At 40.6% G+C, this 281,565-nt stretch overlaps 16 protein-coding genes across 18 annotated transcripts in view; 7 read left to right on the forward strand and 9 right to left on the reverse strand.

The window, feature by feature from the left end:
- gmppaa (GDP-mannose pyrophosphorylase Aa) overlaps positions 1–3,074 on the forward strand; it is a 10,278-nt gene extending 7,204 nt beyond the window's left edge. For both annotated transcript variants that reach the window (XM_076747412.1, XM_076747411.1), the window contains one exon: positions 836–3,074. In XM_076747412.1, coding sequence (XP_076603527.1) covers positions 836–936 — 101 coding nt within the window. In that variant the 3' untranslated portion in view covers positions 937–3,074. The remainder of the gene's footprint in view (positions 1–835) is intronic.
- A 103,470-nt stretch (positions 3,075–106,544) lies between these two features.
- asic4a (acid-sensing (proton-gated) ion channel family member 4a) lies at positions 106,545–186,937 on the forward strand. Its single transcript, XM_076746663.1, has 10 exons — positions 106,545–107,451; positions 173,144–173,288; positions 173,672–173,799; positions 173,926–174,079; positions 178,982–179,035; positions 180,946–181,099; positions 183,515–183,606; positions 183,750–183,829; positions 184,419–184,526; positions 185,820–186,937. The coding sequence occupies exons 1-10, from the start codon at positions 106,876–106,878 to the stop codon at positions 185,955–185,957; spliced, it is 1,629 nt and encodes a 542-aa protein (XP_076602778.1). The 5' UTR covers positions 106,545–106,875; the 3' UTR covers positions 185,958–186,937.
- A 4,357-nt stretch (positions 186,938–191,294) lies between these two features.
- chpfa (chondroitin polymerizing factor a) lies at positions 191,295–199,596 on the reverse strand. The gene is made up of 4 exons (XM_076746662.1): positions 199,136–199,596; positions 197,270–197,834; positions 195,562–195,744; positions 191,295–195,401 (listed from the first exon to the last, which is right to left on the reverse strand). Exons 1-4 carry the CDS (start codon positions 199,423–199,425, stop codon positions 194,139–194,141), a joined length of 2,301 nt encoding a protein of 766 aa, XP_076602777.1. The 5' UTR covers positions 199,426–199,596; the 3' UTR covers positions 191,295–194,138.
- Positions 199,597–203,256: 3,660 nt separating this feature from the next.
- On the forward strand, positions 203,257–211,871 carry LOC143330672 (pyridoxal kinase-like). Its single transcript, XM_076747392.1, has 11 exons — positions 203,257–203,620; positions 204,508–204,562; positions 206,648–206,752; positions 207,280–207,363; positions 207,464–207,498; positions 207,695–207,780; positions 207,938–207,983; positions 208,083–208,194; positions 208,369–208,505; positions 208,588–208,654; positions 210,444–211,871. The coding sequence occupies exons 1-11, from the start codon at positions 203,540–203,542 to the stop codon at positions 210,569–210,571; spliced, it is 936 nt and encodes a 311-aa protein (XP_076603507.1). The 5' UTR covers positions 203,257–203,539; the 3' UTR covers positions 210,572–211,871.
- A 1,582-nt stretch (positions 211,872–213,453) lies between these two features.
- On the forward strand, positions 213,454–234,148 carry agpat3 (1-acylglycerol-3-phosphate O-acyltransferase 3). 2 transcript variants are annotated; one of them, XM_076746568.1, is made up of 10 exons: positions 213,454–213,674; positions 225,862–225,918; positions 226,110–226,340; positions 226,885–227,054; positions 227,239–227,400; positions 228,784–228,937; positions 229,027–229,129; positions 230,547–230,622; positions 230,960–231,158; positions 231,255–234,148. In XM_076746568.1, exons 3-10 carry the CDS (start codon positions 226,163–226,165, stop codon positions 231,344–231,346), a joined length of 1,134 nt encoding a protein of 377 aa, XP_076602683.1. In that variant the 5' UTR covers positions 213,454–213,674; positions 225,862–225,918; positions 226,110–226,162; the 3' UTR covers positions 231,347–234,148. The 2 variants fall into 2 exon arrangements, with proteins under 2 accessions (XP_076602683.1, XP_076602682.1); XM_076746567.1 differs by lacking the exon at positions 213,454–213,674 and adding an exon at positions 220,096–220,209.
- A 4,162-nt stretch (positions 234,149–238,310) lies between these two features.
- On the forward strand, positions 238,311–240,895 carry LOC143330679 (uncharacterized). The gene is made up of 2 exons (XM_076747401.1): positions 238,311–238,458; positions 239,021–240,895. The coding sequence occupies exons 1-2, from the start codon at positions 238,404–238,406 to the stop codon at positions 240,670–240,672; spliced, it is 1,707 nt and encodes a 568-aa protein (XP_076603516.1). The 5' UTR covers positions 238,311–238,403; the 3' UTR covers positions 240,673–240,895.
- A 3,151-nt stretch (positions 240,896–244,046) lies between these two features.
- Positions 244,047–244,976, reverse strand: LOC143330676 (olfactory receptor 6E1-like). Its single transcript, XM_076747398.1, has one exon. The coding sequence runs from the start codon at positions 244,974–244,976 to the stop codon at positions 244,047–244,049; it is 930 nt and encodes a 309-aa protein (XP_076603513.1).
- A 2,086-nt stretch (positions 244,977–247,062) lies between these two features.
- Positions 247,063–247,989, reverse strand: LOC143330636 (olfactory receptor 1E16-like). Its single transcript, XM_076747341.1, has one exon. The coding sequence runs from the start codon at positions 247,987–247,989 to the stop codon at positions 247,063–247,065; it is 927 nt and encodes a 308-aa protein (XP_076603456.1).
- Positions 247,990–249,965: 1,976 nt separating this feature from the next.
- LOC143330802 (olfactory receptor 51E1-like) lies at positions 249,966–250,901 on the reverse strand. Its single transcript, XM_076747561.1, has one exon. The coding sequence runs from the start codon at positions 250,899–250,901 to the stop codon at positions 249,966–249,968; it is 936 nt and encodes a 311-aa protein (XP_076603676.1).
- A 2,029-nt stretch (positions 250,902–252,930) lies between these two features.
- Positions 252,931–253,848, reverse strand: LOC143330830 (olfactory receptor 6N1-like). Its single transcript, XM_076747589.1, has one exon. It carries the CDS (start codon positions 253,846–253,848, stop codon positions 252,931–252,933), a length of 918 nt encoding a protein of 305 aa, XP_076603704.1.
- A 941-nt stretch (positions 253,849–254,789) lies between these two features.
- Positions 254,790–257,963, reverse strand: LOC143330804 (olfactory receptor 4B13-like). Its single transcript, XM_076747565.1, has 3 exons — positions 257,027–257,963; positions 255,785–255,969; positions 254,790–255,026 (listed from the first exon to the last, which is right to left on the reverse strand). The coding sequence occupies exons 1-3, from the start codon at positions 257,961–257,963 to the stop codon at positions 254,790–254,792; spliced, it is 1,359 nt and encodes a 452-aa protein (XP_076603680.1).
- Positions 257,964–260,569: 2,606 nt separating this feature from the next.
- On the reverse strand, positions 260,570–261,547 carry LOC143330806 (olfactory receptor 4B13-like). Its single transcript, XM_076747566.1, has one exon. The coding sequence runs from the start codon at positions 261,545–261,547 to the stop codon at positions 260,570–260,572; it is 978 nt and encodes a 325-aa protein (XP_076603681.1).
- Positions 261,548–263,131: 1,584 nt separating this feature from the next.
- Positions 263,132–264,064, reverse strand: LOC143330807 (olfactory receptor 4B13-like). Its single transcript, XM_076747567.1, has one exon. It carries the CDS (start codon positions 264,062–264,064, stop codon positions 263,132–263,134), a length of 933 nt encoding a protein of 310 aa, XP_076603682.1.
- A 4,499-nt stretch (positions 264,065–268,563) lies between these two features.
- LOC143330808 (olfactory receptor 10J5-like) lies at positions 268,564–269,514 on the reverse strand. Its single transcript, XM_076747568.1, has one exon. It carries the CDS (start codon positions 269,512–269,514, stop codon positions 268,564–268,566), a length of 951 nt encoding a protein of 316 aa, XP_076603683.1.
- Positions 269,515–273,997: 4,483 nt separating this feature from the next.
- LOC143330482 (olfactory receptor 7G1-like) lies at positions 273,998–274,924 on the forward strand. Its single transcript, XM_076747110.1, has one exon. The coding sequence runs from the start codon at positions 273,998–274,000 to the stop codon at positions 274,922–274,924; it is 927 nt and encodes a 308-aa protein (XP_076603225.1).
- Positions 274,925–278,523: 3,599 nt separating this feature from the next.
- On the forward strand, positions 278,524–279,459 carry LOC143330629 (olfactory receptor 7G1-like). The gene has a single exon (XM_076747331.1). The coding sequence runs from the start codon at positions 278,533–278,535 to the stop codon at positions 279,457–279,459; it is 927 nt and encodes a 308-aa protein (XP_076603446.1). The 5' UTR covers positions 278,524–278,532.
- Positions 279,460–281,565: the final 2,106 nt, after the last annotated feature.

Raw genomic sequence — 281,565 nt, forward strand, 5'->3', positions numbered from 1 at the left:
AAGCAAAATTTTGAAATGCCGCAAAAAAGAAAAAACATAGAAAATGCTAATTCGTTGTTGGTGGTGTGAGCTACGTTACGCATGGCTATAGGACACAGTAGAAGAAGAAGAAGAATGTTGAGAACCAGAAACGACACGAGTCGCCTCGAAAATGAAGACAGGCATGCAGGAATTTGCTTAGTTTGGGCAAATTGTTCTGTCACGTCAGCTGCTGTTGGCCATGTTTTCACGTACCTGGTATTGGTACAACCAGCCATGTTGTCGACACTTTATGGGAATGTTCGTGAAGACGCCAAAAGCAGAAACAGCTTCTTCTTATTATTCTTCTTCTTCTTTGGGCTTTGTAGTATAAACAGCCGGTCGGTTATGTGAGTTATGTTTGCTACGTCAGAACTTCGTCTGATAGGTGTTTCCATCTCCCATTTAGTGCATAAACAGTTTTTTGGAAAAGGCAAAAACCACCTCAAGCGAGTGTAAACAGTTTTTTTTTTTTTTTTTTTGCGAATACGATATTTCTCAGTGCAAAAAAAAAAAAAAAAAAAAAAACACCTGGATGGAAACACGGCTGTTGTCTTAATCTTTACTACTAAGTACATCCAATACTAGATGATCGTTGCTATTTGATTTTGTGGGAGTTGTATTCAGTGACTCTCTCATCGGCCTGTGCAGCCATGACAGAAATTGCTGTTTAGACTAACTACCTTTACGGAAATGTAAAAAATACATCACATTTATTCCAGGTGTGCAAGTTACAACTGAAACAGTGTCTTATGTCCTCTGTACTGTACTGTACTAACTGTGCACAAACTGAATACAGCCTTGCTTTTTCTCCCAGGTTGTAACGTCACCATCCCATCCGAGGTCATTATACTCAACTCGATTGTCCTCCCACACAAAGACCTCAACCGCGGCTTCAAAAACCAAATTATTCTCTAGTTTATCTTCCTCACGCTTCTGTCCACTTACTGTCACCGATGAAGGATGCAGCTGGACGGCCGCCGGCGCTGCCTCTGAGTTACTGTATATAAGATGTCAAAAATGAAGATATGGGACATTCATTAAATAGTTTTGAAAGATAGATTTTTACATATTTGTCCCCGAGCCTCTATGCATCATTGGGTGTCAGCAACATTAGAGAGAGGCTAATCACGCATGTTGATTCACCTTGAAAAGTGCTGTCATGCCAGAGGTTTATATTGGTTTTTTATTAACTTTACCGAACTGCAAAATTAGTGCAGACATCAGTGTAATATATTTGGTTGGATGCAATATAACGTTAGAAAAGTCTGTTTCTCAAGGGCATCCTTGACAAACTTAAGACTTGTTACTTCAGCGTGAGAAGAGGACTGGCTACTTGTTAATCTGTAGAGGTGATTATTTGTGTGGCGCTCTGATTAAAACCTATTAGCATCTTCATTGTTGGACTCAAAAATTGATAACACCAAAATAAATCAGCGGGCTTGAGATTTACATTGCAATCAAGTAATGTTGCCTTTTAAAATGTGAACTTAGCAGGGGTCCTTGAGACTCTGCCATGTGAGCAGCAACAGCGGATATTTAAATTGTACATTCGCAATCACTGGAGGAACTGTTCCAATTTATGGATACAGCACATTAACATTTACTTATTAAGCCCTGGAGCACTCATGATCACTTCAGCACTTTTGTTCCAATTATTGCAAAGAGAGTGTCTATTAAGGAGCGATGTAAATCGTGATTCTGGAACTGCAGCATAATATATTTTAATCAAGTCTCTTCACAAACTAACCTCCAATGAAAGGGAAGAACTAGTTAATGTACGGTTTTATTCATGGTGAGCTTATTTCAGATGTAGACGCCTGTGCTTTTAACGGTTGATTCAGGTGCCTTACTGCTTCGAAAAATGAAATGAAGAAGAATCACCGATTCTGGAAAAGTTTGGACGCTGTGTAAAATGTGAGTGAAACAGATTGTGATCATTTGCAAATGAACTGTGTTTACAAGCAACAGTTTTACAAAGTATTCTGAGCCCATGTACACGTATCCTTTATGCAGTCGTGATACTGTCACCTGTCGCCAATGAAACGGTTTACCTGTCCAAACAGTCAGGGAGCCAAGTTCTGCTCATACAACCCTGATTCCGAAAAAGTTGGGACGCTGTGTGAATATGAATAAAGACAGAATGCAATCATTTGTAAATAAACTGTCAACCGTTTCTCCAGTCGTGTTCACAAAGTGGTGAACCTCTCTACATCCTCGACTGGGCCTGTCCAGGATGCCCCTTTCACACCCAATCATGATACTATCACCTGTTACCAACAGGTGTTTTTGGAGCATTCCACATCTTTAGTTGTTCCTGTCTCAACTAACTAACTGTATTGTCTTTGTACTGTTTTCAATTGCTTGTATGTCCAAAAGGATTAGCAAATTATCATATTCTGTTTTATTCATGTTTTACACAGCACCCCAACTTCTTTGGAATCGGGGTTGAACATGAAATAGGTAACTTATATTTTTATGCAGAGAAATCGTCACAGTGGGTGTGAAGTGTGTAAATCTATGTTCTAATATTGTTTACTGACCATGCGACATGTTGAAATCTCATCCATGGTCTTTTCTTTTGCCTCTCAGTGGGAAACCTAGTGAGTGCTGAGCTCTGAGCAGGTCAGCAGAGGAGGAGCAGGCACTGTGTTTGAGGTATTACAATAAGAAAGCATAGAGGACAGAGTGACAGAAAAGCCATCAGGATGGGAAGGACAGGAAAGGTGACATGTGACAAAAGCTGGATTCAAATCCCTCCCATCCTGTCCACATGAAGACCATTTTAGCTCGGTGAGTCAGAAGATGTGTCAGCTGCCAGAAAGCGTGTCTACTCACCTTTTTCAGTCAACATGGATTTTTAAAAGCAGAGATTTTAGCTTCCCTCCACCTTTTGGTTTAAGTCATAGGTTTCTTGTGTGTGTGGTTTTTTTTTTTGGGGAAAGGTTGTTTTAATCAATTTCCTAATTGTAGGCTGCTGACAGCATTCAGAGGTTCACTGATACCATTACTAATTAATATAATTTGAAATAAAGAAATACATGATTGTGTCCATGAAATATGTTTATTATTATTAATCTGTACTATGACATTAACACAGTATTAACGCAGTATCATGGCACCGGTAATGGTAATAATACCATTTGTAATCTCAAGTTACCAGCTGAGGGAGAGAAATTGTACTTGTCTATTTCTTCTACAGTGCATTTTGTTGTGTGACGCTGGTTGCTAAGCCTCTGCACAGGAGACGCTGCCAGTTCTTTTCTGGGAAGGACAACATGTCAAACTGAGACACAGTTGACTCAGTAAAATGCCTGTGAGACATTGCAGTTCAACAAAATCAAAAACAAATGCAAATTGCAGCCCCCCCCCCCCCCCCCCCCCCATAATACCTGTATGACAAAACAGGCTCCATCATCTCTTCCTCTGATTTACAAACTGGGGTTACTTGCACTTGTACTCTCGGGGGTAAAACCGGAGAGAACCAGTCAACATGAAAGAAATTACACAGCAGCCATCACACTACTGACGCTGAGACCTTTCTGCAGGATTTTTCCAGACGACATCCGAGTGTCGCTGTATAAAATATCTCATTGATCGTGCAGAAATATATTGTTTGCGTCTTGCACAAGGAAAGTCTGAGCCATGTCCAACTAAAGCAGGGAAAAACCCTAACACATGATGATTCTGTCTGATCCACAGTGTGGAAACTTCATGGCCACAAAATGTGGATAAAAAGCTTGAACACAAGTCAGGCAGCTGGATCAGACTGAATTATAGTGTACTGTAGGTGTCCTATTCCCATGACGTATTAGCTTCTCATTTCAAGCTTTTACACCAACAGCTTCCATAATTGGACAAGTCATTGCTGTGCCAGGGGTTGTGCTTAACACAGGGCAGTGAGTACAATGTAGCAGGTCCTCTGGAAATGAAGCATGAGGAAAACCAAAGTGTCTCTATTAGCCTTTGGGAAGTCTCCCGTGTTTAGGATGCATTCTGCTTTTAACAGGAATCTCTGGTGAGGACACATGTGAGAGTTGTGAGTTGATCGGAGGGCAATAAGAAGTGACAGTGCAGGTAACTAGAGGGGCAGATGAGGGCAGAAAACTATCCGAGGTTTTCTCATCAGTGCCAGTTTAGTAAAGTGGAGCTGCTGGCGAGGTCAGGGTGGAGTCCCACGGTGATGGAGCAACATCCTCATCGATGTTGAATCAGTCAAAGCATGCACACATATACCAGGTGAAGAAGGCAGCCATGCTAAATTTCCTGTCATTCGCACGAGTGATCTTGCTTAAACCTAATATGAAGCAACGGCGACGTGCAAGGAGAAATACAGAATTTTGATTGATGATTGATTGAGCTGAATCTATCGCAGACATTTTGAAAAGAACTAATCTGCACTAAAAGGATGACAGGTAAATCAATTACCATCAACCGAGCATTTAAGCGTTCGTTTCAAGGCAAACATCTGAATATGCTCTTTTAAAAAATCCATTTTTGCAGCTAATGCATTTCAAGTCTTGAACAGTTTTCAGCAGAGTTCCCACACTCTATGGATTTTTCTGTCAGAGGGCAGGCCAGTGGAGGTCTGCGTCTCCGAGTCGGGACCCTTTTAGCAGCCGCTGACCTGCTGTCTGCTGACGTGTTAGACCTCGCTCCCGTTCGTTTTGAGGCCGTGGTCACGCGGGTCCAGCTTGTGTTTCAGATGTTGATCTTGAGCTTTTTTCAGCTATGATCAATTTCAGTGAACTCTGAACGAATTTGAAGCTCAGGGCTGGAGTTCCTCTCCAGGCTGTGAGATGCTGTATCCAAAAAAAGGACTGGTAAGAGGTATTAGGATGCCAAGGCTTTGAAAAGGGTATGTTTATCCCGATGTGCAGGTCTCTCAAGCTTCAGAATGCAGCTCTTCCAGCAGCCACACCTCAGCTTCATCACACCTCTATGTGTCATTTGTCCAAAATGAGGATTTCTCATCAAAAATACATGCATGCATGACACTAGTCACTGCCATTGTTGTATTTGCTTTTGATGGTTGTTTAGACCACCTGAGGCTTCCCTTAAATGGCTATGGAGTTAGAATGTGACGAGGAGCTCCTTCAGTTTCTCCAAATCAATCATTGAGAAGGCCACAGAAAACTAAAGTCCACTTTCATGACTGTAATAAACAACATGTCTCCTTCCCCAGCTGCTCCCCCTGAGGTTCTCTGTCCTGTTTTTCATCAAATATGAAAGAAATGAGACGAAGGAGCTCAAGATCACACACTCCCACTGCTCTGGACACTATCTTTGGACATAACCTCTTCTTGATTTTATTCATACATTCAGCTGTCATGAGAGACCTGCACAATGGGTCACTTTTACCAAATCTCTACAAGCTCAGCTGAATTATTTTAAAAGAACTGGAGATGATGAGATCATCATTATTGTCGTGATTGTTGCAGTGTTTGATTTTACTCAAGCCTGGACTTCAGATTCTCTGTTATTTTGTAGAAAAAGGTGAAACATCCCAGTGAGTCTAAGTCGCTCCTCACACTCTGCGTCATGACGTGACTTTGAATTCATTTGGTGCTAAACTCCAGGCTTTCAAAACAGCACTAAAAATCAAGCAGAACACCAAAATAACAGCATTAGCTTATTTAACATTTACACTTGAAGGGGAACTCCACTGATTTCACACATCAAAGTGTGTTTACAGGTGATTTTTAAATTTCTGCTGTTCGAAAACAACCAGAGAACGGGCGCTACCACAGGCGTCCATGTTTTTCCACCCTGTGAAGCTCTGAATGCAGAGAAGTTGATAATGATGCTTTTCTAAATTCAAACATGTTCCCATGAACACACAAGGTTGGTTTGAAAAAGCAAACTGAAAACCTCAACTCCATTCCAAAAACGTTGGGACGCTGTGTGAAATGTACATAAAGACAGAATGCAAGCATTTGCAAAAGCATTTAACAACAACAGTTTTATGAAGAGCTCTGAGCCCAACATCCTTTATCCAATCATGTGTTCACAAAGTGGTGAACCTCGCTCCATCCTCACTTGTGAACGACTGAGGATGCCCCTTTCAAACCCAGTCATGATACTATCACCTGTTACCAATGAACCTGTTTACCTGTGGAACGTTCCAAACAGGTGTCTTTGGAGCGTTCCACTTCTTTCCCAGACTTAAGTTGCTCCTGACCCAACTTGTTTGAGACATGTTGCTGCATCAAATTCAGAATAAGCAAATATTTACAACATTAAATATATTGTCTTTGCACTGTTCATTAGCAAATGATCACATTCTGTTTTATTCACGCTTTACACACCGTCTCAACTTTTTTGGAGTTGTACCAAAGAAATAAAGCAAATCAATACAGCTTCAGCGGTCATTGTTTCCTCCCAGCTGCTGTGTGTGTGTGTGTGTGTGTGTGTGTGTGTGTGTGTGTGTGTGTGTGTGTGTGTGTGTGTGTGTGTGTGTGTGTGTTTGAGTGTTTGAGTCTGGCTGCGCAGACCAGACTGGCTATGGGCGAAGGTCCAGGGATGTTTCCACCTGAGAAGACAGGTGGAGGGTTTGCATGTCTGCACACTGAGAGGATGCTGCCTACCAGAAGCCTAAAGGACTGACAAATGAACTGTCAAATAGAACCTGACATCTCACACTGCTCAAATTCATACCGTAAAGAAAAATAGCATTTGGCTGTCATGCATCACCAGTGAATACTAATGTTTCGCTAAACTGCGCTTTGAAACATCAAAGAACGCCAGCTCCAGAGTTCCCCCTCAGAGGTGTGAAGCTGCCGTTTTTGTTCCTCACTCAGCAGATGTGCTGTGTTCTAGAAATGTAAAGTCAGACTTTTTGACTTTTGACTTTGATAAATGTGGTGTAATGCCCCCTCAAACAGAAACAGCATTAGGATGACAAACTTATCTCAGCCCTGAGGATTTTAAGTTGCACTTATGTCATAAACATGACAGCACATTCTGTCAACACTGTGCTGAGAGGTGTACTTTAACTTGTGTATAATCCTTAAAATCTAAGTAACTCTCTCTACTGAATGACCTTACAAACGCCTAAAACCATGTCTTGTTTTTTTTACACGAGTTTTTCTTTATGGCCGATGTATCAGTGATATGTCCTCTCAGACAGTGTTTGGAGTGCGACTAGCTTTACTTTAGAGGGAGAACTTGCAACAGTCTGTCAATAAAACAGACTACAATGCAAAAAGATGTGGTCTGTACTCTAAATGTGAAGTCGCACTTCATATTGACACAACAAGCAACTCAAATATGTCTGAATTTGTCAAGTAATCACCTCATATTGTCTCCTACTTTTTTATTTACAAGAGGAAAACTGTTCTTGAAGTCTGCATCAGCAGCTAAACACCATCTGCTCATTCCCATCACTGCAGAGCAGTCAAGGTTCAACAAGATAAATACAGCACTGACACATTTTTGATCAAATTGATGGTATGACTAATACTTTTGTGATTCAGACCATCATAGCACTTAATATCAGTTTTTGTTTAGTCACCACCAGTTGCTTCTCTTCATGTGACTGAATGTAGTGTTTGTTAATATGTTATGTCATGAAGGTGCCATGCAGTTTGATTAAAACCCAATGGTCATGTTTTGTACCCCCATTTGTGTTTTTGTGCCTTTCACTCTCTGCTTTGGCAAGGTTAATGCTGATGGGCTAAGCCAATCAGAGTCCCCACATTGAAAACAGTCTTAGTTCCACTTCTCAGCAGACTGAACTTTCATAAACTCAGCTGCTCTGTCTCTGGTCAAATACCTCTTAGCACAGGATTAAACACAAACAATGTCTGAAACTAAGAGAATTCATTAAATATTGGGCAGGACAACTGTCTGAACATGAAATTGTGCAAACCTTTTTTAATTGCAATGCACAATGCTGTGATAACTTGCGGCAGTCACTGTGGTTTGTCTGCTTTGCTCCTTTTGAAACTGCTGTTGCAGGCTCCTAAAACTCATAAAAGAACAAATTAATTTTGGGTTTGATGCTCACCTCCAACATAAAACAGGAGCAGTAATTTATCAGATTAGACTAATTACTTTTAATCAGTCAGTGAAGAATTATTCAGAAGTATTCAAGATCCTTTATTTAAGTAAGAATAGTAATACTACACTGTAAAAATACTCCACTACTGCATTCAAGCCCTTATTTAAGTAAAAGTACATGAGTATTACTGACAATATTTATGGAAAGTATCAAAGTAAAAGTTCTCATGTAAAATGTTCCCTGCCAGGGTTTGACTGTTAGGCTGCATGATGTTTTTGAACCAATAATACTGATGCATGGTGTGTCTAATAGGTCCATTGTACAGTCCATACTGCTGGCACACCACATATCTCTAAATCTCTCAGCTTCTCATGAGACGAGAAAAACAGCCCTGTTTTCAGCTATGTCACATTTTCCAGCTAATCCCACCCTCTTCTGATATAAAAACACTGCTAGCTGATCCCAGTAACATGTTTGTGCAGGCAGAGCGTATGCTGCCTGTCCAGTTTTAAACAGTGGAGAATCAGAGTAAACCAGTGGCTGATGAAGAGAGTCGAACATTTAGGAGGCCCAGACACTTTCCCCAGGAGGTGCTGGATCAATGAGCCAAAACAGCAGTTATACTTGGACTAAAATCTGACAGGTAGCTGGAGAGGCCACTCAAATGGGATGTCTGTGTTGTTTTCTTTCTGTAGGTTAGTGAGTCCAAAAGCACTTGAGAAGTCAGTTTTATATACAAGCTGCTGCTGTGCATTTTATATCAACTATGTGACCCATGGTGGTTTAAAAAAAGAAAGCACCTGATGCAACTTCAATAATGTATTTTTATTTTTGCCAGTCTTTTTCTTGCACATATTTCTCGTCAGTTTGGAAGGTGTATCCAGTTGATTCCCTGTTTCCCAATTTAATGCAGACTTTTGTTCTGTGCTTTTATCCATTTCCCCCTAATTGGATTTTTTTTCTTGGCCTATAAAACCCCCGAGACCCTGTATGTGATATTGTAGTCTGATTCAAGACCTCCATATGACTGACATCTGACATCACTGATTCAAGCACCATATAGGCTTCTTACATAGAGCATAATGATCACGTGAAATGAAACAGCAATTATCAGGCTACTGATACTGAGCTACAAAAACAAACTTGACTTCACTTGACTGCCAAATCAAATGGGATTTCTATCCCATGGGAATCCTCTATTAATATAAAAAAATCCAGTCAGGAGCTCTTCATCTAGTCAGAAAAGTGCTTCAGTATGCCAACAGTATAATTAGGCTAATGCGCAATATGTACATTTTAACACATGAAAGAGATAATGTAACTTACTCTGCCCTTATTGTACAACTGTTTTTTGCAGCGAGTTGAGTGCATGTCCAATTTACATATAATAAAGTCTGGGCTGAAAACCCTCCTTGATTGAGCAGTTTCATCTAGTTGACACATGATGACATCTTGCTGTCTTACTATCGTCTGTCTCCATGCTATAATTTAAATATCTTGTTCAGGAATATAAACATACGATGTCTTCATCTGTTCTATCGCTGCCAAAATGAAAGTGTACAAAAGATCACATCAATGACTGACAGCCAGTGGAAAAATAAACATTTCAGTAATTAATCACAAAGGACATTTAATATTTGTTTTTTTTCCAATGCACCTATTGCAGTTTGTTGCTCTTGTGCAGAGTGACATCAGCTCCCCTGTGGTCCAAATTAGTCAGCAGAGACTTCTGTCCATCACTCAGACATGCCATGTACTTGCAGTCATGGACCAGAAACCACACATAAGCTGCATCTACAAAAAAAACCAACAGGATACCAAAGTCTGAGCTGGCCCTCAGGTTAAAAATAGTCAAATCGCCCAAATGAACTTCAGTGATGCAAGCGTTCGACTATAGAGCAGCAAACATCAAGCAATGATGCAGTGGAAAAATAATAAAATGACACAACACTCCAAATGATGACAGCTGAATACGCGGCATACCCCGGAGAAAAAAGTCAACTTTTCCAAATCTATGATTGTTACTTCATATCCTTCTCTTCTTTTAATAATGAATCAAATATTTCAGCCCTGCAGAAATGTATTTGCAGGGAATACAGTGCAGATGAAAAACAGTGATTTCCAGCTTTGCTCTCTGACAGCCTCACCATGACAGGGTGGCTTAATATCCGCACCTGGTTGTGGGCAGGTTTCAGTTTAGCTCCAGCTCTGGCCATGACTGATTTCATCAGCAGCTCTTTGTATTTCTTCAGCTCCAGCTCAGCATGAAGCTTTTGGGTTGCCTCATAGTTTTAAACCACTTCATCTAACTCTGAGAGGCAGGAAAAAATCACAGTGAAAATCCATGATCTGTCTTCTGCTCAGTTTAAGAGTATAAGGTGTTTTACAGAGAGATCTGCCAGACCTCTTCGTGAAGGACCGACAGTGCACTGTGTTGACGAACCACTGTGGTTAGTTTTGCAGCTGCAGTTGGAGGAGTTGCGTTTAACTTTGCTGCTGAATGTTTTAAGCAGTGAAGGATTACATCATTTCAACAAACTGACACAAAAGACAAAGCTGCCTTTGCAGCATGCAGACAATAAGTTCTCATCAAGTGTGTTAAAAATTTCATCCAGAACTATCACAACAACCAGGAATTTGCTTTGAATCTTAAATGCAACAGTAATAATTTAAAACCCCATAGCAGTCCAGTAGTATCAGCAGCCTATCCAGAGCATACTTAGAGTAAACTCAAAGCTGTTCTTGAACCATTTGGAGTACATGCATGGTCTCTTTTGAAAGTACTCTAAACTTTTATCCCCAGCTGTCAGAATTACTGTAAATATTACTTGCATTGAGTCTTAGAAGTTTGAAAATACTGAAGTCAAAGGTTTTTTGTTTTTTTTTTCCCACCTGAATGTTTCGTTGCAAATAGGTGCTTGCAGGTGATTATACCTGAGACGTACTAGCTGGAAAACACAATGGGACCACAGCACAAAGCCTTACACTAGTCCAAGGTCAATAAAAACTGATAACAGTATCACCGAATATTTTCATGTTATTTTCATCTAGGCATCCTCCAAAAAAAGAGGGAATTTACTATATATTTGTCTACATAAACTTCTGTATTTACATTCATGAAATCTAAATTTTGGCCATCTATATTCATATTTACCTATATTTTGGCTATATATCTATATACTATTTACTGTATTTCTCACTTCAAACTGTGTAATATCCCTATTAACACTGAAATCCTTTAAGGTGATCAAGCTGTGAAAAAACCCACTGAAGGGTCAGATTGGTGTTGTCAGAATTTCATTGGCTATTTGAAGTGTCAGTCATCTGCAAACTCTGTTGCAATTGGCTGGATCAGAGGGGAAGAAGGTCTCCTGTTTAACATCGACTGTTATTGGCTTCTATGGTTGCTGGCTTTGTATGGCAGTTCGTGATTGGTCAAGTGAGGTATATTTGAAATCTGAGACTTCACAGTGTAACTTGAGACAATATGGCGCCCGTGTGTTTGTTTCTGGACCTTGTAAGGTGGAAAACAAAGAAGACAAGCACATCACCGTCTAATTTGAAAGGAGAAAACATCTGTCTGTGGATTATTATCATGTTTTAGACTAAGTGTTTTTACTGCAATGGATTGACTGGACATTTGTCAGTGTTACCAGACCTTTTTGTAGGAGCGGGAGACGTAACCGGTGAGTTGCCTTCGTGTTTCGTCACTTTTAAAAGTGCCTGTTTGTCTGCTGATGCTGTTTATTCAGCCTCCTGTTGTGACTGTTTCCTGAAAATGGTTTACATCAGCTGATGCACAAGAATCTTCACTGTTGAACAGTGTATAAAGATGGTAATATATCAGTAAACTACAATAAATTCTCTTGCAGCCCATGGCTGGGCTGTTAGAACTGTATGGGGGCTCTAGCTTAGTTACACCAGCTTTCTAAATAAGAACACAAACATGGTGTTGTTGCCATATATTCAGTTGGCAAACCCGCAATACTTAAAACATTTGCATGCCTGTGTGCACTTGAGGGAATATTTTTCATCAGCTTCATCTTTACCTTTATCCTTTGACCATACTGTAAGGTGTCATCTACTTATGGTCTGTTTTTCACCGTTGGGCTTTATTACTTCATGCAATAAATGAAAACTTTACTGAGCTAAGCTTGAAAACTCTTCATGTTAGCTTCTGGAAGACAGATATGATAATGCAGATAACAGATAACAGATAACGCTACTGGTAGAAATAAAAGTGTATTTAATAACTTAATAATTTTAAAAAAGCCCTGCACACACAATTAATGATTGTGTTTTAGATTTGTATTCATCTAAGATCAAATGGTGTAGACTTGCTTTGTGTTAGTCTAATGTAATGCACAGCATGAAAAGCCTCAGGTGTTATTAATATCATTAATAGGCTGCATTGGATGTAAAAGTTCACGGTACTGAGCTGACTAGGACAATGGAGGGGAACAATAATAAATGTAATTCTTTACATCTGTGCTTCTCTTGTTGTGACAAATCAAACATTTTTACCTTTATAAAGGCCTGGAAAATGTTAAATAATTTACCGACCTGTATACTTGTGTCCTGTTATGATGGAAACAAGATTCATAAAGTCAAATATTATTATACAGAACATTCTTACATGTGAATAGCTGTAGCTATCTAGCTAGCTACGAAATAGCTTCTGTTTTTTAGACTGTTTCCCATGTGTCTTGCCTCATTTGCTGCTTTTCATCCTTCTCTCGTATGCAGTAGCCCATGGGGAGATCTCCAGATACAGGCTTTGTTGCTATTTTTTGCATTATGTTGAAAAATCCAAACCGCAGTTATGGTAAAGTGTGTGAAGTAGTGGGGAATTGTTATGAAACGGACCTCCAGACCCTTTACCCACAGCTATTCTACTCAGTCATGAACTAACTCTTATGCACTTGATTTAAGTTAATCAAAAAATAAACTGCATCTTGAACCTGAGCAGCATTGTGTAGGCCGCAATCCATAGAGCAGACAGACATGGAGGTATATAGTCACACGGTTACTTATGAGTAACCACTGACAGTTGCTGGAGAGCAGAAGGGCAAAGCAGCCATGCAGCCAAGTGAAGCCTTGATAATGTGGGGCTGGAAAGCTTCTTGATTTATGCAGTGGGGTAGATGGTCCAAATGTATCCTCTTGCAATATTTATTAGACATGCACACCATCACTCTGCATTCTGGATGCAATTGTGGTGGGTGGACAGAACACTATGCATTGCAGTGCATAATGCAGAACTGTCACATGCATATAATGGAGGATGGCAGTGTGATTATTTGCATCATTTCCATAAGATCATAATTTTGCACTTTCTGTACATCTAAGATTACAGCATGTGAGGAACACCCTGTACTAGGGAGTGGGGGATGGTGGTGGTGGTGGTGGAGGGGGTGGTAGTGGTGGGGGTGTTTGCTTCTGCTGTGCTGGCAGCAGCTGTCAGACAGCTCCTGCATTAAAATAGACTTATGTATATTGATGTCTTGTCAAAGTATAGTTATGTTCACTAACACATCAGCTTCCCTTCCTCTGAGTGAGCTGGTTACTTAGCTAGAACGGACCACACACTGTGCAGTGGGAATAATATGTTCTGCTCTGTGCTATTGTCTACCAGCAGCAGTTTGTGTTTTGTTAATAAAAAAAAAAAGTTTACAACAAGCACAAAAATATAAATACCAGTGTTTTCAACTACTTGCCATAGTTGTTATGGATTACTGACTAATCTATGAATACACCAAACGTTACCATAAAACTGTTTAACCACTCAAACAGACTTGGAACACAAAGGAACCTCCAGCTGAGAGTTGGTTTGCTCCAAACTGGAGCAGGCAAGCGTAACCACAGATTTCAAGACCTGCCAACATTTAGTTCAGGTTGAAGTCGTTTTCCCACCATTGTCTGCAGTATCTGACTCACTCAAATGCACATTAACTAGTAATGGGGGTCCTGCGGTTCATGTGTGTATCGTATTAAAGTCCAACGGTACATTTTACATGACTGCACAAACTGAACTTTGCTGATACCAAAACAATATTACAACAGTATTTCCTCCTAAACTCTGTTAAAATGGCTATCCTAAAATATGTATACAATGAATTAAATTGCCTTGTTGTTTATTTTATGTTTCTGTTCTTTTCACAGATCTCCAGAGATTCAGCATCCAGTCAAGTTCTACACCGGTGTCTCAGAGTGCGGCTCAGGCACGGGCCACTGCAATTACAGGCAGGAACAAAATTTCATTTTTTATTGATGTGAACACCTGTTTCCTAAACTGGGACTCCTGTTCAGCATTACTCTTGTCAAAGTTGAAGTTTAAAGGTGCGTTTCTCTGTCTCCAGTAGAGGGCACTGTGGGTATTCATTAAGGCCAGATATGTCTTTTGTGTCTGTGTGTGGTGACCTGTCACCCCCCCACCCCCCACCCCCAGTGATTACAGTGTTTGAGCAAAGCTGTTGTATTTGGTTGACTTTGTGGCACTCGGTAAATAAGACACAGGATAGCGTTCGAGGCCTTTTTCCCTTTCCTTACTTCTCGTGTTCCCTCTGCACCTGTAAGGACAGCAAAACTCAGAAAATTAAAATACATCACATTTCTTATTGATCTAACAAACCTTCCTGAAGATTAAAAAGTTGGGATCCCACTGCTCAATGCAGATGCGTGTCTGAGACTAAAAGCAGATGTTTGTTTAGACCTTGACATATTCATGAGGACATTGAGATTATTGCTGGGATGTTGATTCAGACATGTAAACTTAAATATCTCATGACTCATGGGACTGCGTATTCTGAGGGTATGCAGTGATGTGGCATGCAAGCACAGATGCAAACATGAATATAGACCAAATGTGCAAAAACCTGTTTGAACATTTTTACGTGATTTTTAAATGAATAATATAACTCAGCTGACTGTGATGCAAATGAGAATTGATACATCATAGAAGAAGAATTATTTGAAATCTTGCAGGTGAGTCTCCACTCCGCTGCCACTTTCATCATTCAGTCTCTATAATGCTGTCTGTCTGAATGAGAAACGGGCAGAGTTATATTAATGGATCCTTTGGATCCTTTGTGTAGAGTAATTTCTGATTTATCTTCCTCCTTTATCCACCTTTTTCCTCTTTCTACCTACACCCTACCACCCCTTACTCTGCTCCCATTGCACATGAATACACACACACACACGCACACAGTCTCTTCATGTGTCTTTTCCTATGTATATAATCCTACTGTGATTATAGAAATACAGTTTCGCTCTGTAAATTAAAAGCGCTTGCTGAGGTTTGTTGATTTAAAAAAAAAAAAAGTGTTATTCTGATGAGGACAGTTGTGCAGAATCTGTTTTATACAGAACGTTGTTTACAAAACACTCAAAATTATCGGCAGGCCGTCATAACACATTGGATTTACTTGGCATGTTAATTTAAATGATATGGGCTTTATCTATGTGAGACGTTATTTGTGGGCAAACTGACATTGCTGTTAATTGTCCTCTTTACTGCAGTTAATTCTTGAGAGGACAATATTTGCATTAACAAGTTGGTTTACTCTGCATCTGTCGGAGACAGGCTGTAAAGTGGATATCAGATAATTGAGGAGAAAAGGGAACATCAAGTTGGCTGTATTATCTTGACTCGTATTATGAAGATAACATTAACCTTTGGTTAATAAGGCAGCCTTGCACACATTCCCCTTAAAATTGGCAGCAATACTTATTGACAGAAAGTATTTCAAATAGTGTCAGTATGTGGATTCAGTATGCTTCATACATTACAAAGGCAGCTTGTCTCTATTTTCTCACTGATTCACTATATGCATGTTATGTTACATGTTCCTTTTGGTATGAGCCACTGTAGTAAACAAAGTTAAAAAATAAATTTTCTCAAACAAAATTTCAAGCTAGGCTGCATTAGTCTGGTGGCCCAGTGTTTTGACAATGACAGACATGTAAGTGATCTGTCTTCACTTCTGTCAGCTTTGTTAAACTCTCAAAGGGGAATCGCAATGACAAATGTGCAAAAATCACATATCTGTAAGAGAGTATTAGATCCAATCAACAGCACACCAGTATGTATGGAGCAATTGTCATCAAGTGTAAAGACAGGATATGGCAACAATCAGCACTGTCTGTGGTCATGAAAACAGATCACACCCGCAGTGATTGTGATAAAATGCATTTCGGCCTACCACCCAGTCAGCCGTCAGGTAACTCATTCTTTTCCCTTAAAACATTTTCAACAGATTCCTAACCAACACACTATTGGAGGTGACAGTTAATGGCAACCCACACTTGGTGAGTTTGATATAATTCCAGAAGACAAAATGGCCTTTTGGGAGTCTGTGTCTTCAAGAACCACTGTGTACTCATTGATTCAGCTGCACTTAAATGTCTGGATGTGACAATAACTGATATAACTGTGTATAGTAGCCGTGTACTGCTCAGAGTTTGATTATCTGTCAGTGATTTATCCAGTGTTTTTTTTTTTTCCAGCATTTCAGCCATAACTCTGTGCCTTAGCACAATTTAGCCACAACAAGCGACGAAAACAACAGATCACTTACTGTGACACTGCTGTTTAAGTGGTAGAATGACTGCTGGCAAATAGTGATATATTAAGAAAAATTATGCAGAAATGTCTTTCTGTGGTGCTGGAAGTTCAGTCGTGGTGGACCACCACAGCTGAGCAAATGTAGCAAAAACATTACATTGAGAATATGGGGGGCAGCCTCGCAGCTTGTCTGCCCTTGTCTCCCATTGCTAGTCACATTTTCTTTACCTGCACCGGAAAAGCCTTTGCTTGCTTTAATTATCTGTGTTGGAAATGTGATGATGTCCACCCTAACTGCTGTCACAATTAGCACAACAAACCACCAACAAAAAAGCAGTTAAAACTGTCCGGATGCAAATTTGACCAACTTCTAACTTCAATTTAATAATACAATAAAACCCGTCCACATTTTTCTTCGCTGTAAGGCTTTTCCATGGTTCACTGCAATTTGGGGGGAACTGAGAATTTAAAATCATGCATTTGTTCATGCGTTCTCAGTAAAAATGGCAAAAAATACTCCATAATCAGCTGGTCAGTGTGGTTCAGCTGGGAAGGCTCATTTTCACTGTTTAGGATCACACCTCGAGTGCCCCCGTGGCTCAGAGTAAAAAGCACTCATCCTCCTCTGTAGGAAGTCTAGTTTAGTCTCTCGCTGTCATGCTTCTAACTTTGGGGGACGCCTTTTTAAACACTATACTTTTATTGCTCTTTAAACAATAAAGAGGGAAAGACAAGTGAAGCTTCAAAAAACATTGTTGTACCCATTGAAAATGATAGCTTGGTAACATTGGAAGCTGTGTTCTCTGAACCTTTTCATTATTTTTTCTTTTTACATATTCAGTGACTGTGCTTATGTTCGTGTAATCTCCCTTGCTAAAACATATTGGTTTTGCTGCTGAAAACACTTAATTTCCATGGAAATCTTTAAAATTTGATCCAAGAAGATTTTAATTTAGAGTAATTGCAGGCCATCCAGCATAGGTTGTATGGCACTTGCAGACCAGATCATGGGTGTCCAAGTTTGTCATTGTGTGAAATATCCGACATCAGTCTCAATGAGATAAAATAACCCCTCAACATTATAGTGAAAATACTCTCATATGATACCCGAAAGATGAAAGGGAAAAGCTGGGACAAAATTCCTGGGGTCCTGGGCTAGAACAAAAAAAATGTCACAGCACCTTCAACTCAGTGAGCATAAGTCACATAAAACTCAATTCAGGACCAGTGCCTTTTTTAAAATCAACTATACTGTTCAACCATACCCCATCCTATCTGCATCATGTCGTTGAAATGTCCCCAATTGGACAGAGAACACTGACAAAAACCATGCACTTTGCCAAGGACAGAAATTCACTTAGCAGAGTACTTTGCTAAACGGTGTAAGCCCTTGATTTGTGTGTTTGTGTGTATGTGCATGCGTGTTGAATTTGTTTGCAGTGCCATTATGAAGGCAGTGTATTATAAGCAGAGGAGGTGAAAGCGTGGCACTTCAGAATCCTCTGGGAGCCATTACTGGCATCGCTGATGCAGGAAATAGATTCAATGTAGAAAATAATACCCTTCAATAATTAATTAGATGAGTTTTAAATCAACAGCAAACACAGTGACTGCACAAAGGGAACAGGTGAAATTCCCAGTGTTCTTAAAGAATGCTGTTAGATGCCCGTGAAACTTAAAGATAATCAATAATAAGCTGAGGGCATGTGGTTCAACTTAATGACACACTTTTAACGCCTATAATTCTTGTTCCTGCTGCATTTGTTTTACAGTAAAGGCCACAGCCATTTACTTAAATAAGCTTTGTGTGCATTTAGAGGTTCAGCAAATTTTGAGTTATAAGAAATAAGCAGGTTAAACACGTGGTGTTAAAACAGTCTTTCTTTCAAGTGCATATATTTCAGCTTTCTCACCAACAGGAATGGTTCAGTGTTCCACTACTAACAATCATGTTAGTGCTATCATGATAAGCACTGTTGAGGTTATTTTCCTGAGAACTGCGATACACTGATAAGTCATTCTTTAAAACATGCTATATATGATGAAGAAACCCTCTTTTACAGGGTTATTAAAGACTATTGCCATTTAAACATGATTCTAGTTGGAATTAGGGATGTCAATGGTGAACTCTTAATCTGTTAACCACTGAGAATATTTTTGACCAGCTATGCATCTTGGTTTTTAGGTTAATCCGGTCCTAGACCATCATCCAGGAGGTCTGTATGAGTGTGGTAGAGGGTGAGGGGAGCTAGTGTGGTACGCTGAGCCTTAGTGCGTTTTGCCATTAAGAGCTACTGTGACTAAGTGCATTGAAAAACCTTTTGCAGAGATGAAGGATGAGCTAAAAGTCAAGCTAGCCAAGGCAGACAAGCTATCTCTGACCACCGACTGCTGGACAGCTCTCATAAACAAAAGCTACATCACAAGAACATCATCAGTACTGACTGGGAGCAGGGTTTCCATTATCTGGTGATTGCCCTGTTGAAGTCCAACTTAATTAGGTCTCTCCTGTCATAATGTCCACTGAAAATAATTCCAGAGTTAGATGTGAAAATATTCCAGCTCTACATCTGCAGCTTGCTGGCCAGAGCAAAAGTTACTGGTTAGGTTAAATGACTGTCAGGCCATCAAAAGCAAAATGAACCAAAACTGACATCCCTATTTGGGATTCATGTAAACAATGAAATCACATCATAGGACAGAGGATAACCTTGCACCCTGCTCACAAAGTCCATGGAGTTTTGAATATGCTGAGGCATGTTGCCAACCAAGGCTGCTCAGGTGTATGTTGGCAGCGTTCTAAGTAACTGAGCTGATGCTGGTGATAATGAGTCTGAAGGAGGTTCCTTCCTTGCCCATGCATGGAATGGCCTCTTCAGGATACAGGAAGTGATATTGTCTGTAGCTGTTGTAAACATTGTATGGCCTTTTTCTAGCACCCACAGGTGGGGTCTCGCCTCAGTGTTTCATATGTATTAGTGTAGCTGAGCAGTGCAGTGACCCTGGTGGGGTAGTCCGCTGTGTTTAGGAACACGTACACCTTCTCTATCACCTGGTAGAATAGTGATGTTTTGGTCCTTGCTCAGTGGCCCTTTCTTCATGGATGGTGAGATTGGAAGGGGCTGCCTTTGTGCTGGAGAGACCCACCAATAACTTTAACTTGATTTGTTCTGTCTAAAAAATAGAAGAAAATTCTTGCCGTTAGCTAGTTCCCAGCACTATTTAGCTTGAGCGTGACATTAACAAAAACAAAAATGAAGAAAGAGCAGCTTAGCAGAGGGTGGCAGCTGTTGGAGGAGCACCAGATATGTAATGTACAATTTTAAACACACAATAGCTAGCTGTGGTAGTGTGTTATTTAGCTAGCTGACATTGATAAACGACCAAGGATAGCTATCTCCACAAGGGCTCTCAACTGATGATCCGTGTGACAAAAAATCTATGTCATTGAGCACTTGGGCAACATTTCAAGAGCTTTTCAAACACTTTGGCTTTTTGCACCTTTGTCGCTTGTAATGTGAACATACAGTAAGTTCCCTGTCTGACAGGCTCTTCACAAATCTGTCGTGTGTTCCGTCCACTATGGTATCATCTTTCTTTTGTTTCCAGGTAATTTCTTCTGCTGGCTCATGACTGTAGGTTACTCTTGCTTTTGTTGTGTTGAGTTGCCTTCTCAATGAAATGAGTGCCATACATTCTTAAATTGATAACCAGCCAGTGGTGTCATAACTTTCTTCTTTTTGAGTTAAGAAGGTAATATTTTTTTAACAGATTTTGTTAATGTTGCACAATTATTCCATTAGTGTTCTAAAGAAAACTGAATGGAACTCAATCCAGAAATTAGCATGGTTGATGGTGATATAAAGGGTGAAACATGCTGAACAATCCTTTCTTTTAAGAATGTCTTATATTTCCAAAAAGTCCAAAAATGTACTGGATATATATGAATAGAAATAAATAATAAGCATCATCAGTTCTGTACTTTATAAGGCGTTGGGGGTGAGTGGCTAGACATTATACTTTCAACTCATCTACTCACTGATATACTGTACACCTATTGAGTTAGTCTGATATATTTTTTCTGCTTTACTACCCACAGAGCTAAAATGTATCTAGACATAGGATCGGTCTGTTTGTTCGGCCACAGAAAGAGACTGTAATCGACTTCAAGGTCAGGCAGGATCAGTCAATCCCATTTGGTGATTCTGATACTTTGTAACTTCCTTCTGTTCATCTGACACATTTCTCTTGAGGTAAAAAAGTCATCTTTGCAAAACCAGGTCCCAGTGATCAGGGACAAGGAGGTTCAGTGGGGTTGGGGATTGAATGAAAAATCATCTAGACTCAATGATAGAATGAGCAGCTTGAGGAACAGTTGTAATCTTTGTGGGATGTCTTTGTTGAATATTGAATAGTGAGAAAGTGATGGTACGTATATTAATGACTCATACTTATGAGACTCGTCAGTTTGACAGTATGACATCTACCCACACAGTGGTCTGTTTAGCACTTTATATTGTTTGAATGTGGTTAGCAAGATGCTATTAATGACAATTGACAATAAATAGTACCAAGAAAATGGAATAAACTCCAAAATGTACCAAAACATCTCTCAGAGGTACATACAAATATAATCCACACAAGGCAATTCCTTGAGTTTTTATATGGTGAAGCTATTAAGCTTATTTTCTGGCTTTGGCTGAGTTTGTATATTAATGCATTTCACAATAATATAAACAATGGAAAATCATAACATGGCTATATTGTTTGATCAGAGAAAATGTCCACAAATTAAAATTGTTTCAGTTATTTTCTTAGGTAATTAAACAGATAATGTGTAAATCTGTAATATATATATTACTTATAGTTCTCAATTTCACTCTGAACCACAAATGTCAGCCTCATGGTGGCACTAGAGGAAAAGTCAGGGGCTCACAAAGTCAGTAGGATTAATCCTATGGGGACCATGACTGGATGTTTAAAATTTCATGGCAATCCATCAAACAGTTGTTGAGATTCTTCAGTCTGGACAAAAGTGGGGCCAATACACTGACAGTGCCATTCCTAACGGTATTACCTAATGGTAATTACCAGATACCATTAGATAATTACCAGACACCGTTAGGAATTACCATTGAGTAATTACCAGATAATGGAAACCCTGCTCCCAGTCAGCATTGATGAAGTGACAAATAGTTGTTTGTGAGAGCTGTCCAGCAGCCAGTGGTCAGAGTGCACTTGTCCTGCTCTGGCTGGCGTGACTTTAAGCTAATGAGTAACATGTCAAAAATCTGCTTGTGGTTGACAGCGTTAAACCCAATCTTCTTGTGAATACAGGAAATAGAATACTGTTCACATAGCGTAGCGTAGTTCAAGTGTCATTTGTTGATCTAAACATTGGTTGTTAAATCTGAAAAATAATTTAGTTTTACCTGGTTTGGGGGAGTTCTGGTGCATTCAATGTACCAAGGCTATTTTTGCCATAGCGGATGTTGTCCAGTTTTCTAGACAGTGATGCTGTATACATGAACACATGCATGTATGAGTTCCCTACGCATAGAGCACAAAAAGTAACTTAAACAGACCTCCATAAAAAATGTAAGTTGCATGTATAATTGTGTACACATGAAGTACATCAATGCCTGTTGCACCACAGTTTTGTCATCTAAGGTAAGCCGTAGATGTACTATGTAGTATAGTGTATGCCACATTTTCCTAATTAACAAGAGATTTGTTCCATAATGAGTCATAAACCTCTTAGCATCCCAGAATATTTCCCATTATTTATGTGGGTCAGTTGTGACCTGTTGCTAAGCAGGTTGGAGAAAGGATGTATTTGGATTTTGCATCACGTTTCTTTCTTTTTTCTTTTTTTTTTTTCCAAGTTTCAGTTGTCTCTTTCTCAGGAAAATACATGGAAAGCCAGTTCATATATATATTTTCAATGTGCCTCTCTTTGCATGTATTTATAGTCATTTAAAGTGAGTCTTGCAAGGGGGAAATGCAATTCTTCAAATCCATCATTTTATTACTGTGGATAGACATGAAAATATTAATTAGCTGGGTGTTATAATTTTGTGAAACTAATTATATAGACAGAACATGGTTTTTCAGTCTATTTGTGATGATAAGAGGTAAAACCCTGTCTGCTTCTGCTCAGCTAGTTCAGGGTAATTCTGGAGCATTATGGAGAAACTCAAATCGAGTGAGATTAAAAAATCATTATCACTGTTTAATGAACATCCATTGTCATCCTGTGATTTTAATATTTATACATTGCAGCAGTAATAAACAAGCGCTAAGAAGATTAGAGATTATTATTATTTTTCTCTATTTTGCTGCCTTGTCTCACAGACCATGTTATAGTGAATGCTCATGACCACTGCTGGCTTGACATTATTGAATAAATTATTCAATGGACTGTAAAAATGAAGCCGCACATCACGTCTATGCATAGATTCACTGTGCTTGTGACTGACTTGCTTCCAAAAAAAATGTTTATCATGTTAGTGAACGAGCTGATGTCAGTAATGGAATGGAAAGTTGGCAGCAGTAAAGCCATAACTAATATCATGAGATCATGATAATTGAAAGTTTTAAGTTAAACGATTTATCATGGACTTTTAACATGTTTTGGAACTTTCTGGTCTGGTCCAAGACTAAGTCCCTGAATCCCTGAAACAGAATTGACATGTCATCTAGATGTTAGTGGACTATTCAGTTGGTGTTTGTAGACAAGAGAGTTAAATCCCTTATCTGTGATGACACTGAGAGATAGCCTGGGGCTTTATCAGGAGCAATTAGAGGAAGGCTGCATTTTTTTTTTTTTTTTTAACTCAATTAACAACTCTGAAATGAGTGCAGCACAAAGCGTATTTTCACAAATCCAGAGTTAATGTGCCAAGATAAATTGCTTGAACTACAGGTGAATATTTCAGATTTAATACGGCTTGCTTTGGAGGAAACTTGAATTGCAAAATAACAACATGCTCTGAACATTGAATTAATGTTAATCATTTTCATGACAACAATGGCCATGAAGTAGGCAGCAACCCATTTTACTGCATTCAGTGCCCTTCCTGTGGCAAAAGTTCAAATGTATGCTTTATGAAAAGCTACATAGCAATAGGATTATAAAACTAAGAGGAATGTTAGGAAGATGTTGTGAAAACATGGTAAAATAATCTTTATCCTGAAATCATTCTCTGCGTAGACCAACCCATTTCTATTAAAAGGCTTTCTTTCTTCAACACTCCTTGGCCTGTGCACCCACTGCAAAGACGATAGCCTCGCTGAGAGACAGAGATCTGGAAATTAAATTGTAGGCATGAGTTCCACTTTGAAGTGTTAATTAAAGCCACTTAGGCCTGTGCTCAGCAGGTCAGTATGCGGTATATGAAGCTAATCAAATATGAAAGATGACAAGCAGCCTCTATATAAAATTTCAGCAAAGCCAGGGCGAATGTTTTATTTTTTCTATGATATGTAGTTTTGTTTTTAAAGGTACTGGTGAAGTGTAATGCAGACAGAAGTCACGTGTTTTTGTTTGTTAAAATGATCACTGTCCTGGATTCGGCAATGACAGATCACATGTTGGTCCCCGACCAATCAGCCTGCCGTCTTTCATGATGTGTGTGATGCCATCAACCACTATGATACAATGCATGGGATAAAAAGATCAATCATTGCTCCTGAGGCCCATTTTTGCTCTGGACACATCACAGGTCAGGTTGAGCTGTTATTGGGCTGATACAGGGTGAAGAACCTGACATAGGAGATTGATTATTTATCATTGTTGTGCTGTTGGGGCAGTGTTGTTTATGTTGCACTGAGTGTTAAGGTCGGTTTGTCTTTGCTTAGTTGTGTTCAGCAGAGATGACGGAGCCTTGACTGGTTTACCACAAGTTAGACAAATGTACACACAGTATGACACATATCCAAACACGCGAGTTGAAGAGAGGAGAGTTGAACGATTCCAAACACCCACGACTTGGAGCAGATACAGCCATCACGGCCCCCCACCCCCCCTCACCCCCACCACCATCCCCAGCTGAGTGAGTTGACAATTGCACACCCAGATACTCATATGAGCTGATTGTGGATAACCGCTGGCTTGTGATGCACAGTTAAAAACCATCTCCTCTGCCTTCTTTACATTCAAAATAAGCTGGTCAGCAGTGCACTTATCTCTCAACGTCAGAACGATAAGGTGACGCGATGGCATCATAATGCATTAGTCCAAGAACGGCTCATCACCAGGATGGTTGCTTCCTTTGCAGTGCAAGCTGATAGCATGGTAATGAACACAGTTAGCACATGGCTGCCTCTGACTCTGTGTGCAGGAGTGCTGTCGGTGTCCTTTTTTTGCTCTAAACTGAGAATTTAACTTTTCTGACTTGGCTCTTAGCGTGGCCATAGCAACCATAGGAATCATACTGGGGAAAAGTGCTACTTGTGTGACTGCTGACATACGAGTGCCTTAGATTATATGACACTTTTTCACCAGTGCAGCTTCAAAAATATACACCAGCCTTTGAGCAAGAACACTTTAAAAGTTGAGCCTTCTTGTATGGACCAGTCTTTTTCTTTTTTTCTGGAGACATTTTGACATGTCACAGTAGGAACAGCACATGTCCAAATAATAAAACTGATGATGGCTGAGTCCCATGTAGTTGCTTCGGGTTCAGGGTCCTGGTGTTGTGCACGCTGGCTCACTGTTAAACTGTCATAGCTGTCATGTAATATTATAATATTACGTCATCAAAACTTGTTCATTAAAATACCAACGTAAACCTTAATAAAAAAGATGTAGGTAGGACGAGTGGTAGGACCACCGCCTCAAAGCACCTTCGCCTGTTTGTCTCCCAGGCGTCCTCTTAAGCCCGTCTGTGCTCGTTCACTCTATTCAGGTTTAATGCTTGCAGGCTAACTTAGAGTGGATTGCAACAAACTCTGCACCGGTTGCCAGTCTATTCCAGACACTAGGGTATAAAAATAAATTTTTATATTGAAACCACGATGTGGAGGAGCTCAGCGTTCATCATGGCGAGCATCATGATTTCATTAAAGATGCTTTAACGAGCTGTAACAATGTTGCAATATTGGTCAGATAAATGTCAGTCGGATGTCTGACTGAAACCGTTTGACCCGTTTAGCAAAGACTGACGTTCAGGTCTCAAGGTCTCATAAACTCCACACAGACTGGACCCATGTTGTCTTCGGGAATGACGGGGGGAGTGTCTGCTGTTCCTGGGGTCTGTCATTACCTCTGCTGACATGTTACCTGTCTGGGTTCAGCAGCTGACAGCGAGAGAAGTGTTTCTCCTGTCAGTCTCCTGATGATCTTGGTTATATTAGTGGTTGTATTGTGAGACAGTTGTGTTCTGATTTTAGATATTGTTCTATATGCAGGAAAAATAAAAAAATTGAGCAAACATTGTAGAAGGTTTAATGTAGTTGGAGGAGGGATGAGCTGCATTTTTCTTTTTGAAATCTTTTTGAATTAACTTTATTTGATTTCCTGGAATAGCAGTCTATTGCTTTCTGTTTTTTAGTTTGACTTCACCTTGAATAAAATGCTTTCTTTGATAAGTTATTTTAACTGCAGTGTACAATACACTGACCTAATTTGGAGACTGAGGACGGAATGACACCTGCTCCTCTATAAGGTGCTGGAACACACAGACGCACACACATGGCTTTGATAATTTTTCTTTGAGGCATTTTTCCTACTCCGCTCTATTAAGCCTGAGTTATACTGTGGTTTTCAGAGACAACAATTACAACACAAATTTGTTTTTGCTGTAGTGCTTTCAAGCTGAAACTACATTCTGAATCCTCTCAAAGTTATTGCTGCTGTGGCAGAGAAATTAAACTTAATTGTATATCAGTGAACCTTTATCATGCCTCTTTATCACGACCAGTGGGAACACATTTCATTAGAAATTCTTCACTCTCACTCAGACAAAAGAAAGCTTTAATGGGAGCTTTCATTAACTTCCATTTTGCATGAACTTTGCTTTTATTTTTTATAATGGACTACATAGATTTGAACTTGGCTTCCTGTTTGTGTGAGATGGATAGTTGATGAAAAAGGATTTGTTATGGATAGAGATAATGTATTTGAATAGAAATGCCCTCCTTCTTTGTTTTCTGCTTCGCCGCAATGTCTCCTATAAAAGCCCACAGATTTCATTTTAGTTTTGTTAGATGATTATGAGCTGCACAACAACAGTGTCATCCCCCCTACCCCAACCATTGCCACACTAATCTAGAGGAAGGGAGTTTGCAGCGTTTTGCCAGAGAGACCTCTCTCCATAGTCTGGTGAACGTCGTCAACAAGGGATCCTCTCGAGTCCAGCATTGCCTCTGGTTTGCCTTTATTGGGCGTCTCAGCTTCTTCGGCCACCGCGGCATTAGCGGGATCTTGTACTACTTTCAGTTCCCTCATATCACCAATCTCGAAGAAAAAGTGGCGTCAGAGAAAACCTTCCCTGCCTTTTACATTCTGTAATATAAATCCTCTTAGAAAGTCTGCACTCACTGCCTGTGACATAGAACATCTGAGGGGGATCTGGCATATACCTGCAGAGCATACAGAGAACATCACAAGTCCTATGTATGAGGTGAATGGGGAAAGTTTCAAATACCTCAATGGGACCAAAGCAGAGCTACCATGCTGTGGCCAGTTTGACTGGAAAAGGCTGTACGGCCGTTCAGCTCACCGCCTGTGGGACATGGTGAAGTCTTGTCGCTTTAAGAAGGCCCACTGCACGGCTGAAGACTTTGAGTCTGTGAGTAATTTTCTCGCTTGCCTTTGAACTTAATCCTTTCAGCAGAGGTTTTGGCCTTAAGGCTCTCACAGTTGTATGGGAGATATGAATAAACCAAGAAATATGCATATAAACCACAGTGTATTGAAGAATCAAAGACTTCCCCCCCTGATTTTTTTTTTTACCTGGTTTCAGAGTATGATTGGTTTCATAGGAGATGGACAATTGAGTTATATATATAGTTCTTTTCTTCCAGTATAGAAGATGTGCACATTGCCCCATTTTGGACAAGATCACTGGGAACTATTTCATCTATGAAGACAGTAACTAGACATCAAAGCAAAAACCTTTTTCTGTTTGATGTCCGTGTCTTACTGTCGTATTTCTGCATCAATTCATTGTATTGTTGGCGAGTGCAGTTCTCATACCCGACTTATCGGCATTCTATAAAAAGCATTTCTAGGTGTGATTTTAGTTTATTCTCGTGTATCATAGTCTCTTTTTGGTAAATTAGTTTAAAAGACAAAAGATTGGATGTACAAAGCCTTGTTTTTCATCTATTCTATCCTGAGAGACGTGAATGATAGTTATCAAACAGGGACGTGAGCCTGGGAGTGCAGCTCGCCTGTCATTTGTTGCTCAACCTGCACGCAGTCACTGAAACGCCTCTCTAGTCTTGATGTATTTGCATTTTAGCAGTTGTGCATGTAGATGGGAATATAATAAGTGTGGTTAGTTGTATATTCTGGTGGATTTACTGAGGTTCATGCACTTGGCTAAAGACAGTTCAGCATGCAACATTATTTTGTTTAGCTTTAGTATATGAGAAATTTGTATTGAACCCCAGCAGTGAGCTGTGTGATTTGCTGAGAGGTAGACATTTATTGCTTGACAAACTGAAAAAGACGTAGTGGCAGAAGCTGGTCAGTCAGCTGTCGTGGGGTTTGAACCCAAGACCTTAAAGACCTTCTTGCTCTCAGTCAACAGCTGTCACCACTGAACCGTTTGTGCGGGTGGTTTGTTTGTGAAAGCAGAGATGGTTTAACGCTGCTCAGTCAGTCAGTGAGCCAAACTATAATCACCTTCATACACTGTGCGTGGAATCATGAGTGATTAAACATACTACATGGTATCTGTGGACATTCGGTGAGTTCTCATCCACCAGCTTTCTTTTGCAGGTTTTCTGCAAATTGATTATTCTCTTCTAAAAAAAAAAAAAAAAACAAAAAAACACACATAGATTCAAACACTTCAAATATGTATTTTTGCACATTATGTCCATAAGAGGACAAATCAATGTGAGACATGTGACGTGTGTATTATTTCAACATAAACATGTCTTTTAAAACATCTACAGTACATACCTACATAAAATAAAGATAATGTCCTGGACTGTGTTGTTGAATTATTAACTTGTTTCTGTTTGACCTACATTTCCTTTTCAATCAGTGAAAGTGATGCTCTGTTAAAAATCTGAAGATTTCAGTGTCCCTGACAAATGCGTTGCAGCCAATGAAATCCCTCCCGCTGTTTGCACGCAGTCAAATCCCGTCCACTGAACTTGCTTGTTTTTGGCTCTGACAGACTCGGATTGTTGCTCTAAGTGTCTGACAACCTTATTGAAAGGATCCCTACAGAGACACCATTTTGTTAAAGAACACGATCCTTTTTGCTGTTGTATTGCTCTCACCAAAGCCACCAGACTCCGTTTACAGAGACAGAAATTTTAAACTTGACAGAAACAAAATAAAACTCACCGAATCTTCGGTACGTCTTTCCACTGTTCCAACAATCAACACCAACCCTTTAATTCACCAAGTTGGGAGGGGAGTGGGAGAGGGAGGACATCAGAGAAGAAAAGAGCTCAGGAATTATTTTCTCCGGACATTTTCACCAGAGAGATTTAAACATGTATGACTTAACAGATCGTTTAAAAAACAAGTAATTACTGGATAATGGAAGCTCGTCCTGTCTGTCACGTAGTGCATTCAGAGCAGCGGTCCAAACGGGATTGCTGCTTTTTGTTTAAGATCCAATATTAATTTTCACAATCTGATGTATTTTTTCATTGTTAATATTATTATTCTATATTATATATTTGAGAATTGAGAATATTTGTTGATGGCCGTTGTTGTCAGCAAGCTTTATTTTGAAAGTCTGACCAAACTTTGCTAACCGGAAGTTGTACATAGACGTTGGAGCCCCGCACATTGAAAAGTGACTCTAATGGGGAACAGAGTGTCTTAAAAACGAGCTGGGAGTGAGAATGTGTTTCCACATTCTGCTCTGCTCATTATTTTGTATTCTGGTGTGTAGTTTGATAAAAATGATTTGAATAAATATTGCTAGCATATTGTTTCCTGTGTATATCTTTCAGCAGCGTATAAGAAATCCTTGGATGGAGAAAGAACATATTACCTTCAGACTAAATGAGCAAATTGCAGTTTCAATGGAAGAAGAGATGTAAGAACCTCTTTGATGTGCTTTGGCCTTCGGTTTGGCCCACACATGTTGTGTATTCAGCTGGTCCCTATTTTGTCAAAATGAACTCTTTTTTTTTTTTTTTTTGCTCTGTGTAAACTCTGGAATTCATCACTCTTTGCCACAAGAGTTGGGTGGATTATTCTGTGGTATTTACAATCACTTTCTATTTGATTAGAGATCTAAGAGCATCAAGGCAGATTAACTCTGCCCCTATGGTGTAAATAACCCCACCAATCTCTTCACATCCATGGCAGCAACTCACAAGGCATTAAGTTGTGAAGACTTTATCGACAGCTCTTGTGTTTGGATGTTTAATTAAAACCCTGCTCACTCAGAAGGCACTGTCACTGCACTGAGATATCCACCCCCCGCCCCCCCCAAAAAAGGTCAGATTTTATCATCAGGTTTGTCACAACCTCATGTTAATATCTGCTGAATTACAGCGTCGGCAAATCATACTGATGATAGCCATATCTTAGAAATATTGCACTGAGAAAAAAAATGTCACATCCTATATTGTGAGTTCTGTCTTACTTTCCCAAATCGAAGATAATAACGCGGATGAGTTTTAGTACAACTTTGAACAAGACAGTACCAGCAGCAGATGGTCAAGGAGGGCTTTTACACTGATGTGCTCAGGTATCTCCCTTTAGGCTGCCCAGTATAAGGTGGAAAACTTGAAATGATTGGTTTTCTCTAGAATTCACACCTATCTGTGGCTGTGGGGCTGGAGGGAGCGTGCTGCTTGACACTGCCCATTTTCAAACACATGTGGCACTCTGCTTCTATGACCTTGTGGGCCATTAAATATAATTGACCTCTGGATTATTCATGTAAATTACCAGTTTATTCATCAAGACAGTCGTATAAACAATGTGAGAGAATATATCATTGCTGACTTAAATGCTCTGCTTACATTCTTATCAACAATGATGGAAAGCTAATGTATGGAAAATAAGACAACATATTACATATCATATGATATTAAGGGGTGAGCCTGGTAGGACTGAGCATCACGTAGAGATTTCAGATATTTCTACTGTTCAGCTACTACTGAGCAATGAGTTGCATTTTCTGCAGAGCAATACCAGAAGAAAATAATGCACTTATATGATTATTTGAATATTTCATGCATTGTCACCTTCTACTCTTGAACCTGTCATTACAGAATGTTTGTTGAAATGCTAAAATTTTAGCAGCAATGATAATGTAATTGTTTGACTGACAGCAATGACGATTTGACTCCATTCCTGCGTCTTGGCAGCTCGTCCAGCTCATCCATATGAACACTGATGATTTAAGATCAGTACTTCCCTCCATACTTTTAACTCAGCTGTAATTTACAAATGTAGGAAGTTTGGCAGCATAGAAAAACTTAGAATTTCACACCATTTTTTATCAAACACATGTTTATTTAAGGTGTGTTTGTGTTGTTGCTCTAGGTATTTTGTTTTGTGTGAAGTCAAGGTCTTGTATATTAGTAACTCAGCTGGTGACAGGTGTGCTCTTTACATGTACTGTTATACTACTACACTGTGTATCAAGAGCAGGGTAAAGTCCAGCTTAACATAACAACCCCCACTGTCTTCCAAACAGCGAACACAAGAAATTTCGACTCACTGTCATCAGATCTTTTGCCTCTTTTCCTGTTTGGTCATCAAGCACCCCAGCCTGGCGTGTTGTCTGTGATCCGCTGACGTCATGTTACATGATCTCTTCATGTCAAAAAGCGCTCCCTTGTCGACTTTGCGATGAATCACTAAACAGCGACATACATTTGGAACACCGATCGGGTTACCGATTTAGCGAACAGTGGGTCACTGATGAGTTTCTGATAACCTGTGACACAATTTCAAGGTGTGGCAGAGCAAAGATGAGGAGGGATGAGATGAGTGACTGAATCCATCAACTAGGGGGTTTTAATCTCTAAGAAATGTGAAACACCAGGAATTGTGAGTTGCTGTGAATTTAATTACTTGAGACAAGGCACACATTTCACGACTGAAGGAAAATCAAAATGTGTCATAAAAAATAGAGACAGGAGGAACCTGAAGTGCTGCTATGGGGAGAATGAGTGTATTAGTGGCTTTGAGGTGAGATCTGCGGTATTACATTGAAAGTCTCATCTTTTACAGTGTAAATATTCAGTTAAAATTTACTTCTTGTAATCAAAACGGCAAATCAGGTTTTATGGCTGTTTTTTTAATCAAGATTTATGTGCAGCTTTGCTTGGAGTGCATGTCCTCTGTGTAATCACACACAGCAGCACATACATAGTATACAGCCAGTGTAACATCCTGCAATCGAACCAGTTTATCTCGTTGACTTGTCAGAAGAAGTCCATGTGTCCATCTATGCCCACAGGTATACAGAGAATAGTAATGAATACATTTAAGATGTCATGTCGGGTAAGCATCACCATTTCCTGCTCTGCAAGTATCCATAGCAACTCTAATTCTGCAGGTGGGGCCAGATCACGGGTGGTAATTGCTTCAAACCGATGCATACTTTTACCAAATTGACCTTTATCAAAACCTTGAGCCATATTAATCATCTGTTTAGTCTCCATTTAGGCCGTGTTCTGACTTTGTGGAGTCATATTGATTTATAAAGCCGTCTGCAGGGAGGCACCAGACAACAGCTTTTCAAATAGGGCTGAATGGCGCCATTTCATCCTGTATGTCAGGGTGAATAGATAAATAAATAAATTGGTTACATCATAACAGACTTTACTATCAAGGCTTTGCTGCATCTCTCTAAGTTACAGGATCCGTGTAGTTCAAATGGCGGCCATTTGGGTTCACTTTTCATCTTTTTTTCTGAGACGCTGTCAGTTCGGAAGAAGGTTGAGTCATCAGGGATCAGGATTTAGAAGGAAGTTAAAACGTACCATGCCGAGCCAGCTATATTATGGTAGACGTACACATTAATAACTCCGCTTTTACTGGATTAAATCCTTGGATTTGTTTTGGAAATGCAGAGAGTGAAAGAACACTGCGATCAGAATTCGATTATTGTATAAGAGATGAATATCAGACCAGCTCGTTTTTATCTCAGTTTGCATCACAGATGATAGATTATCTTTGCACCTTTCTTTACCCTGTACATTGATTTCAAAGCATTTTTTTTTTTGTATTTTTTCTGATGCCTAATGACCTTTATGAGTTCCCTCACAGCTTCAAAGGACTTATATTCATGTTATGGAGAGTCTACCTTCTCCCTGTGTCTGACTCGCTTATTCACTACTAATGCTCTAAAAATAGACGGCTTCACGAGTGAACAGTTTTTTTTGTTTTTTTTTTACCATCTCATCCATGTATTCATCCAGTTTGCGTGCTCTTCAAGCTGTTACATTCATTCAACACTTAACATTAACTTTGCAACTGGCCTGTAACTACGTTGTTTAATTGCTTAACATGAATCACTGTTTTGCGTTACACAGCTCATTGGATGTTCTAATTTAGTAATTGGGTTTTTCGGGAGATGCACGTTCTCAAAAGCTCAAAACAGACCATCTAACATCCACTGCTCTTCTCTGTGTATAATTAGATTCAAATCCTGTTCTCTGATCGTTGACAACATATTATCCTCCGTGTCAGTCCCACAAGCACCATTAGGGTGAGTGGCCCTGCTTCATTTGCCTGTTTTTTTTTTTTTCTTCATCTTTAGCTGTGACCCCAAAGCTGTTTGCTAAGCAGAGGAATCGCGAAAGGATTCACTTAGATGAAATGACAGGCTAATAGCGTTTAATGAGCTGTTTTGGCATGATGTCGTCCTCCTGAGCTTGTTTGCGGAACAAGGCTATCTGACACTGCCCATCTGCAACCTCCTGTGTGTATGTGCATGTCTCGCATGCATCTGTGGCTTTGTGTGTGTGCGCGCGCGTGTGTGCATTTATCTATGTTTTTGTGTATGTGTGTGGCTGTGATCAGAGAGGGACAGGCTGACACGACTAATGGAGAGAGATGTACAGCTCAGACCTGGAAGCACACAAGAGGCTTTCAGCTCCTTAGCCTTGATTCATAGATTCAGGAAGAGTGATGGTCTGAGAAGACCCCAGCCTTACGAAAATCACTGGCAGGATAAGAGCTCTAGATGCGTTTCTGAGAGGAAAGACATGATTTGAGTGAGATGGTTATTAACCAAGATGAGAAGCAGACCTCCCACACATGTCCCAGGAAGAGCCTAGAGGTGTCTAAACTTGTATATGCATATGTGTACTTCAGAAAGATCCACTTCTTAGCCTGAAGGGATAATTAGATATTTTTCACAAAAGCCCCACTACTGTAAAGCTTCACTTGCATTTCCAAACCAAGAGTTTGCCGTTTAAATGACAAATCAGCAACTTATTTGTGAACTGATCAGAACAGAAAATTGTGATGCACGTCAGTTGAGGATGCAATGTCCTTGTCCTGCACACCACTGCTGAACAGCTGGATAGGAGGAATGTCTGTGCCAGATTTCAGTTCAATGATTTTTGCTCTGCTTTTAATACCCTTGTGCCAACAATTTGTTGCCACAATGGTGTTAGTTAGTTTAAATTTGCTGTTTAAACTCAGAGGTTTGCACTTATGTCACTCCATCTGTGCTTGATCGTATGATTTTTTTTAACTGGCAGCAAGTTTGGGAGGAAATCATTCATCCAGTATAATCCTTCAAGTATGTTCACTCCCGATTGCGCCACAAAAAGCTTAATAACTGCCAATTTTACAGATGACACGATGGTGATTGGTCTGAGCGATGGAAGCAATATGGAGACCTGTAGGACAGACGTGAGGGAACTTTTGCTGTGGTACAGATAACAATTTATCCTTCAGTGTAGACAAAACCAAGTGACTTATTATTGATTTTAGGGAGCACAGTGTGAACCACTCATCAGTAACTGCTGAGGGTGTGGCTGTTGGAACTGTGACTTGTTTTAAATTCCCTCAAATCCAGATCTACAATTGTCTCACATCGGACTTGGTCTGAAAACTGTTTACATTCTAAGCAAAGCTCAGCAAAGACTTTACTCGTCCTGATGTCTCAAACAGTTTTGGTGTATCTGCAAAGACTGTAGTTTGCTTTCCATGGGTTTTGATAAAACTACAGTAATTTAAAGAGTTATGATAACAGGCTCGCTTACCCGATCCTGTCCTGATATGAGTGTCATGAAGCACAAAACTCTAAAGCACTGTGTAGTAATTGCCGATTATAGTGTTTACAAAAGAAATGCTGTTGGACAATGTTAAGTCCAAGGGTAAAGATGGGCAGATAAAGACTCTTCATTTGACCTTGACGGGTGTGTATACACATACTGTTTTCAGACAGATTCTGCACAGTTAGAAAAAGCTAAACGGGGGGATGGTAAATAGAGCAGGAGTGGCTGTGCAGTGGTAAAAGTTTCAGCCTGTAAGAAACCAATTTGGTCGCACTTTTATGCTGTTTGAAGTACATACAGAAAGGATTCAAGCTCATTTGACATTCAGTCCTGGGAAAGACACGAAATAGTTACAGTAAATATCTATGCACGGAATTTGAATGAATTTCTCATCTACGGTAAACATCCACTGATTGAGCTTGAGGTGCTGTGGACCTCAGCGAGTGCACATTACTCAACAATCACCCTCAGTGTTAGAGTAAAAAAGAAAAAAGCGAAAAGTTAATAATGCAGTGTTTGTAGCCTGTTTTATATTAGCTTATCTGCTGGTGTAATTCTGTTTGTCATGCAATTAAGGAAGTCTTGCATACCTAAATGTTACAGAAAGGTATGCTCCCTGCTTGAAATTAATTTCCACGACCACAGTGAACTTTGAATTTAATAAGCTATTATCACATAATCTGTATTATAGTTAAATGCAATAACTACTGCAGACGCACACTCACAAAAGCAAAGCCTAATGAGGTTTGCATGACTTATTGTCTGTCTTGCAGTCAGCTTCATTTATAGCCATGCTAAATTGATTTGGAAAATATTATTAAACCTACTGAACCGTCCTTTCTCTAATTATTACAGAGCAACCTCAACATTTATATTACTATATATATATATATATATATATATATACACACAACACACACACACACACACACACACACACACACACACACAGTGAAGCTGTTTCATTCTGAAACTCAAACTAAACCTTTTGAGCCCCTCTCTCTCATCTCTGTGCTGCTGCATGCCCAGAATGTTAAACTGCCAAAGAATACAGCCGATTTCTAAGGCTTCCTCTCTCTTCCCTTGTGTTTAAACTGGAAAATCACCATACACCCACCTTTGGTTGATGTTTAAGTGTGTGTTGAGCAGCCAAAGGGATAAAGTCCTAACAGCTCATGCATTCAAAGCTGTTATTATATTTTTCCAGGCCATTCTTCTTTTGCAAGACTGTTGTCAATGTGATGCCCAAAAAGAAGAATTATGACAGTTTGATGCATAGATTAACCTTATTTATTTGCACTGTGTTTATTCTTGATATTCTGCCCTACAACCCTTGAGCTTGATATTCAACATGATGCTCGGTGTAAAAGATACCCAACTATGTCAAAGTATGCCCAATTTGTAGCACGTCTGCACTGCTCTGTCAATACAAACCTCCGTATCAAAAACTCATGAAGCACAGTTGCTGTAACGTATATGTGTGAAACCAGCAGATGTTCATGGTCTTACCACTGTCCCAGCAGTGGTGTAAACCTGGGGGTTGGTAACTTGTATCAGATTACACATCTAGTCGGATGACAGGATGATTGTATTCTCTTACTTTAGTTGAACCAGACTTTGCGTTTGTGGTGTGTTGATAATGGCAGATAAGGCACAGGTTGGCTCAGTAATTCAAGGGGATGGACGCTAATTTACACTGAAAGACACTAGCTGTGATTTGTTCCTCTTATCTATATGGATGGCCGTCTGCATGGTGTGCACTATAACCGTCTCTGCTGCCATCATTACTGCTGCTGTGGAGACAGGAGGGCGGACAAGGTCTCATCCAAATCCATCAGTGAGTCTGAGTTATTCAGCCCTGCCCTGCTCTGGACAGGCTCATACGTAGAGTTCATACCAAGGGAGGGGCGTGGGGGCTGCTAAATCATTCTACATCAGACGGCAGCTTTAGAAAATCAATGCTTCTTCGTTTTTTCCTGCAGACAGAAGTGCATGGGGTGAGGAGAGGAGGATGCAGAGTGGAGAAGGAATAGAGTGTGTTTGTGTGGAAAGGGCGGATATCATCTTAATGTTAATGAAGATGAAGGGGTCACGGAGGCAGCTGCGGTAAGCAGGAGCCAGGCACAGATTGCCAAGGCCTCATCAGCAGGGGCTGCCATGTAGAAATGGTACATACACATTGACCTACATGCTTCATAAAGCAGTGCAATCACAATTACATGAGTCGGGTCACGTTGAGCCGAGCCTGAACTATGACCTTGGAGCAAGCAAGACAAGAAATACAGCCAAGTGTTGCGTGGCTTAAAACGCCCGCCTGTCCACGTCTGCTAACTAACGAAAAGGATGAAATGGAAACCTACGACACTGAGACGAATTCTATGTTCTATCTTAACTTAAATGGCAGGAAAATAAGAAAGCCCTTTGTTTGAAACATGAGCTGTCCACACAAAATGTTGGTAAATTCCTTTCCATCTTAAATTTGATCTGCATTCCTGACAATGTTTCTCTAAATGGCAAATTAATCCTAGATGAGAGCAGCATTCCCCCGTCTTCTGTGCAAAGTGAAAATGAAACATCAGACCAAATGAGACAAAATAAAGCAAACACAACTGGAGTGCATCAAGAACCGTGCAGACAAACAGTGTCTGGGAGCTGCCGCTGTAATATCAGCTCAAAACTGCATGCGTGGAAGTCTGAAAGAAATAGTTTGACATGAAGCAAGACACTATAAAACATCTGTCAGCTGTGAGGGATGGAGGGGCGGCGGCAGGGGACAGGCAGATCCCAAACAAGTGAAATGGAGAAGTGCATTGGATCTGTAATTTGAGAGACTGGACTTTTGGCTGTGCAGTCTCAGGACAGTGACCCGCTAAGGCCGCACAGCCATATTAACTCTGATATCAAGCAAGTTGCTGAAGTTTTGCTAAGCTATGTGACAAACAGCCCTAAAAATGTTAATCAGAGTATTTTATTATTTGTATTTTTTTTTTAAATTGTGTGTTATTTGCTTTTTCATAGCCAAGAACTTGCTGCAAAACTTCTCAGTTTAATAATAACCATAATCTACCCATTGAACATTTCTAACAAAAAAAGTAATTGCTTTCAAAAGGTCTCAGTTTGTGGGTATACGCAAGTAAAGATTAAATCTGAGCATGCAAATGTTTCATAAATAAGGCCCACCGAGTGTTTTAAGTAGTTTAATTCAAATGTGTGATCCCTGGGAAGGGAACCGACTGTGTGTCCAAAGGAAGTAGATAGAAGTGTAGAAATTGCTGAAAAGATTGTCAGATTATCAGATTATTATCTTAAAGTGAATTATTATCTTACACTGAAAACATTATGTGTGTTACAAGTTTTTCCATCCAATCCACGTTTAACAATAGAAGTTCCTAGAACAGAGCAATTTCGTGCGAGGTTGATGTCTTCTAAAAAAAAAAAAAAAAAGGAGATAAGACTGATGAAGCCCAACTGTTGGAAAAACTTTCCCCCATTACCTGTTCTCTCAGTCCTCTGTGTTATTAGTATCACATCGCTCACCTCGTCTGCCACAGCTCGGCAGTAGATTTATATCCTTGGTTTGGTGCGCAGGCCTTCTCAGGTGAGTGAAGGTTGGGACTATAGTCTTAGTGGTAGAGGCAGTAAGCAAGAGAAATAATGGACTGGAAATGGTTTTCTGCATCAGATCATGACTGATGGCGCTTATTCACAGGAGAGACAGGCCTCGACAGTGGCTTCCATACTAATTGTTTTTGTTTTTTTAGTTGAAATCTTAGAAAAGTTGTGGAATAAAATAACAAAGCCATCATTCTGAATTTTCTGTGTGATCCAAAGGAGTGTCCACTGTAAGTGCTTTAATCTGAAACATTCTGACCGAGAAGCTGCTGATCTGTTCAAGTGCCTGTTTTAAGCGATGGTCGGTTGATTTGAGAGTTTCATGTGGAGCTGCAGTAATTAAACTGACTGCATTTTTTGTACATATGGACGTAAATAGACATCCACCATGCCTGCCTCTCACAGATTCCCATAGGGGCCATGTTCTCTTCACTTCAACAGACTAACCAGATGGACAAGGAGTACTTTTAACAAGTCCTGGATCAAGCCGCATTTGGAAAATTCATAAACACTGTCAGTTTGAATATTAAAACCAACACCAGTCGGTATTGCTAACTGGACTGTGTTGCAAGTTATGTATTTTATTCAATTTGTTTTCATATTTGCAAGTCATATCGTGAACAAATTTCCGCAGTCATTTCTGATGTATGAGAAGCTCCTCTAATGCCTCTGCTGTATATTATACTTACCACGAGAAACAATGTGCAAATGTGTAAACATTTGCATTCACTTTTGAACATTTTGTATGCACCACCAAAACGGACCAAGAAAACATTTTATCTGAACATGCTTAACCTTTTTTTTCCTTATACATCAAAGCAAAAGAAGTTTCTCAGCTCATTTGCATTAGAAATAGCATACCTTCTCAACCCTAGGGGCTCTCATATACAGTAATCGCCTCATAGAAGACATGTTAATGCATGTTATAGAGCCCTTCTCTGCTGACCTTATCACCTAGATTTCTAAGCGTTTCAGAAAACAGCCCATCTGAAGAGCAATGTGTAATTATCTCAACAACTCACATCCTCACAGAGTGTTTCATTCTGTAGCAGAATAGCTAGGAGGCAATGCACACTTAATCATAATCATAATTTTATTGATACTGCACAAAATAGAGGAAAGATTATTTTATTCATTCTCATTTGTGCGGTGCAACAATATGTTTTCAGATTTTCTCTTCGGTATGTGGAAATGTTGGAGCACCGTTGAGCCCTTTTAAGAAAGTAGGGAATTGCTTTACAGCAGCCTGTTTGTTTTATTGTGCAGGCATCAATGGGGGTGAGGATGTAGCTGAGGCAAACCTCAAAGACTGCTATCAGGGGCTACTGCAGTTGGCTAACAAGTGTGTGGTTGCAGGAAAGGGAAGGCCGCCAGGTGGGCACAGCAGGCAAGGCGTCGGGGGGGGAAGGGCTCTCAAAATTCACAAACAGATCTGGACACAACCTCACAACTTTCGTATAGCAGGATTTAAATAGCAGTCTTTCTTGAAAACTCACAAATCAACTCAATTGTTCATGGAGTGAACAGTCAACCTTTAAAAAATGGACTTGCACATCAGGTGTTTGCTCACGTCGAATGTATTTTATCGTGGTGGCCTGCCACAGTCACAAATCATGACGAAATTAGTTTCAAAATGATCTCATTTACAATTAAAATGATCTCACTTGCTCATCTTGCCTGTTTGCATCTGTGACACAGTTATTGGCCTCGTGACTCCTGCAGTCTTGTGGTCACATGCGCCCCTTTTCGCTCCTTTCTGCTGAGGGTTCAAGCTGAACCCCCTGCATTACAAACATACCTTTGATTCTTTCAGATCAGACCGCCATCCATCAACAAATGAACAGGAAAGGTAAAAGGTAATTTGTCATTCATTAGCTGTGATCAAAGTTAGCTAAAAAAGACCCTCTGTGATGATCTGACAGCAGGGGGTGGACCGGCCATCTGGAGAGGTGGGTTTTCCTCAGAGGGCTGGTCGACCTGTGGGGCCACAGTGAATCTGGCAACACTGATACAGACAGAAAACTGTCACGCAGTGTTTATAGTCCTGCGTCAGACTGGTGGGTGGACTTCATCCTTATCTTTATTACCTGGCTGCTTCGCTTCTGATTCTACTTTTAATATCAAAATAAGTCATTAGCTGTGATTAAGTTGCAGCTTTGTTTGCACAGGTGATGCAAGTGTATTGTTGTCTCTGTGGAAAAACGCAGCACATCAGCAAAGCAGCAGCAGCAGCTGCAGTCATGTCTCTGTGTCTAGTGCATCTATTCAGCCACAGTACTGCTGCGCACTCCCAGCCAATACACAGGGAAGGTCGATACGCGCATACAGCTGGTCTGCGCTATTTGTTTTTAACTAAACAGTTACAGTTCAATATTAGCTAATCTGACATCAGTATGTGGAAGAAGTCGCAATTGTTTTCATCCATAAAACACACATATCCAAATGCAGTATGTGCCTTACAAAAAATGTAAATACAATTACACAGAAAAGTTACAAAATAGAAAAAGAAAATGGGAATTTACATACCTGATTGAAAATAAAATGATAACAGAAAACCAATGTGAAGCGTCTGCATGCTACAACAAGGCTAGATTGAGACTGCTAATGTAGCATGTTATAATAAACAGCTGGATTTGGCAAAAATACTTTTCACAGACTGTATGTGATCCTCTGTGTGATGTGATATGAATACATATACCCCGTTCAGCATTTTTACCAGGTCTTAACACGATTGTCAAAAGCAGAAGCATAGCCTGACTTCCCATCAGCAAGGCCTCTGGCTGTCAGAGAAGAGCTTGAATCACTCATTTTGCCATGGGACCCCTTGACCTTGTCGGGACTGTTATTACATGACATTGCCAATATATACAGAAACGAACGAGGGGTGAGGGGTTTCCGCAGTTCCTCTCATAAAGCACAAGCATTTACAGTTGTATAGATGAAAATGGAGACGTGTCCGTGTCAGACAGACATGAAATGAGCAACTGCTACAGAGGGATCGAAATATTGTTTCTCACAGTCCCACAGTGTGTGCAAAAGCATGAAGGTAAAAACAAGACAATAATAAAGATAAAACAGGACAACAAATATTAAAAAATTATATATAGATACATATATATAGAGAGAGATATAAAATATGGTGTTAAGTGAAAAAACGGACAGCAGCAGAGTATATTTCATTTTACAGTGTCTTTATATAAAGTGGCTGATGCTGGATATGGGTGTGTGTGTGTGTGTGTGTGTGTGAGATGAGGAGAGGTGGTGGGAGGTGGGGGGATTTCAGCCCGTGAATTGAGTCAAGAAGGCTGTTGAATCATTATCAACAATTGTGCCTGTTTGGACTGGGGACACAGTTAGACAGCAGAAAGGTGATTATGCTGCACGAGCGCTTCAGAAATTTTTATAGACGTAGTTTTTTCTCAGTAAGACGAGGTTACCATTGAAATCCATTTTAAACATCACAGCTAACTACAGCTTGTGTCCTCCATGAAGCGGCAATGCCATGAATGGCTGCTTCAGCTGGCGTGCAGCATATTGAATTAAATGATTCACCAAAGTTAACAATCCACATGCTGTATCTCTATATCTGTCCTGGTTGTCTTCAGAGCTGCAGAGCTAATAGGGGGAAGACGTGAGGTGAGAGACATTATCAGCCCCGGCTTTGCTCCAATCCTTGACCTCTGACCTCTGTAAACCCTTTGACACATGTTTACATAAGTCGAATGTGAGGCAGTGAAGTGGGACAGAAACCCTGCCTGTCAACCACACAGCTCCTGTGATCACAGCCTTATTTACAGTCATATCCCACAGTCCTTGATTGATGGCAGCCATCTCATTAACGCCGCAGCAGTCCAAGGCCTCCTAACATGTCCGATCGGCACGTCCTCCCTCACTCAGGCTATTGCACTGCAATTAAAAGTCCTCTGGAAGCTAACTGTATTCAAGAGAAAGAGAACTTGACCACACCATCGCCACTTCTTTGCAGCTTTGATGTTATTCCAGAAAGCAGGAGAGAAAATGTAAAGAGGCAAGTGAGGACTGGGGCAAAGGAGAGAGGTTAGAAGGGAGGGTGTTGGTATGATGTGAATGATTTATTAGTGTAGCTGGACACTTAATAATTACTTAACACACACACACATAGATCACCTTTACAGTATTTCTGTCAGGCGACGGCGCAAGAATGGAAATGATATGTGATTGATACCAGGAAGCATAGGCACGGCCCAAGGGGAAAACAGTGCAAGGTCTTACTTACAAAAACATCAATCAGGGCGCATGGTCTGTGAAGCCACGGGTTGTGAAACGCCAGAGATCCCCCACCCCCACTCTTCACACTGAGAACAAGACTTGCCTCAGAGGGAAGTAGGGTTCCTTCGCACAGTTAATGAAGACACTGATGTGGTGCATGGCTGCTACATACAAAGGACAACATATCACAGTGCTGTCGTCATGCAGACCCGAGCACTGCCTTGACCGGAGAGCGGCAGACAAACACGCGCGGCGCCGTGGAGTCGGCCACATACAGCCACAATCAACACAAACAACGCTATGAGAGTGAACATTAATGCGAAAGTTGTAATGAAAATAAGTGATCATTGGTTTTTAGATTAGTCTTCTGACTGTGGTAATGCTCTCTGTGGCTGCGCCAAAACACATTTTATCTCAGTCGTAGGAGAGGAGACAGTTCATTAGGCCTATTTCAAATGGGATTGGGTTACAATAAATAAACCTAGATAAATGAACCTAGACTCCACCGCAGTACTAAGATCACATTTTATTCAGATTAAGCATACACACTATACTGTACAGGTAGGCCCACAAGGTAATTGCTTTTGAAAATCGGAGATAAAACACTGCACGATACAGTAAACTGGGAGGGCATGATTCAGGCTCTGATTCTGGCAACTTTATCAACAGTACGGGGCAAAAAAAAGTCTCACATCATTGTGTAGAAGTAGCTTCGTTAGAATAAGAAAATTCACGGTTCTAAAACTTATCTTGGGATTTTCTGGCTTTCCAGAGGTGAGCTGTGTTTTGTCCTTTGAATTCTGACGGATCAAAGTAATAGCCTGTGTTGCGTCGCAAATCTATTTTGTGCAGCCTTTCTCTGTACAGGAACCGAAGGGTTTCAGTTTTCAGAAACTTTGAACAAAGCTGAAATATTATTAACTTAGCAATGTTTTCTGTTCCTTCGGAAGGTGTTGGCTTCTGTGCTGGCTTTGATGAGAAACGTATTCAGCCCAGAAATTATGAATTACTGTGAGCACATATCATAGTCTGCCATTTGAGAGCAGAACTGAAATGAGCGCCGCCTCAAGTCATGGAACCTTTGTGTTTTGTGTTTCTCAGTACGACTCTTCACTGGGCACTATTGTGCTCATTATTTTTACCCTCAGAAAGGTCATTTGTCAAGCCTCTTTTAATTGGGTTATTTTTCATTGGACAAACACGGCCCTCTGGAGAGTATTTCATTTAAAACGTTGATAAGCACCTGATTGTTCCTGCCTGTCATCTGCATGATGTTAAAACACGGGGCCAGTGGTGAACTGGGGCTTTGGAAATATGCTAATTAGCATATTTATGCTCTAATGCAGATGGAATTGACATGTTTCTTCGGCAGAGAAAAAGAAACTCGTGTCAGGGTCACATTATTGTCTATGTGTTTATTATGAACACACGCTGTAATAACGAGCATAATTCAAACTGCGTTTTTGCCACCTGTGAGGACATTTCTATTACTTTTAATTGTTTGTTTTCTCTTTTTCTGTTCTGGCCATTTCATTGGAGACTTCCTTGAAGGAAATGTGTAAGCACTTCAGTTTCCCCCTGCTACCTATTTGCATTGCATTATGGTGCAGGTGGGAAGGGTCTGGAACCATGCTAATGAACAACCTTGTTTTAATTAACTTCAAGTTAAAATGCCGTGAAATTGAAAATGATTATTGCCAAAGTAAACATGCCTAATTAGGATATAAGGGGTGTAAGTAAATTATTTGATAACTATTGTTTATTTGGAGCTGTGCATCACCTGGCTTGAGTTAGGAATTAATCTCCACGGTACAAACTGAATGCATGGTGGCAGACAATCTAATTTTCTGTGAGCGGAGGAGAAATGATCAGTACAGCTGTTCACTATTTTAAAGCTCTTTTACACTTTAGTTTACTGATACATACTTTACTCCTAATGATTGTAACAGTTGTTGAAGACAATCCCCAGCAAAGAGGAGTCCCAGATAGACCAGTGCTCCATCTACCCCAAATAAATGAGATAAGATCATCAATAATAGAAGTCAATTAAATAGCATTGTGTATGAATTCTGTATTGTTCCCTTGTTAGTGCTTCTGCAGCCACAATCGATTGTAGAAGCTGTTCATTGGCATCGTGTTTCAATTCAAGTTAAATTCGATTCAAAACGCTTTATTTGTCCCTCAGGGGCCAATTCAAGACAAGCGAGCGTGCAGACAGAGTACACATAGACAATTCATTCACAAACAAACAAACAAAAAGGATCTAAAAATACAAATATGACCTGAGCCTGAAATGGGCTGGTACTGAGTTTGGTCCACGAGTACTCTTCTTATTGTATACCGCCACCTTTTGGCGACTTTAGGTATGCACCCTTTAACACCTGTGTAAACTAGTAGCTAGCTTACTGCAGAGAAAACGCCACTCAGAATGTCCTTACAAAAATGGATAAAAACACCAGAAGAAAAGAAAAACCCAGAATCAGGAAGAAACTTCAGCAACTGACGAGGTTTTTTTTTTTTTTTCTTCTAAATTCTGCTGAAAATGTGCTGTTAGCCGCTAGCCACAGGGCAGATAACTGGGGGGTTGTCGATAGTAGTTGCGGCACCAACACAGATCCTCACCCTTCAGCTGCCGCCTTCTGTGACAGCAGTGAAAGTTTGGGGCCACAGCGCAACTGACGAGGACTATCGACTATTTCTGCAAGGCAAATGATTGGCTTGTTTTGAAAGATAAGAAACTTGGTCCCCAGATTTGTATAAACAACAGCTAAGCCTCCGGAAAAAGAAAACAAAGAATCATGTGAAGCAGTAAAGACGCAGGTACAGGTTGTCTTTTGAAAAGTATATAAAACTGTCAAGCATGGCTGGCGGCAAACTAAAAACCCTTTACTGGGCAGGGCCTCGCTAGTAAAACATGTTGAGTAATAATCCATCACATTGCAGATTTGATGAAGGAAAATATAGCAAAAGACATCACAGAAAATAAGAGGAAGCTGCCTTTTGATTGATGACTCTACCTCTATTAGTGGCAAATCTGAGCTAGCTGTACGTCTACGTTCAGCATTAGCGGATGCGAACCCTGGAACGTTTTAGTGGGAGTTGATTGAGTTGCATGAAACAACTGCAGATGCCATCACTGAGGCTTTGATGGACTGCCTTGAAAGGCATTTTAGCAGCCAGCTGTGCAGTAAATTCGCTCTCATTACTCAAGCTAATCTGCAGGCCAGCAGATACCTTATTTTCCTTTGGTTGTATCATAGCTATATGCAATATTTGTGTACAATTTGATTTGTATTAATGGCTACGTAAAGGATTTTTATTAATGTACAAACTGTGTAAATGTATGTTATGGAATCATTTTAAGTAAATGAATGCAAAAACTGCATAAATTGAAGTGGAGTATATTACCAAGATATGCACATAAATACAAATAAATCCAAGACACATGCAATTATCATGTCATGCTGCGGCTGAATTCAGGTCCTGGCACCTTTTTTTGGTCCATTTCAGGCACTGACTATGACACATGTTAGAAGGCAGACACAGGCTTTGTGTGTGTCCAAGGCTTTTATAATGGAAACTGAAAGATTGAATAATAAGAAGCTTTTTCAAAATGAAGATTCATTGTGAGCTTATGGAAAAGCCTCAACACCTGTACTAAACAATACTTTTATATTTCAATCAGTGAAGCTCTACAGAACAGGTTGAGACGCTGGCACTGACAGGAAGGAATCTGCCATTGGGTGATGAATGAGCCTGTCAGATTAGGGACAATTTGATCATGTCTATTGACTCTGAGTTTAATTTCACTGATCGCATCATGTGCAACGATGCGTGTACAGACATATGCTCACTCATTACAACTTGGACTGGCATGTACCTCCTTTCTTCTTTATGATTTCCATTCTGAGCTGTCATTTGTATTGACGTGACAGCAATGGTGGAAAGTAACTAAATACAGTCTATTTGCCCAAGTACTGAACTTAAGTACCATTTTGACGAACTTGAGTATTAGCATTTTAAGCTACTTTACACAGAAAAACTATGACTTGACTATGACTATGAAGTATAGTAGTTAAAATTAGCTCCACCTCCACCAACTACAACATTAATAGTAATGTTATAGTAATAGTAATCAGACTGTATAGTATATCATATGGTGTTTTGCTGCCTAATGAATAATTTTACTTTTGATTTTACTTTATGAATACTCAAAGTGTGGTATTGCTACTTTCACTTAAGTAAAAGTACTTCCTCAGCCACTGCACGACAGTAGGGTACTACTAGTGTAGTGTACTGCGTTTGGATGCAGGACTCATCCGGATGGGATTTATTTCTCTGTGTGAGGTCTGGTGATTTTAATATTGCATGCACTGGTCAGTGATTTTAATCCTGTCCAGAGAACAACAACTGCACAATCCATCCACGCACATGTTGTGCTTCTGCATGTTTGAGACTGTGACTCATTTCCAGCACAAATGTGTGAAACTCATTTCATTAAAAGTGGACAGAGCTTAGTTTTAGTTTCTGTCAAAATAAAAACAAATATCCCATCAATCAAATTAATGGAACCTCATCAGAACTGGCTTCCCATTTGATCATCTACCATGCTACCTTGAAATGTGCTACAGAGCTTGATTCAATTCAACATTTTTTCCATGTATCCGGGTCCATTTTTATGTCTTTGGCAGCATAAAACCTTCAGGGAGGGATTGTAATGCATTGTAGGAAAGCTATTACAACACACAATTACCTGAATACAGTAGCAATAACAATAGACACAGTAGGGCATTAAAGAAGTCAAATTAAACCACATAAGATACCTAAAAACAAAAATTAAATGAAAGTGAGTGGCACCATCGGATAGTGATCTGAACAGCAGCATTTGTTCCAGCTTGGCTGTTAGTCAAGTGGTCGCTTAGTGCTACTGGACTTCTCGTAGCTTAAAACTCTGAGTAGCTAGAGCTCACTGTGGTTGGCACACTTTGGTTTTCAAGCATTCTGAACAAGCTCTTCACCCACAGAACACAGTCATCTGGTCACACTACACCATTTTAGTCTTTATTATACGACATGTTAATAATTGGAAGGAGTGGAAATGATTAGATTCTGTCAGTAATCTCATAATTGAGGCTGTGCTGTGAAGATTTTATTGAACTAATGCTACAGGAACGTGTGTGTACCCAGCCTTGATTCAGTGAACAGTAATTTAAATCCTTATTCTCCAGCCAACAACAATTTGCCTAATTTTATCTTATTAACTATAATTAAAGGTAAGAGGATCAATGAAAAGCAATACAACTGCACTGGCACTTTGCCACTCTTTCACCAAATTCCAGCGGTGCTGGTGGGCTAGCCTGAGGTCATTCATCTTATTCATGCATTTTAAAGACTGGTGCAGGCAGTCTTTTCTGCGCTTTGGATCACGCACGTATGACCAATTCGAAAGTGCACGACAGCATGTCACATATGCTACACCACAGCACATCGACTCCCTGCTGAGACACAGGGTGTTATCATGTTGGACCATTCCCTCTCTCTATGTTGTTTTCCTGTTTTCAGGAAGGTTACCCCTCCAAGCTCTGCTGTCTTTCCTATGCATGTTTCTGAACAGGATTTTGTGAGTTCTCTCATGCCGCAATTATCTTTTTTTATGCCTCCACCAGCATCAGCCATGCCCGAAGGCCTTATATTTACAGACTGTCCATCTGTCCGTCCGTCCCTCTCTCATGAATCTCAGCAACGCCTTGAGGGAATTTCTTCAAATTGACCACAAACATCCACTTGGACTCAAGGGTGAACTGATTAGATTTCGGTGGTCAATGGTCACTGTGACCTCACAGAACGTGTCCCATAGGATAAAATAATGAAGCGATGAGATTTTATATCCAAAAGGTCAAAGGTCAGCTTCACTGTGATATCATAATACTCTCCAAGAACACTTGAGGCCATTATGCATCCACCTTTTTACAGTTTGTTGCTTCTTTGCAGCAACATCCATATTTGAAGCATTGTATCCCACCACGAGCTGATTGGTTCTGCTGATATTGAGCTTCAGGTGATTGCCATTGCACCATGTGATGAAGCTCTCTGTCAATATACTGATAACTTCCATTTCACAAAACACATACTTAACACCTGAGTCTGGACAGACTAGTTGGTGGAGGCATGCAAATGCTGTTTTTTTTTTTTGTTTTTTTTTACACTGGCATACTCAAGGAGTTTTCCTGCTTTTCTCTGTCTTGCAGTGTCAGCTGAGCACCTCTGGGGAATTTGAGAGCCGGGGCTCCGATGACTTGTAGTCAGCATTTGTCATACGTTTCGAGATTTTGGAGACCAATTAAAATACAAATACTGCGCTTTAAGATCCAAACCCTTGTACATTTTTCATCTTTGCCCTTTTAATAACTTGTTGGGCAGAAAAACGAGTCCACTTCCAAAAATAAGTTTCGATGTGAGTCAATGTGGTGGCGTTTGCAGGGTCTGCTAACCCAGATATTTTCTATAAAGATGCTGAGCTGGCTGATCACTGTTTAGATAACCAAATGGTTCTTGGTTATTGATCGATTACATTAAATACTTATCAGCACAAACAACTGCGATCGGAGAGTCCTTGCTCATCAACAAAAAGGGAGGAAAAAGCAGGAATAAAAGATTTAAAGCGTCCTCGTTTGAAGAGTAACTTTGTTTTACTGTGAGGTGTGATTACAAATTTTGCGATATTGTCTTTTAAAACTCCAGTGTGCTGTGCGTTTTCATTGATCTGCTCTGCCTCCACAATCTGATCTTCGCAGGTTTTCTCACAGCTGTTTCTGTTTGTACATCCCATTTCTTTGAATGTCCACTTATGGTTGTTCATAATTCTGCTGCCTTGCCATGGCCCTCCTGGAATATTTGCGTCTCCTTGTGCAATTGAACATTAATTCTTGGAAAACTTTCCTTGAAAAACATAATGGCTACTATCCCAGGGTCTACCTTAAGTGTTCTGCCATCCCAGTGCAAAATAGTGCAATATAATTGTGTTGAAACAATTTTTCCTCACAGGTTGCGATCTGTATTTGGATGGAAATGTTTTTCAGCGGAAAGGCCAAATACATATTTATACTGTATATCAGCACTCAAGTATTTAAGTGTAATTTCTGTGCTTCAGGATGCATTAGTACAACCTTAAAACTATGACCATGTGAATGGCACAAAAAAGGGCTTTTAACCACGGAAGAATGAGCAAGCTGTAAAATACACAGCACTTAAAAGACAACAGAAGGAAAATATGTTGATAGATAAAAAGCTGCATTAGACTCCTATTTGTATGAACAATTTCACCAGACATTTGCTGCGCAGAAAATATTTGGTCGGCTTATGTCCTCTGTTCAACTGCCGACCGGACGGCTCGTCTGAATTATCGTTCAAAAACTGCTTTTTGCATATCCTTTGATGTGTTTTCTCGACACAAGCTACGTCCTTTTTGGTCTATTGCAGTGAATGGCTTCCTTAGTGACAACAGTAGGTTGCTGTTGACTGTTTATACATGCACTACAGAATTCTTGTGCATCTGGTCTTCACAAAATAAGCACATTACAATCCCCAGCTGCTGGGAAATGCAGCAATCACAGCCAAGGCGATGGAAACATGCCACTGGGAGCGGCCCAGAGAAAAACATATCCTGTGCCCTCAAATTCAGAATAGCCGTGTATGATTTCAGAAAATACAGCTCAGGGACAGTCATATTCTATTAGCATCATGCAAAGCAGCTATTTCTGTTTAGAGTGGCAGTGTGTAGCAGTGTAATATGATGAAATACTATGAAGTGTTTTTTATCTGTTTACTTGGCATTTGTCACAGTTGCAAACAGTACGCACAGTAAAAATGAATATAGAGTCCGGTCGTAAAAGGAAAAGCAACCCAAATCACACCCTACACTCCATTTTCTCCCTAACTCTGTGACCCTGTGGTGAACCTTCATCCTTCTCCAAACCCTTCAAACAACAACACTGAGGCCTCTTTCCACAGCCCCCTCTGAGTTACCTGGCCCGGGCAGCATTTGACATTTGTACATTTTAACATCTTGAGAAAATAAATTAATGCTTGATATCTGATCAAAAAAGTTGCATTTATAATTTATTGGGTGCTAATTAACTGTGTGGACATTATTTCTCTAATAAAAACCAGTGGGCATGCTTTTAATATATTTATTTAATCCCAATTAGTCTAGAAAGATTTAATAGTCTCTCCATGTTATCCTGAGCTGCAATGATGGAAGAGAGTGTAAAAGCCTTCACTGAAGTGAGGGCTAATCAGCAATCCTGTCAGCAATGAAACAAATACAGCAAAACAACTGTCATTCATTCTGAATACGGTCAACTTTGTTCCCGAAGTTAGAACTCTTGTTTTGAAACCACATTAGATGAATGGTCATGTGACAAATCTTTCAAATTTCTTATGCCACTAATTACCATTCACATTATGATTATTATAACTCAACAGAACGGGAGACTTATTACGGTGCATTAAGTGTAACTGGTTGCACAGCTCACTTGATTTTCTTCTTTGGGGGGCTGCGATCTCCCTGTCAGCTCCCTTCACCTCCCTGTTTTCATCTCCTTCCCTGGTACTTAAAATGTGCACATTTGGCTGTCCGGCCTCCTTTTCAAACTAAATCTAAAAAAATTTCCAATTGACACTGTTCTGGAAAGGTGAAACATCCTCTGGGCGATTAAGCACTGAGCGAGGGGCTCACATGTGAGGCTGCAGGGCTTCAGGAGGTTAACCTGGGGGAAGTCAGTTCATTTTTCGCACTGCAATTCTGTTTGATAATCAGCGGATGTTTTCAGAGCTCAACTCCATGAAGGGCAGATCTCTGTGGAAAATGCTCCAATTTAAACGAAAGAACAAAGTACTGTCAAAAGCAGGAGGGAAAGCAACTCAAGTGTGCAGTAAATTGGGACAGAGGAGACTTCTAATGTTTAGTTTATTTTCAGTGTCACGGAAGGCGCTCTTTAAATCTAAGAATTGGTCATCAAGAAAGTCAACTTCAAATTAACAGCACAGTATGTCAGAGTTCCTTAATTGAATGTGTGTGCGCAAGGTGGGAAAGCTGTTTACTGTAGGCCTGGCAGCCTACCTCCTGACGCACAGTCTAATGTGGCAGCAATGGGTGAAGCTGGAGCGGAAATGAGTTGATGTCAAAGTCATCAGTAAAGCAATTATCACAGCGCAGGTAGGCATTTGTTAAATTATTGTGTGGCAGGTTAAGTGCAAGAGAAAGTGTAAAAGCCCCTTGTAGGAGGGTTGGTTGGTGCTCTAAACATGCGGATTAAGACAAAGCAGTATATTAAGTCTCAGTTTTGTTGAAACATGACAACAAACTGAACATACAGATCTTGTGCTTTGAGACGTTCCTGTTCCTGCAGACCTTTTACAGCCACATTATGAGCCATCACTTAAAAATGCCTTCTCTGAAACATCAATATCCATTAGTTGCAGTTAATCACAGTCCGTTTCAGCATGAAAAGAAAAAGTCCCTGTAATGTCCATATGTATAATATCCCCATGTGAACTGACATTATGCCTTCAGTAATCAACAGTTTGCTTTGTATGTATTGCAAAATGAAACATAAAGCACTGTAATAAAGTCAAAATGTTATGATAGGAACTGTGCGCTTACTCAGCATTTAGTTTGCAGTATACACTGGAGGTGTAATAACAGCATGTGAGGGGACATTAAAATGACAACATGCACAGTGGAATGAAAATTACAAGCTTAAATCTTTGTAGTTGAACTGTCACCGGTCTGCTGCAACTTTCTCTGCCCAACTGACCAAAAGTACAAAGTCAGTGTCTGTTTTGTGATGAATATTTATTTCACCAAGTTCAGACATTTGCTCTTTTTTAAAGATAATTTTCATGCCTCGGCGCCGGCAGCAGCCGAGGCTGGAGGCGGTATGTTTTCAGGTTGTCTGTCCCGTTCTCATGAACGCGATATCTGAGGAACGCCGGCGGGGAATTTGTTCAGATTTGGCACAAACATTCTCTTGGACTTAAGAAAGAAATCATTATATTTTTGTTTTCTGAGGTCAAAGGTCAAGGTCACTCAACTGCTGACTTGAGTCATCTGCGGAGGCATACAAACACATTCTCTGCTTTTTTCCCCTTTTTTTAGTCTTTGTTGGACAGCGAGAGTGAAGAGGCAGATGGGGGGGGCATGGTAGACAATAAAGGTCAGAGCTGGCGACGGACAGTAAGCACTATATAACAACAAAACATATCCTCTGTTTATTACAACAAAACAAAGTTTGCTAAGTCAAGACCACAACATAATTATTGCGCCTGTGACATTTATTCCATGTTATAGAGAAAATAACACCCGTAAGTCTTTCTGCAGGAAAAAAAAATGTAAATGTTGCCATCATCTTCTGTGCAGTGACAGTGACATTCAAATTGTGGACCTCAGTATTTTATGAGCATAATACAACTTGTCTTTCTCCATTTTTTCACTCACAATGACATTTTGAAACCCCCCCGCCACCCCCCAGAACGATTAGTACCGTACAATAGCAGCTGCTGATGTGTTCAAATCAATGATTCCAGAAACACAGCGAGGAAACAGATCAATTATTGTTTAAACGCACGGCTCTGATGTCCACGAATCAATAGATGAGATGTATTACATTGCAGACGCTCTTTAGAGCTCTGAGGCTCATTTTTATTTATTTTCCTTTGGACAGCAAAATCACATGGAGCTCTCCGTCATTCGTGACCCAGTTAGAGTCACCAGCGTTATATTACATCCATTACCCAATGCAACGTGGACTTGAGCAATCAAAATCATATTTGTGTGAAAGACATCCTCATGTCTTCATGTCTTTGTTCCTCCGCTTTCCTTGTGTGTGTTCATCTCTGTCAGCAAAACTTAAGTCATTATTCATGTTGTCTAGCATGACTACATAAGCATTCATACACTCTTCATGTTGGAGTGGACTCCAGATTTAATACTTTCAGCAGTTTCTATATGGACGGTTGTTCCCTCATTTAATTTGAAAACTGGCTGGTACCTGGACACTGCAAAGTTTTTTTTTATGCGCACTTTGCATTTAAGCAGTTTCAGGACGAAACGCTGAATTGCAGTTAGTCTCCTGTAAATTACATGTTGTCATGCATTTTTTTACATTTTAAGGTCTCATTTGGATGAGAGCCCATTTCTGAACCTATCTGCTCAGAGTGTAACAGATAAAAGGTTTATTCAGGACCAGTTCGACAAGAGATAAGTCTGTGTGATTGTGGCATTAAAGCAGGAAAGAATATTGACTGTAACAGCAGAATAAATGGACTGCCGCACTGACTGTGTGATATCTTAAAGGTTTGCTCGGAGTTTGTGTGCTCATTGACAAAAGACTGATGTGTGGGTTATTTAAAAAGAAAACACATCTTTCCTTGCTTTTTGGATTTGTAGCAGGGAGTCGTGTGTGTGTGTCATTGGCATACTTGGTGTGTCTTCTGAAAAAGAAATGCCGTGAATGGCAGGGAGGTGCAGCGCGTCAGGTATCTTCAGCTCTCACATGAAGGTCATCTGTGAGTCGATGACTGCGGGTGACCGTTTCATAGTAACATGTGTAGGAACCCAAACGTGCACAGCAACAACCCTTTGGTTTCCCCTCAGCTTCACTCAGCAAGATGCTAAATGTATACAATTTGTGATGATCTACAAATACTAAATTTGGACACCAGTATCTGTGGCATGTGAAACAAAGGTTTTTTTTTTTTTAGGAATGCGTTGGAACAGCTGTTGTTATTTCCCTTGTTGAAATTGCATTTTGTTGTAGACCTCAAAACAAACATCACCGCAGTCCTCTGGTCTGTCAAACTGGAAAACTAAAACATCAGATCGAAGAGCTGCAGAGTTGGGTTGTGACTGTAGTTGGATTGGAAGTAAAAGCAGCCTCCTTTAAATAATTGGAATATACAAAATATCTCTGATCAAACTGGCCAGAAAAAAAAAAAAAAAAAAACATTCAAGCAAAATTTAGATTGCCACCTACTGGATTTATGGATCGTATCTTTAATTTTGAAATATGAAGTGACGAAATGATGAGCTGCTCTTTCGCAGTCATTACTACACCGTCATGCTGTCACTCAAATAAATTGCGGCAGAATTATCCATGATTGCATTTGAAATGCAAAACAAGGAAAGCATTTTAAGGCAGGAGGACCACTGAGGTGCCAGCAGTTTTCAAGGTAATGCAGACTTCATCACAAAAGTCTCAGATAGATATTCCTAAATGTACATCTATATCATCGAATGACAGCACACAACAGGCAGCCTCCGCCTGTATCCGGCTCCTCCTATTAGGACACATACAGTAATCTCATTAATTACTTCTCTAAATCACAGGGTTTATGCAGGCGGCCCGGGGATCATATTTGATGAATTACATGAAATGAAGGAAGACACTCTGGTGATTTTTGCCTTCAGTTCAAGTCATTTCTTTCTGTGGTTTTCTTTACTTCAGCCAGGATACGCATGGTGTTATTTATCAGAAGTCTGCTACCTGTGATGTCTAGTTCCAAGCAGAACAGCAGGTGATGCAGTTGACACCCTGGAAACTCAGTTGAATCATGCAATGGAGCAGCTGCCCTTCAGCAATTACGGTTATGAAGCCATAAATCAGACCTTAATAGGGGAGCGAGCGGAGTGAAGCTAAAAGACATGTGCTACCTCAGTGGAATTGTCTCCTCATGTATATTGCCAGTTAATTTATTAAAAAGAATTCCTCAGTCCTATATCTTCAAAGTGCATTTTCATCTGACCAGTAATTTTTTTTTACTGTTTTCAACAGTAGATTTTGACTCTGCACCCACATACGTGTCAGTTTAGCCCTAAAATATGTTAACTTCTAACAGATTGATCGGCATGCGTTCATGAAATTTTGGTTTTAGGTGTATTTGTAATGCAAAACTCACCACATGATTTCACACCAGACTACGTCTTAATTTCCCATGTTTCCCTCTGCACACTTTGCCACAAAGCATTTCAGTCGAGATCTTCGTCCAAGTTACAACACTTTCAAAATTAAATGAGCAAATATTTGATAGAATTACCGTAATGATTTACTGTTTTGTAGCCTCAGTACTGCGGCTCTCCTGCATGTGCTCTCCAACAGGGAGTTTTTGTTTTTTTTTTTAACATTATGGTCTGTAACATTACTGTAGACTAGGATGGGTTATGTGACAATGAACCCCTGGAAGCAGACATACTGTATATAAGGCCTTGCAACGCTTCCAACAGAGGAGGTTTGCATCTCTTTGTCATTTTTGCATGTCTCTGTGGTTGTTTTGTGTCTGTTTATGGTCATTTCACTATGGCCACCTCCTTGTGGTCATTTTACATTTTTTTGTGGTTGTTGTGCATTTGTTTGCTGTTGTTTTGCGTCTCTTTGTAGTTGCCTTGCCTCTCTTTGCCTGTTTTTTTTTGTCATTTAGTGGTTGTTTTGCATCTTTTTGTTGCCCTTTTGTGTTTCTCTATAGTTATTTTTTTTGCATCTTCACCTCTGTAATCATTTTGCATCTCCTTTTATGTGTTTTGTGTTTCTTTGTAGTCACTTTGTGACTCTGTACTTGTTTGTCTCTTTGTAGTTGTTTCACATCTCTTTGTGGTTGTTTCACATCTCTTTGTGGTTGATTTGCATCTCTTTGTGACCGTTTTGTGGATGTGAAAACTACAGTAGGTAAAGAATTTTAGAAGCATTTTATGTTGTATTTGTAGAAAGTCTCTTTGCATCCAGACAGCAATCAATAAATCAAATACTCCATTTTGCCCAAATGAAATGATTGGATGATGAAATGACTCACCTGCCAGAGTCTTCCGCAAGGCCAGCAGATATATGGCTGAAGCTATAGCGAACTATTTGCTCAAGAATAGCAGAGAAAGTGCAGCCAAAATTTCAAAACACCAACAGCTTGACAGCTGTGGGAACTAACAATAGCCATGGTTGTTGTTTACGTTCATTGTAATAATTTTGGGTGTTTCCTTACATGTGAATGAGACATGAGGTAGTTTGATGTGGTTAGAGATGACAGTGATGTGCTGCCCTCCAGTTCTTGCCCCCTGACAGACTCTCGTTTAGCAGCTAACACAGTGGCACAAAGCTCAAACCCACAGCAGTGAGCAGTAACTGCCCGGCCAGGTAGCTGATTCAGACTTGTCTGTGTATGATTGTGGCTGCTATTTATGTATTTTGAAATAACTGGTTCTCATCACTACTCCACTCTCCAGCACTCTCTCATGGACTCGTCCTCCAGCAGTGGACAGGCACTGCTCATTCATGTGTTGTGTTGGAGTGACTTTGGAGGGAGAAATCTGTCTTACTGTCTCTGGTTTCTCCAATGTTACCATCTCCAGCTTTAACAGTCACTTCAAATAGATGCTCTAGCCCAGAGGATCTCTGATTACTTTTGACCTGCTCCCTGTTGGCCCGTTCAGTAATCCATCAGTATCTGTCATACAGTCCAAAGAAATAAACTGAATTTGGTTCACGCACTAAAAATAATAATCTGACGTCATGTAATATTTAGAACGTTTACAATCCATTCTCAGTCCACTTTTAATATTAGTAATAATGAATCACATCTACAAAACATCTCATGGAGAGGATGTGAGGTGGGTGGAGGCCTGAGGAGGGGATGCTGGGGCCCCTAGTGCTCTGAGCAACCCGGCTGACTACGGAGTGGAGGAAGGGATAAACAAAGGTTAATCCTCTCAGACAGGCAGAGGAGAACAGCTCCAGTGTGATGGGTCTCCTGTTCATTCACCAATGCTTCTGCTACCTGGAGGCAAAATCCTCCCCGTCTCTCCAGAAAGGCTATTTGCCTAAACACGGATAGACACTTGCTTTCCTCAAGTGAATGGAAATGCAATGTTGAATTTGCGCTCGAATTCAGACGTTTTGTTCATCTTTATCATTTTGCTCACCACTTGTCGCGAAGTCCCTCATGAAACATAAAGCATATTTAAATAGAAAAATACTTACACATAACAACCTTTAACAATACAGGAAAAAATAACAAAGATAAATATCTGTATCTTTGGAAAGCCATCAATTTTAAAAAGTAAGCACTTTTTGAGTAGGTTTTTTTGTTGTAATACTGATGCATGGATATCTGTTGCTACCATGAGTGATTGTTGTCCCTGATAATGAAATTTGGATGGATCTATGTTTCATCTCTTTTTGTATTTGTCCATCCGTCACAGGGAATATTTTGGATGCCACTCACTGAATTGCCACAAAATCCAACAAAATGATGTGTCTTTCGTGGCATTTTGAAAATTGCACCAAGGGACCTGGGGCTCGCTGGAGCATCTGTTTCATTTCTTCTCATTGCTCTTTATATAATTGTCTGTATAACCCCATTTACACCTGGTATTAACACGTGACCTTTATCTGAAATCTGAATAATGGCATCTGATCACTGGACTTTGCATTTACACCTGTTATTACTGCGAATTCTTGTTATCTCACTTCTGTCACCATTGAGCTTGAATCCTTATAAGCATAATCGGTACGTGGAGATGGTGATTTTTCATGGCGGATGCCAGTTGAGGGGAAGCATATCGACTTTGAGGAGAAAGAGCTGGTCTGCAGTCTTTTGATAAGCAGCTTGAAGCAGAGTCAGGTTACTTTCCAACATGTTAGGAGCATTTTAACATCTTGTGTTTTTCTGTGTTTAAACTGTAAAGGTTGCATTTACACCTGCCTGACATCCAATCACAATGCAGGGTCCTTCCAGATGTGGTCCAATCAATCTGATGAAGTTCTGTTTGCAATGCTTACACCATGTATTTACATTTCATGTCAACCTGTGTGTTTCCCTGTTTAGACATGATATCCAGATGCAGTACAATTCACGTTGTTATCACATGTAAACAGGGTCTATACTATATACCTGACTTCCTGGAATGGATTTTCACAAATGTAGGGGAAAAAGGCATCATTGGACTTGGACTGGACTGTTGAGCCACTGTGGACTTTGGGTTTTGTTTCATTGTCTTTTTTTAGTCAACACAGAAGATTGCCTGTTTGTAAGTGTACCACATGTTGTGTCAAGGGTCCCCTAAGGTTTCGGTTTGTGGACACTTTTGTTTACTACGTATGTTGACAGCGTGTGTGAAACCTTCCCTAATGTGCAGTTTCATTCTTATGCTGATGATACTATCATTTACTGCTGCGATGTCACCCTTGGTCAGTCACTAGAGTATTTGTAGTTTGCCTTTTATATGGTTGAATCATGGTTGTCTGGTCTGAACTTTGTGTTGAATGCTACTAAAATGAAATTGGTGTAATTTTCTAATGCTGGGAAGGAACTAGCTTCTCTTTCTAATATTGCAATCTTGCAGTGCAATCAGATTGAATTAGTGTCACAGTATCTGGGTATTTTGATAACAAATGCTGCTTTTCCTGTTGCCAGGAAATACTTGATTAAGATTTTGTTCCCTCTCCTATTTGAGTATTGTGATCTGTTGTACATGCCCTCCTGGATATGGTGTACCATAACCCTCTATGGTTTGTCATAGACTGCAAAGCTCTCTCACCATTGCACACAATATGCGACAATTCAGTGGCCTTCATTGACCTTGCGTGGACCCACTCATAGGTACATATTTATTTATGAATCCATCCTTGGACTGCTCCCCCCTTTATCTTTGTGGGTATATCACAGTTATAACAAGTAACTATTGTTCATGCTCAAATGATATCGTCTTACTGCCCATCCCTAAGGTTTGCACTGAAATGGGAAAATAGGTCTTTACGTTCTCTACCCCTGCAGCTTGGAACCACTTGCAGACAGATCTGCAGCCAGATAGGCTGATCCCAATTACGCCATTTAAAAAAGTAGTGAAGGGTTTGGTGGTAAATTCAATTGGAACTTGTAATTGCTTCCTAATCTAGATCTTCTTCATGTTATTCAGTGAGTTGATGCTCTCAGTTTTGTTTTTGTGCCTTTGATATTCGTGTGTATAATCTACCTTTACTGCTGCATTATCTTTCATGATGACTTTTGAAGAGAATTATCTGTAAATAACAACAGCTATTTTTTTTTTTTTTTTTTTTTTTTTTACCAGAAAATACAGATGGACTGCTGGACTTTTTTTTAGCCCCAAGTTGTGTCTGCAGCCTTCCTCACATACTGTGTACAGCGCCAACAACCTCCCCCAAAAGGTAGGACAGCTTGTGTGTTGCCTTAAAGGCAAAATCCAGCACGAAATCACTTGCTACTGCTTGTTAAGCTTAAATGCTGTGAGTGCACGGTAATAACTGAAGGCGACACAGATGAGCATTTTAACATTTTGATCAACTCAGAGGGTCTCCCATCTGGATCCTGGTGGTTAGACAGTAAGAGGACACAGTTTAGTGGTCTGTTAGTGAATTAATCGAACTGAAACTGTGAAAGGGGGACTGAAATAGGATTTTGACAAGTGGAAATTATGCCCTTGTGGCTCATTGCTGACTTATTTCTGTACTACACCCACAAAACTGTGTCCAGAGCATGTGGTGTTATGATGACTCACCCTCAGCTGAACTCCTGCTGTGCTCTACAATCTGATATGGTCTTGTGCCTTCCCTGTTTTGTCAAGTCTAAATGTCTGTCATAAAAAAAAAAAAAAAAAAAAGCTCAGCAATGGGGCAAGTGATCATCCCTCAATTTAGTTCTACAAGGATGTGACCAGTTAAGGTTTTAAGAAATGATGATTATCAAACTATGCCCCTGTGGCAAATTGGTTATGGACATCAGAGAAAATGTTGCTTAGGCATTTCATCAAAATTTAAAGAAGCTGTAAGCTAAGCCCTTAAAAGGAGTGCATAGAGACACTGGGGGAATATGGATGCTCTGCTCCCTCACCTCTCCAGGGTGGCAGGGGCAGGTCAAGGGCTCTGATTGTCAGTGTTTATTAATGGGCACTGCAGAGGGGAGTGACAGCAGGGTGATCTCTGTGATGATGATGTCTTATTGCTTTCCATGAGCGCCTCAGGTACATACATATTTATGATGCGCTGCCACCTTGACGCCGGCTAGAAATATCTGTTTAACACCCGGCCCAGTCAGATGCTTACCAAAGCAGAGCTGGAACAAAACGAACCTTTAGCACTAATCGCACCTCTGCCACATTAACCTTAACAAAGCTCTGAGTGACTTTCCGCTATCATTTGTATTTAAGGTGGCACGAAAATGTGAAAAACGATTTGACATCGTGTGCAGTTTGGACAGAAAAATGAAAATGCCATCATGTTACACAAGAGAATCCGTGGTGACAACTCAACCACACTATAAATCTCAGATGTCAGCACTTCATGTTAATCAGATAGCTTTTTGACCACCAATTGAATTAATTCTAATTTGTGTGACAGATTGATTTGTGACACTACACATGTATATATTAAATATTAACAACCAGCACTTCCTCAGGGACAGCTGGGATTTTAAAGGGCAACTCATACGCAGTGATTTAGTTGATTAATATGGGCCACTCATTTTGAGCAGACAGATTTGTTTTACTTACTTATTCATGTCTTGAAAGAATACAGCTCTCCTCTCCTCAAGCTCATTCCTGTTTTTTCCCCTCAGCAACTTGGCTTTGTAGTCATCAGAATTCGTTCAATGAAACAGGATGGTGCCATACTGCAGTTCACTCCTGTTTACTGGCCAGACTGTGACATTCATTTTGTCACAAAGCAGTGGCATATTAATGCAATCAAAGTAGGTTACACAAGACAGACACAACAAAGAGGCAAGAAGCAAGACAACAGTGACTTTGACTGAACTATAGCTCACAAGGCTTCCCAGTATAAATAATGCTGAATAAATTTGGATGGAACACATATCTGTGAGCACACTGTATGCATTTGGCTGAGTGATGTTTGAATTTGGAAGGATCCTTCTCATTTAAGCTCTTTGCGGCATAATAAAGAGTGTGTTTTGCATTTACTTTGATGCCCGACTTTGGAACTGAAACAATTAGTCAATTAATGCATCAGTTAATTGACAGAAAAGTAATCTCAATAAACAGAAATCTGCATATGAATACAAAACCTATATGCAAGGAACAAGATTTTGGTATCGAAAGCATTCTGCTGTTCGTTTGTAGTGCGAACAGTATTGACCAATCATGTTTGAGCAGGCTTTGTTTGTATGCAGGTAAACAATCCATGTGGAGAGCGAAAGAGGCGGAACGCTTTGGCGAAATGCAATCTTGGAACCAAGCAGCTATTGTCTGGCAATTTAGTTTTTTATGAGCTTTTTTAAAATTAGCCACATTCATCTGTATATATCTGTCTATAAAGATTAGCTGAAATGTAGAGTTTTTGTTGAGTTTGAAAGTAAAGTTGCTAAAGCCGACAATGAACGGTGCACAGAAGAGCAAGTCTTGGTTCGGATATCTGTTACCTGGATGTGCACTGGCTCGACTGGCAGCCCTGAAACCTTGACCGTTGCCCCCACTGGTTAAATTGTTACCAGTTGATAGCCAGTGGGTTCAAGGATTGACAGAAAAGTAATTGGAAACAATTTTGCAAATTTAGTAACCATTTAAGTCCAAAACTTCAGTAAATTGTTAATCTGAGAAGAAAAGACATCTGGGATTGTGGGAAATTGGGCTGGACTTTTTTATTGTAGATTTTATAAAACAAGTGATTAATCAATTAATCAAGAAAATAAAAGAATCATTAGGTGCAGCCCTGCATGACTCTATATACCTTCACAAACAATGTGAATGAGGCAAACAACGGGAGCCTGTTGTCAGTGACGATGTGATGCTTTATGCTTTTTTTTCTGGCCACTATTTTGTTTTTGTGTGTAGGATAAATGCACCCGCAGTTCATGTGGATAAATCTTCAGTCAAATAGCTCTTGAAGCAAACTCAAACTCAGAGCAGTGTCTTCGCTCTGATGGTCCACAAATCATTCGCCACTTGATCTCATACTCTGGTTCAGCATCGGTAGCACAAGATTTGATCTGGGCTTTTAAATCAAATGGCCTTTATTTTCCCTACCGCTCTCTTTAAACAAACAGAAAATATCTCTCCTCTGCAAATAAGTTGTAGGGTTTATCCAGTGTGCGGTACGCTGTGATTTGCGGTGACAGGAGTTGAATATTACGCTGATACTGTATGGCACTGTAAATCCACCGCCTCATCTCTGCTCCCGCTGTCAAATGTATTTTGAAGTTGTATTTCAGCCATGTCCCCTCAGCACCGAGCTCACTGAATAGAGAAATAATGAGTGCTGTCTGGAGACAATGTCACTGTTATTTTAGATCTCCCAAATCTCTCTTTCTCTTTCTCTCTGTTTCTATTTTCTTGGAGGTTTCTCCTCCACCTTGTGTCTTCCCCACATTCTCACTGCATCTCTGGCTCTGTCCCCTCAAAGCAGAGTCACACCACCCACTCTGAGTTGATTCGCTTGTCTCTCCTCCCCTGTCGTAAGCTGCACCGTTAAGATCCTGTCATGTGTTGAATACATGTGAAATGCGAAAGGCATCTTGGAAGAGGGGTTGCAGTCGGTCCATGTGATGGTGCTTTAGAAAAATTAGGTGGCTTAACGGCAAAGCCAAGAGCATGCTTACAGATTGGATGCATCATGCCATCTGTTTCGGTGTTATCCTCTTGTGTGCGCTGCTGTCACACAGTATGTCGGATATTGATAAGTAATCACAGTTACAGCACACAGATAAAAATCTTACATATTCTCTGCATGCACATTTCAAGGTCTCGGAACAAACAGCAGCAGTGTGTGTCTGTGTGGAGAGGACAGGATTTCTGTGCCACCCCGTAGGCTCAGACATTACATAGGTGATTCCTGCACTTTTCAGTATTTACCATGCTGTTTTTTTTTTTGGGACAACACTCCCCGCAAGGATTGAATATTGTTTCAAGTGATTTAGTATTGCGCTTCCATAAATTTGCTGCAATCAGATGAGACAAATTTAAACAAGAATGGTCAAAATCAGTGTAGCCGAGGACAAGATATCCTGACTTTTATTCACCATGGGTCCAAAATGTAGGATCTACACTGTCCATCACGCAACTCATTAGTGTCTTTCATGAGACCCTCTTGACACAGGGACTTTGTTGAAAAGTTAAGTCTTACATCCAATCTGAGACTTTGCAAAGCTCCCTCCTATTGATTCTTATGTAATTATGATGATTCTACCTATTTTTCAGTTATTCAGGTTGCATACATTTCAGGGTCAGCATGCACTGCTTTCTGCCGCTGTGTCTTTTTTGATACAAGCTGTGAGAGACATGAGACATTTTTAAGACATGCACATACTGTGGGGGCATTAGTTTTGGAATATCCAATGAATTTCAAGAGATGTACGCATAAAAATTCACATGGCATATTTTTCTTTCTCATGCTGATGGCGCAGTGAAATTTGACAGGGTTGCATTAAAAGTAGCACAAAGGCAAATAAGAACTGCCCAGCTGCCACCAATTTCCCACAAAGTATCCATTTCAGAGTAGAATGCAATTTGTTAAATACATTAACACTTCAGTGAAGGGTCCAATGAGGAAATTCATCATTCTGCCAGATGCTGAAGGAGCACCTGATTACTCTGTTACTTGGAAAAGAGATATTATTTAATCATGCATCTGGGAAATGCAGCCAAATATTCTCACGGAGGAATATGCGTTTCTCTTTCTGTCCAATTCTGATGACTCTGTCCACCTCTGTTTTACCAAATGCCAGGTTAGATAAGACGGTGTTGTTTTCATCCTGGAATTTTTCCTCTTCACTCGCCGTAATTTAATATTGAATCATTTACCAGCACTACAGCGAGCTTTACATTGCTGCCTGAGCTTGTATCACTCACTTGGCAGGGACACAGCATTTTCACAGTCACTTAAATCCTAAATGTCACCTTTAAATGGCCATGCTGGCAGCGAAAACATAAAGACAATAATAAATTATTCTTCAGAAGTGCAGTCTTGGTGAGACTTCTTTGTTTCTGTGAGTCTTTGTGTGAAGAGTCAAACTTGGGTTCATACAGAGCATTTTGCTGGCAAAGACACGGCTAGAGCTGCCACTATCAATTATTTTGCCAAATGAGTATACTGCGGATGAAATACTTTTGCTTTATTAAAGAGCAGAAGTGAAAACACAAAAGAGAAAATAAGAGCAGTCTCATTTTTGTCGCTTGAATTGCATCCAATAATATCTGTCAAAACCAAACCAATTTTGTGCATTTAAGTGCTATATTACTTAGGAACATTTTCTGAAATGCACGAACAAAAATTAAGGCCTAAATATCACACTGTCTGTTAATAAGACTAGCTAATGCACATTTACTCCTTGTGCGAATCGAGTGCACACCATAACCACTGCAAACAGACTAAACTGAACATACAGGCTGTGTTAGATTTGTGCAGTTTAGGCTCCAATTGCTGCTTACGCTACCTGATATTTTGCCTTCTGGAGTATTTTAAGCTTCTCTGTGAGGGGAGTAGGGGTGTGTGTGTGTGTGTGTGTGTGTGTGTGTGTGTGTGTGTGTGTGTGTGCGTGTGTGTGTGTGTGTGTGTGTCGGGACCAGAGAGAATAAGGTAGAACAAGGGAGGACATTTGGGCAAGTGTGGACATCTTGGCTGGTCCTCGCAACTTCAAGATTAAGACTTGGTTTTAAGGGTTAGGTTGGAACTAGGTTTAGGATAGGGTAAGGTTTGGGGTTAGGCATTTAATCGTGGTGGCTAAGGTTCAGGTAAAGGGGCATGCATTATGTCACCGAGGGTCCTCATAAGTACAGCATAGTTTTTTTATTACATGACTATTTTGGTACAAACATTTACCCTCCAGCGTGATGGAAGATTCACTATTTCATTACTTAATACAATTTATGTTCTTAACTAGCCATTACAAAGCTATAACGTACATTCTTTACTAGCCTTCATCCCAAATAGAATATTGATTGGCATTAAATGGTAACGCTAACATTACCTTGTCTCAGGTCTGCTCTGTGGACAGGATGTGTAGACTTCTGCTGAGATGCTGGTGTGAGATGTTGGTTTTATAATAAACACAATACTGCGTTTTTGTTTAGTTTCAGCTCGAAATGATCCCAAACTTTCGACACTTCCTGTCATTTTCTCTTTACCCATCACTATTTTCTCTCTCTTGCTCCGTTTTGCAATCTGTGCCATCAAATCACATCTTGCTTACATTACAAGTCCACAGCATGAGCGTGTTGTGCGACAGTGATAATCAGTTCGCTGTATATTCGATATACAAAGAAACTGCATTGATTTTTAGTAATCGAGTTACCCTTGAGTGTCTCAAGGAATCGTATCATCCGTAGACAGGACTGTGGCACATTACAGGTGCAGCTTTACATGATTCAAAGCCTAACTGTCGGGACAGACTGGTGGCTGAGAGCACTAAAAAGTGGATATGAATTTTGTTTGTTTTGATCCACAACTCAAATGATGACATGATACATTGTCAAATATATGACAATAAACTGGATTTCGCCTCACTGAGCACACCCTCAAACAATCAGGAGGATTTCCCCCCAATGCACTATATGAAAGTGACTTTGAGTGATATCATTCACAGGCACAAACAAAGGTAATTTAGTTCCTGCCTTATTTTGCTTGTTTTAGTGTAACCCAAGGCTATTTAGAATGGATCTACCCAAGCCCCCTAACTTAATCTGCCATTTATAGGCTGAGTGGTGGGGGGGATGAGGGCAGGCATCAAGCTTTGTGATTGGACAAAAAAGTAACCAAGGAAACCATACTGCTTTAAGTGTTGTAAATTGGTTAAAACTCATTTATCCGTAATGTGAGTCGCGAGATGGGTAAGGTAAACATGATCAATCAGCAGCCGTGTCACAACTGAATTTGTTTAGACACCGAGCTCTGTTCCTGTGATTGCCGCCTTACGCATGTGTTTTCGGGATGTTTGAAGTGAACTGCACGAGTTCTGTATGGAAATTTGGAACATAATTAAGGAAAGCATTTCAAAGGTAGCCTCATAAATAATGCAAATTCAGTGTTAAATGTCCCTGACAGCCAATGCTGGCGCTGCAGAACGTGAACCTCAAGAAAGGCTGAGCTGGTCTGTTCGGTCATCAGGTGCCTCCCTTGGAGTGCTATAAATTGACAGAAATGGGAGACAGTGCAGAATAAATGAGATCACACAAATGAGTAACACACCCTATTAATAAGATTCCTAATGTGACTCTATGAAATTCCTAATTGGGATGGAAATAGTGCATCACAGAACTACATACAGCGCCAACATGTATAGTGCTTAGCATATTTCACATGATTATGCATCAAATCACTGACGCCCTCAGTGTTTGATCTCGTGCTTCAGGACAAAAAAGAGAAAAACATCAAGGGGTCTGATTGCCATCATCCGTAATGTAACTGCACGTTTTTATGATATGCATTGCTCCTGTTGCTTTGATCTGTAGATATTGTAAATATTTACAAAAAAGTGTGAATTTTCACTTGTTAACTAACTTAACTTACATTTTAACAGTTTGCCTGTTTTTTTTTTAATCTGAGCCCAAGGAAGAAAAATATTCAAAACACAATGTATAATGTTGATTTCAGTGAAAATACAAATACAAAATGAAGTTGACATAAAAGTTTCATATGTCTTTATAATTACTAAAGCGATCAAAATAATCATGATTTTACTCTATTTTGATTCAGAAAAAACATTTAATTATACAAACATGGATTTGTGTCCGCTTAACAACAAGAAGAAATAAATGACTTTAACTAAATGATAACAAATAAACATTCAACAGCTATTTAAAAATAGTTTTTTGAAGAAGTTGCCCAGTTGCTCTAATTTTCTTTTCTCAGCTTGCTTTTGTCCAATCACTGAATAGGTATCTTTTGAGTTGCATGTTAATTACGCTAATGAAAACTATGGCAACATATGTTCATCACCAAAGGTGTTTTATTTCCTGCCTTATTTAGCTTGTTTCAGTTTAACCCAGGGCGTTAAACACAAACTGACTAAAGTGTAGTTTAAAAAAGAAGAAAAACTGCCAAAATCGCCCCTTATTTTTGTTGAAAAAAGTCTTTTTCAGTGCAGTAATTCCTTTTCCTGTGCAGCACGCACCAGATCAGGACTACACTGAGCACAGTCGAGATTGACTTACATCAACTATTTTACAGGAAGCAAGTTAAAGTGAACAATGACAACAACAGGCCTCGGAGAAAGAAACAATTTGCTTTATTTTTTGAGTTGTTGCATGCCGGCAGACAGTAATTGTTGTGTTCAGTTTTCTTTTCACTTGTAATTGGATAACTACTTTCATTTAAATGGTTCAGAACAGAAAGGCAAGCTTGTCATGCTCTTTGGGCAACCAAAGTGTTGTGTTTTATTCTGGGATGGACTGGGACTTAAGAAAAGGCCCTGGACTTTTTTCCCCAGACCAGTCCACCACAACCAGCTCGCACATACTCAACCACCTCCACCCTTTTGATACTCGGATGTGGGTACGGTGGGAGTTTGAGGAGGATGAGGAGATGATGCATGCTGGTGCATAAAAGTAGGCTGACAATGCTGACAATCTCCCTCTCTCCTGTTTCTGTATAATGTGCTATTCAAGTGGCCCACAGAGCGACCGGCCCACCAGGATTTCTCCCTGTGGTCCCGATGGCCAGCTCCGGTTTTACCTCTCATTGTTTTAAATAGATTATTGGGCTCCAGGCCAGTGGTTGAATCATGTTGGTTGAAAACAGATATGCATATCAGAACATGTTCCAAGTCTCATTCAACCTGTATTTTTCATCAGATAATGACAAGACAAAAAATCTTATGTGAAGTAAGTTTGACTGGAACGACAGAAAATGATTAGCTCTGGCTAGACGAGATTGACTGAAACCTTCAATGTAATCTGATGACTAAAAAAGACTGAAATGCCAGCTTCTAGTCAACTTAACAAACAGGGTGAGGTTGGCTAAACACGATAAAAACTAACAAGGACATCTGACAGAGGACTTAGACTAACAGCTGACAAAATGAACAGTACTTCTTAGTGTTCCTTCATTCACAGAATGCACGACAGACTCAGTCACTGATTACATAATTACCCGCCGCCTTGCTTAATCAGACACTAATTTCATGCAGACAGTGAGCACTCGGTGAATGAAAGAGTACAGCACAACAATTTCTTCCTGCATTCTTGTGTATCTTGTGTGCGTATATCAGACTTGGAGTACTAGTATGGTACCTACAGATAAATGTGGAATCTGGAATGAAGGCATAAAGAATGTGTCTGAAGAAGTGTAATCTTTTTAATCATCAAATTCCTCGTGTTTGGAGGTTTGAGGTGCTTTGGTTCTCCTTGCCTGCTCTTCTGTTCTTGTATTGTTTCTTTTCTTACCACTGAATGGCTGATACTTTTCACATGCAACTGTGACAACGTACATGCAAACTACAGCTTGCTTGCCTTCACTGAACAAAACAGCCAGTCCTGATTGGCTTCAGCTTGATTGGCTGAATTATGGAAGCTACATACCAAGAACCACATTACTTAGAAGCGTTTGATTAATTAGAAGTTCCTTAATCAAGGAAATGTCACTGTGATGTGGTTTTAGGATGATATTTTAACTCTGCTGTAATTATGTCCATATTACTGTGCAGACACACGTCTCTAGCCTCCTAGGATTTTGACCATACCTTAAGTTAGGAAGCCCACTAACAGTCTGATATGTCACCCAGAGTGTGGTTCCGCCTCTCCAAGTGTTGGTTTAGCCCAGAGGTCTGTGACGGATGTGGGTGATGTCTCTGCCCCAGATCTCCAGGACTGTGTCCCGTTTGATATTCCTTGACTCCAGGGCTCGCATAAGCACATTGAGAGAGAAGTCAAGGTCACTCCCACTCTGTCGCTGGAGCCTCATGAATAATATGATTAATCAGAGTCTTTTGCCTCGAATTAATAACAAACCCAGCATTGTTGTGCGTGGCCCATAGATTCAAGGCTAGCTTTTGAGGAACTGTTTGTGTTTCCCTCCCCAACCCACACCCACCCAGCACTCCCTGATGGCATTTCTTCCACAAAAACAAAAACACACACTGTAACTGTAGCATTTCCCTTTGGCTAGAAATGTTAGATGCAAGTGGTGAGATGCGTCTGTTCTTTAAGCATCATCAAAAAGTGAAGAGTTGTTTGAAATACTGTCTTGGCATGAAACAAACAAACCATCACTCCACCTCCTCCTTCATTCTAATACTCTAATCAGTGTAATTTTCAAAATGCCAGAACGTAGCGCAGTGTTTTCAAGTTTTATAAAGGTGGGAGTGTTGCAGATATCAAATGTGACACACAAACAAACAAACAAACAGACTTAGTCACATAAAGACGGAGTAGGCCTCATCAAATTTCACTGACATGATTCAATAAATGAGATCATGTCTGACAAACATGTATGTGTGATCAAGTTTTAATTAAGATCGCAAGACTAACTTCATGCAGCAGCCTCAGAGAGTTGAGTTATCAGGTGCAGTGGCTCGCCCATAGCACATTTGATGAACTGATGTGTTCATGCACCAAATGGTAAGATTGTCTAACGGGTAATTAGAGCTGGGAGAGAGAAGATATGAGGCAGAGAGTTCAAATTCAGGCTTGGTTTGACTGTGTATCCTGATGTCGTGGTCGTGCAACAGAAACAAGCTGTTATGTTTTGTTGCAGCGTGTAAAACCACAGTTGTGGCTAATTATACGTGTGAATTCGTTTCTGTTTCTTCTTGAAGAAAACATATAACTGTGTCTGTCACAAGGCGGCCAGTGGAGAAGGCCCTGCTCCTCAGAGGGAGGCCAGCCCTCTTTATCTGTCACCACGTCACTGGAGTGGAAACAGGTGTCTCATTTGATGTTCTCCAGGCCTTCGCTGACTTTTTCCTCATTTATTTATTTATTTTTTTGCTTCAATTCTGCACATGGTCCTCTCAAATTGAGTTGTTCCTCCCACCGGCGCTCTCTGCTGAGTGGCTGACAGCTCCTGTGATGTCAAGGGAAAAGGCTTGATTGGCGGCGGACAGACACACATACACTAGACAGCATTAAGGTCACCGTCACAAACTGTTCAGATAGTTCACAAGCGGGATTTTGCTGGTGATGTTAATGTTGAAAACTGTGGAGAAATGAAGACATTGCATGCGGCTTGGGACTGGTTTAAAATGTCATAGGTATATAGTGAGATTGGCGCGTTTTGCTTCTTCCATCAGTATTCATTTTCTCAGCTCTGTGGACTGTGTCAGGTATCACACTTTGAGAATATATAGCGAATCTTAAAATTAGCATGTGTTGCACGCCAACTTACATTTTCTCGAGTCTTGCCGGGCTGCAGACCTTTACCTCTAATCTTAGATTGTTTTTAGGTTTCCCTCAATGTGAGAAAAGAAAATGGAAAAAATAGACTTGTTTGAAAAAAAAAAAGAAAAACAACAGCTTTATCACAAATACTGACCTTTAATTACAAAACCTTTGCAGCAGGAGACCTTAGCTTTTACTTAAGGTGACATTTATAAATACCGAAATGTCCCCATGAATTGCTTTTTGTTGAAGTCAATGCATTGTTGAGCGAGATAGCATCAGTCCATTTGTCAAATACTGTAACTGTTGGCTCAGGGGGCTGGCAGGGTGTGTGCAGAGGACAATGTAAAGCTGCTCCTAACTGTCCATGCATGTAAAGGACAGACCTGTTAGCAAAGGGCCTCTCCTATCAGTCACTGTAGCGATGGAAAGTCGAGATAAAGATGGTACTCTACCCTGCTACCGTGTTTGTGTGCCCAGGACAAGAAATCGATACTGCTGGTTTCAGAGACTGTTTTACAGTCAGGGCAGCTCTAAGCTTAAATGTTTGTCTGTTTTATTCAATGACACTTCTCTGCAAACTATTACCCACAGGGAGCGGAGAACAAACGTGAAACAAATAAACTAGCCGTCGACCCATTGCAGCATTGTTTGCGCTTACAGATGGAAACTGGATAGTGTGGAAATTTTCTTTACACAGTGTCAAAGCAAAATCTATCACAGCTAAGATCCAAGCCATTATATTACAGCCTCCGAGGAAATATTACTTCTCTGGCTGGCTTGTTTTATCCCTGATCTTTCTGTCCACCCATCATCACAGGGATATGGAGGCATCTGTGGGGACATGCGCTTTCCATTGCCTCTCCCCTGATGAAAGAGGATTTCCCATCTGATATGCAGTAAAGGTTATCTGGATCGCAGTCATGTTTCTGTATAACATGCACTGCCAAGCAAAAACAGGAAAACATTTCTCCCCCAAAACTCATTTCAGCTTTGCTTTTCATTATTACCACCACGAACATACTGCACTTATGTGACCATAATTCTCTTTTCAGTGAGCACAACACAACTCGGAGTCCTTTTGGTCTGAAATGAAAACAAAACCTCTTGGTGATTCCAAGAAACCTTTAGGGTGCTCTTGAAGTACTGTATAGAGGAACATTATAGAGGAAAAATGCTAATAGTTGGAAGCTTGCACAAACCTTCAGATTATTGCCTTCTCACAACAGACTGTATTCCCAGATTTACCAAGGCGAGAGTGGAGCAGGATAAATACAACATTTAAATAGGATAATTTTTCACCATATGATTTGGTCCTTTATTTCGCAAGACATCGATGTGGTTTTGCACTTATGCAGATTATTTTTGGAAATTATTTCATGCAATTTCTCAAGCAAAAGCTTTTGCTTCTGACAGTAGGCCTCATTTGACAATTCAGTGTAAAAAAGAAAGAAAGGAGAAAATGGTGCCTGAGGCTGAGTGGAGCAGACAAGCAACAGCTTCACATCACTCACCTGGATTCAAAAAGGACAGAAATAGCACTAAAAGCACCCACTCTCACTTTGTAAATGTTCCTTTGTTTCCCTGTCTCTCGCGTTAGGCTACCTTCATGGCAGCCGCACACCCTGTGTCTCATTCCCCGGCTACTCACCATCACATTACAGCCAGAGGTCGTTGAAACCACGAAGCACAGAAAGAAAATTGGAAAAACTTAGATCTTGCAGGTTCACACTTCTGTAGAACTGCATTTTAAATATGCATTTTAGTTACGACATATAATTTTAAGTTTGCTGAAGCCAAATTTAATGCTATCAGCTGAGGGTGTTTGAATAAAGGGTGTGAAACCCTCCGAGTGTTTATAAGATCTAACTTCTCCACTGCTTTGTTGCAGTATGCAAAACAAAAGGTGGATGAGATGAGATGCAGCTTGTGAGCCACATTTAGCCCACATTGTCAGAAGGATCAGTGGCATGAAGCAGGTTTGTCAGCACTCAGCATACCAAGTTCTACCAGGATTGTAAATACATGCATTAATTTTGATTAATTATAAAAAAAAAGCAACACAAAATTGTCCTAATTGCGCTCTATGATGTCCCTCGACCCCATATGTCACTGAACATACAACCATCCACAGTAGCTTTGTAAATATGATGAAAGCAGATGACAAAATGCTGCTTGGCCCAGTCAACGGAGAATTTACATTTAAAAAACACCCAGATGGACCTTTCGATAGGAGCACCATTCTGTGCAGTTTCTGCAGTAAGCAGCGCCATCGGAGTATGTCAAGTCTGAAATATCACCTCAGTGCAAAGCACTTAGTTACAAGCTCGGAGGTCAGACCTAGCACAGCCCCTGACGCTACCGTGAGCAGCCACTATCATCAAGCCACACTTGAACAGGCATTCAGATGCAGACTGAGCAAGTCTACCTGTGACAGATTATATCTGAGATTAATATGGATGAATTCATCACAAAGCAAGTAAATAATTAGATTCACTTTTTATCTCTAAGTTTTACACATCCAGCCTTGCAGTGCAGGTGTTGGTTGGACGTCTTAAACACTTCAAATTTGAATACAGCTATTGGTATTCATATTTCATTTTGTATTTGGAATAAAATGGAATTAGAAATCTGCAATATTATAGATGTAATAATTTTGACTGATGTGGATGGAAACTCATGACATTTTCCATTAAGATAGGCTCCAGTGAAAGTCAGCACCAGATAAAGATAAAAGATGTCTCCCGCAAAAGCATTCCAATTAAAGGTAGGATTGTGCTGTCCATTGTGCTGCTTCTCGAACAGCCCGCAGGCCAATATCTGAAAGGTTCTTATTCTGACCCGAGAAATGGCGCACGGATGCGACACGTCAGGGCGGAGGTTTTTACCGGCTACACAGACTCGTCTCTGGTGGTCATGTGGTTCCAGCTTCACTGTGTGCATATTGAGTTTTGCCAAGTAATAATACAGGCAAGGCTGCTTTAAGTGGCACTGAATTGATGAACTAGATTATTTTAACTACGGGATCAGAGCTACGCATTGACTTGATTGATTTATTTTAATGTTCAATGTAAAAACGGCAACAAGGTTGCTCTGCTGCGTCACATTGTCTCTGGTGCAATGAGATATTTATTTGAATCATTTTTAAACAAATTGCACATGTTTTCCCATAGTTCTTTGTAGTTTTGACCTGTTCCAAGGTGATATAGCCATGTGTAGATAGAAAAAAATAAATGTGTTTTGGCCAGTAGATGATATACAGCAAGATCATTTTAATTGGGATTTACGTCCGTTTTACATACAGTTGTTATATCTGGAGCAAATTTACAAAAAATGCTGCAATGTTTTGGGATTATATACATACATCAGAAGGTTTCTGGTTTAATTTGGATGAGGGCCAGATTTGGCCTTAAAACAACTATTTTCCATCCAAGCTCCAGCATCTTTAGATTAATAGTTACTGCTTGCTTACACGTCTTCTATCCATGTTTCTTTTTGCCATTCATTTGTGCATAAAATATACTAATTGTAGACATTTGAGGACTTTTTTGAACAATTTTCTCTTTCACAGCACGATGTTGACCAGACAGAGCACAACAGGAGTGTTATTAAGGGTCATACCAGTTTTTTAGCACATAAACCTCATAACCATCTAATACCATCAAATCTGACATCAGCAAAGGGGACTGTGAAATGGATTTTCACATAATCATCAGTTAAGGTCTGTATTTAGCAAGCATTTTCAGGCTTTCAAGCTGTGAAACTGCAGGCTTTTCAATGAAAACTGGTAGAAAAATCTATGGACTTACTGTCGTTAGAGAGATAAATATACTGTCCATAAGCAAAACATTCAAGAATGAAAGAAATAGGTTGAATGCAGACCGATAGTGATGATTGTAGCAAAACTGCATCGCTGTGCAAGGTTAATAGATAGTCAAAGGACAATTAAATTGAACACAATGCTCACTGTGATAGATTATTCGCCTCAGCTGAGTTTCAAGTTTCTCTCACATTTAATGTGCTAGCATGCTAAAAGGTAGAAAAAAAAAAAAAAAACCCATCAGCCTTTTAACACAAATGAATTCATATACTGTAGTCAAATATCTGGTGATAATATCTTTTTCATTTAACGCAATTCCTGCATCTGCTGAGACAGTTTTTGTCAGGTAAGGACGATTATGAGCTGCTGAGAGCTTGACGGTCTGCTGGTACTGCAGCCGAGGCAATCACTTGTTGTGACAGGGACAAGGAAGCTCCCTCTCCCTGCAGGAGGCTGATTGATTGGGCAGTCAGGAAGAGGGAAATGTCCTTCACAATGGGCAGGGAAGGGCAGCGAGCCTGGGATACTCTCCCTGTCCTCCAAGAACTTTGCGTTTTGCTAAAGTAATCCTCCCTGTTGACATCAAAGAACCACAGCTGACGTGGGAATGAACTTTACTGGAAACGCTTCTGTCAAGCGAGATGGATGCAAGTGGTCCAGATTCATAGTGCCTCCTCCTGCTTTTGACTGAGCTTTTTTCCTACTCATCAGAAAACATCAGAGTGTTTTTTTTTTTTCTTGCAAATTCAAACAGAGAGGAAGCTGCAGAACAAGTATTGGATATGCACTGCACCCCGGGGTGGATCAGCAAGATTATGTCAGTCCATATATCTTATCCTTTTTATAATTTGTCACCCCCTGATTTAGCAGAATGTATTGCTTTGCAGATTCCAGCGCTGTCCTTCATTTTCATGACAGGAGGAGGACAGTCATTGTGCAGCTTGAAGAAAAGAAATCACGCTCCATAAGCAAACCTCATCAGCAATTAGTAAGACTTGTGTTATTACAACATACAATACGATTTATCAGTGATTTCCATTACTGCATAGTGCTACACACCCCCAGATCAATGTATCGGCCCATTGGATGTAGGAACTGTACTTATGTCCTCATTGCTGCTGTTATGAGTGACATATTGAAAAAAATCCAGCAAAGTCTCAGGGGCAGTTTGTGAAATAGTCTTGAATCTATAAGTTTCATGTACATGGACAAAAATTTCCCATTTTCTCGTGACATTCGGCATGGCTTTCAAACTAATGGATTCCAGTTGGAAATCTTTCATGCCAGCATCACGCCATCGTTCTCACTCTAGCTCAATAATAAATATGCAAAGACTGGTTAGACTTTCAAAATAAAGCTAGCCGAGAAACATTTGAAAACACACACACACACACACACACACACATACACACACACACACACACACACACACACACACACACACACACACACACACACACACAAAAAAAAAAAAAACGCTGGTTAGTGGATTCACATGAGAATCGAATCCCGGGCTCCTGTGTGATAGTCATGTGTTTGACCCTTCCACCCACCACAGCCCACCTCCCCACGGGGACTTTGTCACTCTAAACTATGTTCTTCCACTTTGAAAGTCACGATGAGAAACCTATAGAATACAACCTGCTTGGATACTGTGCTGAAAACTCTGTCCAATGTTGTAGCAGAAGACACCATGAATTATTTTACTTTTCTGAAAGTTGACAGAAAGAATTGAATAATATTCCAAACATAATGCTCGAACATCTTTTTTAGTTTTTACATCTAAGATTTAAACAGGAAGCAAAATGCGGAAGCAGTGTTGCCTCTCCGACATGAAACTCCATCCCCTTTTTTTACATTCATCCATTTCAGTGAGGACCTTGTTAAATATTTGCACTGTGCCAAGTCATACAGAGCCACGGCACCGTGGCCATTACCAATGAGGAAGGCTCCGCTTTTAAATGTTAATTGCCGTTCCTCACACTTTCTCATTACACTCATTCTAAATGATGTGCTGTGAGCTCCACTGAAAGTGTTCCCATCTATTCTCCAAATGGTTTTACAGATCCACACAGTTATACTGCATTCACATATGTATGATGAAGTCAAAAGGAATTGTTTCTGCATGATTTTGTGTGTAATGCAGATGTGAGATATTGGACTATTTTGTGAAAAAAAAAAAAGAAAGAAAAAGAAAATAACAGCCAGGTCTTTATTCCACTCAGTAGAGTGCGTTAATGGAGTCAAGAATAGCCACATGCATGAATGTGAATGTGGTATGATCTTGTTAGGTTTCTCCAAGGATACAGTCCATTTTGTCACTTACTCAGCCTGTGCAAACTGCAATGGACAGCATCATTAAGAATATAGATGGAATTTTGCCACAGAGTAAAAATACCCATCATTCAGTATTACATGTGAGCTTACAGCATTCAAAGACTTTTGCTTGTTTTTTATGTTGGATTTTTAGGTCAATATCGAAGCTCGTGCAGTAAGAGGGGTTTTTTTATACATTACATGCACATTAAGGTCTTGTTTGGGACTCATAAAAAGGCCGTACAGTGAAATGTCTTAACAGGGACTGATAAAATCTCACAGTAACCAATTAATGGCAAGAAATGATCATCAGTTTAAAGTCCAAAGGCAACAATGGTCATTTCAAACAATGACACCACACTGACTGCGTTTACATCCATAAAATATTCAGTTTTTTTCCTTCGTCCATCGTCTTTTTATTGCTTTCATTGTTTTTATTTGTGTTTATTTGCTTTTACAGCACATGATATTGTCTTTTTTCACTTTTATTTCTATTTATTTATATTGACATTTTACATTTTGCATTTTTGCACCTTTTGTCTTCTTGTTTGAACTTTATCTTTGGCTTTCAGTTGTACTGAAGGTACCATATAAATAAAGTTATTATTATTTCAAAGTTATTAATATGCATGACATCTGAACAAATACAAATGAAATTGCAAACGTGCATTGAAACTAGCATGGGATTTACATAAACTATGCATAATGCAATTAATAATGGAAAATTATGAATAACTCAAAACTGCTGTGTGTTTCTTCATGTATGGACTGGGACAGAACATTTAGATCAAGATTTCGCCATATGTACAGGACAGGACACACAGAGGGACTGAAATATCGTTTTTCATGGTTCCACAGTGTGTGCTATAACATAAAGATAAAAACAAGAAAATAATAAAGATAAAACAAGACAACAAGTGTTTAAAAATAAATACAGGGGTACAAAATTGCTATAGTCCATTTACGTACTCTCGGATTTTACAGTGAGGATACAACCATGGCTTGGTTTGTTTAATAGTGTATTCCTGCTAAACTGTCTGCAATTATAAAGCTTTTAATAGTGTCTACTAGCAATTACCTTATGAATAAGTATTACTGAAATGTTTAAATGACTATTATTTCTCCTATCATGGAACTTAAGTGCGTGGATAGTCAGACCAGGATGGATAACTGTGTGCAAATCCGTCTGGGGGTTGCCTTGTGTCAAATCTTTTCAGGGACGAAGATTAGTGTGTCAGTCACCAGGGACTGAGGCCGTGCACCCTCGTCATCCATCGTGGCTGTAACTCCATGTACTGTAACACCAAGTGGCAGAAAGGTCATACCAACCTGATCTTCAATTTAAGATGCTGTTCACGCTTTGGCTTTCTCTCTGTTTCACTTGATGGGTACAGACAGTGCACACTTTGTGTATCCAGCTCCGGGAAATTCACATTTGACAAGGACTTTCAAAAGGAACTTGAGGCTTTTGAATTATTAGAGTAGAGGAGAGCAGGTGTAGAAGAAGAATGTTCAGCATGGCCGGATGCTGAGGAGGTGTTGCCTGCTTGTCTGCCACTTAGTTAAACCACTCTGCATCATCTCTAAGCATCGTATATCAGCTCTGAATGAGCTAGCTGAAGATACCTTGCCTGAGGGGGATCACCACAGCATCACCAAAGTCAGCAGCACAGAAGCTGTCATACACTGACACCTCCTGTGATCTTTCAGATATGGCATGGAGGCAGCTTTGATTGGACATGCTGCCTACCAGGTAGTACAGTCAAACGTCGGCGCATGAATATTTATAGTGTGCAGCCTTACTTGCTTTGTATCAGGGTGTGGAGTGCAAGGTAAGAATAATGAGGTTCATTATAGGAATCCACCCACTTCTCACTACATGTCTTGACTATGTCTGTGTGAACTTTTTAAATCTTTAATAAGTAATTAACCTGGCTGAAATACTGGAGTTGAAATGGACCGAAATGGCAAACCTGCAGTATCTTGCTTGATGCCTTGTTGCCTTGGAAACATTGGACTGGAAGGACCAAGCAGTGGAAAAGATAATGTTGGAAGCAGCATCAACTCAGTGAGGAGAGAAGAAAAAAACTTAATTGGTTTTGAGATTCAACCATAACTGACCAACCGCAGCTTTTGTAAACACAGGATGGGGGACGGGAATATTGAAAAAAAGTTTTATAATCTGAATTCAGAGGAAATAAGGATTGGTTCATGCCATGGACAGGAATATGCTGCCTTAGCCTGTGAAGGCTATTTGGAGCGGGAGCTTAAGCTTGACACAATGTGCCCATACAATGGTTGGATCTGAGGTCTTGGGGATCTGCAGAGGGAAGCGCAGTCATAACAGAAATCCCCACTACAAAGAGAAGAGGTGAAAAGGCAGTTATTTAACCAGATGCCCCACTCAGCAGAGAGAGGATTAAAATGCACTACTGCTTATCTGGCATAAAGACTTTGACTTTAAAACTGCAGGTTCCCTCAAAAACATGGTGTGAAGGTCAGCCTTTTATTAGACGCCTTTTGTGTGCTAATGAGAATGCAGAGGGATTTATGTGTCATTCCTCTGTTCTTCTGCTCACCTCAAGCTTGAGTGTAGAAAAAAAGAAAGAATAACAAGGCTAAGAACAAGTGCTTTTTTGTTTTCAACCATTTTGTGGGGTAAAGTGGGTTCTGATTGCAAAGCAAACACACCGAGAGCCGAGGTAGGTGTACAAGGTTCAAGTGAACAGTTAAAAGTGTGTTATATCAGTGGTGCCTTCGCTTTCTGGCAATGGGCGCAATTTTATTGTGTACAGTAAAAAACAAAATCACAGACATTGTTTTTCAGTAAAACCACAGTTGTTTTATTATTTTTTTTCCCAACCTTCCCAGAAAACTTTTCTCAGGGTGATCATTTTTTGTGCTTGTGGAAAAACTAGAACTTGAGGTATCTTCGAAATCTTGCCATGCAATGATATTTGACTATTTTTAGCACAGGACCAACGCAGCTTGGCATTTCACCCGGAGCAGCGGCTTGGCCTCGCAACAGCTGTTGTTTCTACCATACATCAACTGATCCGTGCTGTAACATTGATTTTACATGTTTAGTTTCACCTGGTGCACGTGTGTCCTAGTTGGACAAATTACAAGTACACACTAATACATACTCTCCAGATTTTCTAAGAACATATGCATGACTCTTGTGGTGGAAAGCAGCTGAGAGCCCTTGACCTGTAGCACAATATTAATATTAATATTATTAATACTGAAGAAAATAACACAATCTTTTCCTATCCTTAACCAGAGTGCCCCTGTTGTCTAAACCAAGCTCATTCTGAGCTCTTCAATGCTGCTTCTAATACCAAATCCAACTCTTTGCATACCCATCATTTAGCGGAACAAAAGCCGAGGCCTTCCATCATTGGAAAAATAGTTTCACTGAACATAAACCAATGAACAACTATGATTCATTCAAAACACATTTATACAAACAGGATTTCCAGCAGACAGGGCTGGTTTGAGACTGAAAGTTTGCAAATTATCAGACGAGAGAAACTGATTAATGCTCTCCCCGCCTCAACAATTACTGTCCTTCCAGCGAGGAACTCGACCTCGCATGCACCAGTAAATCCTGTCTGTGGTTGTACTACGATGTTCTCAGTGGACAAACAGCAGCAAAATATAGCAGACGAGAGTAAATATATGATCAGTTATTTCTCACTGGCTGAATATATATTTTATTCCAAACATCCTGCAGCGTCTGTTTTTCACCTCTCCTCTATTTATACAGCCGGTACTGAACCTGGTGACACTGGAAACAATGCAGCATAAAACCTGACGCAGCCTTCCACCATATAGCCTCCGGCTCTCATGTCACTGAAGGTAGCAGCCTCCTGATCCCGTGGTTCCATGTGACAGTCAGCCATCTCGCTCATCTCCTGCATTAGATATGATCCTATTATGTTCTAGTCATAGCGCGCAATCTGAAGTGGCTGAGATAATGGCATTAAAACAGTTATCTCACCATCTAATCACAACCAAATGCTAAATATGGATTGGGTTTTGCCTTTTCTCAAAGCTGAAATGACTCACCAAGTACCAGAAACAACAACAACGTATTGGTTATGATATTTTAGCAGCACTTTTCTGAATATGAATAAGTACCTTATCAAAAAGTAATAAAACATGTCCCATACATGGCCAACTGTGACCACATGGTCATGATACATTAATGATACAAGTTTATTAATATAGCCTCTGTCAAGAGCAGATGTCACAAACTGGCTCCCGTTAAGAAACAAATTATTTCTTGGTCATTTTATGTCTCTGTTCAACATCTGAACTGATTATGTGCAGTATTAATGTGTCTAAAAATTTATTACAGTCAAATATTTCATTAAGGGATAACTAATATGAATAACTACATGATATATATGAAACTATTTGATGTAATGGTAAAGTGAGTTTTTAAATTAATTAAATTATTAAAGGACAGTGTTTTATTCTTTTGAACAATATTTAGAAATTTGACTGTTTCAGCCTTAATGAACCTTTTGCACTTTTCTCAGCTCCCAAGCACACTTCAAAGCCACCAGGTCCTTGGAGTGACATTAGTATTCTGCTCACATGCACAATAGCCTGTAAGCAATGGACATTGAATTAGGGGAGAGGTTTATGTTGAAGGTATGGCCACAGAACACATTAATCTTTTATTTTCCTTCGATAATGCGGCACAACTAATGATGAGGGAAAGATAAAGCAACAGTAAACACAGCATGTTGTACAGTATATAACAGGGCAAGGATGACAAGGCCACAAAACTGTGGTGGTGGAATTATTTGTTAGTGCAGGTTAGTGATTTTCGCTGGCAATTTGCAGCACACACTGTATTCTGTTAGAGTGCTTAAGAAATCTAGATCTAATGTGCAAACAATATATTTTTGCAGATTCTGTATCTGAGGTTCACAATATTCACAAATCATTTCCCCCTGCTTTACTCGAGCAGTGGATGTTTCGCATTACAATAATGAAACTCAAGGAATAAACACTACTAAATTATGTTCAGTCACACATATCTGTGGCGTGCATAGACTCTCTAAGGGACAGGGGTGAAGATAAAAAAGCGCAGGTCTAGGATCATTTGGCCGGCTCCCTTCTGCTGTAACATCGGGGTAAAAATTAAGCTTGGGGTGTCTTATTAGAGAACCAACATATGCCGGCTGAATAAAGGTTTTAAAGTAAGACACTTTGGCACACACGGCTCAAAGGGCAGGAGCTTTGCCCTCATGCCAGTGATGGCATAATTCTTTGAATGAAAATCAGCTTCTTGGCACAATACACCCTTTTGTGAAAGCATGAGTGTGAGCCCTTGAACATAATCAGAGTCCAGTAGAACATTTTTTGCAGAGGGCTGCGTTGAGTGGAAATCTACTTAATGTGCTCTTGTTTGCTACTAAATAGCAGATTAACCCCAGAGGCTTAAACCAGCCTGCAGCTGTTGTAGAGTATTGGAACAAGGTGTCTACAGGGGCTCTTCGTTCCGTCTCTATCTTGTTCTTTTCAGTCCAATCTGTATTACCAGAAAGAGGGATTTTACACGAAAGGTCAGCAATTCTCAAGTCATCGGAGGAAAAACAGACGAAGGTGCAAGAGGCTTAAGGAAAGAGTCACTTATAAATCACGATGAGGTTGATTTTAGGAGGCTGGGCTGATTTTTTTTTTTGCTGTTCATCCTGGTGATTAAGAGCTACAAAACGTCTAATGTCAAGTCAGACGAGCTTTCAGGTTCTTCAAGGAATAGTTCAACACTATGGGAAATTCACTTCTTTGCTTTTTGTGCCAAAAGATGAGAACATTAATTTAACTGTCACGTCTGTACGGTATAAAGCTGCAGCCAGCAGCTGCTTAGCTTAGCTTAGCATAGCATAAAACCTGGAAACAAGGGGAAACAGTTAGCCTTGCTCTGTTGAAACAAAACAAAATCTGCATCTAAAGCTCACACATCGTACTTAACAATGAATTCATACACAAACCGAAGGATGGAAACATAATGTTGTGGTGATACAGGGAACTGCTTTTGGCCAAGAAATGGTCTCACATACAACCCCTCATAAAATGTGGCATTTTTACACTTGTGTGCATAGCTGTCCCCCCCTGTCGTTATGCAAAGCTAGCTGGCTTCCTGAGAGTCTTATCGATCTCCTCATTTCACTCTCGGCTAGAAAGCGTGCTTCTACAATAACAATAACGCCTCTTCTCATACAAAAGCCACTTCAAGATGTCCAGGATAACAGATAAGAGCGTCGTAATGCCGTGTTGTTGCTGTCAATGATAATGGCAGTGCTGGTTTTAATTACACACTGATGTGTCTAAAAGAGTCAAAAACAGCCTTATGTTGCCCTAAAAACCTAATTGAGATTCATTAGGATCTGCGTGCTGACTGCTGTCAATGTCAGCCTCAGGGCAAGTCATTTATTTCTAAGCATGTTTACAGTAGGTGGTATATGCTTTGTTGTACAGTTCAATGTCAAATGCCCGTAGGTTACTGTAGAGTTTGCCTCGACACACTGGGAAGGTCTCTGTAAACATTGTTCGGGTAATTGTCTGAATTTGACAAGGCTCACTGCAACATCTGAAACAGGCTTTTCAGCATCAATTTATCACAAAGCCTGTGCTGGTGTCTTTTTTTTTTTTTTTTTTAATAATAATTTTTCATGTGCCATTTTTCTGATAGATCTTCCTTCATATAGTCCTTTTTACTAGAAATGTGCTGCCTAAAATGAGTGCTCCAAAGTCCTGCAATGTGTCTTATGAGAGCACAAAGCATATGGGGGAGTATTATAGGCCCTGTGAGGTTGGGGAGAAAATTGGCCATTTGTCTGTCACATTCGGCCCATTCTCCCATTACCTGTACAGACCCATTACAAGCTACAACCGTAATAACTCCTCATGATCTATGACTGTGATGTGGCAACCCGTGAGAGACGTGAACTCAGTGCAGGAACTGGGTTTATGCGTATGTATACTCTATATCCCCGATGTGGTTTTTAAAGCTTTGTTTATTTTCTTTTTAAAAGAGCCGTTTGTAGAGGGTTTCCCCTCTTGATCCCCTAATGACTTAAATTCTTAATGTCTCTGTTTTCAGATGTTCTGTGGTGTTACCTCCTGAGATTATAACACCAATGGCATATTCAAAACCCCAGAACTCATTCCTTCTGCTCAACAGTTTCCATCCCCTTTCAAGTCCTTGCCACAGAAGGGGAGCTCATGCAGAAAGGATTTGCCCTATCCAAGTATTGTACCTGCTGTAAATGATAGATTTAGAGAGAGGCAGGAAAACGGCCAAAAAAATAATAATCTCTTTGACGTAAGACATGACAAGTGAACAGACATAAAAAAGAAACCAAGCACACAGAAAATTGGATTTTCAAGAGTGCCTTGTCTCGCAAAAAATGACCAGTCAGAGGGTGTTAGTGAGGCAGACTGGCTTTCATTAGCCTAGTCATTTGGCATCACTGAACCATGAAGATGGTTAAGTGATATTATGTTAACCTCCTGTTTTACATCTAGAGTCGAGATTAAATGTAATTAGGTGGCTTTTGTACTTCCCACATACTCTTGTGGGTAATTGATGACTGACTGAAGTCATTTACTGACTGTCTGTGCTATTGTTCTGATCTCAGCCCTGCTGTCTGCCGCTTTTACAATGATTGACCAAGGCTACAGACATCAGCTAGTTTGTTAAGGCTTTGACTTTGACTGCAGCCACATCAAAAGGGAAATGGTGGGTCCCGTTTAGCAATTTATTGGATCTCAGCTCTGTTTTTAGCCCAGGGTTGGATGAAAAGATGTGTTAAATTTCTCTGTGCTGCTGCAAATCATCAAATGCATACAGAGAAAAAGTGGAGCCAAACACTGAAGCGCTGCAGCCCATGTATGGGTATGTTTGACCTTTGGAATATAATTGATGGACCTGATTCTGATTCATTGTGACTGCAGGAAGTATTTTTACAAGAATGTACATGCTACAGTTGGTGTGCACTGCAGCTTTGTCGCAAATATCAAAAAGGCTTCACATTACACCATTATGAAAATGCTGCAGTTGGACAGTTGCTTGTGTGCAGTAAATGACTAAATGCTCACCAGCTGGACTGAAAGAATGAAAGTGGTTCAGTAACATTTTAGTCGAATATAAAAGTTGCTTTACAAATATACTGCATCCCTTCAGTACTACTGTGTATGAGAAGAGTTAAGGTCAAGAGCTTTCACCCCTGAATAGGCTCTCGTTTGAAGATAACATGATGACTACAGATCATGCAGTATCCTACATTATAATAAAACATGAAGAACAGAAACACACAGAAACAGACCCCCCCCCCCCCCCCCCCCCCCCCCACACACACACACACACACACACATATATACACATATACAGCATGCCTAGAACTAGAACTTCAGTAGCTAACTGTGTTTTATTGTGAGAAAAGACAAATAAATGAGTTGGTTAATTATATTTGGGAAATTGCCAAATTAAATCTTCGTACTATAAAACTGTACTTCACACAAGAGACATAATTTCATTCACACCATGTAACCACAGGTGTTTCTGGCCTATTTTAACCACACTGCACAGCTTAACAGTGATGTGGTGTGAGAAACATTTGTGAGGAAATCATGCAAGAGTGTAATTTTCACCGGGGGTCAGTGGTTGGGGGGCTTATGTCTTTTTTCCTTTAGTTCTACATGTATGTTTATGTCTGTGTGTGTGTGTGTGTGTGTGTGTGTGTGTGTGTGTGTTTATATATATATATTCTTGTGTTTTTATTGACATTGTAAATGCATTTTGAATAACAGATACAGGTATCACTGTATTTTATCACACAAGAATCCACACTTGACAATGTAACACTAGAAATATTGCACATGGTCAATGGTAAGTCAAGGGCTCTTTGTTCTGTGGAAGTAGCAGTGGTCACATTTTCTAAGGTGTAATAGGCTCATGCTCAAGTGCCTTTCTGGTTCATTAGTTTTAGATCACGTGCCTTTCTAGCCTCAATTTAATGTAAGAAATAGTTGTGGTATTTGTTGCTTGCTTTTCAGGTGTGTCAGGCTGCAGACTGTTTGTATAATCACGTGTGAAACACATTCATCAATGTGAAAATTTTGTCACATTTTGTCCTGGTTAACCAGCTGTTTGGACCCTGGACTGTGAGATTTAAGAGATTGTGAAAAAAGTGTGAACCAGAGGCAGATCAGAGAACCAGTGATTGGATTCTGTTGGTCAAAAACGTCTGAGATTCTCATCTTATGCAGGAAGCAGGAAGCAGCAAATGCAGTCATTTTGTCAAAGCCATGGGTCAAGGGAGAATGTGGGTTTGGATGTAGCTGTGGAGGGAGTCATTAACCAACCAGTGAAGGTGATGTCAGCTACCTAAAACGTGAATTCAAGTTAACCATGCCTGTTAAATTTGAATGAGACAAAATCCTTAACAGATACTGTTGCCTATTGTCACACTCAAGACGGGTTAAACCACAATTAGAAACTCCCAACAGAGAAACTCTGTCACTTTATTGTCATAAATTACTGCTCAGTTAGGATATTGGTGGGTTTTCCAGTATTGTGGCCAGGTGTCGTGAGTTGTCACTTCATGAAGTGTGTCAACACAAGCAAGAGCAGGACTTCATAGCATCACAACATACATCAATAACAGCACTTACAAAAATCCACATCACTGCTGTGACATTTTTACTTTGTGTTTATCTCCTCCCACCAATGCCTTGCTTTGTTTTCCTGTCAAACCGAGACAGTAATACTTTTAGTGCCGCTAGCAGTGTGATAGTGATGGTCAGTTGGTCATTGCACCACTTTGGCCCAGAATTAAATCTCAGCAATGATTATGGATGGATTCTGTGAACTTTTGCACAGACTTTAATGGTTTCCAGATGATGACTCTGGTGATCCTCTGACTTATCCTCCAGCACCACCATGACATTGACATTTATGGCTTTGAGTGAAATGCGGTAGCCATGAAAATTGGTATAGACATTCATGTCACCCGCAGGATGAATTGTAATCACTTTGGCGACACATTAACTTTTCTTCTTGTGCTATCATGTGGTCAGATTTTTTTTTTTTTACAATGCTTTGGTTTATGACCAAATATCTGCAAAACAAATGCCATTCCCATTAGCCTCAACCACACTTTGTGTTTACAGCTAATCAGCAAATGTTAGCATGCTAACATACTAAACTGAGATAGTGAACAGGGTAGACATTACTCGTGTTTTATAGCGGCATGTTGGCATTGTTATGGCTGTGGACCTTTAGTCTTTTTAGCTGGTCTTTAGTTGGTCCAGGTTCTTGAATGTGACCTCAGAGTTGACACAGTGTGTAGGAACAGAGTGTATACAGCATTTCAGTGGCTGCTGGCTAATCTTTCCTCCAACATTTCTGCCCTGCTGGATGATGATGATGATGATGAGAGTAGCTTTGGGGCTAGAGAGGCAGATGGGCCCTCACCCTCCCTCCTACCCGCTGCTGGTCTGACCTCCACGTCCCTTGAAAGCATGATACCTGTGAATACTCTGATTATGGCCAGGCCAGGCTGCACAGGCCCGCGACCCCTCACTGTGCAGGTGAGTGTGGAGGCAGTAGAGTGGACATGATTGACTCTCACTGCAAACCCTGTCGGAGAGCTGCATTCCAACAGGGAAAGACAAAGAGACAGAGGGAATGGGAGATGAGGGGAAAAAGAGAGAGCCTGCCCTGCATTCTCTGGCTAATTAAGTCTTATTATCCTGCACAACAGGAGGTACCTGAGAAATAATTGGCCACAGCGACAGCTAAATGTTCCAATCTGGAGGTGAAGCCAAAAGCACTGTAAAAGGTCACATGCCATTATGCATTTTGCTGATCTTATTAGTGCTGCAGTCTGTCAAAAGAGCCACCATTAATTCATAGGCGAAATGCTTCCTAGATTAAAAATATTCCCCATCCCTTGATTCAAAGCCGATCTTGTTTAGGTGAGAAAATTAAATTTTTTTGTGTGATTTCTGACCCGTTAGTCAAAGAGACAGTCCCCTCCAATTTTGGCTTTTATACCCACTTACTGAGTAAGGATTATGTCTCTTTTGTAGTGCTAATGCCAAATTGAATCTTATAAGAGAAAGAATATAAAAATAATCCACCAAATTATAAAACATATATCCCCACTAACACGTGGCATTTGATGAATTTCCCTCTTCTAATACCCAAGTCCAGACAATATCTACTGCAGCAGGGAGAGCCAACAATGATTCATGGTGTGCTGGGAATGAATCTTCCATTCTAACAATATTACTTGGTGATTTCACAGGTAAACACCGTTAACTAGAGAGGAGGAAGTAATCAATGAAAACAGCTGCTGTGTTCAGTAGCTGTCTTGTTATATTTGGTACTATGGGCAAGATTTCCTGTACTATTCTTTCATTCAAAAAGTAAAAGATTTCATTTCAGTAGTATATAGGTTAAGATTAATTTTGTTTCGCTTTAGTTGAGTAAACAGGTCAGGAAAAGGGTTATTTTCACAGCAATACACCTCCAGATTACAAAGGCTCTGAACTGAATATATGACTCAATTTATACACCTGCAGATGTGTATTTTATTTAGTTTTCATGCTAGAGTGACTGCTTACAGTCCAGCTGTGTGGCAAAATGTTCTTGGGATAAATGTCATGAAGCAGAGTGCACAATGCAGCCGAACAAAGTCCTGCAATCATATTCCTCCACTGGCACTGCACTCAGCAATTACTTTAGTGAAACTACATATTAGCAATGAATAAATATAGGAATACCATTTAATCTACGACCCTGATTCAACACTGTGTAAAACATAAATAAAATATGTTAGTACATGGACTCAGGAACACTTCATGAAACCATTGTCAGTAAACAGTTTTTTAAAAATGATTGCATTCTGATTTTATTTATGTTTTAAACAGTGTCTCATCTTTGTTGGAATCAGGGTTGTATGAATATTCAGAAATCAGAGTAAAAGAGCAAGTATTCACTAGTTTCAGATTGTTGGACTGCTTCCCTTAAAATTACTTTTAAGGGTGTTCGTGTGTTTGGTGTCCAAAACAGAAGTAATGAGACTTCTGGACCTTTGACTGATCTCTTACTGATCTCTGATCAGTAATGTGAACTCAAATGTTGACTTGTTTGACTTATGTTGTTTACTTGTTTATCATATCTTGCCTTTTTTACTCATGCTCCTCACTGTTGCACGATCCTCTTGGCTGCAGGAACATTGCAAATTTCACCGTGGGATTATTAAAGGATTATTTTATCTTTCCCAGGGACTCACCAGGGATTCTCTCTGTTATATCTTCTGGAGTGCTTTTCTTTATATATTCCTGAATTGGAGTCCTAAAACCTTTGGATAATTACAAATTTTTTGCTCAAATTGAAACATTTTCAACTGCTACTCACGTGTCTTTGCCCAAACTCACATGTCCCTGGACAACATTGGGGTCAACTCACACTCCAGATTGACTTTTATGTAATCAAGCTACCTTTAATATTTGCTTTGTGACACGTTTGTAGTGAAGTGAAAAGTCAGACTGAACAAAGACTTCAACAAAGAAAAAATTCCGTTTGAACTAGCAGTAACTTTATGCAGCTCTGATGTGGTTGTATGAGAGTGAACAGTAAACCGTGAGGCTGATAATGAGATAAAACAGCTCTGGATTACATACATGCACCTCGATGGTAAATCCCCTCACACTGCCTTCATCCCCTATGAAGGCAGTGTGAATCCAATGGTGGACTCCGCTACTACCAATAATAACTAGCTTAGAGAGAAGCTAATTCTAAATACATTAAATGACTGTTGCCAAAATAACAAAAATAGGGTTTGATTTCATGAAAGTCTGAAGGATTATACTTTAAGAGCAGCAGATCGAGAAAACGCTTGTTCACGTACGACAAGTTTTCGTATCATCCGCAATCCTGAGTTTTTCAATCCAGTTTTCCTGGAAAATAAAAATGCTAATCAATTTTTAACTGCATGAGGGACCTCAGAAATTCTCAAAAAACAATGAGTAGATCAGATCAATATATAAGATCGATGCAGTTGCTAACACTATCACAGCTTGTCAATGTTGTATGTAGCCAGGTTTCTGTTCTTGTTTGGGGGATTTTCACCCATTTTTCCTTGCAAATGGCTTCTGTTTTTGCGAGATTGTTGGGCCGTCTTGCATGCACTGCTCTTTTGAGGTCTATCCATAGATTTTCGATGGTGTTTAGGTACGGAGACTTTGAGGGCCACTGCAAAACCTTGAGCTTGTGCCTCTTGAGGTCGTCCATTGTGGATTTTGGGGTGTGTTCAGGATCATTATCCTGTTGTAGAAGCTATCCTCTTTTCATCCTCAGCTTTTTTTACTAACAGTGTGATGCTTGATTGCAGAATTTGCTGGTATTTAATTGAATCAGTATTGCTTAAAGCTCCCCTGTGAACACTGGCAGGGGTTACAACACAAGCCCAAAGCATGATCGATCCACCCCCGTGCTTACCAGCGCGAGAGGTGTCTTTTCATGAAATTCTGCCCTTTTTTCTCCCGACATACCTTTGCCCATTGTGGCCAAAACGTTCTATTTTAACTTCATCATTTCACTTGTGTCCAAAATCTTTCAGGCTTGTTCAAATGTGCCTATGCAAAGGAAAGGCTTTCTTCTGATGACTCTTCCATGAAGGTCATTTGTGTCGCTGCACAGCAGAACAGTGCAACACCACTCCAGAGTCTCCTAAAACTTTAGCAGTCAGACAGTGGGGTTTGATTTGCCTCTCTAGCAATCTTTGTAGCAGTTCTCTCGGGAAGTTTTCTTGGTCTTCCAGACCTCAGCTTCACCTCCATTGTAGCTGTTAACTGTCTTTATTACATTACAAAGTGAGGAAACAACTACCTGAAAACGCTTTGCTTTCTCCTGCTCTGTGGGCATCAATTATTTTAATTTTCAGAGTGCGAGGCAGCTGCTTAGAGGAGCCCATGGCTGCTGATTGTTGGGACGAGCTTTGAGGAGGCAGAGTATCTATAAAGCTTTGAAATTTGCATCACTTGGCCTTTCCCAACAATGATTGTGATCCAGCCATAGCCCTAACAAGCTAATTAAGTTCTGAGACTTTGGTAAAAGTTACTTGACAACTCAAATCTCTTGGGGTGGCCAAACTTTTGTATGCTGCTCCTTTCCCTTATTTTCTAAAATGGTACAAAACAAAAACAATACTCTAATCTGTCTTAAAATGGTGACGTTTGCGACTTTATATAATGTGGCATTGGTCCCTACGTGATGATGAAGTGTCAGGAGTGTTGTTGAAGGTTCCACTGATGTTTCAAGGCAGGGTGTTTTGGCCACCCGTGTACTGTTTGCAAATGCCTTTATGGGAAATCAAACTCTTAACAAGAGTGAGCAACTAACCCACTCTTTCATTCAGTGTAGTCCTCATTCACTTCTTCACTGAGCCGCACAGACACATCTTCATATCAGAAAACATGAGTCTAAACTGGATATTTCAAAGAAATAACCAAAGTGTGAGAGCTGTGAGGCCCAAACTCTTTGATGCCGAAGCTCAATAAATGTAATGTTGGTCAGTAGTCTGCCATGGTTGTGCAGAAGTTTACATAGTGTTACTGTCACAGGGGAGCTTTAAGCAATGCTGAAGCAATATTTCAAATATTTTAGTCAAACTTTTATCAGAGTCAACAGTAATATATCTCCATCCATAGGGTTGCAATCTAAATGGTAAATGAACTGCAGTTATAATTTGCTTTTCTAGTCTTACCGACGTTTTACATTAGAAGCCAGCATTCACCCATTCACACACATTCATACACTGGTGGCCGAGGCTACCATGAAAGGTGGCACCTGTTCATCCGGAGTGATAACTATTCACGCACACTCACACCCTGATGGCACAGCATCTGGAGCAATTGGGGGTTCAGTGTCTCGCCCAAGGATACTTTGACATGTAGACCGTTCATCTATGGTAGAGAGGGACTCAGTTTACAATATGGTGTTTAATAATAACACATGCTGCTTGCTATTCATAGCTTTTTTTTCTCACACTGACGAACCGTCTTTGTAATTCAAGATTTCCTCAATGTTTCATCATTGCTGTGTTCTGAATTTAAAAGTTGTATTTTCCTGGTGCCAGCTGAGAGAGTTACCTTCATTTGCTGGTGTATTTATGCTTTCTGACTGGTTCACCAACATTTATATGGGTTATGGAAACATTTATACCAGAGTAATTCATTTGTCCTGTGCTGTATTCAGTAGTCACAAGTGTCAGACTTGCTCATCCATGCCTATAGCCCATTATCCACAGCGGTTTGCCATAGCCCAGCCATAATCCACCCCCACTCTGACTAGTTGCCTGCATTCAAAAACTGTTACAGTCCACAAAGGAAATTCTTACTATGGTTGACTGCAGACCTACAGCTGTTATTATATAGCTACTTTCTCCAGCTTGTAATACAAAAGTCGTCGACCTTTTTCACAGCGGACACGTTGACATGTCATGGTAAGAAAAGTGTTGCTAATAACAATTAAGTGTCCCAGTAAGCCATCACACTGTGACAGTGAGAAAGCATGAACAACACTGTGAAACTGAAGCAGCTAAATGGAATTCAGCCATCATTAATGTTATTATTTCAAACTGGCACATGTGAAAATGTCTTTTATGGAAAAAGGCTTGCTCCTAAATAACATGGCTCAATTTGTTATATATATAGTTTTTATAATTACATTTTGTAAAACAGCTAAAATTCACAAGTGATGATTGGGTTACGAGGTTTGCAACAATTTGGAACAGAAGAGTTGGAGAAAAAGCAAACACTCAGTATATCGGCACTTTATAATGATATCGCCGATCAAGTAAGTAAAATCCACATTGTGTGTACAGTAAAAAATAAATGATACACAGTAAAGTTAAGTTATTGTCCTTATGAGGAAAATGGGTGAAGAAGTCCCTGTGAGATTGTAGAGTGAGACTCTTTGTTACTGCTGTGAGTGAGTGTAACATGAATTAATCAGCAACTTGTAGCACAGTGTGTTGTTATTTCACACAGTGCTTTGATGAACTGAAGGAGCCGCGGCAATACTTTTAATACAAAGGATTATTGCTTTTTTTTATCTTTGCTCCGCAGAACAAAATAAGAATCGACGTGCATTCATAAGACGGGCTGAACAATATGAGGTGTCGTCAGACAAGTGAACATCATGCTGTGAATAGCCAGATATTGTTAGGAACAACTGACCAGGAGCAGGGTATAATTCGGAGAAATAATGAGCAGCACCCATCTCCAGAGTTTGCACGGAGCAGATGGCTGATGCGAAAGTTTACCAAATAGTGTAAAATTGATCCGTGTCTGTTTGTGATTGTAAGAATTCCATTATTGGGTGACCGTTTTGCAATATTTATGCTTTTCACCCCACGCTGCCCCTGCCCCCCCCCCCAACCCCCAACCCCCTCCGCCCCCACCGAGCCTCTTTGTCAGCCAATCATTCACCTGATGCTAATGACCAGGTGCCAGCTCTACTGTCCCTCAGACATCATGCCTGTAGACTGATGTATTGATCGGCCGAGATTGATCAGGGCAGGGATGATACAGCAACATTACATGATTTATTCAGGTTCTAATATCTTGCGTCAGGGCTGCCCTCCGGGAGCTGCCTGTCTAGGGCCGGCGTACTTTCATCATCCATCCCGGCATCAGACCCTCTTTACAGATAACAACCACAGTTCCTCCAGAAGCAAGAGGCAGTGACAGTCTCCATTTAGCAGTGAGACTGACTAGTTATACGAATCCCAACGCAGTTTAGAAACTGCTGCTTTTTATACTGTGTGCATTATGTTGTCGACAGAGGACTGTTTTCTTTTCCGATTTGCATTCTGTGGACGGAAAAAAATTTAAAGCAATTGAATAAGCAGTTTTCCATCTCTCAGAAACAAGACAATCTTCCCTCTCAAAATAACGTATTAGTATTCATCAGCTGGAAAAACTAATTTGCGATGCATTAGACATACTCACTACATGTGCGTGCTGTACTTATGCCATTTGTTTACAAAATCTCACAAACCTAAAGTACACAAAATCAAACTGTCTCCCAGCGGCGAGCAGAGAATTTACTCAGGCTTCAGCCGGGCAGTGAAGCAGGCCGTTCTGCACAGCTGACAGTAAATAGTTTCAGGTTCACAACAACAACAACAACAAAAAAGATGACCACATGGTGCCAGAGGCTCTTCAGTCAATTTAATGAGCGGCTGAAACAAGAAGAAATGTTTTAGTGTGTGACCTTCATCAGCGTACCGGGATTCTCCTTTTATTCCTGCCTCTAAATCAACCTGCACATTACAGCAAACACACTTCATACACACACATTACAGTCACTCTGAGACTACGGTTGTCTCCAGGGTTGGAATATACATAAATAGGGAAAAGAACTCTCTAAATTTTAAAGGGCCAGTCCAATTTTTACGCTTACAGTTGATTTTACGTGTCACAAGCAGCGCTCAGCCTCCAAAAGCATTTGTATAATGTCTTCTTTTGCTGTGGAGGAGCTACAGAAAGCCTGTGCACAAACAGGATGTGTGGGGTTTGAAAGATGCGAGTGTTTACCAGGCAGGGAGAGTCTAATGGAAGATGCTGTTGAGTTGGGAAATTCAGAATTTGCCTCGTGCTAGAGACTGGAAAAGGGTCCCTCGGCATCAGCTTTGACCATTCTAGTTTTAAACTGTGTCTTGTGAGAGTCCCATTTTATCAGCACTAATATGCTGGCATACCCATCTATCTTCATATACCAGGGAGCAACTGTATATGTTCCTTTATAGAACAAGCACATAAAGATTAAAGCAAAGGAAGAAAATTAATTTATGTGAATGTACACTGATGATAAAATTGTATGAAATATCAAAATGTGAGAATAAAATACAACATGAAAGGGGACGGTTTCATTATAAGACCTTCCTGAATTCACCTCATCTCTCTCCAGGGACCTTAAATACATAATTGATCTACAACTGTATGTTTGCGTCATTGGACAATACGTATGCAGATTATAAAAGGAGAACAATATATCTAGTTTATAAATCCATCTTGTCTCAGATTTAAACAGCAATTTGTCTGTTATTTTCTAATTGACTTCATTAGTTTATTTGATCGGAGCAGCACTCACTGATCAGCAGGAAAAAGAGCAGTAAATTAGAGAGATGTAACAGTCCCTGAGCAGATGTTAAAAGGCACCCAAAAGATAGCATGAAATGATCTTAATTATCTGCCAGTATTCTTATAATGTCTCATATGAAGGATCACTTCAGTACTTCTATGATTGCCACTCCTGTGCTCACACTTTTTTTCACTTCCTCACAGTCTTCTGAACAGTTCTCCCCAGCAATAGTTATTCATGCCATTGTTTATAAAATGTCACAGCCCTAATGAACGAGAAGTCTCCCAATGGCTAGTGGAGAATTTGTTCAGGCTTCAGTGGGCCAGTGGTGCAGGCTGCTTGACACAGCTGGCGAGGGAGTGCACCCTGTTGTTCTGGGGGGCTTGAGGGCAGGTGAGCTCCTGTCAGAGTAGAGGATTGGTCGGGCCCATGATGCGTGTGGCATGTTGTTGGTGCAGCTGATGGGGAGGGGAAGAGGGTCAGCAGTACCTCCCAGGCTTCCCATCCCGGCTCCCCCATCCCATCTGTCCTGCACTGACAGGCTGTGAGCGGAATAACAAGTCGTCATCTGTCCAGTAATGAGATCCCCTGCTCAGCATCAAGATATCAAATGTTAACAGGTAGATAATCATAATAGTACAGCCTCATCTGTAAATCACTGTAATCACATGCTTGTCTGTAAAGTACCCCAAACAACAACCACTAGATAGTCCTGTATGACATTCCTGGAGGGGAAAAAGAGACTGATACTGAATATCTCAAAAACGCAAGGACAGCAAAGGTCCATACTGTACACTGTCCTCTGTCATACAGTGTAATCCTAAATCACTATTGTTCAGGGGAGAAATTATCATTCATGAAATGGGCAAGAAAATCTTACAACATAGCAATAAGATGAGTGATGTTCAAGTGTAGCACACAATGAAATCCATCCAAGCCCAGCCGCCAGAGCCAGGCTAGCTGTATCCACTTGCCTCTTTATGCTAAGCTAGCGTAATAACATTTTCAGACCTGTAAACCCAAGTAATACATATTTAAAGTAAGTGCTGAGTTTATCTGCCCTTTTGTGTTTTCATTTATATGATGCAGACTTTTACAGCATTTAACTTTTAACCAGGTATCTGATTCTGACCACCCATAACTAAAGTCACTTAATGTGGGAACTAGTTAACCTGATCCTTGTTGCTCTGGTATTTTAAAGCAACTGGTTGCCTGGTGGTGAGTTTAGGATTCAGTGTGTGTGGCCAGACATCCCAGTTTGTCCAGGATTGGTCCAGTTTCTATCTGGCTGTCCTGAGTCCAAACAAATCTCTGCAGAACACTAAAACATCCTACTATTCAACATTCACTACCAGTTTCAACCACGAGTAAAATAAGAATTGCATCATAATATAGATAATTATGCTCTTTAGATGTTTGTCATGTTCTATGTTTCTATGTTATATTAACCCAATATAACAACATTAACAATGCACCACATGTCTGAGTTCAACGCGTCTGCATGTGTGTCAGTCAACGTGACGATGTCAAGCCTGTTATAGCCTATGAGTCACAGACAAGCATCACAGGCTATGACAGAACCTGTCAGCAAGGAAAGGCTGCATTCAAGGCATCCATGGTGTTGAAAGGTGCCCTCTGCAGGTGTGCTGAGCGCTGGAATAATTGTCCCTTCATCCTGGTGAAGTGGTGTGTGCAGAAGTGCATATGTACACATAGGCATGCATGAACACTCGAGGGTCCTGGTTTGATGGTTTGGAAATATGGTCACCCTACAGACATAAGATTAGTGTCAAGTTTCTCATCTCATTCTTGAAATGAAAAAAGTTAATTTACCAAAAAGTTTTAGTCATTCTTTTAATCTCAGGCTGGAAATGTCAGCTAACAGACCAGTGGTCTTCACAGCCTCCTTTCTGACTGCAAGACTAATGAAAAATCTGTGTATCTTGTAGAAGTCAGTTCATCTCTGTGTCTTCAGGTCCAGCCGACTCTTAAATAGCTACCAGTCGTATTCCCTCTTGACAATGCCTCCTTGTCCTGCTGCAGCCCGCTTAGAAAACTTGACAACATGAACTCTGAAGAGAGGAGTGAGGGTGTGTTTTTTATTAAGAGGCTGTTAGAGAGTAAGCTCATTTATTATTTACAATAAACTGCAAATATTGTAGATGTTTCGCATGAATGGTTTTTTTGGTCAGAAAAGATTCAACTGGTGACATTTAGCTTTTGTTCCACTTGCTTATGGGAAAGAGGGAATTTCTTTCATTTTTCATGCGGGGGTCAGTTCAGAGGACTAAAAAATGCACTTTAGGAGGAAGCAAAAGCTCGCCGCAGTTACCTGCTTTGCTGCTGTGACCTTCAGCTACAAAGGCAGATCCCTGCTATTTTGCAAGTCGATTATTGGCTGCCCTTTGTCAACAGTCAACTTTTTTTAATTCAGCGTTTAGATCAATAATTTTACATTCGCTTCCATTTCTTTTGTTCTCATGGGAGTATAGTTGCCAGTCATTCTGGAGAAATCATTGATATTCATCTGGTGACAGGAATAAGACACATTAATGCCCTTTTCCTGTGCAGAAACATATTTCAAGCGTCTGGAGAAGTTATGGCATATGCACAATTCTTCTACCTCCAGCAAATGGCACAGTGGTCACGTTCATTGTTTAACTTTTATCTCTGTTTTGCATATAAATATTAAGGGTGTGATGAGCAATATGTTGCATTGCCGTATAAAGCGGAATGCTGTGTGTGGACTTGAAGAGAAGTGATCCTCAGGGCTATAAAAAAATCACTGAACCCTGCTCTTTGCACTCATGTGCAAAGCATGGCAATTCCTCAGTCCACTGCACAAGCTTCCCATATTTTTCTCTCTCCTTTGAGCAGTGTGTTCTTACATATACAGAAAAATGAGTACCCATATGGTCCTTCAGAAGATAGTACAACCTTAATAATGAGAGCTCTCATTGGGCGGCGGAACCTCTGACTTTCATCTACTATTATAATATGGTAGCAGAATTTGTGCTCGCAAAGGCTGAACTAAGCTACTGAACCACACCATGTCCAATCTCAGCATTAATGCAAGCTGATATGTTACCTAGCAAGCTACACCAGTCATTTCAGCATTTTCATAGTGATGAAAGCTACAGTAAAACTCAAGTGTTCTGAATTTGCAATGAAGTGGTGAGTGAATGCCTCCGAATGCCTCCTATCTGCAGTCTCACAGCAGAATCAGGCTCATCCAAAATCACAAATGAACAGACGTTTAGACCGTGTCGGGTTCACACGAGCGCAACCGCGGTTCACTTTGATCATTCGGTCTCGCCGCACGTGTAGTCATGTTCACCGTTTGATGCGCTGATATGCAAAATTTCAACCTTTTCACTTGGTGATAGCTTCGGGACTGGACATTATTTTTATTCTACTTATTTCTTTACTTCAACTTTTAAACCAGCCAATCGGTGGCCTGTTGCGCTTCATGTACTTTAAGCCGTTTGCTCACTGTAAATATTGACAACATGCCACGCTGCTCATGTTTCCACCTTTCACCCCCTCCCACTGAACTATTGCAGCTCACTGCTTTTCTAGTGAAGAAATTCACACGTCAGGAAAGTAAAACAAACACTTCTCCTATTAGATTTGCTTTGTTTTGATTCTCTCACAAACAACATAAAAGACACGTCCAAATATCCACAAAACAAAGAAGAAAAAGAAGAAAACCAAAAACAAAAAGCCCAGATTCAATCCAACATGGGACCAAGACGTGCAAAGACGAGAAAATCTGAAGTCGAAATAAACAAAACATGTATTAACAGCATGTACCACAAAAAAAATTCGGGAAAAATAGTGTATCATATTATAGACTCAGCTCAGCTGCAGTTTCACAGTCTTGATCAGAGTGCAGATGATTAATGGCAAGAAAACCAAACTGGACAAAACCGCATGAGTCACAAGTGGTAAAATTAAAAACATAATAATAAAAAAAAAACCCCTGAAAATATATTCATAAGCCACTCTGAGTAACAAGGACTTTAACCTGTTTGAAACTCACTGTTTCATCGATGAGTGTATTCTCAGAATGATTTATTCACTCTTAAACTTCTACATCATCATCATCATCATCATCATCATCAAGAGTTCTGTTTAATCGTCCTTTCTCCTGAACTTATGAGCGACTGATACTATCACCTGTTACCAATGAAGCTGTTTACCTGTGGAATGTTCCAGACAGGTGTTTTTGGAGCTTTCCATCATATTCAGAAGAAGTTAAGGCTGATGAGGTGAAATGTTAAATATATTGTCTTTGTACTGTTGTCAGTGTTGAGTTTTCAAAAAAAGATTTGCACATATACAGTACATTGCACACATTAACAACACACAATTCAATGGACATGCAGTACCTTGATACATGTAGTTCAGTGAGTTTAGATCTGCGCAGTGATTGTACAAAGGAATATGCTCTTCGGTGCGTGTGAAGAAGAGATGACAAAGCTTTTGTTGAAGCCAGCCCTCTGCTTGCTGACTGTCCTGTATTTGTGTGAAGGGAAGCAGAGTAAAGCGTCAGCGGTTGCTGGAATCTGTTATAGCTGTGCGTGCTCTCTGTGTAAGGCTTCAGGAGGTGAGTTTAAACAAATCACATGTAAGGAGACCAGTGTTTTTGGCAGCTGCATGTGAAACTTTTGGGAGCTGCGTTGAGCTTGTGATGACAAACCAGAACAAAAATGGTGAACAGGCAAGTGATAACATATAACAGGACCAATTCAGTAGTTGCATACACCATGACTTGGTTGAACTGACTGTGACCGTGACTCATCGACCTGTCATGGACAGAATGGCTGCCATCATCACTGCAAGTCGGATCTTTTTGTGATTTTGCATGGGTCAGATATGACCATCAAACAGACGCTGAGGGTAGTCGGAGGGTGTTCGGAAGGTGGGTGCAGCGTCCTCTGGAAATTCATTTTAAAGCTTACATGGTGATGAAGATGCAGCCAGGAAGTTTTCATGGGGTTTGGGTTGGCACACCAAAACTAAAAGCCGTAACTGAATCTCAGACATTCTATTATGCTGCTGTAGTATGTAGACTAGCTGAAAAGCGGCTGTCTGGCGATGCATTTGTTATTTTCATTCCCATGATCCATTGTGCCATTGTGCGCAGCGCTCTTAATCATGGCTTGTTTATGCACGTCGTGGTGTGCATAAATTTCTTGTGAACAAGAAGAAAACACTTTGCTTTTAGCTCAAAGAACTGAGGCTCAGAAGCTGAAATTTCCCTCACAGCACAGTTATGATGAACAGCCCTCGGTGTGCAAAGCTGTACCCAGGAAATACACCGAGCAGGTAAATCCAAGCAAACACTGTGATGTTGACTCAAGTTTAACTGTTGCATTAATTTCAGTGATGAAAGACGATGTACATGAAAAAGAGGACACTGTTTAAACATGGGCTCTTAACCCAGAGATAAATCTTAATCTTATGACTTCAACTATGTATGAGATAGAGATGCACAAAATAAAGCGACACTGCAATGAAAGGCTTTGTGAACATAGACATTAGTGACTTAAATCTCTCAAGTGCCATTCAGTACATTTCCTCATCAGATCGTGACAGTTTAATCTAAATTTTCCTCTCATTGAGTCGATATCTCGGGTGTTTGCTCAAGAAAAAAAAAGAGCAAATATCAGCCCGCTGTCTGCAGCCTCCACAATTCCACACCTTCAAATATGAAACATCGAGAAAAACAAGAAATACAATATTTTGTGGCTTTTATGCAAATATGACATTTCCCCTGCCGGTTCCACAGAGCCAGATTCTCTGTTGACCACAGATACCTGCCCGAGTTACTGCTGAGGCAGCAGCAGCCTCTGTTGCATTGAGTCTTCATTATTTGTTATCAACACATTAATACGTACCTGTCAAATAGAAATTACACACAAGCAAGTCTAAAAGTTGAGCTGCTTGTGTACCAAATCTGTGGGAAGTGTAAGTGTGTGTCCAATCTATCAGTGCACAGGCCTATCTTGTGGCTGCACCTTCAGGGTTGAATTGCAGTGCATGGCAAGCATTTTTTTTCTTATTCAGCTTTTATTGAAGAGAGATTGAAGCACAGATACAACACGGTCCTATATACAAAATCACAATGTGTCTTAATAATGTCACTTTACATCACTGTAAGCCTAAAAACATGCATTTTCCTGCTTGCCCCCTCCTGTTTTATTGATTCAAACAATCAATGGAATTCCTGAATCGACTGATAATCGACACTTTTAATTTCATTTGTTATTTGCATTCAAAGTGGGAACTGTAGTGTTCAGCCAAATGATGAATTAAAATATCCTTTCCAGCAGCTTTTTGAAGGACATTTCTAAGAATTTCACAAAACTGAAAGCAAATAGTAAATCTTGACCATGTATAGCTTTAAATCCATCCCGATATTTCCCAGCATTTTATCTTATTGTAGTAACATATAAGACGTTTCAGACACACAACCAGGAGATCATCACTAAATAATATATAGAATAATATATTCATATATATATTATTGAATTATAGTTGCATTTTTCATGTCTCTGTTATGTTAATGACAGTGTTTTTTCAAGTAAATTACTGTGTTTACTGGATGATTCAATAAATGTACAAACCGCCTTCAGCTGCACATACATTATTAAGATGATTGAAGAAATTTTAGGAGCGCTGCTAAGATGATTCACTTCAGACCTGCCCCTTTTCATCAGCTACAGCAAAGCTCGTTGGAGCAAAGATCTAATCATTTAAGTTCAATAACTGACTGCTTGATTAAAAATATGTCACACCCACTTACAAGCTTTTTCCAGAGCTTTCACCCGCTTCTCACGGTCTTCCTCTGTGGGTAGGGTATGCTCTGATGCAGTTAAAGCTCGGGAAAAAACTAGTAAGTAGACATGAGTTAAGATTTTTCCTTTCCTGTTTAATTCAAGATTATATATATACATATATATATATATAAATATGTAGTGTAGTGTATGGAGACATAACAGACCCATGTATTGAATGCTGGTTCAAAGCTCAAAGAACGCAACAAAAACTTCAGAAGCAAAACTTAGAAAGATAAACATAAAAATATAGTACTTTATATTATATCAAATGATATATCTAGATCTTAGCTGCAGCATAGTGTTTTTCACGTTTTTCATACATGTTGGTCTGTAAGAGCACTGTAGGAGGGAACCTGATATCTAAGAATTTCATTGCCAACGACCGCCTCACTGTGCATGTGACAATAAAGAGCTTGAACTTCAGCTCAAGCACCAGTGAATCGGACACATGATTCATCGACTGTTCATGCTTTTAATATCTGCTTGCGCACAAGAAAAATGTTGAAATGTAAAAATTGTGTACAAGATAACTGGCGTTCGTACTCTCAAGGACATGCACTCATTTCATTTTAAAGAACCTTTTCCTTTAAGCTAAACAAGGATTTAATGAACATCGTGGCCTTCAGGGGCTGCTAGTGAGGCTCTGGACTCCGGGTCTTGAAAAATTAGTTTCATTATTAGTTTGCTCATTTGCAGACTGAGAAGTTGTGTTTTTTAAGGCTAGAAAGATATGGAAGCTATTCTCAGTCCCAGTTTTCACATTCACAAACATGCATCAAAATGTTGCCACGAGCCTCCTTTCTCTGAAAATGTAAAACTTAAACCTGCAGGAAAGATTGCTTTGAGTCTTAATTTATACATGTGGAGAGTACTTTATCATTAACTGTCATAGAAACCAACGGCTAAATTCTTAATTTTTCCTCTTTTGACTAAAGTTTCTACCTTACTTTGACATAGTAACACTGTGTTAACATTTTCTCTATCATCATGTTCTGCTGTGCCTCACAATGTGCAAATCTAAAAGTCAAATATTATCCAGCTCACATAAGTGTATGATGTTTGGCTAGTTCGACTTCTTTTTCTTGTTTGTCTTACCTGGTTTTCCAGGTAATGTTGTTGTTCAGCTGCCTCTTGAAGGCATAGCTTCCTGAAGGTAAAAGCTCTGGGGTTTAAACCACAGGTTCGCTATGATGCATGATAGTTGACACAGATCATATGGTCACTACACCTGGAGCTGGTTAATCAGAGATTTGCCATTGTCTTTTCCAGCTGACAACTATAAATTCATTTTACCCACCAATGTGTGCAAATAAAATGTTGTATTGATTTTGATTAATATTTCAACATGTACTGTATTCTCTCATAGATAGCCCTGTTGAAAACACACACTTACTGGCAAGAGACCAGCAGAGTCCCCTGTTTCATCTCAACATTTCCAGGAACTCAGAAACATTTACTGTGTTCTGTTTGGAGGAAGCGAGGTCTAAACTGAGTGCCGTTGCCATAGTTCCTAGACCCAAAAAAGTCCCTGCTCCTCCAGTACCTGTTTATAACCAAATATCTTAAATTTCCATCCTTTGTTGAGCTCTACCCTCAGGTGTTTTCACTCAATAATCATATTTCTTAGAATCAGGTTTAAAGGTGCAATATGTAAGAATTGTGTAATTCATTCTCCAAACCAATAGGGGGCAGCGTATCACCAGAGTACCTGCTGCCAACTTTAGCTGCCATTCGCTAGTTAGCTCAGTTAGCCGTGCAGCTAGTGGTCCTATTACTGCTGGCTGACTCTGCCCGGACTGAAAGCTCAGACCACTGAGCTGCTGAGCTGATGCTGCTAGCACATGAGCTTTGGACCACCGGGAGGAGGAGGTTTGTAGGCCTGGGCCGGGGGGACCCAGCAGGCGGTGACCGGCTGCCAGAATGGGCACTGATGCAACCGGACCGAGCTCAGCAGCCTCCCCGTGAATATGGCAGGACACAACCCCCCAGAACAGACAGAAATAGCTAGTTAGCATGCTAACTTCAGTTGATATCTCTGTAAAACAATACATAAATATATTTGGCATAACGTCAAAACTGTTCTTTCATCATACTGTATTGATCATTTTAGTTATTTTTTAAATATTTTACACTGAAACTCTGACATATTGCACCTTTAAACTACGCTGAATTTTATGCATGAAATTATCTACAAACAAAGAAATTTAATAACTGATCAAATTCACTCTCTTTAAATTGTGGACAGTGAATTGAGTATGTCTTAAACTGCCACATTGCAGTTTACATCAAAACAACAGCTGACCACAGACATGTCCAATAAATGGAGCTTTTGGATGAGATGATAAAACTGTCAGCCTTTTCTCTCAAGGAGGATATCATCCAAAGACATCTTCTAGTTTTGCAAACTGCTTCTCAATTAACAGACCAAACAGAGCAATTTAAACCTCAAATATTTTCACCCACAGCTCAGTCTTGTATTTTAAAAAGGAGAAAAACACTTGAGACATTCACAAACTGCATAAAGTTGGATTTCACACTATTTATGGTTGTGTTAGAAGTGACCTACAAAGCCCTGTAGAAGCCCTGCTAATGTATTTAAATGTTCCTGCAAAATGACACATTATTGACAGTGGCAGAAATAACTTGAAGGTCAGCGACATTTAATCAATTGTATCTAATTTTTAGGGCATCAAACACAAAATAGGCCTGGGGTTTGGAGTGTTATTGGCTCTGACAAACAAACATAATGCCATCCACTCCTGACCACGAATGGTTTTCATGTGCCAGATGTGCCTGCGTGTTTTTTATTCACATTTGGTATTTAGTCATGGCGTGGACTGTGAGCTTTCATTTCCTCTGTGCGACTGTAAATAAGCCCAGCATCCTCTGGGAGTGACTACATAAAACACTCTTTGGTTAGCAGACCTCAGTGCCTGCCAGAGGCATAGCTAAAACATGGGCCCTTCTCTTCTATCAAGTCAGGGCAATATCCTCGGTATCTCTGTTTATCTAGTGGAGGAACACAGCATCAAAAGACAATCCTGCTTTTAAAAAAGTGTAGTAAATAAAAAGGTCTGAGGGACTGTAATGACAAAAAAAACAGGCAGTTTGGAGATTTTTGTCTTTACATTGTTTGGTCCTAAAAGGAGGTGGTGTTTTTAAACCAGCCAAAGAGCTCAATTATACACGTTTAATCTGATTTAGATCTGATTCCTCTGAACATTTAGAGTCTGATGATGCATTAATTCTCCTTTATTTACAGCAGAAATGATGATGTTTCAAAGGTCAGCATCATGAAGAGAGTTGTTTTGGAGGGCAGGAAAAAGCAGATTTATTTTGTACCCTTATTCGTTCTGCAGTTTTGAGTAATCTCTCCTTTCTGATGCTCCCTCGGACTTGACTTGGCACGTGTGTTTTGGAGCGGTTGAATTCACTTTTAAATATGCCTTTTCTCTGGAGGTCTCAGCCCCTTGTGATGTGACCCGCATGACTAATTCCATTTAAAGGGGAATAACATGCATTAGGGCTCTCACTTTTCTGCCTCGCATTTGCATAATTTTGTTTGGCAACTTGGAAAAGGGCCATTAACAGCACTAAGACACACACTGTAAAGGATAGGGACAGAGAAAGATCAATACTTCATTTCAACATCTTTAGCAGCATCGGGGTCCAGATCAGGAGGCATTCACTAATTCAAATTCGTGCAGGAGTCTTGTGATGCTACCATTAGTTCCTGATAAGAAAACGCCGTTGTACTGCCTCTCTTAATCTCTGACAGACACGTTCGCTCGATCAATAGTCTTTTACTTTTTTGTTGCAAAGACAAGATTGATTGCCAGGAGTTGCTTGTGCTCAATTCCACTTCTCGCGCTCCTCATTATTGTTTCAATTAGGCATTCTCTAGAGAACTTGTTGGGGGTAGCATTAAAAGCGGTGACCCCCTGTGATTCACATCAAACACCGGATGTTTGGCAGAGCAACCTTTGACACCAACTTTATTCAGGTCAAGGAGTGGAAGCACCATCCAAACAAGTGGATTAAGCAGGCGGGGGGGGGGCTGTCAGCGGGAAGCGCATGGATGACCGGGGAAGTTGCGACTCGCGCCAGTGAGGAGGAAATAATCACAATGTTACCTTCTCATGAATTATTAAGTACCCTGTGCCTATTTTAGTCCGACTCAAAATGCTGCATTTTCTTCTGTGGGTCTGAGGCAGCGTGCAAGGGTGTTTTTTTTGACAGCTGTATTACTGCTGATAAGCGAGACTGTGTGAGCTGATCAAGTAGTGAGACAAGCGTTCAGAGCAGTAGCAGCACAGCAGCAGCAGCGCTCTAGTCACTAGGAGCCGTGGCGGCAGAAGCAGCAGCAGCACTATCAGTCACAGCAGAGGCAGCAGCGGCAGCAGCAGCGACAAACTCTCCCCTGTCTTTTTCTCTTCTTTCTGGAGTTGCTTCCTGCTCAGAGGACAAAAGCCAAGGAAGTAGGAGGGAAGTGATCCAGGGCTGATAGCTGCCATCAAAAACAAAACCAAAACGCAGACCTGGCTGCCCCCATGCCTATCGAATTTGTTTGCAAAATCAAATTTGCAGAGGAGGATGAGAAGCAGAAAAGCAAGCAGGATGGGGACAAGGAGAGCCTGATCGAGGAGAGCTGCACACCTCCGGCTAAGGACTTGGCCGGGTTTGCTAACTCCTGCTCCCTTCATGGGATTAACCACATCTTTGTCTCTGGTCGCCTGGGCATCCGGCAGACTCTCTGGGCTCTTGCCTTTTTGACATCACTGGCGCTGTTTCTGTACCAAGCGGCTAAGTGTGCCATCTCTTACCTGGAACACCCTCATGTCACAGCTCTGAACGAAGAGGCGACCCCAGAGATGGTTTTCCCCGCTGTGACAATCTGCAACATCAACCGCTTTCGCTTCTCCGCGCTCACTGATGCCGACATCTACCACCTGGCTAACTTGACAGGTCTGCCCCCCAAAAACAAGGATGGGCACAAACCTACTGATTTAATGTATCCTGCCCCTGACATGCAGGACATCTTCAACAGGACAGGACATCAGTTAGAAGAGATGCTCATGAGCTGCAATTTCAGTGGACAGAACTGTTCAGTCGAGGACTTCTCTGTGGTGAGTGGAAAAGTTTCTCAAAGTTCTGTCTTTGCCCGACTCAGTGGCAATCATTTTACATTACTTCATCATGATTTATGGGTTTTATAAAAACTTTTTTCATACAAAACAAATTCAGTAAGAGTAAAAGTTGCGCATTTTAACCACTTTTAGGAACCATGCACGCGTAACTTTACGAGACTCGTCTTGTTCACACAAAACTACCAATAAGCATGAAAGCAAAATGAGCATTTTAAGGCAAGAGGGATTGAAATTCTCTTTGTGCTTGTACTCATCTCCAGGGGCCATGTGGTTCCCACGATAACATTTCTGCATGCAAGATTCATAGCTAAGGCTCAGTCATTGAGCTGCATCTCTTCTCACTAAGTTCCAAGCAGCAACAGTGTTTCTCTCCAGCCGTGCGTCTCAGCCTGTAGAATCTATTATGTCAAAGAACAAAGGCTGCTCCTGAAGAAGAAAAACAGAGAGCTGTCGTATGTGGTTGTGGTTTTTCGAAGGCAAACTGTGCTTTAATGCTGCCTCCAACTCCAGTAGCTGAGAGTGCATGGCAACAAAATTGTCATCGAAAATAGCCGAGGCTCTTCTTCCTCTCTTTTCCATCTCTCCCTGTCGCTCCCCCTCTCTCTTTCTGACATTGCAGAGCAGCTGCCTCCCTCTCTCTCTCTCTCTCTCTCTCTCTCTCTCTCTCTCTCTCTCTCTCTCTCTCTGTGCTCTTGTACCTTTCAGGAGGAGGAGGAGAGGAAGAAGGAGTAATGCTTCTTCGACGTTGTATTTCAATCTTGCTGCTGTTAAGATTAAATATTTAAAGACAGACATACATGATTTTTGCATTAGCCAGATTGACTAAAAGGAATGAAACAATTTCAATGAGAGAGGGAAAGTGTGTGTGTGTGTGTGTGTGCGTGAGAGAGAGAGAGAAGGATCAGGTGAAAGAAGGGGGAGTTTGTGCCTGTGTTCTGTGCACTATTTATTAAAGGGACTGTCATTGCAGGAGATGGATTTCCCCATCTCTCCTGCAGGAATAGGAATATGCAATTGCTTTAGTGATGATAAAGTACGGGTGTCAAGTCTTAATAGGGTATGTTGAACATTGATATGCTCACCTTCCTGAGACCTAAAGATTCTGTCTTATCACAGGGATGGCACTATATTACCTCTGATGTGCCAAATTACACCAAAGAAATAATGACATTTGGCTCCCCCTCATTTGATTTCTCTAACAGCGCATTCAAATATTTGCTCTTCTCTGTTGTCTTGAAGGCTGCCTCCTCACATGGAGACACAGAAATCACCTGTGACACGGGAATGGATCCCCCTCCAAGAAATTTTCTCAGTTGTTTTATCAGGCAACAGAAAATGTCATGCTCCTCAGGGGCGCTGAAAAGTTTGACGAAATTCAGTCTGAAGCGACAACATGACTCGAAAAGTTTATAATGTGCTTCTAGCATGTTTGACGGAGATGTCCTCTGACACTTTGACACTCAGTCCTCCCTGAGTAGTGAGTACATTAATTAGCAGACAATTCTGACATCCAGGAAATGTCTGTCCCATGTCAGTCTATGAATCGTCCTGTAGCTCTCACTCAGTGACTTCACCACAGATTAAGATCCTTTTGAAAGTTCCCTAAGCTGCTGTTTCCTCTCTGTCGGCTATGTGATCTGCATTTTCGGGGACTGTCAGTTAGATTTGTTACAGGCTACTTGCTGCCTCCACGCATGACAAATCACTTACTTTGAGTCCTGGTGGGGAACAGAACTGGGGATTGCATAGGGAGGAAGGACTGGGAGTAGTGGGAGCAGGCAGGAGAGCAGAGTGCAAACGTAACACGCGTTCACTCCTCTGTTCGTGTTTGCCTGAGTGTGTATTGTGTAACTACAAATTGCGCATCATTTGTTACAGCAAGAAAGCCATTATTACAGGTGATGTGCTATTAATCATGTGCATGCATGTACAAACCCACGTACACACACATACAGAAGTCTCGTGTGCACATTGGTCATTATTCTCCCTCTCATAGGGCCATCCTTCAGGATCGGCTTCCTCTAATGTGTTTCCTTTCGATTGATCATTCTGGGAGCTCCAGATGTTTTATTTTGGTATTAGCTACATGGATGTGGGGCTCTTGGGGAAATTGCGTGATGAAATATAATGGCAATGTTTTTTCGGACGTTTTAGCTCGTCTGTAAACAGACCATGTTCTGTGCAATGGACCTCTGCTTTGCATTTACGTTTTATTCCACAAAGAGAACAAGTAATTGCTCATAATTTGGTTCATTATTGCATTTGAATGGCAAATTGAGTCAAAACTCACTGTCTCAAATGTGTGCTTTGAAATGAAAAATCCAGGGTGTAAGTATTTTTTCCTCTCCATTTAAAGTTATTACTTTATAATAAAATATCATCTATTGGTTTCTGTGTGTTCACTGTTCAGAATAGTTTTTTGTTTTTTTGTTTTTAAGTCCAATAATTTGGCTGCTCTAATTTATGTCAGGAAAATACATAACCACGTAGCAGAGAAATTTGTTTTCCTCTTTCCAGCATCGTGGACCGGCATGATTATTTTACGTAGGTAATAAGGCCATTCTTTATAATTAAAGATTACATTATTGACTTGGATTAATCACAGAAGATAAAGCTGATTCAACAAGCCATGAATAAATAGATTATTTTTCTTCCAGTCTAACTCTGAATAATTGTTCATCTATTGTGTGGTGCTGTCGCAGAGATGAGCAGCGAGCCCTTTGGCTTTTTTTAAACAGAGCTCTGAATTGGTTTGCTCTGACTCTCAGCTGTGTTTGCTGCTGCATTATCAGATTTTGCTCTCAGCAAGGACAGATCCCTTCTGCATATATTCATGGAGATAACTAAACAGCTATAGGGTGGCATGCGAGGTGATCTATAAAAACCTGGGTTAACGGGGACAACAATGAAGAGCTCTCCACCTGCAATCTGTCACTACTCTGACTGAAGCCCCTATTGTGTGTTTTATAGATAATTGAATGTTTAATAGTATAAGCCACAGATGATGTTGATGCCCCCTCCCTCGTCCTATCCCTCACAGTGAAGTGAAATCCTAAACCATATTCATGTGAAGAAATGGCATTAGAATGGACATTATGGTGTGTTGATCTCAATAAGTGTACTGCCCCTTGTGTGAGCTGAAGAAAAACACATTTACAGCCTAAGTAGGAAAATATGAATTAAGTCCTGATGATAACGAGCTGCGGGTAAAGCATGCGCTTACACCTAGAGGACTTTGCACATAGAGTAGGGCAGCATTTGAGTGTGTGGTGTGTGAATTGTACCCACAGTGTGGTGTTTGTACCAGCAATGTGCAGTTTAAGACTTTGAAGCGCAATCACACACAGATGAGTCACCAAAATTACAACATGTGTGCTGCAGCGGCTTTGCTCCCTTTGTGAAACAGGTTTTACATTTTCCTGCCGTGTTGAGGCCATGCACAGATTTTACTCCTAACTCTCAGGTGCAAGGTCGCGCCACTTGTCAGTCTCTCCTGCCCGATGTGGTGTGTAAGATGTGGTTTTCTGAGCCGATGCATCTGTGGAAAGACAGTGTTACATCCCTGTTACCACGATAAATATGTTCAGGCTTGTCTCTGAGGCCTGCGAAAAACTCCCATGCACAGGCATTCATTCTCAGTTTTACACATATATATATATGTGTGTGTGTGTGTGTGTGTGTGAGAAAATGTGTGGTTTGCATGTGCAGATGACTGTGAGAGTGACATCCCCTTCCCTAGTGGGTACAATGTCTGCACACCCCTTAACAGCATACCCACTCTTTCTCACACACACACACACACACACACACACACACACACACACACACACACACACACGAGCCACCCACCTTCCCCCTGGTGGAGAGCGAGGAGTGTGGGAGCGTGAAAGTGACTGGCTATCTAGACTGGCTTTCGTCTCCAACAGCCTGTCAATTAGCCGTCTCCCGTTCCACTGCTGTGGGTGTCCCTGCAGCTTAGCATGCTGTCTGATATCTGATCCACAAACCCCCACCCCGGAGGCCAGCACTGAGCATTACTACGCCCCCACCCCCGTACCACAACCCATAAACAAACAAATTCACACAGTGTCTTTTCTTGTCAATTTCTTTCGTGCAAAATGCAAAAAGAAATAACTGAACACCGATCCCGTATCTTTCAAGGCTAAAAGGAGAACTGCTGCTTGAACAACCCACTTCAGTCCCACTGCACTCCTTTCCCCACCTTCTCCTCCTCCAGCATATGAGAGGAAGATGAATTACAGTGCAATTGGTCGGCTGCTCCTCCTGATATGCATCACCACTGTCTAATCAGATGAAGCCCACCTGTGACCAGCCACTGGATAACACCAATATGCAAACAGTTTATATTTGGGGAGATTTACCTTTTCTATCACTCCCTGAGCTGGTTTTAAAACCTCTCACTGTGCCACGGTTTGGAGCGCTTGGTTTGATGAGGAGAATCTGCGGCTCAGGGACGGCTTTTAACTCACCGATAAAGGCTTCCGATGTTGCGGTACCGCTAAACCCCCTTCCTCTAACCCCTGGGAGTCTTTTACTCACACAGACATTTGTCTCTCTCTGACAAGTCATACACCAAGCTGTTGGTAGTGTTAATGTGGCTACACACACACATACAAACGCGTATTTAGAGTGTGTGTACTGCAGATAGAATGCGTCCCCATACAAACACACACAGGTTTCGTCACAGATTGAGAGAGTTGGCTTGCAAGATTGATCATGACTCCTGAATGGGAGCCCCTCCCTCTCTGGAGGATCAATACATCCTTCAGTCAGATTGCTTCCCTGCCCTTCCTACTCCAAGCCTGGTGTGACTAATTATCTTGTGCCTGTGTTTTGGGCCCAGCCTCAGCTGCATTTGTTAATGCCGCCAGAGTTGGTGAAGAATTTGATCTTTAGAACAAGATATCTGTTTGTTTTAGCGTATATCCAGCCCCAAATCAATCAATATACACTGTCTACCTTTTCCCTAAAGGGCAATGAAATGATCGAGCAATACGAGATGACTCACAGCTCAGACTGTGTGGGGATGGGGAGGATTGAGCGTTTTGATAAAGTGAAATAAAATTTAATGTCAAATCTAAGAGTCACAGTAGAGGTTTTTTATATGTAGTTGATTGAAAAAACTGCTTCATCCATACTACCATCCACCTAAAGAAGAGGGAATGTTGGAGATTGCACCCTTGGGCCTGATTAGGTTATTCAGAAAGAGCATATGTCTACATGTTGTGGAGGTAATGACATGTGTATGGATGATATCTCTTCTTGATTTCCATATTGCAGTCGTTCTGCAATATGGAAATCTGTGTAAAATGTAAATAAATCATACATACATAACAGCCTAATTGATAACAGGTGAGAGTATCATGATTGGGTATGAAAGGAGCGTCCTCGAAAGGCTCAGTCGTTCACAAGCGAGGATGGAGTGAGGTTCACCACTTTGAAAAAGTTTGTGGCTTTTGTGCCAAATATTCAGAGAATCCTCAGAAGTCTCTGCATATAAGGGGCAAGGCTGCAAACCAACATTAAAAGCCTGACCTTCAATCCCTCATGTGGCACTACCTTAAAAACTGACATGACTGTACAAAGGATATTACTACATGGGCTCCACAACACTTTGGAAAATCATTGTTGGTAATCACAGCTAATCGCTGCATCTACAAACTCAAGTTAAGACTCAACAGCATCCACAGACACCGCTGACGTCTCTGCCCTGGACTGATGCAGAGTGGAGATGTGTGCTGTGGTCTGAAGAGTCCACATGTCAAATTGTTTTTGGAAATAATGGACGTTGTGTCCTCTGGGCTAAAGAGGAAAAGAACCATCCAGATTGTTACCAGCGCAAAGGTCAAAAGCCAGCATCTGTGATGGTGTGTGGGGGAGTGTTCGTGTCCATGGTCTGGGTAACTTGCACATCTGTGAAGGCTCCATTAAAGCTGAAAGGTTCACACAGGTTTTGGAGTAACATATGCTGCCATCCTGATGACAGCGTTTTCAGGGACATTTCTGCTAATTTCAGCAAGACAATGCCAAGCCACATCCTGCAGTGTTACAACACGATGGCCTTGTAGAAAAAGCATGCAGGTACTCGACTAGTCTGCCTGCAGTACAGACTTGTCTGCTTTTGAAAATGTGTGCCACATTATGAGGTGCAAAATAGGACAACAGAGACCCCGGACTAGTGAGCCACTGAAGCATTATATCAAGCAAGAATGGGAAAGCATTTCACTTTCAAAACTTGCGTGTCCTCAGTTCACAAATGCTTACTGAGTGTTGTTTAAAGAAAAGGTGATGTAACACGGTGGTAAACAGGCCAGTGTCCCAACTTTTTTGGAACACGCTGCAGCCATCAAATTCAGAATGGGTATATTTACACAAAGCAGCATCCAATATCTCGTCTTTGTGCTGTGCTCATTTGAATATAGGTTGTAAAGGATTGTCAAATTATTGCATTCTGTTTTTATTTATATTTTATCTGTTCAGAATGACGGTTGTCATAGTGGGTATGCATTACTCTTAAAAATATAGTTGACTCCATCTTGGTTAATGAAGTATTCCCGCACTCATGAACATCCGTCATAATACGTCTTTTTTGCAGTTTACAGTGATGATGAATAGCATTCACTGTGCAGATAACTATGATTATGAAAGCCTTTGGCCAAGCACACTTTAAATGAACACTTTTCTTCTTAGCTGCCAATGTGAGCTTTTAATTTTGTCATGTCTCAGAGTCTCTGAATACATTAGTGGAAATTCCTCTGAAAAATTAACCAAGCTTGCTTTTAGGCCACCGCCACATAATGGGTTTGTGCTTCTTCATTTCCCTCACTCGTGCGGTTTAATTACTTTGCGAGAGATAGCACATGCAGTGGGTGGACAAAAAAATGGAGACACCTTACAATGGAATCCGGTTCAATGTGATTATAAATGAAAACATTAAAAAAAAAAACCTTCAATCCACCTAGATTTAATCATCAGTAAAGCATTTTCAAAATCTTGATGAAAGATGAAATGTTCCCATGGTGAAATGGGCCAATACAAACAAAATCTGTTTTGTTTTTTTTTATTTATTTCAATGTCCAACAGCATGGAAGAAATCTCCAGTATGTATCACACATGTAACAGTTTGCGATGACTCATAGTGTACATTTGAGATCATGGACTTGAGCCACCAAATTAGAGGTTTCAAACGAGGGAGCCGTGTGTGGGATCATTTCGAGTACACAGCAGAAAGTATCAAACTTAATGTCTTCTGGCAGCCATTTGAGAATTCGAGCTAAAAGGGAAAACCAAGAAAAAAAAATCTCAAAACACACCAACTGTCGCAGTGAAGATGTGTTAAAACATTTTAAGGCGAGAAATGATAGCTAACAGTACCAGAGCTAGCATGAACAAGAGAAAAGTGGTTAACCAACAGTGTAACGTCATGCTTCAGTGAAGCTGCTGAAAAATACAAGCAAGAAGCAGCAGTGGTGACTTTCTCTGTTAAATCAGGGATGCCTACCAGATTAACACTTGTCTTTGAATGGTATGTTGAGCCACGCTTGACCCAAAGTTTACTTGGGTTTGTTCCAAATTGAAGTGAAACTTTTTTTTTTTTTTTTAATAAAATGCCATAAAAGTAAAAATTCAAACCGAGAATCTCAGCAAACAAAACTCAAGCTCTGAGTGTGAGCCTGTGTCAGAGGGGTGTTAAATCACCTCTCTGGGTATTTCTGAGGCTGTAGTAGCATTGCAGGAACATCATGAACACCTTACAATCGATTGTTCTGTGTTCCCACTCACTGTGGGCACATCTTGTATAGCCTATTTGATATTTTAAATAGATTTGAAATGTAAAAATCATGGCCAGTGTGACTTGGATGAAAATGTCAGTCGGCTACAATTCAGCCGATGGAAATAGCATACAGCACAAATGTCACAGTGAATATTTACCCCTGGCATAGTCTGAACATGAGGGCTTCGTCTGTCCGCTTGGCTGGACACTTGGCCCTTATTCTGAATTATGTCTAATGTCACACACTTGCCTGTTCCCCTTCCTGCTTTTTCGAGTTTGTTCCCACACACATTGCACAGAACGTTAGCTCGACGAACGTGCTTTTTAACATCCCTTTTCTGTCTCTTTTTCCCTCTCTGGGTAGATTACTGTTGGCTTCAGTTATGCAAACAAGGTTTGAACTGCGGTACATAAACGCTAAGGTGTCATGACAGGTGTGATATTTTGTCTGAATCTATATGACTTTGTGCTGTAAACCACCTGAACAGGCCTTCCTTGTAGCATCCTCGTGGGAAATGATTTGTCCAGTGGCTTCGAGGTTGGGTCAGCAGCAAATGCACTAAATGCAGTTTCTTGTGTGTAATGTTCATGCTGACTGAAAATCCCTGACCTTCTATATTACTTAATAATGTACAGCAAGCTTATGGAACAATACGCCATGATAGAAAATGCTGAATAATTCAAGCTAATGCCTTCCTAATGTCAGGAGCTCCTACTTTGAGGCCATTTGCTGTGGAGAGACCCTCTTTATGTGTTTATATTGTTTTGTAAAGCTAAGAAGAATCAATGGCAGATTAAACATTTTCATCAAATTCAAATTTAGGGCAGCTGCACTGTTGCAGATGAAACAATTTAATCACAATAACATACAAGATTAGAGGAATTTCCCTGATTTGGGCATTCATTGAGTTGGCTCCAGTGCATACAAGGGCTGAACTTTCTAGAAAAAAAAAAATCAATTATTATTATTAATTATCTGACCAATATTGTGATTAAAAAGTATTTTCTATAAACTAAACTACAGATCTGTGTTTGTGGTCTACATCATGTTAAACAAGATTTTCTTTAACCAGCTATCCTCGTCAGGCAACAATTAACTCGGAAAAAAAACAATTGAGCTCATGTTTATTAAGATATTTCATTACTGGCAGAGTTAACTGTAATCAAAAATTTAAGATACATTCATCGTATTTGTTGCAAACTGCTGGTAATCTGGTAAACCTGTGATGATGTTTTGATGTGGGCTGATAACACGTTTTACAGTTTTGCGCTGTAGCTGCTTGAGCTAGCATCAATGTTAGCTTCATGGACTGAGTGCAGGAACTGCTTCACAGATCTAAATGCTGCAGGTGCAGATTCTAAACTTTTACTGCGATACATTTAAAACAATGACATAATATGAATAAAAGTTTAACTTTGAGTTTCTGGCAACTCTGTTTGTTCACCAGCTGTCCGTTATGCTCGACAGCTTGAGCTAGCTGCTAGCTGCTAACTAGCCTACATAATCAGTCTTAGTTATATTTTTAACAAACTGCGGTTATTCTTGTTTATATATTTTGTCTGTATTTTGTGTGAGGTGTCTGTGTGTATGTACCATTTTTTAATATCCACCTTGCATTTGATCTAAATCATATATCTTATTTAACAAAGTTGTCAAGTGTTAATACAACAGTGTATTAACCACAGCAAATAATGACAACAGCCAAGATGCACTTTTTGTTGTTTTGCTAACTCACAGAATTAATGTTAATTAGCTACAGTTGAGTACATTTTCCAGGGACATCAGTGGTCGCCAGCTTAAATTTCCGCTTACCACAGCTTGTAAAGGCACTTAATTATAATTACAATTTTAATTTGAAAATTGCACTTCTTCAAATGGCAATTTCAATATAAAGCCATTGATTGTTGTTGCATCCTGTTCTGCATGCATCTCCCTTTTCTCTCTACTTTCTGCCTATCTTCACAATAATACATTTATTTTGATTGTCACACTTTACAAACTGACACAGGCCTGAAATGCAGCTCATTGTGCTCTCCAACAGGCTGTTGTATCACTCTACATGCTTATTGTGCCTTCATTGTAACTGTGTAAATGCGCCTTTTTCCCGTCAGCATACAATAACCTCTCATTTGTCTTCTCCCTTCTTCTCAGACACGTCATGTCCACGTCTTGTTTGGGTAACATGTGGACTGTAAATTTTTCACCTGACGTTGGCAGCTTTGTCATCAAGATCTGTCCATGTTGACAAAATACTTGACCTTCAGGTGCAGCTAAATGTCATCTGATTTAGTGCATCCAGTTTGAATTGCCACCACTCAGTTTGTCATCCAAGCACCGCCTTTTGTTTAGGCAGGAGAATCACGCGCATCATGAGCCCTAATGCTATTTGCATAGCTGTTACTGCACATCTGTACATGTGTGCATGTGCTTCAGTGTAATTGTAAAATATATGAAGATAGATGAATATCCATTATATGGTATTCTTTAGCTTTGATACCAATTTGTTGGTCAACTAAATGTGAAACATCCAGACCTCTTTCGCCCCGCAAAGCAGAGATTTATGGACTACATATCTTTGAAGTGGCATTCATGCTGAAAACATGATTTTATCCAGCTTGACAGTGAGCGAAGCCATGATGCAACGAGGTCTTGCAACATTTAAGATGATATCGTGGATTGCTTTATCATTATACATGTATAACGCAATGTTTCATTTATATTTAGAAAACACATTGCCGCCCTCCTTTTTTTTTTCTAATTCATGCTTCTCCTTCACTTGGCCCAGTAGCTTTTTGTCCAGTATAACATCTGTCAAACTGTATTTACCTACATTCCTCATGTCCCCTCCTCATGTGACGGCGAGCCACTGTTAGGCATGTTTGTTTAAACAAGCGTATAACTGTAGTCATGTTCCCCAATGCTGTTGTCAAGATTAATTTTGTGTTTTCCTAATGCATGCTAATGAGAAAGTTGTGTGCATTTGATTGTCAATAACGTGAAATACGGCCCTGCTCCCTAAATGCTGTCCCCGTTCAATAACCTATTAAAGTTGAATTACAGATAACTTGGCGTGCATCAGGAAAGCAATCTGAAATTTGTGCTGACATTGATCCAGCAGGAAGGAGACCTATTGCTCCGATTAACACTGTTGCCCCAGGAGATCAGTCCCTTGGCCATTAATAGCCCACTGTCCTAGATTTTACTTAGACCATATAAAACGCTTTTATTTATGAGACACATAGGGGCAAAGCATCATGGACAACCTTTTTCACTATGTTTCATTTCCAGGTAGTGTTTTACTATTACTATTCACTTACGATGCAGCAGCAGCCAGTGCAGCACGATGAGATTTGTGTTTATGCTGAGAAATCGTCACAATATTTAAGTGGAGCTAACAGCTAACAAAATTATTTTTATTAAAGATAAATACATACAACAATACAACAAAAGTACGTTTGTTCTTTGTGGCACAAAAAGTATCTCCTTTAACCAACATAATTTAGATTTTTCTTAACCGCCTCAGAATTATCTAATTTGTCTCTGAGAACATATGCAAAGCAAGTACGTTTAGAGATATAAATACAACACAAAGAATATTGTATGCAATATACAATATTGTCTCTTGTACTGTGATGCAACATTCACTCGTAGCAACTTAAGCTAGTTTTTTATGGTTACATTTGGGCAACAATAGCGTTTTAGTTAAGCTTTTGTTTTAGTTAAATGCTGACAGAGTTAACACTTCGTGCCCTGTGCTTCAAGTCACCTTGATTTAGGATTAGTAATAATGTTTGAGCAAGACCACGATGCCTGAACATAACCACATGCGGGACTCCAAGGTCCCTCATTGGCCTGACGGTAATTTCTAGGAGACAGGGTTTATTGGTAAGGTAATGCTCATGCTATCTTTGTCACTCTGGATGCCAAGTGAATTGTATTTTCTAACAAATTTGATGAGTAAAGCCCTTTTTTTGTTGTTGGTGGTATTTTTTAGCTACGTTTCAAGATCTTGAAGATGCGGCATTTGAGGTGCCCTTAACACCAGACTGAGCATTTGAAGTTATGACGTTTGAATTCCTTGGTAGACTTTCTTGCACTTTGGGTGTCATCTCAGAACCAGCTAATGGGTGTTTTGACACATTTTAAATAGTGCACAAGAGCATCTGTAAAATGCCATGGACCCTTCCTAAGTGTGCCAATTATTTCAATACCAGATGCCTGCGTGCTGCTGTAGTTTAAAGCCAACTCATGGGAGGCTGCTATAATTAGACCCACTCAAAATGTGATTGTCTGATCTTACAACGAGATGAAAAGCATATAACATGCATCATGGTTGGAAAAGACAAATAGCTCATCCATTAAACAACCCCCCAGGAACTTGGAGGGAGAAAATGACAGATCTTTTCAAAATTGCAGTCTCATCCATTTAATTATAAACACTGTGATAAGGGCATCTCCTTAGAATAAATATGACCAGTAATGAGGTATGGCATCACTGTTTACGCGTGTCCTTGACATTCACTTTGAGAATAAGGAAAAGGGGTAACGGCATCCTTCTAAACAGATCTTGAAAGTCCACGGAAGGGATAAATGTCAGTGGGCTTCACTCACAAATCACTGAGCTTTTTTCCCTTCTTCTCTGACCTTCACTATGCCTACTCTAAAAAGAATTAGCAGGATATTAATAAATAATTGGTATGTATACTATCATGAAAGCGATCCCCTGAGACATATTGGATGTCTTCCATAAAAGCATGCCCTTAAACTGACAATTAATTAGTGCATTTAGGTAATGATAAATAATTAATTAGCATGACATTGAGGGACTTCTGGGACAGTGCGACAACTGGATAAATTACCAAGCATCATCATAAACCGAAAAAAGTCAGAGACTGTTGCCCACGTCACATAAATCTATTGTGCATTTTGAATATCAGCTTAATCTAATTGGTGTCATCAGATCTGTCTTGGCAAGAGCTTCGCCTAAGGACACCATTTGGCTGCTCCAGTGGAAGTGTACTGTGAACAGATCAATAGATGTAGTGGGCATGATTATGTTATGATTATACACCGGAGAGAGCCTTGTAAAGCCCAGAGAAAGGTGATTTGAAGAGAGGTGCCACACCTCTTGGCACAGTTCCTCTGGCTGAAAAAGCTCAGTGGGAAACAGAGCGGTCAGTGAGATTGGCTGCAGCCCTGCTTCAGGACCAGCTGGCTCGAGAGCAGAATTAGAGCCTCCCCCCTTGTTTCCACCTGCCTTATGCTGCTCAAGTGTTCCAAATCAAGCCATTATTTGCTTCATTTCCTTGCTGACTGACTGAGCTTGCAAGCAAGCTGCTCCCCCCCATCGCATAACATTTCCCTGCTTAGAAAAATATCTCAGAGAAATCTAAGGGCGAGAGCTCAGAAAGGTTATATCACTTCAGCCAATACACTCCGGATAAAACAGATTTCAGACAGATCCAGATTGGTATGAGCATGATTTTTCTGTAGCATAACAATACGACAAAGTCGATATGAATTTTACTCTTCACATATCCTTTCAAACATATACACAACGAAGCTGTTAAAGCTTTTATTGGTACGCCTTTGAATAATTGAACTTACCACTGTTCGAATTCAGTTATGAAGTGGAAAATAAATCAGAACTAATCCTCACAGAGCTTCTGATGATACTCGGATGAGGTCACCTTTAACCATGCTTCTTTCTTATTCAGGTTGTGCAGGCCTTTGGCCTGATCTCACCAGACATTGCCTGTGTACAGAGTAGATGCTACTGAATAAATAAAACCCTCACCCCTCCAAACACCAGCGTAAGATGCCAGGATTAGCATCTCATTAGATAGTACTTGCACTGGTGGTTTGTGGACAAAGGAGTGAGAAATCGAGCAAAAGAGGGACTGTTTGAGGTCCTTTGCTCGTATGTGGATGAGATTTAGGTTTTCTGCTTTCCCTGGAGAGCTAATTTTATAAATGTAGAGAATGCAGCCTTATTTTAAATGGAAAAGATCCCCCTTTTATGTGGTTCCTGTGAGCTTGTTGTGACACATGATCACCTGCTCTGTTACCAGCTGCATCATTACAGAATACTGTGGCAGAGATTTTGGTTGGAGGTGCAGACAAGCTTATCGAGGCAAAACTCACTCATCTGATGTTTTTTAAAAGTGTAAGATTATTTCTAAAGCCCATACACCCAGGAAGGCAGTGTAATCTAGAGAGTACTTGCAGTGAAAAACTTGGTGACAGTTTGCTTCTGAGATAAATTGGCCTCAGCAAAAGTGTCTCCTGCTGGTGGCCAGTCTGTGTTATCTGTGCCATGAACATGCAATTTCCCCTTGATTGTGCTCCCCACGGATAAGTAAACACATTCAGCAGAGCAGTAAACTGCAAAAGACAAGAGCCCAAAAGACAGTAGTAATAATCTGCCTGAAGAGACAAATTCAAACCCTAATTCACAGAGATTCTGAAGATTGCAGATATTCAGATTGTCAGCCTGCAGTAAACACGTGGTCTCTTTTGGAGTATCCATTTATTAGGATAAAACTTGGATGTCAGTTTGTTCTTCCTGCTTGGCTCCAAAACACGAGGCAAAAAGGCTTTTTACCCGCAGTGGTTTCCTAGATGTCTCTGGGAGATGTACTATAACTGACAGGTATGAATGAAATATGAAATGCCTGGACAGCTCGGACTATCCCACACCACCACCTCAATTTAGCCGTACAAACAGCACTTTGCAGAATCGGATGGCTAGGTTAATGTTACAGACTTGGATGGAAAAGAGTTTAAAAAGAAGGTTAATGTTGGTATGTCGGTGGCATTCCCTGGTGTGCTGTATGGCAAGTTGAACCAGAGACTTTTCATCCCCATGTGGATTGTGAAACATATATTTCCATATCTAAGGTGAAATGATGTCCCGAGCATATATATTCTCTAAATGGAGGCTGAAGTGTGGATGTTGATTGGAATGGCAGTGGCGTGTTTACTTCTGGCTGTTGATAGCACCATAATCTCTTTCCAACTCTGACTGTTCCTCGTTAGTGTGCAGCACAATCAGAAAAATCTTCATGTCGCTGTGAGCAGAGCAAGAAATCATACTGTGGATGTTACTTAAAGTTAAACTGCCTTGCTTTGCCTTGTCATCCTGACATGTAGGCAGTGTCTGAAATTAACTTTTTAGCTCACTGCCAAGGGCTGTAAACTAAAAAATTACCTGCCAAGAATACAGACCCTTATCGGCCTAAATAATTAATATATTTTTCATAGAAATATGTCACACTACACATTCAGAGCCTTTTCTAATAGAGTCAGGAGCTGCATGTGGATGAGTTTTGATACTCACATATTCACTTACTTACTCACTTAGTTTTTTTAATGTTTCAGACCTGCTATGTACAGAGTAATCACAGTGGAATAAGGTCGAGCTATAAATCACATTAATTAATTAACTGACCACACGGTGGCACTCAAAGGTTTACTGAACAGTTGGCTTTCGGATGTTTTGATTTGCTAAAATGTTTCACAGTTTGATTTCACCGCAAGAAATATTGAGCGTCTCATCCTGCTGATAGGTTAGAAAGTTCAGGCTCATAGTCAAAAGTCCATTAAAGGTTTTTGAAGCTGGTACAAAAGGGCACACATACTGAAGCACAGACACAAGCAAAAACAGATGAAACAACTGTAGCAGCAGTGGACGAAAGGATCACTTGTTAATGTTGTGTAAAAATGTAAAAATCAAATGGAATATATGCTGCTGTATATACACTATGTGCTTTTAATGGTGGTCAAATAAGTCGATATTGGAACCATTTCAGTTGTAAACATTACTCTATTGGTGTAGTGGAGGGAGACATAAAAAAAATAGATATAAAACTCTAAAAGTGTGACTTTGATTTATATGTTTAAAGAGATTTAAACATGCATCAGGTTCTACGACAATGTGAACAGCACATCAACATGTTCGCACTCACAACTCGTCACATACAGACACATGGGCAGGACCCCTTGGTGTCACTTTTTAAAGCACTTTTGCATCATTTGTCAATGTGCAGGGCTCCATGGTGAGGTTAGCAATAATAATTATGCAATGTCCAGACACACTTTCAAAATAAAGGTTGCTGAGAACAATAACAAACACGTGGTTAACGTTGTGAAATGGCTGCACTTTGCTCAGGTTTAGGAAAAGATTAGGGTTTGGATTAAAATAAGTTTGTTAGTTACGTATGTTACTTCAATCAAGTGCCATTTTTGGTTTGGGGACGTGAACCGTGGTTTCCTTGGTGAAAGTCCTGTGCTTGATCTGTGAGTCATTTGACGTGTTGGGAGTGAGAACAGGCTGTCTGTAGATGTCTACTGGACTAGCCTGCATATTGAAAAATGACACGAAAGTCCTATCCTGAGCCTCAAAAAGTGATGCCAATGGATCATGACCAAACCTTCGTATGTGACGAGTTGGGGGTGAGAACAGGTTGACATGTCCCACTCTCTGTAGAGTACAGGACGGCTATGACTCACACCTGTTTGGTTCCTTTAGTCTGGAAGAAAAACAAAAAAAAGGAAGAGTTTTCCTTGAATTTTTGCACACTTTGGGGTCATTGTGACTTATTAGAAACCAAGTGAGCTGGAGTCGTGTGGACTGGCAGGTGACTCACTCATTGGTCAGTTCTGTTGCCCTGCATCAGCAGCACCACATGGACCTGTAGGAGGAAATCAAAACAAGGTTTATTTTGGTGACTGATAGAAGGTTATGCTGCACTTCACTGTGCTCTGTGGCTTTATTCATCTTCTGTGCTGTCAGAATAGAGCTCAGGAAGGAATAGTTGGTCACAGGCTTTATTAATGGAGACCGCAACTGGACTTGACTTGTCAGGTGTGATGATGGACAGTTAGAAATGGAGGAGTCTTATGCTGTACTATTATAAGGGGGAAATGGTTGCTGTGGCTGCTTCCAGAATGTCTTGCTCACTCGTAATCTATTCTTATTTACATTTTTTAATCCACAAATTTATTAACTGAATGTTTTATGATAATTTTATGCAACTAGTCTTCAAACCCGAACCGCAACGTTATGTCAGTACCTAATGCATGTCTCTTGTGGTCATGTGAATTCTGAATGTTATTTCTCTAAATCAAAAAGAAAGTAAGGTGATGTTGTTAAAGCACCACAAAGGGGGAGCTTTGGGAACACGTGGAAAACCGCTGTTCACATCCCATGTTGTACAAACACTCAACAGTTGTCGTTTTGACCACCGAATTGTTTTTGTGCTTAAAGGTGACCGCACCATGACAATAGCAGTGCTCAGCCATTTTTGTAAAGGCTTTGGCAGCTACTGACAAACAATGCTGTGCTGAGAAGAGCATTTTGAAAGGAAATAGACGACATACTTGTTGTGTAGTTTTAAGGACTTGTTGCTCAAACCAGCTCATTAAGTTTTGAATTGTGAGGCATTGTTAAGTTTGGGGAAAATATTCATGCATACTGTGCACTGTGCAACAAATACTTAAAGATGGCACAGCTATAGTTATTCATAGCCCTGTGAACAAATGTTTATCTTCGTATTTTAGTATGGTCACTAGACTAAACTAAAGAAGCTATTTGACCCATATTACTGGGACACTGGTTCACTGCTCCCATCACTGGTCCTTCCCTCTGACAGTAGTTGTCCTGTTCTGTCGACTGTCAGACCTGACAAATATATGAATCTTATTAGTAATGTGAATTATGCTTTTCATGACCTGTCCAAATTCACTAGTGCTTCATCCAGTAGCTCCATAGTGGAGCGATGGTGCTGTACAGTTGATAGTGATGCATTTAAAGTGATGCTCTTGAGATTACTTTCCTTGCTGTCAGAATGGTCCGGGTTTGGCACAAAGCAGCACAGAATTTGAACATTTCCAAGATCCAGCATTTATTGTTGTGTTTGTGCAAGAGACTCTCAAGAAGGAGCAAATCCATCCATGTGTAAAAATAGGTATAGTAATTGCCATCTCAGACAGAAGTCTAGGAAGTTGCCAGTCTCCTAATTCTAACTATGCCACTTTATCTGCTCAAATTTTCCATCATCAGAGATGTGGAGATGATGATGGAGCTAGTTGCGTGTTCACGCTGTTTGCATTAGTAAGGATCATGTTAGCCGAGAATTGTGTTATTGTTATAATTTAAAAGGAAAGAAAAAGGGCATGAACATATGATGGAAAAGTGGTGGGAGGCACTATCCTCCACTCCCGAGGCCAGTCATGTAATTTCTTTTTTAGATTCAAAGACACAGAGAAAAATGATCAAACAGAGCAGAACTGAAACCCAAAAGCTGCCGTTGCTCAGCACCGCCAGGCAGTGCAAAAACAGAAGTTTAAATGCTTCAGCTTTGTGTAGACTGAATAATGGAAAGCTACTCAGAGCCATTGTTTTTGCTTTGATGTAACTGACGGACAGTGTGTGGACGCCAGCAGGGAAAAAGTGTGAGAACCAAGGCATTAAAATGTTGCCACGGTATCTTCATTACCAGACAGTAATATATACACCAATTATAGTTTTTGCCTCTGTCTGTTTGAAAATGACAATTTGACCGGACGTCTGTTTCACATGAAAGTGAAAGATGTTTGAAAATGTTTTGCCAAAAGGAATTTTGCTGCCCTTGTTTTCTACAGTTTAATTAATTTGTGCTTGTCTGTTAGTGGACACTTAAAAAAGTGTGATGTGTTGTCATAAATCAGGACAGGTATTCAGAAGACTTTACATTGAATTGATAAACACATCAATGTCTGTGTCCACCATGAAATTGGAAGCTGGTTAAAATTAAAACACAGCATCCGAAGTTCTGATATTATTTGTTATGACGTGGGAATTATAGTGCCAATGTAGTCTTTAAAATGTTTTCACAAGCCAGATTTCATAGGAGAATTCCCTGTTCATCAGTTTGATCATGGCTACATGCATATGTATGTATGTATCATTGCAGAGGTGGGGATTCAGGTTTCTGCGGGCAATGTAAGATTTGATTCAAACAATCTTAAAGCTGCTAACTCCTCCTGTGAAATATTGATAAGTGTGTCTGGGAACTACTACTCCAACAGTCTCCCCGTGCTGGAAAGTTAAGATCATTTGATCACCCACCTCAGAGACATCCGCAGCAGTGATTTACTCCCTGTATTTTATTTTATATTTTATCCGGCCCATCATCTATCTTGGCCCCGGCACATGGAGCCTGGATTTGCCCTCTGTATTCTGTCTTCCAGATTACAACAGGTTCAGCAGCCTGTCCGCCGCCCACCACTCAGCTGAAGCCTTTTGTGGGGCCTGTGGGACGTGGCTCGGTGCCGATGATCCTGAGATGTTGCTGGAAGTTTAATCCCCACACTGTGAGAAATGAGGTTCTCCTGCTCTCCCTCTTGCTCTTGCAACTTTGATCAAGCCCTAATGTGATTAGGCAGTGACCCTGACATGACTGGCCCAGGAACTTGTAAAAGAAGCCCGGGGAAGGGGGTTGAAGAGTGTCTTGATCTGACCAGTAAACCAGGAGAAGAAAGGAATTATTCTGAAGGTGTCTTTCCTCTGTTGCTGCACTGCCTTGTGGGTAATAAAGGTTTCATGTATTCGTTTTACCCCAGCAAAAATTGCGATCTATAATGACCTGACATTTCTTTTTTAAAACTAGCCAAGAGGCTCATGATTTGAATGCTAACCAGGGCTCTACTTGATGTAAGGTGTAGTCTACAGGGAGGAAGCTTCTTTTGAATTCCACAGGATCTTGGCTCCTCTCAGTTGAGTCTTCATGGTGAATTAATGTAAATCTTCCGCTGCCAGTATCGCAGAGCAAAATGGTTGTGTTTGCATCCTGTCAATGCAGCACATCAGTACAAATAACACTCTACAACATATTTCACATGAGACTGTGGCGGCACTACACCCCTCACAGACATCTCTTGTTCACAATCATGCACTGAGCCTGTTTACTGTGTCGTGTACTGGACTGCTCCCATATGTGCAGCACATTATTCTTGCCGTCAACTCACTGATGATGTGTGGGGTGAAACGTGGAGCTTTAACTTCAGAGGCCAAATGTGTCAAGTCTCGATATATTAACTTCTCTCTAATGGACTTTATCAGCCATAGTGCAGAAAGTCATGGAGATTAGAGCGAGAGGGAGTGGATGTTTGATTATTTTTGCATTCTGTTTGGTTCCCCGCACCATGCCAGCAGCTGCATGAGGATACTTAAAATGCCCTTTGGAATCTGTTGAATATGTCATTGTACCTCATTTTCAGGTACCTACATTTCCTGTACTGATACAGAGGCTGGCCACAGCACCGTAATCCTCACTTGTAATGAGTTCACGGTAATTTAGGGCTATGTTTTCTCTGTGTGCTGCCCCGAGATTTCATGTTTCCAGCAATGAATGATGCTCTCAACGTGTATGCAAAAAACAAAAGCATATGCCATAAAAATTAGAGAATTATATTGACGTGAACAGCGCATTTTTAATAAGTATTTCAGTCAGATGCGAGCTTGAAGATCCACCTACGTATTGTGTATTCCTTGCTTGCTTTGGCAACCCAAAAGGGACAATGTCAAAGAAGAGGCAGAATGTGAAACATGTCCTGTACAATTGGCAGTGAGAAGGAAAAAGATGCTGCACCACAAGGGATCCTTTGCCATTAGTCGAGAATGAGGGAGCTGGTGTAGAATGGAAATAGGCTGATTTACAGACATGATGGTGCTTTGGATAAAAAAAAAAAAATCTGTTGAATTGCTCACATTGTTGATTGAATGGAATGTTTATTTTAACCCAAATATCAAGAAAATAAGCGGATGCACATATTGTGTTACAGACATTTCAAATGCGGATGAGGATCTAACAAAGCCGCATAATTTACTGACAGCACAACCATTATAATGTTTGATGAAGTTTAAGTAACCGCAGCTGTCACAGTGTAACTCGCTCTAACATCAGGGCATGAGTCAGTTCAATTTAAAGCTCACATTGGCTATCTATGACTTCTATTGACTCAGAATTGCAACCTGTATTGTTACACTGACTGGTATCTTGTACAACCACTGCATCCTTACCATGCATTGACTTATAATAACCTTAAAGTGTAACAGAGTAGGGATGAGTAATCTATCTAATAAATGTGGGGGGAAAAAAACAGTTCAACAAGATGAATCAGCAATTTTATTGACCAACTACTCTCTGCTCAGATGTTGGGAATTACAATTTTAACAACCATGTCTAAGGTCGTTGAACATCTTGCATTTGAGCAGGTGGAGTACTTAAACTTTGTTGTATGAGCTTCAGTCTGGCATCAGAGCAGCATACTCTACTGAAACCTGTCTCATTCATGTGTTTGACTGAGGTGATGTATGGTGACATGACCTTGCTTGATTAGCAAAACACCTGATTGACACAGTGAATAAATACTATTCTGATGTGAAAGTTTCAGTGCATGGTCCAGTGATTCACCTGTTACCTTACAGGTAGAACTCACATCTGTGATGTTGATGGGGCTCTAGCAGAACCTTGGAATTTTACTTGTGGGGTGCCACAGGGTTCTATTCTAGGGCCTCTTTTATTTTCTTATGTATACAATTCATACACCAAAGTGTAATAGAGTGACTCATAGATGACAAGCTTTTAATATACAGTATTTGGGTAAATTATGGTTAATTCTATTTGGAACTAAGAAGAAGCTGTCTATAATAAATACACTGAAAAGCTCTACCAACGGAGCTGAAATTCTGTCTCAGAAAAGTGTCCCGCATTTAGAAGTAAACTTGGAACAATCACTGTTCTGTAAATCTATTGCTGCCAAAATATTATCTGCTTGTGCCAGTAAACTCAAGTTCCTGTACTGCAGAACAAGGCTTTTCGACTTTTCTGTGAAGAATCGTCTTGTGTTACCATTGATACAGTGTCATTTCGATTATGCGTGTTCTGCTTGGCACAGGGGTTTGACAGCGAAACTCATTATTTGGTATTCACTAAATGCTTCCACTCTATCTCATGTTGGTAGTGATGAATTCAGTGAAATCGGACTGCTGCCAGTGCAACTCAGAGTAAATCAACAGAAGCTGGATCATATGTATATATGTAATATCATCAATGTGTATGCGCCATAATATTTGTGTTCTCAGATAACAATGGTCTGTGCTCAGCATAACTATAATACCAGGGCCAATGTACATTCATGCAAAGTGCCTCAATAATGCAGCCAGAAGTTCCTTTTTATATTGCTGCCATGTTGTGGAACAGCCTTCTGCTGCACATCGAGTTTTTAAATATGAGAGAGGCTTCAGAAGTCAGGGGTTTTTTATGGGAGAGGGTAACAGAATTTCAATGTAATTTACAATGACATTACTTTAGCTGTCCTTGTGTTTTGATGTGGGAGTTATCTTTTATTTCTTAAATTGTGGTGATGTGTTTTTGTTTTTCAGGGTTGTGTTGTTTAGTATTTATGTCTGATGTCTTGTGCTTGTTGGAAATAAGTGTCTTCACATGAACGTCCTTTAAACTTTAGTTTTTTCTGCATCTGGTGATCCATAAATAGATCCATTCAATCAATCTGTCAACCCGTGCAGATTCTGTATAATACCTGTGAAATTGATCTATTTGATGAGTCCTGTCTTCAAGTAGGTATAAATTAAGCTTACAAGCCTTAGTTAGCAAGTGGAGGTTGAATTGGCTACGTCAGATGTGCAGGTTTTTCGTTTTTTATGAATGAAAGATCAAAACATCCACATGTGTCTTGTTTGCAATGTGATTTGATCTCTATTCGTTGCTGTTTTTTGCAACCACCACCTTCTTGTTTGGCGGTACTTTGTGATAGTTTTGTCATTTTTTTTGATAGCAAAACAGGTTTTCTCTGGTGCTCAGATGAGCTCTGTTGACCCACATTCTGCACAACATTAGCTCTTACCATGCCATAGCAATGCACCAGTACTCTCGAGGCACTGGCAGCCCAAAAATGCTGCCTGCCTGACTTCGTCTTGAGTCCCTCCATATTCAGAGGCGTCAGTCAAGGTCATGTGGGGTTAGACAGGAGCATAAACTATATGCCTGCATTGTGGCCTTGATATATCAGGCAATAAATATACCATTTGAGCAAGCTTCATTTATTTGCGTCACCTATCTTGTGATTTTTCTCGTCAGTAAATGTTAGGACCATGGATTGAGTCAATTACAGTGAAAACCACAGTTCAATTTAAGTATCTCTAGCACGAAAAGCTCATTTTGCTGTGGGGTTTTTGCAATGCACTTCCCAGAGTTCACTTGTCGACCGCTTAAGCCAGCATTGTGTGTAGAGGCTATTTGTGTTGCATTTTCTATATTGCTTGCTGGTGGCTGGTGGCTCTTGAAATGGCTCTACCACCACACCTTAAATGGCACATTCGTGTTGAGGTGTGTAATGGCACATTTCAAACTTCCTTGAAATACAAGAGCACGCCACCTGAGGTTCGCATGGCAAACATTAAGCTACACTGGCCGTAGCTTGAACATGAATTTTTCTTAGTGAAATAAATATGGATTTAATGTCTGGAGGCTGGAGGTAGGCAGCTTTTCTGCTGAAGAGGATGTTTGCATAGTGTTCTGACTGTAGGTGGACATTTGTCTGAATCATATAGAGGATTGTGAATAAGAATATATGTATAGCAATGCATATGGAAAAATTTAAATACAAAAAACATATTGGTAGCCTGTTTAAAGGCAGCTATGTTAAAATGATCTGTGATCATAACAAAAAGGTTAACTTTTTGGCTAAACATACTCCCATCATGCATGAGTGGATGCATCGCTGGTCTGTGAGTCAGACTCCTTTTCTGTTGTCACAGATGGAAAAGAGCAAAAGTGGGCAGTTACTTTTAAGATACAATAGCAGATTATTACATTAAGTAGTACCATCTCTCTCCTTGTGTTAATTGAGTTGAGTGCTGGTGCGGTGCTTACATCAAGAGCCTCTGATTTCAGACATGCAAAAGACAGAGGCCACACTTTGTCAGAAAAAACCAGACACTGTGAGGCCCTCTTAGACAAACTGGGACAGCAGCAACCCCCAAAACACAAAAACATGCCAGATTAACTAGTAGTGGTTCCTGTTTTGCAGTGTATCCACTGATGTGCAGACACGAGAATAGTTTGATACTGAAGAAAACTTTATAATGGGATGTTTCTCACACAAGTTATGAGGTCATCCTTTTTCCAGGATTTCTACAGAGATTTATGAATATGAATTCACAATGGACATCTGGAATAATGATATCCTTGGAAAGAGTAAATCACACTGAATTTAGAAACATGTATCATATCTGCGTATTCAGATTTGACTGAGTTATGACTTCAAGAATGAATAGAAATTTTTTGATGCTAACTGCAGCACTAGAGGTTTAAATCCAGCAGCATCCCTGCCTTACAATATCCCCATATTTCAAGCAAATGCCATGGCTTATTGTTTGGTCAATATATTTGTCAGAAATATGGTCTCAGTCATCTTTTTACTCTGTGCAGACTTCTATCTCTACACTTTTACTGGTTTGCTGCAACGTTTTTACTTTTCACATTGGAGCCCTGGCCTCAAAAATGAAACACAAAGCACTTTCCACTCCACCAAAATAGAAAACATACGAGAAGTTTACATCCCACACAGAGTGGGCCAGACATCCCACCTTCTCCTGTGTTGGCCCTGTGTTAGTCCCGTTCTTCAGCATTGCACACACACACATACACCTGCCGTCCTTTCAGCTGCATTGTGGACTAGTATATCAACAGAGACCTCGAAGTAGATCTTCCCCCACGGGAAGTCAATCAAAGCCTCCCAGCAGTGAGCCATTTCTCCGGGCCTAGCTGATCATTTTCCCTCTAATATCCCCAGTCCCAACAGCTCAGAGGCTGATCAATGTTGTTGAAAACAGAAAACTGTCCATTCTGTCTGAGAGCGGTGGAGGAAGTGAAAAACACACTGAATTGATGACTTTGTAAAAGGAAGCTGGGGTAGACTTCGCGACACCCGTGGTTTTCCCTCCCTCAAAACGCGTTCCTTCTCGTCCTCGTCACAAACAGATTAGCAATTCAGAGCGTGGCCCTGGGGTTGCCGAGTGTTTATGTGGATGCCCAATGTGATGAAGGCTCACATTTGTTTCCTGTCACTGACCTGTCACTCATTCAGCCATTAGAGCCCAGGGCAACGTTGATTTTAACCTCAAATAGTCGCAAAGACGTTAGCTCTGTGACCGAGGAGGGAGAGCCAGAAAGAAAGAAATAAGAAGAGAGGAGAAACGCTTCCAAACCGCACACCCTCCTTCCAATCATCCACACACACATCAAACAAAGCAGACATTTTACCATCAAAGCTTTCAGGGAGAAATGCCCTTCACAAAAGTGGTGAGCTGGCACACTGAGTCTCACAGTAGATTACATGGTGAGAGACAGGCTCACTGTTTTTTAACATTATTATAAGGGATCAATACTCCTAATTAGCACTTCTAAAGCAGCCTTAAGTATTTGTTACATTTCCAGATTATATTTTCCAATACATGGATCAATTAGCTGTTTGAAGTGTCATCTTGCTTGTGCTCCAGTAATTCTCACTCTGGAAGCCCGATAAAGAAGGCTCCTCTGCCTTCCTGAGACGCGGAGGTGCACCGTGGTCTTTTCAGAGGCAATTCACAGTAACTTTACATGGAGTTTGAGCTACAGGATGCGGCTTAGCCTCAAAGCACATACCTCACATTGTGTAATATAGATTAGCAGAAAAACGCATTACATTTAAAAGGCATTTAATGCTGTACATCACACTGATCCAAAATACCAACAGCAGGTGTTAAATGAGATGCAGTGCAAGGAATGGTAGTGGGTTGATGAAGGCGGAAATAACGCCTTGTGTTATGCAGGGGGTTATTTTATATTCAGTACTCATGGATACTGTATGCCTGCAGTCTTACAGTCAATGTATGCTGGCCATTAGCCAGTTGTATACGTTCAGAGGAGTGGTTTAGTCAAATGCTTACAGACACAAAGTTCTGTTTAAATTCAGCTTTTCTCACCGGCGCACACTGTGTGTATCCCTGAGGCCTAACAAACACGTGAAATGCATTTCCTTCCTCTTTAAAGATTTGTGAAGCTGATTTTTGCAATAATTTAAAAACCTACATTGTTGTGCAGCTTATCCATGTCTGCCCGCTCGCAGTCTATGATAAGTGATATATCACCTTATAAATGTGGTATGATAAAGGAGTTAGCAAACATTTGCTCATGTGCCCATCCAGCATATACTATTAGCAACCATGTGGAATGCTAATGTACAATATTTACTCTCCTTTTTGCTTTGTTCTCTTCTCCACCAACTCCTGAGGGAAATATCTGTCTCTTTCAGCTGCACGTCAGTGTAACTCCTGCACACTGTACAAAACGTTTATAGACATCTATGCATGCGTACAGTGTACACAATCATCAGAGCTTTAAATCAAAGCTTTTAATCAGCTGCATGTTAATATAAATTTTACATACTGTACATAATGTATCTAGACACATAGACATGTATAATATACATGCTATACATAATCATCCACTCCATGTACACATATGCATTCAATATTTCTTTGCACTGTTTGTATTGTCTCCCACTGTATTGTATTGTTTACAACCTGGAAGACTTGATTCGTAGATATAGACTTTTGTTTGTTTGTTTGGTCATTGTCGTCCTTTCTTTATCTTTATTTGTTCAGTATTTGTTGTCCTCGTTAGCTGTAGACAGTTAGCCGTTAACTCAGCTGTATGTCTAAGGGGCGGCTGTGGCTCAGGAGGTAAGGCAGTTGTCTGCCAATCAGGAGGTGGTTCGATCCCTGGCCTCGGCAGTCCACATGCCAAAGTATCCTTGGGCAAGATACTGAACCCCAAAACTGCCCTCAATGCTGCGCCATCGGTGCGTGAATTCATATGTATATGGATAAAAGCATCTGCCAAATGACTAATTGTAATTGTAATACTGTAATATTGCAGTGAGAACACTGAAGAACCAGACTTCAACATTTCTGTCCAAGATTCAGCAGATTCAGACCATATTTCAATTTTGGGCGTCCACCTTGAAACTGATTGTTTAGATCTTCTGTGCTGCTAGTTGAAGATGTGTGTGAAGTATCCATGTTTTACAATTTGCAGCTTCTTTGCAGCAGCATCCATATTTGAAGCACTGTAGTCAAGCTGATTGGTTCTGCTGATACTGAGTTTCAGGTGATTGTCGTTGCACCATGTGATGAAGCTCTCTGTCAGTCCTCTGTGAAAATGGTCTGTAAGTGAAGACAGCATGTTTCTCACTGGAGATTATTCAAAGGAGTCATGCATGTCAATATAGTGATAGCTTTCATTTAGCCCAAAAATACTCTTAATACCTTTTATTAAATTGCTTCAGAGGTCTTCACTACACATATTATAGAGTCTTGACAGGTGTGGATGTAAACCACGACTTACTGACGGAGGAATACAACCACGAGATGGTAATTCTAGCTTTGTATGGTCCTCGTTTCCTTTGTCTTACAGCTGTTTTGTAGAAAGGTCAATCAATCAACAAGCTGTTGTCTGCCAAAATGTGTGATCTACATCCTGCATGTTGATGTTGAAAGGTGTCAACCTCTTGCACATTGTAATCACAGATAATAACGCTTTCACTTGGGCTTCGCTGCTCAAACATTGTCGGATAAATGAGAACTGCATGGAGAATTATTGTTAAATAACAGACCAACTACTGATTTTAAGACTGTCCTTTCAACATTTGGATATGAATGACATTCAGTACACCTGGATTGTGATAAAACTGAACAGCTTGCTGCATGAAGCAGACTAATCAAGGTGTTATTTCCAACCACATTTTTATCCACCGGTTCCATACAGGATGACAGCTCATTGTAGCTGCGCAGTCCTATTAAATTCAATAGCGGTCATGTCAGCTCAGGTTTTATATATGTGGTGTTTGTCCACTGCTGACCCTAATTATTTAAATGTAGCATTAATCCTCAGAATCCAGGGGATTGTGAAGCTGAATGAGGGTCAGCCAGAGGTTAATGATGGCTAGAATTATCTGGGTGGTTCTCAACAGTCTTTACAAAAACCTGCATTTAATGTGGCGGCTGTGTGATTATAGCTTGTAGACTCAATTTTGCCCACCTTGCAGGTGTCCTGTTTTGTTCATGTTTGTAGATGTGGAACCACAAACATGCCACATCAGTTGTGTATTCAGGCCCACTGCCAAATGGTTCTTTCATCTGATTTTTTTTATTTTGTTTGTATTTGACAAAATGTTATCGTCTGTCACACAGAGCTGTTTAACAGTACAGATCCCAGTGGGCGAAGTGTCAAGGTTTGACTGCTTTTGATTTCTGTCAAAAGAGAGTGAGTGTCTGTTCTTTCAGTGGGCTTTCGCCTAATCAATAAGAACTTGGGTGGCCACTTACATGTTCTGCATGAAAACAGTCACCCAGGTTTGCTTCCTCACAAACAAAGCAGTCGGGAAACTTGGTGAAATTAATAGTGAAAAAGCAGTTGAGGTGCGTAGATGAAAGAAAGGTTGAGAATACTCATTCAATACTTTTTGAAATCTTTTGATGTGATTTTGACGTGACTTTTTCTTCAGGCTACGTTACAATCATTGAAACGACTCCAAGTGTTACTGGAAGGTAATATGAGGCGCTCCATATAATATTATTCTAAATCATCACAGCAGACCTTACAGGCATTTTTCCACAGTCTGTCAGGTAGCTGGCGGCCTCTTCTTCCTCAGCATTCAACCAGGGTTGCAACAGGATGATTCTTATTATTAGTAGTAGTATTATTATCATCGGGTGCAATGGTCCTTAATGGGATGAAAACAAATGCTTTATTAGAATTTTACAAAATATTATGCCCTGACAGACATGAAGCATGATATGAACTTTATAAAACTATTTTTTTTAATAAACCTTCATGGTATATAACCATCGGTTTGTCATGACACTGCTGCAACACTACATTAAACTCTGGTGGGGAGATGTGCCTGCATGTTGGCTGAATTACTGCAAGAGATAATGATGATGATAATGGAGAAGTTTCTTTTTTACTATGTTATGCATATAAATTAAGCAGGCTGTCTGATCTTAAAAGAAATAATTAATGTAGACGAGGTGCCATTTGCAGTGCATGCATTTCAAAATAATACTACAGAAAACACTTTAGATAAAATATAAATTTACCCTTTCTATGTCACTGATTTAGCATATTTATACTGTAATTACAACCTACACATTAATTCTATCTACAGACTATGGAAAGCCCATGTTGACTTCTTCTACACTTTTGAGACACAAACTTTGCCTTGAATTTAGATGCAGTTTTATCATCAAGGTCTGGCTCATCTTTTACGCCGTGAAATCCAAGTCGTGCCAGAACTTGGACGCTCTCAGGTGCTGCTTAAAGTTGATGCATGCATGCACAGAGGAAATATATACATGGAATTCCTTTCCTTTCCTTTCATTGTTGTTTGACCTGCTTTCAATGAAGCAAGAACAGTAATTATATGGCTCATATATGCAGACAAAAATGCAGATTATGGAATCATTATAGAAACATGAAAAAGTCCTTTGAGAGTTTATAACTGAATGCATTTAAAAAAACAAAAAAAAAAAGTTTGTTAGCTCACTGCATACTCATCACGCTCAGAATGGGTGATGGAGCCTGGAGCCTCACCTGTTTGTGATCCTAATAAGGAGATCAGGCGGCCTGACAAGAAGGGCTTTAACTTAATTAATAACATGTCATGGCTTAGCTGGCACACATGTAGTATTAGATGCCCTGCAGCTCTTGTCAGGTCTTACATGACGGCGCTGGTAGCCCGTGACTTGGCATAAGTAGTATCTAAGAAGGAGTGCATGGGGCCCAGGGGTGCACTTGATTTGGTCATCAACATAATGAGGTAATTTTAAACAGATTGCCGCTGAGACAGATAATAGGCGCATCATCAATGTGCCGGCCTGACCTTTACTAACAAAGCATAAAACTGCCATGCTCTGGCTTGGCGTTCATGTTTTCAGGGCTCTATTGCATTAAGCTGTCATATCAAGTGATGAAGTTTCCACACAGTTTTTTGTTTCCTTGATCTGTTATTGTTTCCTCTTTGGAAATTATGTAAATTCATATGGACACATCAATGCGTCCTTTCCAGAGACCCCAGATTATTTGTGTTACTATGCTAATAATCGCTTCAGAAGTTCAATCTTTGATCCACGGGCGTACTACTACTTTGAAACAGTCACCTCTCTCATATTGATCGGCAGGTCTTTTGATACAAGCTGAACAACACGCAAGAAGTAAACGTGTTGTGAATGATTTCTCATGCTCTTCAAGTAAAACAGGCCTACTGTACATTTCAGTGCTGAGAAAACACCCAGAATGGTCATTTAAAATGTAATGTGTTTATACAGCCGAAGTCAGACAATTATATGAGGAAATCCACCAGTAATCTTTATTCTCACATAATTGAATGTTTTCAAATCACATGACAGCAAAAATGTCTAATAAACAGATAAATGCATTCTGAGAAAATTGAGATATGCAGGAGAGGTTCAGAATAACTTCAATGTCTTTCTTAACTCAAACAGTTTCACACATCTCCGTCCAATATTTGTCAAGAGATTTCTGTCTGGAGCAAAGTGGATGATTGACTTACCGAATTAATTTCTCCAATAAGGCATTTCTAAAAAATTTATTTCATTTTCACTGTGAGTCTATGAATATGTGTCTTCATTACGTGTTTATTGTAAATGCTCCCATGTTCGATATGGCGAGGGCTCCACCCTGCATTGAAACGGCCGCACATCAAGTTGAGGGAGTGGCAGCGCGCGCCTGTTATTTACTGCGTGCAAATTGACAACCTCAAATAGCAACTGTGTTCTGACTGATGTTCTCATCTTACCGTGCTGCTCGATGAGAGAGGCACGCTCCATCTCAGGTCAGTGAAAAATTGTGGAGTGCTTTTGGGTGGATATGCCAACTTACATGTACTGTCAAACCTCAACAGGGCTTGGACTGATCTGGTGGAACTGTGGGCTTTCATTTTGTGGTGTGGGTGTGATTTTTATTTCTTTTATTTATTTTTTTTTAATTTTTCACCTCATCTGCCCTGTGTTTCCTTTGCTGCCGAGAACACAAGGCTTTCACAACCTCCACATCTGTTTTAGCACAAAAAAACCCAGAGACAACACAGCAGCATTAACAAATATGACAAATTACACGCAGTTTTCAATTAATCTGCCAGTAACATTGCTCATTGTGGCCAATTGGTGCTGCGGTTAATCTCAGCATTGACTTGGGAGAATAACAATCGGCATTACATCATCTTACAAAATAATTTTCACATGCCTAGCATGACAAATACAATTTCCTGAAGAACAAATGTATTAATACAGCATAATAGTCCACATGCATCACAGGCTGTTATGATGCCTGTTATCGACATCCCAGTCATTATCATCAGAGACGAATACTCACTGTTGCTGGCAAAAGACATTAGAGAGATGGAGGACAGCGCTGTGTTGAAGAATGTATTAACCATATTCTTCTTCCAACCAAATCTCTGAGTGTTTTGTTCATCTCTCTTTGCCTAATTAAACCTTTTTATATGTAAATTCTTAAGAGATATGAACAGATGATTTCCATTATGGATTTCTGCATATAAATATAATTTGACATGTGTCTTGCATACTAAACCTAAATGTTTTTAAACATCGTATTGACGTGTAATTACCTGCGTTCTCCCTTAGAGGCAGTGAATTATCTCATATGTATTAATAGTTACATAGTCCAAAATCTGTTTCATGATGTTTTTAAAATAATCGGGTGTCTTAGATTAATGTCTCCCCCCTCCTCTCTGTCCCTGTCGACCGTGCAGCAGATAACATCATGAGGGGAAGCACTGCAGATTAAAAATGTCAATTTCAAACTTTGCTCTATGATATACAGCCCGGGGTTGAGGATGCACACAGGAATCTGAACAAGGACTCTCCACTCGAATGTCACAGAGAAAACACCTGCCAGAGACACACACACACACACACAGAGGACGTGACTGTCTTGACTCCTCATGACATGACTATACACTCTAATCTCCGTTAGGGTTCACCCGATGCGCTACGTGCTTCAGTCTGAATAATGTTTCTCCATCCTCTGCCTTCTAAGCCACGCTGGCCTTTGACTTGTTTACACAGATTAAAGATGTGATGTTGAAACATGTGCTGAATCAAACAGCGGCTCTGCCGATGCGTAACAAATGTCAGCATGATGAAGGTGAGGACTCTAATGCTGTATTATCTCTGCCACATTGTTTAGTGGATACAAAAGAGGAAGCAGGTGTGATGAATGTCCAGCAGAGACAGACACACATTTCTACCTGTCTCCACCTGTGTGTTAGGGGGAGGGTGGCAATCTATTTAGCCGGGAGGGTGGGGGTTGGGTCAGGCAATCCAATCTGAAGATGTTTGCTGGTTGACGGGGTGGAAGCAGTGAATGGACATGGCACAGTTTGGCCCTGGGAGATTTCTGTCTGACACTGCCGGGGAGGATACAGGAGCAGGTCGAGGACAAAACGGGAAGGTCAGCACAGGACAGACAGGTGTCACCTGATGTATTGTGGGTTAACAGCCTCCGGATGATGTTGCCGTCGGCTCAGCCCACAACAGAGACATCTATGAAACAAGGCTGAATTCCTTCCTCTTGTCTGCGTCCTCTGATGTTAAGCAACTGATTGCAGCAAAACTCGTCCCGCAGGATTTTTGTATTTTGTTGATTTATTTCAAATCTAAAAGATAATGCTGTAAAAATAAGTCAGTAATGGAAAGAATTGAAAGGTGAACTAATCTAATTTAGTTCGCATAAAATTCCCTAGTTATATAAATTACAAATACGACAAGTTCTACAAACTAACAACAAAATATGACTCAGCTTTCCAAAATGGCGTAGGGGAACAGCATTGACAGAAGAACACTGATTATCAGAGAGCTGCAGAACTGTTAAAAAATATTCATATGATCATTTTCAGATCTGGTTAGGTTCAGGAAGAAAGACAACTTGGTTTAGGTTAGTAACTGACACTACATACAGGACCCACTACTTCCTGCATTCGGCACTGAACATTGGCATTAGATGTAAATCATGATATATTCGTCTTAAGCCCAGCTCACATGTGAGTCCTACCGTAAATCGGAGTAAAATATTGACTTCGCTAATCTGGTATAAATGTGCTGCACAAAACACAGACACCGGCAGACTGACTTGAATGCAAAACCATGATATTTTCTTAAAAGAATAGTTTGACAGTTCTGGAAATATTTTGTTGTTGCCTGGAGTCTCAGCTGGTTGGCTAGTAATCTCACGGTGATGTCACTGCTCGTAGACCAGAAACAGTCTGGAATTTTTAGCTCTGTAAAACTGAACCTTGTTTTAGTTTTTGTACAGGTTTATCAAACAAAGTCTAAAGTGTTAATGAGTGAGCTTTACAGCTGCTGGTAGGTGTATTTTGTTACCTTTGGATGAAGCCAGGCTAGCTGTTTCCCCCCGTTCCCAGTCTTTATGCTAAGCTAAGCTAACCGGCTTATGGCTATCAGATTGAATATTGAGACATGAGGGTGGCATCGATCTCAGCAAGAGTTTGAGTTTCAGTGTTTGAGTTGCTGCATTATAAGCACACTTTAATCATAGTTTATTTTCCATAGCTACAGCCTCTCCCTTGCTTTAATCATGATGTAGTTTCCATGCATGGAAGTTGTGGAAAAAGAGATTTTTTAAAAAATATTGGCATTGGATGTAGAAAAAGAAAGAAAAAGAAAAGAAATCATCCAGTATCAAATTGTCTGGTGATAGATTTGGACTCACGTTGACCGTACGAGCTCTGTAACAGTATCACAAAACTTCCACCTTAACTCCAAACAGAGAGAATCACACTTCGAATGGCAGCGAGAGGCCTGGCTAATGTCGGCCTTGTAAGGCTTTTGAGCAAATGACAAATGCTGTCATTTTTCTTGTGAGGACAGTCTCATAAAAACATAAAGAATTTCCATCAGTGAAATAATAAATGATAAATTCCATCTCTATCACGACACAGCTAACGTTTTACGTTTTTTTTAAAGCCATCCATCACAAAGGCTGCGTGAGTCAACAGTCAGTCAACAACAGTTAAATTGCTTTTCAGACTCCTCGGTTTTAGATAATGGATCACATAGTTTTATCAACAGTGAATGTGGGTGAAGCTCCTTTTTCTGTTGTGTAGACAGACAAATACCACTCTCGCGAAAAAAAAGATCATTAGATCACGTCGGTGTCAGATTTCTGAGAGAAAAACAGGCTCTGGTTTAAACATGTAAAATAATTAGAATATAGCACACTGACCTTTTCTCTGACCCTTTTTTAAAGGCTGCTCTGCTGACAGGCTCTAATTAACATTAGCCTCCAGCAGCTGACTGGTGTCTTCTGGGAAGCAGAGAACAATCCTGGCTAGGCTGTAGTCCTGTAAAACACAGCAAAAGGCCATCAGTTCATCTGTTCGTCCTCCCCCCTCCTCGTCTCCCACTCCTTCCCCCTCCTCTCACCACCCACCTCCTTCTCATCTTCCACTCCAGCGAAAAAAAAAAACAGCTGGAAAGATGCTCATAGATGCTGCCATTAGAGGTGCTTTTTCTATGTTTTTTACATTTAATCTTTTCGCTCCGTATTCACAGTCATGTCGAGCTGACTAACCGTGTGCAGCACTTAAGGATACGTAGGAAGTGAGTAGGTTCAAACAGGTTTAGATGGAACAAACAACACGCCGATGATTTTCATGATTATACAGCCTGATGAGTGGTGACGATAACAATGTAAAGCTGGTACTCGCCACATGATCGTTGCCGGAATCAGCTGGTTGAATGTCATGCTATAGTTCTTGTCAGTTTGATGAAGTCAGTTTGAGTTTGAAGTAGTTGTTGAGATAATCTTAGCACCTGTTGTTTTCTAGGTGAACGCACACACCTGCAGAAATCCTGAAGCACATTATTGTGGCTTGCAACATTTCACAATATACCACTTTTCCCAGCATCAGTGCTCCAGAAACTATTTTATCGCATTCATTCTCCAGACAATTCTGGATACTTGAAAGGGCATAATTTTGCAAATGAATGTCAAGTTGCACGTCACAGCGAGCAAGCCTACACATCAGCCGGTGAAAACAGCTGGATGGTGTCTTCTGTGGCTCTGGAGGGAACTTTGCAAAGTTTTAGGCCTTCATTATTCCCGAAAAGAAATGACCAAACGGCTGAAATCAAAAGTGTTTATACCTGATCTGAGTGGCCACAATGGAAGGCGGGGTAAAAAAAAAAAAAAAAAGTGGCCATCATAGAGAAGCAGTTTCGTTTAAATGTGGGGATAATGGTGCACATTTTCAGCCCATAGTGTTGCACTCAGGGGCTCACCACAGAAGTGCCACAAATAGATCTGTAGCAAATGAAAAGAGAGCTAGAGAGAGAAGTTCAAACCGGCTGGCCAATCACGGCGTGAAGAGGGTGTGAATGTCTGATCGGTGCTTTTGGAAAGACGTTGTTGAGTTGCATGAAGGGAAATACAGAATCTAGCACTTTTAGACAAAAAGTCAGGGTATCTCAGCGTCTGCTGCTTCGGTTTTGATCGTTCTTACCCAAACTTAATGGAAGTGCAATACTAAGTAGCTGAATTACCCTTCTAACAACTTCTTTTATTTCTTGTATGGTGTGTCTGGTGTGCAGATGTGAACTGAACCAACAATATGCAAGAAGTCCAGAGTTTGTCGCCCTTCGGGCCCTGCTGCAAGCAGAGATGTAGATTAAAGCTCAAACAGCCAGAAACTGTTGAAAGCACACTTCTTCTTTTGACTGTGATGAAGACACAGGAGTCAAAAATCTAGTCTCTTTGTATGAGTAAAAGCTACAAATCAATGAATGTGCTCTGGTCCTTTTTTCCCTCTGAAGTTTGTTGTCCTTGATCTGAGAAGCACCTGATTCAGCTGCACATTGCTGGTTGATGCGAAGGTTTAGGTCCTGATATCATGCAGGTGGCAGTTATGGGTGACTAGACATCATCTCAGTACTCCTCAGTGCTGTATTTACTCAGGCTTCTGTTAACCCTCGTGCAGGTTGTAGTATCAATATCGATTCGGTGTCTAAATATTTGCTGGGTTCTGAAGCTACCAGCAGACGCAGTCCGAGCTCTCCGGATCGTTTCGCCTTAAATGCATACTCTGTGATCTGTCACGCCAAAATGATTTTCTGACATTTTTATTTTTTAATGGTAAACAAGGATAATCTCCACAGAAATAAACCCAGGGCGAGTCTTCTAATCTATGAGTGGGTCCAGATTTTTCAGTCAAGGTCAAAACACTTCAACTCAAGGCGTACAGTGCAGTGTCTCCAAGATAAATTCAGGTAGTGTGAGAGCACCCAGTGAAAACGATTCCCCATACCTTTTACCTGCAATTTGTGTAGTGCCGACAAGTACTCCCTACGCACCTGCTATTTTTCACTGAAAAAATCAATCAACTGCATCAGGGAGGCTCATTTTCATCATCACTTCATTGACTTTCTCCCCAGCTAAATTTTCTTTACAACTACCCAGCGATGCAGCTTGAGGCCAGAGAGATCATAGTACGTCTTAATGAGCTTGTTTGTGCATGCGCATCTTTTTTCCTTCAGCCTTGTTATACTGACGCTTAGCGAAGGTGCTTGCATGTTGCTGACAAAAGCATTCCCAGAAATGCTCTTTCCAGGTGAGGCACGTCCAGCTCTGGCTGCCCTGAGGCATGATCATCACACAGGAGGTCAGAAGAACAAACCAGGTGACTCCAAAGCGCCCTGCTGGGATTTTGTGTTGATTTAGCAGTTTTATGAATGACTTTAATGGTTCTGCTCAGGGCCGGATGGGTGAAGCCGCAAAAAGAGTCTTGATTGTTTTGTATTCAGTGTATATGACAGAGCCATAGTCATAACCCATTTATTTATTGTGCATTTGCATGAATATAGTGTACTATGCAAAGCAGCAGTATGCATGTTATTTTTCTTGAGTTGGACCATTCAGCCACTGCAGACATGATGCTCCTGACATCTGATAGAAAAACCCTAATTATTATTATTTACACATTGTTTGTTCATCTACTAAACTGATTGACTGAATCATCATTAAAAGGCCTAATTATGCTACAATTTCCTACAATTTATAGCCATGTTATAATACAGTGTGACTTCTGAAAATGTAGCATGCTGGTCCAAATTGCAATTAAACCTGCTATTCCACTAATTATCTCATTATAACATTCAGGTATTCATCATTTATCTGACATTATCATAACAGTTTAAACCAAAAATCAAAAGGCTGAACTAATGAAAAGTGGTAATACATTCTTACTCATTATTGTTTGTCAAATCTGTCACTTTGTACATTTCTAAACATCTGGTTATTCAGTGATTATATTGATCCATTTTTAACCCAGTGCAGACTTGATAATACAGTCCTGTTTGGCTGTTGCCATGGAGATCACTGGTCAGGAAAGCATTTTCCATTAGGCATTTCACTGTAGGTCTGGCATCTTCTGGGTAATTGCAACAGATCCTGGACCTTCATGTCGTGGCTCCATTGACTAAGAAAACAGAGACATTTCCTTTTCAAGTGCAACGATCTATCCTTGAGAGGCAGCTGTGGTTGTCTCATAATCCCCTTTGAAGGAGAGGAATTCTATGCACATCACGTAGGTGCAAGCCCGTAAGAGAACGGCGTCAAAGAAAAGCATGTGCCTCAAAAATTCTGACCCGACGTCGATCCATGTGGGATCGAAACGTTGTCATTATTAAACTTTTGTTGCGTGGAGTAAGCGTGTTTTCTTTTGTCCGTGTCTAATAATCCCCCTCGTCTTGACTCAGCTTCGTCCTTGTAGCCACCGAGGCCTTCCACGCTTTTCGAGGCTGACCTTATTCCCAGTATGTGTGATGTGATCCAACTTGACATTCGAGTATCTCCCCTGGACCACCGAATGGCTCTTAGTGCTGTGTGCCTTCAGAAGAGGCCTGGCTCTCTGGTTCCCTCTACTATCCTACAGGGAGTGAACTGATCATCTCTTGTTTTCCAAATGGACCTTAGGTTCTGCACTGAGGCGGCAAGAGCACCACTACAGAGCCGCTCCTTAGGTAGTCCGGTAGGTCGAAAAGTGTCACTTGGGGGAAGAAATGCATGTCGTGGATTGTTGCTTCTTTTTTTTTTTTTTTTTTTAATCAGACTTACATACAGTATAGCAGCTCTCTGTTGAAGAAAGGAGCGCTGAAGTGCACCATAAGACCACAGTGGTCGCAGCGATCTCTAAAGGCACCGAAGTGTGTTAAACAATCTGAGTGTTCAAAAAATCTGACCAGCGTGGCCGAGGGACGTGAACTGCGCTAATGGAAATCAATGAAACCGCTGGCATTTCAAATGTGACTTGATGAGATGTGTGAAGTTACCAAGAGAAAAGGGATAAATTGATCCAATGAGTAAATTGATGCAGGCTGGACTGATCGCTCGCTGGTATTGCACAATGTTTCTCAGAGGGAGCGGATGTGAGCCAAACATGGGCTGAGTGACCCGTGGCTTACCGTCGCCCAACCAGTGTCGAAAAAACCTGATGCTAAATATTGCCGACGGGGATTCCAGGCAGCAGCTCATGGAGGACTGATGCCTCAGGGGTAATCACTGGTAGCTAACACCACCGGGAACAAAAGACAAAGCATCAGGGCAGGATAGTGTGAAATGTTAGTCTGTGATATTACTAGCTGAGGTACAGATCTTAAGTCGAAGTTATGTGGGTGTTGGATGTGTTTTAGAAGGTTCCCCACGAGAATCGCAGTGAGAAATGTTCTTTGCCGAAGGAAAGGGAGACAGAAAATGCATTCTTACCTCTTTCCTCTAAGATACACAGTTCAAAGGTGAGCCGCCAGCCTCCTCATCTCACCTCCTCATTATTTTAGAACAAATAGCATTCTCGCCATGTCAAAACACGAAATAAAACATTATTTTCACCTTTTATGCTCATTCCATGTAAAACCAATTATCTAAATGCATCCTGTACGGTGCATGACACTGAACCAGCTGACTGCAGGCTCGCTTAATTTGCACCCATTAATTTTTCAAATGTTTATTTCTGAAACAGATTCCTGCATCCCAATTGTAAACATTCTGAATGACAGTATGAGGGCTAATAGATTTACCTGCAATCATTTGCTTTGCTCTAATAGACCTTTTCTTATTGTAATGTAAATATGCTGATGGCTTATTATGTTAGCAGTCCCCCTCAATTATTAGAAACTGCTGTAATCGGCAGGTTGTGGGGTCTGTTTCAAATAACCCTTGATAAGGGCAAAAAGAGGGATTAATGGACTTTATTGGCGTAATGATGAACTAATAGGCATTGTGCAAAAATGTTTCTGCATCCGTTGCCTCAAGAAATAACGACAGGTTTGTTGAAACTGCTTTGATGAAAAAGGGCCCTCGTGAACAAAGACACAGATGTTCTGTCGAGTTAAATGAGTATGTTGTTCAGCTGGATGAAGAGAACAAAGTCAGAGAGAAACTTGAGAGAAACTGAGAGGCTGTGAGCAGAAAGCTGCCCATTTGGCAGACAGGCAGCTGCTGTAGCAGCTCCCAGCAGCTTTCTGTAGACTTTGACAGCCAGGGATAAGTGGCCATTAAAATCCCATGATCACTTAATACACCTGTCATTAGCCATCAGCTGTGCATTAACACTGCTAGCTCGGGCTTACCACAGAAGAAGAAATACAGTGTTGCCTCAATTAAATGCTAAAAAAAAATCATCCCACATTTTTCCAATTTGTCTGGTCATTATTGTGCTCAGTTAAGTGCTCTCAGGAAAGTTAAAAAGAAATGTTAATGACTTCACACACATCATCACAGTAAGTGTGCTGAACATATAGTCTTTGGCAGCCAACGTGTGTGAACACAAATCTGTCTTCAAGCTTGAAAAAGGAAAATCGTTAAGCAAAACTTTTTAGTACACATGAAGGAGGACCTTCCCACGGCTACAGCACGCTTTCAGACTGTTACCAGCAGCAATATTAGGACAAGGGAAGAGTTGTTTTTTTTTCTGTTATTAATGTTTAAATTCATAACATAATATTCACACAGCTGTTCCAAAAATGACTCATATGAGCATTTTGTCATCCCTGTGGCTATGGTTTGGATAAATTTAGACGACTGAAACTACAAAGTAAACATGAGGGGGAAAAAAATGGTAGTGATTATGAAGGTTAGGGAAAGATTATGTTGCTAAAAGAAACCCAGATTAGCAGAAGATCAGACATCTGTGGTGCCAGTGTCACAGACTTTGAACAGCCAACCTTGACCTCCTGCCTCAGATGTTTTGTGGGTGTATCGATACATCACATTGCTTCTGCCTGTGCTGCTTTAAAGCGACCGTGGTGTATTTTGTTCTGATAAGCACAGCTCCCTCTGGAGACCGCTGTCATGTCTTTCCAGTGTTTTTAATCTCCCTTTCCACCTTTGCAGATATCCTGTCCGGAGACCACCTCAATGACTCTGTGTTATTGTCTCACCACGTGCTGAAGTGACATTTAAAAACACTCCTGCTGCTTTTCAGCCTGAGAGCGGTCTCATTTGTCTTTTTCAGATACAGAACATAAACTAATGCACTAAAGGAACATTTGGTCTCCAAATTTGCTCCTGGGGCTTACATTTGTGGACGACAGGGCTTTCCAGGACTGAGGACACATAGATGCAAAACTCATTTTTCTGAAATGGCTCAGGCATACCTCACATTGTCAGTGAATCGCCTTCAGAAATTGTAGTTGGATAGAAGCAAAGATTAGGAACTCTGTTCTGCTGATTCTGGCATGTGGATGAAGTTGTCTGTGGAAACAAATGCAGTATCGACTGGCCTGTTTGAAATGTCCCACATTCTGATGCATAACTGCTGTTTTTATTACAGATTTGCTCTGTAAAGACAACAGGTAGTTTCTGTCAAAACAATGTTTTCTCTCATTTTGCCCGAAAAAAAACAAAACAAAACAGACAGCAGAGCTGGGACCTGGACCAGTCAATGGAATGTTATCATTAATAGAGTCATTAAAAGAATAGGAGGCTGTATATGTATAAATGGATTTCTGGTAATTGTTTTTGTAGCCTGAGGCTTGGGATGCGGATTTGTTTTGTTGGTCTGTTTATTTCTTCAGTGTCTTCGCTAACGGTTTTGCTCGTTTTCTGCATGAATATACTGTTTGAAAAAGAGTGGATGCCAGGTCAATTAAATTAGGTCCAAAAGACCAAAGCAGAGCATCTTCTCTGCCAGCACTTGTAACTCTTCCTCTTGTTGTGTCAGAAATTGATAAGTTAGATTTGGTTAAAAACTGCCAATCTAACTGCTTTACATTTAGCTGAAGTACAATGGCTGTAAATACTAAACAAGCTGTAAGATACAGTACTCCAGCAGCCTCTGGTAGCATTATTATTACTAAAGGTTTAAAGTTTTCTTTCCACCTTAACTTGTTATGAACACATCAACCACCTGCGTGTAATTTGGTGAATTATATTTATCTTTTTAAACCCTTCATCACAAATTAAAATAAATCCTATCGGATAGGATTTTACATCAGTCTTGCAGTTAGGAAAATGATTCAGTATGCAATCAGTAATATGGATTTAAGAGATGTAAAATAACAGTAGTAAATAGAAGAGTAGAATTAATCAATGAATGTGATATTGGCAAGAGAAACCTAAAATAAGAACAACAGAGGAATGACAGCATTTCATTTTTTTCCCATGAACTTATGCGATTTATTATTTTAAGGGGATGGATATACAGGAACAGCCAGAAGGAGCTAAATCAAATGGATCCGGCAGTCACTTGATGTTGTCTCCCTCTTTATGCTGATTTTTATAATTACTGCTGCTCTAAATCAGTGATACCTCTCTCCATGTGCAGTCGTCAAGGCTCCTGTTGTTGCACGAAGCCCTCCAGAAAAGCACGCTGGATCCGAGGCTGAAACCTAAATGCTGGTTGTAAGGTCAAGTGGAAGTCATCATCAAAAAGATTTTGAGATCTGTGTTCTTTTCCTGGAGGCGGGTCGGTTGTTTTGTGCTGTTAATAACAGTCGAGTTGAGCCTGCTGCAGGCCTACATGCTAGCTGCCCTTGTGCATATTACACTGTCATCTACTAATCAGAGCCATGAGCTAAGTTGCAGTGAGATGTGGCTTCTTGATGCATATGAATATCCATGTTTCAGTTTTTCCAAATAGGCATGCAAGCTAAAATTTATGCCCATGTGGGATTTTTCTTGTTTCTTCGCTGCCTGAGGGTAGTTGACAGCTGTTTGGTTTGCCAACAGTTTGATAGCAGGCCAATGAGTTCCAGCACTTCTTTGCTGGTTTTTTCCCTCATCGCAGTTTCACCAAAACAAACATGGAAATGAATGTTGTCAGTATTCAGTCCCACAGGATGTTTAGCAGAATCAGCCGCATCTGACTCTCTGCGGTCGCCACAAAGCCACACGACAGGGTATGTGTACTGTATGTGCCTGGGGTAGCACTGGCACGTAATGTGGCTGCAGCTCGTCTTTCCTCTCCCCCTTCACCCCAGCCAACCCCCACCACCGCCGCCATCGCCCAGTGCTGAGTGATGTCAGACAGTCGGGGATGCTGGATGCTGAAGGAGAGCGCAACGGCAGCAGGCGGCAGAGATAAGGCCCCCCCATACCTCCACAGATTAAACAGCAGGATTAACCTCTCTACTCCACCACTGCCACCATGGTGTCTTTCACCCCCTTATCTTTCCCCACCTCCCCCTTTTCTCCTCCAACATTTGCCACCATACATTTGTACAGTTGTCATGATGTGGGAAATTGCTTTTTAACCCTATGAGGCTTAGCTCTGTCCTTGGCAATTGAAACATAAGAAAATGGAACAGGCCCTGCCAGGCAAAAAAAAAAAAAAAAAAAAAACAGAACTGTTTTCCCCAAAATACTTTCTGGTCTCGTCCCAAGCCAGACTTTACTTGAAATAGCATGTCTGCAGAAATAAGGAGAAAAGGAAACGCTTCTGAATGTGTCACCGATTACAGCAATTTTGGTCATTTTGTCAGTTTTTCTTCTTCTTTTCTTTGTGCTTGCCAGATTTGATAACTTGAAGATTCACTTGCAACATTTGAGTTATTCATGTTCAAAGGAATCAGGCGAGCCAGAGGCACCAATAAATAGTCCAACAGATAATGTCCTCAGCTGTGCCACCCTGAAGCCACACTGCAGAAATGATTTGCAGATATTTATTTATTTATTTATTTCATGCTCCAGTGTTCAGGGCTACACCCACACTTACAACAATACATGCCCAGTTCTCCAGTGTCATAGTTATTGGGTAGCAATAAAAAAAAAAAAAAAAAAAAAAAAAAAAGACATATATGTTTAACGGGTCCGCTAAAATGCAATGCAGAATGTATGTGCAATGCAAATGGTATATATTTACATAAATTTTATGGCACATTGTTGCCTCAGTCAGTATCCATTCAGAAGTCAATGCATTTCAACTCTCTCTGCCCAAGGCTGACTGTATGTTGCAATTATATAAAAACTACATTAAAAAAACACCACAGATTTGTTATTCTTACACTCAATTTATCTTTATACTTATGCATTTCTAATCTATCCATACTTTACATTTTTTGCCACATCAGACTTTCCTGCAGCGTTTAATAATAGAGTCTCTATTCTCAAAAAATATCATTCAGTGTGAACAGCACAACATGTCACATTGACGTTCTGTCTTTGCATGTGCAGGCTTTTGTTTGGCAGGAAACAATTATAATCAATCATATCAAAGGTTTGGTTCTGGCTGTCAGATGTCAGGCTAGGAAGCAGGAAATGAAGATCCCCAACTTTCCAAACCATGCAATTAGCATAGCATCCCCCCGTGTTAGGTACTTGCGATAAGAGGGCTAGTGACCAAGTGAGCTATGACATTCCATTGATCCAGAAAATTGCTGCAGAGCCAGCCTTGAAATTAGTTTAAATTGCTGAATCAAAAAATGTTATCCCGGATTCTGGCAAGGCCAGCGTAAACCTTATGCCTCTAATCCCCAGACTGATGTGAAAAGTTGTCAGGGATCGTGTCGCCCACCACCACGATTGATGGGGGAGTTTGGATTTCGTGTGACAGAGAGAGACGCATGCAAGCAACTGGGATTTGACTTGGATGGCACTTATGGCTACCGGGGTCGTGACTTGGTTTCAAATCTGCAGGCTTTGGGAATTTCCAGTGCGATCTACCACTTGCTTTGTGCTTTTCAATTCAATTACACGCCGAGTCTTTACTCTGTGACAATGTCGGATATCAAGCTCTCTTAGATGTGAGTTGAGTCATAAATCTAAGCTTTGATGCACAGTTCAAGGATTGGGGGGGAATAATTTACCATCAGTCAGGTGCCTCGTTTTATCCTCTTTGGATACTCTCAAAATAGCAACAAACAGCAGCGTTGGAGTTGTAGATTGATGTAAGGGGGAGCAGGCAGGAATATGTCAACTCTAAACACCCTTAATGTGGAATAAGTTCTGGTAAGAGGATCACTACAGCAAACACACGGGTGGATTAAAGTCAAATATTGTCTGTTATAAGTATAATCGCTAGTTCGTCTAAAAGCAGTGCTTGACCATGAGTGCTAGCACCACTAGGGTTGGAATTTGTAGATCACATTTTTGCTGTTTGGACAAGAAAATGAACACTGGTCGCTCATGATGACACAAATAGTAGCATTTCAAACTCAGACGAAAGTTGTAATTTGAACTTTAAGAACTCACCCACACATCGGTTGGCACATTATACTTTTCTTGCAGTAATTAAACTGGCAATACACACAGCCTTCTAAACCTATTTGAGCCCAGTGATTGGCCGCAGCATGCCACTGCCCAGGTGTGCAGTGACTGCTCACTAATGAACGGCTGAAATATGATTTTAACACCAGTGCACAGCAGTCTGCCGCTGTCAGAGCTGCAGATGGTGTTTTAACCCGTTCAGACAATGAATGGTGTGCGGCTGTATGTTTGCCTGCTCCCTCCACCCGCAACCACTGCACCCCACGTGTTTTGTTGTTTTTTTCCCTCTGACACAATTGGACTGTTGTGGATTCTGTTTCACATTCAAAGACTTTCTTACATCTTCACCACCGAGTTTGGAAAATGTCAACAACCAGAGACAACAGAAGGCATTTTATCTGCCGGTTTGATGGGGCAATCGTTGCACAACCCCTGTTTTTAAGGTTTGTTTATCACATCCCACAATGTCAGCAAATGTAAAACTGGTCTTTTTTTAGTTTCTCTTTTTGCCTCGTGTGGAAAAAAGTTAAACTCTAAGTGGGTGAAGCTTTAAGTATCGTACATAATCCCTCTTGCTTCTGACAGGAATAAGAAACTTGCCCTGAAGACCACTCAACGGATTTTTAAGTTAGTGTGTGAAAATCCAGCAGGATAAGAGAATGCCCCACTGGATACACCGGGATTAGTATATCTATTGATTTGTGTCATCGCGAGGAACACGCAGTATATTACAAGCACATTAGAAGACAGTATCTCTCCACATTAGAATGTGAAGCGAAGGGAATGGCCATGACACTTCAAACAGCTGCTTAGCAGCTTACTGATTTGCTGAGTGTGTTTCTCCCCAACAGGTACATAGAAATATGTTCTCATTAGAGCTCCAACATCAAAGCCACAAACAAAAAAAAAATGATTATTTACTACAGGGCTGAAGACTTTACTAGAACTCAAGATTACAAAATTTGATCTAACTTTTAAAACAGCATGTGTGTTGAAGGAACTTGCATTGCAGTGACCAGTGCTCTACCTGAAGCAGTCCTCAGTGCTTTGTCTGCGTAAAGTCTCCCAATGGGGAGCAAAAACCACAAGGCCTGACAGTGTGTTGACACTGCAATGTGTTGACACTGCTCTGTATGTCACACCTGCACAGATGCTGAACTGGAGCAAAAATAGCCAACGCTGGCACGGCCAATGTCCAGCAAAGCGAAATAATTTCTATCCTTATCCCAGCATTTTCTTCGGCTTAGGAGCTTTTTTTAATGGATGCTATCACAGCACATACCAGTGGATACAAGTTTATGTAAAAACATGTATATTTATTTATATAAGTCATATCTTTTCATAATTGTGAGTATGAGTGACATACTTCAGCCTGATCTTCAGCCTCTTCATTATAAAGCTAATGCACAGCTCACAGGCTTCAGGTATTTCCCCGCGGCTTGTGTGATTTGTATCACCAACACGGTTATCCATAAAACATCATGCAAGCAGACAATCCCAAATGCTAATGTTGAATAATACACTAAGTTATGATTGACATGCTGGTACCACTCCAATTGGTAGAAATAACTGAAATAAAAAGAGAGCAAAGTCGACACACCACATGAATAGTTTGATTCACCAAGGGTTTCAAAAGACTGACCACAGTCCTTGAATTGGAAATCATGTAGTTGTATAAATACTGACTGAGCAGCAGCGTTAATGAGAAGAGTGCACAACCTTCTGGGGCATTTTCAGAGGATGTACTGCATCATTCACCTCCATCATTAGTCCTGTTGTGAACAATGCAGACTTCACCCAGCTCAGGCCTGTGAATCAAAGACTGATTCAAGACGGTGGATCAAAGCTGGTCTTGACTTGCTTCATCAGGTGGCTGGCTCGTGGCAAAAGAATTTAAAGAGTGTTTTAACCTCATGCTGAGGTATGTACTCTTCAAAATGAGTACCTGAACCATCCAAAGTGAAAGAAGCTGAACTTAAACAAGGTGAAGGAAGGAGATCCTACAAGGTTAATAGTTTCATAAGCAACGTCAGACTGTGGGAAAGGACGTGAGGGTGGAAACGTGAGCTGTCTCTGATTGCTCGATGCCTGTGGACTCAGACAGACAGAGCTCCTGTCGTGTCAATGGCGAAAACGTGCGTCTCCGAGCTCCACGGTCAGTTGAACTCATATTTGAGTGATATTGACAGGACATCTGTTAAACTGGACTGGGTGAGGAACCCTTTCAGTGGGACTGAGAGCAGCAGCAGCAGCAGGTTTCCTGAGCTGCAGGAACAGTTGATGGATGTGTCTTCAGACTGTGGGCTGAAGATGAAACACATGGACACAACATGTCGCAGCATCCAGACTTGGGGAAAAGTGGCCTAAATGAACCCTTATCCTTTGGAACTAACTTCTTGATAGAAGTGACTTCCTTCCTGACCCACATCAAAACGTAGCAGAGGAGCAGATTTGATGTGGACCACAGCCTGATTACAGCTGTGGTCAGACTCCCATCAAAGATTTTAAAGACAAACAATCTGAGGTGCCTCATTAAAGGGAGAAGAAGTTACTTGGTGAATGTGTTGTATTCCAGTGGTGTTAATCGTTTGAGTTTGGAACAAAACTTTTGTGGTTATCGCCTGCTTTGATAATAGCCACAATGGAAATAACATCAGCTCAGTGTAACATACCGTGTTTCTCCTTTGGTGTTGATGAAGGAATAGCTGTGCCCTAATGATAGGGCTGTGACATGCAACAAAGGTCTGGAAATACTGCCTGAGAGGCAGAACAACTATGCTGCCACTGAAAATGACATCGGACTAACCTTGAATCTCTTTGAGCCACCACTTCGTGAAGCTTTAAAGGAATTGACCAAAAATTCAACCTTTCGAAATGTTTTTTGGAAACCTTGATGGAAAAAAAAATATTTATAGAAATTCTCTGGTTTTGAGTTGCTTTGACAACATTATCTGTTGATGGCTTGAAGGTCTGGGAAAATCCCTTGAAGGATGGTAAAACTACAACTGAGTGTATATAATATTCATAACAACAGGACCCCTGACTACCTGAAAGACCACCTTTGAAGGGTTTGGGGAACTAATTCTGCCAGATTAGAGGCAGTATTGCTCAATTGTTCAGGCAGGAACCAACATAGGTATTTACTATTTTTAAAAAAAGAAGGTCAAATAATGGCTTATTGAAGTGTATGTAATTTGTATCATTTAGATTTTTGGATGTTTGACTTTGATGAGGATACAGATATTCATTGGTTTTGGTCTATTGTTGCATGTGATTTCATGACTTGGAGTCGCTTGCACCTTACCTTGAGAGGCAGCTGAATTCATAGGATCATAAGAGACAACAACAATGGCGGCTCTTAAGGAGTTTAGTGTACATGCTGCTATAGCATCACTTACAACAGAACCGGAGAGTATTTCTTCACTGATGGAAAGGCAAATAACAGCATTGCAGGCTTTTCCCGAAAACATGTTTCATTTTTCTCCCAAATGGCTCCCACAACATCATAGGGTCTGTTGTTCTCAAATGTTGAACTTAGCCTGTAATAGACAATTACAGACAGAGTGTCTTTGCTTCCTTTACATCAAGGACAGTAATAGAAAAAAGTCATGGGCATTATTGGACATTACGACCTTTGATATTTCTGTAGTTTTATGTGATTTAATATGCTCCATCTCATAATGTCAAAAAGACTCAAGTGAAACCATTTTCTTTCCATGCTCTGTGTCATCTGAGTTTTAAATTAGAAAACCTAATTATGTCATAATTAAAGGGCAAAGAACTAAGAAAAAGTTATCAGCATTTCAGAGATTAAAACAGATTAAAACATTACAGGTTTGATATGATTTCCATTTGGCTGAAGTTGAGGGATTGTAGTTGGATCTGGCAGTACTACAGTGCATGTCCCAGTAGAGGGCAAATAAGTAGCACGCAGCTCTGAAGAAGAGAGGACCATGCAAATAGCGAGAATATTTCATGTTAGAGCCAGTCATAATGACAAAAGAAAAAAACAAGCATACCTTTAGTTTCATTCCGCAAAGCTGCTCCATCGTTAAATAGTTGCTGTGCAAGGACCTCCTGGGAAATTAAAAACATATTGTGCCACAATTTCCCTGTGACTCAGAGCATCCCTGGGGAGAGCACTTTTAAAATTTCTAATAAAGGAGACTTCAAATTACAGAGAGGGGACCTGGCATTAATTAAACTGGGGATTTCGGTAGGGTCAACTTCTCATATTTATCTGTTTATACCCGTGGTTTGGTCCTCTGTAAAGACTGTTTGGTGTATTGAGGTCACAGCTCATGGGTAAAACAAATGTGGATGTTCTCAAGTATGATACAGAGATGATTTATGTGTTACAATAAGCTAAAATCAAAAGGTGATAAAAAAAAAAAAATGTGTCACGGAGCAGTAGGGTCGGGAAGATCTGACAAGGTTTGCGTTTCTGTTATTTTTCTTTTTTGAAATGTCACCATGGGGCCATTCACGGTGGAAAATGTGCTGTTTGCTCCTTAATTATCAGATTTTACTGTCATCATCTCGTTTGTCAGATTAACCTTAAAAGAGGGTGTGCGGTGGAAGTCTGCTCGACATAAAGGGCTGCACAAGTGTAAGTGATTATTTCTGCTGCAATCTAAAAGCTATCATTCAACAACTAGCTGCAGTTCCACAACACCAAAAGCACTGGTAAATTATTCTCCTACCACAGCACACCTCTGTGAATCTATTTTTATTCAAGACACTAAACTTGCAGCTAATGTAGTTTGCAGCTTTGACTTGAGCGTAAAAACAGGGATAGAATGCCATAATTAATGTCAGGTAAAATGGAAAATAAAACCCACTTGATAGTTAGAGTTAGAAATAAGATAAAGATAAATGGAAAAGGAATGCAACTGCATGTTTTGGTTGCTTTTGTCCTCTCTATTCTCTATATTGTTGTTCTCCTTTAACACCACCCTCTTGTTTTTTTAGCTCCACCACAGAAAAAACTTTAAAAACACTGAAATCTTCAGTACTTTTTTTGTTGCAGCCACAATTAAAGATTGTGGGCTAAATTGAACCTTCATCTTCTAGGGTTTGTTTGTGGGCTTTAGGCCCAAAGGCTCCTCACCAGTACATTCTCACTTCCATCTCTTCCAACTTAGTGTCACCTCTAAAGGCACTGGGTACCCCTTTCTCTTCATTTTTCAACATGCAGGGCTCCGCAGCCAGGTTAGCAATAATGAAGATGCAATGTCCATTTAGCAATGCCCAGTTTGACTTTTAAAATAAAGCTTGTTGAGAACAACAATAAACACGGTTAGCGTGAAATGGTCAGAGGTTGGATACATTTAGGAAAAGATTGTGGTTTGGCTTAAAGTTAGTATGTTTATTGTCTGCAGTGTCTCCAGCTGACTGCTAGCATACACCTAGCCAACCTGTGTCATGCTATCCTGTATGTTAACAATTACCCATCATGCAGTTTTATAGCTCACAACTTTAGTGTTTTGGTTCATTTTCACAATTTTCAGCAAAAATAAAAAACTCAGATGAACTGACTTTATGTGGGGAGTTCAAGACATGACAAAGCTAGCAACTAGCTGGTGAACATAGCAGAGCATTTAGCAGCTACAGCGCCATTTTCCTCAGAGTTAGTAAAGAGTGAAAACAGAGTTAAAAGGAGAGTGAATATTGGACTTTGATTCACCAGGTGGCCAGATACGAGGCCTATTTATTTCCACATAAATACTAATTTATGTAGCATTTATTTTTAATGCTATGGTTGTGTTTAAAGTTTTTTATAAATTATTTAGTTCTATAATAACTAACTACGGTGTGGTAAATGTTGTTAAAGAAAGCACTTCTGTGTGAGCTGTGTGTGTGTGTGTGTGTGTGTGTGTGTGTGTGTGTGTGTGTGTGTGTGTGTGTGTGTCAGTGTCAGTCATATTATCTGTAATTTCCTCTGGATGAAAAAAAAACATGCTGGCAGTGTTTACCACACAGGGACTAAATCTGAGCTTTGTTTTACATCACAATTAAAACTAGCGATCCCAATCAGTAATTTCCTGTGTTACCATTCCCCCCACAGTAACTCAGTGTTACTCTACTACTGGTTTTATTGAGTAGATTGGTTTGTGGATTTTCGGCATTGGACAGAATGTTGAGATGAGACAGGTATGTCATCCCAGAAATAACACAGTGAGTGTCTTCTTGCAGAAACAAATCGACATGGAATCCATGTCAGTGTATTCAGAAGAGTAAGGTGAGAAGAAGGATGTGGCTACATGTGCCTCAGTTACGGTACAGACCATGGTTGCATGACTTTAATTACATTGTCTGTTTGGCAGAGCAGTGGCACATCAATCTTATCTGTTTAGCTGCATGCAACAACAATCAAACCTCAACAAAAACCTCCCAGCTGACACAGGACCCTCAGAAACACTGCATTTTGGAATTTCACCTTCTCTTGTGATCTACTCTGACTTAACTAAACATCTTCTATATTCTTCTACAAATATGAATTTATCCATGTGTAGTTTCACAGCAATAATACATTTAAGTACACATTTAATCAGTGTAATTGACGCAGACTACTACAGCGCCATTAGACAAATCATCGCAGCATAATAAACCAGTCAATAAACACCGGTCACCATCCAGGGTTTAGACATTGACATCGGGACGTGTACAAATACTTGGGTGTTCACCTTAACCGCAATCATGTATAGGAGGGGCCAAAGTCATCTCAATCTGCTGAGAAGATAGCATTTGAAGTATGTAGGACACTGTAAAGAACTTTTTATGACTCTCGTGGTGGCATCTGCAGTTTTCTGTGCAGTGTAGACAAAGACTAAACAAACCGGTCAGGAGAGCTGGTTCTGTCCTGGACTGACCTCTGGACACCATCGAGGAGGTGGTTGAGTGGAGGATGTTAGCCAAGCTGACATCGATCATGGAAAACCCATCCCACCCCCTGCATGGGACAGTGGGGGGCTTAAGCAGCACCTTCAGTAACAGACTGAATTGCCAATAATGGCAACAGTATTTTCATTTTATTCTTTATCCCGTATCCTCCTTATCTTGACCATTCTATCGACTGTTTTTCCTGTTTTGCTTTTTAATACTTGCTGGCTATAACAACTTAATTTCCCCTGCATGGGATCAATACAGTCTTCCCTTATCTTATCTTATCGCTACAATTTTCTATCATTTGGTTCATAATAAAAGACATCACAGATGAGCCTGTTTTTGTTTGTTTTGTTTAACATTACTGATCAAGCCTTAACAGTGCTTGATCAGGCTTAATTGAAGATAAGGCCAACTTTATCTCCAGTTCAACAAACAGCAGGGTAGAGCCAAGTAGGAGTGATGGATGGTCCCTCCTAGCTTCTCTTGTTGTTTGTTTCATCCCTCGCTGTGTTTAAAAATGACCCTTCAAAACGGTACCAAGGGTGGAAACTAGTGTTCTCGGCTGCGCTGAAGGAGGACATGCTTGCTTGGGTAATCCTTTACCATGGCTTTTACAAGGGCCTTTCTTGGCACCAAGGCAACCCTTCAAACATCAATATCGGGCGTGTGCTATTCCCTTTGGGTAGGTTCAGTTGATGGCTTTCCATCCCTGTATGAGGGCTTGCTGGCAGAGATGAAAGAGGCATGGGAATGCACTGACATTGATTTCTTCATCCCAATGCACACGCTGATGTATTGACTGCCGTGCCGATCAGTTAGAGACATTCTGTTTGCCGCTGTTTGGAGGAGCTGAGGGACGGTGAACAGAGTGTTATCGCACTAAGCCACCGAGTCAAAGGCCACGCTCATTTCATTTCACCGCAACACTGTCTTCTTTTTCTGTTTCTTTCAGGAAAACATTTTACTTTCACCGTTTTCATCAGTGAAACGTTGCCAGTGTAGAAAAGAAGTCTTAACTTACTATCCACTGTGATTACGCTCAGGGGTGCCTGAGTGCAAATAGTAAGGCCTGCTCTTCTCTGTTGCACTTACTGTCATTCACTTGCAGTCAGCAGCTCTTGTTTGAAATGTCTATAGAAGGGTAGAGACGCGAATAGAGTCGGGTGGGCCTTCCGTCTTCCGTCACATTGAAGAGTCTCTGATGCATGCGGCTTTGTAATCATAATTAAGTCATCTCAATGGTGTCATCGCTCACTAATGATGAAGTCATGCACAGCACAGAAATCACAGACTGCAGTATATTCAGGCGTCTGGTGTCTTCAGATGTATATTGTGCAGTTTGTTGTCACAGCGCGGCTAAAATAAACATGCTGTGTTTCTGACATCTGTCAAAGTGAATTATAGATCTCCAGAAGAGTTTCAGAAGTCACAATTCTTCTTCTTGGTTTACAGCTTTGTTGTTTGTTGTAATAAGTCATGCGTTTTTAGTGCCTGACTGGAATCTGACTGATACAACACGTGCTCCAGAGGCAGACTACAAGGAGAAACACACTGCAGCTGCTTCCCACCTTCAGGTATTGGAGCTGACTTCATGTGTGTGTGGTTGAAGGGCACAAATGACCTTGTAGCAAGAGAAATAATGCTGCATACTTGATGATCTAAGGTATAAGATACTTTAATCATATGTCTCCTCTCGTAACCCTAAAAGCTATTAAATCCTTGAAATTCAAATAGATGAATGCTAATTCTTTGACATGCACTTATTTCTAGATCCAATAGATATGTAAAGTGTTTGCATTCTTCATCTCACTTTCGCCCGTGAAAGTGCTCGTCTCCGGAAGCATCCAGGTTGGCATTGTGTCCGTTAAATGCAACGAAATTGCTCTGAGTTGTATTAATGGAACTCAGCCACAATCTGAGCAGCTCGGGACAAGGTCAAAGTCGAGGCTACCACCTCTGAAATTGATTTGACACAGATTCATCCGCACTGAGCAAATGTGTGTTAAAAAATGCATGGCGCTTGATATTTTCATATTAGAAATGTTGAAGCTATATTCACCTGTGACACGTAGAGGAAAATTGAATATTCGAATGTCTTGTCTCACAGCTCCAGATATAGTATAAACAGCTCCATCTGCATTACAGATGACAAATAAAACTCTTTATCTGTTTATGTTGACAAAAAATAAATATATAAGTGTTAGTTTGCAGTTTGCAGTTTGCATGAACAGCTTTGCTTTTCTCCTATTTCTGCAAATGTTAAAAATGTAATTTAAAAAAAATCACAGTGTAAAGAGAGCTGGTGAGTTTATGTCAGGCCTTTAACAATTTCACTTTTATATACACTATTTGTACTCACTGGCTCATAACACAAAGTGGGGGCTAACATACAGTATTAACATCAAAGATGCAGTGTTGCTTTCACTTAATTTTAGGCTTTTTCTCATTGGATTCTCACTTCAGTAATAAAGACAAGTAAGCTCATTAAATTATGAATAAAGTAATGGTAATTAAAGCAAAATATGCCATATTTATAATTTAAAAAAAAAAAAAAAAGGCCAAGTGTCTACAGCCACGCTCTGTGAGGCTGTAATGTGCACCGTAAAAGTTGGGTCCAGTTTTAAGTAAATAAATAAATAGAAACATTATCATGTGGTGTGAGTAGAAAGGTCAGCATTTAATTCACTGTGGAGATTTTACTATATTTTATGGAGTACAGGATGAGCTGAGATGTGTGCGGTCAAGAAATACAGCCTTTATTTTCTGTCAACACTGAAGCATCACGTGTTCAGAGTGTTGATCCTGGTTGTCATTTCTGTACAGTTAAATCACCATCAGTGTTTCCATCTGTTGAGATAGTTTTTCCGTGTTGTTGCTGCTAGACGGAGGGTCAGGGGTTCACAGAAGCCGTTTACCTTCTGGGGACCATGAATGCCTGGATGGTTATTCATCCAGTAGTTGTTGACCCATCAACTGACGTCCCTGGGTTTCATAACTATTTCTATTAAATATGGCGGACATTTACATGCATTCAACCTCGTTGAGGGTCGTTGAGGTCACGTGACTGTCACGTGACAAAATGACCATGTGACCACTGCACCTGTGGTCGAAGGTAGCATTTGAGTTGTCCTTTGTCTCTGTTCTAATTGTGACGGTGAGCAGTGTGTTTCAGTAATGGAAGACATAATGGCAACAATCATCTCGACCTCCAGCGCAGCTCAGCCAAGTATACAATGGCACAGATTCACTCTGAGGCTTTGGCTGTAAATAACAACAAACAACTTCAGTGTGAGTAAACTCCAAGGAGATCAAATGCACATTGACAGTCAGGGCTGTAACCACAGGAAGCCTTCCAATATTTTGAGGCCCTATCACAAGCAAGTTCTTTAACTGACAGTCAGAGCCCAGGCAACAGGCCTGGGATTGTCACGACTGGGGGATATACAGAGCCCAACATCAACTCTTTCTAATCCACACTGAGCTTTGTGGCCTCTGATGCAGGATATCAAAAGTGCCTGTTATGTTCATAGAAAATTAGAATTTAAAAGTGAGGCAGCTGTGTCATCAACTTCTAAAGGTTTCTGGAGCAAACGCAATGACCTTTTTAGCAAGGTGTGAAATTGATCTTTAGGAAAATGCTTTATAAAACCTCTAAATGGACACTGAACAGCATGCATGTTTTGTACGACAAAAATATAAAAAGACTGATGGATTATTTTAGGAAATGTGCAACATTTTTTGAAAACATTTGTGTCCTTGAAGTTTGGGAGCTTCAGATGCTTCCTGGAAGGCGTCCTGCAATCCCATGATCCCCATTTGGCAGAACTGAGTCCACATGCCAAACATCTGGGCAGGTGGCATCCAGCCACTCGGCTAATAGCAGGCCAGATATCTAGCCTGTCTTTGATGTGCAGACAGGGATTACAGTGGCCCTCTGCTCTCACTCTTAATAACCTGGTATTAAAGGAGCATCAAATCATCTATAATATTTATCGACCTCCATTGGCGAACAGTAGGAGTTGCAACAACAGTGATAGATGAGCCTCAGGCACAGAGAGAGGCAGGAGACATGCGAACTAACTCATGAGTGATCCAACAGCGTGGCTCGTGAAGAAGTGACATGTCACTATGCTAAATACCGGAATAATTACACTGCAGAGTAGCACTTTGTTCACGAGGGTGTGTAGCTTTCATAACTGAAATGTGATGCCGCTCACTCATTTGTTCAACAGGGGGTTGAATTGATTGAATGGCTTTTTGTTCCAGAATAGAATAAGCACCAGAAAGGGAGTTTGTAATGCCAAAAGTGTCACCACCTGAAATGAAATCAGTCAAATTAATCATTAGCTCTGCAGATACACTGTGCAGAAATATGGTCATTTTGCCCTGTAAAAATTTACGCACAGTGACTTTGATCAGTATCAGTCAAGGACGGGATCAGTGGTCTAAGGTTTTCAATTCCCTTTCAATCTGCTGGTTCTTTGTTCCATTGCTGCATTATCTCCTTCTTTAACTCAGCCATTCGAGAGGACTGTGATTAGAGGCCAAATTAGACTGGGTGTGTTTAGGTGTGCAGTTTAAACCTCTGTGTCTGCCAAACTTCCTTGGGCTCTGGCTTTAGATCCAGCTTAGTCTAATGGACTGTGAGATCTGCTTTTGACTCAAAACAAGCTCTTTTGCCTGAGCAAAAACACTAATCAGACTTGTTTACTTGAATGATTTATGTAGCATGAAAAACACGAATCCCCATGCTCATAAATGTTACACGGTTGAGAGGCAAATATTGTTTCACTGTTGCGCTCACCAAAAGGGGAAGGTTTGAAAGTGAGTCAGTAAATGGGTAAGTAACTGCACTTATTGCACCATCTTGTGAATAAAGCAAGTGTTGCATGTCATTAGGAGTCCCAGGACATTGGACACGTTACACCAGGGTACACAATGAGATAAAAAAAAAACATTTATTTATTGTCTTCTCACGCACCGGAGCATTTTATAAAATACTTGCAATCACAAGCATTTGTATATGTTGATACTCCTGCTGAGTTATAAATAACATGTCACAAAATGACAAGAGCTTGAAGCTGATATTTATTTGCATCTGTATCTCTCTCATATCCCTGAAGGGACAACATATTTTATATTGATGATTCGTGTCAAGAGATAGTAGATCCTGCTTTCCCTCTCCGGTAGTTTCATCAGCCCTAACATGTGGCGCCAATCCAACAGATATCATTTCCCCAGAGTTCCCTGGAAAAGAAAAACAACCAAGCAGGTGTCTTGGTTATGATGAATACTAAATAAAAGTCTGGCCAGGGAACTGTGACGGCATTTCTTTGGTGGTGGCAGGGTGGGAGTGTTTGTGTTTTGGATTGGTGTGCCAGAGTCTGAGAGAGTGGTGTGAGATTGAGAGCTTAGGAAATGAAAACCCGTGTTAATGACGGAGGTACCTTAATTAAACCTGAGATATCTAAATGACTGCAGAAAAACAAAGTCGACAGTTAGACAAATGCCTAAGGCAGGGCTGTTTGCTGGTGCAGTGCCTAGGGCAAATTTCTCCTTGGCCATATCAGCGTCCACCGTGCAGAATAACTGATCAGAGCTGTGGGCAAAATGAGGTGAAATGGAAAAGTAAAGCATACTTGGCTCATGTATAGCCGGCAATATGTTCCTCTGCTATCTTGAGAGCCCCATTAGCTCACACATTCAGCATGACTGTACTGTACTCCTCTCTTCTGAGCCATGACCTCAAGCTCGGGAGTGGAATAAATAGCCTGAAATTGTTCCTAAACCACCATAGGGCAAAACATAGCTTAACCAGGGGCGCTGTTAGGGTTTGACTGGGAGGATCCTGGATGACTCAGATGACCCAGAGTTTGACAGGAGCCCTCCAACATGCCAGGGATTATACATTTCCAGGTTGTTGTTTTTGAGCTTTTATTGAGACGCTGAAAGCTCCTCAAGGGGTAAAGACGGTTTGACATGAAAATTACCAATGAGGTCCATTCATTTCAACACAGATAAATGGACACTGACAACTATTGTTCCATATGGAGCTTAATTAATAGGTGCTGTTCTGTTCGACTTTTAAGGTCAAAAATTACTTACCGTTTTAGCAGGATCCAGGCACAAGTTCCTGCTGTAGGAAATGATTCATCTCAATTACCCATAAAGACTGATTAGGGACCTGTCTCACTGTGGTGATCCAAATGAATTATCCCCATTATGACAGTATTTCTAATCACATTTATAAAACAGCAGTTTTATGGGCCCGTGGCCATGATGTTAGTGCAGACTGTACTCAAAGGAAGCTTTCACATCTCTGAGAGTGCTGGATGTAGTGGACTATTCTATTTGTGAGTTGCTGTATTGTGCTGGAGAGCCTGTCCATTTTCAACCTCTTTTTCAAGAGCATCTCTCACTGCTCCATTAGCTGAGTATGCTCGGATATGTGGGGAATAGCAGCATGGGGTGGGGGGAGGAGGACAAAAAAGAAATGGGAATACTAACATTTGAAGAGAGAGAGGTTTGCTGAGTGCACTGTTCTGACTTCGGTCTTCCACTTATTTGTGATGCTCTGTCGGAGGAGACCAGAAAGAGGGCAGCAAAGGAAGAGAAGAGATGAGTCAGAACTCCTACACTAATGACTGAAACAAGCCCTGCAGGTTTACACCAGAGTTCATCATTTTAACGTATGGTGTTTAGTCAAACGGGGGAGAGCGAAATGCAAAGACATACCACTTAAAATGATCGAGCAAGTTCTGCACCTTGAAGCGTAAACCTTCCTCAGTGTTGGATCACGAACACGGCGAGTCAGCGCGACATTCAGTTTTCCTCCTATTAATCACAAGGCGACGCTCATTATGACCTGCGTCCATTTACATTTCTTTTGACAATTTGAGAAAATTAGCACATTTATTAAACATGTTATTCTGCCCATCAGCAGGGTAAGACCTACCATGATGGCAGCCCGCTGATTACACAGTATTTACCTAACTTGAATGACCGTATTCAACTGCCACTGAGATCTCAGCACTTTGATACACAATAACTGTAATGCGTTGAATGGCAATCCACAGCTGTGTCCCTGATGCCGTGTTTGAGATGGAGGTTAATGGTGCAAAACCTGTGTGCCTCACATTCCAGTCTGCACTGTTTAGGCTTTATAACTGAGCCTTTCCTCTGTTCAGCCCAACTGTTATTCTCTGTATATATCTGAGATGGAGGCTATGATGTTAGCCAGATTTGTATTTACTCCCCTCTGCATGTATGAATGTAGAGACCTCAAAGCCCTGACCCACGATAAAAGCAATCTGCCTGACATTTGATGAGGATTATTTATGAATTATGCAGCTTAACCGTGGTGCATGAGAAGAAGAAAGATTTAGCAATGACTTCTTATCACTTCTTGTCGGTTTTTCCAGACAAGTGTGCTGAGTTAACACATCACTATCGTTTCTCCTAATCTCGAGCTAAAACATCTTTAGAATCTCTGCAGCCTTGCTGTTGGCCTTGTTCGTGTTTTTTGAGGACTCCTGAAGGTTTTGACACAGTAGAGGAATGTTTAGTCCCACGGTGGGGTCCAAAGGCAGGTTGTTCAAGGAATTTTTGTGCCATTGTTTTCACTTTTCTGATTAAGTCAGAAAATACAGTCAGAGTCCAGCACAATAGTAATAATAATACTAACAAAAGTAGTAAATACAAGTATTCAGTTTTTGTGGTCACTATGCTATTTTCACCTCTATCGTCATTAAGGCTGTGAATAGTGTTGTTATTGACTGCGTTATATGGAAAGGTGTTGCTAATGTTTTGTCTGCCCCCTGAGAGGATCATCAGTCTTTCTTTCTGCACACATGCATGTTGGAAATCTGGTGAGGGAACCCACCGATCCAAATCATTATTTTTCCATGTGTTCTCTCATGCCTTATCACCTTCTATTGGTTCTTTTTTGAGGTAGTTGTGAGCCCAGGTGTGGTGGTGAAGAGTCTCTGTCTGTACTGAGAGTGTGAGAGCGAAACAGTCACTTCACAGAGCAGTCTTATATTGGGTTCGGGTTACTGAGTTTTGAGTGTGAAGGTAAAAGGAAGAAATGCAGCAAAAAAAAGTGGTTCCTGACTTGTGCCCTGCACTTAAGGGCTATGTTTGCTCTGTAAATGTATTTTTTCTCTGTCTGTGTTTAGAAGGACCCCTAAGATTAAGACATCACATCTTTTTTGTATCTACCTTCTAATGCCTGTTGTGACCGTTCTGAGGTGTCTCCCTCAATACTTCTCGAGGCAGCTATTTGCCTTTCCATTGTTACAGTGCGTCCTCTGTGTCCTCCAGAGCAGGGTGGGCAAAAATGATGGCACTGTCTCAGATGCATTACGTAAGATTTATGCATTGTCATGGCAATGCTGATTTATTTATTTGTTTGGTTTCCTTAACAGGCATGCTTGAGCATTAAAATACAAACTGCATGTATCACCCACCCGTATCGCCCAGATTAGAAAGTCAAACATTTAGACTTTTCAATGTCTTGTTTCTCTGGCAGGAAAACAATGAATGTATGCATACAGCTCCCTCATGCAAATTGTGCAGAAATTACATTTGGCCATTTGCCGTCCCTGTGTGTGTGTGTGTGTGTGTGTGTGTGTGTGTGTGTGTGTGTGTGTGTGTGTGTGTCCTTACTGGTCATTTTGTTTCATATTATGTTTTTCGCACAAGAAGATAACTTATCTGCTAATGGGATAAGACCAGTCCATTTGCTCACAGCGCACTTTCCCTCATACCAGGAAACAAGACAGAATAATCATTTCACTAGAATTCAGAATAGAACTGAAACAAACTGAATGGTTAAATCAACCATCATAATTTTTCCCCAGTTTTAAGAAGTTGTTTAATACACTAAATAACTCAGTGAGGGGGATTTTTGCAGTGTAGCTCATTGATTGGCAGCCCTATTGCATACACCACTGGTCCTGAGAAAACATCCAGAGTTACCATGTAAATATTCAGCTCTTGTCACGTCGTGATTCGAGTCTTTCCGCTGGGAGGTTGTAATGAACACATTAAATCAAGGAACGCTCTGTCTTAACCTTAAACCTGCATGAGCCGGCCTTAATGGTTTTCAACTGCCAATCAGTGCTCTGGCATATTCCGCCACCCTCCGTAAATGAATTCAAATCCTCGTTCCTCATGCTCGCAGTGCTACGAGATGCCACACAGCCTGTCTGGAAATGGATGTCCTCCGGAGAAGCGCTGAAGTGATTCCTGCAGGTTATTTAAAAGGAAAAGTGCCATGGGACTGTCAGATCACGGTCATAAAGAGGATGTTTAAGGGTTTACCCCACCAGGGCTTATGAATTACATGGTAAGGAGTTGGTCTCTTAATGGATTTAGCATGGAGACACAGAATGAAACAAGGCACTTTGTGGAAGAAAAAACACTGGCAACAGACACAAAATGAATTGACATTTAAGACAGTTTTGTCATAATTGGTGAGATACACTACATGCAAATGAGATGAATTTAGGCATCTTTCCAAAGTATGTTGTAGCTATAGATGAAGGCTTCCCTTTAATGCTTTTATACTTTCAGCCAACTTAATTTAATCACAGATTTGTCTCAGAAAGCTACCCTGTGAACATAAGACTCTAAAGAAAAATGCTTCAACAGAAAAAAAAAGGGAGGAACCAGGAACAGAAACAGCAGGGATCCGTCTTCCAGTTCACACAGAGATACAATACGTCATGTATACAGAGTATGCATAATACAGAGTATACATACAGAGTATACAGACAGAAGTAGCAGTAGTAGTGCCTGATTAACAAAGAAAAGAGCTGTGGGATAAAATAGGGCACCCCTCTCTTTCCTCCTGTCTTTGCTTTCTGAATTTGTTCTATTAAGTGCCCGTCATGCACAGTGCACACAGCAAACTGCACATGGCAGCTTCATTATATTTTACCCAGAAACCAACCACTACTCTTATTCTGAAATACTGTCGTTCCCCAGGTGTGCTGTGTGAGTTAGTTCATGGTAATTGCATTAAACACAAGTTTATTTAGGACTAGGTAAGCATAACATCAGCTGGAATAAGAAAGATGTTAGAATTACACTTTGACATGGAATCCCTCTGTAAGACTGAGCATCAAGATAACAATGCAGGACCTATTTGAACCAGAATTAAGTGATTTTTTTTTTTTTTTGGCCACCTGGGGGCAGTAGAAACAAACTGTTAATAGCAATGACATAATCTTAAAAACTTGTTATAGCAAATTTCTTAGTATAAAAGCCTGTTTATTTACCCAGCAGATAGGGAGCTACATTAGCATTAGTTTAGTGTCATGTTGGTGTCCACCTGCTCTGTCTTGGTCTCCACCAACTCCATATATGGCTTATTAGCTGCTAACGGTTAACCACCAGCGGAGCACCTTGGAAACTGCAAGGTTACTGCACATGATACATAATTGTAAGGTTGCTGGTTCAATTCCAGCTTCTGACCCTTGTTGCTAGTCATACCACCCACTCCTCACAATTCCTGTCTCTCTTGTCGAGTGGCAGAAATTCGCTGACTTTGGCAGGTCGTTTTTGTTTTGTTTTTGTTTTTCTGCTGAAAACAGCTGCCTGTTGGAGCTGAAACGAAGCTGTGAGAGTGCTGAGATTGAACCAAAACAGTGCAGTCGCAGGCCATCAAACCAAAACATTAAACCTTTTTCGAAGATAACACTTTGACACGTCACAGCAGAAAAATCACACAAATAATAAGATTATTGATGGCTGAAGTCCATTTAGCTGCTTTGGTGTCCTGCACCAAAGCAGCTCCTATCACCTTCAAGTAATCGCACCATCCATTATTAATGTAAGAATACCTAGCATAGCCCTCTAAGGCCCTTCTTGGTTTTAGTCTATAGTGGTGCATCCACTATTAAAAAACAAATTAGCAATCATTCAAGCTAATTGCTACATGGTAAACATGGGCCAGTTGCCATCTTTGCCCTGTAGCTAATCCACATCCATAGATAGTAGAATTACAATATGGAGTACCAGAATAATGATATGTAAATACAGTGCATACGAGACAGCACATATAATATAAAGTACTGCCAAGTGCACTTGGTTAGCAGTTTCAGCTTTGTGAGAGGGTGTGTGGTCAGACCTAACTCACAGAATAATACAGAACAGAAACACATGTTTTGTTCCATTACCATCTAAAAGTCTGTCAAATGGAATGATATTGTTTTAGACCTCAATGACAACAAAGTGAACAGTGCCACATTAAGTGCTGCAATAATTAGCTCTTGTAAACATCGCGAGCTACTCAGAGGAGAACAAAACCTCTTTTCATTTGGATTGTAACTGCCATGCTGCTGCTCTGTTTCAGCTTGTCAACAGCACTGCCAAGTTCCCGCTTGGGAATTGCCCAAGTCAGCCCTGTTACCTTTGCTAAATTTGGTGCAAGATGTAACAAGAGAAAAATGCTCCATCAATCAAGTTGCAGATGCAGAAAGAGAGGAGTGGGGGGTTCAGAGGCAGAGAAATAAACCAGTGGAAGCTCTGCCAACAACCATTTCCTGGGTGAGATGATGGGAAAACTTCGCCGTACTCTCTGGGGACATCATTTGTGAACACACCGGCGTCCTCCAGAGCCCAAAGTTTTAGAGCGGAACCCCAGCACTTGGTCGGGGTGTTTTGAGCATTTCTAAAGTGAAATCCTCCTTTGCCTCTGTTGCCTGCTCCATCAGATAAAGTCTGCCTGCCGAGGCTTAAGTGTGTCAATGAACGGGGGGGAGGATCAATGATAAGTGCAGCTTACCTCCACAACTGCTCCGCACCAGCCAAATAGAGATTAAACCATTTCAACCTAATAGCACATGTCAGTCAAAAGTCACACTTGAATACTTGAGTCCCCTCTCTTCGGGTCCCCACTCCCACTTTGCCACCTCCCATTTTCTAATCACACTGGCTGGAAAGATGCTGCAATTTACAACAACAACAACAACAAAAAAAATGTTAAGAGGCTACCACATTTTACTGAGCAGATTTTCACCATGAAGGCCCCTTTGTACCACATCGGAGCCTGAACTGAGATCTGTAATTGTGTCAGCCATTTCTCTGAATCCTCAACTCGGACTCACTTTGAAGGTTGCTATTTGTAAGTCATTCAAAAACACACCCACACTCAATACAAACACACATGCACACACACGCAGATCAAAAGCCTCATGGTCTATTATAGCTTAAAATACGGCTGTCTTTCTAAACACCAAGCTTTTGTAAACGCTACTCATTTCTTGCTCTAATCACTGTTGTGGATATTGTAAAATTGCCCACCGTTCCAGGCAATGACTTGACTGAACCCCACCACTGCGGCTTTGATTTGCTGTTCAGCCATCTCAGATGTGAATACACCCTGTGGTCTGTAAATGAGAGCGTGTGTTGCTCCCCCAGTATCCATTATTTGGACATCATAGCACTCATTAGGTGGATCTAGCTGATATCAAAGTCAGACAGCAGACGGCGATGCTTTGGTGAATGCTAGGACCGTCGCAGTTTCTCCTTAATGATATGCCTGTCATCTATTCAGCTCAATTGTTATTTCACTGTCATTTCTCCAGCGACTTGTCAGTTGACCTCTCCTGCCATGTGATTTCCTTGGCCTTAATGCTTTCATCACTGTCCTCTTTTATTTGATACATGGATAAAATGAATCCAATAGATTAGGCACCTCTTATTATAACATATTATAATGTGTTGTAAATGTGTACCATTTAGAAAAGAAAACTGCACTCTCAGGATAGTCCCTCAAGTGACGGGCATGAACAGCAGGGCTCGTCACTCCGATGCTTTTGGAATTCATCAACTTCTCAAAAACCTGTTTTCCTCAAAAAACAGCCTTGACCTCAGCAAAATTCATGACTTTTTTTCCTTTACAGTCTCCTTTTTTATGCATTTGCACAAGCATTGACGTTTTTCATTTCTAGCCATCAACTATCAAAGCAGTAGCCACCAAGATAATTGACTTGTTTGTTGAAAACGGCACGTCTGAAAGACTGAGGCTAATGCTAACATGTCCCAGGTAAAATGTCAGCATCCTCACCAACTGATCCTCATAGAGGAAATGTAAATGAAGAACAAGCAGTGCTCATGTATTGTCGGATAGAGCTCATCAGTCCATGTATGATAATGAAAAATGTAAGATAAGAAAAGGGCTTTTTGGGTGGCAAATGTAACACTAATTCAGCCTAATTCGTCCAACCAACTTGATGTTCACTTCACATCACTCCCAGTTGGGAAGCATAACACTATTACTGTAGGTGGATACAGCACAATGCACACCTCTTCACCATGAAATCCAAAGCATGACAGGCCAGCCATGCGTGCTAACAGTTGCTAAGCTATGATTGGACTATCATTGCTGAGGGGAGGGGTTTAGTGAATGATCAATTGAATAATTGAAAATAAACATGTTTCTTTGTTTTGTTTACAACCTATTAGTGATGTAATTAAACCTTAATCAGGATTAAAACATGGTGTTTCAGTCTGTTTATTAAAATACTTGCAGGTTCCTGTGTCTCAGACTTTGGATTAAGTCTCTAGTAGCCTTTTGTTTACATGTAGATCACGGATTGTCCCTTTAAAGCTCGCAGGAGATAACTGACTTGTAAGATGGATATTTTCTGCAGTGCAGCAGTTTAGATGAGAGGCATAAACAAAGAGATGATGCGTCCCCCACAGAGACAGCTCCTCTGATAGGTGGTGACGTGATAGCTCATTCAAAGCGGCCTCTCTCTTATTGTCTTTTGTTTTCTTTTGAAGGAAGATTAAAGAATCTTTTATGCCATTTGATATTTCAGTGGGATGGTAGTACTATTGAGCTGCATTGTGCAGGGTTTGTGTGTTGGGAATTCATTCAAATACCGCTTATCAAAGTCCATGAGGGACTGAGCCAGCAGACTGCATCCAGAGGTTTGTGGGTAATATTCAGCAACTTGCCCGAGCAGACACTCAGCTTGTTTTTTTGTTTTTTTTCCCTCCATATCTCTGCCTTCATTTCAATGCACCACCAGTAGAATATTGTCACAGCCAGTATGTGGACTGTCATGTTTATGGTGATGTTCATGATATGAATGTATTCTCTTCCAGGTTTACACCAGATATGGGAAATGCTACACTTTTAATGGTAACAAGACCACATCCAGGAAAACCAAGCAGGGCGGAATGGGAAATGGGCTGGAGATCATGTTGGATATCCAGCAGGATGAGTATCTGCCCATCTGGAGAGAGACAAGTAAGCCTCAAAACTATTTGTCCAATATAACCCCATCCTATGCTACAGCCTGAGGTGCCTCTGCTGGGCTTTATATAAAAAAAAATAACCTGCATCAATATCTTTGGATCATGTACTGTAAATAATGCATTTTTTGATTGCATTCCAGCAACCTGGAAAATGTGATTTGTAGAGGGAAATTCCTGAACAAAATACACTGCCTCAGATATGTGCTTGCATTGTAGTTGTCACATAATATTAATCCCTACTGGTTTATTTTTCAAACATGACTGAAATACGGTTTGCAGTTAGCGTCTAGCTGTCATGTGTGGCAGCCATGTGAAATTCCCTTGTACTCTCCCTTTGCACAACGCTCCATGCTCCTGCTCCGTTTCATCCTGGAGATGAGACATCCCTGGAGGCCGGCATCCGAGTTCAGATCCACAGTCAGGACGAGCCTCCCTATATCCACCAGCTGGGCTTCGGCGTCTCTCCGGGCTTCCAGACCTTTGTTTCATGTCAGGAGCAGAGGGTAGGTCTTCTTCATCACAGCTACGCAGTCCCAGCTCCCCCCCACCACCACCATATTACTGTTCTCCCTGCAACCATTCATCCCTGGTGGTTCGGACTGGGGTCTAATAAATCTCTGTGTGCTTAGCTGACCTACCTGCCCCAGCCCTGGGGGAACTGCCGCTCCACCAGCAAAGAGAAGTTCCCTGGATACGACACATACAGCATTAGCGCCTGTCGTTTGCTCTGCGAGACCAACGAGGTCCTGCGACTGTGCAACTGCAGGATGGTGCACATGCCCGGTAAGATCATCCCCTACCTCACATTTACGGTGTCAAGGGGTGAAAAAAAAAGTTTGCATGAATTACAAATGCTCATATATTAGTAATTCATAATTTCAGATTAATGTGAAAAAACTAGGAACTGAGAAATGTGTAAACAAATCATTCAAGGTCATGAAGGAGGATTTATAAAGTAACACAACTCACACTGGGGAAATCAAAAGCATGAAATACACCAACAGCCTTCATGTTTTCAAGTATTTTCACACTGTTTTTACAAATTGTTTAGTGTAGCGTGACTGGAAAAGCAGCCAGCCCAGTATTTGCATGTTATGACTATATCATTACAGCTGATATCATATTATTAGACGACCCATTGTACAAAACGGGTCATCATTTTTGGCTCACTTTAATGTTTCCAGCACAGATATAATTTGGGCTGCCACATGCCTGACCTTGATGCTTGATATTTGGAGTGGGATGCTCTTCAGCAGTGCTGGCAGCTCTCTGGCCAGTGACTCTTCAGACTACATCAGTCTCAATGAATTTTGGATCCACTCGTTCATACATTTCAGCTGTTTGGGAATTGTTCTGCTGTGCTCCTGCGGCCCTCGTTAATCATTTTGATTATTATTATTATTGGTCCTGGTTGTTCTTGTGCTTTGTTTCCACTGGCAGACGGTCTGCAGGCCGCTCTTAGGATTCCTGCCTTTTACAGGATTAATTTAGCATTGACTTACACTAAGACAGATTGCCTTGAACACACGCTCATTTTTATGTATGTTTTCATGAATCACATGTAGTCTTTTCTTATATTTCTGATCATTTTTAGGACAAATAAAGATAGAAAAGCAGAGCATTTTTGAATCGGGCCCAGCGTACAGCAGGCAATCATTATAGTGTTTAACTCAAATGACTAGTAAACATTAGCACACAAGATATCAGATTGCACGAGTGGGCGAGTGTATGTGAATCCCACTTGAAAACAGACCGAAATAAACACAGAAAATGACTCAATGCAACAATTTGAAGTTTATTTAGTAACTTATGAAACTCTAAATGAATCAAGCAGTGACAAACAAACTATATCAGAGGCAAATCTATAGTTGAATTATGGTGACAGCAGAATGATAAGCAGACACAAAAATAGGGAAGACATGTAGCGCCAGGTCGAAACTTTTCCTATTAGAACGCTCGTCACTGTCGCCCCACCGTTTACGCAGCTCCTCTGCTCAGCTCAGGGATACGTTGTGGAGGTGAGTCCAACAAACTCAAAGAAAGGTGCTTGGACGTACTCAGCGCGTGCGTCATCATGGCCGGGGTGCACGAAGTCAAAGAGATGAGTCACTGAATGCAAACTGTGTCTAATAAGTGGGCATGTGTGAGGTGGTCGTATCCAATGTTAAGGCAGGAAATGTATTTAGGAGTCATTTTCATTTACATGCTTTTACACGGTCCAGCTGACATTCGCAGGCTTATTTAGCACGATTGAGAATACGAGGAAATCAATTGATGTGAATAAACAACACAGTATGAGACATTTGAGGTAGAAACAAGTTTTAATACTAATTTCATCCCATGCGACTGAGCTGATGCATTATGGGGTTTTGACAAAGGAACTCTCTTCACCAGGCTATAAAATATAAAGACTGTATCCGTCATAACAGCGATGTGTCCAGGCTATTGACTGTGGTGGGTCTTAGCAGGGGCACCATGGGCGCATGCATGGACACACACACATACACACACATCACTTGTGGGAAGTTGGGAACACGACATAGACTTACATTCATTTCCTGGAGACTAACCATAACCATAACCATAACCATAACCATAACCACTACTTGCCTAACCCAAAACCTTACCCTAATGTTAAGGGTTGTTAAGGGCACTTGCCTTCTGTCCCCATAAGGAAGGGAAGTCCCCACAATGTGACTGTGTAAACAGATTTATGTCCCCACAGCGTGAGTTATAACACATGTCCCCACACACACACGTCAGAACAGCATTACTTTACCATTTCTCATATCTACTTTAATTGCTAACATGTCAGTTTCTTACAGTTTCTCATACTCCTGTGTTTAAATTTTTCATGAAGACAGTCCTTCCAGTAACACTACAGGGTGGCGCCGTACAATAAAAAGCTGACATGCTTTATTCTTTTAGTCTTCAAAAAGAATTTTGGCTACATACAAAAGAAAACAATGCACGTTCAAAAGCACTCGTCCAGCAGTCTGTTGGTACTCAGGTCCCACCTCTTACAGGGCAGATAGCCAATCATACTTTCGGATAATGGGGTGGCACTTGGAGCGGCCAGTCGGATTTCAGGGGTGGCCAGTGCCACCCAAGGTCCCCATTTCAGACTTCGGTTTGCAGGCAGTACCGGCCAGTGGTGGCCTGAGCTGTAGAGAGAAATCCCAGCTAATCATTTGATCTCAACAGGCTGTGAAGTGGACACGTTTCTAATCAGCCTGTGTGCTCTGCAGGGTGACCACCTCACCGCAAGACCGGGGTACAATAAACCCAGGAGCTCATGAGTTTGGGAAAACTAGCTAACAACCATATCCATCTGGTTTCTGCATGGATACATCTTACTGCTTACACTTCACTGATCCCTGTTTTGTCTTTTTTTTTAAGTCTCACACACCTGCAAACGTATGAAAACTTATATTGAAAAAAACCCTCCGTCTCATCAATCAGCTGTCCAGAGACACTGCTCCTCTTTAATTTTTCAAATGAATGAGACATGTAAGAGCAAAGCTTTTGGGTTAACAGATAGTCAGAGCTGAGGTGCTCAGAGTGCAGCAGAACCACTTTGCTTTCCGTGATGATGTATCACATCAGATATGATATTTATTATATCAGATCTAATAAATGTGGAAGCTTTTCCAGACCACTGGCCCAGTCTGGCTTTGGAGGAGCGCTTCTAGGTAGCGGGAAGCTCGCATTAGTTCATTGCACTTATCAATAGTGAATAAAATTTATCGTTGCATATTAAGTTTGCTGAAATTCCATAAGCTTCCTGTGAGTAATTGGTTCAAAAGCTCGCCAAGGGAGCACGAGGCCAAGTTGTGAACTGAAAATCTTTTAACAGCCTGGATGTGACAGCAAAGTACTGTATCAATGAAATGTAGGAGCGCTGTGCCGTACACAATTTACAGTATCAATTTTTCTCTCCAGCAGTCCTCTGCAGCCACCGCCGTTACAGTTTTGTGTTGCTCGGATTTTTATTCATTTTAACAGTTCGCTTTTGAGAGAGCGGCACAAATGTTTGGGATCCATTTATTTCTCATACTCACATAATCCAGCAACCATTTGCAGTCTATTTAACATGCCAGCAAATTGTCATCAGCATGTGTTCACATAATCTCACATTTGTTTACAGTCTGTTGCTTATAGTTTTTGAGTTATTGTCGCTTATTGTCTTTTAATAGTTTGTGTGTTTTTTGTGCTTTTGAGGCACTGAATCACGCTGTTGTTTATGTTCTTATGTTGTTTCTGTCGTTACTCCCACTGAGTAGATGGCGAGATCTTTATGCATCCACGTTCGTGAGCAGGACGTCATGAAAACAACTTCACAGATTCCTAAAATTTGTGATTCGCTTCTGAGGTGGCTACTTATAAAGCATTTTCTATTTTTGCTAACGACTCCTGCGCTGCAAGGCATAGAAGCAAAATTGTGTTTTCCTGGAATGTTTGGTTTGAGATGAATATTTCAGTATTTCGGCCTATTTCTATATTTGGATGACCATCACCAAAAAATGCTTTTAAGTTGTTCTTGTTCTCAATATGTGGACAGCAGACAGAGACACTGTCTCCACACTCAGGATTTCTAAAAATGAAACACACAATAAGATTTGAAAGCATTTTTTTCTTCAAACACAAATGTTTAATGATGATGTATTTGGTGTCAAATCACTGCTGATTAATTCTACTCATTGAGAAAAAATTGAATAGACTCCTTCCTCAGATCATCAGACATCATTTCACTGTGTATCAACCAACATTTCTTGCTGACTGGGAAGGGTACGGTGGCCCTGAGAGCTCAATACACTGCATTCTTAGGGAAGCACGTGCAAATAGACAAAACAAGAACACAATAAGACGACGTCTTCACCAATTTTAAAACACGTGTGCATTATTTAGAACAAATGCAGTAGAGAAAACATAACTAAATACAGAATCATGCGAACCGAGTACAGGAACGTGCTGCGAAGAGCAGACAGCAAAAGAAACTGTTTCCAGGCTGACAAGAAAGCGTACATTTTAGCTAATTTTCCAACATCGCTTATGGATAGCTGACTTCAGTAACTCAGTGAGTCAAAACCGTCACAACAACAAGCGTTTCCGAGCCGTACTCATCACTGTTTAGCATCCCCTGGAAACAGTTTCCCTTTTCATCTGTGCTACTTGCAGCATTTTTGCTTGTTTGCACACATGTCAAATTGGCGAAGATGTTCTCTTAATTTTGTGGTGTTTTGTCTATTTGCATGTGTTTTCATCAGCTGCAGTGTGTTGAGCTCTGGAGGCCGCCGTAGGAGGGGAATTGCACAAAACATTAAACCCATGAATGTTTCACAGAGAGACAGACAGACACAACTCTGCCAATTAATTGTGCTGCTGATGAATACCTGCCATTAATGGCCTGGGCAATATGTTTGTCTGCGAGGAAGTAACTCATTGATTGTTTTTTAAAGACTCTCTAAATATGCCTCACGGGTGAAGGCAGCATGCTCCATTTCTCAGTGCAATCAAGGACAGACGTCCAAGATGGCCCAGGCGCCGTGGATGGAAGCCATCCTCTGTGTGCCTGCCTTCATTTGGAGATGAATAATAAGCTGTGGAGTGTTGTTTGCAGCAGACACGGGTCACTGATCATTTTGTTTCTGATTGATCAGACTCATTTTCTGTTCTCCTTTCCAGGAACTGCAGATATCTGCCCTCCCAGTAAAATCAACTGTGTTGACAAAGCGCTCGGTAAGAAACAATCCCCCTTCATTTCTTTTCTCATTACAATAGGTTCCCCCAAAGGGAAATGGAAACACAATCAGTAAATATGATAAGGATTTTTTTTTTTTCTGTGATACAAATACCTGGAGGTAGACTTGATATTTTGAAATGACTTTTCCTCATTGTGATTTAGTCACTTTATAGCTTGACGGCTGTGCTGCCTCCATTGTTGAACTGTTAATATTAAACTGACTCTCCAGTCCTGCATATCTGTGCCCCCCCCTCCACCCTCAGCTCCGACCTCACTCTCCTCCAGCAGACATCACAGCTGAACAAAGGTGCCTTGGTTTCAAAGGCATTACGGTTGCAGTATAAAAGGCTTTTTTTTTTTTTTTTGCGGTCATGGCAGGCACATAAGTACGCTACAATTATCATTTCTCAGCCAAATAAGCCAGAAATTTAATTATGTCTCTCTTTGCCGAAGTCAAACCCTATTCACAATATGGCTGAATGAAATCTTAGATATATCTTACAAGAATGGGCCATATTCATGTGTCGTATTCCTGAATCAAATAGCATGAATAAATTCACCCTCCATGAAAGGTAATAAATTAGAATAGAATTTATATATTAAAGGTGTTTTGTTCCCACATCAGACAAAGAATATATGCCACCGTGCTCCCTACATGCACATACCTTATTGTTAGAGTTATAAAATACATAAATCATCAAATTATAATTAGTGCTTTTAGTGCTCCCTCTCTCTCCGTTTTTGTCTGGACTGAATGCATTTGGAATTTGAAACGAGAGATTAGGAAAAGCTATTTACTCTCCGGTGTGCGTGGTGTTGTTTTAGAGTTTGGATTGTGAATATGTATTTGTTAATGTGTGAACAATTCATGCTGCATGTTAATTGGGTGCAAGTCTAGGTATGTTTTCCAGAGTAGTGCTTACTGCATAGTGTGCTTCATCGTTTATACTCCAAACAAATATCGTAACTGAATTGCTGTAAACACTTTTGCCACATTTGTTGTCTCTTAGATAATACAGTTAGACTAACACTTCATTTTGTTAATATATACAGAGCGATGCCGAATACAGCACAGACCACTGCTAAAGAAAAATCTGATGGGACCTGACACTTTGTTGTACATTTTATCATTAAATGATTTGTAAACTGTTCATTCTTGACTTAAAGGCTGTGATAAATGTGGTCATTCTTAAAGTTACCAATACAAGTGTGAGAAAGACAAAGCACTCGTCATTCCCAGGGCCTGAATCTAACATGATAAGATGCAGAGTGCTAAAAATCTGCTCCTTCTCACTAAAAATACACATTTTTCCCTTCAAAGACTCTGTACTGAAAAAGCCTCACAGACATCAGCACACACTCGTACTCATGAGAATTAACAGGTAATGTGTTCGGTCAGTACTGTTGTTACCTATAGTCTAAAATACAATGTGCATATAATTGAAGTGTGCTGATATATTGTTTAGTCTTAATGGACATGTGCCAACCAGTCAGAAACGTAGCATTTCTGTGGTCATAATTAAGACAGATATTTTTTGTAGGAGTTGGTGGAGACCAAAGCAGAGGTAAAAGTAGAGTGAATCCTGGACTTCTGCTCAGCAGGTGGTCAGAAACTCCAAATAAATGCTAATGCAGCCTCGTATCTGCTGGGTGTGGGTATGGGTAACCAGTAGGTAACAAGTTCACCATATCTACTTGATGATATGTCAGTGTGTTTACAGCTTGTTCTGCTGCCCCCAAGTGGTCAGAACACACTCCTATTACTAGAGGACACTCTTCCCATCCCTCACACTTTTTCCTTTGTTGTCTCCAGATTCTGTGCAGTATCTTGTATGTTTCAATGGTTCAAATCACTGAAACTGACCCAGTCGACAACTGTTGAACCGCTGTTTTCATTGTGTTGCAGCACAGCAACAGAAGAACAGCGGGGACGCCTGTCCATGTGAGACGCCCTGTAATCTCACCCGCTACGGTAAAGAGCTCTCCATGGTCAAAATCCCCAGCAAGGGCTCTGCTCGCTATCTCTCCAGGAAATACGACAAGTCAGAGGACTACATCAGGTACGACAGGAACCTTCAGCAAGACTAAACTCGCGTATGAGCAGTGATGTGGTGCTCAATAAAAAGGGCCATAAACTATGACCTCCAGTCTGTGATCACAAACAGACAACCGTAAATATAAACAAAAATCAATTCTATTTTCAGACGAGCATCAATTTAGATTTTGTCTTTAGGCGAACGGTTGATCTTCGAATCAGAACGTCTGGTGACAGCAAGTTGACTGTCAGGTACCATGAGGTCATTATATTTGCATAATGTTTACATCTGATCTGTCAAACGCTGATCAACATATCTAGACACCTTTAAATCAGACTACCATGAAATTGAATAGATACACCATTAAATGAATATAGTCCAGAAGAATATTTCACATGCCTTTGATTACCTCTGACCTGTCGAGCACTACCATTAGGTCAATATGTCTTCAGATTGAATTGAATCTGTTTGATTTTCATGTTCCCCACAGAGCAATGATAATACTTCAGGTGTCTTTTCCTCCTGGACCGCTTGCAGGTCTTTTTTTCCCACTTATACATGAAAATATGAAAGGAGCAGATTGTCGTGAAATTAAATTAACAATCATGATCCTGAGAGGATAAAACATTTCAATTTTGTACACTCCTGTGGCACCACCAAAATGTCAACTTTGCAGACAGAATATCTCAGCTGTAGCTATCGGGCAGACTGCCAGCAGATTTGGTGATAAACCTGTCTGACTTTAAAGGCCCCATGGCCTTCCCTGTAGCGCCACCCACAGGAAAAAATATACTAAATACTAAAGCTCAGAAAATAGCATAAACGTCATACACTGAGCGTCAATTTTCAAATAGTAGTGAGGAAAAATCAGTTAATCTTAACATCTGCATGTTCATTTCTCTCTGTGATTTCCCCTTAAACAAATAATAATAATAATGATACGATGCAATATAATGAATAACAATATAGTTACAGGTGTTGTAGATTACAGGTACCCCACAGATTCTCTTTTTGTTAAGTTAATCAACAAACTGCAGGTTGTTCAGTTTATAAATTGTTATTTCAAAAAGTCTTTAATGTTTAAATGTTTAATGTTTTAGCGTATTTAGCACTGTATCACCTTGGAATCACCCTTGAAAATAAACTCAATTTAAGTCATCACACGACTGACATCTATAGCAGCTACTACTGCTGCTGCCTGTAACACCCTTATTTCCCCTACGGGGGATTAATAAAGTTTTTATCTTATCTTAAACGCTGCCAACAGAAGTTCTCCTGTACAGGAGCATCATAAACTCATCCTCTGCTGTTCCACATGCTGCTTCACGATGCTCACTGTCACCAGCTGGAACAAACTCCTCCAAATCACACAGTAAAGTCACTGGTCTCCCTACTCCTAACCTCACAGCCCTCACTGACACTGCCAGCACACGCAAAGCACACGCCATAGCACCCGATCCCAGCCAGCGCCTGAACTCGTGCTTCACTTTACTCCCATCCGGCAGCAGATACAGACCTCTGATCTGTAAAAAAGCTCAATACACTGAGAGCTAAGAGCCCTCAACAACCTGCTTTTTAACTGTTCTTATGTGTGTACAGGCTACAGGAGCAAATTTCCTCAAACAATGGACAATAAATTATCTATCTATGTTCCAAACAGGTGTTTTTGGAGCCTTCCACAACTTTCCCAGTCTTTTGTTGCTCCTGTCTTAACGTATTTGAAACATGTTGCTGCATCAAGTTCAGAATAAGCAGATATTTACAAAAATCCAAAACATTAAATATATTGTCTTTGTACTGTTTTCAGTTGAGTAAATGTCAAAAATGATTAGCAAATTATCACGTCCTGAATTATTTGTGTTTCACACAGCATCATAACTAGAAACTGGACCTTGTGTCAACATCATTATATCATTTGTTCTATCCAGCACATTAATATTATGAGGTGTAATGAACATTGTAACTCCCGGTGACTTTAACTCCTAATCCTGTTCTACCACATGTTTTATGGAACAACGGATTATAATGAACTTAACGCATTTACAGCGGCCTTTCACTGCAGCTCCTCTCGGTGCCTCATAGTCAGGGATGCGGTAGAAGGTAAGCACGCCTAAACCAAAGAGCTCATGATGCCTCACAACGCTTAATATTACCAGACTTTCTAAATCCGGAGAGATCAGAGATGTGGCAGTGACTGAGCATGCTGTCAGTGCTCGTTCTGCTCATCTCAGTTAAACCCTGAAACACCTCATTATCTCACAATCGCTGGTTAGATCTGTGCAAAATGCTGCAGGCCTGACAATCCCATCACGACAATTTACAGTGAGCATAAAGATGACTTGGAATGGTCTTTTTTCAAATTATGTTAGATTTGTAGTGAATTATAGAAACACCGCAAGTGTGTTTCACTTTGACATTCACACTCCGCTTGTTTTCCAGAGACAACTTCCTGGTCTTGGATATCTTCTTTGAGGCTCTGAACTACGAAACAATTGAGCAAAAGAAAGCCTACGATGTTGCAGGTTTGTTAGGTAAGATTTCTGTCACCTTTTTTCTCTCTTTTTCTGAATATTTAAATAGACTTGCTTGCACAGAAAGAAAGGTGTTGTGGCAAACAGGAGCTGCTTTGGCTTCATGCCCGTTGGTCGTCTTCTTAAGTATTCTCTCTTCTCAGGTGACATCGGTGGACAGATGGGCTTATTCATTGGAGCCAGCATCCTGACAATCTTAGAAATACTTGATTATATCTATGAGGTACGGTTTGTGTACAAGCCCACACACAACAACCAGTCATCATGTGAGATCAGAAATGTGTGTGAGTGTGTGTGTGTGAGAGAGATCTAATTAGCAGTAATTAACAGCCAGATCTCACCATGAAGTCTATTGAAAATTACAATATTTACAAAACACATTAGTACCTTCATTGTTCTCTTGTTCAGTAAAGTTTCTTTTTTTAATGTTATGCATGTCAGTACGTTGTGTATGACTGTTCTTCCCAAACATAATCATGAGGAAAGGACCAGCAGTGTAAATGTTTATTATGCATGTGAGGAGTTTTATTTGATTTCCAGGCTGCAGAACCTAATATCCGCTCGGCTCTGTGCTGATGACATGCTGCTAACGCTGATCATGAAATGAACTCGTGTCTCAGCTGTATCCCCTTTAAGCTCTCAAGGCCGCTGCCTGCTGACTGCCAAACATGTATGAATAAAGCAGAATCAGAGGGAGGGACTGTAATGCAGACATCACAGTGAATGAACTCTACACTCTGGTGCGTCTCTTGTCTCCCTCGCTCATCTCTGCTCTTTCACCCTCCCTGCTGCTGTGCTACGGGTGAAACCAGGTGATCAAGCACCGGCTACAGCGTCTGCTGAGGCCGCAGAAAGAGGAGAAGAACAAGCCGCAGACCAGCACGGTTGCAACAGTGGGTCTAGAGGAAATGAAAGCAAAGGTACGGCACATACCGTACAGTAACAACAGCGCTGTTTTCATACGGGGAATACAACTCTCCCTGCAGCACTGTAACTGCATTACACTACAAGGGAATAATTTAGAGAGAGGCAAATTAATTTTTCCACTTCTAAAATCATGCAGAATGTATTGTTCCTAATTAGTCTTAACCACTGTGCAAAGCGCATCCTCCCCTGGAGCTTGGATTTTGTTATTGCACAACTTTATCCTGAAGTTGCTTCTATCTGAACAATAGACTTCTTGTTTCACATCTAACCATAACTGTGTGTCAACACTATGCACTAAGACTATAACAGGGTCAGCCAGAGAAATCAAAATGATTTATTTTGTTACTCTTCAGTCGTCGCAGTTTTGATTAGGTTCAGATGGTGTGACTGGCTAACTTCCAATGTTTTCTTTCCAATCAACTGCAGACACCAAATTAGTTTAGAATATGGGCAGAAGACCCCAGCATCTATAGGAAAATCCAATAACAATTCAGAGAAAATACATTCAAGCTGACCAGTAACTCTGGAATGAATTTAATCCTGTAAGTTAAAAAATAATTTACCCTCAGCTACTCTTTAGCCGGCTTGCTGCTGGTATCTTTCTCTGTGGAACCATAGAAAACGATGCAGTGTAAGTGTTACTCACAGCGGCTTACACACTGTATTTAACAGACCAGATCCAACAGTGTGATTTGTAATATGGCCATCTCACTGAATCAACAATGATAAACTACAGCTGAGAAACTGACAGCCTGCAGTATTTTTTTTACATTTGGACAAAATCTTTTATTCACTTTCTTATGAGAGTTACATGAGAAGATCAATATCTATCTCATAAATTGAAGAGGAAGAGTGTGGACAGCGTAGCTTAGCATAATGACCTGAAGCAGGGGTAAACAGCTAGACGGAGACACTGCACAGTAGTATTGTTATACAAAATAGTTGCAGCACATAACTCCCCCAAAACCACAAGTCTTCATTTTGCATGCAGATTAAAGGCGATACGAGGTGCTTGGACAGAGTGGGGCTAGCTTTTTCCCCCTGCTTCAAGTCTTTATGCTAAGCTAGGCTAACCCGTACCTCCAGCTGCATGCTGCACACAGCCATGAGATTGATATCGATTGATATCTAATTGCAATTGAAAAAGTACAATGAGTCTAGAACAGCATTAAGGTTCTGACAGTTGTGTCTGGGTTTGACTGTCAAGAGATTATTCTGGATCGTCTTATTGTCACGTATGAAATTACACATCATCTTGAAGTCCTTGTTTGCCTTGCCTTCAACAGGAGCCCAATGACATGACACGGACTCACCCGGAGGGGGCGTACGCCAACACGATCCTACCCAACCACCACCACCCTCACCCTCACCCTCACCACCATCACGCCGGGCACCACGGTGTGTTTGAGGACTTCGCTTGCTAGAGCCAACCATCGTTTCCGGTCCTGGTGACACCAAAAGATAAGAGCTGTCTGTGTTGAGATCAGTAACAGACTGTTGGCATTTCCGTCGGTCCTTTGCTGTCACCAGTGAAAAGCTACAGCCAAAGTCGAACACCAAACTTGTGCTGCTAACGAAGCACCTGTACGTACAGTATGTAGGCACAAATTGGACACCGCTTTTACTTTTTCTTTTCTCTCTCTCTCTCTGGATGGGACCCGTCTCAACTTTGTCCAGCTTCACGTGAGAAGTCAAGCACTTTGCGATTTCAGGAACAATTTTCGGTACATGATCACTATAAGGGAAGAGGGAGGAAGCGGAGGACTGCATGTCACCTTGATTCAGTTTATACTCCAAAAAAAGGAAAAATATAATTTATTTATTCAGCTAGCATCTCTGATTTTTTCTGTCTGTATCCCTCCATTTATCCCTGCTCAAACCTTTCCTCCTCCTTCATGGAAAACCCACTGTACCATATCAAATCATTGCACATTATAAATTATGTAATTATTTAAGGAGATACTATTATCTATATGTTCTATATTGTATACAAGATGAGACTACTGCGGTAAGCAAACCTTACTCGTGTTACATCCATCCAAAATATGAGGGGAATCATTTAGGCTGAACTGTATGACCTTGGCTTAGAAGCATCTTTCCACATGATACACTTTGTCTGGTTTGTGGTTAAGGTGTTAGAGAGTAGCATTGTACCTGTACATAAAGTCCAACTTTAAAATTAGAAGGTTCGAAAGTTCTGTTTCAATGGTTGTTGTTTATATTCGGTTGATATATAACTTATGTAATAATTTTAGTTATTTATACATTTGAGAAAAGACTTTTATATGACAATATCAATCACGATTGTAGCAATTTGCTGTACACTTACAATCTGCAGATATGTTAGACTGCCAAACATCAATACATTTGTCCAGGTAACAAAAATGGACTGTATGAATCGTGACTAATATCTCCATCATTTCCGTTTGTGTGTCCTACTTTTTCCAAGACGACGCACAAATCCTCTGCATATGGATGATGCTTTCAGTTATGACATGGTTGTACTTAAATTATTCTTCTTACTCAGTTCGTTTCTGCTCACCATCCACTCTTCACTTTGGTTAGCATCATAACTTTAAGCTGACATAAGCAATAAGAAACATAATTTTATTTTTTTGCAAAGTCATCTCCTTCAGCTTGTGGGCCAGTATCACTGTGAAAGTGTAGCAGCTATTTACAGTGTAAACCTGGCATCACTCTGTGTGTGTGTGTGTGTGTGTGTGTGTGTGTGTGTGTGTGTGTGTGTGTGTGTTTGCATGTGCACTTTAACATTTTGCACACATCACTGAGCACATTAGACTGATGCGACTCGGCTGAGCTGATCCATGAAAAAAAGGAAAGTTTGAAAATCAGAAGAGTTAGACAGAAAGCTCGGTGTGTTGTTGCAGTCGTGAGGTTTTTATCTAACGAATGTAGAATTAGAACAGCTTTTACATTCAGTTCCAAAATTGTCGGGAGGAGTTTAATTTAAAAACTGCTCTGGAGGCTGAAATGTTCTCACTGGTTAACTTAATCCTCCATGGGCGGGACAGAGACAACAGTTTTGAAGAGCACAAGTTTGCAAAGTGGGGATGAAAATAAAGATGGAGACTCGCACGTCGATTCATTCACGATGGTGTTTGTCATTATCACGGAGGGTCAACTCGCTCACTCGCCCTGATGCACTGCAGGAACTTAACCTGTGACCTCTGGCTTCCACAACCGGATCTTTAAAGAACCTGAGATGTTTTGCTACGACGTTCTTCTTTGTGTTAGAAATTGAGATGCTTTGGACTGAGGCAACAGTGGCACCAGCTACACTGTGTCATATAACTTTACTGCATAGTTTTTATGGCAGAGGGGTTGTGGGACATACAAGGAAACACTAAGTGCAGATATAGATTTTTCTTTTTTCCCCATCTATGCTAGCTCCAAGGCGCTGCTAGACACACAAGCCAGCCAGTGTTCAAAAATGAGGTCGAGCTCTTTGAAACACTGTCTGGTTTTTCAGTTATTTTATCTCTTTAATTCAATGCCTGCACTGTTTGCCTGTGTGCTGTTGCCAGATGCTGAGAAATCATTTGTTTTTAATGGTTCTTTAAGCATTGTTTTCCATTTTCTTCTTCTTCTTCTTTAAACCTGCAGTGTGGACCTATTGTCTCCCCCATGTGGTGGTGAGAGTAATTACACAAACACTGTCCAGGTAACAGTGCGCCAGTGTGGGAATGTCGCAGGTTTAAAAACTGCAAAATACTAGAGCTGCAACATTTGGTCAATTCATTGATAAATGAATTGAAAGACAATTAATTGCAACCTATTCTGATAATCGATAAGTAGGTTCAGGCATTGTTAAAGCAAAAATGTCAAACATTTGCTGGTTCCAGCCTCTTAAATCTGCGGATTTGCTGCTTTTCTTAATTATGATGAGTATTTTTTCACAATATTTTGACATTTTAGTGATTAATCGATTAAATGTGAAAACAATTGATAAATGAATCGATAATGAAAAAAGTCTTTTGTTGCAGCCCTACAAAATACAGATTTAGCTGGCGGTGATAAGCTTAATCAGTATTGCGTAAACTCATTTGGCTTGAATGTAGTAGCTGTTCATTTATATGTATAAGTCCTGAGCTGCAGGTTTAAATATTAGTGGTCCTGATCAATATAGATGCCGCGGTAAAGTAGAGCCCGAGACGATGGCTCCACGTTAAGTTCCTGCAGTGGAAAAACGGCCTCAGGTTATAGAAATAACTACAGGCTGCTACTGAATTTCTAAATATTTGGCATGACTTGACACTATTCTTTGTGTCAGTAGAGAAAGCTAATTGGGCTTCTTAATATATATATATATTATAGTTTCCTGCGTTCTTACCCTTTGCCTTTATCGCTGGGCTTCAATATAATGTCACTTACAGTGCAGGCACACTTGCAGCATCTTGTGAGAGGACTTCTTTAGCTTTGTTTTCATCTTCGTTGAATCATGCAAAGAAGTAGAAGCAGACATGAGATGTGGCCTTTTTTTAATTGACTATGACCTGAAAAATATTAGACACATTGCTTATTAGTGCATCATAATGTCTGATGTTGTCCCATATCCATTTATATACCTGAGAAAGCTACTGTACAAATTCTGTTGATCATGTTTCCCTCAGCATGCTAGCGGTTTATTTTCTCTCATGCAGTAGTTTGAGTCCGTATACCTCAAAACTAAGAGATCCGGATTGTGTTGCTAACTGAGAAGTTTTACAGTCAAACCCTAACCTGCACAAAGTCAAGCCTGATTAAAGCGCCCAGTGTTTCGACAGGCTTTTGACAATCCACTGTATGGAGTTCATAACATTTGTCTGGGAAATTTATGAAATACTTAACCTCACAGGATATCATGTTTACAAATGACAACATAATTTTTCTGTTAATTTGATCGGTACTTTCTGTTGCCGCAACATCGCTATACATCATTTTAGCTCACAATGAGATTCCACAGTCCTCCATCTGTCAAATCCCCTCCTCCTGTCAAGTAATCATGGGCTATACATGGCTGTTTAATATTCATAATCATGTGTCACTTTGACATTTTCAAAAGGTTCCCAATCACAGTCTCTGATGGCATCCTGTACAGGCTATGCATAACAATCTTCTCCTCTGTCATCAATAATTGTAGCTATCCTCAGACGAGTCACACAGGGGGCTGGTGTGATGAGATGAATACAGCTGCATTATCACTGTAGAGTTCTCTTCGGCTGGTAGAGCCTGGAGTCAATGTAGGAAGGGTTTTGTTTTTTTTTTGTTAATCCTCCAGATGCTGTGTTTACTGCACTGTAAAACACAACCTGATTAAATCTGTATACAAAATTAAAGACGCAGATCAGTCGATTACAAAGAGTTGATTCTACAACGGCGTGCAGTCTGTGCGAGGTGCCACAGGGCTGAGAGGTGGGCGGCAGCTCTGGACTGTAGCAGATGGGACAACTTCCCTGCTCGACAACATGTAGCTCACATTCCTCGGATTCCTCAAGACTCGACTCTGAGCTCCCTTCTTGCACAGCTGTTTGGGCCTACCTTTTTATAGCTCCATGACGTCCAGCCTGTTTGTGCTTATCCATAAAAATCAATTTAATCCCACTAGCCACCGATGTTAAGTTTTGAATATGTGCTGTTGTGTCCTTCTTTTTCAGCGGCTTATTTTTAGCTGAGCTCTGCGAGGTCACCTCATGAGGAGAAAATATGAGTGAGGGGTGAGAAAAAGCAGCTGTCAGGAATTCATAAGTATAAACTTCATCCCATGTCTGACGCAGAGGGAAATGGACCGTCACTGCAGTAACAAAGAACGCTTACATTTTGTACAGAAATGTGATCTTGTGATTATTTCCTCTGTTAGAACACATTTTATAAATGTTAAATATGGCAAATACGATAACTATTAAAGTTTAGATTGGTAAAACCAGTGCCTCCTAAATCCAGAGCCCGGTTCACTTTGTAACTCCATGTTGTCTGTTTTTTCTTCACAGTCAAAAGAGCCTCTCCACCACCGACTAAGACACTGTTAGAAAGAAATGTCTTACAAGGTCACAAGAAGACTGAAGGCATCTCAAAAGTAGGTTTTGGTAAACATGGGGCAACACAAAGGGTCGTTACAGAAGTATAATTATCCAGTTAAGATAAGTGAAGTGATTTTGGGACCATTCTTCTTAATGTCTAGCAAACCGTGTAATTCTGCCTCTTGCAGTACCCTCCAGGTGAACTCAAGTTGTCATGAAAACTCTTAAATTCTTGTGCCAGTTTCTGGAGGACTTGAACCAACTGTGTCCCTGTGTGGGAGGAGAAAGTCCTGGGATCGAACGTAAAACGAAGTACAAAATAATGACTTACAATTAACTCCCAGCTGCTCTGTAGTTATGTGGTTTTACAGCATGCCTCAGGGTAGTGCATACGGACCCCTGAAATAACTAAAGCTGTAATTAAGGTTGCAGCGTTTTCCCTGTTTTTACCCAACCCAGACATAGGGAATACCTCGGGTCTGACATGAGCAAGAATGTTCACTGCAGTCCCACTGAGCGCACGCAGGGAACACGAATCAGGAAAGCAGTTTGTATCAGAAATGTGATTTCTAAATGTTGCTGAGCGGCACAGCTCACCTCAGCCGCTGGACCTGTGCTGGAGACAGTAAACACGCTCATCTGCTGACACCTAAAGGACAAACAGGAATTTTGTGGCTGGAATATAAAAATGACTGTTGCTCATCTTAAAAAAAAAAAAAAAAAAGACAACAAAAAGAGGAAATGTTTATATTCAAATAGTCTTTATTTAAAAATTACAATAATTCACAGTTCATTGGGAATTACAGCACACATTTAAATGTGATGAGTGTTCATTAAAATATATTGCTTTGGTTATAGTACCCATATGCATAATATAATGTAAACCAATAGGTCCAAACAATGATGGAAATGTAAAAATGAGCCTATGTATTTGCCTGCTTTTTGAAACGAATTAGTTGGTTGAAAATGAAATAGACACATTTTAATTGTCAAATCAGGTGATTTTCCAAGAACAAAACACAAAGTGAGATACAGTATACATTTAATTTTGTCACCAAAAATAATAAAATATCAATTGCTGTGTAAATGAAGCTAAAAAAAAGGCTTAAAAATAGAGTCTATAAAATATTCATACATGTACAGAGAATGTCATGAAAGCCTCTGTTAGTGCGGAAGTATTCAGAATCTGCATAATTCATAGAGAAATGACAGATAAATAAGTTATGGACAAAATACTTCGAGACTTCGCTCAGCGATGGTGGCTGTGTTAACAACACAGGGTGATTAATCTGCCACGCTCGCTTAATTTTAAGCTTGTCACGTCTGCAGGAGGCAAATACGACGCAGATCACCACAACAACTTCATATTGTAATCTCAGCCCTCCATCTTTCACAGTGGTTTTTGGAAAGATTCAGTTTCCATTTCTGCACATTATTAGTGTCATACTCTTCAAAGAATCAAGGAGAACATTCATATTACGTCAGCTGGAGCGCTGTCACGGTGAAAAACTGCTCTCGTCAACTAAGAGATGCGTTATAAAATGAATGCAAAAATTCAGCTAGAACTGACCTCCAGTCTGTTTTCACATGGCAGAAAATACAGCAAACACTGATGAGGACCACCACTGCGGACATAGTGTTTCCAACATTTGAATCCAATTAAAGTTAAATAAAAGGACTTTCCTTAATTTTATGCATTTCAAAGTAAATTTGATGATGAAAAGTGTCTAGTGTCAGCAAAATACATTAAAGGTCTTGCAAAACAAATTACAGTGTATTCACCTAACATTGAACAGAAAGCATGAGTCTTACTCTACGTAATGTCATGAACAGTATTGTGATAAACACACTGCCGTACTTGCAGCAAATGTCTTTGAAATAAAAAGTCCCGTCCTCCATCGGACATCTATATAGTTGTGTTATGTGTAATATTGCACATTATCATATACTAATAACTTTCTGGTGTCAAGTACCGCGACCTCCACCACCACTCAGTAAAATCTAGAAAAGGCCTCCCATTGGACTGCACTGCAACTGGGAGAAAAGAACCATTTTTTAAACTGAGCTCAGGAAATGGAGATCAATGACACCATTTAATAACTTACAAAATCTTACACAATAAGGTCCAAAACCCTTTGGAACAGTTAAACGTCTTCTTTTAGAGTATAAAAACTGTCTGCTATAACTTGGTGACGTGGAAAAATAATTCATACATTCTTAATTTCAATCATTTCTAGAATAATTACATTATATTTTAAAGTACCACTTAGTTCAATGAACATTATTCATACTTCTCCTTTGCCTCCTGCATGTAAATTTTCTTGCAACATCAAAGGAGGAAAAAGTTCCCTCTACTGGAACACACCAGTCTTTATGACCTCTGAAGACCAGCAAAGGATACTTGCTTGAAACTCCTTCCCTGCTTTGAGGCACAAATACAACCTGTGGATGGTTGAGATCATAATATTTCCAAGTTACCTTTAAAAAATGTAAAGTTAACTGACAACCATTCAATTCTCCCAGCTATGTAACAGGCTTGATCCACAGTGACGGATGAAATCTCCCACCCATTCATAACAGTTATACATGTTGTAACAATCCCAAAATTCTACTGAAAAACATCAGCTGTGCATCACCTGAAGTGAACCGCAAAACTGTGTCATCATATGAAACGTCAGTGTCAAGGCACAGATACAAAGATGGGCATTTGTAAGTACACAAACAGTAAATATCAAAAGCTCAATGTTTCAACACCCTTGCGTGAAGGGGCACGCAACCTGTGCCGTGATCTATTAGAGCTATACACTGAAGCTCCATTTAACAATAACTGCCAGTCTATCAATGTGAAAGCATTGCTGCTTATATTTGTGATCTTACTGAAAGGCAACAAACCACTGCAGTGTTTTGCCCCTTTCAACTCTCTGTTTAGTTGAAATGGATTCAAACACTCCAAACAAAACAATAAGCAGCTGTATCCAGCACATTATCTCAAATTCGTGTCGTGTATACTAGTTCCCAGCATGCAATGATTGAAAGGAAGATATGTCTTCCAGGATTTAATGAAACAAACAAGATAAAATCCCAGGTGAATACTGGATTATACTGGACTGGAGTGACTCCAGTGGGTTTCCTGCATAGCCCGTGTCTGCTGGATGTCTAGTGGACATCATAAACATAACAACCGAATAAATCAGCACTACGTCAAGGCGCTGCTAGTGTGAGTCTGATCATTTGAGCAGCAAAAAGCATTTGGTTCCAGCAACTCATATGTACGGACAAGTACTGTAAACATTTAAGAAAAGGTTCCATTAGGAATGTACTGCATTCATTGTTCCAAACTAGCTGAACCATATAACCCTTGATGCACGCTGAAAGATGGAGAATGTTAGGCAGAGTCACATGTAAGTAACCACAGCCCCAGCAATGGGCTGTGTTTAGGGCAAAGGGTTAATGTATGGGTGGTACTACATGTGTTTCCCCTGTTCAACCTAAATTAAAAAAGAGGCTAATCCAACAAACACACAGCTGGGGGGTTAGGGTTAGCCAACCCTAACCCCCCAGCTGTGTGTTTGACCCTCACTGGTGTTTTCAAGTGCTGTTTCCTTGTTCTTGCTCAAACAGCAGCATGGCGAGCTGGGAGCGAGAACCGAGACCTTCCAGGTTGCTCTGAACACATCTGTGATAGATGTCCTCACTAAGCCGTGGGTTGCAGGCTTGGGAGGTGTACTGCTGATGCAACGCTGGTTCCACCGCCCTGAACACGTGAAGACCCGAATACTTTACGAACATGTCAAAGATGTCCAGGGTCTCTAGAATCTCCTCATTCTCTTGGACGTCTGCCACCATTCGTGTGCGTGTTGCCATGTAGTCAGAGTTGTAAAAACACGCTTCTTCAAATGACCTGCGGTCAAAATGGCCTGCGTCTTTCACCAGATCGATTGTGACCGGACGTTGCTGGTTGTGATAAGCCACATCAGGCTTGTAGTCCTGGAAATGGACAGGAAAAAACACCTGCCAGTTGTTTATGGAATTCATGCGGCAGCGGTTCAGGAATTCTGAATTGACGTGTGTGTTAGCATTAGCCAAGAAGAAGAGCGTGTCAACCGGGTGCTTCTTCGAGATGATGTCCATGAATTTGATCTGGGATGGTGTTTCCGTCTTGACACTTATCCACGGGATCTTTACTGTAGGGTATTTGCGTTCATAAGCATTTATCTGAGTCTTCACGCTGGCAAATATGTCATTCTGGTTAACTTGCTGTGCCTCCACTGGGTCATAAATAAACAAGAATGTTAGGATGGCATTTTCACTGGTCTCAAATGCATTTGAGGCAAAGACTTCCAGGAAATGGTCGACATTGCTCCGGTCCTGCAGAGTAAGAGGTATAATGATATGAACCCTTGTAGCTTCAGTGACGTAGGGCATGGGAATGATCTCAATCCGACTCAAAGGTCGCACCAGATGAACCCGTTTGGTGATGGATCGGCTGTGACCTTTCTGGTTAACCACCTCCAGCTGAAGGTCTAAGGTGTACTCCATGCCCCTGGTGGGGTCAAAGCGCCTGTAACCATTAATCAGCTGCTGCTTCTTCAGGTGTAGGACAGGCTTGTACTTCTTGTTGAGCTCTCCCATGGCTACGTCAATGACATCAGCCACATCCATGCGATCAATACCGCTCAGTTCACACTTTGGAGAGCCATCGATGCATGAATAAATCTCCTCCTCCGTAAAGTATTCCCACTTCAGAACTTCAAACCGAGATTTTGGCTCAAAAGGTGGACTGATCCCAATGGGCCACTGGGCGCTTCGGTTGCCCTCAAAAGCAACCACGCTCACATTCTTTATTTCAGCCTGTGGAAACACAAGAAGCATTCTGATCTACACAGTTGCAAACCGACCACTGGCAGAACTAATACCATGTCAACCTGCTGTACAATACAGGTAAAACTGTTTAAATCCACAATAGAGGTACACAAAGAGAAGCCAGGTTTTTGCCTGAAAATCAGCTTACCTGCAGTTTAGCAATCTCATCGTAAGTCTTCTGGAGTTCAATCTCTGTGAAGTATCTGTGCAACCGGTACATCTGTTCAGGGTCAGACACTGGATGGACAGTAAGAGCTTTCTTGAACTGTTCATTCTGCTCTTTACTGGGATCCGAGTTTTTTCCCAGCTCATAATGGTGGTACTGAAGGCCCTACGAAGAAACAGAGAGGTCTTTTCATGAGGCGTCTGAAATCCGGCATGACAGAAACATGTTTCTCCAAGCTTAGTTCTTACGCTATGCTACTCTGACTCAGACAAACATGACATGATATCCAGGCAGCATCTTGGGCTCATCTTCACCGTGACTGTATAGAAAACACTGAGATTCATCCTGTAAGAATACCACTGTTATGCAACCGCAGTTTTGGTCATTTTCAGAAGCTAAATTTGTTCTGGGAATATGAGGTTTAGGAGATGTTTTATCTTAATTAATTTCACCACTTTTTATGTTAATAAATTCTGACCTAAGCAGCATCAGGTTAAAAAGCAACAGCTAAGAAATTAATGATGAAACCTACAGTGCAAGTGGCACCTGAATCCCACTTAAAGACACAGTCATTTAAGCTGAAAACAGAGTAACCACCTAAGGAGCTTGAGTGATTAAAAAAAGTGAATCCAATCTGATAAAGCTATTAAAAGAACAAAGAATGGAGACGCTGCTTAACTGAGCAGCAAGGCCACTCAGCCAACAGCCTGTAGTGGTACACTTAGTGAAGCATTGTCCATGCCTAATTGTCATCAATGCTCTCTTAACACATAAATTGATGTCTGGCTCTACGTTCAAGCTGTTTTCTTCACCCACACCAGGCATTTTAACTTTCCCCCTGCTCCTCTCCCTTATCTAGGGAGGCTCTGTTGGAGCTCTTCTGGCTCAGGGCGCTTTAGTTTGCCATGCGACTCACTCTCAATTGTGTAACAAGATGGTTTCCTGCACTGGGTCATGGCCAAGGAGGAGAAAATGGAAGCAAAAGGCAGTGGAACAAGTCAGCAATAAAGTATTGGCCCACATGTATACTATAAAAACAGTAAGGACACATTCACACCGATAACCTTCTAACAATGTTTTTTAATGTGTTGACAAAGACCACAAACTTACGCCTGGACAAAGCAAACTGTGCTGAACACAAACAATCGCCTGAAAGGGCACTAGGACAGATCAGGGCTCCACAGAGCTTGTTTGACCTTAAATGCTAATGACATTACAGGAGCAGAGCATGTTGACCCACAGGGGATTTTCACACCATTGAACCTAAGCAAGGCTGAACTCTGCTGTGCTCTGCTTGCCTGTTTACCTATTCCACGTTGCTGCAGGAGCTGTGCAAAAAAAAGAATGAAAGGCTAAAGGGTATTAGCAATCTACTCTGTAATATAAATACCACCTCTGTGCTAGCATGGTAATTACAGTTTTATATGGCTGTCTGTCAGTTTTAAGTGCCGTCCCAGAGGCAAAGCATGATTTCTGTCGTGACAGCTTTGTTTTTCTGTTCAGCAGGAGAACCCCTGCTGGAACCCGTCTCACAGCTCTTCTGAATGACAGTCTCCTCATTCTTTTTAACTATGAACTGCCTCATTTGGTTCCCTTTCGACATCAAACAGCGAGAAGCTGAGATACAACATTTTATAGATTAAAAAATGTATGTACTATTGAAAAGAGATCAAGAACACACTCAACCTACCTCGTATTCACTGACACAGTTGGTGCTGGTGTAATCAATGATGCATCTTCCGAGCCACTCATCAGGCCTTGCGCTCAGGATGTCGTTCCTACAGTTTTCCAGGAAGGGCTGGAGCCGGAGGAGCAAGGTACGTGACAGGAGGTACCCGAACCCTCCGTAGCAGTACCTCCCCTCCATCTCCCCACCTATGAACTCCTCAGGACTGCCCATGTAAAGCTCTCGGTCCATACTGAGGTGATCCACCAGGAATTTGATCCTGTCGGCTTCTGTGTAAGCGTCATCTTGGACAAAGTAGAACCAGTCGTATTCATTGATGTAATGGTCTAAAATGTATTTGATATTCTGAAACATGTTCCATATCAGTCTCTCGTCTCCGTGAGAGACAACAAACATGCCGTGAGGGACTTTGCGGTTGCGCATGCCGGTGAAGAAGACGACAGTGTCCAGGTGATGGCTAATGGTGCGATTGACAGCTACGCCCAAGGTGTTTATGGTGTTTTTGGATGTCAAGACCCCGACGAACAGACGCTCTCGCATCCCCAACTCTGTGCTTATGTATTTAGCCCTGAAAAAGAGATCAAACAGCTACTGACTAAATGCTGCTTTGGGAAAAAAAACACACAAAGAAAACTAGAAGATAAACCTTCACCAGTGCTGACTAATTCTCCAACTTATTGTCACACTAAAAATACATTATTTTGACCATTTCGTTTTCTGTAACTTTTGTGTTCAGTTTATTACACAAGGCAGAGATTTGGGATCCAGTCTCATCCTCATGGGATTCTGTCCACTAAAATTCAAGGAAATTCTGGATGTTTTGAAATGTCTCACGCAGACAAACAAGAAAAACCATAAGCTCTTCGGGAAAGTAAACATGCGAGAACTTGAATTGTGATTCATCACTGCAACCGCAACCCAACCCAACATCTATTTCCCTGTTATAATGTAAATGGCATAAATTACCCCTCATATTGGAACTGCAATGATTTATAGATGAACTGTTGCAAAGCAAATAAAGCGAAACTCAATCATTTTGCAACCAAAAATGCCCGAACATTTGTTGCTCCCAGCATCTCAAACATAGGGATTTGCAACTTTTATTGTTCATATATGAGAAAATTAAATGTATTTGGGGTTTTGCACAAACAAGACATTGGAAGAGATTACTCTGAGCTCTGAACAGTTGCAATGAGCTTTTCATCCATTAAACTAAATCAATAATCAGCTAATCGAAGAACCAGTCGGCATTGATCGAGAAGGACAATAATCATTAGCTGCAGCCCTGCCCTTCAAGCTGCCTTTGAAGCCTGGGTGCTTGAGTGCTGGCAGCCCTGACTTCTGCAGAACTTTTCCACTGGGAAAAGTCTCTTTCTCAGAACTGCACAGCAATGCAACCGCTCTGGGTGTGAAGGCTAACACTGAAACAAGGTCTCTATCCAGGAAATCTTGGAAACGTGTGCCTGTTTACAAAGAAAATGTGGGGCATGTAGTTAATGATAGCTCTGTGGCAGGGAGGGCATGGGCTGCAGACTTTTATCAGACTTTGATCAAGGCCATTAACATGAGGGAGAGGGGAAATACTTCAGGTTTATACTTAGTTAGGCCTGCTTTTAGTGTAGTTTCATCAGCTTTTTCTTCATCTTGTCAGTGGAAAAGCTCATGCGCACATGAGAACACCTGTACAGCTGGCATTATGTGGACTAACACCATGATTTATCATTAAGTGAGGATGAGCTCCAGTGCGGCCCGCTGTGCTGTAGGCTATAATAATGAGGTCTGTGTCCAAAACAAGTGTAAGCCATTTATTATGTGCCTGCTTTAAGGAATGTGTTCACCATGCACAGTAAATGACCGTACAAAGCTCACCTGAAAACTTTCTTTGGGGCGCTCTGCTGGACTTGTTTATATGGGACTATTCTTGGTTCAAAATCCTCTTCGGACTCCACATCGTTGATGGTCGAAATGGAGTTGGGCTTCCGGGCTCCTTTGAGCTGTCCATCCTGCCCCACGGTCACATCCTCGCCCTCCTTACCGTCAAGGTAACACGCTTCTTCCGTCCAGTTTACGCTCAACAAACTCAACGTGAAGCCTAAAGAAATGCCGATTACCACCGGGCCGACAGACCGCAGGACAGAAATAAACGCTGAAAATCTCATCTTGTGCGTCGGCTCTTCTGTCTTAGCAGTCCCGCGTCGCTTCAGAAAAGCGTCCGAGCAGGCCTCTGGTCCGGGACAGGTCAACTGTGCATCAAGTGGGACGCGAGGCGGCTGTATCGACGCTTAACTTCAGGAAAAGATGTAGGTTCTTCCTTAAAATTTACGCAGGACTCTTACGTGTCAGTATAGCTGCGACATTGCTCCTCCCCGGCTCGACGTTAGCGCCAGAGGCCGGTCTAGTTCCAGACCGTGTGGATGAGTACAGGCTGCGCAGCGCGGAGGGATACTCAATAAGACCTGGCTGAAGGCAGGGCAATGCGTCCTGGAACACAACCAAAGTGTGTTTGCACCTGGTGACAGCCTCAGTTCACACATGCGGTCATATTTACTGAACTATAACAGGTAATGCTTCCTGCATTTTTGTTCTGCTTTTTCCTTTTAAATGAACTGAAACTACAATCACATACCGCTATTAATATTTAAAAACACATAGCTGAAAATAACAGCTTAGAAAATAACAAGTCGTAAAGGTTATTAAACCACTGTAATTGGTGAAGGACATACCTGCATTCACTTAGATCTCTATATATATATATTTTGTTGAGGTTTTGTAACTTTTCATTTAATGCCACTTAATACTTCCACCCCACTACAGTTCTATTTTACTCATTACATTTATTTAACAGCATTAGTCTATGTGTTTCTTTACACATTAAGATTGTATGTACAAAAAAAATGATGCGTTATTATTAAAACTGACCGACAGTATACATAATACTTCACATTTTTTCTGCATTGAGTGCTATTACTTTTGATACTTGAATTACATTTTGTTACTGATACCTGTATATACTTAAAGTAACATCTTCAGTGCAGGACTCTTGTGATGGAGTATTTTGGCCGTCTAGTTTTGCTACTTATGTAAAGGACTTGAATACTCCATATTTTTATTGCACTCAAAAACTTTCATAGTTTTTAACGCTTTCATTTCATTTGTAATTTGCACCTCTCTTGGCCTATTTCAACATGTAACACTATGTATTAATACAATATAGACTGTGTTTTATGTAAACTGAGCATCTCTGGCACAAACATTTCTCTCAGGATCTTATTTCATCTTAAAGAAAACGGTGGCTCTTATAATACCAACACTTGTATCTTGTTTACATTATCATCCTTTGTTGGACTCATAAGGTGCATATCCAGTCTGACTGTACAAACACATTTCGTATAATTTGTTTGATTTCAGATGTATAATCTGATATAGTCTGTTATCCGATAGATCTGATTCTGATCTAATGTAACAGATATAAATACTGTGCCTCGGGCTCCAAAAGAAGAAGGGACGCAGGTAGATTTTTGTGTGTCTTGTGAGTGATTAAAAACAATAGGGGCTTAAATGTAATCAAAAATATTACAACCTTGTGAAATCCATTGTTTTTTCATTGAATTTGCCCCATCCATATCACATTACTTTTTTTTAAGGATTCATCCAGTGTTTAAAATGAGCACAATTGTCGCTGAAGAACATCTTTATTAAGGATCGAGAAGAAAAGCACTCAGTCAGTAGCAGAAGTCTCTCCCTGCAGCTGCTTCATGTGTATTTCAGTGATGATTAGCTCAGCTTTCAGCTCATCCACCTGGCTCTTGCTGTTCTCTATCTGGCCTCTGCGCTCCTCACCCAGATGTCAGGGGCAGTGGGCTTTGTAGTCTGCTCAGTCGATCTTTCAACTGCATCTTTTTGAGTCTCTCCTGAAACTCACTGCCCCTGATCTCACCCGTCTCACTAAGACCTCCATCCTCCCCCTGAGCCCCTGACCTATACAACAGCAGCAGCAGAATGAGAGAAGACCTCATTGTGCAGGTGCAGATCTTCAGACTGGTACACTTACAAGGTCAGCGTGTTTTGATATATTCTTCCCACTTCAGCTGGATGAATAGAGTCTTTGTGATTGACAGCTTAACAAGATTAAAAGTCTGACATGATTCAATATGGTTCCTGTGCTGGTGCTGCTACAGGCTGCTGATGTACTGTCTTACACACAAACAGTCCATATATGAACATAGATTAAGACCAACACACGTACACATCGCATCACTTTCAAGGTAGTGACGATTATCTGACTTTATTAAACATAATTTTATGAATACACTTCAATTTTAAGTGAGTATTTTGTCATTGCATCTCCTTGTTTATGTCCCCTTTCTGTGATATGTGACTAAAATATAAATATAACAGGTTTCCTCTCTTGGAATATTGTCATTGTGTTCTCTTGTGCCCTCTGGTGGTAAATAAAATACCTGCAGTGCCTCAGTTCATCTGAATTTAGGTCATAACGGGGTTATTCAAATCTGTCAACCTGTGATCAAAGAGTTAGAGAATAAGCAGTGACTTGCACTAATTTAACATTTAAATTCTTTCAGTAGTGGACTATTTTTACACAGACTGACTCTTGAACACGCCGTTTGCATGTTTACATGTGCACAGGTTTACCGCTAGATGTGTCGACACCTCACCGACAGATGGCGCCACATGATGAAGATAAACAGCCACAACTCAGTGGTCACCTTTTGTGTTTGTGCAATTCCTCCCTGTATGAAACATTAATGCTCACTCACAGGTCAAAAGTCTTGGCAGCCATCATTTAATCTCCATAACTTTGCAACGCTGTGTGTATTTTAATCCAAATCCTGACACAGACTATTATTACATATTTTTATTATAATACATGTATTATTTAAATAACACATTTAGAGCAAAGTACAGCCTTAGCAGAGGCATATGCTTTAGCTCTTTATAGTGTAAATTGGTTATACATGATTTATGAATTTTGTTGTAGACATGAAGGTCTGAAAATGTGATGTGATTTAGTTTTCTAATCTCTTTCTAGATCAGTTTGAAAATATATCTGTGGTATGAGTAACTGTTCAGCTAGTATTCAAGCAGAGGTTCACAATTTTCCAAGTCTTTCATAAAACATTAACCAGCTGCACACATGAACACTAGAACTTTGAAGGTTGTGCTTGCTGTAATAATTCCTCCTTTTCACACAGGTCCTGAAACAATTCTTTTGCATAATGATTCAATGTAAGTGATGGGGGATTAAAAAAAAAAAAAAACAAAAAAAAAAAACGCTTTTGTGTGAGAAAATACTTCCCAGAGTTTATTATGAAGCTAATATGAGGTGTCAAGAGTCTGAGTTTAAAAATAAATCGAGTTGATTGATAGATATCTTGCACTGTTTAAGTCTTTTTAGTACAAAATTCCCTCTTATTGATAATATCCCTCCATGTCAGCGAGGAAAAACTGTGGGGAACATGAAGGAGGGTATTTGTTCTGAAAAGCAGTGGTGGACTCAGGCTGCCTGAGAGGCAGAGGTGAAAGAAAGAAAAAGAAAAAAAAACTTAAAAAGGGCACCAACTGCATGTGCTGCACAACTGCATCATAGTATTTATCGTGTTATCTTGGACACTGGGCAACCGCAGAGGGCATTTAATCATGTTTTTTCTACAAAAGGGGCACACAAGAGGGCACTTTTGCAGCGTTTTGGACCATGGGAACATGCGTGAGTCCACCAGAGATAAAAAGATGTAACTTTGTCTTTTTGTCTCAGCCTGCTGAAGCCTCATATTCAGATAACAGCGGACATTGCACAGAAGGCGAACTGTCCATGACTTAGTGACATTCAAATGCATTAGGAAGGGATCCCCTACTGGCCAGTATTGACAGGAAGAATAATTACAATAAGGATATTCTGTCGCAGTGTTCATGTGGGAATCTGTCTGTTGTTTTAAGTGAGTCTTTAAAAATCGCCAACCTATCCTTTAACTAAGTGGAAGCTGAGGTAAACGTTTAATCTGGCATGAAGCCGGTGTCTCCTACATTGTTCAAGGGCCTGTGAACGCATCAGTTTAGGTGTCCTTATCAGCTGCCTGAAGAAAAACGGTAAATGTCACTCGCAGCGGCGCCGCTTCTGTCCTTCAACGCTGGAGTTATTCCTCACATGCTAAGTTTCAGCGTGTCAGAGCCTGTACAGATCTTTAATGCAGCTTTAAGACTTATCACGTCTGTTTCTGTTCGGTGTTTTTAAACGCGCCCGGCGTAATTGCGGTAATGGAGTGTCGTGTGTTGTCCATTCAGAGTCATGTTGTTAGGGGATACGTTGGGAACAAGTCGGCAACGTTTCCTTTGCAGGTAAGAGCTGGATCTTCTGTTCAGGTTGCCCGACTCAGTTTGGGCTCCAAGAAAGAGGAAAAACAGCATTAAACAGACGGAGAAATATTTGGAAAATGCGTTTTGTTTTACAGCGTGACTTCCTGAGTCTTGCGTTTTTTGCAACAGTATTTCCTGTCCTGTGGAAACATCACAGGCCGTTTTCCAGTTTTCAGAAATGACCCACCGAGCTTCTTAGACAACAGCTGCATATTAAAAAAAACACTGAAATATCCACAAACTCCATGAAAATTTGGCTCGAATGTGACAACGAGATTGGAGAATGATCTAGAGTCTCGTTGCCAGTTATTTCCACTCTGCAAAACATGTCTGCAGCCACAGGTAGTCAGCAGTGTAAACTAACGTTACAAGTTGGAGGTTGGTTTAAACATGGTGTTTGACTTACCTGAAGGGACTGTGAATTATTAAACTGGTTGAAGCCCCGTTCTGCCTGGCAGCAGCTTTTTTTTTTTTTTTTTTTTTTTTGTCCCCATGCAGAAAGCAATATTAAAGCATCATACCAAATACCAATGTTTGAGAAAGACCATAAGAAATCTGAATGTGATTTCCCACTCAAGGCAGCCATTGGTTTCATTTCCATATCACATTTCTGAGACTTTGTGTATTGATTGATTTGAAATATTTGCATTGTATGACCATGCAGCCTGTATGATGCAGAGGCTGCAAAAAGTTGAAGCGATGATCCGATTTATGCTCTTTTAGTCAAACACGGCTCCAGTCAGAGCCCAGCAGGTCCACCATGCTGTTCCCACAGTGCACGATGAACCGATGAAGCTCATTGAGATCTTGGGTCACACAGATGTCATTGTTCTCCGTTTAAACAGCTGCTTCATTACTCTGTTTCTCAGGTGCTGGGCTTTGAAGTGGACTCCATCAACTCTGTGCAGTTCTCCAATCATACAGGTTTGTTTAGTTCTTTTCCACAGTGTGACACAGCTGAAGGGTTTTTACTGTGTCCCAAAGTAGATGAAGTCGTTTTCCACTTTTTAATAACTCGACCCGTTCATGTTTTTGTTCAGATGTGAAGCTGTGATTTATTTATTTTTTTATTACTATTGTAGTACATGGATCAGGAATGCTCTGACTCTGAAAGCCTATGAAGTTGTGATCCATGTAGTGTTGTTCAGTGTCTGAAAGCCTCTTTGTGTGGACTTTGACCACTAGCTGTTGTTTTGTTTGAATCTTTTGCTCTTCATGAACCAAAAACTGCAGATGATTTGTTGGGTGAGAAATTCAATCAAAGTCTTTGTTAAGGATACACCCAACACATGAGTGAAAAAGACTGAACGAACACAAAACTGTGTTCACTCCACTGTGCACCTTTTAATTAGGCGGCCTCGATGTAATCACTGTCTGGAGTTCTTGTACTTTGCCTTGCTTGTGTATAAACCTTTGGATGAGCTCTGTATTCTTTATCTGACTCAGTAAAGTGCAGCCTTTGTGGTCATCAGTCGGGTTGAGAGGAGGAGACTCTGCACTGTGTTTAACCTATAAAGTTAATGTTTTCTAAGAACCACCTCTCTGTCATCAGCTTATCTTACTTTGAAGTTTGGGTGTATCTGTGGGAGTTGCTTAGTGTGAATACCATCTTTTAAAGTTGATGCAATTGAGGCAAAGTCAGCTGTTAGAGTAGTTTTAAAGATGCAGCAATCACCTAAAGTTTTCCTTTAATTTGAGGATACTGAAGATTTACACCCAAAATTAACCTTCCAAAAAAAACAGACACAAAACATCCTGTAACACAGAGTCTGACAAACAGAAACCTGAAGGGGGTAACACAAAAACAAATAAAACTTAACATAGATACACATGCATGTACAAATACACTTAACATCTCTGTTGGAGTTTATTACAGACAATTCACATTTGGATGTGAGTATAATTAGTTGCATGATATGTGTATTTACGTTTTCATAGCCACATCATAGTTTGAGGAAAAGCTTTGTTACAAATGTGGACACAGCTGAGCTGATACCAGGAAACAGATTTCGAAGGAGTCAAATCAATCACATATGGAGGCTGATAAAAGCCAGACATCTTTGCCTCTGGCCTGTTAATTATCCTTTTTCTTTCTCTCTCTCTCTATTTATATATAAAATAAATGTTAACAGCCCTATCATTATCCCACAGATATGCTTCATTATCGTCGCTTTGTGCAGTGGGCCAGTAAAATTGTTGCTCCATCATTGCTCGATTACGGAAAACAACAATCTATCAGGTTGAAACTTGCTTGCTCAAACACCTGCAGAGAGGACAGGATTATATTCTTCGGTTCTTCCTGCCAGAGTATGTGAAGAATGTGCTTTCACTGCAGGGGCAGGATACATTTGCACAGAGACCTCTTAGATCAATATATCTGCTCCACTGTAAGAGCAGACCGGTCAGTGTTGAGTGTATGGACGTCGACCGTAATCCTCATATGTGTAAATATTATTTTCACTTTCGTTGGAGGCATTAATGCACACTTTCCCCTCTAACCGCAGCACATGCCTCTACTTTGCCTCAAGCTTTCAGTTAAGTAATCTCTCCAGGAGGTGCTTTCACTGGCTCAGGGTCAGCTCGGGGCTCTGTGTGAACTCTGTGCTTCAGTATGCAGAATATACCAGAGTGTGTTTGTGTGGGTCCAATCATTTGCAGTCCGAACAGTCTTTGAGGGTTTATTCTCGGTTAACGGTGAAAGGGGGACAAAGAACGAGGGGAAGCTGGCAGCCAGGATACAGGCATCCCATCAGTCAGTGCGGGGGCCCGCTTGGCCCTGGACAGCAACCAGAGGGGCTTCAATAGAGGGAGTGGGGGGATGGGAAGATACAACAAGGAGGTGTAAACAGTTCTGTGTCTGTTCTTTAGATTGATAGACAGCATGGCGGCAATACCGCAGTTTTTCTTAGTTTAAGTTGGTCTAAAGTGTGTGATTCATGGTTCCCGCGGACCCTCAAGTCAATGTTTTTAAAATGTCATGTCGATTTGAATCTCCCCTCTCAATCCTAGGCTACGCCCATTGGAAAGGACAAGTACTGACGGCAGAGGAGCTGAATGTGCTGTATGAGGGCATTAAGCTCAATAAGGTGACCCACTATGACTACATCCTCACAGGTGAGTCTCAGCAGCGGATCCATGGGGAGTCAAGAAATGTGCAGATGAGAAAGCCCAAACATGGCAGCACGGTTTTATGAGAAGAGATGCTAAATTCTCCTCCAGCAGCAGCTTCAGTAGCACAAAAATCCAATGGAGCCTCAATGTAGTGCTGCATTTTGAGTGAAGGGACATGTTTCCCCCCAAAGTCACGGATGTGTTGACACCAGAATGTCAACCTCCACCCCTTTGACTGTGCCTGTCTATTAAAGGTCCACCATGTAGGATTCAGAGGCATCTAATGGTGAGATTGCAGATTGCAACCAGCTGAATGCCCCTCGCCCTCCAAGCGTGTAGTTGATCCTACTGTGGCTGCAAACCTCATGAAACACAAAGGCCCTCCTTAGAGCCAGTGTTTGGTTTGTTTGTTCATTCTGGGCTACTGTAGAAACATGGCAGGCTGCCATTGATTGATTGACTGAGTTCTTGGGAAGGGAACAGAAAAATAAACATTTTCTTCCTTTCGTCATTAAACTTTCATCCACAAGGCTACAGCAGGGACACGTCTTTCCTGGAGATGGTGGTTGACATCATTCAGGAGCTGAAGAAGGCCAATCCCAGCCTGATATATGGTGGGTTATCCACATCCTTCACGCCTCAAACTGATTAATCAATGATGAAAAGAATCATTCGTTACAGCTCAAACTTAATGTTGAATTGTCTTTTCCACAGTTTGTGATCCTGTTATGGGAGACCAGGGTGCTATGGTAAGCACTGTGCTGCTTTATGTCGGTTTATGTCATATTTAGTCTCTACATTTACGTGTGGCAAAGAAATCATGTAACTTTCATTCATATTGTCATAATTTCACTGTGGGAAATCCATCATTTTTGAAGAATTATGTGTTACTTGTAAAAACTGCAAAGAAACATGGAATGAATCTGTTTGTGGCGTCTGTTTCAGTACGTTCCAGAGGACCTGCTGCCTGTCTACAGGGACAAAGTCGTGCCTTTGGCCGACATCCTCACCCCCAACCAGTTTGAAGCAGAGTGAGTGCACTTCCAATCATTAAAATCAATTGTGCACTGTACAGCACAGTAAAGGGCATTATCAGGAGAAATAAAAGTTGTGGATCACTACCCCATGTAGATAAATACTGTGACTGTAGTTGCTGCTGTTTATAAAGCCTGGCCTGTTTCCATGCAGGATATTAACCGGGATGAAAATTAACACAGAGGAAGATGCTCTGAAGGTGAGTATCCTGCCTGTTTCTCCTTGTCTTCTATCTAATATGGTTCATGACAACAAAAATGACAAAGCTTGAGGAAATGGGACCCCTCTTACTCCCCAGGTGATGGACTTGCTTCATAAAATGGGTCCAGAGACCGTGGTCCTCACTAGTACAGATCTGCCATCGAAACATGGGGACCAATTCCTAGTGGCCCTTGGGAGCCAAAAAATAGGTAAATAAGACTTTCTCCAGACAGAACATCTAGTTAGATTTGGGGATTTAAGTCTTTATTTCTTGTTTCTGGTGGGAAAACCTTTGTGTCAATATGTGCCAGTCATGGATTTGATGCTCTTGTGTGGTTTTAAGTGTTGTTTTGATATCACTACCCCGTGTTTCCTCACTGTAGTCAAACCAGATGGGACCAACACCAGTCAGAAAATCTTAATGGACATTCCCAAAGTGGATGCTGTGTTTGTGGGGACAGGAGACCTGTTTGCTGCCATGTTGCTAGCCTGGACTCACCATCACCCCAAAGACCTGAAGGTCCGAACTAATCCAAATCTGAGCTAATTCTGCGACTGCACTCCATGAAAAACTAATCCCAGCTTCTCTCTGTTTTTCACAGGCTGCCTGTGAAAAGACTGTGTCCGTCATGCACCATGTCATCAAGAGGACCATGACTTATGCCAATGGTAGGGTTTGTGTGTGTGTTTGACGTCTGTTTGTCTTGTGGTCTCTCTAGTTTTTCTTGAAGTTGTTTGCTGGACATAAATTAACACTGTTTGTCAGCCGGTGGTGTACATTATGTAGGGGCCACTAGAATTTTCTTAAAAAACTCCTTTTGTGACACATCTTAATTGATTACATTATAGTTTGCTTTGTAACCAATTTGCTTTTACTGTTTTTATTATTGAGTAAAAGTCGATTCCATATGGAGGGAGGCGCACCAGTCGTGTTTCTCTTTTAACTGTATGTAAAAAGCCAGACTTCGAATTCACTGAGAGAAGAATGAGCCACATTTAGACCAGCTATTAAAATAGGATTTGAATCCGGATACATTGTCCAGATAATACACCATCCAATCTTGCCCTCGTGTTTGTGGTGGAAATTCTTGTGAGCTGAAGGAAGGAGTTCACCAGGAGACTTCAGATGTCTTATGCAGGAGTAGTTATTGCAGGCTTGATGGATCGAGGAGAAGTTGATGAACAACACAATGACCACAAGTGAACCAAGTGAACCACACCAAATTCTGAAGATGTCCCTTCTGATGGGGTGTATTAATACCCCCAGTGTCACATGTTTTCCTTTCTACTCTTTGAAATATTCCCTATTATGGATATTCTATACCTACCTTCTACATTCGTGGTACTCTATTGAATAGTCAAAACCAAAAAATAGCTCCTACCGTACTTACTTATGCCCTGACATCCAACCCTGTAACTGAGGACACTTTGACCCTATTCCTTTAAAATGTGACCTCGACCATTCCTCCTTGAATTGGTCCGGTCTCTCTGTACAGTTTGTCTTGGCTACTTCCGTAGTAAGAACAGGGGGAGAGAATTCCTATCTGCTGTCTGCTAGAATGGCCTCTAAATATTATGTTAATGTGTCTCTGTCTGAGGTCTCTGTGTTGTCCAACCTTGAGACCTTTGGGTGCCTAACTGTACAGAAGGTCTGTGATCGAAAAGCGTTTACACCTGGTATTTTTAATGCGTTCTTGTTATCCTCATTGAGATCGGATCTCTGTCCAGGTGACAGAAAATCAGCCCCAGACTCCCTTAAAAAATCATGGAGTTTTGTGGGTTGTTGAGTTAGGGGTAGTTAATTATTTGTCCCCTCTTTACACATTAAGTTATTTCTGTCTTTGGATTAAAAATCAGCTTGTCATGGTGTGTTGGAGTACCAGCATGTAGGCTGTGACAAGATGAATTGTATGATTTGTGAACTGCAGATCAGCTGTCAGATGAAAGCAAACCACACTCTCATACACACAGTTATTTCTCACTGTATGTCATTCATTTCCCACCCATGCAGCGTTCATTTTTCATGCAGTTCTGTTTAATAACACATCTTTCATGGCACAGAACAGACGTACAACCAGTATTTAGAGGTGTCTCTTTCTGCCTTCTTGCTCTCTAAATTTGGACAACAACCTATATTTTATGTTGGCTAAAAGCAGCCATCAGTGTTCTGTTGCGTACAGATGTCAGGACATTGTACACATTGTGTTTACATCTGCTAAGATCCGAACACAGTGCGAGCCAGACTACCTCCAGATGTGTTCCAGGCAGATCCGATCACATTCCAGTAATGACACATTTACATCTTGTATTAAATGCATGTTTTCTTTTCAGGACAACATGCCTGCATGCAGATCACATTTTGATACCAGGTGTAAATGAGGTCATTGACTGCCAGTAACCCGAAGTCTAAAAACCTGGTGTTTGCTTTCAACTGCTCTTCCTCTCCTCTCTCTGTCAGAGATTGCTGGTCCTGGGAAAAGGCCAAGTGCTGCACAACTGGAGCTGAGGATGGTTCAGAGCAAAGCCGACATCGAGAATCCTACCATTGTAGTGGAAGCTAAGGTTTTACAGAAGTCTTCGTGCTGAAGGCAGTAACGTTTTCTGTGAACATTCACATCGTGCTGGTACAAATCAGCTTCAAATCTGGGCCGTCCGCCAGACACATGTAGGATTTTCACATCAAAGACTGTCGCGCGTCTCTGCCTTACAGAATCTCTGAGGTTTTCATGAGAGGGGTCAGCAGGATTTGTCGTATGTACATTCTGCTCACACTGGAATCACTGCCACATGTGTCTGTACTATGGCCTGTGTAGACATCCTCTGCCCTTCAACAGAAAAAAGGACATTAGCCAACTATTAGATTCAAAGATAGTGTAAATGTACTTTAATCCTCCTCGACAACTCATTTAAAAAACAACTCATTTCAATCAAGCTGAATAGAAAATACACAGTACCAGTGATGCATGCACGACCAGGCCTCTACTTGTTTAGGTTATGATAGCTCATGAGGACTAGTCACATGTACTTAAAGTGTGTTGCTCACAAGGCATTATAAGCACATGATTATTTCTATAATATGATCAAAATAAAATGTGTTGGGCCAGATGTGGCGCACAGTGCAAAAGCAAAGGGGCTAACAGCTTCTTGGTGAGAAATATCTAATAATTTCTAATCGATGATGTCAGATTCAGATTTTATTGCATTGTGAGTTTTATGAAATGATTAAAAAAATGGTATGAATGCATGCAATGTGCTTATAATGTACTTGGGTGTTTTATCATGCACTTTAAGTAAAGTGTTACCACCTTATACATGCTGATTGGATGCATTGTAAGTGCTGAGATGTGTATCGTAACTCCCACAAATGTCGAACATCTTATGCAATTTATATGCAGTCTATACGGTCATTACTCCAATTTGTTTCACTTAGTTTTGCTTGAAACAAATTGTAACTTAAATGATAATCCTGAGAATAGTTGATGTCTAAAATTGTTCTTTTAATCAATTTTCTGATGTTTTTCACCTCTCTTTTTAATTATGCATTGCTTTCTTGAACTAGCGGATGTGTAACATGTTAGATCCATGTCTTTAACATCTCAAATTGAGGTATTTGCACAGATAATCTTTAATATATTTACTAATGATCATTGTTTTCATTATAACTGTTGTCATATCTCAACAAAAGAGTCTGTATGAGAGACCATGCTGTATAATAGCCTTAACAGGGTTAGGAAGAAAAACATTGGTTGTGAATGTTTTTGTGTACCAATGTAATAGTTGATCTTCTCACATACTGTTAGAAAGTCAAGTGCCAAACCTTGAGCTGCTGCTCTGATATAGAGCAATAAAAGAACAGAAATAATAAATAATGAATCTTTTACTGAAACTATGTTTTGAGTCCATTTTTATTGCTTATTTATTATTGCTAGGTTTTAGAATGACTCTTCAAAGCGTGTGGCATTTGTTTTTTACTGACACATTTTTTTTTGTTTTAAGGTCATTTTTGCTATGTGTGCATACAAACGCTAGCTCTTCTTTTTCATTTTGTAATGTGAAGGATTCAGACTCATAATCCCCAGATAAAGTTCAGGTGGAATATGGGTGAAGATGATGGGTAAAAGAGAGCAAAACCAAACCTGCATTATTTGTCAAGACTGACACGAAATAAAGAGATGTAACGTGAAGCCAAGTTTACTCTAAATACTTTGGTACATTTTAACCCGTAAACTTAAAAAGTGGCTCATTTTTAAAAAGGCATTCATGATAAATGCATATTAAATGAACTGCTTTGAAAATATATTATTGCATTAAGTCTTGCTCATGTGATGGAAAGAGGACAGGAGAATTCAGATTAAGGGCTTTTAATTTGAAAGAGTATGAATAAAAGAACAAAAATAAGAAGAAAGGCACACAAGTCAGCTGCTGAGTGTTTACTATATTGTGTCATCAGAGCCAGGTGACCACTCTGCAACACTAATCCAGAGTATGAATAGCCGCATTAACCCAAATAACCAGACGGGCCACTATGTCTGGTCAGCTGCAACCTGAATACAGTAAGCAAACTTAGGAGGACTTGTGAGCACGATCCAAAATGAGAAACGAGGTTTGGTTGAGAAACAGAGGCGATGAATTTGTTATTGTGTTCATGTCTCATTCTTATATTTCAGCGAGATGTTACGGACAGAAATACCAGATTTGTCAGACAAAAAGCCAAGGGGCTTATGCACACAAGCAGTTTCTGATCCCTCAGCTGGTCTCACATCCAGCTTATGCTGCAGCTATGCAAAAACACCAGCAGAGGGCTAAAGAGGTCTAGAGTTGATCAAACACGCACACCTAAATGACCTCAATGACATGACACTGGCTGTGGCAGGTTGAAGGTTTAGGAGAAAAATGTCTGGTGAAAAGTTTTCGCCTTAAGCATCATTACACATGTAAGATCAGGGAAAATGGATTAAGATATTGGGTGTTAAATGAAAAGTGCAATTAAAGACTAAATGTTTTCAGCCCTGTAATACATCAGTACAAACTCTGTCATATGTTATGGTGACTGTCAGTATATATCCAATATAAGCAATCCTGTTTCAGATAATGCCAAAAAAAGAAATGTTACTTGTGGATAACATGCAGTTTATATTGTACAGGGTTCGTAGATTGCATTTAATTTCTTTCAGAGACAAATGGATACTTTCCATTAAGAAGGTCAATTTAAACATGAGAGAAATTCTCAGTAATTAAACTTTATGCTTTATGAACTGGTGTATTCCACCTGGTCACAGAGAATCAGTATGGCAAAATGCATAGTCACATAAAGCAAATGTACTTCTACTGCTTTTTTTCTGTACATGGACGTGTAGTACGTGGATCATCACATGTGAGGCTGCAGAGGTCCGTTGTTTTAAAAATATTGTGCATTTTATTATTTTTGTGAGAATGAATGAGGGGCCGGACCGGATGTGGGGCATGCTACCTTCAGATGGGCTTTGAGGAAATGTGGGGCTTTAACCGACAAACAATAGAGCTCTTGCAAATCGCATTAGCTCAAGTCATTTTATTGCGTTTCAGGAAACGGACGAAGTAATAAGGGCTGCTTGGCAGACTTATTGTACGCCCCTGAAGGCCAGAAAGCTGCGAAAAAAGTAGAACAAAATCTACCGACTCGTCCGACTCCCAAGTGAATAATTTTCAGGTAAGCCCAGAGTACCGTTACTAACACTGACTGCTGGTGTTAGCCGGCTGACTAGCATAGCATGCTGTTAGCAAGCGACACAGGTCAGTTTGATTATTTACGGATAATGTTTGAGGGGAAATTGGGCCATCATTAGCAAATGAACACTCCTAATAGCCTGCTCCATCCTCCTCCCCAAACACAATTATTACCCTCGCTACACTTGTCTTGCTAACGTAACATGCTAGCGTGTACTGTTAGCCGCTCATTCTGTCCTTGTGCTGCTCGGTTGAGTTGCACACTAACGTGAGGTTTCGGCTCCGGACCGCTAGCGGTAACTTATTTGTTCTCTCTTACATTAATAGCAGGACCCATTTATGTTATTTTCTCAAGCTTAACGTTAGATGTGGAATGATCTGTGTTTGAGACTTTGAGTTCACCGCGCAGCTAGCTTCATTTACGTCGCCGGCCGCAGTGAAGACATGTGTCAAACGAGAAGCCCAGTCACTGGTTGGACACAAGGTGCATACTGGCTAGTTGGTTATTTAGCATTTTTAAGCTAGCCACCCCGCGCTAATGAATTCAGTCCACTTGTGCATTTTTATTCGGGGTTCATGGAGCTGCAAAACTAAGCCGGGTATATCCTGAAGTAGTATACAGTGTGGCATGTCAGAGTAGATGGCAAAGTATCTCTGGGTTCATGTAAAATAAACTGCTGTACCACTGCCAGCCGTCTGTGCCTCGCTTTACGTCAGTTGAACCAGCTGGCTCCAAGTTGACCTGCGTAACGGTGTCGTACCACACATCAGACGCGAGGTTACTGGAGTTCATTCAAGTCTGCGGCTCTTTCACCCAGTGCTAACTTTAGGCTTGACTCTCAGTTTTGACCAACGAGACGAGCAGAACGTGACAGGCAAGTGGTGTTACTGTGATCATTCCTGACAGATGATTTCTTCCAGCAGTGTTTTAAAGGATATTTCGATGTTCACCAGAGATCATTGTGATGCTGTAACTGTTCATGCTTTGTGCAAGAGCCAGCTGTGTTCTCACGATACTGTCCACGTAGTTAGACTGTGTCCATTGACACAGCGTTTGGCTTGATAGACAGTCAATAATCAGTATTAAATGGGAGTATTGTAGAGACACTTTTTAGGTGTGTCTGCATGCAACATACCTTGAGCACGAGATGTGTTTTATTGCTGGGCAGGACTAGTGATTAAAGACTATTGTTATTAACTTATTAGTTAATGTGTGAGGTGGGTGATTCATCTTTGATTATCTGATAAATGATTGAGACAAAGATCTACTTATCTAAATTGCAGTCAGTTCATTTTCTGTTGAGATTGACCACTTGACTGTATTATCTTTTCAGCACTGATAGTAATCATGATTTCATCGTGCTGACCACAGGGACCCCTCACAGCCATTTCCCAATTAATCAGGAAAATGTGCAGCCAAAAGTAGTCATGACTATAATGTACGGAAAGCTGCAGACTTCCAAACACTTTAGCTTACAGCCAGGTGAGAAATCTTTCTGGCCAGCAAGAGGTTGTCAACGATTTACTTTCCTTTATACCCGATTCTTTGGATATAACATATATACATTTGGGTTGTTGCAGTGACTTTGTTTCTCCTTAAGAATTAGCAGAATCAGTCTTATTTTTTCATGCAGGAGGACAGACTAATTACATTGTCCTTCAACACTTTGGCCTCATAAACTAAGAGCAAACAAAAATAATGTATATTGTGTTGCAATGATGGGCAAATTGAAGCATCAATCTCAAAACTTCTCAGATGGTATATCTGAGTAACACGTCATAAAAATGCATGTGTTCATTGATTAAACTGTTTGCTCAAAGTCCAGTGACAGGATGCTGCACGTCGTAACCTATTGAACTCTTTATCAGCTAATCAAGTCATAGTATTGCCCTATAGGACTTTGAGACATGCAAAGATAAGCCTTTATCTAAACAGTGTTATCTTGGACTGTAATCCTGCACTAGCAGTATGTCATTTTTTGACATTCTGGTGAACTGCAAAGTAACTTTGTGCATTCATACTTAAGCAGTCTGGCAGTTTTACCCATTAACTCATCCTCTTCATTTTGCATTTGTCCCATTATTTGGCTGACAACAAGATGTACCTTGAGTATCCTTGAGCCTTATCAGTCATCACGTCTCACTATGGCTACATCCAGAGTCCAGAGGGAGCTTTGAAAGGGTTCTGACCATGCTTAAGTGATATGCAAGGCCATCCTTTTACCTTATTTGTTAAATGCTCTCCATCCTTTCTGAGATAAACCCTTCTGTAAAGGCTTTGCATTAAAAGTTGGAGTTGTTTTCAAGATTTTCTCAATATCAAATTCCATTGTTTGAGAATTAATTTGAAGCAACTTTGCAACTGCATTCTTGATTTCTGAAGAGTAGCTTTGTGTCAGACAGACCTCAAGGACACAGTTCAATGTTTACACTGAGGAATAAACTACACTCACTGTGACTGTTGTAATAAGATCACCCAAATGCAAAGATCTTTAATGTGTTTTTAATAGTGTTTAGATGATGGTAGCTAGCTACACATTATATAGACAGTGTTAGTAGGATCTGTGAATTGCTTGTTTTGGTCTTTTCATGAGATGTGTTAATTATGATAAAGAGATCAAATACATTCAGTATTAGAATGCGTTGTGCATATGGGGTGTATGATAACTTCAGTTCATTTTATAAACTGTGAAATCCAACGTAAAACTGGGCATGTGAACGTTACATCACTCTTGATGCCTTATCATTCTCCATGTTAGTTTTTCTTTTCTGGCCTTTTTGTGCATGTTCATAATAGGGGTTATAACGGTTTGAAACCAAGACTGAAACTGCAACACGAATGTCCACGGTCTCGAGTCATGCTTCCATTCATTCATTTTTCAGTTTGCAAGTAACACTTTAACACATGTTAATGACAAAATTATTATTCTGTGTATGTCCATGTACTTGCACTGATGAAACAGAAATTCTAGAACACAAGCTTTACCCAGAATATTTTGGCAAGGCCCCAGTTATTGTGTATTAGCCGTAGCACGTATGTCAACTTACCACGATTAGTCAAGCTCATGTAGTGTCACTGTTTCGTTGTAGGGGAGCATTACGGTTCCTGGTTAGTTACAGCAAAAATGGACAATTAATGTAAAACTGTCTATCAACTAGGGATGTCTTTTTTTGGTTAGTTTTGCTTTCGATATACCAACAGCCTCTAAGGAGCACAGTGGATTGCATCTGGAGGTCAGTCGTGCCCTTGAAGATTTCAGTGTCCCAGACAAATAAGAGAAATTCCTGTCGAATATTTTCTGTCTTTTTGGACCATGTTTTCCCATGTTTTTGTGTCTGACTAATAGGAACAACAATTTTTGAAAATGGTCCAGCATTGAGCAAGAACGCTGCAGACAGCAGCCACAGAACCGGCTGCAATATAAACCCTCCGGGCATTTGCACACCGTCAGTGTACGTCCACTAAAAGTATTAGTGTTTGCCACCGACAGGCTTAGACTGTTGTTGCAAGTGTTTTGCAACATCATGTAAAGGATCCTTACAGAGACAAACCTTTTTGTTGAAGAATAAGATCTTTTTTTTTTTAACCAGCCACTATATCGTTCTCACCAAAGCCACCAGACTCCATTTATAGAAACAATAATTTTATCATTGTAAAACACACTTCATTCATGCTTGACAGAAACAAAATAAAACTTATCAAAACCGTCTTGGTTCACCCTTAAACTGTTCCATCTCTACCAACTCTGGTAGGTCAAAATAAACCCTTAATTCACCAAATCAGGAGAGGAATGAGAGGGTGGACATCAGAGAAGCGGCGAGGGGTAAATGGCATTTGGAGCTGGAATATTTTCACATCTAACCAAACTCGGACATCATGACTGGACAGATTTAAGTATGCTGGATTTCAACAGATTTTCCATAAAAAACAGATTATCCAAAAAAAAAAAAAAAAAAAGTAATTACCACATAGCCGAGACCCTTTTCCCAGTGAGCATTGATGAAGTGACAGTTGTGATGTAGCTTTTGTTTGTGAGAGCTGTCCAGCAGTCGGTGGTCAGAGTTAGCTTATCTGGCCTAGCTACCTTGACTTTTAGCTCATCCCTCTCTTCCTCAAAGTGTTCAATGCATTCAGTCACAGTAGCTCTTGTTGACACCCAAATGTGACAATTAGCAGATTGAAGCAGACTGGAAGGCGAGACGTTCTCCCTGCGGCGTTCAGGCGGCCTCTCGCTGCAGATTCAGACCAAAGCAATAACTAATGCTGCAGGAGAGTTCATCTCTGTAGATATGTGACCATACTCAGTCTAAATAACACAGGATTTAAGCTTATGGTCAAAGTGCTTGAGCTCTGCCTTCACATGTTTGTTAGTCAGTCCACTGACCATGTTTTTGTTTTCCCTGCTGTGCTGAAGACACATCGAACCGTGACACAAGATACATGTCTAACTTTGAATTTTGTATACTATAACATCCCTATTCATAATCAGAGGAAATTTGCAGATAGACCCTTTCAGGGTTGTTCTACCTGCAATAGTAACTTGTGGCTGTAGTAAGTGGTGTGGCTTTATATGTAATGTCACACATGGCCTAACTAACAACTATGGAGTGTGCAGCAGTGCAGTGGTGCTATGTGCAGGGCTGAGAGCACTCCATGCTTCGAAACATGAATGCCCTTCATTGTTCAGCCATCATAATGTATTTTTATCTCTGTTTATATTTGGCTTTAATGGCCAGTGGCAAGGCCTCAGGACTGTGCTGTAACCTTTGACCTATTTGCTTCAGTAAATGCTCAAGTTTATTTCTGCATCTCTCTACCAGCTTGTCGGAACCACATTTGACATTAGGGTAGGAACCCAAAGGCTTTTGTTGGCTTGCCCTGTTTGTCGTCTCTGTGTGGCTGAGCAATACAGATCTGTTGTGAGTAATTTTCAGTACCCAAGGTACTGTGAAGAAGACAAAAGAGGACTAGGATGGATACCACAGATTTCTAGGCTTTGTTAATGATACCCTAATTATACTGTCTCTCCACCATTATTTATTCATTTGACTGAAGCAAAGCTCAGGAACTTCCTCATCACATTCATACAGTTACACATTTACACCCGGAAGCTTTTTTGTACAACCAGTCAGCAGGCCATTGAGCAGCTCCACTGAATACCCAGATATATCCTGCCAGTCCTGAACCAAAGACCTTCCACCCACAAGCTTGCTTCTCTAGCCTTTAGGCCACCACTTGATCAAAACACAACTTGGCAACACCCGTGAAGAGGTTGTTTAAGGAAACTATCGGTTCTCCAGTTTCCAGAGCTTTCTATAAGCACCAGCTGGTGGCCAAACAGCCAACTATTCATTTAAGTTCAGCTGGCTACTTTATTATAAAAAAATTTTGCTTCTAATGAACTACTTTTGACTGACAAGTTGGGTTTAGCTGTGCGTGTACATTTAATGACCAACAACCTCCACTTCAAAACAATGTGAGGATGATGATAGAGAAACATGCCCCACTGTATGTTTAAGTCATGCCCTGACAAGCTCTATATGAATGTGTGTGTGCACACACACTCAGTTGACAGATTGTGTCATGCTGAGTAGAGAGCTTAGAGTCGACCTTCAGCGTTTGGCAAATATTAGCAAAGTGCATGATGACGAAACACGTTAAGAATTGCATAGATTGTACAAACAGGGGACATCCTTGTTAGACGAGCTGGCCAAAATTTGGTTTAAACAGCCAGAATTTTTCTCCAGAGCGCATTCTCCTGAACCTCGCCAGTTAGCTACTCTTTCCATTGGCTGGCTACTCCATATCCTGCAGAAAGCCCTGTAATTAAGAGGTGGCCAATGTGAATGTGCGGCAAGAAATTCCACATTATGATTGGTTCCTTTAGCTTAACAGATGCCATTCTGCTAACACCCTGGTATGGGAGAGCCCAGCTTCCTTCTTTGTTTATGTTAATGAAATGTGACATATCCAGGGTGCCCATGGCCTGCTAATCAGCGCTAATCTGATCCATTGGATTAGAGGATGGGAATGCATGTAAGACACTGCTTACAGTACATGTGTGCCTCCCTCCTTCCAGAAGTGAGCCATCTTTCAGTCTCTTAGCATTTATCAGTGGACTCCAGTAAGAATCTGCAGCGGCCTTGAGGAGTTTTTGCCCTTGTTCTCAATAGAGATCCATTCTTTCTGGTCATTTTTGTGGCGATAGGAAATTCATTGGTTCTCAGTACAGTCTTGCGCTGATTAGGCAGTTCTTCCAACAAGATCTGGGATCTGGCTGTGTTCTTGCTGTCATCATCATAATCTCCCGCTTTCATTTTGTGGGATTATCATGGCTGTGAAACAGGACAGCCTGTGACTGCCCATTGCTCTCTGCAGGCCTTTTCTTTATGTTTTTATTCTGGCTTTAATTTGGTGAGATACCAGGAGCCAAAATGCTGAACCAGAGTGCTGTGATGATCTTCACTGGGATTTGTGGGGCGTTGGTGGTCATGGCAATGGCCTACTACGTCTACTGGTAAGTTAAATGTGAGAGAAGTGGTCTGGCTATCCTTGGAAGGGCCATACCAAATTTATTAGAACTTGTAAAAGAGAGAGTGGTCAGCATAGCACTTAAGGGCATGACTCAACCTTTCACAGGGATAAGTGGAGTGCCGACCTTTGCAAGCCAAATTAAGTTTTTAGAATTTAAATGACTTTATAAAGGTGTGGTACCTGCCAGGATGTGGCTGAGGTTTGCCAGTATTTACTTGATGTCTTCTGCTCTTTATTTCTGCTCTTCTTTCTCTTATCAGAGACTCCTAGCAAGCAGTGGTCATTTGTTGGCATAGAAGCTGCATTCAGGAGATGCAGAGCAGAGGCAGCTGTCCGGCCTTAAGCAGCTTTAGCCCAGTCAGCATCACTAATCTTTCCTCCAGGCTGAGTGGGGTCACAGGTGGGCACTGCTCCCACACGGAGGTGGACCCCCATGGGCTGTTTTCATGGTCAAACACAATGTTTGTTCCTCTGAACTTCTTTTATTCCATCTTTATTATATGAGACTGTTGAAGCCTCTATGCAATGTGGTCTTAACAAGAGAACACCGTGCTACAGGGAGAAGTTGCTTTGTGTGATAAGTGCGATAATGTGATGAAGTCATGGTGTGTTCAGCTAAGTGTTTGTAATCTTTTTTTGATTTTGGGCCTGGAGAGTGAGTAAATGTGATCACTTAGATCAAATTGGATTTTTACGACCTATTCTTACTGTTAACCTGACTGACTGAAATGGAGCACTGATCCAGTCAATTACAAATGGACTGAGGAACACAGAAGTGTTTATCTATATGTATGTCGTTGGTTCACGCTCTTTCTTATGTAAATATTTTTTCAATTGTTCGTAAACACTCAACCTCACAATCTATCATTCGCTCCACTGCCCAGTTGGTGACAGTTCAGTACACCTGCCAAGCAGCCGTCAGACACTTAACTTCGACAACAGCCTGTGTTAGTCCCACGTTTTAATGCTTCTATTCATTACCTGTAATGTGAAAACGTCAGATTTCCACATAGAGAGTAGAAATGTGCATACTGCTCATAGTTCAGTCGGAAAATTATAGCGTCTGCCCTGCTGGGCAGCTGACGGCACCAAGCCGAACACTGGCTGTATGAGCATCTGGTTCAAAGTAGTTTAGACAACTTCTTTGACAGTCATCACCAGAGCTGAGAGCGTCAAACACGAGTCCCACTGCCCTGCCTCGCACTGTCTGGCATTGGGGTGTCACTGGTGATTTGACAGCCCCTGAGAAACTTATTATGCATATGTGGCAGTGGGGTAGTCATTGCTCTCATGGCGTCTGATTTCAGGCAGTAGATATGATGATATTTGCAGCTGGTTTTGCAAGTTTGGGTAGTCAGTCTTGAGCAGAACTGAGTCTTAGCAAGAGTCCATTTTGCAAAGAACTGCTCACAGTAGTAGGTCGTTGCTTTGCATCTCAGTGATTTTGTGTTGAAGGTTGCCACGCCCATTAACTGGTTCTACATCAAACAGCATAGCAACTATGTTCAGTTCTTTTTGTTTACCTTTCCTCTCCTGTAACCTCTCACCAAGTGCCTGAAGGAACTGTCACACTCACCAGCATGTTCAGATGTTACAGTAGGTTCTGTCGTTGTAGAGTTGAAAATGCACAGTGTTAGTCTGTTTCCACAGCTTTAATTTCATTTCAAAGGTATGTAGCTTCAGGTTCAGCTCTGAGAGGTACTTGGTAATGTCCACCATGAAGGTTTTCCTCGATCTCTATAAATTATTCAGACAAACTGACGCTGTGGAACAATTTTACTTTGTCTGGTGCAAGCGGCAACAAGGCACTCCTTCATAGTTATTAGCTTGCTCGCCACAAAACTTACCTGTATAACATCTCTGTCAGGATTCTTGGGATTAGCCCCTTGACGGCCAGATCAAATGGTATTGTGAACCTTATACAGGTGGGATGTTCCCACCCCTGTTTTAGTGGGAAGACAAGGGGGAAAAAACGTATGAACTTGGTCGCACTAATTCACATTCTGTTGAGACCTTGGTTGCCCATTTAACACAAATATCATTTTTCTCAAAGCAAATATGTTAAATGCTGCTGGTTAGTTGCATTTTGCAAAGTGAAGATATATTTAGAGGGGACATGAATGCAGACAAAGTTAGTAGTAAGACACACTTTCCTCTAGGCGCTGTGAGTGAAGGCTTCCATTTCAGCTTGAGCGAAAATTTGTGATTTCTTTGAGTTGAATGACTCCATCAGGTTGGAGCAGAAAGAGGAGCGTGGAGCAAAATGAGAACAGAGTTCATGGCATGTCTGGGAATCTGTTGAGCTGTCAAACACAGAGTTGCTGCTTGTTGCCACAGCAAAAGTTGGTTGGTGAACATCTCTATTGGCTGCTTGTGGCCAAACAACACACTGAAAGTTTAAAGTCTCCACAGGTCAATTTTCTTAATAAGTAGTACACACTAAGTACTGAGGTTAATTGCAACCAGTGGCTGATTGTAAAGCAAGCTTAACCCTGAAAATACCAACATTACTTGGCTTGAAGCAATTTCTTTGTTCTTCCAAGTCTGCTTAATATTTCTAGAGCAAGTTCATAAGCTTAACAAACACAGTGTACCAATGAACTGATAATTTGCATGAATGTGGTGGTGACTGTGTCACCAAAAACAAATCAAAATCAATCAAAAAGCTGAACAGCAGCCTATGGTATCAAAACACATAATGTGTGTTTACCTTGTGTGCATTGCTGGATAATCCTACCCCGAGCGTGGATATTTCACATTATCTTTGAGACAACAATGTAATGAATGTAAAAGACTTTTTTTTTTTTAAACATTTACCAGTAATTTTCGCCAGGGAAACGTGTTAACCACTTTCATAACAATCCTATGAATTAGACATAATTGAAGTTGTTGGGGAGATGTGAGAATTTCTAAAGATTCTCTCTGATCTACAAATGGTCTGACTTTCTGGGGCAAAGGTTTAAGCTTAAACAGCAGATTGTGCTGAAGTCATTTCTTGATAAGCGGTGTTATGGAAACAAATACTGATAAATTATCAGATCGAGTAGCTTTCCGGGAACTGAAACAAAGTCACATGCAGCACTTGTTGAACTCTGTATTTACTCTTTGATTCTTTCGTGTTGTAGTTTGCCAACCTTCCAAAATGTGTTTCAGTAGCCACAAGTGAAGTGTCCAATAGTGTTAATTCACCCCTCCCAGTCACTCGCCCCCAGTGGGAACAAAGGTCATGTCTGTAAATTGATGTGGATGTTTGGACAAATAATCAGATCCATCTGGCAATTGATGACGCAGGCACGTGACAGTATTTCACCAAAGTGAAATAGAGATTTACTCACTTTTATGCTCATTTCCCCAAGAGACTGAGCTGAAGTTCTGTGGATGTGCATGTAAGACTTCATTTCATTCACACCCGAGCCAGTTTGTTAATCTGTGTATTGTGTTACAGTGATTAAGTAGGGATTGATTGCGCCGGAGAAGACTTGTTGCCAACCTACAATGGACCGGCCTGGTGTCAACTATGTGGCTTAATTTAAAGTTGCTTGGTTTGTCCTTTACTGAGATAATACTTGATCATGTTGGTTTTCTGGTCATCCATATTTAGAGGCTGTTTTAATTATTTGTCAGAATAGATAAAACACCACAGGTTGCTTATGTTTTTGGCTGTCTTTGGGATTCACTCGCAGGCATCCATTGCTGTTTTTATGTAGGTGCCCTTGTGAAGACATATGTACGGCAATGATTATTGAAGAAACAACAAAGTGGTCATTGTAGACACGATGTGAACAACAGAGTCTGTTGTCGATGACGGTTATGTCAGTGACATGCAGGCACACAATGTTTCTGTCTCTCCCTTGTTGTCTAGCATGCGGCCTGTTGTTCTAAAAACCAAACAGCACACGGCCTCTTTTCTGCCGGTTTGCTGACACAGTTGTAGCAGTGAATGCAGGTGACTGTATATATGTTGATGTCGCTAGCGCCGCACAGTTAATCGTCTAATAGTGGTGAGCACAACAGCACAATTTTACCTTCCACAGTGAATCAAAAGTTATGGAGTGCAGTATTGATGCTTTACTTTTATAGTGCTTGTTCTGGTGAATCAAATTAAATGCACCCTCTTTATAGGTAAATCGTTTAACCACCAGGTGTTCACTTAAACTTTCATTCATTTTATATTTTATGTGTAAGAAGACACTATTTCACATGAGCAATGACTTGTTTTAATGAAGTTTAGATTTGTTTTATTTAAAATATTTTGAGACCAAACTCAAAGGCTTTTGTGTTATGTAACTGTAGGATTTTTAGCCATATACTCTCACATTGACACCTGAGAAAGTTTTATAATGTGAAACAAAGCAGGTGGATCCACAGATCGCCACACAGATCTGCAGAAGACCATCTCAGATTAGAAATGTTTCTCAGAACAGCTTTAAGCTGGCTTGACCTGCACTTTAATGGGCTTTGGTGCAGATGTGAGAACAGTCCATTCAAGGCCGAGCGGTCTGCGCTCATCCTGATGGATACTCATAGATAATAACTGTCCCTTCTAACAAAATGCTTGATATTTTTATGAGAAGTGTTTGAGTGACAGTGACCTAGTCTGGCCACTGTGTTGTGTAATGTGAGATGTTGCCTGACAAAACAACATCTAATGGACACCTTGCCTTAAACAAACTGTTTGAGCATGTTGCCTGCAGCAGGTGCCTGCATAATACAGACCATCCCTCTCCCATCCATTTAATCTCTGTGCCTGCCTATTCTTATTCAGCATCATTGAAGGGTGGAACCCATCCCAGCATGCTTTGCACAAACACGGAACACCCCGGATAGGTCCCCAGTCTGTTTCAGTGCTAAGTGTCAGACAGACGCAGTCACTCACATCCTTTGAGACCTATTAAATGTTTCCAGTTCACCTGAGTTCAATGTGTTTGACCCGTTGGGGGAAACTGGAGCAGCCAAAGGAAACTTGCTCAAGCACAAGCAGAACGTTGCTCAGTGGCGCATGAAGCCAAAAAACAGCCACTTCCTGCTGTAAAGAAATTACGCCACAGAGCATACGCACCACGCCCAGGAGCTGGCTAACTTCCGGTTTAGCCCTCCGCTAGCTTGAATGGGGATAAATGATTTCCTCACATGGCTTTTCAGACTTTCAGACTAAATGGATCAAATTCTAATAGTGAAACGAGTCATTTCGTGGGTGTTGCGATGCACAAACAGAAATTAAGCCACTGTGTTACAGTTGCATCTTTTTCCTGTTAATAACACAATGAAAACAAGAGAGATATCCACAAAATGTAGTTTGAAGCTGCAAGGACTGAATCTAATGTCTTACTCAGTGTCCTTTAGTATGGCATTCGTTGGGTTTTAAGATGGACTATACTGGGTTTTATTTACTCTGTATTTTGAAAAACATATGTCATGCCATGCAGTTCTTCTGTCTCGTGTGCCACAGCCATGAGCCATGCTGTCGCAGCATTCATCTTCTGCTTAATGTCAACTTGCAAACTATGCTAAGACCAACGGCTAACACAGTCCACCCTGTTTGATGAAACATGCACCCTGCCCTTTATTAAATTGTAGCCTTTTATGTTTTATGTCACTTCTGCCACCTGAACCTCTGCTCTGCTCTGTTCATCAGGTCTGTAGTATTGGCTGAAGGACCGTGTAAACGGGGCTTGTAAAAGGATCCACCGTGGTAAGAAACACTGCTGTTTTTTTGGGGAATTTCTGAAAGCACATTTGCCTGCACTACAACGGACCACATCCATTTGTCTGCACTGTTCGATCAGTCTGTAATTGTTTGCCCCCCTTGCTCTTTCATTTTCTGTCAGTAAACTTGTTTTCATTGCTGTGGCACTCCCTCCTCTGTCTTCCACCCTCTCTCAGGTTGGTCGTAGTGTATAGAGAGGAGCCTACTCAGCCCTCCAGGCTCCTCAGCCATGGCTCTGCTGGCCTACCTGAAGAGCCTGTTCATCCTGCAGCTGCTGATGGGCTTTGTGTTTGTGGTGAGCGGCCTCATCATAAACTTCATTCAGCTCTGCACCTGCATCCTCTGGCCGATCAACAAGCAGCTCTATCGCAGAATCAACTGCCGACTCTCCTACTCCCTCTGGAGTCGTGAGTAGATGATATTCCAACATTGTTGCCATGAGTTGTATTTTTCCTGCATGCAGATACCAAGTTTCATATTTAAAAAAAAAAAAAAAAAAAAAACATAAACAAGAAAAGGCACCAGTTAGTGCGTCATCACAGTTGACCTGGCCACCTGTTGAATGCATGATCCTCCACAATGTCAGTGCCCCCACTAACTTTGTCTGTCTGCTGTTTGGTGCTTGGCAGTAGGAGTTCAGTGGGTTTATCCAAGCTTTTTGCTGCCCACAGGGGTTCATGAGAGCAGCCGAAACTCAAACAGACTTTACTTTTACACCAAAATAATGATCTAAAAATTGTCCATACAGTTGCAGAGTTTGCCGATAATCCTCTGTGAGGTTGTCACTACACCCAACTAATTCGTCGCATGAATCACTGTTTCATTAATCAGCAAAACTGAGGTGCAAATCTAACATGTATTTTGAGGAAAATGCCTTAAACAGGTACCTTAGTTCTTATATTCAAGAGCTGTCAGTTCCTCTCAAATGCACGTGTTGTCGTCTCTGTGCAGAGCTGGTGATGCTGCTGGAGTGGTGGTCGGGCACAGAATGCACCCTATACACCGACCAGGCTACGGTGGACAAGTTTGGCACAGAGCATGCCATCATCATCCTCAACCACAACTTTGAGATCGACTTCCTGTGTGGCTGGACCATGTGTGAAAGATATGGTGTCCTAGGGGTCAGTAACATAGCAAAAAATGACCGTTAGTCTGATGGGTCCAAAAAGATCCTCAGCCAGTCATTACGTAACTGAATTAACACTCATTAACATCACATCCTGCTCCTCACAACCAGGTTGGACTTCAAGCCTGCTTGTGAGAAATCATTAAAAACACAAACCTGTCCTCTCTCTCTCTCTGTAGAGTTCAAAAGTGCTAGCCAAACATGAACTACTGAAGGTTCCTCTGATTGGCTGGACCTGGTACTTCCTAGAAATAGTCTTCTGCAAAAGAAAGTGGGAAGAGGACCGAAATACTGTGTTCAGAGGACTGACCAGGCTCAAAGACTACCCTGAATATATGTGGGTAGGTACACAACAGACATGCTTTCTTTGTTTATCTTCTGACATGAGCGGACAGGCACTGTAGTAAGCTGTGTGTGTGGTTTAGTAGTTTGCTTAGATTTATTTTCATGCTGCTACAAGTCCATTTGCACAAACACCCTGTAATATGTCAGTCAACTCTAACCCAGTTGCCCAATACAGATGGTGAAATATCATCCCAGAACTGACTTCTTAGTTGGCCAAGAACAATCCCGTCAGTGAAGTCTAGGTATGACTATTTCCATTTAGGGACAGAAATGTATAATGTGGATAAATCAGTTTACTCATTTAATGGAAAATTCTGCTTAATTACAACTTGGGTTTCATTTTTGTAGTTGATCATTTTACGGGTTGTGGTCAACCAGGAGGTCAGTTCTCAGAGCACATAGAGATTGCTAACAATAAGTCCTACAGGGCAATCAGACCAACTGATCTGGAGATAAAATCGAATGTGTGTGCACCCAGAAGTCGAGTAATAATCCATCAATGCACAGGAATGAGTGAGCACCATTACTGCAAGTAGAATAGGTCAAAGGTCAGCCAGAAAGTTGGCCTGTAAGGGATTTACATGGAACAGTTTGTGAAATGGTATTTGTGTCTGCATTCCCTCTTTTCTAGTTTCTCGCCTAGGTTGGAATATCTGGGGGTTTGATAAAACCTGTGTGATTGTGTTTGAGAATGGCCGAAATCACGAAATCCGCTGAAAGTCATGATAAACTGGAATTGTTCTGAAATCATTGAAGTTCAGCTCTTTAGCTCACTCAAGAAAAATATATGAGGAACTCCAGATGCTGCCCTTTGACCCAGTTTCTCTTAAATAGGTCGATCTCAGTGGTGATATACACACAGGTTCACAGAGCACCAGCTGTATTTCAAATCTCTCAACGGGAAGTTGTGTTTGTTCTTCCCTGTGAAACTTCATGAACTGGACTCTCCCCTGTGCAAAAACAGTCCTGCTTTGGGAGGCAAAACAGCTCTGGTTTAAATAAGCAGGTGGCTTACATTCATGGCGTCCTACCTGGTGCTGCACGCCTGTCCTGGAGGTGTGAAGGACCTTGTGTTACAGATTTTCACCGCGACTCACCTGCTGAGATTAGGCAGATCAGCAGTTGATCTAATTACCCCTTAAGTCAAGCATTAGGCCACCGCTAATGACATAGTTTTTGAGTGTTCAGGTAAACAAACTACTCCTTGCTGAGATAAGACGGTGACTGTGTTTTAGCACAGTGTTACATTGAGGTGAACTTGATCTGTAATTCAACCAAGCAGAAGTAGGGTAGTGGATGGGACAAGAGAAAGGAGGTCACCTCAAGTCTGTGCGTCTTCTTTGTGTGTGGGTGTTAACGCAGCTCTTCTCCCTCCACAGTTTCTGCTGTATTGCGAAGGCACACGCTTTACAGAGACCAAACACCAAATCAGTATGCAGGTTGCAGAGAGCAAAGGCCTGCCCAAGCTCAAATACCACCTGCTACCCCGAACCAAAGGATTCACCACCACGCTGCAGTGTCTTAAGGGCACAGGTGGGGACTGCAAACACACACACAAACTCCACTGTGCTCAAAACACGAGTCTTTTGTTCTTCATATGTATTATTTTCTCCTCCTTTCAGTAACTGCTGTTTATGACGTGACTCTCAACTTCAAAGACAACCACACTCCCACTCTGCTGGGCATTGTCAACGGCAAGAAATACAAAGCTGACATGAGTGTAAGGTGAGCGCCACCGATACCCTCCATTTATGTTCGAATCATCAGTTATTGCAATAATGATGCATTACACTGCCAGCTGCACTGAGGTTCTTCAAGTGGAAAATGTATTTTAAACCTTTTGGCCTCCTACCAGCTGCATTTTTGTCCCATAACAATGAAAGAGACAGCGAGAGCGCTGAAAGTGTTGGCTGGAGTCCCAGCACGTTTATGGTTTCAGAACAATAACGCTGATGGCCAGGACACTCCTACTGAGTAAAGAGCTCTCTGTGAGATGGAAACTCTCTCACAGAAATGGCTTGGGAAGATGAGTCTGGATAGATCAACTGAGTCAGAGGAATACAGCGGAAAAACATGGAAAAGGAGGATACTTTGTGTGCCTTTGCCCAGGTGATAGCCATGGCCGGCATTTTATCGCATTGCTGGTCTTCCCATATGTACATCTCAGTATTCAGGGAATCTCTTCATATTTGACAAAAACATTCACTGGAGGATGAGCTGATTAGATTTTGGTGGTCAAAGGTCACTGTGACCTCATAAAACATGTTTTTGGTCATAACTCAAGAATTCATACGCCTATTATGACATAATTTCAAACAAATGTCTCATGATAATCTAATGAAGTGATGGCATTTTATGGGGTTAAAGGTCAACTTCACTGTGACATCATAATGTTCTGCTCAAACACTTTTCTGGCCATTATTCAACACCATAACTCAGGAACAGAAGGGCAGATTGTGACCTTATTTCACATTCGGTCAGATCTGTGCTCATTGTATAGATCTTCTGTGCTGCTGCGTTCAAGATGTGTGTGAAGTCTGCAGCTTCTTTGCAGCAACACCCATATTTGAAGCATTGCGGTCCACCACAAGCTGATTGGTTCTGCTGATATTGAGCTCCAGGTGATAGTGGTTGCACCATGTGATGAAGCTCTCTATCAGTCCTCTGTAGTCCTCTGGAAAATACTCTCTAAGTGAAGACAGCATGTTTCTCACTGGAAATTATTCACTGGAATCAAACACGTCCGGAAAGTGAAAACCTCCATTTCAGCAAAACATCTGCTGTATTCAATTCCTTCAGAGTCTTCACTTCTTATGTTGTGAGTCTGGAGAGACGTGGATGTAAACTGCTGCTTGACTGGTTAGCAGAGGAATAGGACCACAAGGCGGTAACTCTAGTTTCAGTCCATTAAACATACGAGTGGCTTTAGAGACTGAAATCACTCAGCACAACAGATGAGCTGTGGTGCAGAGTGGAAGAGAGCTTAAGGTAAGGGAGCCCCCTGGTGGTGAGAGAGAGCCGTAACAAATGATCTGAAACGTGCTCTGTTCTCTCTCAGAGGACTGTGTCTGTGTGTAATCTGGCTGGCTGTGAGAAATAAGATTTCATCCCTAAATGATTTTTTTTACTCTTTCCCAACCAGGCGGTTCTCTGTGGCGGATATACCAGATGATGAGCAACAGTGTGCCAACTGGCTGCACAAGCTCTACCAGGAGAAGGTAAACTGAGGAGAGCTGACAGCGAAGGCACAGTCTGTCATCAGAATGTAAACAGGACCCGTCCCAAAAATTCAGAACAACAAGCTCTGAAAGTGACTGACAGGTTCACTCTCAGACACCTCAGCTCACTTGTTGTATACTGATCAGTAATTGGGAAGGATCCTTTATACTATGACAGTGTAAACTTCCTTAATGCCCCCAAATGCATCTCTGGCCCTTGAGGCTCGGTTTGAGCAGTTAGTTCTTTACTTGTGGCAACACTTATTTTCTGATTTGATGCATCGCTTTGTCACTTATTGGCACTGGCACTTATGATCAGTGACTCCCTCTCCTTCAGGATGCCTTGCAAGAAATGTACAGCAAGGAGGGCAAGTTCCCCGGACCCACAATAATCCCACCTCGCAGGCCATGGACACTGCTGAACTTCCTGTTTTGGGCCACCCTGCTGCTTTCGCCCCTCATCAAGTTTGCTTATGGAGTGGCCGTCAGTGGCTCCCCCCTCCTCATCATTGGCTTCATCATCTTCCTCATCATAGGTGGGTAAACTCTCCACCAGTGGCCCTTAGAAACAGAACATTTGAATTGCCGTCCTGAGTCACGCCTCTCTTTTTTCTCCTTTGTTCTCCCCACAGCCTCCATAGCTATCCGTCGCCTCATAGGGGTGACCGAGGTGAAGAAAACAGGTTCCAGTTACGGCAACCCAGAGGCCAAGAAACAAAACTGAAGCGTGTCACCCCTCCCCCCTCCGTGTACGGCCGATCTGTACGGTCGCCCTGCGGTGTCTCACCCCCACCCAACTCCATTCTCCTCCTACTGTTGAGTCAGTTGGCAGGCCAGGGAGGAGACCCAGCTGTGAAAACAATAATAGAGACAAGAGTTAGAAATACTAATGGCACTAGAGTGAGAGAGAGAGAGAGAGAGAGAGAGCGAGCATGAAAGGTCTGGGGTTCCATCTCCCTGTGTAACTGAGCATGGGGGAGATGCAGTACTGTATCTCCTGCATCTTTCTAAATCCAGCTAGCAACCCACTGTTCCCATCCAAGACCCATTAAATCCTGCTAACACCCGAGGTTAAGCTCCTAACCTGTCTGAGGTCACATGGACCCATTTCCTGCTCACGGCTACCTACTTCCACTTCCTGTCACCTGTCATCAGCCCATCAGGGAGCGGTGAGGTGCTCATCCTTTCTGCCTACAGAACACAAGGCCCTGTGTATCTTTTAGATCTCAGCCTCCATCCAGGGGCGGTGTGTTTCTGCAGCAGCAATCTGTAACGTGCAGGGCATCTCCCTCCTTTGTTTTTTCACTAAGTGGGACTTGTAATGGGAACCGGTGCCTTGAGGCCCAGCCTGATTTCCTCAATCTTAAAGGGTCATTTCACCCAAATCACAAAACATTTACCATTTAACTACCAGGTATGTAGCCAGGCAGATAGTTTGGGTCTTTTTATGTGCAGAGGGTCTGATTTAGCCCAGCCAGACAAGTGCAATGTAGGTGAATGAAATGTCCATTTTTTGCACCACCAGTGACGTTGCGTCGGGTCAGCAGCAGAAGTCTCAGGGCGGAGATCTCAAAATATGAATCCCACATCATTTCCAGGGCTACATACTGCACGGCTTAAGTGGGCAAATCCTTCTTTTAAATCTGGTGGTCTTGGTGAACTGACCCCTTAACATCTTCTCCTCATTGGAGAGGCTGGTGTCTGTTTAACTACAGCAAGGGCTCGGAATGTGAAAACCGTCCGTATCAAGGACACCTACCATCTGTTACAGGTCTCATGTGTAGCCCGCCGCACCAGCACCCACAGACTCATTCTGCCACATTTTAATTCTTTTTCCAGTTTCTATTCCTATTTTCACTTGCTTTACGCCAATAAAGCGAAAACACACACATTACGCTTCCTTTTTAAAACATAATCTGACCCCCTAAATGTGATCAGCCAGCACTCCCAGTCCAAACACTGAAGCAGGTCAACCTACCACCTCCCCTCCCTCTGATGATTGACAGCTGAAATGCAGTGCGCGCTGGTGTGCTCGACGTGACTGTTGTGCTTCTGCTGTTGAATGGCAGTGGAGCCAGATTCCAGAAAAAGGTCACCAACTGTCTTCATGTAGCCTCACAGCTGTTAGCATTTTATTTGGCTGTCCAGATATAGACTGCGTAGTAGTGATGTTTTAACCTTTGCCTTAAATCAAGCTTGCTCAGGCAAGGGATTGCTTATCCGCCACCCCTTTAAAAACAGCACCCACCTCTTACCTCTACGTTTTGTTTGAATATTTCTCCTCCTCCTCCTCCTCCTCGTCCTCCTCCTCCTCCTCGTCCTCCTCCTCCTCCTCCTCCCATGATGGTCCATCATGGAGTAGTGTGCATTCATTTGAATTGATTACTGAACTGAATGAGTAATTGAAAACAAGTTTTAATCTTTGAAGTCGAAGGCTAGAAAAGCTGTTGGTTCGTTAACTGTTCATCGTCATTAGTTGAGGACATCTGCTGTGCAGGCAGCTTTGTTTCTCCTAGCCATTGTTGGTGCACTCACAGTTCCATACATTTCACCATTTTTAGAACCGATCATCCCAGAGTTTGTTGTTTTTAACTGTAACAAATGAAACGTCGGCTGCTGCAGCACATGAGTGAGTCTCATCCACTGTTAACTAACAGCTACATTTCCTGCTCCAAACAATGGTAGCAAGACCTGAAGGGGATATTTTGTCCTGCTCTCTCCTCCCCTCCCCCCTCACATGCCACATGTAGTATTAATCACATGTTTTGATTTGTTGGTTTATTGTTTTTTGGTGGGGGGGGGGGGTCGTCACTCCTCAGCAGCAGTATGTGGAGTACCTCCCCTTTCTCAGAGTTGAGTTCTCTCAACCCAGACAGATTTCATGCAAGCCTTAATAGACAGCGCTGCTTAATTTTTGTGTGAAAGTGTAGAAGCTAACTGAGCCCCCGTGGTGTTGTGAAGGATTGAAAACGGAAAGATGGCCTCAGAATTAAAGAGAAGTGAGAGTCCGCTCTGATGTACGAAGAGCCCTGTCCATAATCAATTCAGATTTTTTACAAGGAGGCACTTTGAGTTGCTTTACCTCAAATATTTGTTAAAGCTTCAGTACGTTAGCTTGTCGTCTCCCAAGAGATCTGTTTCTTTGTCCTTTGATCCCGGCAAACACACCCGATAGGAACGCGGCCCCACTCGTCCTGTCATTCAGTAAAAATCATTTTCCTGAAGGAGAAAAGATGCTGAGAAGCTCCAACAAGTATTTGGAAAACCTTTTTACACTGGATGTTTTTTATTCAGTAAAGCAAAATAAATGTACCTTGTGGTTGTTGTTTTTTTCTTCAGAGGTCTCAAATGGAATCAGATAACATCACAAACTGACACCACATCTTTCTTTTTTTTTTTTAATCTCAAACGTAATTCAGTTAGTGGCACCTCCTGCTTCAGCTTTTGTTTTGTTTTCTAAGGCTATTTTTATGTTTTCTTCAATTAAAAACACTTGAGAATATTAAAGGATTTAATCACAAAGCAACTCTTACTTCTTTGACTTATTTGGATTTGTGTGAGTTTCTCTGTTTGCTCAGCAGCTCAGAATGAAGGAACGTAGCTCAGCGCGGCACCAGGGCCGGGTGTAGCTGCATCCACGCTCCCTCCATCTTTTCAGCTCCATCCACAGCACCATTGTCTCAGAGGCACATTTACATCCACCCTCCTTCATTCATCATTGCACATTCACGGTTGTCCATTAGGATACAGTATGAAGTCACTGAGCAGTGACCGTATGTAGAGACTGTGTAAACTGAAAATATGTACATAAGGTAAATGATGAATGTCATTCACTTGTAGGAATTGTAGAGATGTACTTAGCTGTTCTTTTGCAGTAGACCTTTTGAATGACACATTAACCAATTGTCCAAATGTCCTGAGGACGTTTTGGATATACAGTCAGATGTGTGAGAGGATGCTGAGACTGTATAAATATGTACATAATGTAAATGATGAGTATGATGTTCACTTTGAGAAATGGCGGAAAAGCTCTTCTGTTCTTTTGCAATAGCTCTTGTGAATGACGGGCCAAGAGTTCAGGCTACAACCAAATGTACCGCTGATGGAAAAGCCACAGCAGAGGATTCAAACTGAGCTGGCCTGAGTGCAGCGCAAAGGTTCAACTCAACACTATCTCACCTTTCAGGTCTGGAGCTGTAAATACCTTCAGCGATGCCTCTCTTCTAATTAAAGCCACAGACAGAAGGCTGTAGTCACAGATGATGCTTACAAAGCATTTTTCCAACTTTGTAATTAATCATGGTTTCTACTGTAGTCGGTTACTTTTTGCATGATGTGCACTATTGCACAGTCACTGAATCGAGTTAATTCTGACTCAGGGACTCTTTTACAGACTGGCAATGCGACAGCTGTGGCATTAACTCTGGATTTGAACCTGAATAAAAAGGCTTTCTGAGGAAGCTGAAAAGGTGTGATTTTGCTTTTGTTAACACGATACCGACTGTTCAGATATCATGACTTGTTTTCTTTAAAGCCCCTGAAAACCTGGTTTCAAGTTCTAAGTGTTCTATATAATATAACATATTCCTGACTAAATAAGCAAGATATGAGACAAACATACTTCGGTATTATTACAAGTTTAAAAACGCAGCTAGACTTCATCAGGACAACAAACGACATTTTGATTCAAACATGACTCAGCTCTCATTGGTGCACTGAAAAACACTAAATCACCTTTTTCCCTCAGAGATCTGCTCACTTCCAGCGATGAGAGGACAGAAAACTCATGAAATAACCATAACTTTACAAAAAATATCGAGTCATGTAAATCACTCATACTATAACCAATAAAAATATAGAAAATTATACTTGAATAATTACATTGGGCGAGTGGGGAAGTGTCAGGGCAGCACTCTAAATACGCCCACACGTTTTTCAATTACTAACATTTTTGGTAGATTTCTATCATTAGTGCACAAATTAATTTTCCTGTCAGATGTGCACTTTGTGTGTCTGCAACAGAGTCATTACTCACATATGTTGACGATCATTAGTTCCTGTGATCACATGCACACATGCAAACACACCCTGTGTGTCATTAGTGTAGCCATTTGTGTATCATTAGCAGCTGTGAGATGTGTCTGCTCTCTACCTCGGCTGGTCTCTCTGTAAGACAGGGGACAATAAGAAAGTTGTTCTGATCCGCTGGTCATAAGTCAGTGTCCTCATGCCAGCAGGTGGACCACATCTGGTAAAATCCCAACATCTGGGCTGGCAGGGTGGCCTCATAACAGACTCTGCTCAGCGTTGCTTGGAAAAAATCAATGTCAGACCTTATTATTTTTGACTCATTCAAATTTCAAGCTCATATGCAAACACTTTCCTCAGAGCAAATGTTGTAAAATCAGCTAATGTACAGCAGCTTAGTGGAAATACTCGTGAGAGAATCAGATTTTTAAATCTGTCCTTAATGAACATAGATGGAAGTTTCTGTGTGTGTGTTTATCTGCATGTAAAGTACACAGAAATATCAGGCAAATGCAGTTTGGAAACATGTGGCTGCATGCAGGTGTGTTTCTGTATACATGGATGTCCTCAGGGTGCAGCGTCCACATCAGCTTGTGGTTTTGTTGTCCTTTAAAGTTGAGGGTGATGTATAAATGTGGCTGCTACTTCTCCTCAGCAGCCACTAAGCCGACCTAAGGAGCAGTAAAACCCTCTCATAATACCAGGCTGTGTGGCCTCTTGCCTTCTGTCACCCTGTCTCCTCAGAACCTGGGATTTTCTGGGAAAGCTTCCAGGCCTTCTGGACTGATTCCTCAGACAGCTGTACCTTAAAGGACCTCACTGAACTGAACTCATACCCTGGTATTAAATATGGTGGTGACTTTAACCACTTTTACACCAAAATTAGAATGGATGCAGGGTATTTAAATGTGGGTAAACCCACTAAACATAGGTGACTGACTCCTTTCCCCCAGCTAGAAGATGAGTTTTTTTGTGGTAGAAAATAGGGAACAGTAGAAAGCAGCATGGAGGCCAGTGACAACATTATGGTGGTTACTTTTTATATCTTTTATGAGATGATGATGATGATGAGATGAAAACTGCCGATAATGGCAGGTTTGACTGACATCAGGCAATATTTATACGCCAACATCCTTAACCTCACCATGCATCATAATCAGGCCAGAAAAGGGACAAATATAGCAAGTCCACCCAGGTTTGGTGTTTCCATACAGCCAATAGGAGCTGGTGCTGATAAATACCTGTGAATACTGCAGTTTTTTGATCCAGGAATGAATGCTGATTGTACCCTGAAGACAAAAGCCAGATGTTAGCAGGTGTTGGTAGATGTTTTTGCCCCTGTGAAGTGAAGGAGGCTTTAGTGTAATTGCACTGTTACAAACGTGTTCACTGCGTGTGATAACTGCGTGTGATAGTTCCCCTCAGAGGACAGGTGATACGACCGGCTGTGTTGGCTGCACTTTGACCACTTGTCAGCAAGCGGAGTCAAACATTAAAGCCCAGGATGACATGTCACTCTGCTGTGTTTGGTTTAAACACTGATTTCAAATGTAACATAAATATCAGCATTGAAAAAAATATTAAACAAAAAAAGATGGAAGAGAGGATTTTGGTGGGCTGCAGAGCAACGACACAGAAAGGTAAGCTCCTGAATTACATTTGCTCTTAGCCTAAATTATTATGTATGAATAGTATGCTAGTATGAGTACTAGCATTGTGTTTTTTTGACAATTATATGATATATGTGTATGGTTATCAAGGAAGAACTATTAAGAACACAGACCTGACAAAACAGTCTCCCAGCAAGGTCCATTTAGTAGAAAAAGTTCTTTGTCAGCAGGTGGAGTTTGCTCAGCTGTCATGGCATAGTAAATGTAAAGTACGCCACCATGTTGTCCTACAAGTTGAGACTGAAAGTTCATTCTGTAGCTTTCAATTATACCACAGCATGTTTCTCATCAACTGCTGTTTCCAAAGTCCAGACTGAACTTTAAATCTTGAGAGGACAGGTCCTTCAAAGTTCTCTGGAAATTTTTTTATTCCCAAAAATATTTAAGTGTATTTGCATTGCTGCTGAATAATCTTGACTGCTGCCAGGGGCCAAACACCACCTTCAGGAGCTGAGGATCGTCCTCTTGGGATACGACTGGCTGGAGAAGAGTCTGACAGGAAACGCCATCCTCGGACGGCAGATGTTTGACACCAGCAGAGACGTGAAGATGTGTGTTAGGAGACAAGGTGTCCTTGATGATGGCCGTCGAGTTGTTGTAGTCAACAGCCCTGAGAGGTGGATCCACTACTCTGTCCAAGACCCTGGTCTAGTGAAGGACAACATGTCAGTCTGCATGGCCATGTGTTCACCAGGACCTCACGCCTACCTCATGGTCATACCCATCAGCTCTCACCGAGGAAGGGAGTGGACAGTAGAGGGACCCCTTGAGCTGCTTCATGACACGGTGTGGAGGAACACAATAGTGATATTCACCCGATGTGAGAGACTGAGAGGGTTGTCTGTGCAGGGCTTCATTTCAAGAAGCAGGTTTCTTAAAGCAGTTTTGGAGCGGTGTGGACATAGATACCACCTTTTAGACACGAGCATTTGGGGAAAAGATGATGATACTCAGCTTGCAGAACTTTCAGAGAAGATTGATGCTGTGGTTGCAGGAAACATAAAGGCAGGAGGAGTTGGCTATGTGACAACAAATGAAGTCTCTGGAATAACTGAGAGGGAAAGGAAGGTGAAAGAGAGAGCGATGCTGAGGCAAATGAATGTGCAGATGGCCAGACGTACGCTCAGATCTCTAATAGGTAAGCATCACCTAAAGCTGCTTCAATCCATGTTTGTGTAATGACACCGGACCACTCGTAGTAGTAAACCCAGAGAGAATTGTCACCTGACTCTGCGGTTCCCCTTGGCTTTCCAGAGCTTTTCAGCTTCTTTCAGGTCATTGTTTTGTTTTTCTGCCTGCAAATTTACTGTTGTGGTTGATTCTCACAGTTCTCATTGTGTAGCTTTTGGCCACAGAAGGTGTTTTCACCAAAGAGCCAGATGTTCCTTCAACTGTTGGTGGAGACTTAAATTAAAAGTTTGTATTACAGAACGTCAACGTTACGTTCACAACTTATTTTTGCTGCCCCCATGTGGCCAAAAACGTAGTTATTGCAGGATTAAGTTGGCATGGTAACATTAATTAATATCAAATAACCAAAGTTCCTGAGAGCAAAGCTCTCCTCCTTCAGGTATCCCTCACCAGTCCCAACTGTTCCTTATGTCCCCATTGTTGTTTTTCATAGAGCAAACATGAGTTTTTTCCAAGAGAAAAATGTATGTGGTTGCTTAAACCTTTCTTCTTCTTCTTTTTAAATCCAGCAGAATCACCTCCGATCCCAGTGCTTCAAATTCTCATTGTGGGACCGAAGCAGGTTGGGAAGAGCTCGGCTGGAAACACCATTCTTAGTGATAAAGTCTTTCCTGCTGGACGTTCAACAGCACAGTGCACCGAGAGACAGGGAGATGTTCACAAACAACGAGTCATTGTGGTTGACACTCCTGGCTGGCATGGGAGATACTGCTCATCGGACACTCCATGGGAGGTGCAACAGCAGATTACCCACAGTGCATCTCTGTGTGCTCCCATTCCCAATGCTGTCCTGGTGGTCGTACGCAGCGATGAGTCCTTCACCGAAACCGACTGGTTGAAAGTGCAGGAACACTTGAGCTTGCTAGGTGTTTGGAGTTGGACTCGAACCATCGTGCTGTTCACCTGGGGAGACAAACTGGGAGCCACTCCCATTGAGGAGCACATTGAGAGATGGCCTGCCCTCCAGCGGTTGGTGGACAAATGCGGAAACAGATATCATGTTTTTGATAACTCAAACAAAAGTGGAGACATTCAGGTTAGAGAACTGCTATCCAAGATTGAGGAAACAGAGGTGGGAAATGATACTGAACACCTGTTGAACAGTTTCATGGAACTCCAAGAAAGCACCAGGAAGCTGAATCAAAGCTCCAGAAAGACTGCGAGACAGCTCAAAAGGGCAAGGACGGCCAATGATCTCCTGAGGCAAGCAGTTGAAGAGAAGGAGAGGATGGTTGAGGACAAGATCAGGACAGCTGAAAAGAAAGATGAGCAGATTGAAGCTCTGAAGGCAACTATGGAGAAGGAGAGGGAGACAGAGGAGAGGACAAATAAAGACTATGATGAAGAGATCGGCAGAAGATTAGTGGAGGCGGAGAGGGAGAACAAACAGCTCAAACAAGTCGTTATGGAGAAAAACAGGATGATATTAAGCTTGAGTGAGACATGTGCTGTGAAAGATGATGTGATTAAAGCTGCAAAGCAAAGCAGTGAGCAGGAAAAGAAATTACTAGAAGAAACACTGAAGGACCGAGAGCGAGAGACAGAAGCCTTGAAGAAAAAGTTTGAGAGGAAAGATAAAGAGCTGGAGCAAATGATGATGAATCACAAAATAGAAGCAAAAGAGCTTAAAGAGACAATTGAGCAGCTGAAGGGACAAAATGAAGATACAAAGAAGGCGCTGAAAGCCACAATCAAAGGGATACAGAGGCACTATCAGAAAAAAGAAACCTATAGAACGAACGAGATGAACACTGTGCACTTCAACAAAGATAACCAGCACAGAAAAACAGTGACAGACCTGAGGTTAATAGAGGAGCTTGACCGACAACAAACATGGGCATTCACAGTGCCATTGAGCAACTGTGGAGACGTTAAACCCAGTGAGTTCCACCTGATCAGCAGCACAGACCCTGAGTCTGGTGTTTGTAGTGCAAACAAAGTGTGGGAAGTGGAGGCTGACTGGACTCCGTCATGGCTGAGGGCTGGAGGCGCTGCACTGGGAGCTGCCGTTGGTGCTCTTGCTGGCTCCTCCCGGGTGGCTGCAGGGTTGAGTACCAGGTCAGCTGTTGGGGCTGCAGCTGGGGCTCTGCTGGGCAGCTTACTGGTCCAAGAAGCCAGGCCACCGCGGAGGAAAATGGAGTCAGACAGCAACAGCAAATGAGTCTCTACCGTGAGATACCATGGACATAAAAACATCTGGATAAAGGATGGGAAAGACTGTCTATAACCACCATATTTCAATGCACCAACTGTACTGGTAGCTTAGTTGCTAAGCTACGTGTCTGTCTCAACTTTATTCAGATTTTGTAAACTGAGAAATGTTTGCATTTTAAAATACAGAGCTTCTTACCAAACACTTCACTGTCAATAACCTCTATCATTGTCCTCGCACTCACTGCTACCAAGCAGTGTCCCTTCTCCTTTGTTGCTGGTGTCATTACACTGTGCAGTTACATAAACAAGGACAGGAATGAACATGGATGTCGAGAGCATTACGAGAAGAGAGGTCCATTCATTCATGACTGGAAGAGAATATATTGTGCCCTTTCCCTCACTGAAATGGATGGAGTAAAGTTTAATGTGAATTCACCATAAATTATTATCACTACACACTCACACCATAATGAGGAAATGTGTTAAATGTGCATGAATGGAGACAAATATGTCTCTACTCGTTTTGCGTGTCAGGATCAGTTTAAAAGTCTCAATAAATAACTAATGAACCAAAGCTCTAATTCAAGAGATAAATGATAAACGGTTTCTGCTTTTAATTTTCTCCACAGAAAATACATGGATGGCCAATGAGACAAGTGTCCTGGCTCACAAGACTAATTGTATTAAATAAAAGAGCAGAACAAAAAACATGCATATATTTATTCATGTTACAGATGGCGTATGAGAAATAGTTTTATCAAAACTGAAAAGTTAAATGCTTAGTTATTGAAGGCTGCAGTCCTCATATATGTAGAACAAACAGGGAGGTCAGGTAAGACGCACATTAGTCCAATTTATCAAAAAAACAAACAAAAAAAAAAACAACCCAGAGATGCAGACATGAAAATTGTTGCATGTGAAATAATATCACTTGCATTAATATTGTTGAACAAACAAGTTTAACAGTTATCCAGTGAGTGTCAACAATTAATTTTATTTTATTTATTTAATTGTTTATAAACAAACTTGGTCTGTCCCAGGGGGCCGCCCCCTATCAATGGTTTACTCTGTCACGTCACGTCAGTGCGTCACTCACGTGAGCACACCTTGCAGGAATGCTAGCAGCTAGCTGTTACTGCTATTGTTAGCAGTCTTAAATAAGTATTAGTATTAACCAGCTCAAAAAAGTGGGAGATTGTGTTGAAGATGATGTGCTTTCACGCGTCCTCGGACAGAGGAGGTGCGGACGTGTTGGAGAACTCCTCTGAAAACGTCAGCGGTGAGTTTTGGAGGTATTTTTTTAATAAAAGGGCGGATTTGCTGTGACGTGTGTTGTGACTCTCCAGGGGGGTATTCCCGGTAGGAGGTTCAACAAACTCTGAGTCTGTCCCTGAACTCTGAGCTGACTTACTCTGAGATGGAAAACTCTGAGTATCCGGTTCCAGAACAGCCGATCTGAGTTAGTCCAATCAACTCTGAGTATGTTCACCTTGAGTTGCGCGCGTGCACAACCAGACACTATAAAAAGCCATCATCAATGGAGCCCCGATACCCCGAAGTCATTTAAAATGTGACGATGTGTACACGAACACTCAATAAGATACTAATTTAAAAAAGATTAACATTTGAGTTCTGCTCAGCCAACAGAAAGAAGCAGAGGCCCGACAAACGGGTGGAGGGCCACCTCCATCACCTCTGACAGAGGCTGAGGAGCTGGCCCTCAGCCAAAACCGTGACCGACGGTGGCTGAAGGCATCCCCCGGGGGAAGCTCATGTGAGCCTGTCACCCCCAAGGACACAAGTGCCTGCATCAGATGCAAGTATACACTTGTGTCTTTTTAAAAAATAAAACTTATGTATAAAACTTCTTATATATGAAACTATATAAAATAGGGTTAGGGTGAAATATGTTAATGGTTGGAACTATAATACAAATTTTAACTTATCCTAATAATCCTAATAAATTATACCATTTGATGAAAAGCGGTAGCGTTCGAACAGATATTCCTCTGGAAATGACAGGAAATCGATGTGACGCGACGTAAAGCATTTCCAATCAGTTGGGCTTCGATATCAATCCGATTGGGAGTGAATGGGCAATCCATGTCTAACAGCTTTCTTCATGTGGGAGGAGACAGGTAGAAACTCATGGTTTCTTATAGTAAACTGAGAAGCCTGGGGATGATGATCTGTTCTGTGTGTGCCTTCACAATGAAATTCACACGTGAACTTTGTAGAATGCAGGAATGTTCTTGCCATCTTCTCATAAAACAAACAGTACTTTGAAGTATACTGAACATTGTTCATACATTTTTTTCATAGTTGTTGTTGAAGGCAGCAGTTCTGAAAACCTCCCCGCGGGCAAACTGAGCGTTTCCTGTGGAGATATGTATCACATCTCTGGCAATCAAACTGCCACGTGTTAGCTGCATCAGCAGATGTTACAGCATGTAAAAAGCTATTTTGTGCTGTAGGACCTATTATCGATCAATGCGTCCTCGCTGAACCTCAAAATCAGATCAGAATCCCCCCTGTGTGCCTCCATATAATAAATCTGGTGATGGCTGCTTGAGCTCATTTCTTCCTCCAGCGCCACCCTCCCAGCGGAGCTGGAGAGGGAGGCAGCATGTGTAAGATGACTGAGAATGGAGGACGTTGACCCCCTCCTCAGCATCCTGTGGGAGGACAGACCTCTGCTTTGTGTCCATGCTGAATGGTGACACACCGTCCAGCATGGAGATACACAAAATTGTTTTCAAAGCACCGGCCAGCCAGTGGTCATTATGACTGAAATATTGAGAAATATCAATTCTTACTCATTTTATCTCCAAAAACATCATTTTATAATTAGATACATTTTTAATATAGCAATAACTGAACAACTCTGTGCAGTGTGGTGAGAAATGAGCCGTTCAGTGCTTTCAGGATGAGGCACCGCGACAAAGAAAGCTCCAGTTCAGGGAGTCAAGTTTGAAAGTGAACATGTTATGCAACACGTTATCTGGTCATCTTAATTCAGGAACATAAAGTGCACAAGAATATGTGTATTATACTGTTTTATATGATGTAGAAAAACATCAGGATGAGGAGCAGGGAGATAGAGGGGAAGGACAGAGTGCTCCTTTTTTTGCCCTTTGAAATGTTTGTACAAAGTCCTGTTTTCTAATCTTCTAAATGCATTATATGCAGGAGCAAAAAGGAGGATAAAAAGGTTGCCAGAAACACACTAAACAAATTGAACATGTTCTTTCTTTAACAAAAACTGAAAAGTTGAATACTCACTCAACACACACTGAAGCCTGTATTCAACAGTCACTTGACAGTAAAAGCACTGGATTTTTGTTTGTTGTGTTATATTAAATTAGAGATTAATGGAAGAGGTCATTTTCTTTTATCTTTAACTAAATCCAGAATTCTGTTTCTTATCTTGGTCAGTTTAAATCCATATATTATGGGATTCAAAACAGGGGGGATAAGCAGAAACTCTATAGCGATGAAGTTTTGAAGGCTTTGAGGCAAATCTGTGGAGCCAAATCGCATGTACATCAAATCAAAAACTATTGTAAATAAGAATGTGGATAAAGAAACTAAATGGGGAACGCATGTCTGCATGAACTTTGCCCTGTCGCCTTTGGACCTCACAGAAGTTGAGACAAGATGCATGTAAGTCCACACTATGAAAAACCCATGAAACACGTACAAGAAAACTGTCATATATGCTACTACATTGTTTGGTAAGGTGTCAGCTTCAGGGCACGCAAGTTTAACAATAATCCAGTTCACACATAACAGTTTCTGAATGTTCGTGCCGCATAACTTCAGTTGTGACGTCAGCACAACGTTGATGGAGAAAATGCAGAAAGGTGTCAGCCAGGAGAAACACACCAGCTGAGAGAGCCTCCTGTTAGTCATTAAAGAGCAGTACTGCAGTGGTCGACATATAGCCAGATACCTGTCGTATGCCATAAGTGCTAGAATGGACAAATCACAGCAGGCAAATGAGTACATGACGAAAGCCTGTAAAAGACATCCTTCATATGAGATTTCTCGAGAAGCAAACAGTAGATCGGAGAGGAATTTGGGGTAGAAACCTGCGGTCCCATACAGTCCATTCATGCAAAAACTGCATAGTAAGATGTACATCGGTTCATGCAGGTTTGCATCCAAGACAATGATGATGATGATGGAGATATTGAAAAACAAAATAATGCAATAATACAGTAAAGTGAATGTGAATAGAACTACTCTGTAATTCATTGCCTCATTTAACCCCGACAGGGTGAAAACTCTTACAGCAGAAACGTTATCCATGATCAGAGAACACCTGTCGCTCTTCAAATTCTGCCTTCCCAGTGTCACAGCCCTGATGCTTGCAGAGGACAGGGTTACACTCCGCTCTCCCTCCACACCTTTTATCAGAAACCACTTTGAGGACAACAGCAAAACAGCTGGGGATTCAAACTCGGTTTCCTTTTTTTAGTGGCGTAATCAATACAGTCAGCCAATTAGTTAGACCAACATCAACACTGATTCTTGAGACATGGGACAAAACATGTCCTTATACTGCTTATACTGCTACATACAGCATTTGTATTTCACATGTCCCCAGCAGGCAATCAGAGCGTCAAACTGCCCAAAAAAGTGTTGAAAACTGCTACACGACATGTCAACTGAAAGGAGAGAATCAATAACTTATCAAACAGTAGAAAAAAATGACTTGATGATATTTCCATTTACATTTCTTTGATATTTAAACACTATTTTCACAAAAGATTTCAATTTTATTTAATTCATGTTATCTTTATTCACATTCGTAGTCTGATTCATGTGCCTCCTTTAGCGTTTAGCATTTAGCCAAACCCAGTCAGTACCTGTTGGTCATGACATCTTGGGTGTGTTTGATTTGTGTCACTTAGCATGCTTGCCGGGTGGTGCATTAAATTAGTCATTGATTATGAGAAGTGTGACCTTTTTTAATGATGCCAAGGTGCAATAAACTATATTTAAAAAATAAAAATTAAAAACTGACCCAGCATGTTGTTATTATGATACCAGTCCTGCCTGCTGCCATTGACGTTTTTTCCTGTCCGGTCCTGTTCTATCCTGCGGGAGTCCCGTGATCCTCAGGGTTCATGAAAAAATGTCAGCCTCAAGTTAAATGGTAGTTAATGCAGTAACGTGGTCATCACATTGTGGCCATATGGTGTTAATGCAAGAAAATACGCTGCTCTGTAGCGACCTGACATCGTGCTACTGTTGCTACTGTTTTATTTGTGTTTAGACAGGAATAAATGACTCTTACTCTGATGAATACATGCTCCACTATGCAATAGATGTAAGAAATGGACATTTGTGCATTGTAGGAGGGCATTAACGTTACACCTGATCCAAGCTTTATGCTTGATGTACTCATTTATAGTTAGACGCTGAATTCTTCACCATTGTGCTTTCAGGTTTCTGTGTTTTCGATCATAAAAAAAACTACAAAAACAGCTTTGATATGTGAGATATAGACAATGATTTATTGACAGGAAATACATACATTTATTAACGATCATGATGATCCACATTGTGATTGCATAAATCGGCATCACTTTGAAAAACACACACAATAGATGATGATGTACTAGTCTAGAGGCACTTTCCACACGAAAACTGTACAGTTCTGTTTCTTATTTGTGTCAGTTTGAAGCCATATATGAGAGGGTTGATGATTGGAGGAATGAGGAGAAATTCTGTTGACATAAAATTGTGGACACTTACTGGTAACTTTTCTGTGCCGAATCGCATTTACAACAAATAAATGAAAAAATAAAGCATTTTTTGATCAGATACATATAAGACCCAACAATAAACATTACATGTAAGAAATAAAAAGTATAATTAAAAGCAGGAATAATAAAGTTTTTTATGGAGGCAGAACAAGCCAGTTTACCTAGGAGAAAGTTAATGCATATAAAGAGAACAACACATATGTTAGTGTGAGACTACATGCAAAAAGAAAAGTTTCATGTGTTTTCATACAACACTGGTGACTATTGATTTACATGCATTTTTTTTTTTTCCACTATAAAAAATTGTTTGCAGGGGCGTCCTGACATTTTAAGCCACGCTGTAAATTATGTAGTCTCCTAGTTTTATAATGCACAACATTAATTGAAAACAGTCAACCAAAAAGCATCAAAAATACAGATAAATATAGATGTATTATGCTGAGTGTCATTTAATTTGACTATGAGAAACATGAATGAGAAACCGACTGACATATGAGAGCATTGTAACTATTTTGCACAATGTTTTCTGTATGCTGATTCTCTGAGCTTAGCAGTGTTTAGCACACTGCTGTACTACTTGAGCAGATCAGCTGTCTTCCTCCTGGTGACACTTGGACTCCAGTCTAGAGACGTTTTCCACACAAAAACTGCATGATTCTGTTTCTTACTTGTGTCAGTTTGAAGCCATATATGAGAGGGTTGATGATTGGAGGAATGACGAGAAATTCCATCGACATAAAATTCTGGACACTTTCTGGTAACTTTTCTGAGCCGAATCGCATGTACAACAAATCAAAGAGCAAACACATTACGACAGTAATTAAACAGAGTAAATGTGGCAGACATGTTTGCATAAATTTACTCGTGTTCTCTTTGGAAAATAAGCATTTTTTGATCAGATGCATATAAGACCCAACAATCAACATTACATGTATGAAATAAAAAGTATAATTAAAAGCAGGAACAATAACGTTTGCTATGGAGGTAGAACAAGCCAGTTTACTTATGAGAAAGTTAATGCAGTAGATCTTGGGTATGTGTGAGCCGCATAACCTGGATCTCGATGTTGTTATTGTGCTTATGAACACTAAATAAATAGGAACAAGCCAAGCAAAGAGCACTAACACGCAAACTCTTGGTGTAGTCATCACAGAGTGGTACACCAGAGGTCGACAGATAGCCACGTATCTGTCATAGGCCATTATCACCAGAATAGAGAAGTCAGCACAAGCTGAGGAGTGCAGCACGAAACCCTGCAGAAGGCATCCGGCGTAAGAGATGACATGAGTGGTAGACAGCAGATCCAGAAGGAATTTGGGGTAAAAACCTGCTGTCCCACAAAGCGCATTGATACACAGATTACAGAGGAAGATGTACATGGGTTCATGAAGGCTTTTATCCACAATGATTGCCGCAATAATGGTCACATTTACCAGCCAAATCACACAGTAACACAGTAAAGTGAGAGCAAAGAGAGTCACTCTGTAGTTTGTTGTCCCACCTAACCCAGACAGAGTAAACATAGTTATTACTGTAATGTTATCTATCATATTGAAAAACGTACAGTTTTATATATCATTCTGAATATGAAGCAACTATTATACATCTATGAAACAACTACTTTAATGGCACAGAGGAAGGAAGTAGAGACTGCAAACCTTAATATTTTGCTTGAGAAAGAAGGACACCCAGCTCTGTGTCTGTCGACCCCAAACAGCCCGAGCTGACGTTCTAACATCAGGTTATTATATCCTTCCAGAACAGCAACAGATAATGAGGCGGTGAACATGGGAATTCAAAGTCAGTGAGCTGGAAGAAGCCGAGGAAAACTGCTCAAATTACATCAGAAAAGATGGCTATTGTCACTGAAACACAGTAAACCTGAATAACATAGAAAACACCGTAAATACAGCGGGGACAGAAAGTAGTCACTACCTGTTATGATCTGGACCTTTTATTGTAGGGTTAAAGGGTTAAAGTCAACAAAATGGCAAGAAATATGCTGTTCTGTCAGTTTTAGTTGTATTTGCATACGTTTGGAGGTGTCAGTCACTGACACATCTGCTGCCATCCCAGCAAACGATACCAAACAGCATTTTGTTTGTGTTGCTCACCATAACCGAACTTTCACCGCACGTAAAACTTCAAATTCGACGTCTTACTCTTGTCAGTTTGAAACTGTACGTCACGGGATTAATAATTGGATGGATAAGGACAAATTCCATTGCCAGAAAATTCTGTACACTTTGTGATATCTCTTTTAAGAATAAACATGGTGCACGTGTCTGCATAGATCTTTTCCTGATGGAGTGAGAGACGAGTGTTGAGACAATCAGATAGGTTGCAAACATGACAGTGGTCGTTTTTCCGGTTCACCAAATCTGTGATCTGAGCACGCCACACGTTAAACCGTGGCTCCATGGACTCTGCAGGGTGGTTACTCTGTGTTGTAAATAATATACAGAGTACTGTGGTAACACCTACTCCTTGCTGTGAATTATCTTATGTCTTGCTTTTTTTAGTGTGCTCATGCCACCTTTCTCGCAGGTTTCTGAATGTATGAAGATCCAGGGGCAGTGGGAATGTGGGCAGTGCTACACATGTTTTGCACCATGCGTACTGGATACGCAGTCTTTCGAGTTTCATTGGTATGATGTTGCAGATCTGCAAAAAAGAATAATAAAAATGTGAATTTGGGCATCAGTCTCACAATGGTTTTGCAATATTGCGAGATTCAATATATCGTGATTTTTAAAACAATATCGACAAAGTAATAAGTTCGACAAAAAAGAGGCTTCTCATTTCTTCTCTGACCGTCAGTTTTGTTGGCTGTTGTCTGAATTGACATTGGTTTCACGTAGCTGCTTCAAATATGTAACCCAATAGATCAGTTTATATGGTGTGACTAAGGCGAGCAGTGGAGGGAACAATCTTATAATAATGTGTGAACCCTCTCGAGTTGAAAAAATGAGGTTTCCCAGTATTAGTCACAAAAAATAGATGCTCTAAAAGTGGTTGATGGCAGATTTAAATGGGAGCTGTGATTGTACATCACAGCAGTCTCAGGAATAATTTAGGGAGTACAGTTTTATCGTAGAACCAATGGCTGGAGCTGCAAAAAAATATTGCAAAGCTTTATGAAAGAATACATTTTCTACTATATGACTGTATGTTTGTAGGCTGGTGAATTAAGTTTGGATATTTTATTGTGAATTTCCTTGTTTGTTCACAGTGAAAAATCATATACACCTGCGTGTTTGTTTCTTATTTGAAAATATTACCTGGTTTCCCATCTGTTTCAGTGTAGACTGCGCCGTAGACTGTTCAGTTATGATGTTCTGCTCACATTGATTTAACTTTTTATTTGACACACGTGACACGGGGCTGTGTAGTTTATTTCTAAATGTACTTTTATTTTGAAAGACCTTCATCAAAGAGCTGCAGACAGACCATGCTGAAAGAATAAAGTTCACAAACAACTTAATATGAATTTTGTGCCTTTCTAAGTAATTGTTTGAGACTGACTTCAAGAAAGAGTCTTTAAACATGAAAACATCCTGAAAATATGTTTTCTTATTTCCGGTAACTTCAGGCCGTACACAAGAGGGTTCAGAAGTGGAGGTATCATCACAAACTCCAATGATAAGATTACAGCAAAAATTGGGTTCAGCTTTTCAACATTAACACGACTTAAGGTAATGTCACAAACTGTAGTGATGGAATAAGTGATAAATGAAATAGTGTGTGGTAAGCATGTTTGGAACACTTTGCTCTTGAACTCGGATGAACTTGTCCTGCACACAAGCACGATTCGAAAGTAGGTGTACAAGACATAGGTCAGGGGCAGAATCGCTGTAACTGTGGTGACGAGCAAGCCAACGATATTGTTGATAACAGTGGTAACACATGACAGTTTAGCAACGTTCCAGATGGCACAGTATACCTTCATGATCTTGTTGCCACACAAAGGAAGCCTGATGGACAAATAAAGACATGTTGCGACAGAACAGGCTGGACTGATCCAAGCAAAAGCTGCCAACCTACAGACTGTCTTAGAGGTCATTTTGCTGTGATAATGTAAAGGATGACACACAGCAACATATCTATCATATGCCATAATGCTCAAGATGGTCATTTCATAGGAAGCATATGTGTAAATAACATAGATCTGAGTGAAACAAGCAGGACGTGAGATTAAATGAGTATCAGACAGAAGGTCCATGAGGAATCTGGGGAAGAAACCAGTAGAACCATACAGAGAGTTAGCAGACAAAAATGCAATGAAAATATACATGGGCTGATGAAGTGCTCTCTGCTGCGATATTATCAGTATTATCAGAAGATTAGCAGAGACGATGATTGCAAACAGCAGGAAGGACAGTACAAAAGCTGGATCGCGGTACGGCCCTAAGTTCACATACATGGTGAGGTTAAAGTGAGAGGCTGCGGTGTCGTTTTTCATTTCACACTCGTCAGGTTGAAGTAGAGATTCATTGAAAAAAAAAATCCTGAAACCCTTCTTGTAATCATAGCTTTCAGTGTCCATCCATCCGTTATCTATAAGCACTTAACCTTTGCAGGGTTGCGGGGGGTTGGAGCCGAGCCCGGCTGGGGCCGGGCAAGAATCATTCGGTGCCGTTTCCATAAATCTGGGAATCATTTCCTCTGATACTGAGAGCACAGAGTGCATAATTACTTACATCTTATTAATGTAGAAATAAATATGACCAAAATGTTTAATGACAAAATCATGAAAGCTTATTATTGTGTTTCCTTTAGTGAGTCGTGAGGCGAGTTGGAACACTTTATATATACGGTGGCCTTAGAAGTAGGAAGATGACTTTGGAAATCAGAGATTGGCTGACTTCATTGCCACAGAGACAAACAAAGGCCCAGTGGAATAACACCCGAGGTGGCGCTACATTTGCCTGGCAAATTATTCCAGATTCAAATGATCTTTTTCCACCATGTTTTTGGCACAATTTCTACAATTTTGTCCACTTAATCCTTGCTCAGGTATTGAATTTCACAAGGCATTCATACCTAATGAGAAGCAGTATAATCATGAATTTACTCATCTGTTTCTCTTCTGGGATGTTAAATATCCAGGACCTTGCAGGAATTGCAACCTGTTCAAAAAAACCTGTTTCTCACAAGAACACATGGTTTTTCCTTCTCCTTCAGCATTATTCCAGTTAGCATGCGTGCTTGGGTCCTTTGTTTGGCCCAGCGTTTGCTCAGGACCTATTTTACATGTGCTAAGTTTGCTCCTATTCATTTCCTATAAGCTGCAAGGAACTTCCTACTCAGCAGCAGTTTAATCACAGTGGCCATGGCTCAGCTACTGCATCTTGACTATATCTGTGTGGTGCTAACAGTGTGTAGCAATGGTGTGAAATGGTGTTGCGAGAAAGTAGCACATGACCACACAGCGACAACGAGCACTTAAAATCCTGGCTATGGCAGAAAGACAGAAAAAATATGCTTTTGTACATAATGCAGCTGAAGTGAATTACTTCCACCCATTTTTGGGTGGATGTGCACGCAGGAGTTTTGCCACTGTCATGTTCCTTCGACCTTTTGCAGGGACCTCACTCACTCATTTTAGTCCTATTCAATGTATGATAACTGAAAATATGAGGCGGTATCCTTGTTTTGATGTCTGTCAGTATAAGAGTGAGTAAATTAGATTTTTATGGCATTTTCTAACCTTCAGCCAGCAGGCCCAACATCACCAACCTTTGCCTTTCCCTCTTTGCACCATTGAATACAATAAAATAAAGATACAGTCATTGAATTTATGCACACAGTGCTCGTGAAAGCCAGTTTATAAAACTGAATTGCTTTTATTTTTAACAGAGCAGATAAAGAATTCTGAAATGGTATATTGCTCAATATACAGGTTGTAAACCAATTGAAAACAAATGCAAATTATTATGCTATATGACAAAACCAAGGTCTTGTGTTGCTTTCACAATTCATCAAAACTACTGAGGTGAAGTGAAAATGAGGCCGCTGATGGACGGTTAAACTCCAGCTCTACCTCCTCCCATCCCAGTTTACACCAGGCTGTGCAGATTTCCACTAGCTGTTACTTTATATAAATTCTGACCTTTACATATTGTTTATTTTAGCCTGACCAGGATCTTTCTAAGGATTGGGAACATTTTTATGTGACAAAAGTGCAAAATATTGTGTTCAGTTTATCCCATCGTCACTTCATGCACTTCATGGTGAATTAACAAACAGTAATTTATGTCCAAAACACAGACTGTAGTCTGCAATTGCAACATGTGGCCATAACATTGTCACAGTCACTCTGCTTAAAACTGATCTCTGTAGTCCTTCACATTTATCGAGAGAGTTAATTAAAATCAGATCTTTTCTTTAGGATTAACACACTGTTCATAACTAACTGACTAATGTCTTGAAGCAGTCTGTGTTTATAAAATCTTAGACTTACAGTATGGATTTTAAGAGATTATTTGATATCATGATAACGTCCTTAAAATGTGTCTTCTAATTTCTGGTAACTTCAGCCCATAAACAAGAGGATTCAGAAGAGGAGGAATGACAACAAACTCCAGTGACAAAATTACTGCCACAAATGGATTTATGTCTTCAATATCATACCGGCTCAAGGCAATATCGCAGAATCCTGTGATGGAATAAATCACGAATGAAACAACATGTGGCAGGCAGCTCTGTAATACTTTCCCTTTGAATTCTGCTGAGCTTCTCCAGCAAACAAGTACAATTCGCAAATACGTGTACAGAACATAAGACAGGGGGATGAAAACTGTAGATGTGGTCAAAAAGTAACCGTAAATATTGTTCACAACAGTAGGAACACATGACAACTTCACAACATTCCAGTTGGCACAAAATATTTTTTGGATCTCATTACCACACAAAGGCAGCCTGGCAGACAAAGAAATGCACGCTATAAGACCAATGACTGGGAAAATCCAAGCCACCGCTGCCAACTTTAAGACTGTCTTAGGGGTCATTTTTTTGTGGTAGTGCAAAGGATGACAAACAGCAACATACCTATCATATGCTATAATGCCAAGAATGGTCATTTCATTGCAGGCATATGTGTAAATAACGTAGATCTGACAGAAACAAGCCACATGAGAGATTAAATGAGTATCAGACAGAAGGTCCATGAGGAATCTGGGGAAGAAACCAGTAGAACCATACAGAGAGTTGGCAGATAACAAAGCAATAAATATATACATGGGCTCGTGTAGCGTTCGTTCTCGAGATGTCACCAGTATTATGACAAGATTAGCAGTGATAATAAAACTGTAGAGCAGGAGGCAAAAAGCAAAGGTGGGATATCGGTAGTGTCCAATGTTCACAAACATGGTGAGGTTGAAGTAAAAGGAAACAGTGCTGTTTTCCATTCCACTCTCAATGAATCCGTGACAAAGAAATCTGTCGTTGGACAAACGCTTATTTCTGTCCTGACAAATCAGTGATCTGATTTGACAGTTTGGAGCATCAAAGCAAAGGAAAATCTAAGCAGTTTGAACATAATGTCATGTAGTATTGGTCAGACCTACAGTAGTTTCACTATACTTACTGAAGCGAGAGTGAATGATCTTCAGGGGTGTTTCACATTTTGCTTTTGGTCGGATCTATGGACACACCACACGTGTAGGTAATGGGAGGAGTTAAGTCTTCTGTGTTCTCTGACTCTGGACATGTCGTCTGGAGAGTTATGACAGTAACATAATCATTTTAGCTTGATTATTTCACGTTTCTACCTAAAACACATTGTAGTAGTTTCATACAATATATTTTCCTGCCTATGAATTAAAAAAAAAAACTGGAAGGAGATACCCACTGGGATAAAATATATTGTCCATATTGTAAACCAAGCTGACAGTATGCCAACAGGTGCCACTGGCTGTGTAGGTCTTTCCTTTAAAAATATCTAGTGAGCTGATATCTATAGGTAGTGTGTTCCAGATCTTTGGGGCTTAATTGACTATAGTGTCATCTTAAGCCGTAGAACCAAAGACGAGAGCTATGAAAAGAAACCCATTTGAGTTAAACTATAGTTTTCATGGCATTAATTAATGTTTGTGGCCACTTCAAGTGAAACAAGCTGTCAACCCATTTGCACACCGTGAACGAGTCACTGACCTTGTACCTCACAGATACAGTACGATGAGTTTTTTCAGAGCCAGCTGCCTGCTGCCTGAAACGATACAAATGAGAGTTATGAATCTGACCCAACCAGTAAAGTTATGGCTTGTAAAACCAAAGAAATAAGAAGAACTAAAATGCCTCTGACTAGTTTAATTAAGCCCTCTCTCACACTGCTATGACCAGCCAGGGTTTAACTGTCCTGGCCAGGTAAGATGTCTGTTGCAGTGTGGTCTTCATCAGAAGGGGTTGATTCATCAACCTCCATTGGGTGTTTGTGTACCTGCTCATCTTCTTCGTCCTGGCTTTTACCCTGATTCTCCTCAGCCTTGATTAGTTCTGACATGTTTTTGTCCGCAGAGGATCTGTTGGTGTGTTGCTTGATGAACATCAGTGTTTGGTGTTCACTTGTTCGGCAGGCTTCTTTGATCTGACAGTCGGGTAGTCATGCCAGTTAGGTTGTGTATCCCAGGCCCACAAGGTCACTTTTACGTACTGCTGCTTAATAAGAACTGTGGTACCCATGTTGTAGCTATAATGTTGAAGTCACTCCTGATATTCTTTGCCACCACAACAAGCCCAAAGAGGAGGCAGACATGCTCTCCCACCAACCCCTTCTCACTCTCGACTTCGTCAGAACCCACATTGCTTGGTTATTATTGCTGACTCTACCGCAGAGCCCCTCAAGCTGAAAAATTATGCTAAAGGGTGCCTACTGCCTTAAAAGCTGATTCCCTGTTCACTGAAGTCCAAAATACACTATATTTCCAAAAGTATTGCCACCTTACCTACCTTGACTTGCATATGAACTTAAGTGACATCCAATTCTTAATCCAGAGGGTTTAATATGACGTCGGTCCACCTTTTGCAGCTATAACAGCTTCAACTATTCTGGGAAGGCTTTCCACAAGATTTAGGAGTGTGTTTATGGGAATTTTTGACCATTCTTCCAGAAGCACATTTGTGAGGTCACACAGGAAGGGGCCATCCCCAAACTGTTCCCACAAAGTTGGGAGCGTGGAATCGTTCACAATCTCTTCCTCAAGCATTCAAAGTTTCTTTCACTGGAACTAAGGGGCCAAGCCCAGCTCCTGAAAAACAACCCCACAACATAATCCCCCCTCCACCAAACTTTACACTTGGCACAATGCAGTCAGACAAGTACCGTTCTCCTGGCAACCACCAAACCCAGACTTGTCCATCAGATCCCCAGATGGTGATGTGCGATTCGTCATTCCAGAGAATGCGTCTCCACTGCTCTAGAGTCCAGTGGTGGCGTGCTTTACACCACTGCATCCGAAGCTTTGCATTGCACTCGGTGATGTATGGCTTGGATGCAGCTGCTCGGCCACGGGAACCCATGCCATGACACTCTGCTCGGCCACATGAAGCTTGGAGGTCTGTAGCGGAAAGTTTGCAACCTCTGTGCACTATGCACCTCAGCATCCTCTGACCCCACTCCATCATTTTACCTGGCTGTCATTCCCAATCGCTTCCACTTTGTTATAATATCACTGACAGTCGACTGTGGAATATTTCGGAGCGAGGAAATTTCACGACTGGACTTGTTGCACAGGTGGCATTCTATCACAGTACCACGCTGGAATTCACTCAGCTCCTGAGAGTGACCCATTCTTTCACAAATGTTTGTAGAAACAGTCTGCATGCCTTGGTGCTACATTTTATACACCTGTGGCCATGGAAGTGATTGGAACACCTGCTTTCAATTATTTGGATGGATGAGTGAATACAATATAGTATATGAATGAATGAATCATGTGGTAGATTTTATTTCTAAAATTATTTTTTGTGATATTTTATGACATACTACCATAACCAATGGTAAGCCTTAATATCAGATCAGTGTGTGGCTGAGAACGGTAGTCTGCCGCTGTGATCTGGGAGTTTTTAATTAATTATATTGGTTTTAGTCTCTAAGATCAGCTTGTGTATCTCGACATATTAGTATTAAGCAGTAAAAACATGAAAGAACAGGAGAGCAGGGGACAGTATGTACTATAAACATGTGTATAAGTCTGACACAGGTCTTCTTTACTATCATCACTAAAGCAGCTTTTTTACAAAATCAATTTCTGTTATTTTCCCAGAAATTCTGTAGACCAAGATCAAGGGCGAAGGTAAAGAGTTAAGTATCAAATGATATATTTACTAGATGGAGTCTTACTAGTTAAACACAATATTTGTGTATAATATGACATTTAATTTAAAACAGGTGATTACAATTAGTACCCTAGTGACAATTTACATGAATCTCAACAGACAACAAAACTTTGATTTAACAATTTATTGTTGTAAGCAATGATTTGATGTTCACACATTTCAGTTTAAAATTGTGTCATGAAGCACCAATATCACAATATTATAGTCAAACTAAGTGTAAAGAGACATTTTCAAATTTTCTAAAGCAACTCTTTTTAGTTTTGTGTTTTAAGCATAATATCTGGACAACATGTCTTCTGATTTCTGGTAATTTAAGGCCGTACACAACAGGATTCAGAACTGGAGGAATAATAAGAAATTCAATTGACAAAAGTATGGACACAACTGGATTTATCTCATCAAGATTCTGTCGGTTCAAGGCAGTATCACTAAATGATGTGATGGAATAAATCACAAATGAAATAACATGTGGAAAACAACTCTGTAATACTTTTCCCCTCACCTCTGATGACTTTTTCCAACAAGCAATCACAATTCTCAGATACGTGTACAAGATAAAACCAAAGGGAAGGAAGGCTATAATTATGGCCCCTAATGTAGCAGCAATATTATTAACAGGATTGGCAACACATGATATTTTTACAATATTCCAGTTGGCACAGTATACTTTCTGTATACTGTTCCCACACAGAGGGAGCCTGACAGTCGTATTGATACTAACTGTAAGGTTACAGGCTGGACAGACCCAAGCAAAAAATGCCAATGTATAGACAGTTTTAGGCGACATCTTTCTGTGATAGTGCAATGGATGACAAACAGCAACATATCTATCATATGCCATAATGCTCAGAAAGGTCAGTTCATAAAACGTATATGTGTAAATAACATAGATCTGAGTGAAACAAGCTGGACGTGACATCAAATGAGAATCAGACAGAAGGTCCATGAGGAATCTGGGGAAGAAACCAGTAGAACCATACAGAGAGTTGGCAGATAAAAATGCAATGAAAATATACATGGGCTCATGTAGTGTGCTCTCTCGTATTATTATCAATATCATGGCAAAGTTTGCAGACAGAATAAAGCTGTAGAGCAGGAAACAAAAGACAAAGGCTGGATAACGGTAGTGTCCAATGTCCATGAACGAGGTCAGGTTGAAGTAAAAATACAGAGTGCTGTTTTCCATTCTCTGAATCAAAGGGCGTCTCTGTGTTGAGAGACAAAGTCAGTATTTATGTCTGCTCTTGTGCAGCCTCTGATCACTGTTTTAAAAATCAGTCTGAATAAACTGAACATGCAACATCACTGAACATTAAAAAACATACCTGTTAACATATTTAGTGATATATTTTGCAGTTAGATTTTAGTGAGATCTATACACAGATAAACTACAACTGTGACTTCTGAGAATTGTGCAGCATCTTTTATCTTGACCAAGCTGGTAGACGTCACTACATTATTTCACCTCTGGAGAATTTGGAAACTTCCCGACAATGATTGCTTCTGATGTTTTTGGCCTCACTGGTAGAGTGGCTCTAGAGATGGTCATGAAATGTTGTACAAACTTTCATTGTTCCCAGATAAATAATCCAACTTTGTGAACTTTGTAATTACTTTGATGATCCCCTGAATGTACTTCTAGCCCCACAAACAGGTCTCATTTTGTTCAGTCAACCAGTAAAATATCTCAACGCCTTCTGAATGGAAGTTTATTCGAGATATTCATGGTTCCCAGAGAATCGGTCTCTCAGAGTTTGGTGGGCCCCTTACCTTTCCTCAAACACAATTATGAGGTTGACGTGTGATTTGGAGTAAAATGTCCCAAAAACTGCAACCCTACAAAATGTAATGTTGAAGAATGTTGGTTGTTCACCTGTGAACAGGTTAATTGAAAATGACTGATTGTATCATGATTGGGTGTCAAAGGGGTAACACATACTTATACCAAAACAACACAATATAATCAAATTCCAATGGCTCCCAAATGACCATTCCCAGTAGTACATTTATCACTGTTGGAGAACACCAGCCACAGATGTATTGGACCTTAGTCATACTGGACCTTTGTTCTCATCAGGGAAATGTTATAAAACGATCGTAGTTTCAGGTAACTTAAGTATGTTATGTAACTTAAATAGGTCAGTGTTGACTTTTGGTTTCACACGAGGCACGAACAGCGGCCTCCTGAGTGAAAGTCCTGTATTTGTTTGACCCATCCAACCACCCCACCTTCCTCTGCATGGAGACTTTCTTGCTCTTTATACTTTGTCACCTGACTTCTTCCATTGTTCCTGTCATAATTACTACTGACTTAAAGGTACATACCGGTTATGGAGCAACATAAGCTACTATCCAGAAGACGTCTTTTTCAGGGACATCCCTGCTTATTCCAGCAAGACAATGCCAAGCCACATTCTGCACACATTACAGCAGCATACGTCGTAGTAAAAGAGCGCAGGTACTAGACTAGCCTGCCTCTAATCCAGACCTGTGTCACATTGAAAATTTGTGACACATTATGAAATGCAAAATAGACAACAGAGCCCCTGGACTGTTGAGCAACTGAAGTCATATGTGAAGTAAGAATGGGAAACAATTTCACTTTAAAAACTTCAACAATTAGTGTCTTTCGCTTTACAGAATGCTGTGAAAACAAACAGTGATGCGACACAGTGGTGTAAATTTGCTGAAGCGCTACCGACCCCTTACGTCTGCTGTATTGTTTCCATAAAGAGTCTGCGGCTCGTCTCGTCTGTGCTGCATAATACAATCCATTTATTTTCTGTGTGCACAGTGAATACATAGTCTGAACATCTTCAAATGAAGAAACATCAATCATACGGTTCCTCTCTCCCGTTTGCTGCCACAGCGGTCAAAAGCCATATGCCCTTCCAGGGTCAAACACACCCAACAATGTGAGATGACCTACCTAAATACCTGCACTCTCAGTGACAGGACAGCGACACCCAATGGCTTATAACAGGAAATACACCAGGTGACCATAATAATTTTTGACCCTGAATCTTTATGAATATCGCTTTTACAAGAGGGAGGCGAGAATCTTTTCCTAAAAGCTATTTCCAGCAAACAGCTTCAAAAACATGTTTTCTGGAACTCATACACCATGTTAACTTGATGAAAAAGTTTTATAATATGGGACCTTTAAGGATATTTATCATTGTCTTTTAAGGCCTAAACAATTACCCTTCCATGTGTCATTTAAATGTAAAAAGCATGTGGTTATAAAAAAGTTTGTAGTTTGCTAATCTATGAAGAAAAGCAGCAACTTGGATTCATGTCATAAATTCCAACTGACCCCAAAATTTAGGAGAAAATGTTTTAAAATGTCCACAGATATCTTATCGACTTGTTGCAGCATAGGCCATTTCTCAGCTGTCTACCTGTTGTGCTCAAATGTTCCAAATGTTCATAGTTTCATCAACATGGTTAAATACACTTCAACCAGTGAAGCAACTCAGCAACACATTACTGGCATACAAAAGGACATTAGTGAAGTGCATTATGCTGCAGGAGTGGTTGAGCATTTTTATTTTTATTTGCCTTTTTCTTTATTTGTCATGAAACCTCAGACTGATTGAAATCGATGCTGATCACAGTCTCAATTCTATGATGTAGGAAACTATCAGCATTTTACAGTCACATTTCAAAGCCACTACATTTAGTCTGGTTTTACTGCCAGAGTAAATGTAGTGTAAGAAAGTTGATTAGGAAACCAGATACTTTGTCTTGTCTTTTGATTTTGTTGATTGTTTTGCCCTGTACATGGTTTATTCACATGATCAGTACAGTCTCTGGTAGTGTTTGACAGGAATTCCTTTTAGTTTTGTGCTTCATGCTTAATATCTTCACAGCGTGTCTTCTAATTTCGGGTAATTTAAGGCCGTACACAACAGGATTCAGAACTGGAGGAATAATAACGAATTCCAATGACAAAATTACAGCCACAAATGGATTTATCTCATCAAGATTCTGTCGGCTCAGAGCAGCATCACTAAATGATGTGATGGAATAAACCACAAATGAAATAACATGTGGAAAACAACTCTGTAGTACTTTTCCCCTCACCTCTGATGACTTTTTCCAACAAGCAACCATAATTCTCAGATACGTGTACAAGATAAAACCAAAGGGAAGGAAGGCTATAATAATGGCCCCTAGCATAGCAATGATATTGTTAACAGCATTGGTAACACATGATAATTTTACAATATTCCAGCTGGCGCAGTATACTTTCTGTATATTGTTCCCACAGAGAGGAAGCCTGACAATCATAATAATGCTCACTGTAAGGTTACAGGCTGGACAAATCCAAGCAAAAAATGCCAATGTATGGACAGTTTTAGGCGACATCTTTCTGTGATAGTGCAATGGATGACAAACAGCAACATATCTATCATATGCCATAATGCTCAGAAAGGTCAGTTCATAAGAAGCATATGTGTAAATAACATAGATCTGAGTGAAACAAGCTGGACGTGACATCAAATGAGAATCAGACAGAAGGTCCATGAGGAATCTGGGGAAGAAACCAGTAGAACCATACAGAGAGTTGGCAGATAAAAATGCAATGAAAATATACATGGGCTCATGTAGTGTGCTCTCTCGTATTATTATCAATATCATGGCAAAGTTTGCAGACAGAATAAAGCTGTAGAGCAGGAAACAAAAGACAAAGGCTGGATAACGGTAGTGTCCAATGTCCATGAACGAGGTCAGGTTGAAGTAAAAATACAGAGTGCTGTTTTCCATTCTCTGAATGAGTATTTTTTGACTGCTCTTGTGCAGCCTCTTATCACTGTTTTAAAAAAAAAAAATCAGCAGTCTAAATAAACAACACACAGCATCATTAAACATTAAAAAAATATATACACCTGTCGTAATGTAACATCCCTATTAGATTAGATGCTAGTGAGATCTATACTCAGATAAACTATAACTGTGACTTCTGAGAATTGTGCAGCATCTTTTATCTTGACCAACCTGGTTGACGTCACCATATTATTTCACCTCTGGAGAATTTGGAAATTTCCCCACAATCATTGTTAAAGTTTCTGATGGAACATTTGTACTGGTAAAACGTTTGATACAGATAATTCATGGTTCGCAGAGGATGAATCCGACTGCCTTTAATGATCCTCTGAACTTATTTCGAGCCCAACTGAAAGGTCACACTTTTTTTTACTTAACCAATAAAATATCTCAACATCTGCTGGATGGATTGGTACAAATGCACAGTCGTTCATGGTTCTTAGTTGATGAATCTTAATGACTTTGGCGATCCCCTGACTTTCCCTCAAGCATCACTGTGAGGTTGACTTTGTGGTATTGACTGAACTGTCTTAACTATTGGACATATTGCAATGAAATTTGGTACAGATGTTGACGCCCCCCCCCTCAGGATGAATCGTAATAACTTGGTGTAATAAATTTTCATTAAGCACCATCTTTAGGTCAAATATACAGCTCATCCAGGACTTTGATTTATGACCAAATACCTCCAAAACTTGAAAAATGCCCGTCAACCTGAGCCTCTCTCTGTGTTTAGTCCTAATTAGTACATGTTTGCATGCTAAACTTCTAAACTGTAACATTATGCCTGCTTAACATAAGCATGTTAATATTGACATTGGGAGCATGTTAGCATGCTGGTGGTAGCATCTAGCCCAAAGCACCACAGTGCCTAAATTCATCCTCAGAGCCCCAAGCATGGCTGTAGTCTCTCGGTCCTCTTTCAGTAATTCCCTTCATTATTCAAGATCCATATTCTTTTGGTGTATACATTTACAGAGGTAACTAAACTTAAAACTTTCAGACACTTGTATTTCAGAAACCACTTATCCTCACCTTACCAGCTTGCAGAAACAACTATATAAACAGGCCATAGTCTAACCTTTTGATGACATGTTCACCTTTAAGGACATTTATCATTGTCATTTAAGCCCTAAAGGGTTATTCACCATGTATCATTAAAATGTAAAAAGCGCTTGTAAAAAGTTTGTAGTTTGCTAATTTATGAAGAAAAGCAGCCATTGGCAGCTTGGATTCATGTCATGAATTCCAATTGACCACAAAATTTCAGAGAAAATGTATAAAAATGTCCTTAGATATCTTATCTATCCGTTGTGCTGAAAATGTTCCAAATGCTCACAGTTTCAACCTTGTTGTCCTTTACAGTCCATTTTAATTGATATGAATTAATGTTGATCACTTTATCATTTCACGTAGACAGCACTCATGGTTTTGTTGATCATTTTGCTCTGTACATGGTTTATTCACAACGCAGAACATTCACATGATCAGTACATACTCTGGTAATATTCAACAGGAATTCCTTTAAGTTTTGTGTTTTAAGCATAATATCTGGACAACGTGTCTTCTAATTTCGGGTAATTTAAGGCCGTACACAACAGGATTCAGAACTGGAGGAATGAAAAGAAATTCAGTTGACAAAAGTATGGACACAGCTGGTTTTGTCTCATCAAGATTCTGTCGGTTCAGAGCAGTATCACTAAATGATGTGATGGAATAAACCACAAATGAAATAACATGTGGAAAACAACTCTGTAATACTTTTCCCCTCACCTCTGATGACTTTTTCCAACAAGCAACCACAATTCTCAGATACGTGTACAAGATAAAACCAAAGGGAAGGAAGGCTATAATTATGGCCCCTAATGTAGCAATGATATTGTTAACAGCATTGGTAACACATGATAATTTTACAATATTCCAGCTGGCGCAGTATACTTTCTGTATATTGTTCCCACATAGAGGAAGCCTGGCAACCAAAACAATGCTTACTGTAAGGTAACAAGCTGGACAGACCCAAGCAAAAAATGCCAATGTATAGACAGTTTTAGGTGACATCTTTCTGTGATAGTGCAATGGATGACAAACAGCAACATATCTATCATATGCCATAATGCTCAGAAAGGTCAGTTCATAAAATGTATATGTGTAAATAACATAGATCTGAGTGAAACAAGCTGGACGTGACATCAAATGAGAATCAGACAGAAGGTCCATGAGGAATCTGGGGAAGAAACCAGTAGAACCATACAGAGAGTTGGCAGATAAAAATGCAATGAAAATATACATGGGCTCATGTAGTGTGCTCTCTCGTATTATTATCAATATCGTGGCAAAGTTTGCAGACAGAATAAAGCTGTAGAGCAGGAAACAAAAGACGAAAGCTGGATAACGGTAGTGTCCAATGTCCATGAACGAGGTCAGGTTGAAGTAAAAATACAGAGTGCTGTTTTCCATTCTCTGAATGAGTATTTTTGTCTGCCTTATGCAGCCTCTTATCACTGTTTTAGAAAAATCACCATCATCATTGAATATTTTGACGAAAATAATTATACCTGTCAACAAATTAATCTGGGTTGCATGCTGGCTTTGGTGAGATCTATACAGAGATAACACACAGCTGTTGTTTCTGATGTCTTTTATCTTGTCCGTGGTAGTCGTCACCACATTATTTCACCTGTGGGGAATTTGGAGACTTTCCCACAATACATGTAAATTTTCTAATGAAGTCATTTGTTTTTGGCCTAGTCTGTCCACCACTTTGGTCCAGATGGAAATATCTCTACAGTTGTGTGATGAATTGCCCTCAGTTGCGACAGTCGTGGTTCCCAGAGGATTACTCCTTTTTACTTTGGTGATCCCCTAAATTTTCCTCAAGTGCCACCAGCAGGTCAAGATTTTCACTAAACCTGTGAAACATCTCTACATCTACAAGATATATTGGCAAAACATTTTTTCCAGATATTCGTGGTTCCCAGGCTAGTATTTCAAAACTCATAATGTGGATCAAAATGACCCAGATTTTCAGAGGAGCTAGCTCGACTTTGTTGACTCATGCGTTAACTAGCTAAGGCGCTAGCGAGCTAGCTGGCTTTGATTATATATGTGGTGGTCTATGGTTGGTTGGAATTACATTAAATGTTGAAAAACCCACTCACAGTGTTCAAATCTGTGTCAAGACTTTTGCAATAATTTGGAAACATGACGTTATATAGTGCACTAGTTTTGGGGGGTTCAGTTTCAGTCGGCTGCAGTGTTGTCATGATGATGTGCTTTTGCGTATTTCTGTGGCTACTGTGCATTACCGACAGTGTCCTGAAGATAACCTGACCTCGTACCCTCTCAACTTCTACTTCCACAGTACACTCACTCCCACGATGCCCAATCAGCTATGCCACTGTTAATAAGGACAACCATAGTACACCAGCCACCACTGGTATACGGGACCCCTAAAGCAAGGTCATTTAATGGATGCACACCTTTACTTGCAAATGGTTTAGCTGTTACCATTTCCTGTCATTATGTGCATGTATGAAATCGGGTGTAATATTTGAAAAATGCAAGTACACTGGTCTCCAATGAACCAAATACAGGTGGGCAGCGGATGAGAACCATAATATGTTATTTTTTTAATGTGAAAGCCTACGACACAACCTTTAACCCCTAACCCCTTCCCATTCATACAAAATTAGCCTAGAACACCAATCTAAGCTGCATCCAAAGTAACTTGAAAGCAGGTACGTTAGTAAGTAAGTTAACACACTCTTATCCCCAGCAGTCAGTATCACTGTGTCACTACTGGCATTGAGTAATGAAAGTTTGAACAGAATGAAGGAGAAAGTTTTTATTTCCACCTGAATATTTCAATATATTTCAGCCTTACTTGCTGGAAAACACAATGGGATCACAGCATGAAGCCTTACATAAGTCCAAGTTCAATCAAAATGGATATCAATACCATAGAAAATGAATATTTTACATATGGTTTTGAAATGGTATGTCGAGACACTCCAAAACTGTTTATTATATTTGTCCACAAAAACATCTATATTGTTTTTGGTTCTGAATCAGCTCTATGGACATTTTAAGGCCGTTGTTTATGGTGTCCTGATGGATTTTATTGGTCATACGTGCAGTTGTGCTGCTTGTGATTGTTAATGAGGTTTGTGGTTGCACTCATTAACCAGCCAGACCAATGAGGACCAATAATAAGAATTTAAAAAATCAATACTGCATTAAACTGCATTAAAGTAAAATATAACATTAATTTAGTTTAATGTATTGACTGTATTTTTGGTTTCAGTTTGTAAGTAGGACTGAAGGTATACTGACTTGAGAGCCTGTTTGTGCCTGGCTCTCCTGAGGGGTGTTGTTTTATTAATTACCCTCAGAGGAGAGTGGAGATAATGACCTGTTGACCACGTCTACCATAATTACTCCATGTACTCTATGTCACTCTTTAAAAACAACACTTACAATGTCTCCTCTGAGGTATTCATTATTGAAGCGAATCTCTTTGACAGTTTTTGATGTCAACGGTAAAGTGTGAAAGCATTTGTTTATCAGACCACCCCATGAGGCCAGCCTGCATTGACCATTGGATCATAATTAGGTGGCTGTAGCCAGCCCTGTTCCCTCAGGCCTATTGTTTTCCACTGAGGCCCACCAGGGAGGTCCCGGTAATGATACCCATGACAGCAGCCTTTCATCAGATATGGCAGAGATATGCAAGTCTGAACATTAGTAATTACATCATTTGTATTTCATCATTGTGATTCATCCCTCTGAGGCAGAAGGTACACAAACACAAATCAAAACAATCGGATTTTTAGGATGCACAAAGTATGACCTTTTAATGATTATGTCAGAGGTCAGAGGTCCCCAAGACAGTCATAACTCAAGTTTCCACTACAGACTAATCTGATCAAATTTAACAAATATGAGATTGTAGTTGAATTTTTCTTCCCAATTTCCCTTTTTCCATTTAAGATACATGTACTGTATGTACAGGTGGTAGACACAGTAACAGGAATCCTGTGCGGTACCATGTAATCCAATGCAAAAGCTCTGATATGTGATAATGTGTAATAAGTAACCGTTTGAGGCCACAATAGTTGGTAGTGTGGTGTTGGATTGCTTTCACTTATTTTGTCTAGCCCTCGTTTTAAGACGACACTATTAAAGTTTGTACAGCAAATTTTAATTAATGACAGAAAACCTTGCTGACTGTCAGCTACAGCTAAGAAAATGAAAACACTTAATATCCATTGATTACGGATGCAGAAGCCCCGTCTTCCATTTGTAATATTAAAATGTAGTAAAGATGATAAAAGATATTCATACGTATTTTTTTTACACACACTTGTTGAGTTGTTGGTCATGAGAGACTGAAGCGTATCCAGCGTATACTCATTCATTTATTCATTCATTCGATCTAAGAAAACTTTGTATCTTAAATGCAACTCCATTTTCTTCTGTCACTCAAATCAGCTAAAGGAAATTCTGCAGATGGGAAACTCAAATGGTTTATTATGTTCTGGGTTGTTCTTCTCAAGTGAAGCAGAAGTGGGAGCTACCAGGGAGGTGAATGATGACATAATAGTCATCGCCTGTGCATCATGTACATATCTCATGTTCTTTCAGAGAGAACATTAGAGTTCATGCTTTTACACCCCAGAGATGGTGTTTTAATCAATATATATCAAAATGTATATTCTGCTGTTAAATTATTGACTTTTCCTCTGTCTTTTTTTATTGTATTCATAGTACTCCCCCTGTTTTAGCTTCCCCATACCTGATGCCCTGCCTATGTTCAACTTTTATTTAAATCTCGAAGAATCTTTGATACTTTAGCCTAAACCATGATCTTTTCTTAAATCCAACCAAGTAGTTTTGGTGCCTAAATCGAACCAAACTGCGACCATAACTGTCACATACGAAATGTATTTTCACCCAGGAGGCCACTGTCCATGTCCCGTGTCAAACCAAAAATTACATAGCTGATATAATTTACCATGATCATTTCCTAAACCTAACACTTCAAACAGTTTTCTGTACAGTGTTTAAAATCTATAGTGTGTAACACTATAGAATGTAACAAATATTAGAAATACATTACAATACAAATCACCACAAAGTATAGCCTCCAGAGTGGGTTGAGTGACATGGAGACTGTGTGCAGAAACAAGTAAACTGTGCCTTTCAACCAAGCATGCAGACAACACCTAGAACCATCGGAAATGACACAAAAAGATGGCAACATAAAAATTTTCAAGTTAGAGTTATTGTTCACTAAAGTGAGACTAAAACTAACAAAAAGTATATTGTATCTGGATAAAATACAGATGAGATTTAAGATGTCAACCCTCTTTCATTTATTTTATTTAGTACAAATATATCAACCTGACATCAGTCTGAAAAATCTCCCACGAGCCTGTTTGTTTTACATTCTTACTGTCAGTGTCAGCAGTAAAAAAAGAAAGAAAAATAGGAAAATCTGGTCTCAGGCATTAGGCCTTTATTGTCATTCATTTTCATAAATCAGCCACTAAAAATTGAGGCAGAATGACTTAGATGTATAGTCGCATGAGCTTGACGTGACAGCATTGTCTGACTCATATGAGTGCTCAGCTTTCAGCTATAGAGACAGTGTTCAGGCTGGTGAGAGGACAGTATAACACCATATGAGCCAGAGATTAACACACATCCTATTATTCCAGCCTGAAGTCACATTTCTTCCTTTGAGCTCTGCTCTTGAGACAGAAAATTTGTGACTTTCCTGTTTGGAATAAGCCTTATACATCTACTGTACTGTTATACTTCAGGTTCCCACATACTGTAAGCTTCATCTATTGCTTCATACATTCGATCTCTGAAACTTGCTTGTTTGATAATAAGATGTTCCAGATGGAGAGTTGAAACTGCTTGCTCACAGGACAGTATGCTGATTTTAGAAATCAAGCCTTCAGCCTCAACTTAAATCTCTGACCTGTCTTCATCCACAAAGCTGTGACTCTGCATTGAATTTTATTCAGGATCAGTCCATAAATTACAGGGTTTAGAAGAGGGGGCATAACGAGAAACTGTATGGCCATGAAATTCTTTACATTTTGTGACACAGATGACGCAGATCCGTACCTCGAGTACATAGTGTCAAAAAGCAAAGCAGCTGTGACGTTAAGCAAACACAGTAAATGCGGCACACATGTCTGTGTGAACTTTCTCCTGCCCTCTTTTGACTTTAAAGCTGAGTTCACGAGCCGTACATAAGAAAGCACAATGAAGACAACATGACTGCAATAGAAGGAAATAACAATCAATCCAACAATGTTGTTTGGCGTCGTTGAACTACAGGCAATTTTAACAATTGACCAGTTCTCACAATAAAGTTTCTGTATTGTGGTGCCACATAATGTTAATTTAGATGTCAAAGTTACAACTACAACCTGACAGCACAGAGGAACAAGCCAGGACAAACTGATTAACACAGCAGTCCTTCGCGCAGACATCACAGAGTGATAAACCAGAGGTCGACAAATAGCCACATATCTGTCATAGGCCATGAGAGCTAAAATAGAGAAGTCAGTAGTTGCATAGGAGTATATGACAAAGACTTGCAGAAAGCATCCCACATATGATATGACATGAACGTCAGACAGAAGATCAAAAACAAATTTAGGATAAAAGGCTGCAGTCCCATAAAGTCCATTGATGCACAGGTTACACAAGAAAATGTACATGGGTTCATGAAGGTTTTGATCCAGGATTATGGTTGAAATGAGAGAAACATTTACCACCAAAATCAGACCGTAGCATAGTAAAGTGAGAGAGAAAAGCGTTATTCTGTAGTTGACTGTTGCACTGAAGCCAGACAGTGAAAATACAAGTATACTGGATGCATTATTCATTCTGTGTTCTCTAATCTGATCTGTCCTACCAGTGTGCTTACCGTGCACTTGTTTAAAAAGTGGAGACATCAGGGCTGCATCTGAGGGGAGACTCCCTCCTCTTTATTAACGGTGAGCCATTGGCTGGCAGTTCAAATGTAAAAAAAATCCATAGGTGCTGGCTTGAGACTTGTTTTTTGACCAATTTACTGTCATACATTAGTTTTCAGTGTCAAAAATGTGACTTTTTTGATGATCGTAGATTGACAGTTTCATTTTCACACAGACTTTCTTTATATGTTTTCAATTTTCTGAGGTTTTTATTCATAATATGAGACTTTTTTTCTAGAATAATAATACATAGCTCTATAGCAGTTCTTCATAAATCTGCTCATATTGTATGTGTAACTTACATTGTGATATTTAGCCAGGATGGTTTTGTGTGACAATGCCAAAAAAAAAAGGGCAGGAGAGCAGGCCCCATTTTGACAGTAAAGAGGTCTATTCATGTGCCAGTACACAAGATGTTTGGGACATATGAATTTATGTGGTGGGCGCTACCTATGAGCTCATGCTCGGTCTAAATCGGGTATTATTTGTATTAATCAAGACTTTGTCCGATGGGGACTGTGTAAATTGTTTAAGTCTTTAAAGAGGAACTTTTTTGCAGCAACAGAACCAAAGGGTGGTGCAGAGGTCTAGTTTTCTCTCAGACTACTTGAATTACAATATGCTGAAAGGTTATTTGGGGATTTTTGCCCATTGACAACGCTAACTACAAATGGCCCTGCATCTAGTAAGAGCCTGAGGCCAAAATACATTTCTCCTAGGAGAATAGGAGGTTGCATATCTTTGAGAGGCATTTGGGTTCTAGTTGAACAGAACTTTGAGAGGTGAGAGAGTTATTGCACTGAAACTGTATTTCTTCTCTATTAGTTTGTTTTTGGTAAATCGCCCATGTTCCACAGTCCGCACTTTGCCTTACGGACCAGCTCTACTGCCATCAGAGTAGGGTTACATAATATTGGCAGGCATGACATGGCTAATTTGATGGCATCTTCCATTATGGACTCTTCAGTTCTCTCAGTTCCCTCAAAGGTTGGAGTTGGTCAGTGACACAGTTTTGTGTGTCGAAGTTCACAAAGTTGCGTGTTTGTCCTTAATGGAGACTGTCGGTCCCAGAGCAGGACGTCAGCAATAAATTGATGTCCTGGGGATACACTAGACTAATGACCCTGAGGCTTAATCATCGTGTTTACTCTGCGTTTCTGTGTCTCTCTGTGATATTACATAACAATAGATTGAACTTACATCAGTGAATCTTTATCATCTTAGCATTAACATGGTAATCTCATGTGCATGGATTGAGCACATCAACCAACAGGGTTGATGTCCTCAGTGTCTCAAGCCACTATTAAACTTAAATCATAATATTTGTGTGTCACATTAACATTTAAATGAAAGTACTTAATAAAGAAAATGCATCTTTATTGAGCCTGGTGCCATACAGTGTATCTTATATACATCTATTTATTGATATTTTTAAAAGAAGGTTAAAGACACACCTTTTTAATCAGGCTTTTAACTGACCTTCAAATTCTTCTTACATTCTTATCAGGTTTTAGTTGTGTGTGTGTATATACGTACGTACGTACGTACATACATACGGAGGGTGGAGGGATGGGTTTTCTCTGTTTTTCTGTTTTTTCTTTACAATGTTTTTTAACTGTTGTAAAGCACTTTGTGTTGCATTTTATTTGTATGAAAAGTGTTATATAAATAAAGTTTGATTTGATTTGATATTATTAGCATTATCATTATAATTCCTGGCAATAATGAGAGAGAAGAAGAAAACAAGTGTGAGCTACAACCGTGATTCCAAAAACATTGGGACGACTGTGTAAAACATACATAAAACAGAACGTGATAAGTTGCTAATCCTGTTTTGGACATATACTCGACTGAAAGCAATACAAAGACAACTGTTGTGGAATGCTGCATTTGGGGACGGGGACACTGTGAAAGATCTCAGGCTACACTGAATAATAATCATCACTAACAATTTATTGATCAATGGTAGATTTTTTCAAAATAGAAAACATTAGACTTTTAACGTATTGAAACCTTTTCTTAACAGGAGGCATGGCAGAGGTCCTCAACTGCATTTGTCCAAGGGCCACAAATTTTCTGTGGGGGACGTTTTTTTTTTTTTTTTTTTAAATTATAGGTATTTAGGCCTAATTAGCCTGTTGTTGTTTAACAGTTTCACTTTGCAAAAAAATGTTTTCTTTTTAAGAGTCTGTTTCAGTGTGAACAGACCTCTAAAAAACATGGAAAATCCATAATGATGATTTGATACTGAACTAAAAACGACAGTTCAACTACCAATGGATGAATCCTTATCTCAACAGAAAAACTCCTTTCAGACTCAATACAACAGTTGGCCAAAGCATCCTTTACTGTAGAACTGGTGAACTATTAATCATGTACTTTTTCAATACAAAACCCACATTTCAACTACCACTGAATGAGTCCTTGTCTCAATAAAAAAAAAAAAAAAACTCTTCAGGATCCCAGGAAGCAAACAAAAGTACCCAGTTTGAGACTCAATACAACAGTTGAACAGTTGCATCTAATAGACAAGCTTTGTGATTCCCTGTGACTTTCTGTAGAGCAGCTGAACAATGAAATACAAACTTTTTGGGTCAGTGACGAGCAAGCTGCTCGACAGTCAGTCTCAGGATGGATGGGGCCTCTTCCACTGGTGAGCAGCACTCGATGCACACATTGAATTCAGTAATATTCTGCTGGCCAGATGGGAATGTGGATGTGACCTGCTGGCCTCCAGATGACGATATGAGCTGGGTCCGGATTGACTTGCCATATATAACCCAGACTTTGAGAAGGCCTGCTGTAAAGGATATTAGATCATGGGCTACATTGTCTGTAAACATAGTTTGTTTGCAAATCATTGCATTCTGTTTCCATGGCCTCCGCCTGGAGACCTTGTGGTCCAGGACACACAGACTGTGTGTCATGCTTTTTTTAAGAGATCCATGAGATCCACATAAACCTTTTTAATGACATGATTCTTTCTCTTTTAAGTCCTAGGGTATATTTGATGTATCATACTCTTTAGATAACTTAACTGTATCTCTTAACCTTAAACTTGCCAAGAAAACTGAAATACCTCAACATCTTTGTCCTTTGTCCAACATCCTCATTCTCACCCTCAACTTCTACATCTCCTTTTTTATTCCTCCTACCATTGCTTGCTGTCTGTAACACCCTAATTTTCCCTGATTAATAAATTTATTTCTTATTTTATCTTACTCTCTGTGTGACTTGGTCAAATCTTCAGCTGTTTCAGATGTCCTTTCCCACATCATAATGACTTTAACTTCCTTTAACCCTTTAACCTTAGTTTGCTTGGGGTGCCCGGTAGCTCACCTGGTAGAGCATGCAATCCATGTGTTAGGGCTGTGTTGCTATAGGTTTGATCCTGACATGTGGCCCTTTGCTGATGTGCACAAAAGGTACCATACAATACGCCAAAAATACCCACATCGTACTGATTCTCCAAAAATGTCCAGCATGCAGTGGACCAGTCTGTCTCGTCTACCGTATCCCACAATGCAAAGCCCTGGAACTCACAATGAAGAGTTTATTATAGTTTGGTTATTTGGGTTTTTTTATGCTACATCATCAAATTTGATGAAAATTCATGACACATGCTCCAATGTTTTTGGAGTTGATGAAAGTTGATGAGAGTTAATGAAAGGTAAAGAAGGTTAAAGAAAAGTTTTTCGGCTTGTGTCAACATCTTAGCTCTCTGGCTCAGCCCAACCCACCTCCTTCTTCAAGAACTGTATAAAGTTCAGTGGAGGCTGTTGTTCAGTTGGGATGGCAGCACCAGCCACCTGAAGACCTTCATATCTGTGAGATGTCAGTGATTTTCATTTATGTTGATATACTGTTTGCTTAATGTTGTTCTTTGATTGCTAATGTCTACATCCTGACATTTTATCACAGGTGACTGAAGAGACACCTCCAAAATGTGCTGAGAAGAAGAAATCTGAACCATTTTTTAGAGTTTTTAAAAACACTTGAACAGTTGTCTGGATTGTAATACATTAACCATCAAAGTGATATATTCCTCTATGACCATAATTCATATACCTTTGTTATTTTGTCCAGTGTTGTGCTGTTACACACTGGTATGCAGAGATCAGTGTTTAGAGATTTTGCTTTGTTACCAGGAAAATAACTAGAACTCAAACTGATTCTTTTTGATTCTTTGTTTCTGTAAAATTTCTCAAAACCAACAAGGAAAGTCTCTCAGTGCATGCCTTTCACCAGGATTTTTGCAAACTTAGAAAACTTGCAGCTACAATATTTGTCTGAGGCATTATTCAAAAGTATAACAGACAACACTGTAACTGAGTCAGCTTGGCTGTTAACCTCTGTGTTTCACTGTGTGGCACCCACATTACACAAGACAGAAATGGAGAACTCAACTGAGGTTGTGTCTTTTGTGCTGGCAGCCTATGGCAATATTGGAGAGTTGAAATACCTGTATTTCACCATAATGCTGTTATGGTACCTCTCCATATGTGTGGCCAACACAGTTCTTATTGTGGTCATATATGTGGACAAAAGGTTGCATGAGCCCATGTATATATTACTCTGTAATTTATTTGTGAATGAAATTGGTGGCAGCACGTCACTGTATCCTCTTTTGCTCTCGCAGATGTTTTCAGATACCCATGAAGTGACCCTGCCATGGTGTTTTCTGCAGATGTGTTATATCTACACGTGCGGTTCTGTTGAGTTTTGCAGTTTAGCAGCCATGGCTTATGACAGATATGTCGCAATCTGTAATCCTTTACACTACAGGGTCATCATGAACGCAGGGAGAGTAGGAGTGATCATTCTGCTTGTATGGGTGTATTCATTTATGAATTTTATATTCTCGTTTTCATTCGTCATTCATTTGAAATTCTGTGGAAATGTCATTGACAAAGTGTTTTGTGACCACCACTTAATAATTAAACTTTCGTGTTCTGTTTCAATACTTAACAACATATCTGACCTGGTTTTTGCCTTTGTGACTATGGTTATCCCATTTAGTCTCATTTCAGTCTCTTACATGAAGATTTTGGCTGTTTGTTTGAATACTTCCAAAGAAAACAAGGAAAAAGCCATCTCCACCTGTGCACCTCAGATTATCTCATTATCAAACATGTTTGTTGGCTGCATTTTTCACTTTGTTGATTCCAGATTTGATGTATCTCATGTACCGGATAAAATACGCATTCTTTTATCTGTGTATCTACTGATTTGCCAACCAATGATCACCCCCTTTATGTATGGATTAAACCAAACGAAGATAAGACGATCATGTAAAAGACTTCTGTTTGATCAAAAATAAATGTTTAGAGCAAGGAGGAGTATCTCTGTTCTATGGGAGAATAACACTCTGTCTCCAGAGTGTGGTTTAAAGTCTTTATGCATAAATGTATGATAATAAATAATCTAGAATGCTGTGCATGTCCTATGTTTATATGAAGTTGTAGAGAAAGTTATTGACTGCATTACTGATATGCAACCGCTAATTTCTCCTTTCTTCCTGGGATGATCAGCTTCCAGTAAAACTAAAGGTATTATTCTGCCCTCTGCCATACAAAACAACATGTTACAGCTAACTGCTATTGCCGGAAATGACACTGACCCAGACAATCTCAAACATAGCTAAAAATGCTCAGAAACGTCACCGGCTATCTTTAAACTACAGTACTACCTACTAAAGCATTTTTTTAATGCCAATGCAAAAAAGATTGTGTGGCAAAATTATAAAAAGAAGCTAACTAATGTAGCAGTAAGTAAGCAGTAAGCGAGTTCCCAGAAGGCAAACTCATCCTTTATGGCTTCAGATATCAGATTAAGGGAGGTGGAAATTGCAGCCTCGCTGTTTCAACCACTCCCTGTTGCAACAGCCTCTTTTCCAGTTACTGGATGGCTGAAGAATTTCTTCACCTCCTCTGAGAAGCAAGAGCAGCTGTTACAGACCGCCGACTGTTACTCCTTGATGGCTGTAGCCCAGTCATCAGTTTAGAATAACTAAACTGCAACAGTCAGGGTTCAGCTACCTTTAATGACGTCCAGTAACATCAGGTTGAACGTCTGATGGAATCTCTTTGGTGAGATAAGGCAAAATGTAGGTGCTCTGCTTCTGCTATGTCCATGGATGGCTTAACTGTCCTATAAGTCTGGCAGAGAATGAGGACCCAAACTCAGAAACAGACTGGACACAAGGTAGTATCAGATCATTCATATCATTAAGTGGTCAGGAACGGACAGGAACCAAAACAGAGCAAAAAATATAAAATACAGCAAAGCACAGGCTGAATGAGAAAAGGGACTGATATGCTCCCACTGGCTGACAAGCTAATTGAGCAGGGCTTGGTGATTGCTGATAGCAGACAGCGGCAAAGGCTCAGCTGTCAGCCTATGAGGCTGGTGGGGACCTTGTATGCATCTGGAAGACAGTAAGACAACCATCAACCAGTATGACAGGACTTCTTTCCTTGGGACAGCTTCAGACTTCACTTCTGGGTCCATCAGGCTGATGCCAATGGAAGTCAGCAATGAAGGCTCCAGTAAAGACCTGGAAGGACCTCTGCAACAGCATTCTTCCAGATGGTACCCCTTGTTGTCCACCAGGAACTGCAGGCCTTTGTCCTTGCAGCAGACATCCAGTAAATGTCTGACTGTGGAGGCATCAAAAGTCCCAGACAAAGAGGTGGCAGAGAAGAAGCATAGGAAAAGGACCTGGTGGACCTCAACTTGATCTTGGAGATGTGGAAAGAGGGGGTGACCCGAAGAGAACAGGGAAGATGCAGCCACCCTGCAGAAAAGTTAATGATTTTCAGTATATTGAAAGGCCCACAAATTTGACAACCAACTTACAGGACTCAACTCTGAGAGGAAGATCTTCTGACTACATTGACACTCTCTGTCCAATCTGGCGGCAGGTAGGCTGAAGTCTGATGCTGGTCCACCTGGAGCTTCTGTGGAGGTTGTATGTGGAGGTTGGAATGTGTTATTTCAGGCAGCTTTGGGGGTGTGTTGACCCCATGACTGGTGAACTACAGATTTGAAGTTCTCACCTTCATTCCCTCATCTGTCAAACCTTTATCATATTTTCAGTTTTTCAACTGTCTTTTCCTCCTTTGCATTGACACACATTACACTGAAATGCTGTGGCATCTGAAGAAACCTGTAATGGGCTGAAAACAATCCTCTGGATACTTGGCTAACAGTAAAACAGAGAACAAAATATTCACCAAAGATAAGTTCATATCCATAACAAAAACACAATGTTTTGTTTCCTAAAGAAACCTCCTGAGTTCGTGGTTATTGATGTGATACTTGTGTTCATCCCGCCACAAGCCAACATGGACCAGGCACTGAAGGAACTGTATTGGACAATCAGCAGTACAGAAACAGGCACCAAGAGGCCGCTTTCATTGTTGTTGGGGACTTCAACAAAGTGTCTGTGAGGAAAGTATCACCAAACTACTTTCAACACATTGATATAAAGACACGGGAACATAGTTTACCTGACCACTGATACACTCCTCTCAGGAATGCCTTCAAACCCTTCCACTGCCCACCATTTGGCAAATCAGATTTGTTTTATTCTTGCAATTATTGCTGTCTGTAAGATCTTAATTTCCCTGGCATGGGATCAATTAAGTTATATTTTATCTCTTATCACTCCACCATCCTGCTCCTGCCTGCCAATATGCAGAAGCTGAAACAAGCAGTGCCCAACATGAGGACTGGTCTGACCAGTCCAACACTGCATTACAACACTGTTTTGATCATCCAGAAGTCGATCGAGGATGCTGTGCCCACAGAAATAGTCCGGTTGTATCCAAACCAGAAACCATGGATCAACAGCAAGGTACGGCCGCTCTCATTGCATGAGACACTGCCTTCACCTTCGGATACAAAGTGGAGGGAAAACAAGCCTGCTATGACCTTCACAGAGCTATCAACCTCTCCTTTTCCATGTGCGTGGTCCCTTCCTGCTTCAAGTCATCCACCATTGTCCCAGTGCTGAAGATAGCAAGGTAACATGCTTAAATGACTGGCGTCCCATTGCCCATAGTGAGCAAATTTTATATTGCTGTACATCTGTTTTATTATACTTTAAAGAAACACTTTAATATACTTATTGTTTATTGTGACTGCTGCAATGTCAAGGAGCCAAAACCGAAGGATTTTACACTCTCTGTTACTTGTATAATTGAGAATTAGCAATAGAGAAATCTTGAATCTTGAAAAGTGCAGCCCAACCCACCTCCTTCAAGAACTATATAAAGGTCAGCAGAGGCTTTTGTCTTGTTAAGCTGGGATACTAGCAGCAGCCACTTGGAGGTCTTTATATTTGTGAAATGCCAGTGATTGTGCATCATGCATATATATGTAAAATGTGACTGTATTTATGTTTATATGCTGTGTGCCTGGTGCTGTTCCAATTGCTGATATCTACATCCTGACATTTTTCCACAGGTAACTGAAGATGCTTCTCACATGGACTTCAAAAACAAAAAAAAAAAAAACAGCTATTCTTTATATTTTTAAAAAAGCATTTCAGCAGTTGTCTGACTAAGTGATTTTATATTCCTTTATGACCATAATTGATTTACCTTTGTTATTTTGTCCGGTGTGGTGACACACATTGTTGTGCTGTTGCACACTGGTGGAAAGGGATGAGATTTGAGAGTTGGAAGTTTCTTTGTGATTCTCTGTGTTCTTTCTGTTCAGTTCTTTTAAATTATGGATTTTTTCTAATCACAGCCAAATCTCAATGTATTTGCTTGCCAAACTCCAGGATTATTAGAAAACTTGCAGGTACAATATTTATCTGAGGCATTATTCAAAAGTATAACAGACAACACTGTAACTGAGTCAGCTTGGCTGTTAACCTCTGTGTTTCACCGTGTGGCACCCACATTACACAAGATAGAAATGGAGAACTCAACTGAGGTTGTGTCTTTTGTGCTGGCAGCCTATGGCAATATTGGAGAGTTGAAATACCTTTATTTCACCATAATGCTGTTATGGTACCTCTCCATATGTGTGGCCAACACAGTTCTTATTGTGGTCATATATGTGGACAAAAGGTTACATGAGCCCATGTATATATTACTCTGTAATTTATTTGTGAATGAAATTGGTGGCAGCACGTCACTGTATCCTCTTCTGCTCTCACAGATGTTTTCAGATACCCATGAAGTGACCCTGCCATGGTGTTTTCTGCAGATGTGTTATATCTACATGTGTGCTTCTCTTGAGTTTTGCAGTTTAGCAGCCATGGCTTATGACAGATATGTCGCAATCTGTAATCCTTTACACTACAGTTTCATCATGAACACAGGGAGAGTAGGAGTGATCATCCTGCTTGTGTGGATGTGTTCATTTATGAATTTTATATTCTCATTTTCATTTGCCATCCATTTGAAATTTTGTGGAAATGTCATTGACAAAGTGTTTTGTGACCACCACTTAATAATTAAACTTTCGTGTTCTGTTTCAATACTTAACAACATATCTGACCTGTTTTTTGCCTTTGTGGCTATTGTTATCCCATTTAGTCTCATTTCAGTCTCTTACATGAAGATTTTGGCCATTTGTTTGAATACCTCCAAAGATAACAAGGAAAAAGCCATCTCCACCTGTGCACCTCAGATTGTCTCTGTGTCAAATTTGTTTGTCGGCTGCATTTTTCACTTTGTTGATTCCAGATTTGATGTATCTCATGTACCGGATAAAATACGCATTCTTTTATCTGTGTATCTGCTGATTTTCCAACCAATGATCACTCCTTTCATGTATGGATTTAACCTACCAAAAATAAGACAATCATGTAAAAGATTTCTGTTTGATCAAAAATAAATATTTACAGCAATGGGGGTTATCTCTGTTCTGTGGGAGGATAATACTACATTTGTAGTTTACAAGCTATAGACAAAAAGTAATGTAGAAGGTTGCACACATGATCAGCTTTCAGTAAAACTAAAGGCATCGGCCTAGCATCTGCTAGAATCAATCAGCAGGCTCATTTCTCATCTTAGTTGCTGCTCATCAAACTAACCCCCAAGTTTCCTCCTCAACTCATTCTCATTCTCTGGCAGTATCTGGCAGAATCTCTTCTCATAAAGCACTAATATGTAGGATTTGATAATCAGTCATACAGTGTCAATAGAATTATTTGTCTCACAGTTGCTCCTTCAAAAATGATCCTCTGCGTAGTTCGCTAACTGGAAAACAAATTAAGAAAAGTTCCCCTTCTCCTTCCCATCCTGTTTGCTTCATGTTGTTCTTTGATTGCTGATATCTACATCCTGACATTTTGCCACCGGTGACTGAAAAGATGCTTCTCAAAAGTGCTGATCAGAAGAAGTCAGATTTCACAAGGTATTTTTTTTATCATTTAACTCTTCGCTTCACTGCGTCATAATCCATTATCCAACTAAGTGATGTTATATATCTTCATAACCATAATTAACTTAGCTGTGTTAATTTAACCAGTGTGGTGGAACACACTGTTGTGCTGTTGCACAGTGGTATGTAGGGATCAGTGTTAACAGGTTTTGCTCCCTTGTTGTGAAGATTTTAGTCAGGGAAATTATGTAAATTAAACTCACAGTGACGAGTCAGCAGCGGCCACTCACATTGAGCAGCATCTCAATGTGTTTGCATGCCTAAAACCCGGATTATTTGAAAAATTAAGACACATTACATCAGAAAGAAATGGAGAACTCAGCTGACACTGTGTCTTTTGTGCTGGCGGCATGTGCCAAAATTTCAGCATGATGCTGTAATGTTATCTTTCAGTAAAACTAAAGGTTTTGTTCAAGCATCTGAATATTACATATGACATATTGCAGCCAAATGCAAACCAATATGACAATACTGGTCTGACAATATTATTATGACAATATTCTTTTGTAATTTTAAGTTCCATTGTGGGAAAGTAAATAAAAAATATTGCATTATGACTTTTAATGAAACAGTGAATTTAGAATCAATCAACAGCCTCATTTCTCACCTTAGCTGCTATTAATCTGAGTTACCTTCAAGTTCTCTTTCTGACTGAAAACTTCCTTTTTATGACAAAATTTCTACTCATAAATCTCCAGTATGAAGGATATGAAAATATCAGACTTTGGTGACCCCAAGTGCTGATGTCAAAAATGACACTGTCAAAGCAAATATTGCTGTAGTCATGCTCAGGATGTCACAGCCCGTCATTTAACTACTGTTTAAACCACTAGTGCTGTTGCAAAACGTGACTTAGCACATGTATAAAAAAAACTGTAAAGTGAGTCTGATCATATGAGATGTGAGAGCACAGCTCAGTTTTAAGTAAGCATTTGCTGTTTTGCAAACTGAAAACTGTGTTTCTAACAATCAGCTCAGACAACTGAAAAAACTATAAAGTAAATGTGACAGAATGATAAGTGTAAGGTTAACATACTACACAGGGGGCTGACGGGCTGCATGTATTTACGGCTGTGGCCCCCAGAGGTCAGCACTAGACCAGAGATCATTAACATGTGAGAACTCAAACGCATCAATACCTGTCTGCAGGGCTTTAAGTCTACAACTTTTATGGCTCCAGAGGGAGCTGAGCAATGTCTGAGTCATTTCTCGGTTGAGTCTGAAGACTACAGTTTTGAAAATGAACAATATCTGGAGTTATTAACGTAGAAAGAAATGAGATTTATACTATTACTCTGATTGAACTATTTTCAGAACTGTTACACACCAACAAATAATTAATGGAGAAAGTATGAGCAGATTAATCCATAATGAAGGTAGGTGTAGTCCTGTAAAAAACTGTTAAAAATTAGCTTCATCTTGTGAAATAAGTTTCCTTCTCACCTTCTCTTTTCTCCTTTATCTGTGCGTGCGCAAAGGCCAAAAGGTTACAGGTCATTATGACCTCAGGTGGAGCACAATAACCCTTCGTTTGGTGTCCTCTCTGGTTCTCGCAAC

This window comes from Chaetodon auriga, chromosome 13 (genome assembly GCF_051107435.1).
Source record: "Chaetodon auriga isolate fChaAug3 chromosome 13, fChaAug3.hap1, whole genome shotgun sequence".
In the NCBI taxonomy this organism is placed as follows: domain Eukaryota; kingdom Metazoa; phylum Chordata; class Actinopteri; order Chaetodontiformes; family Chaetodontidae; genus Chaetodon; species Chaetodon auriga.

What these genes read in the sequence shown, in the direction of transcription:
- LOC143330807 (XM_076747567.1), bottom strand. Translation starts at nt 264,064, where the DNA reads ATGGAAAACAGCACTCTGTATTTTTACTTCAACCTGACCTCGTTCATG.
- LOC143330672 (XM_076747392.1), top strand. Translation starts at nt 203,540, where the DNA reads ATGGAGTGTCGTGTGTTGTCCATTCAGAGTCATGTTGTTAGGGGATAC. An exon ending in TGGGAGACCAGGGTGCTATG is followed by an intron (nt 207,499 to 207,694) that starts GTAAGCACTGTG and finishes CGTCTGTTTCAG; the next exon opens with TACGTTCCAGAGGACCTGCT. An exon ending in CCCAACCAGTTTGAAGCAGA is followed by an intron (nt 207,781 to 207,937) that starts GTGAGTGCACTT and finishes GTTTCCATGCAG; the next exon opens with GATATTAACCGGGATGAAAA.
- LOC143330806 (XM_076747566.1), bottom strand. Translation starts at nt 261,547, where the DNA reads ATGGAAAACAGCACTCTGTATTTTTACTTCAACCTGACCTCGTTCATG.
- asic4a (XM_076746663.1), top strand. Translation starts at nt 106,876, where the DNA reads ATGCCTATCGAATTTGTTTGCAAAATCAAATTTGCAGAGGAGGATGAG. An exon ending in CAGTCGAGGACTTCTCTGTG is followed by an intron (nt 107,452 to 173,143) that starts GTGAGTGGAAAA and finishes ATTCTCTTCCAG; the next exon opens with GTTTACACCAGATATGGGAA. An exon ending in AAGTCAGAGGACTACATCAG is followed by an intron (nt 181,100 to 183,514) that starts GTACGACAGGAA and finishes CTTGTTTTCCAG; the next exon opens with AGACAACTTCCTGGTCTTGG.
- LOC143330636 (XM_076747341.1), bottom strand. Translation starts at nt 247,989, where the DNA reads ATGATAGATAACATTACAGTAATAACTATGTTTACTCTGTCTGGGTTA.
- LOC143330629 (XM_076747331.1), top strand. Translation starts at nt 278,533, where the DNA reads ATGGAGAACTCAACTGAGGTTGTGTCTTTTGTGCTGGCAGCCTATGGC.
- LOC143330830 (XM_076747589.1), bottom strand. Translation starts at nt 253,848, where the DNA reads ATGGAAAACAGCACTGTTTCCTTTTACTTCAACCTCACCATGTTTGTG.
- LOC143330679 (XM_076747401.1), top strand. Translation starts at nt 238,404, where the DNA reads ATGCTGAGGCAAATGAATGTGCAGATGGCCAGACGTACGCTCAGATCT. An exon ending in TACGCTCAGATCTCTAATAG is followed by an intron (nt 238,459 to 239,020) that starts GTAAGCATCACC and finishes TTTTAAATCCAG; the next exon opens with CAGAATCACCTCCGATCCCA.
- LOC143330808 (XM_076747568.1), bottom strand. Translation starts at nt 269,514, where the DNA reads ATGAATAATGCATCCAGTATACTTGTATTTTCACTGTCTGGCTTCAGT.
- chpfa (XM_076746662.1), bottom strand. Translation starts at nt 199,425, where the DNA reads ATGAGATTTTCAGCGTTTATTTCTGTCCTGCGGTCTGTCGGCCCGGTG. An exon ending in GCCCCAAAGAAAGTTTTCAG is followed by an intron (nt 197,835 to 199,135) that starts GTGAGCTTTGTA and finishes TCTCTTTTTCAG; the next exon opens with GGCTAAATACATAAGCACAG. An exon ending in ATGAGATTGCTAAACTGCAG is followed by an intron (nt 195,402 to 195,561) that starts GTAAGCTGATTT and finishes GTGTTTCCACAG; the next exon opens with GCTGAAATAAAGAATGTGAG.
- LOC143330482 (XM_076747110.1), top strand. Translation starts at nt 273,998, where the DNA reads ATGGAGAACTCAACTGAGGTTGTGTCTTTTGTGCTGGCAGCCTATGGC.
- LOC143330802 (XM_076747561.1), bottom strand. Translation starts at nt 250,901, where the DNA reads ATGAAAAACGACACCGCAGCCTCTCACTTTAACCTCACCATGTATGTG.
- LOC143330804 (XM_076747565.1), bottom strand. Translation starts at nt 257,963, where the DNA reads ATGGAAAACAGCACTCTGTATTTTTACTTCAACCTGACCTCGTTCATG. An exon ending in AAAACACAAAACTAAAAAGA is followed by an intron (nt 255,970 to 257,026) that starts GTTGCTTTAGAA and finishes GTGGCCGAGCAG; the next exon opens with AGTGTCATGGCATGGGTTCC. An exon ending in GATCTGATGGACAAGTCTGG is followed by an intron (nt 255,027 to 255,784) that starts GTTTGGTGGTTG and finishes CCCGACTGTCAG; the next exon opens with ATCAAAGAAGCCTGCCGAAC.
- LOC143330676 (XM_076747398.1), bottom strand. Translation starts at nt 244,976, where the DNA reads ATGGATAACGTTTCTGCTGTAAGAGTTTTCACCCTGTCGGGGTTAAAT.
- agpat3 (XM_076746568.1), top strand. Translation starts at nt 226,163, where the DNA reads ATGGCTCTGCTGGCCTACCTGAAGAGCCTGTTCATCCTGCAGCTGCTG. An exon ending in AAAGCTGACATGAGTGTAAG is followed by an intron (nt 229,130 to 230,546) that starts GTGAGCGCCACC and finishes TTTCCCAACCAG; the next exon opens with GCGGTTCTCTGTGGCGGATA. An exon ending in ACAAGCTCTACCAGGAGAAG is followed by an intron (nt 230,623 to 230,959) that starts GTAAACTGAGGA and finishes CCTCTCCTTCAG; the next exon opens with GATGCCTTGCAAGAAATGTA.